The 249,569-nt window shown below is 41.3% G+C and overlaps 1 protein-coding gene and 1 long non-coding RNA gene across 2 annotated transcripts; one reads left to right on the top strand and one right to left on the bottom strand.

Annotated features, from left to right (window-relative positions):
• The first annotated feature begins 2,188 nt into the window (after positions 1-2,188).
• Positions 2,189-31,244, top strand: LOC148142170 (uncharacterized). The gene is made up of 3 exons (XR_015752155.1): positions 2,189-2,449; positions 6,466-6,560; positions 30,657-31,244. It is a non-coding gene; the product is annotated as an uncharacterized LOC148142170 (long non-coding RNA).
• clic4 (CLIC family member 4) lies at positions 28,194-168,141 on the bottom strand. The gene is made up of 6 exons (XM_043717655.2): positions 167,764-168,141; positions 110,016-110,125; positions 81,971-82,096; positions 52,426-52,532; positions 32,917-33,098; positions 28,194-29,331 (listed from the first exon to the last, which is right to left on the bottom strand). Exons 1-6 carry the CDS (start codon positions 167,830-167,832, stop codon positions 29,167-29,169), a joined length of 759 nt encoding a protein of 252 aa, XP_043573590.1. The 5' UTR covers positions 167,833-168,141; the 3' UTR covers positions 28,194-29,166.
• Positions 168,142-249,569: the final 81,428 nt, after the last annotated feature.

Here is a 249,569-nt window from a genome sequence, read left to right on the forward strand (position 1 = left end):
CATTCCAATTTGCCTATCGGACCAACAGATCCACGTCAGATGTCATATCTCTTGTCCTTCACTCCTCCTTAGAACATCTCAACACCAAGAACAGCTATGTAAGAATCATTGACTACAGTTCAGCCTTCAACACTATTATCCCCTTGAGACTGATTACTAAACTTAGTGATCTCAGACTAAGCCCCACTCTCTGCAACTGGATCCTCAGTTTCCTGACCCAAAGGCCACAATCAGTGAAGATTGGTGACAATATTTCATCCTCACTAACACTCAACATGGGAGCCTCTCACGGCTGCATATTCAGCCCCCTACTGTACTCACTGTGTACCCATGACTGTTTCGTCAAATACCAGACTAAAGCCATTTTTCAAGTTCGCTGATGATACCACCATAGTCAGTTAAATCTCAGATGGCGACGAAACAGACTACAGACAGGAGGTGAAAGACCTGGAAAAATGGTGCACTGAGAACAATCTAGCTCTCAATGCCGGCAAAACCAAGGAACTCATTATTGACTTTCGGTGGGATGTCACTCATGCCCACCCTGACACATTAACAGCAGTGTTGGAATGAGTGGAGAGTGTCAAGCTCCTAGAAGTGGTCATCCACAACAAGCTTTCTTGGACTCTTCATGTGGACGCACTGGTTACAAAGGCCCAATAACATCTCTTCTTCCTCAGCAGCTGAGGAAATTTGGCACGATGGCGAATACCCTTGCCAACTTTTATAGGTGCACCATCGAGAGCATTCTGTCTGGATGTATCACTACCTGTAGTGGCAACTGTACCATTCAAGATCGGAGACAGTTACAGAGAGTGGTGAACTCGGACTGGACAATCACAAAGGCCAACCTCATATCTATAGAATGCATCTACCAGGGCCCGCTATCAAGGAAAAGTCTCCAGTATTCTCAAAGATCCATCCCACCCTGGCAATGTTTTTCTACAACCTCTACCATTGGGGAGAAAGTGCAGAAGCCTGAACACATCCACCAGCCGGTTTCAAAACAGTTTCTACCCTACTGTTGTTAGAATACTGAATGGACTCACAAACTCTTAACATTCGCCTGTACTTGTGTTTTTGTTTATTCCACTGTTCACCTATTATTTACTTATCTATGCTACTTAACTCTGTGACCTGCCTGTATTGCTCGCAAGACAAAGCTTTTCACAGTGCCCTCAGTACACGTGACAATAAATTCAATTCAATTCAATTCAAAAACTCAGCCCAGGAATTGAGTTTGCTCTGTAAGCTTCTTTTTTTTTATTCTTGAAGTTGCAGGTTACCCCAAGATTGGAGTTTTGCTTTTGCAGATTGGCCTGTATTTCATGGTCAGTGGAGAAGTGACACCACTCTCTACTGACTTTGAAAATGCTGCTACAAATTTCAAACTAGTTACGTGGTGTGTTTTTCAGCTTTTCCAATGTTAATTTCATTTCAGTGTATCCTAAAGGAAAATGGTGACATTCAGTAACAGTTCGGGTATCAAGCAGGTCATCCAGCAAATCACATTGAAAAGCTCCCATGTATAGTAAACCAGGAATTTAAAAGCACAACGTAGCCTTCTCTTTTCATTCATGTTATAATTGGCGAAGTAAAGTTTGGGACACGCACCTGAGATTAAGGTAAGAGCTAAACTATCATTAAAAAATGCTTTGATTATTTTATAAATCTATAATTATTTCATTATTGTGGTTAAATTTGACATTCCAAATACACAAAACTATGTTTCCTGGAACAGAGATGTTGAAAATAGGTGTGTCTTAATACATCAGTAAAAACCCAATTTATTCCTCATTTAATCAAGACCTTTTACAATAACACCAGGACTAATAGTGTGAAAAGCAGAAATCTATTTATAATTAATTGGCGTTGGGGATTTCAAAAGAATGTTAATTTTATATCATTTCTGTTAATTGCATTCAAGTTCAGTATACATGCAAGTACACATATAGCAACAGACTGAAAGAGTGATTTCCTGTTGGAGGAGCCTAGCATGTCATGTACGTCTCTATAAATAAAAAGAACTGCTAAGTGATTGTACCCCAGTGTTCTTTCACCAACTGGCTATTGAGCTTCAACATAGCACATTATGTGGAGGAGCAGAAAATGACTGACAGCAACCTCTGGATTTCCACATTTAGCTTCACAGGTGCAGGAAGGCACAGGAAGTTGCTGTCAGTTTCACAGCTATATTGACTGCAAAAGCAGACAGTTTCATTACAGTTACAACTGCAATACCGAGGTTACTGAGCCATTGAGTTTTCTTTTGAATTTCCCATTCCTAGATGTTTTCGGCGAATGGAAAATACTGTAGCTAGCTTAATATGCGTCCTCTCTTTCCTAGTATTTGTTCGTATATGAAATGCCTCAGCACTGAATACCTCCTATGGTGATACATCCTGTGAAACAGGAAAGAGAGCAACTGTTCAGAAATAATATTTTCCAGGTAAGATTAATCTTTCCTGTTAAGATGAAAATGATCTTGTGTTGCACAATTCCTTGGGATTTGCCCCATTTTACACTCACTCTATTTGGCATGTACTCCAAAATACCAGGAAAGAAAGGAGTGGCAGAAGAGTTCCAAGGTAATTATCTCAGTTTAAAAAGTTACATAGCACTCCAGTTCTGCTTCAGTTGGGCCTTAAATGTTTTGCAAAAAGCTAGCATTTTTGTGCTTATTTTTATCAGTGCCCCTTAAAAGAGGAATGCATCTGTATATTTAAGTAATGGAATATTTCTCTCTCTCGCCTCTCACATTCTGTAAAGGAGGAAACCCATTCACTTCTTTTGCAAGTAGTCAGTTTTGACTGACTTTCTTTCTAGGGACAATCTTGCTTTATCTGATGTAAGGAAATTTATCGACAGATTTTACCATACCAGCTTACTGCACAATTGATCCCTGACAGTATGGCTGTATTGTAGAGACATCTAGTGGTTATTGTTAGATTGTTTTCAATTCTGAGTGACTTGATTATTTGGGGGCCATTTCTTTACATTTGGTAGCACTGAAAGGAAAGCTGTAGCAATGTACCAGGTGAGGCAGATGAACTGGTGGACTGAGGTTTTCACATGCAATAAATAACAGCATTTATTGTCCCTCTTACAATTATAGTTACACTAAGAGGTTGAAATTGCAACCGATTTCAGTTGAAATGCTGAACTGAGTAGTAATTTATTACAAACTTGGATCAAACTAAAATCCTCCTCTCCCTGATATCTGCTCATGAACTTGGCACAGACACTGTCTGCTCATATGTAGAGAGAAACTGTGGGTCCTCATCAAATTTATCTTTAGCAACTTAAGCCCCTCTCATAACAAATGTATATTTTTGAACCATCCTTTCATGATGTAACGCTTTGCATTAATTAGCATTAAAATTTAATCTGAAAGGATAGCTACTAAATTTGCTGACAACATGATAGGTATACAAGTGAATTGTGAAAAGGTTGCAAGGATGCTACAAAAAGATATAGAAATGGGTTAAATGAATGGGAATGATGTGGCAAATGGTGTATAATGCGGGAAAATATTATGTCCATTTTGGCAGGAAGAATAAAAATGAAGAATTTTATTATAATAATGAGAGATTGCCGGGTTATGAGACGCAGAGGTATCTGGGAATCCTAATGCATGAATCAAGAAAGGTTAGTTAATAGATAGAGCAAGTAATTATGGTGGAAGAACTGCACAGATGCCAATTCCCATCACCAAGTAACCCTTTAATTACTAGTGTACAGTACACTGGCTGTAGCCAGCCAGCAGAGAGTCAGTCCTCAACTGAGGAGATTCTAATCTCCTGGTTATATAGGCCAGCCAAGTCTTTCCTGATTGGCCCAGGATAACAATCCCAGTCAAAGATCTCATAGTCAAGTAGGTCAACCTGGTCCCAGTTACTATACTCCCCCACCCCAGTCGCAAATCTGGGGATGTAGGCCTGGCCTTTCACTTGTAGCTTCCCTTGCGATGTTTTCACCTCACGCCCAGTTCCTCTGACCTGGACTCAGACAGGGCGATATACGAATGGGCAGACTGTGGCCCATCTCTTGCATCTGGAGCATTTTGGAAGTGTTTCCTCCTCTTCTTCCTGAAGTAATGGTATCAAGGCTACATCCATCTCACACTCTGAGGTTTCCTTGACACTAGACAGAGGGGGTGCACCTACAGTTTCTGCCTGTCCTTCTGGCTGTTCTGAGGATCCAGGTATGTTTTCCTCCTGCCTGGTCGCACTGTAACAGTTTTCAGATGATCCATGTGTTTGCTCAGGATTGTATTCAGAACTTTGTAAGTCATGGGACCTGACCTCACATCAACCTTGCCTTGTTGCCATGCAGGGCCATTTCCTGGTTCCGACACCAAACTTCATCCCATGAATTAGATTGTCTCTCTCACTTAGAAGATGCATTGGCTGCTAATGGCATTCCTGCTGCTGTTTCACCACCTTACCCCCTCCCTCCTCCCACCACTACTTTCCCCCACTACCAAAAAGGTCTGGAAATATCAGGATTATCCTGTTGCAAAGTCTTCAACCCATCAGAAACTCTGCTGGAGCTACCCTTGTTGTTGCATGTGGGGTGGTCCCATAATCAAACAGGAACCGGGAAAGTTTGATAACCAGTGACACTGTAGGGTGCTTCTTTAAGCCTGCTTTCAAGGTTTGGACGGTTCTTTCCACTTGACCCTTGCATAACGGATGGTATGGAGCTGTCCTTTTGTGTTGAATACCATTGGATTTTCAGAAATATTAAAATTCCCTGCTGGTAAATGACATCCTGTTTTCCATGACCAATATTTCCAGGAGTTCATGTATCACGAATGACGCTCACAGCTTCTCAATCATCATCCCTGAGTTGCTAAATGAACTTTATGCATGTCCAACCACTTTGCTGCATTTTCCAATGATAAACCCAGTTATAATGCCTGTTTGGTGTCCAGTTGGGCTTCAGCTAGTAGGCGCTTCTGTAAGTTTACATCAGTAATCCCATATACCAAATGGTCTCTCAGCATCTCATTCAGGGTTAACCCCAACATTTGTAATTTTGACTCAGAGGAGAACAAGTAGTTTGGCTGAACCAAGTTGAGCCAGTAATTGGTAGCCTTCCCCCAGCATCTCATTGCCACGGCATCTCTGCTGCCAGAATGATCCAGTTGATTGACGTTTTGATTGACCATTTCTGGCCACTGTGTCCAACCTGCATTGCATTCTATAAGTGCACTCTTACAAGCACTTGCAGCATAACAGCATCTTCTCGTTATGTGAAGCAATGGAACATCAAGCAGAAAATAACTCTGTAAACAAAAGCATTAACACTTTTTAGCCAAATTGCCTCATGGAAGCAACTAGACCTGTCAAGAGAAGGGAAGAGAGACATTGCTGAGTGCACACCATGTGAATCACTGATGCTTGTTACAAGGAATAAAACAATTTATTGTGTTTACATTGAATTTCTCACATTGCTGTAATAGTGAACTGACCCATTCAAAGCTTGTAGGGAGCCACCCACAGTATATGACACAGTTGACACTGTGGTAATTAGCAATCTTCATGGCAAGACATCATTAAATCATTTTCCCTGTTAATTTCTTCTGTGGATTTTACATTCTGAGATGGGCCTTTGTCCTACGTAAGGTGAAACACAAGATTACGAGGAGAAGAGTTGAAGGAGATTCTCAAATGCTCAAATAAAACTGGAGCAAGGGTTTAGCTGTTTGGATTCTCTCACATTCAACACAATCATCTTCTACCTTAACCCCAAGATCCCACTTACCTGTTAATCTGAGGTGTTATATGGAGACACTTGAGAACCCGTATAATGAGGTTGTAGAATGCACAGCAGATGTTGCTTGTTTGCAAGCTTTTAAACTGAATATTCTTCACAGTATTATCAGACATATTAAAATGATGACAGTGTAACTAAATATGAATTTTATGAAGCCTCTTTGCGTTTCCTTCCTCCATCCTCCCATCTTTTAACTTGCACCAAATTCCATTGCTATAGCACCTCTGGGCCCACTGACCTACACTGACTTGCAGTCAAACAATGTCTGAATTTTACAATTTCCATCCTTGTTTTCAAATCCATATGCGGCCCACCACTCTCTGTCTCTGTAATATCCTCCAGCCCTTCAGATTTCTGCACTCGTCTCATTTTGGTCTCTTGGGGGGTATTAGTTACTCTGCCATTGTTGATTCTACCTTCAGATACCTCTGTCCCAATCTCTGGAATATTCTCTTTACATGGTTTCACCTCTCTGTCATACTTTCCTTCTTTAAGACATCATTAAAACCCACCTTTTTGACCAACGTTTAGTCATTTGACTTAACATGTCATATTTTAGTTTGCAATGATGCTGTAAGGCACCATTTCATTAGTTTGAAGGCACTGCAAAAATGTAAGTTCTTGTTGTTACTTTTTTTTATTATTAATACACTTTCTTCTGTTCCTTGATGGTATATTTTATAGCCAACACAAACCCTCCAACATCTCTCCCAAATAATTGTGAATGAGCTACAACAGGGAATGATTGCAACCTGACCATCCACAGCATGCCACCAAAGGTAAGCTTGTTCCAGTATTCATCGGCAGATACACACAGATGCATCCAGCTGGGTTTGCTGAACACCAAGCTAGAGTCATACAATGAACTGCTGAGGATCCTGGGATTGAGTTTAGAAGGTTGAGGGGAGATCTAATAGAAACTTCCAAGATAATGCATGGCTTAGAAAGGGGGGATGCTAGGAATTTGTTTCTGTTAGGCAGGGATACTATGACCCATGGGTGCAGCCTTAGAACTAGAGGGAGTCAATTTAGAATGGAAATGAGGAAACATTTCTTCAGCCAGAGAGTGGTGGGCCTGTGGAATTCATTGCCGTGGAGCGCAGTGGAGCCTGGGACGTTAAATGTCTTCAAGGCAGAGATCGATAAATTCTTGATCTCACAAGGAACTAAGGGCTACAGGGAGAGTTTGGGTAAGTGGAGTTGAAATGCCCATCGGTCATGATTGAATAGCGGAGTGGACTTGATAGGCTGCATGGCCTTACTTCTACTCCTATGTCTTATGGTCTTATAAAATCTTAACCCTTCCTAACATTACATAACCAAAAAAAGCCAATTTCCCCAGTTGAAGTAATCTACTCAAAATCAGACTTTGACTCCTCCCAATTCTATGGGGCATAATTGAGTAGTTAAGCCAAACTGATTTATTCAGGTTTGCTTTTGCTTGTATTGGCTGCAACTCAGTTGATGATACTTTTACCTTTAAGTAATAAGGCTTTAGATTCTAGTCCCATTTCCAGGATTTGAGCAGAAAAATCGAAGCTCACACTCCAGTATCACACGAGGGGATGCTGTACCCTTTGAGGTGTGGTATTTCAGAGAGGATGATAAACCAAGGCTCTTGGGCAAGGATGCCATGGTCAGTTTGAAGAGTTATCCTCAGTGCTCTGACCAATGTTTCTCCTTCAATTATTATCACCAAACCAGATTATCGTGTCATTATGACATTGCACACAGCCAGCTCCCATAAATAGCAAATGTGCTCTTGCATTTGCTGGAAATTAGTTACAGCCATCATTGCATTTCAAAAAGGTATTTAATTAGTTTTGCATCATCTAGTGGTGATGAAAGGTTCTTCAAAAATGTCAGTCTTTCTTCTATGTCAAATTTCTCTTTAATGAATCGCAATTATTTCAAATCTGAACTGACTCTTCTTTGACTGAAGCAGAGAGATATCGGATGCTGGATGTTAACTCTGTTTTCTTCTTCACAGATGCTTTTCCATCAATTTCTGTTTCTCTTTGTGTTTCAGATTACAGCAGCCAGAATATTTTGAATTAATCATTACTTTCTCTCACCCTCATTCCCATCTAAGGCAATATTTACTGTTCCTTCTAAAACAAAAGGGTGTATGCCTTATTGTATCCATTCTTGCATGTATTGGATTATTTGTCTGAGAAAACCTCATTTTGTTTATTAGTTTCTGCATTAAAACTCGAGATGTAGCGAGAAATTCATTTTACTTCTGTGAAAATATCACACATGTTGCATTAAAATTATAAGCCAAATGTGATAGTTGAATCAGTGATCACAATTGGTTTATCCAATAGAGGTCCTAACAATTGCCTTATATGCTGTTACTAATAAACTTGTGGTAACCTATTGCCAAAATGGTAAAGTCTTAGGATGCAGTCAGTGGTTATATTGTAAAAAAGGAATTGCACTGAAGGGAATGCCTTCTGGGTGATAGTAAGCAGATAATACATTGTGCAGTGTCTACATCCAAACAACTGCTCCTGGAGGTACTTGAGTTGGATTTTAATTTGTGTCAATACTGAAAAGAACCAGAAGATGCCACTGTTGATCACCAAAATAACAAAGGTAGTGACTTTCAGCTGGCCCAGTTTTTGGAAAGAGACCAAGTGGCTTGAGCCTGACCTAAAACCAGGCCTCAGGCCACATTAAAGTCTTATGTATTGAGGCAGCTCAAACATTTAAAGAGTATGGCTTTGGATCAATAAAACCCTACTAAGCTGAAGACATTCTTAGTTTTTAAAAGACTTGTTCCTACATTGGCAACCACTGAAGCCGGCCCAATTCCCAGGAACAGGAGCAAAACTGGGTTTTACCTTCTCAAATATATGAAGGACCTGAATATTGGGTCGGACATTTTCCAGGCAACCATGCAGCATGAGACTTTGGTCCCTGAAACTGATGAATATTACACCCATTTCACAACAAAGATCAGGCACAAAAGGCTTCACTTTTCCAAAAGCATGGGAGTACCCAACTTACACATCTTTAGACACTCACATTTCATACTTGACTTCCCCAGGACTTTTGACTTTTGACCCAGGGGCTCTGCTCACTGTGCGTCTTGTGACTGTCAAGGAGCATATATGCAGGTTTGGAGGTTAGAAAGTCCACCGCAGACTGGCTCACTAAGACTGAGCCCAGCTTGCTGCAACACTTAAAAGCTTCAAAAGCTTTGCCCCTTACCCCAGCCCCCCCATCCATCCCAGTTTGCCTGTGCCACTTCCATGCCCCCCTTGTATCTTCCATTGTCCCTCACCCTGTACATACTGTGTATAGTCCTCGGGAGCCGTTCAATAGTCATGAGAATTATTTCAAAGTTATTGGAAAAAGTTCCAGCTCTAACCATCTAATAAATCCCTTAATTCAAGCTCACTATCATGGACATACATTTAAAGAATTCCAGTACAAAAATAACTGCATATTAGGTTTGTACACATACAGGACCCCACATTAAAGACAGTTTCTGTCATGATAGACATTATAATTTTCGATCCTTCTTGAATTCTATATCACTAGCTTATTTGAAGTCATCACTAGCCTTTGAAAATCAAGCTATCACAATGGCGCTAACTGTCTCTGTTACAGACTCGGCCAGACCACTCAAAGCATTCTTAAGCAGCCCAGACCAACTTTGCTATTTGTTTCAGTAAGTGTATTAGTGTATTATTCAGTGGAAGTTACCTGTAATAAGTTAGTGAGGTAGACTACCAGGTTATAAAACAGACAATAATTTAATCACAAAATTACAGAATGAAATATTAAGAACAGAATACAGAATACCATCTCACTTATCCTATCCAAACTAGACTTAATTATACTGTTCTGAAAGTACACAACAGTCCCAATAAACAAACTCCTTAAACACAGAGTAAAACTGAAACAGAGGCTTATAGGTCAAAGTTAGAAGGGTAGAAGGAGAGAGAGAAGTTCCAGTCTCAACTGACTGTCTCCAGCAGCCTCTCTTGACATATACCACTGCTGAACTGAACTGACTAAAGTTCTGAACTGAATTAAACTGCATGGCTAAAGAGCTGGACACGCCCCCTTGATTACACAGGTTACTTCTAAACAAAAAAGCTTGGCTTAAAGTCTCATCTGTTTACGTGCAAACAAAAAGCCTCTCAGTAAACCCTTTAATATTTGTACCACTTCAGCCAATTCGGAGCCTGGGCTGTTTAATGACCGCTCTGAAAAAAAGCCAAGGACTCGATAACCTTGTGAAGAAGGAACAGCTTTTGTGACAATCTCAAAAACGGTAACTGTGGGACTAACCGAGATGGTCACTTCAGTGTAGTACTGTGGGAGTATCTGAATCGGACACGTCAGTGTAGCACTGAGGGAGTAACCTAGACCAACACTTCAGTGTAGTACTGTAGCAGTATCTGAGTCAGACATATGAGTGTAACATTGGGGGAGTAACCTAGACCAACACTTCAGTGTAGTACTGTAGCAGTATCTGAGTCAGACATATGAGTGTAACATTGGGGGAGTAACCTAGACCAATACTTCAGTGTAGTACTGTGGGAGTATCTGAGCTGGACATGACAGTGTAGCACTTGAGGGAGTAACCTAGGAGGTCACTTCAGTATAGTACTGTGGGCGTAACTGAGCCAGACAGGTCAGTGTAGCACTGAGGGAGTAACCTAGGCCAATATTCAATGTATTACTGAGGGAGTGATGCATTGTCAGAGGTACCATTATCTGGGTGACATATTAAGCCCAGTTCCCACTTATCCTGTCATGGTAGATGAAAATGATTCCTTGGCACAATTTCAAGATGGACAAAGGAGTTATCCCTGGCAACTTGATTGATAGGAGAAAGTGAGGACTGCAGATGCTGGAGATCAGAGTTGAAAAGTGTGGTGCTGGAAAAGCGCAGCAGGCCAGGCAGCATCCGAGGAGCAGGAGAATCGACGTTTCGGGCACAAGCCCTTCTTCAGGAATACCTGATTGATAGCCACTTTAGGTACTGGTTGAAGGATAACTAACTTGACCATTTATATCTTTATGAAATCTTACCATGCAGAATTGGCTACCACATTTCCTGTATGACTACAATTCAAATTATATCTTCAGCTGTAAAGAATTTTAGAGAAATCTTCAACTCATTCTAGGGTAGCCATGGGAATTGTATTGTTCCACAGTTTTGTGACAGCACCATTATTCTGCATGATAAATGGAGTGGTTTTAAGCAGCACAGGTTTAAAAATTGGACAGGATGATCAGTTTTATTTTGAAGCAATTCTGAGTTAAAAATGGCTCATAAATCTAAAATATTGAGCTTGCTTCTCCAGAGTACTTCAGCTTGGATACAAAAGTTGTTACTTGTCACAATTTTAATCAATAAAAACAGCAGAGCCTATTTCAGCTGAAACCTCTTCACAAACCTTACTCAAACATAACAAGATACTTGTAACTTATTTGGTTGGCAAGCAGTGTTTATGGCCTTCCAACATCTCAATGAGAGGCAACAGCAGCCCCCATAATAAAAAATAATCTAACTTCAACATTCAATATCACAATCAAAAGTAAATTAAAACCCAAGGACATTTTTAGGAGCCACAAGTTGTTATCGGGAAAGCCAGTTGGAGAAGGTCGATGCTCGAGCTGGTCTCGTATTTATTGACAGAAGTAAACATTATAAATTTGCACCTTCTAACTCAATCAGTCAACATTATTTTTAAGTGTCTGTTAATACGTGATCAACTGAAATCCCAAATCATGCTCACTATCAGCATAGAATGCATTACAGTGGCTCGGTGGTGCCTCATGACATCAGGGACCTGGGTTCAATTCCACCCTCAGGCAACTGTCTGTGTGGAGATTGCTCGTTCTCCCTGTGTCTGTGTGGATTTCCTTCAGGTGCTCCGGTTACCTATCACAGCCCAAAGGCTAGGTGGCTTGGCCATGCTAAATGCAGGGATAGGATGGGGGAGCAGGACTGGTGAGATGCTCTTTGGAGGATTGGTGTGGACTTGATGGGCCAAATGGCCTGCTTCCACACTGTAAGTATTCTATGAAAAACCAATTAATTTACAGTTAACACCGTGTTGAAGCTTTGGTACCATCCTAATATAATTTGTGAGAACAGATGCAAAGAGGCTGTGATATAAGCAGCAATATGATAATTCGGTAGCTTATTGTTTTTATTAGTTTCTCTTTGATTGGGAAACTCTCAATGTTTTAAAGGCACAGCTTTTCAAGGATTTTCCATATGCCCAAGCACCCTTCATAATATAAAGCTACCAAAATCCATAAAGAGCCAGCTTTCTGAATTGCCATATTCATATCAAAGCTGAATGATCTATTTCAAATCGTTAAAGAGAGCAACACTCAACTTTAGTCTGTGTAATGAGGGCTTCATGAAGAATGACAAAGCTGAAAGCTAGGCAAGGAATAAATTATACTGGAAGAAAAATTATTGAAGAGAAATGAGCATCTATTCAAAAGTCTGACATTGATTTGGATTTAATTTCATGGGGATAAAGTTCATTTCACAGGTACAATTGAGCTGTGCTTTGCCATCAATCAGAAGCTGCTTTCTCAATATATAGGTGTCAATTTGATGCCTGAGTAGATTAATACCAAATAGTGTGAGATCCCCATCATTAAAGTCTTCACAAATTTCTTTCAGTAGTAGCACTCGGAACATTTTTGACACTACTTTATTCACCCATGGAATGTGGGCATCATTTATCACCCATCCCTAAATGCCCAGAGGTCAGTTAAGAGTCAACCACATTGGTGTGGGTCTGGAATCACATGTGGGCCAGACCATGTAAGGATGGCAGTTTCTTTCCCCAAAAGACATGAGTGGACTAGATGGGTTTTTCTCAAACAATTGATTCATGGTCATCATTAGATTCTACCAACTTTTTTTAATCGAATTCAAATTCCACTCATCTGCCATGGTGAGATTCAAACCAGGTCCCCAGAATGTTACCTAGGTCTCTGGATTAATAGTCTCACAATAATACCACTAGGCCATTGTCCCCTTCTCTAGGGCAGGTCTAAGTCCTCGACAGCATCACCAGAGGAAGGTTCAATAGTGACATGCCATCCCTCCCAGAATTTCGATGTGGGATTTATTCTAAATCCAAGGATCTGATTTGATGTTATCCAGATAGCTCGTTAATGATAACTATGACTCAGGTCTAAAAGGTTCCTTGAATCACCTGGGATCTAATCTTTGTATGAAATGTGAGTTGATAGTTAGAATAAAAAATTATTCTATTATTATCTACCTTAATTCTCCCGACATTCAAAATTAGTGCTGAGCAGCAGAGAGTGTCATTGCTGGTTAGATGCTGATTGAGGAACACAGTGGAAAGAAAGGTCAATCAGGCTCTGTGACTCTGGGGCGGCATGGTGGCTCAGTGGTTAGCACTGCTGCCTCACAGCACCAGGATCCAAGTTCAATTCCAGCCTTGGGCGACTGGCTGTGTGGAGTTTGCATATTCTCCCATGTCTGCGTGCGTTTCCTCTGGGTGCTCTGGTTTCCTCCCGCAGGCCGGGTGAATTGGCCATGCTAAATTGCCCATAGTGTTAAGTGCATTATTCAGAGGGGAACAGGCCTGGGTGGGTTACTCTTCGGAGGGTCAGTGTGGACTTGTTGGGCTGAAGGGCATATTTTCACACTGTAGGGAATTTAATCTAATCTTTTGCTCTGAAAGTGTCCGTGAACAAAGAACTAAATGTGATTAAACTCATTTAATATTTTGCCTTTGGGGATCACAAAGAAACAATTTGGGGCTCAAGGTTTCACACAGATTGTAGGATTCATGTCTAAGGTATTATTATGTGGAGTCATGTTGCCTTATGTCTTCCTTCATACAAGCCTTCATGAATTGCAAAGGTTTTCACTTCATGCATGAGCAATTGATGTGCAATATTAACAGTGGAAGTTAACATCTGGCAGCGACCATGAAATTTGTATGTTAGGGTGATGTATTAATGCCGATATAGCAAGTGAAAGGCTAAGGGACAGTTGGGCCCTTTATAAGTATGCCATCCACGAGCTGCTTATGATCCACTAACTAAGCTACAGCTGTTTTCCATCTCTCATGCTGCAGCCATTGGGGATGTAGCTTATCTAGAGGAGGTAAAAGAAAATCTGAGACAGGCATCATGGAATCATACTAAGTTGATAATTACTGTGCCAAACGAAAAATACTGAAAATCTGAAATAAAGCAGGGAGTGTTAAGCTAATGCGATTTTTAATTAGCCATTAGTTATCGTTTGTATTAATATTATTGTGATTTACACTAACGTTGAGTTTGTGATATAGACAGTTTGGTCTTTCTGTACTGCAGAGTTTGCCAAATTCAAGAAATATGTCACTTAAACCCATGTACTCTATTTGTACTGATAGAACAGAGTTGGGTCTGTTCCACTGCAATGAATGAGGCTCATTGTGTTTCAGAAACCCCACTGCTACATCAGTATTCACTTTCCTTCCTGTTGAAAGCTTCATGTCGCAAACACCCTGAGCTTTCACGTCTTTTTGCTTGACCAGGCAACAGAAAAGTTAGGGTGTATCATAAAATAACTGAATTCAATTTTGCAATCAATCATCACCAATGTTTCGAGAAAAGATTGTGCAGCTTTGTGCATGTTGCTAAATTTAATTTTTGCGTGTGATTTCATAAGAAACTGGAAATAATACTGTCTCCAACCTCAATAAACATGAACAGCTGCTCTGCTATAACAGGTCAGCCATTTCCTCAGAAAGCTTTCTTATTGGCATGAATACTGAAATCCAGTTAAGGACTCCCTGTAGCATCTGCTATATTAATATTTTGACAAATTATGCAAAAACGAAAGCCCAGGTCATCAATATGGAGAATGTTTGGAGTCTAGCAGCACATATTAATTTTGAGTTAGAATGAGGTCATTATAGACCTTAGTGGAATGCTTTTCAGTAAATGTGCACTTTTTTAAAAACAAAATCTTGAAGGTATATTTGATATTTCTTTGTGTAAGTCAGAAAACAACTTCAAATGATATAGTCTTCCTATCAGAAGTGGAATTTTCTGCCAAAGCAATAATATTTGCTAAGAGTTTACTCTCCAAAACCAAGCAGCATTTCACACAGTTTAGAACACATCTGGATCTCCACTAGCAATGCCCATCCTATCTTGAATTACATCCATTTATTTTCCATTCTTAGAGAATACTATTTGTTCTGCAGACCCCAGCACATAGATTTCAACATGGATATTCTGGATTACAGTTCTTTCAATAGACATTCCCCACTCCATCCTTTCAATCATTTCCAATCATACAACCTAATTTGCACCTTCTGTGATTATCATATTCATTCTCTACTGCCCCTGCTTCACCATTGGAAAGAACACCTCTAGGCTTCATGGTTCATTTCTCTGTCATTTTCTCTATCTATCCACCAATATCTCTCCCCATCTTCAAAAGTTTCCTCATAAACTATAACCTGAATCTTCCCATTTTCAATTAAAATGCTTTTTTCTCTGTTGCTCCCAGTCCGGCATAGTTAGCAACCACTTTTCTCTTGTTCTTCACCTTAATAATTATGCAACCAGACTCTTTTTGATCTTATTCTTGTGCAAACTCCATCATTATTTTCATTCTGGGTCAGTGTACTTCGGTATACACTATATCAAAGTGCAGACTGACTAACACTCTGCAAACAATCATCTCTGTCTCCCTTGATTTAGATTTTGTTACATTTATAGTCAAACACGTCATTGGTTTTGTTATTGCTACATTGACTCCGTTTAGAGTCGATTAAACATAACCTCCTGGGTCTCTTTTAACATTCTCCTTTGATTTGCTAATGCCACGGTGGCTTAGTGGTTAGCACTGTTGCCTCACAGCACCCAGAACCCGGGTTTGATTCCAGCCTCAGGTGACTATTCATGTGGAGTTTGCATATTCTCCCCGTGTCTGCAGGGGTTTCCTCCGACAAACCAAAGATGTGCAGGTCAGGTGAATTGGCCATGTTAAATTGCCCATAGTGCTAGGTGCATTAGTCAAAGGGAAATGGGTGTGAGTGGGTTATTCTTCGGAGGGTCAGCAAGGACTTGTTGGGCCAAAGGGGCTGTTTCCACACTGTAGGGAATCTAATCTACTAATTAGGAGCATGACCCCCTCCCCACCCCTGCACTTTTATCATTGCTTCTTTTTAGTCAGTTTCTTCTCTATTACCAGGGTTTACATTGAATCTTCGCATCTTTGTGTTTAACTAAGAGCATTTCATGTGGAACTGTGTCAAAAGTTATTTGGAAGTCAAGGTACACCATGACAGTGCCTAGCACAGGCCACATGGCTTGTCACTACAAAGTAATAGAAGAGGTTGATCAGGCAGTCACTTCCCCTTCTGAATGCATGCCGATTGATTTTTGCTGTGTTTTCATTTACGGAAGATCCATAATTTTGTTCCTAATGATAACATTTATTTTATTTTTGTGAGTCTGCATCTGTTTTGTTACTCTCTTGGAATAAACACCAATCTATTTCCAATCTAGTGTCCATGGCCTCTTAATAATGATGGTCAGCATCTCTCAGATTTCATGTTTATGCTTACTCAGCATTCGAGGTAGTATAAACACTATTTATCTCTGGAACTTTAACTTGTTTAGAAACCTTTTTTAACCTTATCATTTTCATCTTTCTTGTGTCAAAAGCATTTTACTTAGGCTATTTCCCTTTGGACAAGGTATGTTGCTCATATCTTCTGTTGTGAATATTTGGAAATATTAATCCTTTAGATTATTTATTGTTTGGTCTCATTCTCTGCTTGAGTTTGTTTGTATCTTTAATGCTTCTCAACTCTTTTGTTGAAATTTGGAAACAATGCTATCAGAACTTATGTTTGAAGGCATGTTCTGTGCAGAGAATCTCAAACATAAGCTTTCAACTGATTGAACATGGAAAAAGGGACTATATAGAACATAGAACATAGAACATAGAAGAATACAGCACAGTACAGGCCCTTTGGCCCTCGATGTTGCGCCGATCCAAGCCCACCTAACCTATACTAACCCACTATCCTCCATATGCCTATCCAATGCCCGCTTAAATGCCCATAAAGAGGGAGAGTCCACCACTGCTACTGGCAGGGCATTCCATGAACTTACGACTCGCTGAGTGAAGAACCTACCCCTAACTTCAGTCCTATATCTACCCCCCCCTTAATTTAAAGCTATGCCCCCTTGTAATACCCGACTCCATACGCGGGAAAAGGTTCACACTGTCAACCCTATCTAACCCCCTAATCATCTTGTACACCTCAATCAAGTCACCCCTAAACCTTCTTTTCTCTAATGAAAACAGCCCCAAGTGTCTCGGTCTTTCCTCATACGATCTTCCTTCCATACCAGGCAACATCCTGGTAAACCTCCTCTGCACCCGTTCCAGTGCCTCCACATCCTTCCTATAGTATGGCGACCAAAACTGCACACAATATTCCAGATGCGGCCGCACCAGAGTCTTATACAACTGCATCATGACCTCAGGACTCCGGAACTCAATTCCTCTACCAATAAAAGCCAGTACGCCATATGCCTTCCTCACCGCACTATTTACCTGGGTGGCAACTTTCAGAGATCTGTGTACATGGACACCAAGATCCCTCTGCTCATCCACACTACCAAGTATCCGACCATTAGCCCAGTACCCCATCTTTTTGTTACTCTTACCAAAGTGAATCACCTCACACTTAGCTACATTGAATTCCATTTGCCACCTTTCTGCCCAGCTCTGCAGCTTCTCTATATCCTGCTGTAACCTGCCACATCCTTCCTCACTGTCAACAACTCCTCCGACTTTCGTATCATCTGCAAACTTGCTCACCCAACCTTCTAACCCCTCTTCCAGGTCATTTATAAAAATGACAAACAGCAATGGTCCCAAAACAGATCCTTGCGGAACACCGCTAGTGACGGCACTCCATGAAGAAACTTTGCCATCAACTACTACCCTCTGTCTTCTTCCATCCAGCCAATTCCTAATCCAAACCTCCAACTCACCCTCAATGCCATATCTCCGTATTTTCTGCAGTAGCCTACCATGGGGAACCTTATCAAACGCCTTACTAAAATCCATATATACCACATCTACCGCTTTCCCCTCATCAACCTCCTTCGTCACCTTTTCAAAGAATTCAATAAGGTTTGTGAGGCACGACCTGCCCTTCACAAAACCATGCTGACTATCCTTGATCACATTATTCCTATCCAGATGTGCATAAATCCTATCCCTTACAATTCTCTCTAAGACTTTGCCCACAACAGAAGTGAGACTCACTGGCCTATAGTTACTAGGGTTATCCCTACTCCCCTTTTTGAACAAGGGAACCACATTTGCTATCCTCCAGTCTTCTGGCACTACTCCTGTAGACAAAGAGGACATAAAAATCAAGGCCAATGGCTCTGCAATCTCCTCCCTTGCTTCCCAGAGAATCCTAGGATAAATGCCATCAGGCCCAGGGTACTTATCTATTTTCACCTTTTCCAGGATTTCCAACACCTCTTCTCTACATACCTCAAAGCCATCCATTCTACTTATTTGTGACTCAGTATTCACATCGACGACAATGCCCTGTTCCTGAGTAAATACTGAAGAAAAGTATTCATTCAGTGTCTCCCCAATCTCTTCCGCCTCCACACGCAACTTCCCACTACTATCCTTGACTGGACCTATTCCTACCCTAGTCATTCTTTTATTCCTAACATACCTATAGAAAGCCTTAGGGTTTTCCCTAATCCTACCGACTAAGGACCTTTCATGTCCCCTCCTTGCTGCTCTTATCTCTCTCTTCAGGTCCTTCCTGGCTACCCTATAACTCTCAATCGCCCCAATTGAACCTTCACGTCTCATCTTGAGATAGGCCGCCCTCTTCCATTTAACAAGGGATTCCAATTCCTTATTAAACCACGGCTCCCTCGCACGACCCTTTCCTCCCTGCCTGACAGGTACATAATTATCAAGGACACTCAATAGTTGCTCCTTGAACAAGCTCCACATATCATTTACACTCTTGCCTTGGAGTCTATCTTTTGTTGTTTTGGCTAAGAGTCAGTTTTGATCAGTTTTATAGAATGTTTCTCTCTGCATCTTATTAGACTTGCCTCATGAACTACCTAGCCATCCCTTAAGTGCCCCTCTCACCCAATTCTAGCCCCATTCTACCACTCCTGGAACCAGTCACCAGCTGTCTGCTGAGTGGTTGATATCGCTGGCATAGTTGCCACCTCTAAAAGACTGTTGTGCACCCAGATGAGCACTGGTATTCTAAGGCTGCCCTGATTGTCAAATGATTCTCTTCAACGATGCCTAAGAAGGAGAAAATGGCACAATGGAGGTCCTGCCGGATGCAGTGGGTGAGAGAAGGGCTGTCCTCTTCCCAGATGACAGGCAGAGGAAGCCATGCCACCAGACCCTGGCAGCATAAGCCAAGGCAGTGCCCTATCTATGGTGTGGAGCAATGGCCAACAATGCCTCAAGAAGATAAATTAACTTCTCTGCTTTGCCAGGGTAAGTGTCATACTCTCTTTTCTGCTACCTCAGACTCAGTCTATCCCCGCTTTTGCACCCAGCTCCCTCCAAGACTCTTGCTCTGTCATTTTCCCTGTTGCTTGCAACATCTTTCCTCATTAGCTCTTCAGCCTCCAACATCCCCATGCCCACGAACCTGGCATGGCCTCTGCTTTGCCTACTCACTTACCTGGGATGCCATCTTTCAACCACCTGCACCAGGTCTAACAACTGTGACAGCCACTTTCATCTTACTCCATCCATTCCTTTCTCTCATTCCAAGAAAAGACAGCCCATAACAGGGTGGAAAGAGAGAAGGTGGTTGGATGGGTACCCGATTACCACATCTTCAGACCCTGCAAAGGAAAGTCCTATGTCTCTTAGGAGAAGACCAAGACCACTCCTGGGGGATGCTAAGATATCCACATCTCACCAACTAAGTAGGTACCACCTTCTGTTCTGTGTAGCTCTTACAGTAACCCCTCTGTGAGTGTCATTCACTACACTCTACTTTTAACCGTTGGCCGTGATGCCTTCGCTGTCTTGCCTCTTGTAGGTCCCAGCAGGATTGCCATGGCCTCTAAAACAATGTTCAAGTCCGGAGGAACAGAAGTTCATAAGTCTCAGAGGAAGTGTTGGCAAGGCTGCCTCCTGGAACTCCCACCAGCTCAGATACTGACACCTCGGTGCAAACATCAGGCTTAGAAAGTGTGGGAGCACAAGCTGGTGAGCACCTCACTGTGACAGCTTTGCAGTCGACCAAGAAAGACCTGCCCTGTCCATTGGCAGTCGGTAGACTGCTCGAGACCAGGCATCTGCTCAGCCTCAGCAAGGACAGCATCCTGTCGTGTGGGAAATCACGAATTTCAACAGCTGCACAGGGAGGAACAGGAGCAGCAACAAATATATTTACAAGATTGTTGCCAGGGTTGGAGGATTTGAGCTATAGGAAGGGGCTGAATAGGCTGGGGCTGTTTTCCCTGGAGTGTCGGAGGCTGAGGAGTGACCTTATGGAGCTTTATAAAATCATGAGGGATTTGGATAGACAAGGTCTTTTTCCTGGGTGGGGGAGTCCAGAACTAGAGGGCATAGGTTTAGGGAGAGAGGGGAAAGATATAAAAGGGACCTAAGGGGCAACTTTTCACGCAAAGGGTGGTGTGTGTATGGAATGTGCTGCCAGAGGAAGTGGTGGAGGCTAGTACAATTACAATGAATAGAAAAGGTTCAGACAGGTATGGGCCAAGTGGTGGCAAATGGGACTAGATTAGGTTGCAATATCTGGTCAGCATGGATGAGTTGGACCAAGGGGTCTGTTTCTGTGCTGCATATCTCTATGGCTCTATATGGCGCACCATGTCCCTCAGTGCCCAGAGGCAGCAGGACATGGTATGGCGAGCCAGCTATCTCAAGCATGTGATCCATAGAGAGTCTGGTAGCTGCTGTGAAGAGCCAGGTCTAGCACTCTCAGGGTCTGCTGCATATGCACACCTACCTCCCCTCACTACCCCCACTTTTGGTCCTCAAGACCAACGGTAGAGCAACAGGGGATCCAGGAACCTTGACCTCTCCAGGTGCCCTTTCCTTACAAGGCAACAGGCCTGTACCAGGCCAGTACCACACAGTTCCCTCAGAAGCTCCAGGTGGCCAAACTCTCCACCTTTATCATGCCTGCCACCCCTCCCCCCCCCTCCTCACACCCCACCCCCCCACCCCAACTCAATTTGTACCTAGCAACAACACCTTCAGGATATCTGGCCTGAGTAGTCACAAACTCCCCACCCTGAACAAACTGCCAACGAGCAAAGGACTCCTATGCTGAGCCAGGTCCCCTCCTCCCCAGCTGCAGTACCTGGGACAACACAGAGACATAGTTGCAGGGGAGGGACAGAAGATCACTTTAAGGGTACTTTGGTGGCAACCAGTAACATTGCACTCTCTATAAAATCTCATGTGTATAAATGTCAATGGCTTGCAAAGCATTGTTTGAGTCTCTGTCTGGCCATAGATGTAACTGTGTCAGCGTGATGCCTGACATCATGGCAATACAAGCCATGTACCATAGATCAACATCTGTTGAGAACCTGCTGCTGCATATCGTAGCAAGTTAAACAAGGCGTATACAGGGCAATGGTTTCTGCTGACACAATTTGGTCAAGCATCCCTATCCTTTTCTTGGCCTCTGTGTTCAAAATTGTTAGTGTTGAATGAAGTAGCTAGCAATGTCTGGGGCAGAGAGATGTACAGCAAACATACAGGCAGTGCATTAGGACTGCCAGGGGCTAGTAACACTGCAGGTCTAAGTCCTGTGCACTGTATGAGTTGGTAAAGCGTAATGTTACTGCCCTCTAAGGAGCCTCATATAAGTCAGTCAATAGATTACATATTCCCTATCGCAGGGGATGCAGGTATGGTTGTGGAAAATGTCAATTTTTTGTGAATTCAGAATTGGGGGATAGTTGTATTACACTGTATAATTATGGAGTCACACCCATGAAACCCACAAGATTCAAAATGACATACTCATAGTTCTTTGATGTTCCTATTAACAGCAGAACATTGAACTGGATTTCAGGTGCTTTATTATAGATTGGTAAAATGGGTCAACCTTTTTTCTGAAAGTAATTGAAATGAGAACAAATTTGTGCTCCATTAATTTCCAATACTAATTTCTATAATAATGTATGAACATATACAAATGCTACAGGAAACACATTTTGGATGTGAAAATATACATTTTATTTTATTAACAGCTGCCAGCAGTATACTTGTGTTTCTTAAAATATTTTCAATATACAGTGAGTGTAAGCATACTGTTCAACAGGGACTGAAACTAATAATAATCCTGAGGGGGCAATGGGCTCCAAACTGTATACAAGGCTTTGTTTTTAACTAAAACGAACGTTACACTAATCTGCCAACCCGTAATTTTCAGTACTGGCAGGCTATGTGTCCTAAATGATAAAGGACAAGTCGACATTGTTAATGGATTATGGCTCATGTTCCCTCTTCATTTTAAGTAGTTAGTTAGTTTATGTTTCTAACACAGTGGTTAGAAACTTCTACCAGTCAAGCTTTGTAAATATAACAAAGGTTATTCATTGTAAACCAAACTAAGAAAGCTTAGAAAAGGATGCTACTTTCACAGGATGTCCAGGTTCTTCATTGACCCTGGCATTGTTCTTGATGAATGATTGGTCTGTCAATCCCAAGGTCATTGCAAACTACAGAACCATGTTTATCAATTTGGGTTCATTTTCAGGCATCAATTCCTATCAAATCTCATTAGCCAAACCAAAGCTGTTGACTCTATTGGTTCTATTGAGCAGATCCAGGAGTTTGATTAAATGAAGATGGTCTACAGCAAGTGCCATCATCAACAAAATGTGCCAAAAACTACCCATTTTCTCTGGTGGTTTGGGATTGTTCAGTGATCCTTTCAGAATCAGCGCATTTGAAAAGAAAATTAAAAACTTCAAATAGAAGGTTTATTTTGAAAATTTCAAGTACAATTTCAAGATGTCTATCATGCTTGTAGCTACTAAAATGCATTAAATGGGAGGAGATGATCTCATGGTATTATCCAGTAATGTCCCGGGCACCCAGGTTCAAATGCCGCCACGGTGGAATGTGGAATTTGAGCTCTAAATATCTGGAAACAAGAGTCTGATGATGACCATGAATCCATTGTCAGGGAAAATCCATCTGGCTCACAAGTGTCCTTCAGGGAAGAAAACTGCTAATCTTACTTTGTCTAGCTGATACGTGACTCCAGACCCACAGAAATATGGTTGACTCTTAATTGCCCTCTGAGCTACAAGGGCGAGCAATAAATACTGGGCTCGTTGGTGATCCCATGATCCCATGAATGCGTTTAAAAAGTGTACCTTGTGGTTACCAGAATGTGAACTATCTACAGACACACCAATTCTAGTTTAACACTGCTCAGGCTTGGTTTCAGTTTAATCAGTGTTATTTTAATGACTTTGCAGATAGTTTCACAACTTTTGGTGATAAAGCATCACCCTATCACTGTAGGCAATCACTCACTTTGAGTATAATAATATATTTTATAAACTGCAAAGAAAATGAATATGGAAACATTATTATTTTCATATTACTTGTACCAATGTGTAGGTTTCAGGAGAGCATAGATTGCATTTAGATATTATTTATTATGACTGAGGCTTTCTATTGAGGTAGCTACTTCAGAAATGATACATGAATTAAATTTTTCACAGAGCTACAGTAGATGGTCCTGTACTAACATTTACATACGTGCATGGATTTGTCAATCAGTACTCAAGACTTTATAATAGTATTAAAAACAGTTTCAGATGATTCAATTCATTTCTAATTTTAAAGGATCATCTTTGACAACAGTATCATGTATTACTTTCTCATGATGCAGCCTAGAATTAATTGCAATATTTCATCTTTTTGTTACAGGATTGCAACCATGAGCTACATTTTGATTGGTTCATTAACAAAAAAAGTTTTCTACTTGATTATTTAGTTCTAAAGGACAGTATCTAGTGGACAATATCCCCTGGTATTAGAACAGTATGGTCTGAACAGGTTGTCATAGCTTACTCTGAAATGTCATTATACTACATACTCAGTTAACAATGTAACAAGGAATTCTAAGCATTATCTCCATTATTTCAACATGCTTTTTATTTGAAAACATATTTAAAATTGTATTTTCAAAGACGTCAGGAGGGATGAATCTGGTCCAATGTCTTAGTTTTACCAACTGACATTAACTCTTTAATAGCTGGAGCTAGATACAATACCTCTTGTTGTTATATGGGATCAGAAAATTCTGCCTGGGTTCTCTCCTAACACAATTGTTATTCTGCTGGTGGTCCTATTATTGAAAGCAACCACAACATCTTGCCAAATGTCAATTTGAACTGTTTGATGTGCTCAGAAATTTGCTGATGTTCCACTTCAAATTTTTAACATCTTAAGAGAATAGGCAATTAACTTTGACCCAAGTAATAGCACTTTAATTTATAGCCCTTTCACATGAAACAGTAAACTTTCAGGAACTGGCACAATTGATCAGTGAAATACCAAGAAAACACAGTGTACTGTGGTTCAGAGCCCTTCTCCTTATATAAAAATACTGTGTGCTATAAAACTCCCCATTGGGTTATCAACACTATTGGAAACTAATCAAAGAACACTATCACAGATCTGAGTTAGGAATTTAAGGTCATGTGAACTTTGGACAAATGGAAACATTTTTATTTTCATTTGCAAATCTAAAAACCTTAGTTTCGAATTAAAAATTTGCACATAGGTATAATTGTGGATTTTTAATTGGCAAAGTGATATTTCACCAAGCATCTCAGTTTGGAAGTATAGAAGGCACTCATATCCCTTGTGATGAGCCTGATTTCTAGTCACATCAGTCTAGAGATTAAGTGAAAATTAGACCCCGTGATCTTTGGATTGATTCTACTATCTCACCCACAATCACGAATGTATAGCTGGTGATGCATTAGATGGGAATTGGAAAGCCTGGACTAAGTTGACATGCCCACCATTCCAATCTTTAGAGAATCTTGAGTTTACTTCCTTTCAATATTGGTCGGTCTCAGACCCTGTCTTCTGATATGCTTAAAGATTAGATTTTCCCTTGTGCTAAGCATTATTTTTGTAATTGTTCCAGTGTTAATAAATTTTTTTCTTGACTGTTGTGTGGGAAATACTGAGTGTAAATATCCTTTATACTCAAGTCTGTAAGCAAATTTATTGAAAGCAATGTTCACTGGGATGTTGATATTGAAAATATTGTTTATAGCTTCAGGAGAACCTTATTCAATAAATATTGACAGGTCACTATCCAGTAAAAGATACAAATGAGCAGTACTGAGCATACAGTAAATCTGACAAAATTGAGACAGCTCATGTTGAAATGGAAGTCATGATTCATCAATTCACAAAAATGTCATTCTTGATAGTCAGATAAAAAGGAGCCTTTTTTCTTTGATTTGCAAATAAGGTTTTTGATTACCATGTTATCAATGTGGATCAAATTTTTGAACAGATTTTTCTTTACACGTAATCTGAAAGAATTAATGCTTGCAATATGGAATTGATATCACTACCACCCAGGAAAAGTGTTTAGTTTGTTATGAGTCCAGGATCAGCATTTGCACAAAGCTTTATATGCTCAAATCAAATGCAACACAAATTCAACTTGGAACATGTGGAATAAACTAGGCTTGTCACAGGATTAGCAATCCTGTAGCTATATGGAACCGAATTATTGGTATTTACAAAAGGGGAAAAACAAATAGTTTACGGGATATTTATTGGAACATGAGAAAGTTGAACTGGGCTGAATCAAATTACAAAACAACACTTATGGAAGATTTACATTGTCCAGTTTCCAAACATTGTAGGAAATGAAAGCACAATCACTTCAAATATATTTCACAGGAGCCCCTCCTGGGATTATTGATTAATTCTCCTCTTGTATAGGATAAATGTTGGTTTTCCCTTAAATTGATAATCTTGAGAACTGTCTTGATAAATGAAAGATGAAAAGCTTTGACAAAATTGAATTTTTTAAGCAGTACTCAGGTTCTGTGCTATCAATTGGGTACTTAATATATTAAATATTGATTTTCTTAAATCATCGCAGATATTGCTGAAACTATGCATTTGTTATCCAATTTGATACTAACAATTCACTTTATAATGTTTCAGTTTAATTCAGATGAAAATGTATTAATTCTTGGATCTAGTTCAGGACGGATTTTCTAGGTCTTCCTGACAAGTACAATAGGTATAAAACATTACCTGTTGAACATGACTTTTATTTGCTTTTTGCAATATGGTGTTAATAAAAGAATGAAGAAACGTTAGCATTTATTAGAGGAGATTAAGCAGCTCAAATGATGCACAGCTGGAGAATTTTTGGCAACATTTGCATTGCGTACCATTTCTTAGAAAGACATGACATTCTTAAGGACATTTTAGTCATAACACGTTGAAAATTAACCACTGGGCGGCATGGTTGCTCAGTGGTTAGCACTGCTGCCTCATAGCACCATGAAACTGGGTTAGATTCCCACCTCGGGTAACTATATGTGTGGCGTTTGCACATTTTGTGCATGGGCTTCCTCCAGGTGCTCCGGTTTCCTCCCACAATCCAAAGATGTACAGGTTAAGTGAATTGACCATGCTACATTGTACCATACTGTTAGGTGCATCAGTCAAGGATAAATGTGGGGAATGGGTCTGGGTGGGTTACTCTTTAGAGGGTTGATGTGAACTTATTGGGCCAAATGGTCTGTTTCCACACTGCAGGGAATCTAATCTACTCTGCAAAATGGATTAATTCAGCCATTTTGTATTTTTATGAAATTTTACTCTGCTTAAAACCAAAGAAATACAACGTGAATTCAATTTGAACTATGGTACTATTGTTACATCGTGAGGTAACTAAATTTGAATTAGAGGCATGCTTACTTGCCTAACATGTGTAAACTGTGTCATGTTAGACAAATTATTTAAATTATCTAATGATGTTTTGGAACTCAGTATTCTGGGTGACGTATCCCATTGCTTCTCTCTCCTTGGGAAATATGTTTACAATGAAGACAGCTCGGTATCAGATGAAAGCAGAACACAAAATATGACCACCTTTGAAGGGAAGGAAAAAATTTTACAAATTGGGTTTCTTTACAATTTGGCAGAAATTTCTGTATGCTTGCTATGTTAGTTTCAAAAGGACTTGGACTCGATGTAAACTGCTTCCTTTTATGGAAAGGATGTACTTTCTTCAATATTCTTTGATGTGCCATTTTGTCTCCCCATGCAATCGGTACCTGCAGAAGTGATTATCTGCACTGCAGACTCTCTAACACAGCCCTCAAATACTATTCTACTTAATTGGCTGGAGAAGTGTGTGAGCTAAAGTGAATGAGTTGACCACAGGTCAATGAAACCCACAAAGTTTTTGCAGTTCTACACTTTGGTTGTGCACATAAATGGGCAACAATTCTGCTGGCTTTTAAAAGTGATTTCATTTCTTCAGTCAGAAATGTGAAAACTTGTATATTAAAACCAATGTGGTGTAACTTCACTGTCCCTGTATTTCAAAAAAGTGTTTTTTTTTATAATGATGCAACAATCGCTTTTACCTGTAATATCTGAACTGAAGTAATTTTGTTCTTTTTTAATCACTTGTAATTCTGCCACCATTAGGAGATGAATAATGTGGTTGAAAATGCATCTTAATTACTAGTTATGAAAAATGGCAGCTTTATCTTCATACAAAATCCTTCAAATGCCACTGATGAATGGCCTTAAATCAAGGGATAACTTCAGGTTGTACATATATCTTTCATAAATCACAACAGCATTACCAAGTGACTAATAAATGAGTACCCTATAGATTGTCAGGTATATTGCATTCTACAGCAACGATGTAATTGTCTTGTTGCTCAATCATCAGTGGAAGTGTTCTTCTTCATTGTAAACTGAATATCAGTCATGAATTGAGCATAACTCAGACATAGACTGCCACTGACTCCTGGATTTAGCATTCTGTTACTGATAAATTGTAGGAGGAGGAATTGGCAAAGAATTGCAAGACAAGTTTGAAAATTCATGTGTCAGAATTTTCTGATTCTAAGTGTTCTGTGGAGCAACTGTGCACAACTGCACTATTTATAAAAGATTGCTTCTTTCCCTTGAGAAAATCCAGGATACAAGTGGCATCATCTCTTTCTGTATATTGACATGTTGCACATGAAGCTATTCACTCAGTAAAACTAGTCTTGCCTTTTCCTTAAGTATTCAAATGAACCACTCAATGTCTTTTTAAATTACACAAAACCATAGGGAGAGCTATTAATCCAGATTTATTGTCTTGAGCTTGCGTATCTGTGTAAGAACAAGAATGTCCACTTAACAAAAACTTATAAAAAAATTCTATAAAACTGGCTATTGCATTGTCCGCTACAGCCACTAATCACAATTTTTACTTCAGTGTTGATTTTGTTTAATCTCTTGCTCAGCCACTCTTCTCTCAATAATATGAATACAGGGCAAAGTGATTCTTTTGTTAACTTATCAAGATGTCTATAAAACAAAAGGAAATGATAAAAATGTATCAATAGTTTGGAATGAAGTTTAACAATACGGAAAATGGGAAAATTTTACTTATGATTAAGCAGTCAAGGATTTGAGGATTATTGCAGCATTATAAATACAATGATAAAACTGTTCAGCGGAATACTGTAACTTATTATGTTCAGTGTTTGTATGTGTATTTGTTTCATAATACCTAAAACTAGGGCTTTCAAGGTTACTTGCTGACTATATGGTCACACTTACATTTAGGTCCTGTTAATCAACGTGATACTAACCAAGAAGGCAACTTTAGTCTGTTATTATTTGAAGCTAAAATACATTTGTGATACCTGTGTGTAAATATGATTAAAACTGAGCAATTTTCTTTTGCTACGTTTCATATATTTATAGAATGACCTTTCACAGCATAAGATCTTAAAGGCACAGGTCTCTATAACATCTTTTCTTTCAATATCAAGTCGTCAACATCTGATGGATATCAATTGCCAAGTGCTTCTGCTCACTTGGACAACTGCTTGCTTAGTTTTACTGAACCTTGAAAACCCTTCCTAAAATATATTTTATATATATATATAAAAAAGTAAGAACTGAGATACCTGAAGTTATAATCCAATGGAAAATATAAAATATCTGACAACTTGCAAAACCATGCAATAAAAGTAAAGCGTAGTCTGTTAACAAAAGCTTTTCTGTTAGTGAATGCTTGGTGCTGGCCTTGTCCATCATCACTTGGTGAGGCGTTTTGCTACATCTGCATAAGCAATTTCAATTTCTTTGTCTCCAGGACAAGTATTTGTGAACTCATCCCTGGTGTAAGCATTCTGCAGGTATCGCCAGATTCCCGTCATGGATTTGGGAATATCGAAGTTCCGGTATTTCTTTGCTACAACCTACCAGAAAAAAGGAACTTGTATTTATATATTATCTTTTCATATCAGGAAAGCCCTGAGCACTTTTAAAAAAAGTCCTGCAAAACAACATTTTTCATGTTTCAATCTAATGTGCATTTCTCATCAGTTCATTGATTTGTGATGAGCACTGTGAAATATTATTGAATGTACCATCGATTTCAGTTTTAATGTCATCATCTGTCAATATATATTTCCTACTTAAGTTACACAATTCTAACTACTAGCAAAGATGTAGAAGTCACAATGATGAAGTTGTTCCATAAGCTCCACAGAAAATGAAAGAAAATAACAGGTACAAGAAAATGATTACAAGACTTTCATTTTATTTCCAGGTTATGGAGTGGAAGCATATGGGCTATTTGATGAGATTGTAGCCTTGTTATCATTTGCAATTGTCCATTCTTTACTTCGCTCAGAAATGATTAGAACATTTGCACACAGTGGGGTCCACAAGGATTGAGAATAATGTATTAACATTAACCTGGATTGAGGATTGGCTAACAGTTAGACACCAGGTGTCTGGTTAAGGACCAGTGTTTTATGCCTACTACAGAACTATTTACAAGCTCTATAAATGACTAAGAAAGCAGGACAGAGTGTTAATCACTGATTAAACAATGTTAGTTAGGGGCATAAATTGTTGGGAGGACACAAAGTGGCTGCAAAAGGGATAAAAGGCAAGTTAAATGATTGGACAAACAATTGAGACAAAGCACAATATTGAGAAACTTTAGGTTATTCACTTTGGTATAAAGAATGGAAAAGCAGAATATGTCAAATTGTGAGAGAGGTTCAAATATTGGCTGCTCAGAGTGATTTAAGTTTAAAATCTCACAACACCAGGTTATAGTCCAACAGGTTTAATTGGAAGCACACTAGCTTTCGGAGCGACGCTCCTTCATCAGGTGATTGTGGAGGGCTCGATTGTAACACAGAATTTATAGCAAAAATTTACAGTGTGATGTAACTGAAATTATACATTGAAGAATTGATTGTCTGTTAAGCCTTTCATCTGTTAGAATACAGTGATAGTTTCACTTCTTTCATGTGTAAATCACAAAACCTTTTTTTTAAAACGTTGCATTCTCGGGTTAGCTGTTAACAATGGTGATAGCTAGACAATATGTTGAAGGTGTTAGCCCCCTGTGTTCTCTTGTACTCCATACAACCCTGTCACTGTAGGCGCTGCAAGACGTGTCAGAGTGTGGACATAGATACCACCATTATGCGTGGGCACACCTCCCACCTTGTACATGGAGGTACTCATGTGACTCACCCAACGTTGTCTGTCTTATACGTTGCAGGCAAGGATGCCCGGAGGCATGGTACATTGGGGAAACTGAGCAAAGGCTACAACAACGGATGAATGGGCACGGCACAACAATCAACAGACAGGAGGGTTCCCTCCCAGTTGGGAACATTTCAGAGGTCCAGGACATTCGGCCTCAGACCTTCGGGTGACCATCCTCCAAGGCGGACTTCAGGACAGGCAGCAGCGAAAAGTGGCCTAGCAGAGGCTGATAGCTATGTTCGGTACCCATAGGGAGGGCCTCAACCAGGACCTTCGGTTCATGTCACATTACAGGTGACCACCATTGCACTATACACACACACAGGTACTCCTACACACACACACACAGGCATTCCTATACACACATACACACGGACACACATATACACAGACACGCACACAGACACCCACACACACCCTTACAGACACACACACTCCCACACTCTCACATGCACCCTCTCACAGACTTAAGACACTCTGCACTCACTACACACACACACACATACACTTTCTCATACTCACAATCCCCAACCCAGACAAACACACACACAGACAGACAGACAAAGACCCACATGCACGCATATATTTTGTGGGGTGAATTTATACTTTCAGGGTTACATTGTACTTTGCTCAAAAACTGCATGCATTCATGTAGAACTCTGAGCTCAAAAACTGCATGAATTCATGTAAAACTCCGTCATCTCACTTTTTAGATTAGAATCAATCTAAACATCAGTCCAAAACCGGCATCTCCAAATCAGAGTGATTTAGGTGTTCTCATGCAAGAAACATTGAACTGCGGCACACAAGTAGAGCAAGCAGTTAGAAAGGCAAATGAGTGTTTGTTTTTATCGTGCACAGGGATTGCTGTATAAACTAAGGGTGTTTTTTCTGCAATTATATTTATGTTTGGGTTCCTAGATCACCAGGTATAATATTGCTTTTCTTATCTGAGGAAGCATATATTTGTCTTGGTGGGAGTGCAACAAAGGTTCATGAGTTTAACCCCTGGGTGAGATGGTCGTCCTATGTGGTGAGACAAGATATATATAGTTTCTGATATTTAAGAGAGTGAGAAGTAATCTAACTAAAATGTATACAACTCTTCGAGGACATTTAGAACTGTAATAATAGAGAAATTTCTTCACTCAGAGGATTGTGACTCATTGAACTTCTCTCTGCTAGAGGCCTGCAGATGTACAGTTGTTGAGAATGTCCAAAGCTTCATTTGATGGGTGTTTTGGGAACGAAGGAAATGAAAAGATATAAAGGTAGAGTGGGAAAGTGGTGTTAATATGGGCCAAAGGGCCTATTGCTGTGCTGTAAAAATGCTGTTACTCTCTAAGACTATATTCAGAAGATCAGCCATGATCCCACTAAACAGCAAATCAAAACTCATGGTGCCAAGTGATGTACTCCTGCCTTTATGTCTTATGTCCTTCATGCTCTCATCGGTCCATGTTCTCATTCTACAAAAAATGAAACAACTATGGTATCCAACCCACACAGATAGGATCTAATGGTAAACATAAAGAAATATTTCCTGAAACTAAATGCACAAAATGTTTGTTGCTTTATTGCTGGCTCTCTATAGGGCAAAGAAGGATGCTTCACAAAGATAGCAACAATGTTAAAGTTGCTGGCTTACCATCAAATTATTTTGCAGTCTGGATCACTAATCTGTTTTTATATTTTCTCTACTTCTTTACTTTATTTTGATAAGCAGGATGGCCCAGAGTGAAAAAAGTCCCCTGACTTGGTACTTACTGATTGGCAATTATTTAAGTCCTGATTTTAGCTCCCTCTGCCTAGTGGGAACAAGATGAGGGACAGTTACAATAGCGTAAGGGACCATGGTAAGGATAGCCACACCAAGCCAGCAAGTTCCTCTTTAAATATGCGGATTGGACTCCAGTTGCACCACTGACACCCAATCTGTTGTTCTAGTGGGTGGCCTGAACTTGGAAGCAATGACAATTTCCTAGTTTGATCAAAACTGCCAGGAATTGAAGCATGGACCAGGAAAAGTGCAGGCTGGTGAGATTTATTGAAAAAAATACTAGATTCATCTTTCCTTATTGGCCAGAAGGAATTGAAGGGCTAAGTGCTAGAAACCATTTCACTGCACTGCTAAGTCTGAGTGCAAACACACCTAAAGAGAAACAAGGTGCCAAGTTGTTCTGGATCACCAGGTCCTGCACCAAATGCTTTCCTCCCTGGTACACATCTGCACAGTTGACTGGTTCAAAACGCAGTGTGAAATAACTCATTACCTTGACAATGTGAAGCTTCGGCAGCAGATTGCAGTCTGCTAGCGTCATCTCATTTCCATCCAGAAACTTGCGGCTGGAAGCCTTGACATCATCCATGCTGTCAGCGTCAATCTCTTCAGGGAGGGGTGTGTTCAAATACTCATCCAGCTTCTGCAGTGTTTTCAGCAGGCCTTTCTCCAGAGCTGTCGAAATGGGAATGAAAACACGATACAGTAAACTTCAGTTCAGCATTTGTAACTGATCCATTAAAATGTTCCAGAGAAGTATACATTTAAAATATTTGGCTACAGGATCTGAAATTTTCTCCCTAAACCTCATTGCCTCTCTCCTATAACAGATGGCCCTGTAACCCTAGCTCCTGCCCACGTTTTTAGCCAGCTGTCATAATATCCCCTTATGTGTCTTATGTCAAATTTTACTTGATAATACTCCTGCGAACTGCTTTCAGGTGTTTTAATTCTTCAAAGCAGCTTTATGAATGTGAGTTTTTATCAAATAACCAGATCAGCTTCTAGGAAATGCCACTTGTAATGATTCCACTTTCATCATTAATACCCCCTCTAAACCCACCTTTGGTTTCATTTATTGTGCCAATGCCACGCTGTTTTAACTTGTACTATAATCCCTATTGCCAGCTAATCACACCTGCCTTACATAGAACAATATCGCACAGGAACCAGCTCTTCGGCCCATCATGTCTATGCTGAGCATGATGCCATTCTAAACTAATCCCATCTGCCCGCACATGTTCATATCCCTCGATTGCCTGCCCTTTGATGCATCTGTCTAAATGTCTCATAAATATTGCTATTGTATTTGTTTCCACCACCTTCCCTGGCAGTGTATTCCATACACTTACTACACTCTATGTAAAAAGCACTTGCTTCACACATCTGACCTTCTAGTAGTAACAATAAAAATTTGTCCACCCTCTCCTTATAAGTAATACACTCTAATGTCAGCAACGTCCTGGTAAATCATTGTTGTACCCTTCCCAAAACCTCCACATCTTTTCCTATAGTGTGGCAACCAGAACTGCACACAATATTTCAAATGTGGCCTAATTAAAGATTTAAACAGCTTATCGATTTTTACACTCAATGCCTTGACAGATGAAAGCAAGCATGCCGTATGCCTTCTTTACTACCTTATCCATTTGAGTTGCCACTGTCAAGGGGCTATGGTCTTGCACCTCATGATCTCTCTATCACATCAATGCTCTCGAGGGTCCTGCCATTTATTGTATACCATCCTCTTGCATTTGACCCCTCCAAAATGCACCACTTCACACTTTTCCAGATTAAACTACATCTGCCATTTCTCTGCCCAATTTTCCAACAGATCTATTACCTGCAGTATCCTTTGCCAACCTTTCTCATCATCCACAACTCCACCAATTTTCATGTTGTCTGATAATTTACGAAGGAGGAGAAAGTGAGGTCTGCAGATGCTGGAGATCAGAGCTGGAAATGTGTTGCTGGAAAAGCGCAGCAGGTCAGGCAGCATCCAGGGAACAGGAAAATCGACGTTTCGGGCATAAGCCCTTCTTCAGGAATGAAGAAAGTTTGTCCAGCAGGCTAAGATAAAAGGTAGGGAGGAGGGACTTGGGGGGAGGGGCTTCGGAAATGTGATAGGTGGGAAGAGGTCAAGGTGAGGGTGATAGGTCAGACTGGGGTGGGGGCGGAGAGGTCGGGAAGAAGATCTCAGGTTAGGAAGGCGGTGCTGAATTTGATGGATTTGACTGAGACGGGGTGGGGGGAGGGGAAATGAGGAAACTGGTGAAATCCGAGTTCATCCCTTGTGGTTGGAGGGTTCCTAGCCGGAAGATGAGGCGTTCTTCCTCCAACCGTCGTTTTGTTATGGTCTGACGATGGAGGAGTCCAAAGACCTGCATATCCTTGGTGGAGTGGGAGGGGGAATTGAAATATTGAGCTACAGGGTGGTTGGGTTGGTTGGTCCAGGTGTCCCAGAGGTGTTCTCTGAAACGTTCCGCAAGTAGTCGGCCTGTCTCCCCAATATAGAGGAGGCCACATCAGGTGCAGAGGATGCAATAGATGATATGTTTGAGGTGCAGGTGAATCTGTGGCGGATATGGAAGTTTCCTTTGGGGCCTTGGAGGGAGGTGAGGGGGGAGGTGTGGGCGCAAGTCTTGCACCTCCTGCGGTTGCAGGGGAAGGTGCCGAGAGTGGAGGTTGGGTTGGTGGGGGGTGTGGATCTGATGAGGGAGTCACGGAGGGAGTGGTCTTTACGGAATGCTGATAGGGGAAGGGAGGGAAATATATCCTTGGTGGTGGGGTCCGTTTGGAGGTAGCGGAAATTACGGCGGATGATGCACTGTACATGGAGATTGGTGGGGTGGTAGGTGAGGACCAGTGGGGTTCTGTCCTGGTGGCGGTTGGAGGGGCGGGGTTCAAGGGCGGAGGAGCGGGAAGTGGAAGAGATGCGATGGAGGGCATCGTCGACCACGTCGGGGGGGAAATTGCGGTCCCTGAAGAAGGAGGCCATCTGGGTTGTGCGTTTTTGGAACTGGTCCTCCTGGGAGCAGATGCGGCGGAGTCGAAGGAATTGGGAGAATGGGATGGCGTTTTTACAGGGGGCAGGATGGGAGGAGGTGTAGTCCAGGTAGCTGTGGGAGTCGGTCGGTTTGTAGTAGATGTCCGTGTTGATTCGGTCGCCTGAGATAGAAATAGAGAGGTCAAGGAAGGGGAGGGAGGAATCTGAGACTGTCCAGGTGAATTTGAGGTCGGGGTGGAAGGTGTTGGTGAAGTGGATGAACTGTTCAACTTCCTCGTGGGAGCACGAGGCGGCGCCGATACAGTCATCGATGTAGCGGAGGAAAAGGTGGGGGGTGGGGCCAGTGTAGTTGCGGAAGATGGATTGTTCCACATATCCTACGAAGAGGCAGGCATAGCTGGGGCCCATGCGGGTGCCCATGGCTACTCCTTTCGTTTGGAGGAAGTGGGAGGATTGGAAAGAGAAGTTGTTCAGGGTGAGGACCAGTTCAGTCAGTCGAAGGAGGGTGTCAGTGGAAGGGTACTGGTCGGTACGGCGGGAAAGAAAGAAGCGGAGGGCTTTGAGTCCTTCGTGATGGGGGATGGAGTTGTACAGGGACTGGATGTCCATGGTGAAAATAAGGCGTTGGGGACCGGGGAAGCGAAAATCATGGAGCAGGTGGAGGGCATGGGTGGTGTCCCGAACGTAGGTGGGGAGTTCTTGGACTAATCAGACAACCTAAAGTTTCACCTAGGGGTCCCAACACTGATCCTTGCAGAATACCACCGGTCACAGAACACCAGTCTGAAAAGCACCCATCCACAACTATCCTTTGTCTTCTATGACCAAATCAATTTTGTATCAAAATTACCAACTCACCATGGATTCCATATAACTTAATATTCTTGACCAGCCTGCATGTGGGATCTTGTCAAATGCTTTGGTAAAGTCCATGTAGACAACATCCACTGCTCTACCTTCATCAATCATCTTTGACACTTCTTCAAAAAGCTCAATCATATTTGTGAGACAGGACGTCCCCCACACAAAGCCATTCTGATTATCCCTAATAAGTCCATTCTTTTCCAAATGCAAGTTAATCCTGCCCCTAAGAATCTTCTCCAATAATTTTCCACCACTGATGTAAGGCTCAGTGGACTATAATTTCTTGAATTATCTCTGTTGCCTTAGGAACAACATTCGTTGGTCTTCTGGGATCCCACTGTGACTAAAGAAAGTTTCTGTCAAGGCCCCAGCAATCTCTTCTTTTAGTATCCTAGGATGGATCCCATCAAGCCCTGAAGACTTATCTACTTTAATGTTTACCAAGTCGCCCAACACCTCCTCTTTCTTAATATCAACATCCCCTAGAGTATCATCATACCCATCCTTAATCTTAGCATCATCCATGTCCTTCTCCTTGGTGAACACGGATGCAAAGTACTCACTTAGGACTTCACCCATATTTTCAGGATTGAATTTATGCATGGAGCCTATGTCCTTGAGTGGTCCTACCCTTTCCCTTTAGAGATAGTGAGATCTGCAGCTGCTGGAGATTAGCGTTGAGAGTATGTTGCTGGAAAAGCTCAGCAGGTCAGGCAGCATCCAAGGAGTAGGAAAATCGATGTTTTGGGCCAGAAAACCTGATGAAGGGCTCCGGCCCAAAATGTCGATTCTCCTGCTCCTTGGATGCTGCCTGACCTGCTGTGCTTTTCCAGCAACACACTCTCACCAACTACTCTTTCCCTACCTATACTCTAATATGTAAAATGACTTGGTATTCTTTTTAATTCTACTTGCCAAGAACATTTAATGGCACATTTTAGCTCTCCTAATTCCTTGTTTAAGGTCTTCCTTTCTTCTTTTATGTTCCTTAAGAGCCTTGTCCGATTTCAGTTTCCTAAACCTTACATATGCTTCCTTTTAGATTTTGACTCTTGTCATCCAGGGTTTCCAAATGTTGCCATCCTTATCGTTCATCCTCACAGGAACATGCTGTACTTGAATTCTGATCAACTGGCTTTCAAAGGATTCCCACATGTTATATGTGAATTTACCCTCAAACAGCCACCCCAAACTACTTTCTCGAGTATCTGCCTAATACTATTATAATTTGCTTTGCAACCATTTAGCACTTACACCTGAGGACCAGTCTTCTTCTTGTCCACAACTATGTTAAAATTTACTGAACTATGATCACTATTCCCAAAATGCTCCCTTACTGAAACATTGATCCCTTGTCATTCCACAATATAAGATACAGTGTGGTCCCTTCCCAACTTGTAATATCTACAATTGTTTCAAGAAACCCTCCTAGGTGTATTTGTTAGATACACGTAACAAATTCTGCCCCATCCACGTCCCTGACACGAAGACAGTCCTAGGCAATATTGGAGAAGTTAAAACCATCCATTATAATAAACCTGTTGCTCTTACATCTTCCCTCACTCTCGTACATATCTGTTCCTCTATCTCCTGCTGGCTATTGGAATATTTATAGTATAACCCCATCATAGTGATTACACCTTTCTTATTCCTGACTTCTAGCCATACAGCCTCATTGGATGAGCCCTTCAAGATGTCCTCTCTTCGTGTAGCTGTGACATTCTCCTTAATCAGTAATGCAACTCCTCCATCCCTTTTGCATCCCTCTCTACCACACCTGAGACATCTAAACCCTGGAACGTTGGGCTTCCAGTCCAGCCCTTCTATCAACCAAGTTTCTGTAATGGCTACCATATCATAGTTCCATGTTCTAAGCTCATCTGCCTTACTATTATACTCCTTGCATTAAAATAAATACACTTCAGACCTCTAGTCCCACAGTGTTCATTAACCTGATCCTTCCTGTTCTTCCTATTAATCTAATTTGACTTAACCTCTACCTCCTTCACATGCTGACCTACTGCTTTGGTTGCCACACTCTCACTACACTATTTAAACTTTCCAGAGTGGCACTAGCAAACCTCCCTGCAAAGATATTAGTGACCCTCTAGTTTAGGGGTAATCATAAGACCATAAGACATAGGAGTGGAAGCAAGGCCATTCAGCCCATCAAATCCATTCCGCCATTTAATCATGGCTGATGGGCATTTCAATTCCACTTACCTGCACTCTCCCCATAGCCCTTAATTCTTTGCGATGTCAAGAACTTTCAACATCTGCCTTGAAGACACCCAACTTCCTGCCTCCACTGCGCTCCATGGCAATGAATTCCACAGGCCCACCACTCTCTGGCTGAAGAAATGTCTCCTCATTTCCATTCTAAATTGACCCCCTCTAATTTTAAGGCTGTGCCCACAGATCCTTGTCTCCCTGTCGAATGGAAACAACTCCCTTGCGTCCACCCTTTCTATGCCATATTTCTTGTAAGTTTCTATTAGATCTCCCCTCATCCTTCTAAACTCTAATGAATACAAACCCAGGATCCTCAGCCAACCATATGTTAGGCCTACCATTCCAGGGATCATCCATGTGAATCTCAGCTAAAAATGCTCCAGTGCCAGTACGTCCTTCCTGACGTGTGGGGCCCAAAATTGGACGCAGTATTCTAAATGGGGGCTAACTAGAGCTTTATAAAGTCTCAGAAACACATCACTGTTTTCATATTCCAACCCTCTTGAGAAAAATGGCAACATTACATTCGCTTTCTTAATCACGGACTCAACCTGCAAATCAACCTTTAGAGAATCCTGGACTAGCACTCCCAGATCCCTTTGTACTTTAGCTTTATGAATTTTCTCAATGCTTAAAAAATAGTCCATGCCTGTATTCTTTTTTCAAAGTGCAAGACCTTGCATTTGCTCACATTGAATTTCATCACTCTCCTAAACTTTCTAAATTTTTCTGCAGCCTCCCCACCTCCTCAGTACTACCTGCCTGTCCACCCAACTTAGCACCATCGGCAAGCTTCGCCAGAATGCCTCCAGTCCCTTCATCCAGATCATTAATATATAAAATGAACAGCTGCGGCCCCAACATTGAACCCTGCAGGACACCATTTGTCACCAGCTGCCATTCCGAAAAAGAACCTTTTATCCCAACTTTCTTTTAACCCATCCTTCTTGGACAGGTCCCTCCTGCCTCAAAGAGATACTAATGATCCAGATATCTGAAGCATCCTCTTCTATCTCAGCTCTTTAGCCACAAATTCACAATTTTAACTTTCTATTTCTGGTCCCACTAGCACATGATACATGCCTTTATCTTATCACACACATTCCCCTTTGATATTTTGCTCTGATGTGCATCTCTCCAGATGGGTACACAATCAGATGAGAACAAGTTGTCAGTTGTCTTGTAAACTCAGTTTTACCTGTTTGCATAAGAATTGAATGGACAATGTGTGTCTGAATTCAACCACGTATGTCTAGAATAAGTTGTTAAGTTTGGAAAAAGTGGATTATGTTTTATCTCTCATGGTCAGTGTGTCTGTCTATCTTTATGTGATATGCTTTTGATATCATAACATGTGATCTGAGAGTATAAGAGTCTCATATTCCATCTTATCTCAGATCACTCAAAGCATGACACACTACTGGAAGCATGCTCCTCTGTTTGTAATCTACTAATTTAAATTTAAGTATGTCATGTAAGTACTTATGCATCTGAAGAATAAAATGGTCATACATAAATATCAGTTATAATAAACAACTTCTAGAGTCTTCAATACATGGCATCCACATTCTTGTGTTTTGGGAGATGACATAAGCATTGCCATATCATGTAAAACACCTTGTGGAGGTGCATTAACACCAAAGCAACAGGAGTAGGCCATTCAGCACAAATATTTCTTGCTGTTTAGTAGCTCAAATGTATATTTTGGGCATTCTGCATATGGACATTGCTGCTTCAGTATCTGAGTTGTAAATGGTGCTGAACACTTTGCCGATAAATGCACACGTCCCACTTCTAACCTTATGGTAGAAGCAATGTTATTAATGAAGCAGCTCAAGATGCCTGGACCCTGAGCATTGAAGAGCTCCTACAGAGATGTCCTGGGGTTGAAATGACTAATCTCCAACAGCCACAAAAATCTTCTTTTGTGCACAGTACAATTCCACCAGAAGAGAGATTTCCCCAATACCTATTGAATCCAGCTTTTCTAAGGATCTCTGATGCTATCCTCAATGAAATGCTGCCTTGATGTCAAGGCCAGTCATTCTCACCTCACCTCTAGCATTCAACTCTTTTGTCTATATTTGGCCCAATGTCTTGAGCTGCAGAATAGAGCAGTCTTAGCAGAACCCAAACGACGCATCAGTGAGAAGATTATTGCTGAGCATGTGTGACTTGGTAACACTGTTAATGACCCCTTTCATTATTTGCTGGTGGTTGTAATGATTATTGGGACTGCCAAAGCTCATGAGGAACTATTATAGCTATCAGGGAACAGCCATCTCAAGATAGTGGAGTTGGAAAAGAAACATACTAGGTATTTCAGCATGAATACTGACATAAGCCATTATAGGCTAAATGGTGCATGACTGATTTCGCAAACTATAACTTTTAACAATGGGGTGCCTATCAAGCGAATATTTTGATGGATCACTCGAATGGCTTACAGAACAGAAATATTTGCTTTCATAAGGGATTAGTTGAAGGGCCCAACAGGCCCAACAGAATGACAAAGAATGGTGAGGGGCCATGAGTTAGCACTGTGTTGGCATCAGAGCCATGGACATCACTGCAGGTTTAGGGAGCATGAGGGACCAACAGGGTATGGGTAGGTGGGCACAGGATGTAGAGGTTCTCAAAGCAGGGGGGGGAGAGGGGGGCAGGGATTGGGATGGTGCAAGTACAAAGATCGCTAGCCCCAGTGCTGTTCCTGGCCCCTGACTAGACCCAAGTGCACTATGCTCCCGTAGAGCACCTGGCCCCAGTTATTTGCCTCTGATACAGTTCCTAATAGGAGCACTGGGTAGCATAAAAGGCATAGGTTGGCATGTGGTATGGGTTGATAAAGGTGTAGAGTCATACAGCACGGAAACAAACCCTTTGACCCAACTCGTCCATGCCAATCAGGTTTCTTAAACTGAATTAGCCCCATATGTCTGTATTTGACACATATTCATCTCAATCTTTCCTCTTCTTTACCTGTCCAAATGTATTTTAAATGTTGTAATTGTACTAACTTCTACCACTTCCTCTGGCAGTTTATTTCATAGACACACACACTGTGTGTGAAAATGTTGCTCCTCAGGTCCCTTTTTAAATCTTTTGCCCCTTACTTTAAACCTATGCCCTCTAGTTTAGGATTCCCTCACCCTTGGAAAAAGACCTTGACTATTCACCCTACCCATGTTCCTCATGATTTTATAAACCTCTATAAAGGTCACCCCCTCAGCCTCCTATGTTCCAAGGTAAACAGTCCCAGCCCATCTAGTCTCTCCTTATAAGTGAAAGGGGTTGGGTACAGGACAATAGGTGGCACAGATTGGCATGAATAGGGCATGGAAAGTGAAGGGAGCAACGGGTGGGAACAAGAGGAATGTTTTATTTTAATCTTTAAAGTTCAAACACAGTTGCCAGAGTCCTCAGGCAGGCTTTCCCATGCACCCACCTCAGAAACTATCTCATCCTACCACTGGACTGAAAGTGAGGAAAGCAGCATCCATTTTTCAGGTCAGATCTACGTAACTGAGAATCCTCCTGGTTCTGTTTACAAGAACCAGTAACAAAGTTTGGGTCTTCATGTCAGTGTGATTTTATTCACTTACTCTTCCCAGAATCTCCATAGTGACTGATGTCATGAATATTGATACTGACGATTATGTCATTTGTAGGTCTGATATCAGTAAAGGGACATAAGTAGAATAACTCCAAAGTACAGAACAAAATGTACAACATTGGAGCTGTCTGTCTCTGTTTGTTACACAACTCCACTCAATCTATTCAGAGAGATTCAAGGACTGGATGAGGTTACAGCAAGAACAGGGAAAATGGCTACTTGAATCAGCAGAAGTGTGATTTGACCCGTCATTACTGAAATTATGCCTGTTGATTATTTAGAACACCAAAACTTTACTTATATGATAATCGTGCAACTGGATTTGACACTGCCTACATCTGTGAAATCATTCTGCCAATCACTACTAGGCTAGGCTAAGTGCTAACCCTTCGAGGAAGACAGCTTCCACAGAGATTACATTTGAAGCATTCAGCTTGTCTGTGCTGAAACGTTTCATGAAAACATTAATTTGCTACTTTTCATGATGCAGTTCACATTGAGTCAATCTCACATTACATAGAAGTGATAAAGAATGTTGCATGACCTTGAAAGCTTTTTCTCTTAAGTGCAACAGAATATGCTAATAAACGTTCTCTATAAAACAGCAAACTATATTCTCTAAATAATGAAAAGCAATGTACCCATGCTACACTCTGCAGAAAAGGTAATAGTAGAACTATACTTTCACAATAGGATTTATTGGTGAAGATTTTTTAAAAATTGACAGGTGCCTGAATATATTGTCCTGGAAATGCAAGATTTGAGGTCAGAAAATGGCCATTTTGCTTCAGCAGAATCTGACCAGATAGCCTCAGATCACCATATCCTTCAGACAGAGTATTCTACAAAATGGAGTAAGCTTCTTTGAAAATAGGGGGCGTTCAAGATGCTGATATTTATGGAATAGACTTAGTGTAAAGTAACTCAAAATTCATCGTTCATAGGTCCAAGATGGATAGGATCTGTTGAGGAGGATCACTAATTGTTTACCTCATGTTTGCCTTACTATGGCCCTGCAAAGGAACACACTTAGTCCACCAGTACACTTGAAACCTTTTATAAGTAGTGCACTCACCTAGATATTATTTGAGTTTGAGTTTGATTTATTGTTGTCATGTGTACTGAGATACAGTGAAAAGTGTTGTTTTGCATGTTCTAGAGGCTGTTTGTACCATACAAAGTGCATCAGGGTAGCACTGTGTAAAACAGTTGCCCCTCATGTCCTTTTAAATCTTTCTCTTCTGACCCTAAAAATGTGTGCCCTAGTTTTGAACACCCCCACTTTAGGGAAAAAACCTTTGCTATTCGCCTTATCTATGTTCCTCATGATTTTATAAATCTCTGTAAGGTCACCCCTCAACTTCCACACTCCAGTGAAAAAGTCCCTTCCTATCCAGTATAATTTTATAACTCTGCCCTCAATTCCTGGCAACATCCTGGTAAATCTTTTCTAAATCCTTTCCAGGGCCCTACCATAATTGTATAAGTCCTGCCCTTATTTGTTTAACCAAAATGCAATACTTCGCATTTATCCATCTAAACTCCATCTGTCATTATTAACTACACATCTCACTATACCTCTCTCTAGTAAAAGTGTAATTTACCAATGTCTACCAGATCCATAAGGAACCAATTACAAGACACTTAAGTGAAAGAAAGAGCAACTTTGTGATCTGTTAATAAGAAAATAATAAAGACATAATGTCAGGCATATATAAATGCAAGTATAAAGTTAAAGAAAGACAGGGCCCAGTACAAAAGGAAGATAAAAGGATATACAGTTTAAAATCTTCAAGGTGTCTGTAGAGGTGCAAGGATTTAACCTGAGACCATAGTTGTTTAAAGTATGTCCTGTTTTCTCATCAGTAGTGAATACCTTGTCCTTTGAGTTCTTGGAGCTTTGAAATTACTTTTTAATTAGTACAGTCACTGGCATGTTTTCTTTCTGGGAGGCTCAGACAGCACTTCCTTGAGCTGAGTCCAGTCATGAATCTACCTTCGCAGCTCACAGAAATATAGTTAGTTTGTGTATTCCTTGTATCCAAGGTTGATAATTGTAGGTAACGTCTTTCATCTTCAATATGTCAAACAGATCATACAGGCGTAATTCAAAAGAGGAACTGAGGGTTTTTTTCATGCCTGACTAATTTCAGTGTCTTTTGACAAAAAAAAGTTAATTTCAGTTCAGATGATTTTGTTTATTCAACATTCATTTCACAAAATCTAGCCAATCTGTGTGGTTAGCTGATTGCTCTGGCCATTTCAAGACAATGTTTTAGTCGGTGAAGTTTCCAGGTATTAAAATCAGATTTAAAATCAAGTTTTAAAATCAGTAGTACATATTTTATCATAAGGATGACACCACCCATTTACAAGTAGTAACATGACCAATATTACTCCTTGTTTACATGAGTATGTTATTACAAGGTTGAAATGAAATAATATAGAAATTGGCACTACAACACACAGACATTCACCTTCTGCATCATTTCCTGGGTTCAAAACCAGTTTTGGAAATGACCGCCAGACTTATGACCTGAGCTGTGCTACTTGTCAGAGCATTAACCATCCATTGTCAAGTTCTATGATCCATGTACCAGATTCAGGCACTTTTCCAAATTTGGTTTTTATTGTTCTTTTGTTATTCCTTCACAGAACCACTTGCCACCTTCTTGAGCCAATACAGCTCTTGAGATTTAGAGACATCGGGAGTCCTTCTGAAATGGAATAAACTCACCATAGCCCCAGGGAACAATAGGCTGCTCTCTCATTAGAGAGAGATCACTGGTGGTGAGAGTTGCCGTACCTCAGGCTAAGGATGAGGTTGAGAAGATAGGACCCTCATGCCAACCTCAGCGGGTACAGGAAATGACCCTGCACTGTTGGCATCACTGTGCATCGCAAATCAACCATCTAGCCAAATGAACTAATAAATTCCCCTTGTTCTTGTAGGTCTGGTGGTGGTATTTCTGGGGGTGGGGTGGGGTGTGGTGGAGGGAGTAGGGTAGGAAATGACCTGTTTAGTTTTGTTCGTGGTAAACTGGAGGTTGTCTCTGACAGGGTGTCAGAATTTGCATCCTGCACCTTATTCTCTTTGAACTTCTTTTCAACCAAAATAAACTAATTGAGGTTTGAGACTCAGGTCTGTTCCTTTGATGCCCCAATGGGCAACTCTGCTTTTACCTCACTGGTATCCCCCTGAGGATCTCCAGCAGAGACACTTGCTGTGGTATATGTTCCCTTCTTTTTTCTCTTATGTTTGATTACGGGGTTTCCCTAATCTATTCCCTGGAACACTACTGCCACCTGTTGAACACTCAGCTTCTGATATTTACCAACCTCCCCTATGTTCTTGTATAAAGCAACACTACACTTTCATTTTCTCCTGTCCTGTCTGGCACGCCTCTGGTCACCCTTTACACTAATCATGAAGTTTTCTGTTAATCAGATCTCAATCACTGTCTTCTCAATCTTCTCTCACCTTCCCTGACATGTTCCTACCATTCATTTAAAGCTCAGCCTGGCTTTTTGTAACTCATTGGTATTCTGTCCTGACCCTTTCTGCTGCAGCTTCCTGAACCAATCCAACCCAACAGGGTTCTTTCTGCCCCCTGCAGGGCTGGCAAACCTCTCTTGGATCTCAGATTCTCCTCTGCTTCCTGCTGACTTAATTCCACTGACCTCTCATGAGCTACTCCAACCCTCATGGGTTCTACTGCACCCTCTTGGGTTTCAGAGCCTCTCTGTTCCCAGCCACTCTGCCTTCCCTGCCTCTCTGGATTGCCTTTTCTGTTTGAAGGGTATACTGTATTTTGCTCGTGGACAGAGAATGGAGCATCTATCTCTGGCACTACAAAGATGACGCCCCACCCCCACTCTTACCAAGTTCATGACAGGTTCACTGTCTAAGTCAGCATTAATCAATGGCACTTTTATACTCTTTCTCATGTGTCCTCCCCAGTGGAAAATCTAGCAATGTCTGTAAACATTCAGTGCCTTGGAAAATGTTAAGTTATCTCTCTGGCTGTTTAAAACAGTAGGTGGTCACTGTCTCTTGGAGTACAAATTCCTGACTGCTAGCCTAGACGACAGTCATGAAAGAGCAGTGCAATAGACACTAGTCTTGTGGTCTGATTGTGTGGGAGACTGGATTTGCATATTATGGAAGAGAGCTCGGGGGTGGTGAGAGTAGGGATGCAATGGGGAGGCCAAACACCTTATTTTACAAGCACCTGCTGCCCACTGTCAATCACAATCTCAATTTTCTTCCATACTACATTAGACTCTCAAATGGTTTGAAACAATATTCCAATGTCTAGAAATATCCTTTGACTATTTTTAATGAGATGATGGTGAGTTTATACTGTCCACTTTCATTGGGTTCAAGCATTATTGCTGTGGAAAAGGACTGGCCTGAACTGTCAGCCCCAGCTGTGCAATGACTAATCTCCACAGGATGGAATGTTTTCTTTTGCACCAGCCCTGTTGCTCTTGTTGCCAATCAGAACTTGGATGAAGTGACTTCAATAACTCCATTGTCTCCATTTCCAAAAAGCCACCCAATGACTGCAAGGCAATGAGATCAGTCTCACAGATTCACTCCAGTGACTGAATTATTTAACCCACTACACACTTTGATATAAAACTCTTCAAAGGGTCAGTGTGCACTTGTTGGACTGAGAGGCCTGTTTCCACACTGTAGGGATTCAAAGATTCTAAGAAAAAAAAGATTGGTGGCTTTTAATAAGCTACAGTTTGTGGCAATGAGTTTGGGTTTTCATAATAGATTTAATTCACTCAAAAATTTTTAAAGTCTTTTTTCAATCTAAGAATCACTGTACTCTAGTTAAAAAAACACTTTTGGAGATGTTTTTATTTATACAGTAATAAGGAAGCAAAATCTGGAATTCACCACCCTGATCTCTTCAGAATCAGGTTACATTATCATCAGCTCAGCATCTCACCTAAGCCTGCAGTCCATCTTCTTAACATTAGGCCCAAAATTTACTTTGTTATAGGTTTGTTCATTGCAATTCATTTATTCACTTCATGTCAGTAAAAGACAAATACCTCAATGACACCTATCTATCATATCCATGTAAGCAAAGATAGATTTGTCACTTCTAAATTCTCATGAGTTATTTTTTACTCATTTTAAGATGAGGTATTGTTAGCAAGACCAGCTTTGATAGTCCATCCGTGGCTTGCCATGAAAGGTTGGCTGTAAACATTCCTTTGTGAACTGCCAGAACCTGGTGGAGATGCTTCCTGTGTCCTCTTGGCTTGAGAACTTTGGGATTTTGACCCAATGGTGAGATGCCTCTGAATTGGTATCACAAGTGTGGTGTAGCAAGCACAGTCCCAAAAATTGTACATTCTAAATTGAACCACAGCTGGAGAAATCAGGCCAGACAGAAAATTGGCAGTGCTAAATTAACCAGCATGCATCGGCTACAGAGAACAGTGGAAACCAAGGTCTAAAAAGTCACAAAGGCTCATTGGGAACCATTTCCAAATAGCCTGGAGATTGCGTGTTGGAAAAGTTTCAATCAGACCTCTGGGCATCTTAACTTCCAGCCAGTGCACTTTATACCTCCCTGGCATGGCAACTGTGAAGGGTATCGGTATGATCACATTGCATGCTTTAAATCGCACTCAGGACCACGTTGGCCAAAGATCACAGCACATTCTGGAAGGTCAGGTGCGAGGGCGGATTAGAACGGACATCTGAAAGCCACCCCTGCAGTGAAGCCCCTCAGGGAAGACTTGTAGCATGACTCTTGGCTGAAGGCAAAGTGACAACCCAAGAAGACACAAGACCTGCGTCTGACCTGCAAAACCCCACCTCGGTGGGAGACAGCCAGCTCTAAGTCAGGGAGAAAGGAGATTCCAATGGCTCAACTCAAACACGCGGATCATTGCGAGTAATATCCTTTCTCAGACAGATAGAGCTGGATAGAGTAAATATTGTGGCAATTTGGGAAATGCTCACATGATGTTTTTAATAAAATCGAGTTGACCCAAATTCTGTGTCCCTTTGTCCACTTCACTGACAAAAGCGCTTATGTAAAGTGTTTTTAATACATAAACAGGTCCACTTATCCAAAGCAAGGACAGTATGTGCAACTTGAAAGGGAAGTGATGTGTTCCCATGAACATTACCGTAATCCTTCTAAGACAAGTGTGTACAATCCCATTAAGGATGCCCAGTAGTACAACCACCAGTTTAAGATTGCCATCAAGTCACATTGGGCTGGCTGTCAGTTTGGGTCAGATCTAGTTGAAAAGTAGAGTCAGAAGTTTGAGCCTTCAACAGAGCAAGGAGCAGAAGCAAGCAGACAGGCGCCAACAAAATATGCCCCCATCCTGACAGGTTTGCCAGATTTATCTTATCTCTGGGTCATTACCTTGGAGGTATCTTGAGACAGGGGCATAGGTAATGGCACAGCTGGATTTCCCAGCCAGTGTCTAATTTGCCAAAGATAACACAGCACTGTTGTATTGAGAGTAGCCTCCTCGCAGCAGACTGCAGGTCCAAATTCCAGAGGACTTCCCCCACCTGTGTGTAGCTGTAGTTGTTGCAGGCCACCTTGTTGTAGGTTCATGGTCTCCATTTTCAAGCTCCCTTTCATTCTGTCACCCTGTTGTCACCTCATTTCAAACTGGAAGGTCCTTGATTGACCCTCCAACATGGAGAACCCACCCACTGTGTTGATCAGATGACAAGTCCAGGCGCAGATCATTAAATGGTTAACCTGAGGAAAATCACAATGAGTGACCGTTCCCCACACAGCCTGTACTTCTGCTCCCAACTTCAGCACAACTCCGGGATCCAAGACCCTACAGGAAACATCCAGTTCCATGTTTTTCAGCAAACCTAGTCAACTGGAACTCTCATTATGGCATGTAAGACAGACTTTACTTCACTAATCGCTTTTCCATGTTATACTAACAAAATAGTTGCAGTTTTGTCCTCCAGCATTTTCTGCACTTACCAGCCTTTCCTTTCACCCTAACAGGAATAAATATACTGTCTCTGGACTCTTGTTCTCTCATATTTGAAGGCTTCCCATTATCCAGTCGTCCCTTTACCTGCAAAGATCTGCCCCAAATCACTTTTTGAAAGTTCTTGCCTCAAGAAACGTCAAAATTCGCCTTCTTCTAATTTAGAACTTTGACTTTTAAATCCTGTCTATCCTTTTCCATTACTATTTTAAAACTAATAGAATTATGGTCACTGGCCCCAAAGTGCTCCTCCACGAACACCTCAGTCACCTGCCCTGCCTTATTTCCCAACAGCAGATCAAATTTTGCATCTTCTCTAGTAGATGCATCCATATGCTGAATCAGAAAATGTTCTAGTACACACTTAAATTCTTCTCCATCTAAACCGTTAACATTATGTTACAAACAAAATGGATTGTATGAAGGAGATGTGAACAGCCATTGAATTGTTCCTCAGCATAAATCAATGACTTCAGAAAGCAAAGATCATGAACAACTACTTACATCTATACAGAGCCTTTAACAAAGTAAAATGCCTCAAGGTGCATCATATGAGCATTATGAACAAAATGTAACAACAAGCCACATAAATAAGTAGTAGATTAAATTGTGAAAAACTTAGTCAAGGAGGTAGCTTCCAAGGAAGGAAAGTAAATTAGACAGAGAGGTCTAGGGAGGGTATTGAAGAGTTGAATAGACAAATGAAGGGATGATCACCAGAGTTGGAATTAAAATGAAGTATGCTCAAAAAAGTCAGATTATGATGAGCACAGATATCTTGGAGGTTTGTGGTGTTGAACGAGACCACAAAGATCGGGAGGAGTGAGGTCATGGATGGATTTGAAAACAAGGATGAGAATTTTACAATGAAGATCTTGCTTTAAAGGGAGCCAATATAGGTCAACAAGTGCAGGAGTGATACGAGAATGGAACTTGAAATGATTTGAGACATAGGGCAGCAGAGTTTTGGATGATCTCTTATTTGAAGAGGGTTAAATATGGGAGACGAACTAGGAGATCACTGGAATAGTCAACTTTAGAGGTAACAAAGGCAGGATTGAGGATTTCAGCAACAGATGATCTGAGACACAGAAATTGGCAGCCTTACTGATGGCATGAATGTGCACTCAGAAACTCAACCTCAGAGTCAAATATGACACCAAACGCTAGCTTAATCTTAATCTCCCAGGGAGAGGGATTAAAGTCAAGAGCTGGAGAACAAATTCCGGCGCACAAACCAAGAACAATGACCACAATGTCCCCAGGATGATTGCAGAAAATTGCTGCCTCATCCACTACTGGATGTCAGACAAAGAGCCTAGTAATTTAGCAGCTATGGAAGTATCAAGAGGATGGGGGTAAGATAGAGCTGGGTGACATCAGTTTTCAGATGACATTACAAATGACAACATATGGAGAAGAGGATAAATCTTTGCCATACACCAGATTAACAGTTGGTGGGCATGAAACTTCAGTGGTGAATCAGTTGAGTGAGAAATTAAGAGGTCCTATGTAGCAGAGGCTGAGTTACAGAACTTTAAAACTGTACATGTGGTGTCAGATGACTGCAGGCACTGACGTAAATGCTTGTGGTAATTTAAAGGTATTGACTATTTAAAATGCAATTACCTTTTTATTGAGGTATCATTTGCCTGTTAACTCCTGCTTACTTTCAACTGGTTTTCATTTGAGTTAAAGTATAAACTACAAACGTGAAATCTTGTTAGCAATTTTCAATGTGGCACTCACTCAGTCCACTTGGTTATTTTGTTTTACAGGTTCCATGGTTTACAATTCTCACTGTTCTAAAGCTGTCAGATCTGCTGAATGTTTCCAACATATTCTGTTTTCAATTCCATTAGGATCTTTAGATCAATTCCCTTCTCAACAAGGAGCTAATAGATTCTGATGAGGGCACAGGGTATGGGTATGTGCATTTTGCACTATATTTTGAATGAAATTTATTAGAGTTCAAGAATTTCTTTTTAGTCGTTTTACAGAAAAAAATTCTTGGTAAATCTGTCAATGTCATCCTGAGACTTAGTTTTTTAAACTTAGCTCACCCAGAACGCTACTGATGGAGAATCCATTGATGGGAATGTCAGTGAATGTCAAGCGCAGATAGTTAGACTCTCTCTTGTTGGACATGGCTTTTGCGTGACGTTTGTATGGCATAAATATTACTTGCCTCTATCAGTCCAATCCCAAATGTTGTCCAGGTCTTGCTGAATAAGGATCGAACCACTCAAGTAAAGGAGAGGAGGACAATGCAGGCGTTGGAAAGCTAAAGCTTGGTGGTTTTGAGCTAGCCAAGCTAAGAATATTTGTTTCGGCAAATTATTGTAAGCATATTTGTCCCTCTGCCACACATGCAAGACATATTAATACACAATCCCTTTACTTCCATTTATGGACACCTTTTCTTAGTAAAACTCACATTTCTGGATAATATACAAGAATGACTGAAGCAAAAAAGGCTGGAAATGCTCAGTAGGTCAAGCTGTGGAGAGAAATAGAGTTAACAGGCAGAATTCCAAAGCTGTCTGAAATGGCATCATTGGTGGTGGAAGTGTTTAATTCAATGGGAGAGGAGGGTTTGGTACATGTCCTACATTCTTGCCAGAGGTGGTCTTGTGTCACAGTGGTAGTGTCCCACCTGTGGCCCAACCATTTCAGGTTCAAGTCCTACCTCAGGTCTTGTTGGTCACAGAGGTGAACACAGCCTTACAAATAGATATTCAATCTGTACATCCATCCAAGATGCCTTTGACAAGCAGGAAAGTTTCTTGGTCAGGCAGGACTGTGTGCTTTGTGCTAGATGCAACCCACATTAAAATGTTCTCTGTGCAGGCTTTTCCATGGCTAAGTATCATCCTCATTCACACACATCTTATTCTAACGTATACTTTCTCAGAATCTCCAGTATGTTGAATTCCAGACTTCCATGTTGTTATCTCTAGCACAAATGAAATGCTTTTAGAAGCACACTTCTGGGTCAGTTAGTTTCCTGAGTTACCCAACTTCTCTTTAACTGTTTTTAAACTTAGTGTTGTCCTGCAATGGAGCCCTAGCCCAATATCTTGGTTTCTCAATGTATTCTATCACTGCTTGCCTGATATCTTGCTAAACACAAAGAAATCATGAATCCACACCCTTAAAATGGAAGAATATAATCTATAACCAAAATACATGAGCACTGCCTGTTGGCAGACACTCCAAAATGGAGAGAAGCTTCTCTAAGAATGTAACTCTCCAAGAATAAAATTAAATGTGCTGCTCACCTTCATTAGCTTCTGGCTTAGAGTTCTTGATGTAGGCTGAGAACTTTGCAAAGATATCATTCCCAGCTGTGTTGGACTCTGGGTGCTTTGTGCCAAGCTTCATGTACCTGGGAATAAAAGATACAATAAGTGAGAAATCCAAACAAAATGTAACAATGGCAACTGCAACATCATTGCAATGTTCCAAAATGAATTCAATCTATTTCATAATTATTGCTGCTTTAACATTAATGGTTCCATGAGCCTACTTCCTAACTAGACATCAACTGGAACACGTCTTGAATTTCTAGAGGCATGTTGCCTGGAATTAGATCATGGCGCTGTTACCACGAGAACACATCAGGACTATTTAGCTTAGTCTTAAGAGTAATTTAAAAAAAAACTCTTTTCTGCACATCATTTGGCCCCATTGCAATTAGTAAGACAACCAGAAATTAGCCAGAGAGGTGACATTGAGAACAATTTTGGTGCATGATACAGGGAAGAAATATAAATTGGCTGCACAGAATAGCATGTGGGTCATAGCAGGTTTAAAATGAAAAATGAAGGAAAGCCAGGGCAGAGACAATATATAAGTATACATGAACTATGAGCACAATGAAGACAACGAGAAAGAAATTCATTAACATTGTGCCACTTCTAGCAATGCTGTGCTATTCTTGAATGTTAATAGTGAGGACGCTCTACAGGTAGCTTCCCAATGTGCTACCAGGACATTAGCATAAATCTGCATTGCAGCAAACAGAACTCTCACATAAAATGGGAGATAATTTTAGTTTAGTACTGATTGCAATAAACCAGCCATCCAGCCAACGGAGCTAACTGATGCTGAGTGATACAACAGTGTGGGCTCAATTCCTGCAGCAGCTGATGTTACTGTAAAGGACTTTCCTTTTCAACCTCTCCCTTCCCTGAGGCGTGGTGACTCTCAAGTTAAAGCACAACCAGTTGTCTCTATCTAATAAAAGAGCAGCCCTCTCGGTCAGATCCACCGACGTCAAGCCAGTGTTCTCTTACCACTGCCTCCTGCTGGCCGACTGTCACCTACAGGATGAGCAGCGGGCTGGTAAGGGAACGTGGAAGCTGAACACAAAGCTGTTGACCCTGGGAAACATTGAGGAGCTCAGAGGGACTACGTAGGTTGGAGAACCGTGAAGCCCCTCTTTGAGTCTCCAGCGGACTGGTGGGAAACAGTAAAAGGGAACATCAAGAGGTTCTTCATCCTCAAAGGTGTTCAGGAGGCGAGAGAGAGGCGGGGAAAACTGTCCCAGCTCCAGGGAAGTATGCAGGACCTGCTCCTGCTGCAGACGATGGGGGTGGATGTCACGGAGGACCTCAAGGAGGTGAAAGACCAGCAAGCCTCGCTCTTTGCTTCGGAGGCCTCCAAGATAATCTTCCAGTCCAGGGTCCGCCTGGTGGAGCAGGATGAGACGTGCTCACGTTTCTTTTTCCAGAAGGTACACAAAGAGAGCTCTGTGCTCAGCAGCCTGAAAGAAGAAGATGGCTTGCTAACGTCATCTCAGGCTGACGTCATGAGGATCAGTAAATCCTTCTATGCCAGTCTGTATGACGCGAAGCTGACCGACAGCGCGGCCTCCCAGTCGTTCCTGTCCTCTATCACGGAGGTCTTAGACGACAGAACACGGGAGAGGCTGGACCAGCTGCTATCTCTGGACAAGCTGACCAAGGCCCTCGAGTCCTTCGAAAAGAATAAAACTCCCGGAAGCGACGGCTTACCGATCGAGCTCTATTCCGCTCTGTGGGACTTGATTGGCCAGGACCTGCTGGAGGGGTATGTCAGTATGCTTCGGGCAGGTACCATGAGTGAATCCATGAGGAAAGGCATCATCACCCTCATCTACAAGCGGAAGGAGGAGAGGGAGGAACTCAAAAATTGGAGACCAATCTCACTGTTGAATGCGGATTACAAAATTCTGTCAAAGGTAATCGCCAACCGGGTCAGGTCTGCTCTGGGGTCGGTGATTCACCCTGACCAAACCTGTGCTGTGCCGGGCAGGAAGATCGCTGAGAGTCTCGCGCTCCTCAGGGATACGATCGCCTACGTGCAAGACAGGGGGTTGGACACCTGCCTGATTAGCCTGGACCAGGAGAAAGCCTTTGACAGGATATCACACAGGTATATGAGAGATGTTCTCTCCAAAATGGGCTTTGGGGAGGGAATCTGCAATTGGATCAGACTGCTCTACACCAACATTGTCAGTGCAGTCTCAATCAATGGGTGGGAATCAGATAGCTTCCCAGTCAGATCTGGAGTCAGGCAGGGCTGCCCTCTCTCTCCTGCCTTGTTTGTGTGCTGCATAGAACCATTTGCCGAGTCCATCAGGAAGGATGCAAGCCTGAGAGGGGTGACTATTCCTGGCAGCGGGGCCCTGCAGGTTAAGGCCTCCCTGTACATGGATGACGTCGCCGTTTTCTGCTCAGATCCGCTGTCAGTGTGCAGACTCATGCGCATATGTGACCAGTTCGAACGGGCCTCGGGGGCCAAGATAAACCGAGGCAAGAGCAAGGCCATGCTCTTTGGGAACTGGGCCGACCAATCCTCGATCCCCTTCACGGTCAGGACCGACCACCTGAAGGTGCTGGGTATTTGATTCGGGGGGGCTGGGGTGTGCGCCAAGTCTTGGGAGGAGCGTATCAGCAAAGTGAGGCAGAAACTGGGCAGATGGACGCTACGGTCGCTCTCCATCGCGGGAAAAAACCTGGTCATCAGGTGTGAGGCACTGTCATTGCTATTATACGTGGCACAGGTCTGGCCTATTCCCAGAACCTGTGCCGCTGCAGTCACCCATGCCATCTTCCAGTTTATATGGAGTTCAAAGATGGACCGGGTCCGAAGGGACTCGCTGTACAAAGATCTGGGCAACGGGGGAAAAAATACACCCAATGCCACCCTCACCCTGATGGCCACCTTTGTGTGTGGCTGCATCAAGCTGTGCGCGGATCCCCGGTACGCAAACACCAAGTGTCACTACGTACTGAGGTTCTACCTGTCCCCGGTGTTGCGAAGGATGGGCCTGGCCTCGCTGCCGCGGAACGCTCCGAGTAGTTGGACCGTTCCGTATCACCTGTCCTTCGTGGAGAAGTTTATGAAGAAAAACACCTTTGACCACAAGTCCATCAGGAAGTGGTCAGCACGTAGTGTCCTTGAGACCCTTCGGGAAAAGGATCCTATCGAGCGGTTCCCTGAGCAGACTGTCAAAGCCATTTGGCAGAATGCCTCATCGCCAGAACTTTCCAACAAGCACCAAAACATGGCTTGGTTGGTGGTGAGAAGGGCTCTGCCTGTAAGATCCTTTAGGCACGCCCAGACTCTCAGCCGCACTGCACACTGCCCTCGAAGCGGCTGCGGGGGGGGGGGGCGAGACTGTCACACACCTCCTTCTGGAATGTGCCTAAGCAGAGGAAGCCTGGAGAGGAATGCAGTGGTGTTTGTCGAGGTTCGTCCCGAGCAGCGCCGTGACGCGGGACTCCGTGCTCTATGGCCTGTTCCCCGGGACGCACACCGAGACGAACATCAACTGTGCCTGGAGGATCATCAACTCGGTGAAGGACGCTCTCTGGGTGGTCCAAAACCTGCTGATCTTCCAGCTGAAGGAGTTGACCCCAACTGAGTGCTGCAGACTGGCACATTCCAAGGTCCAGGACTACGTGTTGAGGGACGCGCTGAAGCTTGGGGCAGCTGCCGCCAAGGCGCGGTGGGGAAAGACCACTGTGTAAAGTCTGCCTGCCTAACGAAGAACAGGGGGCCCATGCAGTCATTTGGGCTCTGCTGACGCCTCAGCTAATTATATGGGCATATGATTGAAAAATGTACAGACCTGTATAAAAATGATAAATTCTGATCTCTGTATGTACATGTTTACATATGTATGGCATGACCAACTGTACAGACCATCAAATTATTTTATGAATAAAGTATATTTTTGAAATTAAAAAAAAGAGCAGCCCTATGGTCTGGTAAGGCTATGGCTACTTAACCTTCCTTTTATTTGAATAACACTGGGTTAGTATAAGTGCAAGGCAAACTTTATTGACGTCATTTTGAAACTTTTTATTAGTACTGTATACAATATCATGCTCCGGTCTCTGAGCACTTGGGAACAGGCATACACAGCAAGTACTGGCTGCAGGCCACCATCTGCTGTATAACTGCAACATCAGCCAGATTAAAAACCATCATCAATCTTCCCTCAAGACAGAAGCTACTCAAACTACTATACTAATGTCTTAATCCTCCAGTTTCCACAAAACTCAACCCCAATCAATTATGTCATATTAAATTATTAGTTTTTTTTAAATCAAATCAACAGCAATTCAGATGTGGGATGTAAAAAATGGGGGAGGAGGGGTGCAATTGAGACTTCCAGTTGCATAGCACCTACACAACCATGAGATTCCCTAGGCATGTTACTATCTAAGAGACTTTTGAAATGCAATCACTGTTGTAATGTCACAAAGGCAGTTGACAATTTGCTGCACAGCATGGACCCAGAAACAGCAATGTTACAATGATCAGATAAAACTGTTTCACTAATGTTGGCAAAGGTATGTTGGCTCATCTCTAGGAGAATTCCCTATTCATCATCTTTTACTGCCAACTGAGAGGCAGATGGGGCCTTGGTTAAATTTATAATCTGAAAGACAGTACACCTTACAGTGCAACACACCTTCAAAACTGCAGTGGATTGTCTGTGTAAACTTGAATTCTCGGCCTTTTCACTCAAAGTGGGGATTGCTACCAATGGAGAAACAGCAGATTTAGCTAAATCTGCTGTTTCTCCATTGGTAGCAATCCCCACTTTGAGTGAAAAGGCCGAGAATTCAAGTTTACACAGACAATCCACTGCAGTTTTGAAGGTGTGTTGCACTGTAAGGTGTACTGTCTTTCAGATTATAAATTTAACCAAGGCCCCATCTGCCTCTCAGTTGGCAGTAAAAGATGATGAATAGGGAATTCTCCTAGAGATGAGCCAACATACCTTTGCCAACATTAGTGAAACAGTTAGGTTAGGTGAAGCACTTGCAAGGTTTGATGCAGGATACAAGCTGTCTTTTCTCTCTTTCTTAACTACTACACTAATACGTTACTCTACATTTTCCACAACAATCATCCTGTAGCTTCCATAGGTGACATAACAGCAAATTCAATAAAGACCAAAGACCAGTCCGAAGAATTATTAACAGCATATTCTGGAAGCAATTTTCCTTTTAGAACACAGCATAGACATGAGATTTTACAGCCCTAAGATGATATAATGTCTCTTATATTTGTGTCAGGTATTTCCCGAACAGTCAGTAATTTCATTTCTATTGAGCTGCTGAACTTAATTGCTTAAAACATAAATTGTATCAAGGGCTACATATGGCATGCTCCATGAAATGTTTTGCAGATTTCTGTTTCGCAATTGCCCAGTTTTTGGGGATGTGTAACCTTACTGAAGTCTTTGACTGTGTTCTCAAAGTAGCTTCATAAATTCATCCTGGAAAATGCAGAGCCATTTAACCCAAGCAGGCTCAATCCTCCAGACTGTGTAATGTCAGCAGACAGATCTCAGGGAGTAAATTACAATGAACAATGTCACCAGGTTTGAGTGAAAAAAAGGTTTCCCACTCCTGATTTGAAGAAGATTGACAAAAAAACCCCAGCAATTCCATGATTTAACACATCCAAGCAGCCTATGTCACAGCAGAGACATACACTATTTTGTTTCTTCATTTAAAATATCTCTTTTCCCTTTCTTGAATGGATACAATTAGAAACAGCACTTCAAGCTTCCTCTAAAGTGCTGACTATTTTTTTTTCACAGGAGGATTATTGTAGCACATTACTCATTCTGACAGTACAAACAACATCTGCTGCTGACAGCTCTGCATACTACAGCTTTCCCAATATTAATATTACAAGAGTTTCCATTTGCAGCAACATAATCCTCACCATTGAAAAATGTCTCTCATCTTGAACAAGCCATTAATTTGAAAGAGAAAGAAACAGAAGGGGACAAACAGTTCAAAACCTTAAATAGACTGGCCTGAAGCAGTTACTGCTTCAAGACATAAATCCTCCATTTTGGAAAATAACAGGAAACTACTGTTGTGCTTTTCATTTCAGAAAGAAAATTAGATGAGCAGTTCTAATTAGCACCAGGCTACCCTCAGCTCAAGGCTTAAAATTATCAGCTCCCAGTACATACCCCAACAACCTCATATGAAAATGAAGTACATCTTCAGTTGCCCTGTTTAATCTCATACTGTAAAATATTTAAGCTTGATCATGTCTGTATCCCTAATAATGGTACATCTCATTGAACTAGTAGTCAGGAACCATTGTGCACATGCCATTCAATAATCTCTACCTAACTAAGCCTATGTTATTATATATCCAAATAGATTTCGAGTTCAAGTATATTTATTTTTAAAACTATTCAGTATTCAGTGTTTTAGCTACACTGAGGACATTTCACTGCAATGTGACAACGCATGCGTAGCATTTCCTGCATTAATATCTGATTATCCAAATTCAAATATTGCCAAACATTTTACTAGATTAGAATGTCTACATGGCAGCTGCATGTGAAGTAAAACTCAGCTCCTGCTGACTAATTAGAGATCCAACGCTGAGCTACTCCAGTGCTGCAAAATTTACCATTCATTCAGAACACTTTCACACATGCTTAATCAAGAATCATATTTCTCTGAGGTTAATTATCTCAGAGTCTGCTTCTCCAAACAGGGTTCACCCATAAGATTATAAGATGTAGGTGCTGAATTAGGCCATTTGCCCCAAGTCTGCTCTGCTGTTCAATCATGGCTGCTGTTTCTCAACCAATTTTCCTGCCTTTTCCCATAACATGGTCCCCTTATTTATCAAGAACGTATCTATCTCTGTCTTAAATAAAATTCAATGACTTGGCCTCCATAGCCTTCTACAACAATGAGTTCCACATATTCATCACCCTGTGGCAAAAAAAAATCCTCCCCATCTTAGTTCTAAATGGTTGTCCCATCATTCTGAGGCTGTATCCTCAGGTCTCTCCTACTAATGAAAACATCTTCTCCATGTCCACTCTATCCAGGCCTCGCAATATCTTGTAAGTTTCAATGAGATTCCCTCTCATCCTTCTAAACTCATTCTCTGTCCCAGTTGTAAACATAGACCTGATCTTTACCAATAATAGAGAGCTTCCTGCTGTTGTATAAACAATGGCAGAGGCCAGAATCCAGAAGTCTTTCCTCCAAACAGGATCTTCACAATTTTCAGGAGGAAAGAAATGGGGACAAGATCCAAATTGCACATCCACTGCTCATGGAGGCTTACTTTCAGTCATGTCAGGGCAGGTGACCGAGGTGTCAGTGCAGGAGCACTTTGGGGCCAGCGGCCATAATTCTATTAGTTTTAAAATAGTGATGGAAAAGGATAAACCAGATCTAACAGTTGAAATTCTAACTTGGAAGAAGGCTAATTTTGATGGTATTAGGCAAGAACTTTCAAAAGCTGATTGGGGGCAGATGTTCGCAGGTAAAGGAATGGCTGGAAAATGGGAATCCTTCAGAAATGAGATTATGAGAGTCCAGAGACAGTATATTTCTGTTAAGGTGAAAGGAAAGGCTGGTAGGTATAGGGAATGCTGGATGACAAAAGAAATTGAGGGTTTGGTTAAAAAAAGGAAGGAAGCATATGTCAGGTATTGACAGGATAGATCGAATGAATCCTTCGAAAAGAATAAAGGCAGTAGAAGTATACTTAAGAGGGAAATCAGGAGGGCAAAAAGGGGACATGGGATAGCTTTGGCAAATCAAGTTAAAGAGAATCCAAAGGGTTTTTCCAAATGCATTAAGGACAAAAGGGTAACTCGGGAGAGAATAGGGCCCCTCAAAGATCAGCAAGGCAGCATTTGTGTGGAGCCACAGGAGATGGGGGAGATACTAAATGAGTATTTTGCATCAGTGTTTACTATGGGGAAGGACATGGAAGATATAGAATGTGCGGAAATAGATGGTGACATCTTGAAAAATGTCCATATTACAAAGGAGGAAGTGCTGGAAGTCTTGAAACACAAAGGTGGATAAATCCCCAGGACCTGATCAGGTGCACCGTAGAACTCTGTGGGAAGTGAGGGAAGTGATTGCTGGGCCCCTTGCTGAGATATTTGTATCATCGATAGTCACAGGTTAGGTGCTGGAAGACTGGAGGTTGGTTAACATGGTGCCACTGTTTAAGAAAGGGGGTAAGGACAAGTCTGGGAACTATAGACCAGTGAACCTGACATCGGTGATGGGCAAGTTGTTGGAGGGAATCCTGAGGGACAGGATGTACATGTATTTACAAAGGCAAGGAATGATTAGGGATTGTCAACATGGCTTTGTGCCTGGGAAATCATGTCTCATGAACTTGATTGAGGTTTTTGAAGAAGTAACAAAGAGGATTGATGAGGGCAGAGCAGTGGACGTGATCTATATGGACTTCAATAAGGTGTTTGACCAAGTTCCCCATGGGAGACTGATTAGCAAGGTTAGATCTCATGGAATACAGGGAGAACTCACCATTTGGATACAGAATTGCCTTGAAGGTAGAAGACAGAGGGCGTTGATGGAAGTTTGTTTTTCAGACTGGAGGCCTGTGACCAGTGGAGTGCCTGGGTCCACTACTTTTCGTCATTTATATAAATGATATGAATATGAACATAGGAGGTATAGTTAGTAATGTTGTAGATGACACCAAAATTGGAAGTGTAGTGAACAGCGAAGAAGGTGACCTCAGATTACAAAGGGATCTTGATCAGATGGGCCAATCAGCTAAAGAGTGGCAGATGGAGTTTAATTTAGATAAATGCGAGGTGCTGCATTTTGGAAAAGCAAATCTTAGCAGGACTTATACAATTAATGGTAAAGTCCTAGGGAGTGTTGTTGAACAAAGAGACCTTGGAGTGCAGGTTCACAGCTCCTTGAAAGTAAAGTTGCAGATAGATAGGATAGTAAAGAAGGTGTTTGGTATGCTTTTCTTTATTGGTCAGAGTATTGAGTACAAGAGTTGGGAGGTCATGTTGCGGCTGTACAGGACATTGGTTAGGCCATTCTTGGAATATTGTGTGCAATTTTGGTCTCCTTCCTATTAGAACGATGTTGTGAAACTTGAAAGGGTTCAGATAAGATTTACAAGGATGTTACCAGGGTTGGAGGATTTGAGCTATAGGGAGAGGTTGAATAGGCTGGGGCTGTTTTCCCTGGAGCATCTAAGGCTGAGGGGTGACCTCATAGAGGTTTATAAAATCATGAGGGGCATGGATAGAGTAAATAGACAAGGTCTTTTGCCTGGAGTACGGGAGTACAGAACTAGAGGGCATAGGTTTAGGGTGAGAGGGGAAAGATATAAAAGGGACCTAAGGGGCTACTTTTTTCATGCAGCGGGTGGTGCATGTATGGAATGAGTTGCCAGAGGAAGTGTTGGAGGCTGATTTCTCAACTGGCACAGAAGGAAAGGGGGCTCCTTTGGCTGCTCAATTTCAAAAGTAAATTCAAGCTCATTGTGAGCTATTTCACAGCGCTACTATGGAGTAACATCACAAGTTGTATTCTCCATTTATATAATGTTGCTGCCAAACCCAAGAAGATATTGTGTCTGCCACACAATTAAGTCATGTGATGTTTCAATTTCAGTGCCAGTGTGATGTGCCAAGCTTGTCAGCTACATGTCCTAACAAATGGTAGACAGCGTCAAACAACACGTCCATCAGTTGCCTTCAACGGTGTACTGACTCTATTCAACTAACCCTTGAAAGTAAATCAAAAACTGACTGAATTACCAGAAGACTGAATTATCAGCATGTTTGCAAAGCCACAAATATAATCTCCAGAGGCAGCTAATATCTTGATTTTTAATAAATGACTTATTCTGGATCATATTCTGGTGGATGTTGAGGACAATTATTTCCAGGTTTCTTGGTTGATTTCAAATTTGTACCCTTTCTATTCTTGTCTCCTTTTGCAATTAACTCAGTTATTTGTATAGAAAGCACTGGATTAACAAGAAATAATTCCAGTCCACATCGCTTACTTTCTGCTGAGTCCAATAAAACACACCGGAAAAAGGCTAAGACACAGTTAGGGCAGATCCCCAACAATTCTGGGATTGTTTGGTACCATTGGGCAAAACTCTCATATGCCTTCTGACATCGAGAAGCCTGCTTTGTCAATATCTTGGCATATTACTGAAGATTTATGTGTTGAGAGACCAGGCATACTGACTGTCAGAAGGGTACAGGTGGTTCCCATGGGGTGGGAAGACAAGCTTCAAGCTAAGGTAGCAGTCTTTTCCCTGAGGAAAAGCTGAACTATTTAAATTTTTTTTTTACAGAATGGGACCTGGATGACAAAATGGTGTCCAGAGGGTACAAAATCAGAGTAAACTCCCTTCACCTGGTGGCCATATACACAGTCTTTCAGAGGTAAGTAGGCACTGAAGGTGTTGTAACCTTCTACACCCAGTAAATCATGTGGCCTTGAGTTGAATCCTGAAATTGTGGAGAAAGTCGATGGTGGAAAACACAATTGGACCTGCCACAGAAAAATGATTACAATCAAAACAGAAATTGCTGGAAAATCTCAGCAGGCCAGACAGCATCTGTGGACAGAAAGCAAAGTTAATCTTTCAGGTCCAGTGACCTTTCTTCAGAACAGGTTGGTATACACTGTATACTGAAGATGGCATGGGGGTGGGGAGTGTAAGCAATAGGTGGAGATGAAAAGAGAGAGAGAGAAAGAGAAAGAGAGAGCGAGAAAGAGAGAGAGAGAAAGAGAGAGAGAGAGAGAGAGAGAAAGAGAGAGAGAGAGAACACAGCAGTTGGGCAGACAAAGGAATGAGCAAAGGTCAGCCTGGAAGAATGAATAGCCTCTAATGGGGACCATTAGTGGTTGACAATGGGTTGTTTGTGGTCACAGCCCATGTGATAAACAAGACCTAGTATGTGGGGGTTGGGGTAAGGACATGGGAAAATGTGTTCAGGCCCTAAAGTTGTTGAACTCAATATGGAGTCCAGATCGTTGCAGTGTTCCCAAGGAGAAAATGAGGTGCTGTTCTTCCAGTGTGCACTCAGCTTCACTGGAGCACTGCAGCAAGCCTAAGACAGAGATGTTGGCCAGCGAACATGGTTGTATGTTGAAGTGGCAGGCAATAGGAAGGTCAGCATCATTTTTGCTGACAGAACGTAGATGTCCTGTAAAGCGGTCATCCAGTCTGGACTTCCCCTACCCAATGTAGAGGAGACACATTGTAAGCAGCGAATATAGTAGACTAGAGGAAGAAAAATGTAGGTAAATCACTACTTCACCTGAAAGGTGTGTCTGGGGCCTTGCATAGTGAGGGCAGGTGTTACACCTTCACAGGCTGCAGATTTAAAAACTCATGCAGCAATTCACTTGGTTTGATGCAAGTTTATAGGTATTGTATTCAGGGTTGTACTCATTTCACATGTTAACAAACCACTTGGAACAATATGAAACCACTAGGCTAATAAAATATTCATCACAACCTCAAACTCAACAATTCGATTACTTTTTACTGAGTCTTGCCTCCAATCTTTCTTTCATCAGTTGTACCTTCGAATAGGTGTTAACTACAATACATCTATTGCAGGTCTTCAGGTCATTGTGAAATCCCATTTGACATATTTGTTTGAGTTTGTTATCCTCACATTGCATTTGCCAGTTATGTACACTGTGTATAAATTCCCACCAGATTGAAAACTGCACAACAGTGCAAGACTAAATATTAATTCACATTTTAAAATACAAATGCATAAACAGTGCTCAAAGTTCCAGCACAATAAGGTCTTGCTTTGTTGAACTCCCATGGGTGTGTTTTTAACAGTATGCATACAGACTTGCTATAAATATATTTTGGGAGTTTATTTTTAATAAATGGAAGTAGGAGGAAATAGAATGGGGTGATGTGAGATGTAGTGATGGAGGCCTTGTGGAAAGCAAAAGGAGGAGCACTGGGGTTCCAGTGGAAATACTTGAGTCACAAGTTGACTTTCATTAAATACTGGCGTTAGTTTGTCTATTTTTACTTTATTAGCACTGGTATGAAACCCAACCCTGTGGTGAGTATAGTTCACAAAGGGCCAATTGAGAACATACAATCCAAACAATTATTAGTGGTAATGCAGATCAAGTTTTGGCAGATTCCAGGCAATCTGACCTCCAAATCTCATGAATGAAGTGAAATAAAAGCTCTGACTCGATGAGGCAGTAAGGTTTAGGTTTGTTCTATCCTCCGACTGTCCTCCTTCCCACCCCAAAAGAAAATAAAACTGAATTATGTGATTTAGAAAGTCAAAATATGTTACAAAAACAATTTTAAACATCAAAATAGAAAAGTCATATGAATTATGCTCACTTGCAACTCTTTGTGTTGTCAGTGGGTCAAATCAATAACAACCTTTATTTTTCACTTCTGACCTGCATGTTCTTTTCTCAGGTCATTAAAAAAAGGGCTGGAGAGATTATGGTGTGAGAGGTAAGTTCATCCTTCAAGGTCTCTAGAATCTCTAACTTCTGATATGGTTATATTTTGAATATTTGTAAGTGCACATAGACGCTCATCATTATAACAGATTGGGAGATCTGTTGCTTTGTTTCATCGGGAGAGATCACTTTATTGTCCATTTGATCTGATCTCATGAGAAATGATTCTTTGGAAAATGCACGAGGCCACTCTTGGAATATTGTGTGCAATTCTGGTCTCCTTCCTATCGGAAGGATGTTGTGAAACTTGAAAGGGTTCAGAAAAGATTTACAAGATGTTGCCAGGGTTGGAGGATTGGAGCTATAGGGAGAGGTTGAATAGGCTGGGGCTGTTTTCCCTGGAGCATTGAAGGCTGAGGAGTGACCTCAGAGGATAATAAAATCATGAGGGGTACGGATAGGGTAAATAGACAAAGTATTTTCCTTGGGGTGGGGGGAGGAGTCCAGAACTAGAGGGTACAGGTTTAGGGTGGAGGGAAAAAATATAAAAGGGACCTAAGGAGTAACCTTTTCACGCAGGGGGTAGTACATGTATGGAATGACCTGCCAGAGGATCTGGTAGAGGCTGGTACAATTGCAACATTTAAAAGGCATCTAGATAGGAAAGATTTAGAGGGATATGGGCCAAATTTGGCCAAGATTAGGTTGGGATATCTGGTCAGGAAGGACTAGTTGGATCAAAGGATCTGTTTCTGTGCTGTACATCTCTATGACTCTAGGACTCTAAATTGGTTGAAAACTAATTCTGAGTAGGTAACTGATAGGGAAGCTTATTTATTGTCACTTGGATCTGTTCATAACTTAGCATTTTCACTGCCTCTTGATCAAGTTTCAGAGGGTTACATTTTATTCATCGTGTATCACTGGCTAGTGGTATCACTGACATTTGTCAACTGTCCCTGATTGTCCATGAACTCTCAGGCTGTCTAGAACATTTCAGAGGTCAACTCAGAGTTCACCATATAGCTCTGGATCACCTGTAGATGAACCAGTTAGGTTTTTACAACAATTACTGAGATTAGCTTTAAATTCCAGATTGGTTATTAATCAGCTACCATTATTGGATTTGAACCTATGTTCCCAAAGAATCAATCTGGGCCTAGCAGCAACACTAAGCCACTTACCTACTTATCATTAATCCCTTCCCACTCCTTTTGTTTTCCTCTAAATTTAAATACTTCACTCACTACAATGGCCATTTTTTTCATATATCTACAATTCGCTACATAGAGGCCCAAAACACTGAACAGCAATTTCTAGCAACTGTTTAAGGATTTCCAGAATGAAGATGTAAGCACTGTGTACAATGATAGGGTACAGTGCTGTCAACGATTACAGGGAAACTGTTAAAAACCAGAATTACTGGAGGAATGCCACGGCAAAGAGGGTTCAGAAATCAGTAGAATAGAGAAAGCACCAAAAACAGACACCCAAAATTAAAAGGGAAAGAAAGAATATACAAATACATGGTGTAATAGGAAAATAAGAGAAATATTGAGAGAGCTATTTAGAGAAAGTGAGGACTGCAGATGCTGGAGATCAGAGCTTAAAAATGTGTTTCTGGAAAAGCGCAGCAGGTCAGGCAGCATCAAAGGAACAGGAGAATCGACATTTCGGGCATAACCCGCTGACCTGCTGCACTTTTCCAGCAACACATTTTTAAGAGCTATTTAGAGACAAAGTAATGAGAAACTGAGAGGACAGTAATGTATTTCACAGTCACTTAAGATGATTTTATCAAACACTTACTTTAAGTCCATATAAATAACATGCAAAGGCATTCTTCTGTCCGCAACTAATATGTTGAAGAAATGATTAGCAAAGTTTGTCAAGTTCAACCTGCCCTTCACAAATACCTGTTGCTGCAGAATATTTTCAAGGTGTTCAACTAATCAAAACTTAACTTGAGTTCAATAACACCCTGACAGTAGACATCTGGCCAACTATTTTGTCATTTATTGGTTTTTCATCTCTCACCTTTCTTAAATGGCAGAGTGACTGGCAACAATCCGACAAAATGTTCCTGGAAGCTAAAAAGCTTTGAACATTTTTAATTAGGACATCTGCAATATTCTCATCAATTCATTTAAAACCTTTGGATTGAAACCATCTGATCCTGGGAATATGTCACTGCTTGGTGTCATTATTTACTTCATTATACTGTTTATGTTAATTTTGGGAAATCCCTGTCACTGATTCAGCATTAGATTGATTAGGATCGTTCTATTATTATTAAGTCATTTTATTTCCTTTTTTATTGATAATATTGCAGTTATTAGTTTTTAAATGATCTAGATTGCATCTAACCTTTTCCTAATGTAACTAGAAGAAAAATTGTGGTTATTTTGATATCCCATTCCTACTACTTTCTATTGTTCTTACTATGTTTTGTTACCATTTTCTACTCTTTGAATCTTTTTTATAATTTGCCAGAATCATGGCTACTTGTGTTGCTTTTTCTTTTAACTTTATGATGCTACTTCCCTGTTTAGTCATCCATGGCTGTTTTCCTTTTTGAGAATTAGAATCTTACCCAATTTAGAACAATAACTGCTTCAATCTCACGTTGAGTCTTTTTAGAAGGTCTCCTACTTTTGTTCTTTTGCCCAGATATGTCCACTTTCCTGTGGACAGGACTTATCTCATTGCATTTGTAGCATTTACTCCCAGCTCAGCTGCTGTCAGCTTACTTCGCATAGACTAGGGATTCAACCTTGACTTTTCATCTTCTGTCCAAGTTGCTTAAACAGCACATTTACAGTTCGGAACATTTACTGCCCATGAACTACTAAGGTTAGCTAACCTAGCTATTCAGCCTGATGTTTGCAATATCATTCAACAGTAATTAATCTCTGCAAAAGCACTACTTGCTCTTCAGAGAAACTAATTAGAACACAAGTGGGAATTTTTAGAATAATTTATGATTGGAATGAAGACAATTTAAAAATAGAAGTCAGATCCCTACAACAACTTGAAGTGTATGATTCACCTACCATAGGTGGAAACTATTACATTCAAATTGTACTAGGAAGCACTAAAAAAGTGAGACCAGAGAAAGCCACCTTTCAAAATATCGAGTAATAATGACAGGTCAGAATCCCAGAGCATTATCAGCATTTTTACTTATATTTCCAAAAACATGCACAAAGTTTTTTAACAAAATAAAGAGGGTCACCTCAGTTAAACAAAAACTGCAATGTAAATTCAATAACAACCTAACAGAGTCCTGTGGGAAGCCATATTTGTAAAGTGTCAAGAATACTTCAAATCAGTGGAGGCTCACTGAGACTGTTACCTGGTATGGTGATGAAATGTCTGAAATTGAACCTTCCAGCTCAGTGCGCAAACTCACATCCAGGGGAGATATTTAAAAAGAAGCAATCACAAGGGGGTTGGCTCAGAATCCAAATTTGAACGGATGTATTAAGCACCCTGGGTGTAACCCAACGGAAGTTTTCAGCATCTCACCTGCTCGTATGGGGGAACAAGAATGATACCACCAAACCATAAAAACAAAGATCAGGTCCTATAGCCAGCAGTACCCCCATATCTGGGATAAAGAATTAGATTTCCTACTGTTCACCACCAGGGAACCCAAAGAGTTTACCGGTTCTACTCTGTTAATCCGTTTGAAATAGTTTATGGGCGCCATGTGCAAAAGCCCCTCTACAACTCCCAGAAAGGATTTTGGAACCAGAGCATGGAATCTTCATGTGATACAATGTAGCAGAGTTCCAAGGGCAGTCTTGTGAGTCTGCGAAGTGGCCTAAGAACACTTGGAATTCTCTCAGTGATGAAACAAAAGGGAGCCAGACATGCCAAAGTCCAAACCTTTCAGCCAGAAGACTACATGTTAGTGCTCCTACCTATATCAGGTGAATCCATAAAGGCCCCATCCAGTGAGTAGTCTAGATACGTGGGGAAGTGAGTTATCAGACAAAGACCCCAGGCTATGAAAAATTCAAAGGCTTTGGCTTGCCAATATAATAAAGCAATGCCTGTACCGTGAAAGGTCAAGCAGCTAACATTGCCACTAACCTGGAAGATGAGGGTAGCGGTAGAAATGAACTTGGGGAAAAATGTAGGGAAGGCCCTCATTGACCCCTCTACAATCTGGTTAATTAATACAGAAATAGCAACAAATTTATACTCCTTAAATACCCACCTCGGTGCAGAAAAGTGAGCAGATTTAGTTAAACCACTTACTGCAGTCAACAGCTCATACAGAGGCAAGCCAGAATGAACCACTCTAGATGAACCACACAGATCGACATGGTGTAGATGTGGGAGAGGCCCCTCCATAAGGTGATCTCAGATTCTGGAGGAAGTTAAATACATACCGGATCACAAACTGATCCAGCATGGCAACAGAGCTAGAGGTCTTCAGTTGTGATTTGTGCCCAGGCCTGTTGGCTCCACAAGGCTTTGCATTGACTACTGAAAATGCAGTGACCACAGCCTTTTACTATCTGAAACCCCAACTGGGAGACTGCATAAACTGGGAAGGGGTAGCAGCCTACATTATCAAGATAGATTTAATCAAGCAATACTGACAGTTTCTCTTGACGGCCCACACAAATAAAATATCCACCATTTTGAAGCCAGATAGGTTATATCCACAGCCAAAGGGACACTGAAATGTCTCAACCATGTTTCAAGGGTTGCTGAACCAGATAGTGGCAGGGTTATCTAATTGCAAAGTGTGCTTAGACAATGTCCTAGTGTACAGCAACACTTGAGAAAAGTACTTAGAGCAATTGGGAACCCTGTTGCAAAAAAATGCAATCAGCTGACCTGATGAGCCATCTTGCAAAAAGCAAGTTTGTTAAGGCCCAAGTGATCAATTTAGTGGTCAAGGATAAACAGCACAGTTCCCCGTTCCTACAACAAAATGGGAAATTAAAAGGCTCCTCCGAGGAATGTATGAACGTTTTGTGCCAAACATCAGTATAGTAGCAATGCTACTGACAGACCCGTTACAGAAGAGAGTCACAGGTAGACTGAGAAATACTAGGCAACTTTTAAAAAGTGGAATGCCACTTCAATATCTACAGCTCCAAACTTTAACCAAATATTTAAAACGGACGTCGCGATATGAGTGATATCGGGGAGGAAGCTTTCTCCTTCCTGAAGGTGAATCCAAAATAGAGGGGCCAATCAGGGTCCTTCCTCAAAAACTAAACAGACATCAGAAAGCATATTCCACAGTTGAGAAAAAGAAAGCCGTAGTTTATTACTGACTGTTGCTTACTCGCTCTTGAAACATGTCCAAGACATGTACAGAGAGACCACTGTCGTTACTGATCATAACCCTTGACTTTTGTGGGAATGTTAAATGCACGGAACACCAGGTTATTTGACTGGAGCTTCTTCCTTCAAAGACACCAAATCACTCATTTCGCCAGGAAATTTACTGTGTTTCAAGATGTCATAGACAGAACTTAGAGACACCTACTTAGAATCAAAAAGCAAATTGTTCAAGGCTGGCGGAATGAATGTGTGTGGGTCAGTTTGTTTATATATAGTTTTTAAATCTCTCCTTATAATAAAATGGGAATGGATCTCATTATGGTAATGTGGCTATGGATCAAAATCTTGAAGTGTTCAGAGATGATTTTACTTTTAATTCCAAGTCAACACATAACACACTGATCACACTGGTTGGCATGCACGAAACATCAAAGGAACCTTGGAGCATGACACTTAGACAGAATGTTGGTGCAAGGCACCATTAACTGCATCCTGTTGTGCTGAGAGGACCATAACGTACTGCAGCAGAGTTCATCAATAGAAAGGAATTCCATCCTATCATTCCTACTTAAGTAATATCTCCTATATGACAACAATTGATTCACATCAAAAGATGAGCTCTGGTATTAATTGCATGTTTAATATAGTCAAATGATTTATAAATTGTCACAATGATAGATTAGAACCCAAAATTGCTTGTGGATACATTGAACTTTTAGACAAGGCATGTCTTTCTCAAAAAAAGGCTGACATCCAAGCCTGACTGATAATGTAATTTCTATGAAGGAATTTGCAGAGCGCTGAAAAATTCTCTTTGTGAACCTCATAATGTCATACCTTGTATTGTATCAAAGAAGCTTCAAAAGATAGAGACTTCAAAACACAGAAGTGCAAGGAAATCTCATTACCTCATCTTAATAGGAAAATATCTTCTGTGGGTTGTATTCCAGACAACGGACATGAGTCGAAAGACATGTTTGTGCTTTACCTTTCCCAGAAAATAGAAGTCAGGAGTCACACAACACCAGATTATAGTCCAGCAGACTTAGTTGAAATCACAAGCTTTTGAAGCATTTGACAAAGGGGTTATGCTCTAATAGCTTGTGGTTTCAAAGAAACTTGTTGGACTGTAACCTGGTGTTGTGTGACTTGTGACTTTGTCAACCCCAGTCTAACACCAGCACCTCAAGAAAATAGAAAAATTGAAACAACTGCAAAGCCTGGCTTGTGTATATGAATGTGCTGATATGCTAATAAGGACCAGTGTGTTGTTAATATTGAAGCTTGAGAACACCCACTAGACACTCCCGCACTCCAGATAGAAAGAAAAAACAATCACCTTGAGTGTCAAAAGTCGGTCAATCAGCCAGTCATGGACAAAAGGGAAACAAGGCAAAAGCATTTCAGCTAACCTGGAAAGCCAAGAATCTCAAAATCGACTATTCAGCTACCAATGACCAAGTTACCAGCATCCTCCAGTGTAACAGTTTCAACCTTTCACTATCTATTCTTCATTAGCAATCCAGTGACTGATCCGTACATCTTAACTTGTACTCTTTTCAGGGCTCGCTTCTCACTTCTAATCTGTGCACGCGTGAGTTGCATTATTACTTCTTTTCCTGTTCAGTAACTAATAAAATTCACTTTTTATTTAACACAAGAAAGCTTGAGTAAATTGGCTCATTTTGAAATGTAAATTAATTTGGGAACTGGAAAAAGGTATCCAAAAGGGTTCTATTAATTCAGCCTTGCTGCAATCAACCAAGGGAATTGGTGGGTAAAGAAAGGGAGCCCTTCCCATCCGGAAGCACAAGAATTTTGGGTATATCATCCAGATCCGTAATGAATTGGGGAACCTTACCTGGATGGAGGGGCTAGCCGTAACAAAATACAACTGTTATTTATCACTGTAAATCCCTTCCCATTACTAAAAGGAAACAGATTGCTGATGGGATTACAAAACAGCAGTTGGAAAAGCCAAACACCAGCTGGTTGTTGTTCAAAGGCTCCCCATTACTGAAGAGGCTAGTAACTGAGTGAAGTTTTAAGTCTACTGTCAAATCCTAGAACAACATTGATTGCAGGTAGCCCAGCAAAGACAAGCTGATTGATTAAGAAGGACAAACTGCAGCAAACTGAGTACTGGCTTCATCATGGCTGAAGCTTCCTTAAAGACAAGTATAATTTGGGGCTTTCATGTGCTGTATTGTAGAGGTCAGATAAACTGCAGGTCATTGAGAATATCACAATGTTGCCATTCAACCAGAGTTTTAGTGCACACAGCCCATCTACAAACACCAGCAACCAGGAGACAAGGCTAAGAAGCTTAGTCAATATCCCTGATAGAACACTGATATAAGGATTCAACATATTAAGGAAATTTTAAAAATTGAATGTCCATTTTCAAATCACTGTCTGCTAGGTCAAAAGATATCGTTATCTGTTAACCCTTCTGAAAAGAAAATGCAGTACTGGTGGCAACAATCTGTTTTGCTGTGCTTTTTACCCTCAGGACTCTAGGTTCAAATTGAAAGCAAGAAAATGAGGTTATAATTTCCTTTGTTGTTAAGTGTGAAAATGAGCTTGTAAAACTATCATCCAGACACCATACAGCAGAAAACAAACTGCATGCAAGAGCTAATTGGCACTAACTGTATAATCTCACTCACAGAGTGCATACCATACTATTCAGAAATCTCATCCTGTTGTAGGAGTGGAGTTGAGGCTGATTGAGAGGACAGTTCAGCACTGCATTTAACCCATGCTCTATACTGTGACTGTGTTTCAATATTGTTCAATTTTCCTTTCACATCAAGGAGCAAGAAACCCATCCTAAAGTAATGTGAAACCAGAGATAGAGACAGAGACAATCAGCTACAGTAGCTGCAGTGTAGTATTTCATTGCCAGGCACTTAACAGGGCAGGGTTGCAGTTGCCTTCCAACATTTTGTTGCTGTCACAGAGAGACATTTGGAAGATGAATAGTGGTGTGCAAAAATGACAGGGAAATAAATGGGCAGTTCTGTAGGGACTGTTTCTATGATTGTCTGTGGATGTTAATTGTACAGATCAATCAGAGCGAGTTATGTGCACTTGCGTCTAATTAAGAAAGGCTGCAACAGAGAAGAAATATTGACTATAAAATCCCCATACAAAAACTAACAAAGACAATGTAAGAAGGGAACACAAGCACCTCAACCCTGTTATTATAGTTGTATGATCTGAGTGCTCACGCTGCCCATTTTTAAGAATGTTTGCTCACAAGCTTTTCAAGTTTTAAAATAACCAACATAATAGGAAAGATCCCAAAATTCTAAGCAAAACTGTGGAAGAAAGATTATTCTGAAACATCCTTTGATAGAGCTAATTTTGAATTTCAAAAAGGACAGCTAGCAAGATTTTGTTGCTGGTTTTTGTCAGGTGAAAATAGATTCTGTATAGTGTATCATTAAGCATTTATGTATTACAGATATTTTGAGGCTGAGTAAAACTGAAGTTCTATTACAGAAATTGGTTTGCATGTTTCAGACAAAACTGTGAAGATTTTCTAGCACAGCTCTGCCTTATTCCTCTTGAGCACGTCTGCCAATTTAAACATAATAATGAATTTTTCCTATAATGCTACACAGATTCAAACTTCATTATTCATATTTTCAAATGAACTCAAAACAGGTCTGATTTTCCCCCCGAATGATCTTGTATTATTTTACCTTTAGAAGTGCTAAACCAGTTCTTAGAACTATGTCAAGTATCAAAAGTTAACTCACATCTCAATCTAGTCAGATTTTTACATCACTGATAGTTATAACCACTTTTCAAGATATGAAATAACCAGACAAGCTCTGACTGCCTATGACATAATGTTACTGTTAGTTCAGATGAAGGAATGGAGAGATATGACTCCCATCTCAGGAAATTGCCACATCACTGGTTCACCTCTGACCCTTCTCTGCTCCCAGCTGGTGAAAACAGCTTTCGTTTGAACTGTGCCAGCATTTCCTGGAATTGCCAGAGTTTACCGCACTTCATTAAGGAGCGAAAAACTGTCTTGAATTTACAGCAAAAGGAGGAGGATTTTAAACTAATCATAATAAGTACAGACATCACATGATCTATGTAAAGCAACTACAATATACACACTGTCAAACAGCTTTCTGGCATCATAAAATTAGCATTGTGCTACAAAATATAAATAGACCATAGCAGGCCTCCAATCAGGCAGGTTCTTTCATCTACTTCAGAAAGTACTGCAGTGCTACTGTGAAATTCTGTTTGCTTGCGTTAACTCAACTGCCTTCATTAACAAAGCCACTGCCTTTGTGTGAAACTAGGCCAAAGAGGCCACAAAAGGGTCTGTGCTTAACCTCAAGGCTGGGAAAAGTTCCTATGCCTGGTATCCCTGTGTGAGGCTTCTTGTCCTGTAAGTCCTGGAGAAAGTTAGTCACTGTAGGGGTAATGTTGGGAATAGCATTAAACAGATATTAGAGCTGCAAACAATAAAGGAATGCCTGTAATTATGGGTGACTTCAACCTGCATATGGATTGGGTAAATCAAATTGGTAACAATGCTGTAGAAGAGGAATTTCTGGAGTGTATTGGCAATGGTTTTCTGGACTAATACTTTGAAGAATCAATGTGAGAAGTGGCTATCCCAGACTGGTGTTATGCAAAGATAAAGGAATAAACTGATAATCTAGTTGTGTAAGGCCCCTTAGGAATGAGTGACCATAATATGGTAGAATTCTTCATCAAGATGGAGAGTGATGGGGTTGATTCTGCACTTAAGCTCCTGAGTCTTAATAGAGGAAATAAAGATTGCCTGAGGCGCAAATTGAGTCTGAATGATTGGGGAACGCTACTTCAAGGGATGATGGCGGAAAGACAATGGCAAAATGTAACATCTCCAAATTTGCAAAACTGGGTGTGAGAATAAGCTCAGAGGGGGCTGCAGAGATCCTTCAGTGCAATTTGGACAGGCTAGCAGATACAATATAATGTGGATAAATGTGATATTATCCACTTTGTTAGGAAAAAGGAAGGCAGATTATTACCAGAATGGCTATAAATGGAAAGGGAGGAATGTGTACCAGGACCTGGATGTCCTTAGTACAGTAGTCACTGAAATGAAGCATGCAGGTGCAGCAAGTGGTGAAGAAAACATACGGCATGTTGGTGTTCATAGCGAGATGATATGAGTATAGGAGCAGGGATACAGGGCCTTGGTGAGACCACACCTCGAATGTTGTATGCAGTTTTAGTCTCCTTTTCTGATGAAAGATGTTCTTGCTTGAGGGAAAGCAGCAAAGGTGCTGACTGATTCCTGGAATGGTGGGGCAGATATGTGAGAAGAGGTTGAATCAGGATTATATTCCCTAGTGTTCCAAAGTATAAAAGGGGGGATCTCATAGTAATGTATAAAATTTTAATATTGACAACATAGATACAAGTGGGGGAGGCCAGAGTCAGGGGTCATAGTCTAAGCATACAGGGTAAACTACTAATAACTGAGATGAGGAGAAATTTCATCATCCAGAGAGCGGTGAGGCTACGGAAATCATTATTCAAGAAAGTAGTTGAGGCCAAAACATTGTTTGATTTCAAGAGGATATAGCGCTTAGGGCTAAAGGCAGCAAAGGATATAGGGGAAAAGCAGAAACAGGCAATTGAGTTGGATGATCAGCCATAATCATAATGAATGGTGGAGCAGACTCAAAGGGCAGAGTGATCTACTCCTCCTCTTATTACTATGTATTATTTTACTTAATTATAATTATAGATTGAATTGAATCATCATAAAAGTCTTTCAGTTCTGACTCGCTACAAGATCATTCCAAACAGGAGTACATTCACACAAATGTCAATGTGTTTGTTCACTTCATAACATTAAGCACCAAACAGTAATGTTCAATAAAGACCATGGACCAGCCTGTTCACTCTGGAATATCATGTCATAATTCTGGCTAACTGAAGTTCTTTTGCTGTCTTCTTTTCATATACCTGGCTGCTAAGAGTTACTGCTTCTTAATTCTTGCTAGTGTTATTCCTGTGCAAGGTAAGTGGCTTCCTTGATTGATCTACCAATGCATGAACAGCGCATGCAATCAATCTTGGACTGGAACTCCATCCCTAACAGCACTGTGGGTGTACCTGCACCAAATGGACTACCATGGTTCAAAAGGAGAGTTCATCACCTTTTCTCAAGGGCACCTAGGGAAGAACAATAAATGCTAGTCCAGCCAGTGAGGCCAACATCCCATGCACGAATCAAAATAATTTGATGGTCTAAAAGTACTTTCTGTCTTATACTGACTACTTTAACTCTGTTGTACCATTTTTCAGAAACTGAACATGTTAGGAATGCATTCTTCAGTATATCCCATCATGCATTTAGTCACTTTACATGTCTGTGATGAACTGTCCAACAATTCATTGACTTAAGTCTTAGAGTAAATTTAACTTGAAAACTCCAGACATTACAAATTCCTGACTGTTTTCCAAAGACGCCTACTTGAAAAGATGTGCAGATGTCATCAAGCATCCACCCCATCCACAAACAACACTCAGTAGCAGCAGTGTGTACTATTTACAAGATGCACTGCAGAAATTCCCCAAAGATCCTGAGACAGTGCTTTCCAAACCCATGCCCACTTCCATTTAGAAGGAAAATGGCAACAGATACTTGGGAACACCACCACCTGCAAGTTCCCCTCCAAGCCACTTATCATCCTGATTTGGAAATATATCATAGTTCCTTCACTGCCGCTGGGTCAAAATCCCGGAATTCCCTTCTGAATCACATTGTGAGTCTACCTACAGCACCTGGACTGCAGTGGTTCAAAAAGGCAGCTCACCAACAGCTTCTTTAGTGCAACTGGGGATGGGTCATAAATACTGGGTGAAAGTGAGGACTGCAGATGCTGGAGATTAGAGTCGAGAGTGTGGTGCTGGAAAAGCACAGCCGGTCAGGCAGCATCCAAGGAGGAGAGTCAATGTTGTGATCATGAGCTCTTCATCAGGAATGAGGGGGTGACTCAAGAGAGCTGAGAGATAAATGTGGGGGGGTGGGGAATGGTGCTGGGAGCGGGGAAGGTAGCTGGGAATGCAATAGGTAGATGAAGGTGGGGGGTGAAAGTGATAGATTGGAAAGGAGGGTGGACTGGATAGGTGGGAATGAAGATGGACAGGTAAGACAGTTCAAGAGGGCAGTGCCAAGTTGGAGGGTAAGATCTGGGATAAGGTCGGGGGGAGGGGAAATGAGGAAATTGGTGAAATCCACATTGATTCCATGTAGTTGGAGGATCCAGTTATGACACAGGGTAAACCGCAAGAAGTGCAAAACCTGTGGTGGCAGGGGAAGGTGCCAGGAGTGGACAGGGTTGGTGGGGGGCGTGGACCTAACAAGGGAGCCCAGGTTGGGGCACGGGGGGGGTTGCTTTCTCCAGAATGCAGATAGGGGTGGGGAGGGAAATATATCCCTGGTGGTGGAATCTGTTTGTATGTGGCAGAAATGGCAGAGGATGATGAGTGTATCCAGAGGTTGGTGGGTGGATGGTGAGAACCGGGGAATTCTGTCCTTGTTGCAATTGGAGGGTTGGGGTTCAAGGTTGGAGTGTAGGAAGTGGAGGAGATGTGCTGGAGGGCATTGTCAACCACCTGGGAGGGGAAATTGTGATCTTTGCAGAAGGAGGCCTTCTGGTGTACTCTATGGTGGAATTCATCCTCCTGGGAACAGATGCAGTGGAGGCGGAAGAATTGGGCGTCTACAGGAGGCAGGGTGGGAGGAGGTGTAGTCCAGGTAGCTGTGGGAGTCAATGGGTTTAAAATTGATGTCAGTGTTGAGTCGGTCACTGGTAATAGAGACGGAGAGGTCCAGGAAGGGGAGGGAGGTGTCTGAGTTGGTCCAAGTGAACTTGAGGTCAGGGTAGAGCGTGTTAGTAAAGTTGATGAACTGTTCAACCTCCTCATGGGAGCATGAGGTGGCGCCAATACAGTCATCGATGTAGCATAGGAAAACATGGGGGATGGTGCCAATGTAACTGTGGAAGATGGACTGTTCCACCTCCCCGGCAATGAGGCAGGTATAGCTGGGGCCCATGGCTATCCCTGTGGTCTGAAGGAAGTGGGACAATTCAAAGGAGAAATTGTTGAGGGTGAGGACCAATTCAGCCAATCGAATAAGTGTGTCAGTGGAAGGATACTGGTTGTGTTGGCGGGAAAGGGAGAAACAGAGGGCTTGGAACCCTTTGTCATTGTGGATAGATGTGTACAGGGACTGGATGTCCATGGTGAAGATGAGGTGTTGGGGACCAGGGAAATGAAAATCATTGAGGAGGTGGAGGTCATGGGTGGTATCCTGAATGTATGTGGGGAGATCCTGGACCAGGGGGAACAGGACAGTGTCAAGGCATGCAGAGATAGGTTTTGGTGGGGCAGGAGCAGTCTGAGATGATGGGTCACCTGGGCAGTCAGTGAATCTTGGGTAGGAGGTAAACTGGGAAGAGCAGAGTTCCCAACTATGAGGTTGGAAGCTGTCGATGGGAGATCCACTGAGGTGATGAGGCTGTGGATGGTCTGGGAGATGATGGTTTGGTGATGGGAGATGAGATCATGGGCAAGGGGACAATAGGAGAAGGTGTCAATGAGTTGGCACCTGGCTGCAGTGGTGTAGAGGTTGGTGTGTCAACCCACCAATGAGCATCCCCACCCTTGTCTGCTGGTTTCATGGTGAGGTTGGGGTTGGAGCAGAGAGAGCAGAGGGATGCGCATTGTGAGGGTGTGGGGTTTGAATGGGTGAGAGGGGTGGACAGGTTGAGGCAGTCAGTCATAGCGGTAGTTGGACATGAAGAGATCGAGGACAGGTAACATACCAGCACAGGGTGAGCACAGTACGAGGTAATGAAAGGTTTTGACAGCATGAAATGTTCAGGTCAGTTTGTCACTGCATTTTAGAGATGGCAGTGGTAATAGAAGAATGGAACTCTACCCTGGGTGAGGAAGTTGGTGAAGAACCAAAGGAAGGGGCTCAGCTAAGAATGCATTGGAGATGCCAACTCTTGAGATGATGAAAATATAGTTCAAGATTTTAGTTGTGAAGAAGGACAGATAAGGGCATATGACAGTATTTTTGCCTTTTTTAAAAAAAACAGGTTTAGCAGCACAGCAGGCGAGGTTGGATTTGGGATTAAGTGGAATGTCAAGGTTCCAGATCTTCCAATTAGGGCTGAGCTAACAGATGTGAAGCTGGTGGAGTCAGCCGTAAATTATATATTATTTATGTATTTAATTCTTTGCACATGGTGGACGTAAACTGCGGATTCACTTGTGGCTCCTATGAGTAGTTACAGGTGGAGCCTGAGTGTTTCAATTGCTCGAGATTGTGCTGCTCAGTAGTAGATTCTGAGTTCAAGTCCTACTACAGAGTAAGTTGGTCATCCACTAATCATTTGTGTGGTTAAAACCTTCCACTTATTTGAGTGGCTCCCCTTTGAAATGGACTGCTTAATTGGGAATGGTTTTCACAAAAGAGGTGTAACAGAACAGACTGAAACTGTGCCAGTGGGTTAGGAGATGCAAATTTGTAATATGAAACTCTTATAAATAAAAGCTTATAAAGATGTTTGAAGATTGGCTCTGGTCTTGTCCTTCACTATTAGGGTTTGTGAAGTCCAAGATAAAGGCCAGAGGTAGCAAATGCATCTTGAGAAGAAATGCATCCCGAGGATACACCTGGACATTGTCTAAAGTAATAGTTTTCATTAAACTCCATCCAATCTGCTGGTTTCCTCCCACAGCCTGAAGGTGTGCAGGTTAGGTGAATTGGCCCTGTTAAAATTGCTCATAGTGTTCAGGGATGTGTAGGTTAGGTGTATTAGTTTGGGGTAAATGGAGAGCAATAGGGGAATGGGTCTGGATGGGTTACTCTTCGGAGGGTTGGTGAGGATTTGTTGGGCCGAAGGGCCTGTTTCCACACTGTAGGGATTCTATATCTATATCTTATATCTATATCTATATCACTTTTGACTGGTGAAATCAGCAGAAAAGCTCCAGATCTTGAAGGGGACAGATGTGTCATTAATATCTTCTACTAGTCTTAATAACAATGTCCAACTAGCTAAAAGTTCTTTCAGCCAGTCTGTTTGGACAAGTCGTGGCACACCTCTGGGGCATGTGGGACTTGAACCTAGATCTTCTGGCCAGAGATAGGGGCACTGCCACTGTGCTACAAGAGCCCTCCCACTTGCTCTTGTACCCAATTGTTATTATGCAACAATTACATCTTTTAAGACAAGAGCCTTTCTTATTAAGACACATTAGTTACTGTTCCTCCAACACTTAAAACCATACAGGCAAATAAAGTTAAATATAAAGTATGGAGAAACTCAGCAAATGACGCTGCCAGCATGTTGAATTTCTCCAGTGCTAGCTGTTTTTATTTCAGATTCCCACATCTACAGTACTTTGCTTTTATTATCAGGAAAGAGGAATGGCAATAGCATATTTCTATTGACAAATATAACATACAGGTGTTTGTAGGCACAATGAAGGAGAAATCACTGCAAAGGAGTAGAAAATAAAGATATGGATTTAAATTACACCTTTCATGTTTCTTAAGATTTCACAACCAATGTATCACTTTGAAATGTGGAGACTGCTATAAAGCTGGCAAATACAACTTCCATACTAGGTATGATTCCAAGATACAAGTCTGGAAAGTATTGGAATACTCTCCATTTGCCTGGATGAATACAGCTTCAACATGATTCTAGAAGCTTGATACCACGGGGACAAAGAAGTCAATTTGATTGGCCACCACTATTCTAAATATTCTCTCCCTCCATCATTGACACAAATGCCAGCAGTTGTGTACCATCTACAAAATGCATTACAGCAACTCACCACGGCTCCTCCAACAGCACCTTCCAAACCTTGATCTCTACCATCTAGAAAGACAAGAGCAGCATACCATATGAACACCACCATCTGCAAGTTCCCCTCCAAACCACATACCATCCTAAGCTGGAATACATTTCTATTCCTTCACTGGAGCTCCCCCCTTAATAGTGTTGTGTGTGTACCTACACCATTAGACTGCAACAGATCAAGAAGATAGCTCACCATCACCTCCTCATGGGCACTTACGGATGGGCAATAAATGCTGATCTAGGCAGTGATACTCATGTGCTGTGAACAAATAAACATGTAACATTCATTTTGCAAAGTAAGCTCCTAGAGGTTTCAGTGTTGGATCCTTAATGTTCACCTGAACTAATCGTAACAGAACAGTTCTCACCTGAAGGGCAGTGCTTTTAACAAAACTGCACCCACTCAGTAAGGTCTTAAAATGTCAGCCTACTACACGTATTCCAGAGTTGGAGTAGAGTTTGAATCTTGTAAATACATGTAGTAGATGAATATTGCAATTATTTCCTCCTCTCAGTCAATATTAACATTTTTTATAGATGCAATTAAATTTCAGGTCAACTTAGTTAAACCTGATTAAGAAGTTGCATTACAAAAGCATATCCTATTGGTATTTACAAAATTCGTTGCTTGGCATTAAAAGGTTTTAAACTCACTGCAATGTTTTTTATTCGCTTGTTGTGAATTGGTGACCATAGCTAAGGGGCATCAGCTAGAAATCACAAAATTCTCAGCACACTTCTGCAATACCCATAAAACCTAGTCTGACACTGTGGTTCTGCTATGGATTTCTGGGAAACAGAAGCTTGCGTTCCTAAACTGTGAGACTTACTTGGGTGGAGCCAGGATATCCTCAAGGAATTCCTCAATCTTATTGACATCAGTTTTCACTTCTCCATTGAAGGTTATGAATGGGGGATGTGTTCCCGGAGCCAGATTTTGCAGGTCAGCAGGTTTCCTATTGATTCAGAAAGAAAGAAAATGTCATCAGTTCTCATTAGCAAAATAATTTGACATTCTCAATACTGCATGGAATTCATAGCGAGGGAACAGAATGCTCATGCTGCGGTTTAGGTGGAAATCTGTGTTTGTGTTTTACAAACAGGATAAGCAAGGTCACAATTGCTTAACATTGGGCTCTGCTGATCTTTAAGCTGCAGCCTCTGACTCAAAATTACTTAAAAGCTGCCTACAACACTGGCTAGATCCCTCCATTAGCAATCAGCTATTCTTCTCACTGACCAGCAACTGACAAAGGAAAAGGTAACAGTGCCAGTTAACTAAAGAAGTAAAAGAAGAGAAAAAGATGAAGAGAAGTGAAAAGATCATAAGCATAGAGAAACAGAGAAGCAAGCAAACCAAATACAAAACCTGAAAACTCAAGAGATGAGCAGAAAGAGAGATGGAGGGGTCTTGTCACTTTCTGGGAGCAATGATATGGACAATACACTGGTGATAGAGAATGAGTTATTCAGGGACGGTGCAGAAAATCTTTGTGAAGTTGAAAGCTTATGTATCTACATGATTGACCTGTCACAGGAACTGCACTGGAATAGTGCAGCAGAATATTAACCCAGGTCTTACATTGATAGAATACTGTTGCCTACAGATACAACATCAGTCCTATAAATTACACAAGCTCCTGAAACTTAATTTTATTTGAGACTCAAAGTTTTACAGTTATCAGCAGTTGTCATTGGTACACCAGTTAAAATTGCTGCTTTTATACCTCCTCCTGCCTGGAAATCTGCTGTCACAATGTATTAACATTGGCCTACCTTGCTCCATTCTCACACATCCATCGTAACCCATCTTCTGTAATCTTCATCATCCAACCACAACTAGGTAGGCCTCTCTTTCTGCTGGCCTCCACTTCACCCTCTAAAGTAGACCACTGTAAATTGACCATTCTGACTAAATGTCAGAAATAGTAAAATTTTATTTGCTGCATTTTACTTTTAAAGAGGTTTTTTTGCTTTTATTATTTCAAGAGCCTCTTCATTCGATTCTATTCTATTTTTGGAGTTTTGAGTATATGTCTTAGCATCCCCATTTGACAAGCCTGTATTTTTTCTCATCAGTCTTCACTTATTGACCAGGTTTCTGAGGCAGACAAACAAGCAGATAGAATGCAGCGTCTCCTAAGATTTTTTCCTTTGGAACAAGTTTGAATTTTATTGTCGTTAACGTATGCTTCATATTCACAAAATTACTTCTGGCGCGCTCTATCCTTCCTCTAAATTTTGCATCAGATCTGCCTTTCCCTGGTCTCACTTGTTCTAAGTAGACAAATATCCCTAATTTTTTCCAATGTATTCCTTTTCACTACAAATGATTTTGTCTTTTTTGGTATTTGTACTCAATGTACATTCTAAACTTACAGATTTTAATTGATCGGTGATTCCTTGTCGGGCCTCCTCTGAGCAGACCACAGCTTTTCATGCTCTTGCCTCCAATTTTGACCCCTGGAAGTAGATCTCATTCTCTGATCATTTGTTCTGTGTCCAAACTGAATATTTTTCGCAACAGTACACAAGTTTGTTGTAGTCCTCTCTTCACTTGAAACACAGCTGACTGATGTCCTTTTACTTGTCCGATGCCTCACAGCATCAGGGATCCATGTTTGATTCAATTTTCGGGTGACTGACCATGTGAAGTTTGCACATTGTGTGTGTGTTTCTTCCCATTGCCCAAAGATGTATGGGTTAGGTAGTCCACCTGATGAAGGAGCGACGCTCCAAAAGCTAGTGTGCTTCCAATTAAACCTGTTGGACTATAACCTGATGTTGTGTGATTTTTAACGTTGTTAGGTTAAATATTCCCTGTCTTGCTCCTGCTCCTGGTCTAGATCCAGCCTGCTTTTCATCAGTCTCTGCTCCAAAGGTGTTGCTATTTATTTCAATTATGATTTTCAAGATCACTTCAATGAATTGACTCATTACAGTTCTGAAATGGTTGCACCCCATTAACTCCATTTTTTAAAACAAAAAGAACAAGATCACACTGTCCTTTCGAATCAGAAAAGTCCAAACCTCTGTGTTTGGATAGGAGACGGGAGAAGGGAAGTAATAAAGAGACACAGGGAAGTTCCTTGCTGCTGTGTTCCCCAGAATTATTTTCCATAATGTAAAAGCAAAACTAAAAGACCACTTTGCACATACTGAACATTGTGAGCAATAATCATGAGCACATTCATGTGGCAAACTGAAAAATCGAATATCTTGTTACTTGGGATTTACTCAATGCGCCAAAATATTCACATTGAAACTAAATCTGCATATTTACTTAAAATAATGCGCTGAGAAAAGGAAAAGAAGAATCAATATAATTGGAATGAGCAAATTTTATTGGCTTCACGCTACATGAGAGCTACCGTCGTTATTTTTTTAAAAATAAATTACTATGTAATCCTGCTTGATGAATTGTTCCTCTTTGTCTCCCCTGTGAATTTTTAAATTCACAATTGTTAGTCTGATTCATCGCTCTCCTGCAATAATATGTTTTTTTTAAAAAGATCAGACGGGACATGGTGTAAGGCACTGTGGCAGCTTACGTTTAAAAAGGGGAAGTAATTCAGTTTTCAAAGAAAGCATTCCAAGAGTCAGCTTAAAGTCATCAATCAAGACATGCAGGTGCACAAACAGAACCACACAGATGGCCTCCGAAAGACCATTGTTTAAAAGAATGCAGTGATTAACAAGAGGAAGTTGAATCAGATAAGATATAATAGCAGCGATTTTCCTTTCTAAGGCCTTGCTGGACCACCAGAATTTGTCACATTCGCTGATGAATTATTCCTATGACTGGCTGAGTTGCAAGGTTGTCCTGCTTTGGTCACCGCTTCAGCCCAGCTCACCCCCACCAGAGCTTACAGCAGGGAATCAGGAAAGGAATTGTCTTTGTCTTGGATGTCACTTATAGAGTCATAGAGATGTACAGCGTGGAAACAGACCTTTCGGTCCAACCTGTCCATGCCGACCAGATATCCCAACCCAATCTAGTCCCACCAGCCAGCACCCGGCCCATATCCCTCCAAACCCTTCCTATTCATATACCCATCCAAATGCCTCTTAAATGGTGCAATTGTACCAGTCTCCATCACATCCTCTGGCAGTTCATTCCATACACGTACCACCCTCTGCATGAAAAAGTTGCCCCTAATGTCTCTTCTATATCTTTCCCCTCTCACCCGAAACCTATGCCCTCTAGTTCTGGACACCCCAACCCCAGGGAAAAGACTTTGTCTATTTATCCTATCCATGCCCCTCATAATTTTGTAAACCTCTATAAGGTCACCCCTCAGCCTCCAACGTTCCAGGGAAAACAGCCCTAACCTGTTCAGCCTCTCCCTGTAGCTCAAATCCTCTAACCCTGGCAACATCCTTGTAAATCTTTTCTGAACCCTTTCAAGTTTCACAACATCTTTCCGATAGGAAGGAGACCAGAATTGCACGCAATATTCCGACAATGGCCTAACCAATGTCCTAAACAGCCACAACATGACCTCCCAACTCCTGTACTCAATACTCTGACCAATAAAGGAAAACATACCAAACGCCTTCTTCACTATCCTATCTACTTGTGACTCCACTTTCAAGGAGCTATCAACCTGCACTCAAAGGTCTGTTTGTTCAGCAACACTCCTTAGGACCTTACCATTAAGTGTATAAGTCCTGCTAAGATTTGCTTTCCCAAAATGCAGCACCTCGCATTTATCTGAATTAAACTCCATCTGCCACTGCTCAGCCCATTGGCCCATCTGGTCCAGATCCTGTTGTAATCTGAGGTAACCCTCTTCGCTGTCCACTACACCTCCAACTTTGGTGTCATCTGCAAACTTACTAACTGTACCTCTTATGCTCGCATCCAAATCATTTATGTAAATGACAAAAAGTAGAGGACCCAGCACCGATCCTTGTGGCACTCCACTGGTCACAGACCTCCAGTCTGAAAAACAACCCTCCACCACCACCCTCTGTCTTCTACCTTTGAGCTAGTCTGTATCCAAATGGCTAGTTCTCCCTTTATTCCATGAGATCTAACCTTGTTATCCAGTGTCCCATGGGGAGCCTTGTCAAATGCCTTACTGAAGTCCACATAGATCACATCTACCGCTCTACCCTCATCAATCTTCTTTGTTACTTCTTCAAAAAACTCAATCAAGTTTGTGAGACATGATTTCCCACACACAAAACCATGTTGACTCTCCCTAATCAGTCCTTGCCTTTCCAAATACATGTACATCCTATCCCTCAGGATTCCCTACAACAACTTGCCCACCACTGAGGTCAGGCTCACCGGTCTATAGTTTCCCGGCTTGTCTTTACCACCCTTCTTAAACACGTTTGCCAATCTCCAGTCTTCCGGCACCTTACCTGTGACTATCGATGATAAAATATCTCAGCAAGAGGCCCAGCAATCACTTCTCTAGCTTCCCACAGCGTTCTCGGGTACACCTGATCATGTCCTGAGGATTTATCCACCTTTAACCATTTCAAGACATCCAGCACTTCCTCCTCTGTAATCTGGACATTTTGCAAGATGTCACCATCTATTCCCCGACAGTCTATATCTTCCAATAAGATGATCATCTATATCTTCCAATAAGATGATCATTCTCAGTTCCACCCAAATAACTTCCCTGGATGTATTTCCGGGAATATCCTCCCTCAGCACAACTATAATGCTTTCCCTTATATAAAATGCCACTTCCTCTCCTCTCTTGCCTCCCTTTCTACCCTTCCTGTAGCATTTGTATCCTGAAACATTAAGCTGCCAGTCCTGCCCAACCCTGAGCCATGTTTCTGTAATTGCTATGATATCCCAGTCCCATGTTCCTAACCATGCCGAGTTCATCTGCCTTCCCTGTTAGGCCCCTTGCATTGAAATAAATGCAGTTTAATTTATTAGTCCTACCTTGTCCCTGCCTGCCCTGACTGTTTGACTCACTTCTGTTCTCAGCTGTACCCATCTCAGATCGATCTCTTTCCTCACTATCTCCCTGGGTCCCACCACCACCACCCCCCCCCCCCTCCCCCTCCCAAGCAGTTCTAGCAAATTTCATTGCCAGTATATTAGTCCCCTTCCAATTTAGGTGCAATCCGTTCTTCTTGTACAGGTCACTTCTACCCCAAAAGAGATTCCAATGATCCAAAAATGTGAATCCTTCTCCCATATACCAGCTCCTCAGCCATGCATTCATCTGCTCTATCCTCCTATTCCTGCCCTCACTAGCTCGTAGCACTGGGAGTAGTCCAGATATTACTGCCCTTGAGGACCTCCTTTTTAAATTTCTGCCTAGCTCTCCATAATCTCCCTTCAGAATCTCAACCTACTCCCTTCCTATGTCATTGGCTCCAATGTGGACAATGACCTCCTGCTGGCCCCTCTCCCCTGTGAGAACATTCTGCACTCTCTCTGAGACATCCTTGATCCTAGCACCAGGGAAACAACACCTCATTCTGCTTTTTCTCTGCTGGACACAGAAACGTCTGTCTGTACCTCGGACTACAGAATCCTCTAACACAATTGATTTCTTGGAACCCGATGTACCCCTCGTTGCATTAGAGCCAGTCTCAATACCAGAAACTTGGCTGTTCATGCTACGTTCCCCTGAGAATCCATCACCCCCTACATTTTCCAAAACAGCATACCTGTTTGAAATGGGTATATCCACAAAAGACTCCTGCACTCACTGCCTACCCCTCTTACCCTTCCTGGAGTTAACCCATCTATGACTGTACCTGAGAATTTCCCCCCTTCCTATAACTGCCATCCATCACGTACTGTTGCAAATTCCTCATCGCTTCTATCTGTCTCTCCAACTGATCCACTCGATCTGATAAGATTCGCATCCAACAGCATTTATGGCAGATATAATCCGCAGTAACCCTTAAACTCTCTTTAAACTCTCACATCTGACAAGAAGTACATATCACTGCAAAGGCCATTTTTGCTCCTTCACAATCTACAGACCCAGAAAATAACACCATATTATTCCTCTACAAACACTGCCCCAGGTTAAATTAATAACTATGGCTTATATTTTAAGTTTAATGAAGAGACCTATCTCCAAAAACGTATAATCAAGAAAGAATCCACTGTACCTACTACTGCAGCCTTTCTTTTGGACAGGCTTAAAACAACAATTAACTTATCTGATTCTGTGCTGTGAACTTTGCCCAACAGTTCCTCCAAGATTAGTTGTGAATTTCACTGTTTGTTAATTTTCCCAGATGCACTCCGATGTCCAGCAGTACACGAATTCAAAAACAGCAAAGGCAGTAACTGTGCAGGTTCTCTCTCTCTCTCTCTCTCTCTCTCCTGCACTGTCCTCACCATGTGCTTTCTTTGTCTGCTCTTCTCCCTTTTAAAACTGCTGTTGCTTCTCAATACTCTAATTCTTGGGCTTTATACTCCAACTACAAAGTTGAGCAGATATAATTCCCTTCACCAAGGCAGATTTGGTAGTGGCATGGGCATTTAATCAGGTGTGAGAGTGTCAAGTGAAAGCCCATCCTCCCACTTCTAATTAGGGCTACTCTCACCACCACTTGAAGTTGTTGTGTGGGTCCCATGGGCCCTCATTGGGGTCCTTCATTGGGCACTCAGTATCAGGAAGGATGGGACCCTGTGAAAGATGGCTCCTGTCTTTGCCTCTGAACCTTCACTTTCTCCTGTGACCCCTTATCCCATGACTAAGGGGACATGATGGCCTAGTGGTATTATCGCTGCTCTGTTAATCCAGGGATATAGGTAATGTTCTGGGGACCAGGGTTCAAATCCTGCCATGTCACATGGTGAAGTTTGAATTCAGTAAAAAATCTGAATTTAAAAGTAATTCTGACCATGAATCCAATGTTGATTGTCAGGGAAAACCCTCTGGTTTACTAATGTCCTTTAGGGAAGGAAGCTGCCATCCTTACCTTGCCTGGTTTACATGTGACTCCAGACCCAAACTCTTAACAGCCCTCTGGGCAATTAGGGAAGGGCCAGAAATGCTGGCGTGGCCAGAAGTGCCCACATCCCTTGAATCAATCTTTTTTTAAAAAATACACCCCACCACTAGTTAACTGTGGCTTGAGTCCATCTCTGATCCAAAGCTTCTATCTGGATGTACCACTCTCCCAGTGATGCTGTCTGCAAAACCATCTGCCAGCTTTTGATTGGCTGCAGTTCTCATCGGCATACAGTCATAGAGCAGAGTCTTGGGTTCAACTAGTCCATGCCAACCTTAATCCCAAATTAAACTGGTCCAACCTGCCTACACTTAGTCCAAAATCTGACTCATTGCTTCCTCTCAAGGATTGGGATTTCCATTCACAATGTCCTTGATCCCAAGGAAGGCATGTCACTGCTCTACCAAGTACTCGCGAAGCTCTTGGCTCTATCAGCAAGCCAGATCCTCTTTGCCTCCTGGGAAGACCACCCATGATACAGACAGTAGCCTCAGAAATACTCAATACTGGTGCGGGAGACATTCATCTGAAGGATGCTGCCTGGGTTGGAGGCTGGATTGGCTCGGGTTATTGCCTGGTGAGCAGTGAAGGCTGAAGGGGGGGAACTTGATTGAATTGCATGGACTAGGAGGGGCACAGTAAAGATGAATAGGAAGCAATTGTCCCTCTTATTTAAAGGGTCAGTAGCAAGGAGGTATAGTTTCAAGGTGAAGGGCAGGAGGTTTAAAGAGGTCTGGAATGTGCTGCCTGGGAGGAAAGTAGAGATTAGATTAGATTAGATTAGATTAGATTAGATTAGATTAGATTAGATTAGATTGCTTACAGTGTGGAAACAGGCCCTTTGGCCCAACAAGTCCACACCAATCCACCGAAGCGCAACCCCCCAAACCCATTCCCCTACATTTACCCCTTCACCTAACACTACGGGCAATTTAGCATGGCCAATCCACCTAACCTGCACATTTTTGGACTGTGGGAGGAAACCGGAGCACCTGGAGGAAACCCTTGCAGACAAGGGGAGAATGTGCAAACTCCACACAGACAGTCGCCTGAGGTAGAAAATCTCACAAACTTTAAAAAGTGTGTAGATAAGCATTTGAATCTTATAACATACAAGGATCTGGGCCAAGAGGTGGGAAATGGGATAAGTTTAGATAGGAAGCTACAGACTCTTTTGTTCTGTCTGACTCTATGACTATGCCCATGACCTGCAACCACCCCCTACCCTTCCTTTGCTGCACAACTAACACAGCCACACTTCCTGCAAGGTGTGGGTCTCCCACTGATGCTAGTCCTAATACTAATAGGCAAAATGAGACCCTTAAGCAGCCAGCGACTGGCCAATCTCCAACCTCAGCATGCTGAAGGGGTAGCAGGTCTCTCGAGTCTTGTGAAATTTCCAACAATCAGAGCTGGGCAGAATAGTGGGGGGAAACCCAGCCACTCAATATTATGTGGCCCCAGCCCAGCCTCTAAACCCATTGGCAATGGAGTATAAAATCCAGCCAATCCGTAAAACTACTAAACATAAAAGGGGGAGTACTGCTTCCAATGTCCAGGACAAAGGTGACTAAAGATAATAGACAGGGGAATGTCTACAGATGTGGATCATATGGACTTAGAGTCATAGAAATGTACAGCACGGAAACAGACCTTTCGGTCCAACTTGTCCATGGTCACCAGATATCTGAATCTAATCTAGCCCTATATACTTGCATTTGGCCCATATCCCTCTAAACCCTTCCTATTCATATATCCACCCAGATGCCTTTAAAATGTTGTAATTTTACTAGCCTCCACCACTTCCTCTGGCAGCTCATTCCATACACACACTACCCTCTGCATGAAAAAGTTGCCCCTGAGGTCCCTTTTAAGTTTTTCACCGCTCAGCCTAAACCTATGTTCTCTAGTTTTGGACTCCCCCACTCCAGGGAAAAGGCTTGTCTATTTACCCTATGCATGCACCTCCTAATTTTATAAACCACTATAAGGTCACCCCTCCAACTCCGACATTCCAGGGAAAACAGCTCCAGCCTATTCAGCCTCTCCCTATAGCTCAATCGCTCCAACATCCTTGTAAATCTTTTCTGAACCCTTTCAAGTTTTACAACATCCTTCCTAAAGGGATTTGGTAAAGTCCCACATAAGAGGCTGTTAAATAAGATAGAAACCCATAGAATGGAGGGAAAATTACTAATGTCACTGGGAAACTGGTTGAGTGGCAGACAACAGAAAATAGGGAAAATGTTAGGTACTCAAATTGGACAGATGTGACCAGTGGTGTTCCACAAGGATTGGTGCCAAGGCCTCAAGTATCCATATTATTTATTTGCAATTTGGATAGTGGCATAGAAAGTCATCTATCCAAATTTTCTGATGACACATTGTTAGACAACATTGTAGACAGTGTAGATGGTAGCATAAAATTACAAAGGGATTTAATAGACTAAGGGAATGGACAAAACTGTGGCAGAGAGAGTTCAACATAAGCAAGTGTGAGGTGACCAAAGAATAGATCAGAGTACTTTCTAGATGGTATGAAGATAAATACAGTGGATGTCCAAACAGACTAGGAGGTTCAGGTACATGGATGTTTAAAGTGTCACAAACATGTACAGGAAGTAATCAAGAACATAGATGTTATATGCTGCAGTTATACAAAATTCTAGTCAACCTCAATGTGAGCAGATCTGGGAACCACACCTTAGAAAGAATATATTGCCTTTGGAGGAAATACAATGTATGTTTACAAGAATGATGGGTGGATTTCATGTGTTAAGTTATCAGGAAAGATTATACAAATCAGGCCTCTAAAATTCTCTAGAATTTAGAAGATTAAGGGGTGATTGGATTGAAGTCTTCAAGATATTAACAGGAAAAGACAGGGGTGATAAAGATAAACTATTTTCACTGGTTGGCGATTCTAGAATTAGGGGATACAGTCTGAGAATTAGGGCCAGACCATTCACAAAAGGGTGGTACATGTTTGAACTCTCTTCCACAAATGACAGTGGATGCTGGATCAGTTGTTAATTTTAAATCTGAGATACAGATTTTCTTTTGTTAAACAAAGGTGTTAAAGGACATCAGCCAAAGGTAGGTGCATAGAATTAGGTCAAAGGTCAGCCATGATCTCACAGAAATGATGGAACAGGCTTAAGGGGTTGAATGGCCTATTCCTGTTCCTATGTTCCTAAAAAGGCAAAGTGATAACCTCAGAGGAGAAAGTGAGGTCTGCAGATGCTGGAGATCAGAGCTGAAAATGTGTTGCTGGAAAAGCGCAGCAGGTCAGGCGGCATCCAGGGAACTGGAGAATCGATGTTTCGGGCATAAGCCCTTCTTCAGGAATGAGGAAAGTTTGTCCAGCAGGCTAAGATAAAAGGTAGGGAGGAGGGACTGGGGGAGGGGCGTCGGAAATGCGATAGGTGGAAAGAGGTCAAGGTGAGGGTGATAGGTCAGGCTGGGGTGGGGGCGGAGAGGTCAGGAAGAAGATTGCAGGTTAGGCAGGCGGCGCTGAGTTCGATGGATTTGACTGAGACAAGGTGGGGGGAGGGGAAATACCTTGTCTCAGTCAAATCCATCGAACTCAGCACCGCCTGCCTAACCTGCAATCTTCTTCCTGACCTCTCCGTCCCCAACCCAGTCTGACCTATCACCCTCACCTTGACCTCTTTCCACCTATCGCATTTCCGACGCCCCTCCCCCTAGTTCCTCCTCCCTACCTTTTATCTTAGCCTGCTGGACAAACTTTCCTAATTCCTGAAGAAGGGCTTATGCCCGAAACGTCGATTCTCCTGTTCCCTGGATGCTGCCTGACCTGCTGCGCTTTTCCAGCAACACATTTTCAAAGTGATAACCTCAATCAACTTAACGGTTCTGCTAAAACCTCTTGTATGTGATCTTGAAGGAAAGGCAGCTTTAGCCTCAACTGGGATGTACTTCACAGATGGGTAGCTTGTCAGAACTCCTTACTTCGATTCACACTTGCACTCTGATGACGCTGAGGTAAGCAGACACCAGCAGAAGTCAGTATCCTGAAACTAAGTGAGTGGAGGAATTACTGGAACGATGGCTGTTTGTGATTATGGTACAGTTCAATAAAGCATGGCTTTTAAGAAGGGGAAAGAGGAATTACAGCAACTAAAGGATCATTTCTAATTGGCAATAGAAAGTGAAATTGAAGTGCATTGATTTGAAATTCTGACAAGTTAAAGACTTTAATCAGTGCCCTGCTCCTGGTTCTCCAAATCTAATTTGACATGTCTGCATAGCATTTAAAAATTGGTCTTTTTTTTCCACGCATGTGAACTTAAAGTCTGACAATGGATCTTTTGTTGTTTAGTACCAGCCTCAGACAGGGATGTTCTAATAACCAAACATTTATTGTTAACTCTTTACAAGATGAAATAAGCCTGTACAGCATGTAACATGCAATTTTCTTCTACAATTAATCTGTGATGGCATTAATTAGGAAACTTCTACTCTGTTCAAATTCAGCTTTGGAGAGGTTCAAAGCTTCTCAGAAGTTTTGACATTCAAATCACTACATTTCAAAATAAAACCTATTGATAAATCATATGTCAACATAGTTTATTATTCAAGTATAAAAATATCAAAAGTCAGCAAAATCAGAATAATTAAAGAAGGAAAAGCAATAGAGGCTTCAAAAGATCATAGCTAGAGAGCTCAGGAATATAAAGAACAAATATACAGACCAGTAGAAAAAACGAGATGATTAAGTGGAGATAGAGAAACAAATGGCAACATGGTCAGTTGAAAGTTATACGTTTATCAGAAATTAATTTAAAGATTAAAAAGCATAAAATATAGCAACAAAATTTTGGTAATTTTTGGTAATTTTAAAGCTAAAAGAAATATTGATTATAAGGTGGAAACCATAACCATTGCTATTCTTATACAGATGATTGTACTGCAACCAAAATCTTTTCTGCTTTATTTAAATGGGAATATTAACATCTCTGGGGGAATTTAGGATAAATGTTTTAAGCATTTGTACTAGAACACCATTGACTGTAATTTCCAGGTGTCCATTTTCATCCGATAGATAACTGGTTTTGATTAATTCTGCTCACATAACAAGACATGCATATAGAAAATGGCTGAACAGCATATTATAATCCTCCTGACATTAAATATAAAAATATTTTAAAATGTACCTTGACTATTATGACAGCATATCCCATTTGATAATTTGCCATTTTTATATTTATCATATTTATTTTCTTTAAAGTTATTTTAAGTTGTTTTTGTTTTTACAAGTTCATATTTGAACAAAACAGTCCATCAAGCTCTTGGTAAATATAGGACACCACATTAAATGATGGGTAGCATTAAGGTGGCACAGTGGTTCAGTAGTTAGCACTGCTACTCCACAGCACCAAGGATCCAGGTTCGATTTCAGCCTTGGTGACTGTGTGTGGAGTTTGCACATTCTCCCCGAGACTGTGTGAGTTTCCTCTGAGTGCTCCACTTCCTCCTACAGTCAAAAGATATGCAGGTTAGGTGGACCATCCATGAGAATGCAGAGTTTTAGGGGTTAGGTTGGGGTGGGATGCCCTTTGGATGGTTGCTGTGGACGTGCATGGGCTGAATGGCCTGCTTCAAAATGACCTTCCCTCCATCATAAGGTCAAAAGTGGGAATGTTCACTGATGATTGCACAATGTTCAGCACCATTACGACTCCTCAGACACTGAAACAGATCCTGCCCATTTGCAGGAAGTATCTAGGTTTGGGCTGACAAGTGGCAAATTGTATTTGCACCATACAAATGCCATGCAATGAGCCTCTCCAACAAGAGAGAATTTAATAATTTCCACTTGATATTCAACAGCATTATCATCACCGAATACCTCTCTATCAACATTTAAAGGATTACCATTGACCAGACAGAGAACTGAACGAGCTACATAAGTACAGTGGCTACAAGAGCAAGTCAAACAGAGGCTCGGAATCCTGCAATAACTCAACTCTTGACTCCACAAAGCCTGTCCACCATCCAAAAGTTTCCGCTTTCCTCCCACAGTTCAGAGATGTGCAGGTTAGTTGAATTGGCTATGCTAAATTGCCCATAATGTTCAGAGATGTGTAGGCTAGGTGCATTAGTCAGGGGAAATGTAGAGTAAGAGGAGTAGAGGAACGGGTCTACATGGGATACTCTTCGGAGGGTCGGTGTGGACTTGTTGGGCCAAATGGCCTGTTTCCACACTGTAGGGATTCTCTGATTCTATGAAAAGGCACAAATCAAGAATATGATAGAACACTTGCGAATTTCCTGGATGATTGCAGCTCTAACAGCACTCAAGAAGCTTAACATTATTCAGGACAAAGTAGTCCATCTAATTGGCATGACATCTACAAATATCTACTCCCACCACCACCAATGCTTAGTATCAGCACCAAATAAATTCACCAAGGTTCTTCCACAGTACCTTCAAAAACCATGACTCAGAAACAACTCCCTCTCTAATGGCATTATGGGTCAACCTATACAAGATGCTTGCAACAATTCAAGAAGGTAGCTCACCACCACATTCTCATGGACAACAAGGGGTGACAATAAATCCTTGCCCAGCCAGCTACACCCACATCCTATGAATGAATGAAAAGAAATCAGTAATCTTCATTCAGGAGAATATCAAACTCTTAATGAGATGGTTGTTACTCCAGTTCCAAGATTCAATAGACAGTGCACATCTTTCACTGATATAATTGTTACTATCCCTGTGAGAAAATCATAAACCTGAAAAACTAAAATTACTTAATGACTCACAAATTAAGAAATTGATAACAGGATTCCACTTTTTCAAACTTTTACTTAACATGAATCAGAAACATGGGAATTAAAAATGAATTAATTGGCAAATAATCCAACAAAGATTCATCTCACAAAACCAAAAGTACCTACATGATTTTCAAAGAAATTTGACACTGCATAGTTATACAACATGCTGTTCTTTATTCACACAGATTAACACAGGAGCCCTTTCTTACAAGGGTAGTCACATTAAAGCTTCAAAAAGGTATGATGATTTGTAGTAAAGCTTTTACAGACCATGGGTCACAACATTACTGGTAGAGCTTTCCAGAATTCCTTTTCAACCAACCAACATAACACTCTGGTTCACAGATGGTCCATTTCTGGGAAAATACTCAGCTTTTTAGGGTCTCCCAAGCTATTCACACAAATTTGCAGATTTTAGAACTATTTTAGATGACTCATACATTACATCCAAGAATTCCTCTTTCTTTTCTGACAATCAGAAAAACTAACATTTTCCTGAGAGTGATTTGCTTCTTCTTCTCAAAAGAGGTTCAGCATGCTCCTCTTTCAGCCTCTGTGTGCTTTTTCTTTGTGTCTGCATCTGAGCTTTCATCCTCCAGCTCCTCTGCTTATAGCTCTCCTTTGTGATGTAGCTTTCCTTTGTGTATGGTCACATGCTATCTAGGTGTTAATTTCCTTCCTCTTAGTATTGTTTTCAGGTCAAGGTCACGCATGAACCAGTATTTCTTATAACCAAAAAAAGTAACATCAATCAATTTACAGCTGGAGCAAACCTCAGAAGTCCCTTTCAAGTATTGTTAAAAACAATTAAAAATTCCACAGATACTTTAAAATTATGAGATTCCTCACTGTACTTCTTACGGATCCGAAGTCCTCACAAATACACAGAAATGTTTCCACATCATGTCAGAAAATGCAGTTCCTACAATTCTTAAAGCTATTTAATCAAAACATCTAAGGAAAATCCCTCACAATATTCTTCAGGCAACTGGTAAACAGTCAACCAACTATATCTGGTCAATCTTTGGAGAGAAATTGGTAAACAATTACAGGAAATTATTAAGTGCTTTGATGCTTTTCCATGGTTTTCTGACCAAACATCGCCATGAGCTGGCAACAAAGATCAAAAAGCACCCTTTCTCTGATAGAAGACTTTAATATACTTAGCAGAATCTTGGTATGTGCAACTTATTGTAAACATTATTGGAAGGAAATGCACTCACAGAGAGGAAGTGAGCAGAACACAAATACATCTGCAATTTAATCAGAAAAGGACTAACTTCAAGCAATGCCAAACCTTTAAATCATTGAACCAGATCTGCAGCACTAGTGAAAATACCAGGATGTGGAGATTGCTTTTACTACCTTATAACCCAACCCAGTCCTTTGAACACATAAAAAGCATCTCTTGGAAAGTAAACAGAATGGTTGTTATTTAGGTTAAAGTCACCCTGCAAATATGAATTTGCTTACAGAAAATAGCAATGATACAATCAATCAATACTGGGGCTCTTGTGTTGCAGCAGTAGTGCCCTACCTCTGGTCCAGAACGCTGAAGTCCAACCTGCTCCAGAGATGCATCGTAACATCTCTAATCAAGTTAGTTAAAAATAATTACAGTTGTTGCACAGTGGAGTTTTAGGCCTTCACAGCAATAAATATTATATACTGTTGTTGCAATTAATCTAAGCGTTGAAACAACTCGGTCATCGTCTATTCTGAAGTATTGGCTGAAAAATCATTTTCAATTTGAATAAGTCTTGTTCATCTTTGATTGTTAAATGTTGGAATAACAATAACTTTAACAAAGTGATGTTGAAAATGTTCAAAAAAGAAAACTGAGAGTAAATAGTCAGTCAGTAATTATACGCAAGTAAATTAATAGGTTATTAAAAACAGAGGTTAAAAAAGTAACTGTCTTAAGTGCATATGACAGCAATTCCAGAAAATACAGCTCTGATGAAGGGTCACTGGTCTCAAAACATTAACTGTGCTTTTGCTGCACAGATGCTGTCAGACCTGCTGAGTTTCTCCAGCAATTTCTGTTTTTGTTCCAAAAACATACAGTAACAGGATGAAAGCATCCACTGTCCTGCAATTGCTTTTCAAAGACGAGAACCACTACAAGTGGTTTTAACTCACCATGGATAAAGACCTCCATTTCCCCATTCCTCCTCCTCCAAATATTTCTCAAACTTTTTAGGATTAGCAGCTTGATTTCTCTACTCTCTGTCATTTACATAAATGATTTGGATGCGAGCATTAGAGGTACAGTTAGTACGTTTGCAGATGACACCAAAATTGGAGGTGTAGTGGACAGCGAAGAGGGTTACCTCAGATTACAACAGGATCTGGACCAGATGGGCCAATGGGCTGAGAAGTGGCAGCTGAAGTTTAATTCAGATAAATGCGAGCTGCTGCATTTTGGGAAAGCAAATCTTAGCAGGACTTATACACTTAATGGTAAGGTCCTAGGGAGTGTTGCTGAACAAAGAGACCTTTGAGTGCAGGTTCATAGCTCCTTGAAAGCAGAGTCGCAGGTAGATAGGATAGTGAAGGAAGTGTTTGGTATGTTTTCTTTTATTGGTCAGAGTATTGAGTACAGGAGTTGGGAGGTCATGTTGCGGCTGTACCGGACATTGGTTAGGCCACTATTGGAATATTGCTTGCAGTTCTGGTCTCCTTCTGATCAGAAGGATGTTGTGAAACTTGAAAGGGTTCAGAAAAGATTTACAAGGATGTTGCCAGGGTTAGAGGATTTGAGCTATAGGGAGAGGCTGTACAGGCTGGGGCTGTTTTCCCTGGAGCATTGGAGGTTGAGGGGTGATCTTATAGAAGTTTACAAAATTATGAGGGGCATGGATAGGGTAAATAGGCAAAGTGTTTTCCTGGGGTGGGGAGTCCAGAACTAGAGGGAATAGGTTTAGGGTGAGGGGGGAAAGATATAGAAGAGACCCGAGGGACAATTGTTTCATTCAGAGGGTGGTACGGGTATGGAATGAGCTGCCAGAGGAAGTGGTGGAGGCTGGTACAATTGCAACATTCACCAAACAAATCTCATTCCTCAATCTCTGATAGCAGAGTTCAACCGCAGAAAGGGCATAGTAAGTGTTTCTGGTTATGAATTCTAACGGATACTGCAATGTCCCACAAACAGCAACACGTAGTATATGAGAGAAGCCAATGAGGAACCCACTCCTGTTTGGAGATGTGACAGTCAGGAGAAATTGAGGACTGCAGATGCTGGAGATCAGAGTCAAAGACTCTGGTGCTGGAAAAGCACAGCTGGTCAGGCAGCATCTGAGGAACAGGAGAGTCGACGTTTCGAGCATAAGCCCTTCAGCAGGAATGTGAGACTCATAACGTCGATTCTCCTGCTCCTTGGATGCTACCTGACCAAGATGTGACAGTCAGCCCATTTCTCTTTCCAATGTGATAGATCCACAGCCCACCACCAAGTACTGCAACTAAGCAAGCAGTTTGGATAAATACTTTAGCCTTTGAGATGGATATATCTTTTATATATATGTATGTATGTATGGCGTATATCTTTAAATCAACCTGTCGGGACATGTTTGTCTGACCTTCTGGCTCAGAGGTAAGGAGAGTGCACCACAAAGCTCCCTGAAGATGTGAGTTTGTAAGTTTTGCAATGAGTTGCTGAATGCAAGATGGTCTTAAACTAAAATAAATCTGGTGATTATTTCTTTATAATGTAACATTGAATTATTAAAAGCCATGAAAACAGACTGAATGTGCTAAGGACTGTGGATGATTACAGACACCATTAAAGAATAATTAGAATGCCAGGAACCTAGCCCAGTTTGGCCAAGTAATATCATTGTTCAGTCCATGGTCCAGAGAAGAATTTACATTCTTGGCTAGTCTTCACTGTGAACCTTTGATAATACAGGAATTTGTCTGAGAATTTGCCCTTGTTTATTGATTTAAAAGCCTTTCTTCTGTTCCTCTTAATTAACGATATTTTCACCTCATAATTATTTGTTTATCACAATGGAATCACAAAACATTGAAAGGAGGAGGAAGAAATAAGGCTGTTCCATTTTGTTTTCCCTACAAATTATTAAAGTACAATATGTGGCTGCCATAAAATGTGCTACAGTCATTTGTCAAGGTCACCTTAACCCCACGAGTAATTTATAAGTTTGCTGCAACTCTGAAATTGTGTTTCAGACTTGTATCTCATGGCAGCTTTTTTTTTAAATAAATGTATATGCAATGTTTCAGATTCTGTTGCTTAATGGATTTAGCATTTAGGTTTCCTACCAACTGTAGGAAAAACACTTGCAATGAAATTATCCTCTCCAACACCTGACTTTTGAATATTGTTTACTATTCTGAAAAGTATTGGAATGGTTGTTAACTGCCCTCAACTCAAAAAAGGGTCAAAACAAGAGTAACAACCTTTTAGAACAGAGATAAGGAGAAACTTCTTTAGCCAGAGAATGGTGAACCTGTGGAATTCACTGCCACAGAATGCTGTGGAGGCCAGGTCACTTAAGATGGAGATAGATAGGTTCTTGATTGTCAAAGGGAGAAAGCGGGAGAATGGGGTTAAGAAACTTATCAGCCATGATTGAATGGCGGAGCTAAGTCAATGGGCTGAATGGCCTAATTTCTGCTCCTATGTCTTATGGTCTTATGGTCTAAAATGCTAAAATCACGTATTTCTCAAACAATGTTTTGATGTGATTGAGGTGATTGGCACACAACAGCATTGACAGATGATGGTCCTGCTATGAAACTTAAAATTCATGTAAAAAAATAGCCTAGCTTGAAATTCCAATCTTAAAAACTTAATCATATGCTATGTACTTTTGTAATGTGCTCTGAAAGTTGATACTAGATACCCTCAACAGATTAGATTAGATTAGATTCCCTACTGTGTGGAAACAGGCCCTTTGGCCCAAAATGTCCACACCGACCCTCCGAAGAGTAATCCACCCAGATCAGTGTCCCTCTGACTAATGTACCTAACATTATGGGCAATTTAGATGGCCAATTCACCTAACCTGCACATCTTTGGATTGTGGGAGGAAATCGGAGCACCCGGAAGAAACACAAAGACACAGGGAGAATGTGCAAACTCCATACAGACAGTCACCCAAGGCTGGAATAAAACCTGGGTCTCTGGCGCTGTGAGGCTGCAGTGCTAACCACTGAGCCACCATGCCATCCCTGACAATTCTGACAAGTAGTGCAAATAATTTCTGCTAGAAATCTCCAATTTATAGCTCTGCCCCTTTTAATTGCTCCCTTTTTTGTCTACAGTTTATCATTAACGTCACACATCATCTCAATAATCTACATTAGTCTGGATATTCCTTTGGCAAAATAGTTAGACAAGTTGGACTTTGGGATCTTTCAGAATTGCACACACAGTTGAATCTGTGAGAATCACCCGTGAAAATGATGTTTCCAAGGGGTAATTCCCCTACATCCAGACCCGACAAAAAAAAACCCACAATATCAGAGAATTTTGAAGGTTCTGCTTCTGTTAAGCTAACACATACCTCTGAAATGTTAGATAATTAAAAACCAAGCCTAAATCTTGACTAACTCTTAAGCTGGCCTTCCAACTTACTGGACACACACCTACCAGCACCTCCTCCTGACCTGTTACACCTTCGGAACTCTGATCATACCCCAATCTAACACCATTCTATTGCCTACCGCCGTCAGGGGCCCAAAACTTTATCAGCGCCAAAGCAAGTTTGACAACACCCACAACCCAGCCCGAAACAGTCTATCATTTACTTGGCACCCTACCTATCTGGCATTCTAACCCTTAACCAACATCCTTGCTAACCCCACATTCACTAACTTACTTACCATTTCACAATAGCTGCCAAAGATTGTGGCTGTGCTGCTGGACATCAAATCTCAGGACACCAGCACATTGACTGCTGCAAAAGTAGGCACAGTTTGACTTCCCTTGACTATCTTGCAGTATGGGCAAACAGTGTCATTTTACGCTCCACACTTCTGAAGGAATCTGGATCAGAATTGTTGATTAAAAATGCAGAACTCAGTACCAGCGGAAAAATATATGAGTGGAACGGCAATCCAACTGTGATTCCTCTCTTCGGATAATTCGGGCCACTATTTAAGTTAAATGTAATCTCTCGTCCAATTCTAAAAGAAATTTGATTAGTCTCATTCCCACTATGTAACAGGCAATTCGCAAATTGTTTCTTATGATACATAGAACATAGAACAGCAGACCAGAGGATCAGACCCTTTAGCCCACCACATCTGTGCCACAAAGAAGACGTTCTAAATTAACCGCATATGCTGCACATGGTCCATATCCCTCTAGTTCCTGCTTGTTCATGTATCTGTCTGAATGCCCTATACATTGCTATCATATCTGCTTCTATCACCTCCCCAAGCAGCACGCCCCAGGCACCGAACACCCTCTGTGTAAAAGAGCTTTTCTTGCACATCTCCTTTAAACTTTTCCTCTCTCACATTAAACCTATGTCCCTAAGTATTTGACATTGCCACTGTGGGGAAAAGAAAGACTCCTACTATCCACGCCGCTCATAATTTTATATACTTCTGTCAGTTTGCCACTTCAGACATCAATGCTCTAGTGAAAACAATCCAAGTTTGTCCAACCTCTCCTTGCAGCTAATACACTCCAATCCAGGCAAGAGCTTTGTGCACCCCCCAAAGTCTCCACATCCCTCCTATAGTGTTGTGACCAGAACTGCACACAATAAACCAGGTACCAGGTGATAGCTGTGGCATCATGCCTAGCTGCTACATTTCAACGTAAGGGCAATAGTGATGAGAGCATGTCTTGTCTTCTAATATTACAAGTCCTGGCCCAAGATCTGAAATGCACAACAATATTTCTTATAATAAACATTGGCATGACGGCCGTAATATAATACCCTTGCCTTCTAATCCTAGTCAATCTTCCACTGGCATTAGCAGCAGGAGGAAGTGTGCGACTGAAAAATGTTGCTCCTCCTAACCGTTAACACGTAACGTTCCCAAGAACGTTTAGCCCCTCTTTTCAGCATTGCTACTCCAACCAGTGTTAATTCGACATATTAACTTTATTTTGGTCATCCAGTGCAGAAAAGTATGCCAAACAGTTTCAAATGAATGATCAGCCAAAGAAGGAAACAAAATTTTAGTCAAATAGTCTGACATTTTCAAGAAAGTTTTACAAAGATGGTAGCAAGATGTAAGGAGGGAATTCCAGAGTGCAGAGCCTACATAGCTGAAGAATCAGCTGCCAATTGTGGAGCAAAGGGAAGAGACTGTATCATGAAACAGATACTAAGGCAGGGAAAAAGTCTACATTTGTACATTGATGGAACATCATAGGCCTCTTTGAAAAACACACCCTTTACTCAAGAACTCAATGTAGTCCACGGCTAAAGGGAACAGACACTTCCTGCAACTCTGGAAAGAAACAACAGGAATGTCATTCATCAACTATGACAGTTTTCACTTTTTTTCTATGTCAAGTCACATCAATAATAAATGACCATAGTTTCCTGCATAACCCACGATTTACGGGCCATTCAGGAATGCTCCAGGAGTTTGGGCTGAATTGTGAACTCTAATTCACATATTAGCCTCTGGGTAAGCGACAAACAGCCCTCAAAAAATGTCTTCACTTGTCTCAGTGGCAGCAAAATTCAGGTTGATTCGAAGGGACATCTTTCCCAGCTCCACCCTGTTGTCATGCCACCAAATCCACAACAAAAAAAAATGCTTCTCACAGAAAACATTTACAAGGTGATCTATAACATCTTTAATTAACATGTAACTTCTAGCAGGGAAGGTTACACATTCTTTGCAGTATATGAGGTCTCTGACTGCCTTAGAACTAGTGGGTCATGGAAAGTATTTCAATTACCTTGTTAGCTCACTCTTATTGTTAATGCTGAATGTTCCACAGTAATTGCTTTTGTCTAGAAAATTGGCGTAAAATTCATGTATTCTAATACTGCTATAGACATAGTGAATCTTTCAAATACATCTTGACCAACTAATGCAATTTCTAAAGTTTCCATGATTGAAACTTAATTGGATCATAATAGATGTTGAAAACTTTCGTTGTCTAGAGTGCATGAGAGGTAAGCATTGAGAATTCAAAATAGATGAATGACATTTAATATAAAATTGTACCTATTTGAAAGGATTTTTAAAAACTATTTTATATGGACAATTCATGAAGGCAAAGTGTATTATAAAACCATAATAACAAGGAGATACACACTAGTGCAAAATACAGAGATTTCAAGTTGCAGGTAGATTGATGCTGAGTTGAATGGTGTAGCATTCCTGTCCTGGAGTCAGAAGGCTGTGCCTTCAAGTCCCATTCTCAAGACTTGAGATGAAAATTCAGACTAAAGTTTCAGTATAGCACTGAGTTACTGCTACACTGTTTTTCCAATGATCTGTTAATTGGAACACCCCCTTATCTTTAGGTTGATGTAGAGATTCCAACTTGAAGTTCTATTCAAAATAAAAGTAGGTTGTTACCTCTCCTCCCATTCCCCCCACCCAGCAACCTGGCCAATGAAATATCAGAGAACTGGGCTAGACAGCTGAAACAAAAATGTGATGTGGTGAAATGTCTAACGGTACACCTAACCACAACTGGCAACTTCTGACAAGTGAGGATAGAGTCAGTCCAATCCTGATAGCTCTACGATGAAATTGTGCGCCAGAACTCACCCCTTTGATTTCCAAATGAATATTTAACAAATCAAACTTAAAAAAAAATAAATCAGGGAACTGCGCTATATTTCAGAGATTTGTTCTTTAGTTTTGAAGAGCTATTTAATTCCAGTTGGAATCTGTCCGTAAGACTCAATGACCTTCTTAACAGATTTGCAGGGGGAAGAAATCTCAAAGCTTTCTGGATACTTTCAGAAATGCTATAACCAATATCACACTAGATCCTTACAGCAGGTTGCAGAGCAACACATGCTCAAGGTGAAGTTTTGGAAATTTGTCCAACTTTTACTAGACAGCTAATCCAATTAGGAGAAAATATGATGTGTTTATGACAGGAAAGAATTCGAGGCAACAGATGGTCTCAGTGTACGCACAAAGCCTTACACTGCAGAACTGGGAGACTGATGAATGGGTTCTCTGTCTTGCCTGTTCAGTGACCAAGAACTAGAATCTATGATCTACTGTTGAATCCCATTGCTATTTACCACATCCACAGTTCACTGAAGGGTAATATTGGAAAATCAGGACAAGAATTTGCCTCACCCGTTGAACATTACAATATCTGAATAGCATTTACTCAGGAACATTCAAAGTTTTCCTCATGTCATCTTTTGTGGCTTTGGCAAAAAACAAATCTAACACAGTCAACGCTATTTGTAGTCTTACGCAGGACTTGTTTCTTTCTTGTCACAAAGGCATGATCCATGGCACTAAAAGCTTTTGCTGACACATTTATATCCTATGAAAATTTTAAACAAAGCTGCATGATAAGACCAGAGGTCAGACCTAAAATGTTGTGAATTTAAATTTAGCTCAGACATGAGAAGGAACCTCTTTATGTGGAGACAAATATATAGCTGGAATAATGTGATAGGCAGAGTTGGAGAGCTATAATTCCAAATGGCAGGGTAGTTAAACAGTACAACATCTATAGCAGGAGACACCAAAGTTTGTACTGGCTGAACCCAGACTGGGCAGGGTTGACCAATTAGGTAAAAATAATGACTGCAGATGCTGGAAACCAGATTCTGGATCAGTGGTGCTGGAAGAGCACAGCAATTCAGGCAGCATCCGAGGACAGGCAAAATCGATGTTTCGGGCAAAAGCCCTTCATCAGGAATAAAGGCAGAGAGCCTGAAGCGTGGAGAGATACGCTAGAGGAGGGTGGGGGTGGGGATAGAGTAGCATAGAGTACAATAGGTCAGTGGGGGAGGAGATGAACGTGATAGGTCAGGGAGGAGAGGGTGGAGTGGATAGGTGGAAAAGGAGCTGGGCAGGTCGGACAAGTCCGGACAAGTCAAGGGGACAGTGTTGCTGGAGGTTAACCAATTTGAAATCCCAACATATTCAGAAGTGGACCTTGATAATTCTACCAAGTCAAATCAAATGTATCTGCCATAAGTATAGCAAACCATACATCTCTATCATAGAGGTCCCTATTAGCATTGGATGGGGTGATCGTAGCACGGTTAGATGCTAGACTGGCAAAGTTAGTATCCTAGGCCAATGATGGTCAATAGGCTGAATGGCGTTTTGCATTCTTAAATTCTCGTACTTGTATATATTTATTACTGGTTCAGCATATTGTACATGTATAGAACAAGGTGGAATCAAGGCTGAACAGCAGGGATGAGATAGCTCAAATCACAACATATTGATTAAAGATATAAGCTTGGAAATTCAAACATGAAGATTAGAGAGGGAGTAAAAATGATTGCAAGATAAACTATTTAGCAGTTTTGAGGGAGTTTACAACCAAGTCTGAAACAATGAATACATTTCTCCCTCTTTAGTCCTGAGTTTGGTAATAACAATATTTGAACTTTTAAACACTTTTTTTCTCCCCCCATAGAAACTTTAAGATGCACTAAGGTCAAGCCTGACAGATATCTTTGAACTATTTAAAATTAACGAATTTGTAAACTCACTCAAGTAAAATACGAAACTAATTAAAAAAGGGAACAATCCATCCTAAATCCTATAACACAAACATACCAGCATGTAAGGGTGAGGAGAGGAGCAATTACTACAAAATGTGTAATTTATACAGAATACATAAAATGCTGGGAATCACAAAGTCAAGCAGCCTCTGTGGAAAGAGACCAAGCTAATGTTGAATCAGGGTGTAATTGAGAAGAAGTTACTGTTCTTCAGTGAAGGAATTATTTGTTCAAATGTTATCTTGAAGTTCCGGTGGGAATTGCACAAGGTTCTAATGGAGACAGTTATTTTAAAACTGCAAACAATGCTTTTTCACAGAGTGGGTGCTTTGGCACTTGAAGTTAATTTTATCTTTAAATTCTCTATTTCTGTGATGTAGCCCAACATATTGCAGAGAGTATTGAAGAGTGAGAGTGACGTTGTTAGATTCTGCAGTGATTGGTGGTCCTAGATGTTAGTCTTCTGCAGCAAAAGCCACAAGTTTATATTCAATACTAGTGTGAATACTAACTGCTGAGCCACAGGGGGGACCAACCATTCTTTTAACAAAGCAATCCAATGGCCCATTGTTTAAGATCACCTTTTGGGAATATAGAGACTGATGGGGAGGTTTCAATCCTTCTTCTTGCAATAATGGGTTTCAGACAATCGTTTTGTTTCAGCAATACCTGCAGGCATGAGGTCTTATCCCAAGATACAGCTGAATATCTGACTGTGAGCTGGCTATTCCAAATGATGTATTTTAATGTTCAGGTGATTACCCTTAAAAAGCCATTTTGAGGTGTGGTAGACTACTTCGGCCATGCTAGTTAGACACGCCTTTGTAAATTCCTGTTGAGCTTGGTTACTTTGATATCAAGAGATATCGGCAGCCATTTTGAGGAGTCTCAGTTCATTTTAAATTTTTGTCTCTTGAACCAAAGTACTGGGCTCAAAAGGTAGTTAAGATTTAAAGATTAATATTTTGTATCATCACAACAAGGTCCTGGGACAAAAAGGAGTTGGAAAAGGCAATTAGTGAAGGTATGGGGGAGAAGCATTGTATTGGGGTCTCATGTTTGCAGCTTAAGAGGAATGAGTAAGAAAACTTGAGAGCATCACTAGCTCTGATATAGTGGAGTAATGCCATATTGGAATTGTGCATCATTTCCAGTGGAACTATACAGAGTCATAGAGATGTACAGCGCAAAAACAGACCCTTCGGTCCAACCTGATCAGATATCCCAACCCAATCTAGTCCCACCTGCCAGCACCCAGCCCATATCTCTCCAAACTCTTCCTATTCATACACCCATCCAAATGCCTTTTAAAATGCTGCACTTGTACTAGCCTCCACCACTTCCTCTGGCAGCTCATTCCATACACATACCACCCTCTGCATGAAAAAGTTGCCCCTTAGGTCTCTTTTATATCTTTCCCCTCTCATCCTAAACCTATGCTCTCTAGTTCTGGACTCCCCACCCCAGGGAAAAGACTTGGTCTATTTGCCCTATCCATGTCCCTCATGATTTTGTAAACCTCTATAAGGTCACCCCTCATTCTCCGACGCTCCAGGGAAAACAGCCCCAGCCTGTACAGCCTCTCCCTTGGGCTCAAATCCTCCAACACAGGCAACATCCTTGTAAATCTTTTCTGAACCCTTTCAAGTTTCACAACATCTTTCCAATAGGAAGGAGACCAGAAATGCATGCAATATTCCAACATTAGCCTAACCAAAGTCCTCATGTAGAGGAAGAGTAAACCTACTCCAAAAGCTGGACAGAATAATGCTCTATCATTAAAAAAACTTATTTTTCTGAAATATGACTCCACTATTAGGAATGACATAAAACCTACATAGCATGCAATGCAAATATGACTTAATACTGAGACACAAAAGCCTATATGAGTCACTGATCAGATGCTAGACATGAGTGTTGAGAATACTGGTAGGTGTTCTTTTGTCTATTATTTTAATGCAGGTGGCATCCTGTTTATTTTCACTGAGTTAACACCTCTGATAAATTAGCAAGCAGGGAAAAGCCATATGTATGCAATAACAAATCATTTAAAGTAATTTATTGTGTTGTGAGGAAATGGTTACCTTTCGATGATAAATTAATAGAAATCTCTGAAGTTGCAGACATGCATCGTATGCTGTTGTAGCTTTATTTTGTTAATATCTATGTACTGTACTACTTCCTTTGTACTACATTCGCCCCAGATGGAAGATCTTTTTTGCTGCCATCAGCGGATTTAATTAGCATTCAAGGCTGTGTTCCTGTCAGCATAATGTAATGCAAGCATAAATAACTTATGTACTGCCAGGCTAATCCACTTCAGGATATTGTAAGAACAAACCTGCATCCTTGATTTAGCAGATGAAAAAATTAGACGATGTAACTCTTAAATGGGAAGTCTTTTAAAAATGATTTTAAAATATTCAAGCAATTTGATTAATATAAATATTACAGAACAATTTATAGTTCTCTTCTTGCTGATAGAATTCGGATATTAAAATGTTAATGTGGCAATTTGATTTTTTTTTACAAAGCCAGTGCTTATAATGGGTCATGAAACACAAAGAACAGTCTTAGGATGTTCCCTAATCTTCAATGTTACTGAACTACAGCTCAACTACCCCCACTGACAGAATTAACTTAGGAATCATTTCAGCTACATGAGAAGCAAGTTTCATGGAGATTATTTTCCACTCACTGACAAATGCCACCCATTATTTTGTCCACATTCTTAGTTAAGAGCTTCCTTTTCAAATCAGATTTTGTTTCTGTAATGAGTAAGATGAGGCTATTGGAAGGTTCTGAGCTGTGTGAAGGGGATTTGCCACTTGCTGAGTGGTACCAGTAGAAATAAGAATGGTGGTTAAAAACTCCTGGCAGATCAGTAATAACCCTGCTGTGCATCATTTCTTCTGTGTGACAGAATTCAAACTGAACAACCTAGAGAAAACTGCATTTTATATAGCAACTTTCACAACATATGTTTGGCAAAAAGCACTTTACAACTAATGAGGTACTTTTGAGGTGCAACCACTCTTGTTATGCAAGAAACGAGTTATTAAGACACAGCAACTTCTGTAAAAGGAAGTCCATTGATGCTGTGCTTTTTGGAATAGGCAAACATCACCTGTTACAACAAAGAAATTCATTTGGACTGAACAGGAGAAAATCCCACCCCAGATAAAACTGACGATAATGCAAATTGGTTAGTTTCACATTGTCTTTTAGTTTTTTTTCCCAGAGGCAGACGGAGGCTGGTGTTCTAACTCAATAAAAGCACCGTGTAATTTGATTCATGCTCAAATGTCTGACTAACTTACGTGAAGAGAGTTTTGATTGTCCAGCAACAGAAGTAGCATTTATTTACATTGCACCAGCAGCATATGTATATCACAGGTCTTTGGGCCTAAAATCTAAAAATATTGTGGACATCCGCTCACAACCTTACCTCTTCAGATCAACTGTTGTGACATTGAAGACCACACCTTTCAGCCACAAGATCATGAACAGTCGTTGAGAAAATGGACAATTACCAATGCTTTCTCCATCACTTCCAGCCTGCAGGACAATGAAACAAAAAAAAACAAACATTATTAGTGCCACAGAACAACTCTGTTTTCCATTGCAGTATGCTGGTACAGCATACGTTGGTTATGTTAGTGAAGGGCACTTCATTCCTTCCAGATTTATTATATTTTCTTCTGATAGTTCTTACCAAAAATGTCTTCAATACAGTATTGTAGAATTAAACCTATTGCATCACCATACCGCAGAAGATCACTAGTATCAAACGTCATAGACCCATAACACATTATTGCCGTAACTGAATGGGCCAGAGAGTGGAGGCCATGTTGGGTGATAGACAATGAACACTTTGTCATACTGATTATTATTGTCCCCCGTTTTATCTGTGGGTATGTGCTGAATTATTTGATACTATCTAAGGGAGGATAGTGTAGGATCAGATGCAACATTGTCCCTGTCATGGGTTAGTGATCCTCTGGACTACAGGTTTGGCAACATAATCAAATGTTTAAGCAGACAAAGAGATACTGCTTGTTTAATATGAATAGCAGAGAAGCACTGAGCACTGGTTATACAACCATCCTCGTCTCTCCCATCAAGAAAAAAAAGTTATATTAATGCACTAGCAAGCAATGAATTTAACAGTGAACAACATTAAGAGATATTAGATCAGGAGTTTGTTCAGAGGCAGATGCAAAAGCACAATCTAACGGAGGCAAACAATATAGGCAAAGATATTCCAATGGCTAGATTGATATCAGGACAATGCATACTGGAGTTGCAAGTTGGGACCATGTGGGAACCCCAACACAGCACCACTGTCCCCTCTCCCAAATACACTCCCAATCCCTCACACCACTCTGACTTGACATTCACTCACGACATAAAACAAACAACCCTGACTACTCTACAGCCTGAAACCCCCACACTGACACAACTGGAACTGACACTGTCCCCTCCCCAAAGCTGATATAATACCCCTCCACCTGAAACCCATTACCTACCAACTCCAAGACACAACAAGCACCACCTATTTCCATTGCACAACTCACCAGACCTAAGATTCAACAACAACCTGATGAAGCAATCTCAACCCCATACCCCACTGCCAGTCCAAGGAAGGGTGATCTTATTGAAACATATAAGGTTCTGAGAGAACTTGACATGCTAAATGTTGAGAAGATATTTCCACCAGTAGGAAGATGTCAAACTAAGGTATACAGTAACAGAATAAGGGGAGAACCATTTAAAACTGAAATGCAAAGTAATTCATTCTCTAGAGGGTAGTGAAGATCTGGAATTCACTTCCTCAGAGAGTTGTGATGGCTAAATGACTCAAAATATTTGGAAAGAAGGTAGACAGAGTTTTGAAATGTGAGCGAGTGGAGGGCTATGATTAGCTAAGCGATCAGGAAAGAGTTGAGGCCTGGGGCAGTTCAGCTACAATCTTGTTGAATCGTAGAGCTGGCTTTATGGGGCAAATGGCTTACTTTGATTAGATTAGATTAGATTCCCTACAGCGTGGAAACAGGTCCTTTGGCCCAACAAGTCCACACTGATCCTCAGGAGAGTAACCCACCCAGACCCATTTCCCTCTGATGAATGTACCAAACACTATGGGTTTTAGTGTTTGGCAGACGGAGGCTGGTGTTCTAACTCAGTAAAAGCACCGTGTAATTTGATTTATGCTCAAGTGTCTGACTAGCTTGTGTGAAGAGAGTTTTGATTGTCCAATTCACCTGACCTGCATATCTTTGGAATGTGGGAGAAAACCGGAGCACCAGGAGGAAACCCACGCAGACACCGGGAGAATGTGCAAACTCCACACAGACAGTCGCCTAAGGCTGGAATTGAACCTGGGACCCTGGTGCTGTGAGGCAGCAGTGCTAACCACTGAGCCACCATGCCACCCTTCTGCTCCTATTTCTTATGTTCCATTGGACCTGTTATCTTACTCACTCAAACCAACACCACCAATCTGCTGGACTCAATACACCCTGTTCTACTACACCCTATCGTGAACATGAAAGTCTTTCTCCCTGCCACCCTGACCAGATGCACTCACTGGCACTAAACTCTTACCAACTTAACTGACACACTATTTACCTGGCATCTCATATACCTCACCCACCTGACACTCTACTGCCTGGAATTCTTCCCTATGAACCACATTGCATCTTATCTGCCCCAACACCCTCACTCACCTTATGTACTTACCCTTCCACTGTGGCTACTGGACATTTAAACTATAAAATCAGGACAGGGTGCTAAAAAAAAGGAAGCCAAAGTTGCTATGAAGGTCTTCTTCATCACTAGATTCATGGATTCCATACAGGAAGCCCTGTCCCGGAATCTCCAATGCAGAAGTCACGTAAAGGCAAGTGGATAATTCTTAATCCATTCAGGGTTGGCAGATGATTGAATATCTGGGCTGATATATATCATATTAATTGAAAACTAAGAATTTATCTATTAAAGGTAAAGGGCGACAATATATAGAAAATGTGGGACCTGCATCTTTATTTGGCTTAATGTTATAGCATCAGTCAATTGTAAGCACACAATAAATGTGGCATTGGGTGCCATTGCAGCCCAGTTGTTGCTGACTCCTGTTTCACTTAACATGTATCCTCTTTTTGATGCAAGATGCTTATAATGTTAGCTGCCCATCACATTTCGCACATATTACTGGGTAGATTTTCTGTCACAATCCAATTGATAGTGAGCTCCATTGTGCCTTTTTCACAGTACTACATGTGATATTTTGAAATTAATGTAAATAATGATGTAACATGTAACAGACATTAGAAAGAGAGAGACACCAACCTAGAATGAGCATGTGAAGAGAGAGGACCTAGACACTGCACCAGAGAGCGTATTTGAGAACTGATATCAGTGAAGGGGTGTTACAGTGCATAAGGAGTTGAACAGCATAGTTAGAAATAAGGAGCTTACAGCCTCAGGGACAGTACATATGCAGACAAACTCAACCCAGAATTTCTCCAGAATGGTGACAGAACTAGCTTAAAGCGCAAGATAAAACACTAGATGTGTATTGCCTCCAAGATTGCATCCGTGACATACAAACATTTGGTGTGTTAACTTCACCAGATTCCAAAGTATAGCCAGGCAGGATCACTAGATGCATTAAGGGTAGACATGGTAGTAGCAGCTGATTTAATAACAGTGCTTCCATTTTGGAGATGAACACTCCAGCTATTGCTATTTCTTAAAGAGGCAGAACACATGGTAGTACCCTCCGCGTGTGTTATCAAAAGGAATCTGATATCAGTTACTTTCAGGTTAATTACAAGTTAGTTTTATTGAGTCTTGCTGCAAATGTGGGAATCTTTGAGCGTCTTTGGTTTCAGGCATTATTTAAAATTGCTGGTGCCTATCTGGAGTGGTATAGCACAGATCTCAAGGACTCCACACAAATTACATTCACCTAGCCAAAGGTCAATTGCTATATTCCCTTTGGATGACAACATAACAGGGAAAATGATCAGAGGCAATATACAGCAGTACTGAAAGGAGGAGGAGCAGTAGACGGGAGAAGGATCTTCAGGGGGTCACCATATCTAGCTGAGGTGTTCAGAGAGCAATTCTCCTCTGAGAAACTTAGTAGCCATTGGAATAGCTGATGTCTCTACTGAAGATGATATAGCTCAAATCTGCCAAACTCGGTTTCTCTCTCCACAGATGCTATAGGACGTGTCAAGTTTGTCCAGCATTTTCTGCTTTTGTAATTAATTCTGAGCACCATTTTTTCTGAGGCAAAATGAAAAGACTGAGAACTGAAGTGAAGATGAAATGTTATTGCAGTTGTTCCTAACTTAATCTATTTTATGTGAAACCTCTCTTGGGCTTTCTGGTATTACATCTCTCAGCGTGCATTATGGTCATGTTTAAAGCTCCCTGAAGTTAGATGCCAATATCTCTTTCCATGTGTCGTTGTAACAAAAGGTAAATTCCTGGTGCTGAGGTTTTAATGTAATTGATTTCTGTGTGTGGCTTGAAGTACCATGATATAAATCACAGAAGAAAACCCAGGGAGTTGTCACACGAAACTGTCAACTTAACCCTTGCAAGGATGGATTGTTCTGTAACCTCAACAACCTGCTGGTGGCAGGAAGCTGGCCTTTCTGTTGGAAGATTGCCACCGACAGAAGGAAGAACAAAGGGTTAAAAGTCGGCAACTCGCTTTTAAGCATATTTGTTGTTGTGGCTATTCTACTGTGGGAAGTTTTTATCTCAATTTTTTACTGGCATACCTCAAAGATTTGGCACTGCATTTCTTAAATGAGTAAGCTTACAAATTGCTTGGGTGATACTCGCATAACAGCACAGATCTGCAGGAACCTAACCAGGTACTGTCAGATTCTGAGGCTGTAGAATCACATCATGCCAAAATGAATATACAGCAATATTCTCTGTTACTAATCGCATGATACAAATATCCATTCATGTCACCTACACCTCATGTCACCCCATGACCACCCAACCTCAGAAAAGTGTTTACTAAATCCAAACAAGTAATTGCAAAGCCATTAAGCATCACAGGTTGTATAAATTCTGTACCAAGTATACTAAATGCTGAACAAGGAGTGTTGAATTTATCAATAACTGATCAAATAAAATCACTTGGTTTATGTGTGTGTGGACCTTGTAACAACAGCTCATCTTTAATATAAAACATCTTTGGGCCCTTTCCAGGACTGTTATGAAGCAGATTTGCCACTGAGCCACGAAAGGTTATATCAGGACAGATTAGCCACAATCTGATCAAAGAAAGAAAGGCTTACAGAAAGAAAGAGAAGTAAAGAGGCAGAAAGGTTTAGGGAGGGATTTTCAGAGTCTAGGCGACATGACAATCTATGAGAGATAAATCAAAATCAGCAATGTTCAGGAGGCCACAATTCGATATCTCGGAGGGTAATAGAAGTGGAGGATTTCTAGGATAATGAGGGACAAGATCATGCAGGTAATTGAAACCAATTATGAGAATTTTAAAGCGAGGCATCGCTGAATTCATAGAATCCCTACAGTGTGGAAACAGGCGATTTCACCGAACAAATCCACACCAACCCTCTGAAGAGTATCCCACTCAGACCCATTCCCCTACACTTCCTCTGACTAATGCACTGAGCCTACACATCCCTGAACACTATGTGCAATTGAGCTTGGCCAATTCACCTAACGTGCACATCTTCAGTCAGTGGGAACAAACCCATGCAGACACAGGGAGAATGTGCAAACTCCACACAGTCACCCAAGGTTTAAATTGAACCTGGGTTCTGGCTCCCCCACTCAGTCACTAGGGGGCCAATGTAAGTCAGTGAGCATAGGCATGTTTGGGGAATGGGACTTTATGTGAGGTAAAGACACAAACAATTAGGGATGATCTCTAGCTTATCAGAGGGTAAGATTACGTATGTCCACCAAAGAGTGTATTGGAATAGTAAAGTGGCATGATATATTAATGTACTGGTAAAATCTTGAATTTTACAGTCCATATTTGTTAAATGGATCTAAACAGATTTGAGATTCCATACCCGTAACTCCAAAGGATCTTTGAAGCCACGTGTTTGGAACTTCAGCTGTCATATTGAGTGCAGATCATAATTTAATGACCATAAGGTTCAGGAAATGTGAAGAGGCAAAAGGAATCCCATAATATAATACTGGGTAAAAAGACACTTCAGAATAGCATAAATGGAATTATGATAATAACATGAAGCCAGTAAAATTATATCCTACTAATAACCTCCTCGTTTACCAAATAATTTGCAGAGATTACAAGTGTAAATTCACGGAGTAAAAAGCGGATTGTGATATCTTCGCAAACTGCATCTATTTTTCTTGCTCTGTTGAAGGTCATCTAGACTTGAAGCATTAGTTTGCTCTCTCCACAGATGCTGCCTGACCTGTTGTGATTTCCAACATTTTTTTTGTTTTCAGTACAGATTCCAATCTCTGCAGTAATTTGTTCCTCTATTTTTCATGCACCTTGTACATCTCACAATTTTGAATATGCACCATAACTTACAAATGCTGACTGTAGAAGAGTAACAGCTTTTCAGTATACACTAACTATGTACAATATATTCAGGTTTTGTACCCACTTTCCTTTTGGGAGTACACTGGAGATATTAAAGAGCCAGCAAATAATTGTTATGCAAAAGAACCTTGAGAGGCATAAAGAGCACAGACATACAAGACTTAGCCCATGGGATTCAGAGCAATATTATTTCTTTGCAAGAACAAAAGCATGATAAACTGCAAATTATTCTCTTTGTTCTGGGAATATGCATTGTGATTCTGGTGAAAGCAGACCGGATTCCTTGTAGTTGGGAAGGACTTGCAATCAGAATCAACTTCACAATTTGAAAGCATGTACATTTCTGCCCTCTAATATCTTCAAAACCATGAGCTAAAATCCCATTCCACTATTTTTTTGAATGAACTGCTATTCTGTCTGCTTCAGACCCCTTGTGCTGACAGTACAGGTTTCAGACATGCCTAAGAATGTCTGCCACTGTACAATGCAATGAGGTACATTAATTAAACAATGATACACGTTTGTACATGACATTATGTCACTGTGCTGTCTTTAAGATATGGAATGTGACTATGAGTTACAAGGTGGAGATTTCAACGGCTGCAAGCCAACCTGAAGCAAGGCAGAGAGTGATTCAACCCTGCCATCTTTTATGGGATCATCTTTAATTGTAACATTTTAGAAAGATCCAGATATTTGAAAAACACTGATTGGCAAGTCTTTTGGGGTGTGGTTGTAGGAAAGAGCTGCTATAGAGCTTACATGCAGCAACTTAAAAGTACAGGGATCAGCATCATTGCTTTTTGTCGCCATAAACTCAAGTACATGTGAAGTGAAATGCCGTACAGAAAGTAAGGCAGTGCCAAGAGTGGTTGTGACACAAAGAAGTACAAATTCATGTAGCATGGTAGCTCTAATTGGGAGACAGTCAATTAGGGGCGACATGGTGGTTCAATGGTTAGCACTATTGCCTCACTACACCAGGGAGCTGGGCTCAATTCCATCCTCAGGTGATTGTGCAGAGTTTGCATGTTCTCCCTTTGTCTGGAAGGGTTTCCTCCCACAGTCGCACGATGTGCTTGAGTGGTGGATTGGCCATGCTATAGTGTCTAGAGATGTGCAGGCTCGCTGGATTTACCAGGGTCCCAGAGATGGGTACTCATTGGAGGATTGGTATAGGCTGAGTGGCCCGCTTCCACAATATAGGAATTCCCTGATAGCCATTCCTTTATACTCCACTCAATAGTCATCCCCATTAATGTCAAAATACCTTTGTTATTAATAGCTGCTTGGTATCATAGAACATGAATACTGCTGAAAAAAAACAGAAGTGTTGCTGATCTTTTTTGTCTTGTACTCTACAAGATAAACACAAGAGTGCCAAATTTGAAAAGGTGACAACAATTTATTCTACGGGAAAAGGTGCTAATTGCTGCAGGTCAACTCTATGTGTCTGGGGCACTGCTATGGTAAAAAAGAAAAGGGTCCTGAAGCTTTTAAGTAATTCAAAACAAATGACACAAGACATGAACATAGTCCTTTGATCTGCAACGAATGTGTCTTGTTAGAGGTGGATTTACATTCATATGCAAGGGCCCATTCTCTACAAACAAAGGGAATATGATCAAGACTTGCACCATTTTCTTGGACTTAATTGAGAACTTAAGGAGTCTTTAGCTTCCTGTTATTTTGTCCATGGCAGTAATGCCCCAGGCCAATTAAAGTTGACTTTCCAATCAATTAATATCCTTTTCCCTGTATTATAAACTGCTGTGAGCATTTGAAATTTGGTATTCTTGCAATGGTCCTGATGTGGCAAAACGAAAAGCTTCAGCAACATGTCTCTCTTTTGAACAGCTTTGTTTTTTGTCAACATAGTGTTGTAAATGTGCTAGAAATTAAAATGGCTTGTTAATATACATCTAAAAGCAGCACTGCAGATATATCAGAGACTAGAACTACACAGTACACTACAAAGTTGATCAAACCAAAATTCTACCAACACTTTACACTAGCTTTCTGCTTTGGTGTTCAGCTCCATCAAGCAAGAACCTTTCTATACACTTTTATGTTTCTATCTTTAATAACATATCACTGTATTCCAAGATCTCTTTAGTCCTCTTCACTATTTATTTTCTGATCCTCCAAGGAATGAGAAGTTTTTTTTGAAATAAAATAATCCAATGCACTCTTTGCTGAATTAATTTTGGACTGACATTTGTAAACCCACTTTACAAACTGGCTCATTTCTTCTTTTACCTTGGTGCGGTCTTCCATGTAGCCCTACTAATTTGATGTCAACTGCAAATTACAATAGAAAATTCTGAATCCAAATAATTCACATACATGATGAAAACAGTATCTATGTGTCAGCCAGTGGAGGATGGGGCAGGGGGTTGAAATGATAATAAGCACCAAAATCTCCCCCATTTCTCAGAAGGCTGCTAGATGATGGACCTTCATTGCAATTATATGATGGACAGAAAAAACAAGAAATTCCCATCATTTTACACTGCATTTGCTCTCAAGCAGTGATAATGTACAGCATGCTAGTTCTGGCCCTGAAATGTCACAGATCCCACCTGATATTTCTAAATCATTTTATTTACATTAAAGAGAAAGTAAAACGCAAAGCAAATGACTTATTTCTTCCACTGAATTTGTTCCCAGGAGAACAGCAGCACTTTGAGGGAAAAATCTGTTCCAGATGGCGTAAAGATTTTCCTGATATCCTACTATTGTTAGTGGGTTAGTGTGAACACATTCACTGATGGAAGTAACAGATTTATCCAATTGCCTAAATGTCTAGCTGTCAGATAATATCCTATAAGACACTTGTGCGAGCAGAACAGTTTGGGAGGCACATCTCTGATATTATGAACTACATGAACTCCAAAACCTTTTTTTTTTAGCTTCACTCAGAGTATAATTTATTCTCTTGTCTTGATATAAAATGTCATGAGGTGCCAGACACAGCAGAGTGTGGCATTTGATGGAAGCTGTGTTTTATGAACAAAGTTCTTGAGAGACTGAACAAACCTGAAATCATCTAGGGGGACGAGACCTTTCAAAGAGGAGGTCACTTTTCACATCTGGTACAGGACATCAAAGAGTAGAAGATACAAATGTGCAAAATGTATTGGGTGTTACAGAAGTTATTTCACCTCAGCAATAAACATATGGGCTTGATTTTATAAAGAGCTGGATAAGAGGGTCACAAGCCTATGCAAGTGGACAGAAGGACTCCAGTAGAGCACTGGGTTTGTCTCTTTCAACTTCCATCACCATTTTACCAGCTCTCCAGCTTTAATCCTAGTCGGTCTCCAGAGACCTGGTAATATTCTCTACAATGTGCTGCATCTGATGACATTTTAGGTTAATCAAGTTTGGGATGATAGCATGAGAAAACTATGCTAGGCCTCACAGAGAGAAACCCTTCATGGAACTGGATGGAACTGACACTTAGCCAAAATAGAACACAGAACGTTTTGGCTCAGTGCCAGTTCCATGAAGGGCATCTCTCTGTGAGGCCGAGCGGGTTTACTCGTGCGATCATCCCAAACTTGCCTCATTAACCACACCCGACCTGTTCGATGCTAACACAATTCGTCCACTCCCTTGGACAGACGTTGTCCCCATGACCCGGATATCCCAGAATAGACCTGCATTATTGTCACTGGTGCCATGTTTGAAAGACACATACACATCCAGACATGGGTGTCCTGAGCTGCCCACTCTCTAGTTAAAATGATGGCAAACAAGGGGAAATTGGCAGAAAAAGACATGGAAGTCGTGGTGGGCCAGTGGTACAGAAGAGGGGCATCCCTTCCCCCCAGGACCAGAAAAAGACATGGCACCAAACTCTGGGTTGCTTCCCAGATCAATGCAGCCTGTACACTCCAGAGGAATGTCCAGTAATGCCAAAAGGAGGTCAATGACATTTCCCAGCCTGCCAGGGCATGCCACCATCTTCTCTCTGCTACCTCACGTTCAGTCTCTCTCTCTCTCTCTCTGCTCTTGCACCCACCTCCCACCAAGGGTCATGATATACTACTCTCACTATTGGGTGCAGCAACATTGATCACTCGCTCTCTCCCACCCTGTGCCTCTTGCAGCACTAACTCTTTGCACTGCCTACTCACTCACTTGGACCAATTGGGGAGGAGGTAAGGGCCTAGTGGTATTATAATTGGACTGTTAATCCAGAGACCCAGATAATGTTCTTGGGACCCAGGTTTGAATACAACCATGCTGTCCTCCAGATGGTGGAGTTTGAATTTTTTAAGAAATAAGTGTCTAATCACGACCATAAATCCATTATTGATTGTCAAGAAAACTCATTTGGTTCACTCATGTCCTTTAGGGAAGGAAATCGACATCCTTACATGGTCTGGCCTACATGTGACTCCAGACCCATAGCAATATGGTTGACTCTTAACTGTGGGCAATAAATGCTGCCTGACCAGTGATGCCCTCATCCCATCAATGAATGAAGAAAAAAAAACTCAGGACCCATCTCTACTTGCACCACCAATGATGACTCTTCCAGCTGTATTCGCCTCAGTCAATCCCTTCTTTTCTCTCACCAAAGAGAAAGCAGCCTACAGTTGGATCGAGAAAGCTAGGGCAGGTGGGGAGTGCCTGCCATTAAGTTCCTCACCCCATGCAAGGAGAGGATCTTGGCCTGGTGTTCAAGACTGGGACAGGGCCTGTGGAGATGTGTACTGAAGAGCAGGCTCCCTCCACCTCAGCTGCAGATGTTAGGACTACTCTGAGACATTGTTGGAGGGAAAAGAAGACGACGACCTTCTGAGGACACATGGTTGGCACTTAGCTGCAAATTGATTCTCCATTTTGTAATTATATGCTCACTTTTCACCATCATCTCTGTGTAGTCACAGATACAATTTTGAAGGTACTAGAATTACCCAGCCTGATCCTCAGATGATGTTCCATGGACCAAGGTGTGAAGTGAGCAACTACTCTGCTATGTGCATATAATGGGGAAGGCACAGGCGCCTGAAACTTTGGCAATGCAGCTCCATCTATCCAGGTGCATAGATGTTGCTATTGTATCTCAGTGGGGTTCAACCATTATCCTTCATGGAATGATCAGGGGGGCTTAGGTCAAGGAATTGGACTGCACATGTGAGACTAATATCTAAGGGTTGCAATGTATGCTCAGGTATCAAGAGGAGGTTCAGCTTCAGACTATGGGTGTGTCTCTACTGGTGATATCTTTTGAAGGGCATCACATTATTTGAACTTACACTGTCCCCTCCCCACCTCACCTTTCAGATCAAAGCACTTTCCCTGCCCAGTTCATTTTCATTTCCATTGCAGGCTTGTGATTTGCAAGATGGTGGAAGACAGCAGTGGACATTCCTAGAACTATCACTCCAGGGTCCACCTTGTCATGTAGGTGAACCCCCAAACATCAACATCCCCTTCCTGCTAGTCCTCACTATCAACCCTTTAAACCTCACACCTCCTCAAATCCTCCCCTTCTTCATAAGGCCTTTCCCTCCCACATTTTATTGTCTTCTCCATTATAGAGAGAGCCCCCACACCCCACCTTCACAATTGTAAACCTCTCTGCATATCAGCAGTGTGCCTCCACTCTCCATAATTACATTCCCCAGCCTCTTCCTAGCAGGACTAACAAACTGTTAACTTCCACCTCTCTTCCCTTGAATATCTTTGGATGGTCACCCTAGAATGACCATGGCCCATCCCCTTAAGTGACTTAGCTATATAGACCCAAATGAACAGTCAGACCCCTGACTGACATCTGTATAGATCCCCGACAGTGCCCAAGCCCCCAGACTGACACCCAAGGCTGCACTTGACTTACTTTCCTGGGATCCCCGATCAATGATTGGATTCCTGAACTTCACTGAGGAGCCCTTCCCTTAGACTTTGAGACGTGTGTTTGCCACATAGGGAGCTGTAGATGTAAAATTGACATACTAATGAGTCATAGAGCAACTTGTCCACCTCCTTGGCTAGCCACTGCTGAGAAGAATTGACATGCAGTCTGGCTTTGTGTCTGAGCTGAATGGCACAGCAATACAGTCATCCTCTGGGCCTTCATGCTCTGATTGAAGGGCAAAACATAAACTGAAAAGGCATGCTATGAGCATCCAGGTAGGCAGTGAGTGAGTGCCAAGAGTGCAAGCAAATAACCCTGAGATTCAGTCTGGTCCAGTCCATTAGCTGAGTGCATTTGCCTGCGTTCAGCGTGTCCTTGCAGCAACATTGCACTAATAGGTGTCAGGGGATCTTGGATTCCGCATCAACGCATGAAAGTGTATTGTGATTCAAAGATGTGCCACAAGGGAGTAGAGTGACTGGTCCATGTGGGATGCCAATATTTGGGAATGCAGAGTGCATGTGGTCATTTCCTGTGACACATGCCCTGAAATGTTGGCACTAGGTATCCAAGATGGAGGTCATAGAGACAGAGATGTACAGCATGGAAACAGACCCTTCCGCCCAACTTGTCCATGCCAACCAGGTATCCTAAATTAATCTAGTATCATTAGCCAGCATATCCTTCTAACCCTTGTTAATCATGTACCTACCCAATTGCCTTCAGTGATCAGAAAGACCAAGCAGCAAACTGGAGTTTATGAGGCAGGTCATAGAATCTGAACCTGCATATTAATTAGATGAGATTAGGTAGTAATGGTGTAGTGTTGAAGGTGGGAATGAACAATGATCCTTGTTATTCAGCATCTTGTCACTCTCTAGTGAGAATTTCAACAACAGAAACTCTGCTGGAAAGTGTGACTTGTTGCTCCCACTTGACTTCTCACTTAACTTTCCCAGATTTCCCGTCTCAGCCCACATTGTTCAGGGCCTGGGAAGATTTTCACTTCTGAAAGGAAACAATCTTTGATGAGGTACTAATGCCTGAAGTCAAGCACAAGTCAATAAAGTGGCCAAGTAGCCTTATTTTATGGATGAATATCAATGTGTGTCAATGGCTGTTATGTTGCAGGGGTATCACAGAGAAATGCAAACCACACCAGCAGAACTCAATGTATAACACACACCCAACCCCAATCAGAATTGCTGAACAAAGGTATCTGTTCACAATGAGCTAACCAGTAAAATGCTAGTAATGCTTGGAAATGAACATTCTGGTCATACCGGACTCTAGTTTGAAGGTTATGAGATGGACCAGTGTGTGTCATTTGCAGGTTTTACTGATTTTTCCTTCTGTCACACAGTTTTAATTAAAGGATTAAATATTAATAAGACATGTCCCAAACCAGTCTCAGGGCACAGATTTATAGCAGACAAGTGAGGCTGGCTATTTTAGTCACACAGGCCCTTCCCCTTGCTGCCAGCCTCCCTCCACCCCAGGGGAACAGTGTGTAAGAAGCCATAAAGGCTCAGTCCTTATTTCCATGCTCCGATTTCAGACAAAAATTCATTAAGTAGTCATGTGGCACGGGCTCAAAATAAACAACCTTTGCTCAGCTTAAAAATAACATTCCTCCAAGACAGCATGGCACAGAATGTGAATCAGAGGCTCGATCTATCAGACTCCTAATTCAGATAATTTGCAGAACAAGGTACACACCCAGTGTTTTCTGGAGCCAACACTGCAAAGCTTCAACTGAAAGAAAATGCTTCACAGAGCTGAAGGTTGTTAATCACCATTTCATCTTCTCCAGGGGTTCGGGTGACAGCACATCCTGTTAACTCCTAAGGCACCAATCACTCCACCATTTATATTAATAACACTTCAATAAATACTTCTTAAGTGTTAAAAGCAATAAAGCAATGCTGAAGAGGGAGAACGGGCCACAACACATTTCCTCAGGGCTATGATATTGTGTCTGCAAAGGATCAAATAAACCTTTGCCAGGTTCTTCAGGTCAAAGAATGCCACTAATTTCTTCCATACTGCAGACACTCAAATAAAATAACCGTTGAAAAAATAAAGACATGCATTGCTCACCCAGACAATCTCACACGTCCTTTGCTTTCCTTCATTTTGGTATCAGCCTGTGGAATGTAAATCTCTTAATGGGTAGTTACCTGCTTTTAATGTATTTAAACCATTATCAAAACCAATGTGTGCACACGAAGGATTAACATTCAAATTTTTTAATGCATGTAGATAAAGTCAGTCAAATTTTATTTCAAATACAACAAATATTGATTCATGTAAATCACTAACCAATGAATAGGAAACTCAAGGTGAGTATTTTCCTGAAAAGCTAGAGAGAAAGAGAGGGAGAAACAATTGTGGGTGCTCTATTAAGTGTTGACCCAGGAACACAAGTAAAACATGGCTGCCAGCAGTTTGCTTGCTTCTGAGCAGTCAGCAGTGATTTCATTGAAAAAAAAAGGTGGGGTCAGGATGACTGATGAAATACACCCAACCAAATGAAAAACTAATGGAGCAAATAGCCACTGAAAACACCAAAATAAATGGCAGACAAGGCTTGCCAGCTAAACTTTTAAAAATAAACTGTCTTAGTTTAGCATCCTGAAAAATATTTCTAGATAATAAATATATTCCTGTCAGAGGTCTGCTAATCCATTACTGCCTGCGCTATAGGCAGATACCATCTTTTGATGACTGCAAATCTACAATTATGAAAACTGAGAAAATGCCAGCTACTCCCAAGTGACATGTGACATCAGGTTGACATTAAATATTTCCATCTGCTGTGGTGTAGGATTCGGAGAATATTTGCTATGGGTGTTTTTCAGAAACCACCACAGTTATTATCACAAAAGGGTCACACCAGACACTGATACCAAAAAGATGGAAAGTGAAAGCTATTAGAGATAGTCTGGGTGAGCAATTCCTGTCTGAATTTTTAAGGCAATTTATGTTTTGTGCATGTCTGCAGTGTGGAAGAAATTGGTGACTGACATGGATGCTCAGACACCCTCACCAACTGATGGTAAAAGTGAGATGGCATTGGATAAAGCCATCCTCTAGGGGGAGTCTGGGGGCAGGGGGAGACCATGTATTCAGACAGGAGGATGCCAAGTGAGGAGTCTGGTAACCCTGTCACCTTTCTGTCTCTGATTAAGTCATGAGCAGGAAGGCTCATGGGTGGCCTTCCTACTCTGATGCCAATTAAGGCCCTTACGTTTGTCATTAATGAAAACTTTTCATTAGAAACATAGAAAATAGGATTAAGCGTAGGTCATTTGGCCCTTCAAGTCTGCTTTGCCAATCAATATTGATCATAGCTGATCATCCAACTCAGTACCCCAGTTCCCACTTTCCCCAAGGTCATTGATTATAAAGTGGATCAAGACATCCAGTCTGCGACTTAAGTGCACATCTTCATTTTCTTTCTATCTGTACTTCATATTTATATTTCTATTGAGTTTGGAGCCAAGGCTCAAACAGACATCACAATAAATAGAGTGTGAACCTTTAGATAACTTTCTTAGTTCGCAGGACATACATAGTTAATGGTCAGGCTCTGGCAAGTGTTGTCAAACAGAGAGACCTAGGGGTGCAGGTATATAGTTCCTTGAAAATGGTGTCACAGGTAGACAAGGTGGTGAAGAAGGCATTTGGTACAACTGCCTTCTTTGATCAGAGCACTGAGTACAGGAGTTGGTATGACATGTTACGGCTATACACGACATTGGTTAGGTCACATTTGGAGTACTGCATTCAATTCTGGTTACTTTTCTTCATAAGAATGTTGTTGAACTGTAAAGGGTGCAATAAAAGATTTAAAAGGAGGTATTGAGACTGTTAATTGAGTTTGAGTTATAAGGAGAGGCTGGATAAGAGGCTGAGGGGTGACCTTATAGCGGCTTTATAAAATCATGAAGGGCATAAATAAAGTGAATATCCAAGGTCTTTACCCCAGGGTACGGGAGTCCCAAAACTAGAGGGCATAGGTTTATGGTGAGAGGGGAAAGATTTAAAATGGACCTAAGAGTAACTTTTTCACAGGGAAGGTAATGCCTATATGGAACGAGCAGAGAAAGTGATAGAGGTGAGTACAATTACAACATTTAAAAGACATTTGGACAGGTACCAGGAGAGGAAAGGTTTAAAGGGATATGGGCCAAACGAAGGCAAAGGAACTAGTTCAGTTAAGGAAACCTGGTCAGCAAGGCCTAAGGGGCTGTTTCTGTGCTGTGCATAACTCTACTTCAGAGTCATAAACACAAAATGCAATGCAAGCTGGAGAAATAACACCCTTTGTCTTCTACCTTAGTACCTTACAGCCCTCAGGACTCAATATTAACTTTTAACAATTTCAGAACATAAACACCTTCCTTCATGTTTGTTAGCTACCCTATCCCCTCAGCTCCTGTTTTGTATGGGTCGCTCCCAGCGCAGCTAACCCTTTTTCTATTATTCACACTTCCCGTTCGTGCCGATTCGACCTTTATTTCAAGTCTGGCTTATCATTGGCAATCCTTTTTCTGCTTCTCCTTTTGTCACACACACACACACACACACACCGTCACTGGACTCTGTTTCTCTTCACAGATACTGTCAAACCTTCAGAGTCTAGATTTAGAAGTGTTCATTGTCACTATTTAGCACCAACACTAACTGTGCATTGTGTACTTTCAAACAGTGGAAGAAAAAGAAATAAAAACAATTAAAAATGTGTGGATAAAGCAAAATAAGTCAAAACAAACCATGGACGATTTTACTGAACAAGTTAATTTATCGGGAGTAGTGCTGGGAGAGTTAATTTTTGAGGTGTTGAAGGTCAGGCAGAATAGTTTATCTAAACCGTGAGTCAGACAGATGACTAAATAACTATTCTTGAGGTTCTAACAGACATAGTCGGTAGTGAGTGCCAGTTTTTCCGTGATTTGCCAACTCTCAGACTCTCCATTGATGACCTAATTAAGACAGCCTGAGTCACTAGAAATCAGTAATAGCTGGAATTATTTTTAAATGCTGAATTTCTTCCTTTCTTGGTCAAACTTGAGCCACGCACCACAGACATGTGACCTTCTATGTCAAAACCACATAAGGCTGGAACGACACTGACTCAGACTGATAGGGCCTGATCACGTTGTGATTTGATTTTCTGACCTCACATGCATAAATATTTTAATATCCTCCTGTGGATTTTACAATCCATGTTGCATATTACTCTGTCAAAGTACTGTGCTGGGTAGCTATATGATTTCCTCCCTTGGGAATCTGTAATCTCAGTTTTATGTTAAGGGATACAAAGTGGGAGGATCCTGAAGTGCAACATAAATGCAGGCATACAGCTCAAATGTGCCACTTACATACAGCAAAATGTAAAGCAATTTTATGGAATTTATGTCAAGGCACTAAATAGCAGCGATAGATGCCTCCCTAAAAGGGAATAATCAAAATTTGACCTCATATCACTGTGAGTCATATCATGTTTCATCAAACTGGTAGTTGTCTACTGTCTGCTCTCCCTCTTCAACAGCAACTCAGGGAACAATAGACTGATAGCAAAAATACTGATGATGGTGAAACTTGTTCATATAGCATGCCACACACCACTACCTACTATGGTCCATGTCACTTTACTCTTTGAAAGAAGCAGGGATGTTTAGTATGGGTCCATCTGTTCAGATAAGCTCAGTCCAGACTTCAGAGCATTTCTACAAACAGTATCCATTAACTGTGTAGATGATGATTTAGCAGCAGGGATCTCTGCTTAGTTCTGGCTCCAACCTTCCAGCAGAGTTTTCAATCACATGGCTACTGAAGTCACAGGGTGTATATCACAGCATAACTCACAGGCTTATCTGAGTTTGTTGCAGTAACGGCAGTGGGGGAGGAAAAAATTCAGGACTTACCGAACAAGTCCCAGAACCAAGGAAATAAATTAATGTCAATATATTGTATCAAGAAAATTTTTGCAAAAGTACTTAAGAGATCTTCAATATGATAATTTCAGAATAAAATGTTAAGATTCGGAGGTGCTGATGTTGGATTGGGGTGTACAAAGTTAGAAATCACACAATGCCAGGTTATAGTCCAACAGGAAGCACTAGCTTTCAGAGCGCTGCTCCTTCATCAGGTGGTTGTGGAGTATAAGATTGTAAGACACAGAATTTATAGCAAATGTTTAATGTGATGCAATTGAAATTATGTATTGAAAAAGACCTGGATTGTTTGTTAAGTCTCTCAATTTTTAGAATGACCATGTTGGTTTCAGTTCTTCCAAATGTAGATTCCCAATACATTTTTGTGAAGTTACATTCTCAAGTGAACTTTAACAATTGGTGTCATGTTGGCCCAGATAATGCATTAAAGGTGTGAGGTTGTCTGTGCCACAATGTTCAGACTGATCCTATTTCTAAAAACAAGGGGGGACCCTCAGGTAACCATCCTCCAAGCTGGACTTCGGGACAGGCAACAACGCAAAGTGGACGAGCAGAGGCTGATAGCCAAGTTCGGTACCCATGAGGATGGCCTCAACCAGACCTTGGGTTCATGTCACACCATAGGTGACCCCACTGTACTATATATATATATATATATATATAACATACATATACACACATCCCCACATGCACACACACATAAAAATTTGTGGGGTGAATTTGTACTTGCATTTTATTTTGCTCAAAAACTGCCTTCTCCACGTAAGATTCTGTAAATCCCTTTTTTGAGAAGCAGAATCAGTCTGAACAATGGGGCACAGACAGCCTCACACAGGGCACCTCACACCTTCAATGCATTACCGGGGCCAACATGACACCAACTGTTAAAGTTCTCTTGAGAATGTAACCTTAAAAATAGGTTCTGGGATTTACATTTGAAAGAATTGAAACCAACATGGTCATTCTAAAAGATGAGAGACTTAAACAATCCAGGTCTTTTTCAATATATAATTTCAGTTGCATCACACTGTAAATGTTTAATATAAATTGTGTCTTACAATCTTATATACCAGAACCACCTGATGAAGGAGCAGCACTCCAAAAGCTAGTGCTTCCAAATAAACTTGTTGGACTATAATCTGGTGTTGTGTGGTTTTTAATAGAATAAAAAGTGACACTGTTTTAAGACAAAAATTTTATACCATCATCAAACAGTGATAAGGTACTGGCTATCTCGTGCCATTGGTTCCAGGGACAACAGAAAGATTTAAACTACCTCTCTTTCACCTGATTAAACAGGTTTTAGGGCCGATACAACTTTAATGGTCACAGGCCTGAATGATTGTTTTTAAAGGTACAGCTTTCTGAAACGTGACCAAGCATCAAAAGGCAATTTCTTTAAAAAAACTTTATCTTTCTTACTCCGCCTTTACTAACCGCTGTCAAGCTTCCAAGAATTTGTCACTCGTTGTGACATGATGCATATGAGGTGTGGTTTATCTGCAAAAAAGGTCCTTTCCAACAGTTAGTGTTTATGAACTAGCTTACAAAGTTTAACCCTTCATCTTGTTACAAATGATCACGAATATATATAGTTTATTGAAAAGGCTGAACAGGCTATTTTCCCTGGAGCATCAGAGACTGAGGGGTGATCTTATAGAGGTTTACAAAATTATGAGGGGCATGGATAGGATAAATAGGCAAAGTCTTTTCCCTGGGGTCGGGGAGTGCAGAACCAGAGGGCATAGGGTTAGGGTGAGAGGGGAAAGATATAAAAGAGACATAAGGGGCAACTTTTTCACGCAGAGGGTGGTATGTGTATGGAATGAGCTGCCAGAGGAAGTGGTGGAGGCTGGTACAATTGCAACATTTAAGAGGCATTTGGATGGGTATATGAATAGGAAGGGTTTGGAGGGATATGGGCCAGGTGCTGGCAGGTGGGACTAGATTGGGTTGGGATATCTGGTCAGCATGGATGGGTTGGTCTGAAGGGTCTGTTTCCATACTGTACATATCTATGAATCTATAAATCAGGTTGATTGGTATTAATAGAAGAATTGGCAAGCTATCAAAGTTTTGCAAGGTGTCTGTCCATCATTTTAGAATCATACAATTATAGTATTATACAGCAAAGAAGACATCATTCAGCAATAACTGGTCCATCTCAATTGGTCCTAGTGTCATTAATCTGTGAAGGAAAACTGGCAAGAGTTTACATTCTGATTACTAATCAGGGATTTCCTCTTTGATATTTTAGTCAACAGTGACTCAAACTGCAGCATTCTGGCCTCTGAGTAACAATGTTCTGGGTTCAAATCCGAGCTAGTCCAGTGCTTGAAGACAAAAATCAAGTTGGAAACTCTGACATGGTAGTACTAAAGGAGTGCTGTCGTGCTGTCTTTTCGAATGAGATTAAACAGAGGCTCCATTTAAGCCTTTGGTTGAAAGGCAAGGCAGTGGAGTTGGGGATTCTCAAAATGGCAAAGATCTCATTGGGCTGGCAGAGCAGACTTCATAGGCTGAATGGCTTACTTCTGCTCCTAAGTCTTATGATCTTATGGGTGGATGGGAAATCATCTCTATTGGAAAAAAAGAGGCATTTTATCTATTAACCTTTGGTTAGCTCAGTTGGCTTGACAGCTGGATTGTGATGTGATGTGACACCAATAGTGTACGTTCAATTCCGAAACTGGCTGAGGTTATCTTAAACGACCCACATGTCAACTTCACCCATTGCCCGAGGGGTGGTGACCTTTAGGTTAAACTCACCACCAGCTATCTCTCTCTCTCTGTAATGATTGATTACTATTGATCACTATATCAATATCAGAAAGGAACATAGATCTGCATCCATTGTGCTATAGTTGTGTTGACATCACAGACTAACGTCCATATTCAACCACCATTTACATTAGATTAGATTCCCTCCAGTGTGGAAACAGGCCATTCAGCCCAAAACGTCCACACTGACCCTCTGAAGTGTAACCCACCCAGACCCATTACCCATATCTGAAACTCTTGTTGCAATGCCAAAGATTCCTCCTCAGAAATCCCAGAATACTGTTTGTTTTGGATGTTATATGAGATTGTTTTCAAGTTGTACTTCCAAGTATGGTTATGCAGCTAACTGTTGGAGAACTTGATTTCAAAACTTAAAATGTTCTGGTTGCTGGATCATTTTTTGCCAGTGGTGCATAAGGCATAGCACTTTTGGCATTGAGTAGCACCTTCCATTGGTCCTGCCAACTTTGCAGTTCCAGATCATCTTGCGGTAAATTGGTGTGATCTTGACTTTTTCATGGTGTGTAAACCTAGTCATCTGAAAATAGATCCACCCTTGTTTTAAAAACTTGCTGGGAAAGTCATTCATGTATGGTAAGAAGGTTAAAGGGCCCAATATAGTTTACTGGGCACTCCAGATTAGACAGTTTTGGGACAGGGTGCATGCCCATCACACACCATGCTCTGACTTTTGTTGGTAAGTGCCAGATCCAATTTAATAATGTTCCTATATTCTATAGTAATGGAGTTTGGTCAAGAGATTTTCATGAGGAACTCTGTCAAACTTTTCTACAAAATTAACTCTTGCCCTGTAAGTAGGTTCCTCTCTGCTGAGACTTGTGGTTAGGTTGAGGCTGTAAAATTAATCTATTAGGATACTGTGAGCTTTAAAGAACTTTGTGACAGGTAAGCCTTTTGTAAGAGGAAGTAGGAAGTGTCCCAGGTCAAAAATTTAACAAAAGTGTAACTTAGGGGTGTATACTTAGTGTGTTTTTTTAAACAAAAATGCCTCTTAGATTTTGTGACTCAAATTTTGTTGGCTCAGCTGAAGTGGGAAACTGTGTGCCCATATAACATTGACAATTTTCTGAGCAATAACTTAGGTGTTCAGAAATTCTAATCTCAGACTGTGATTATTCTCTGAGTATTGTTAAATTTGGTTGCAATTACAAAAAGAAACTGCACAATTAAATGAAAAGAGTTCCATTCTAACTTTGATTAGGAATGAGTAAACGAGATGTGGAATTCTGAAAGGAAAGAGATTTACGTTAGTTCAGCTGAAGTTTGGGCTGTTCTGGATTCGGTTATTACTCTGTGCACATAGACTCCTTAATAAATGTGATTCCTTGTGCACCCTAACAGAAACCCACAGATTGCACAATGGAATTATTATCTCTGCTGACAGGTTTTTATTTTGGAGTGTTAAAAATAACACATGGTACTGAGAATCGTGATGGAAAGGTTTTTGCTGTTTCGTAACTGTTCCACTGAATTGAGGTGTAGCACAAGACTTTGAAATGGAACGTGTGTATTAGAACTCCACAAAACCCTTTCATTACCATCAGCCCACAAGTCGGCTGTTGCCTCCAGCAAAGGAAAATTATTTAATGGGACCTTGTTACAGAACTAAGTCCAAACCTTTTATGACTACAAAGACTGCTAGTGAATTACAGACATTGGATAAGCTCAAAGCTCAAGTGAAATGAATCCCTCATAAGAACTCACTTACAACTTGCCATTTGCTTGCTGTGAACTCCAGCATTACTCTTTGATTTACAAAGTTACCTTTAGCTTGTAGTAACTAATAATGTTTCAAATCCACAAAGCATTAATACAACCATTAAATGTCATCACTAACCAGATCGGTTTATGTTGCAAACCAGGACATCTATCATTCAACCTCACTCATCACGTTTGAATGAAGGCATTCTTACCCCTATTTCTCCCCATTCAGAAGGAGGCACGAAGCAAAATTGATAATCTCAATACACTTTCTACACATGCTGTTGGTGTTCTTGGGAAGCAATTTGGCAAGGACTGTGGGCCCAGATCTGTCCATTTGAAAAAGAATGGCCTGACTTTTACGTGGTGTGATGGAAAATTATAGGAAAACATTAAGTGTAAAATTGAATTTTACACACTTGAAGGTGTTGCCACTTATTGAGAATATACAATATACTAGAAAAGGAAATGTCACCAATGGTGACTTGAAGTACTGCCAGTTGATCATTTGCCTAAACTCTTTTGACTATTAAATTCTACCTTTCACTCTCTTACAGACGTGGAGAAATCAAAACACAGAAGGCAGCCTTACAGTCCATTGGGTAGAATTTTAGCACCGGCTTCTGGACCAGGACCAAAGGGGATTCTGACTCCACAATTTCTAGCAGTCGAATTGACTCTAATTTTCCAGGGGCAAGTCTCCTGATTGATCATTTATGATTCAACATTACATTAAGGACGTTGGGCTAAGGGTAGATGTTGCTTGAAACTCTGAAGCTTTGATGCTCACACAGGGATCTGGGGAGGGGGGTGGGGCACCTCCAAATAGAGGCTTTGTTGGATGGAGAAGTTAAAAAAAGTTAAAATCAGGGGACAAAGTGAGCCACTCCTCAGAACGCTCCTTCAGGGCTTGGGAGCAGCCTTTTCTACTCCCAACAACAACCTTCTCCAGCCCCATCCCCTCCTCCAAACACAGAGCCTCCAGGTCCAATGTCCCACCCACCCAACAGTTGGGCAGATTAGGTCTAAGATCTCTCTCTTTCCCTGCTTCTTCTAGTCTGGTGTCTTCTTTCAGTCTTTCTTAATGATACGTCATATCAATAGACTGTTGGGTCACCATAGGGGCTGCTCTCTCAGACAGAGAAGTGACTGGTGGTGATTTAACCTGAGAATCACCAGACCTCAGGTGAGGGAAGAGGTTTAGAAGGAGCATCCTTCATGGTAACCTCAAATTGGTGGTGGGAATTGAACCCACACTGTTGGCATCACACTGCTCTGCAAACCAACGATCTAGCCAAATGAGTTAACCTGATCCCCATCAATAGATAGATCCTCATCATTTACATATATTGTCAAACTCAAGGTAGGATTCCCTGGAAAACTTCCTTCATCCTGATCATAAGGCCACATTTGTCATATACATGGGGGCACATATCAGCTAGTGCACAGTCTTTTGGCAAAAAGAAAAATGCAAAGCATATTCTTGGAAACCTTGGTCTTTGCCTAGAATATCTCAGATGAGCAGCTTCCTGTCTTTGTGATCGGATTTTGTTGCCAGGATCACCATCACACGCGGCATCCATATTATCATGTTAGGCGCTCCCAAGTTTAAAACACCCTTGTTTCACAAATAACTAGGAACCACATCATGTGTTAGTCTGATTGCTGGCTGGTTATCTGCTTTCTGTAATAATTCAGGGAACTACAAATTGGTGACTAAAGCACTGAGAATTCAAACAAAATAACCAATGTGGGATTGGAGGGAAAGGTGAAAACATTCAGCTCTGATGAAGAGTCATCAACACATTAAATATTAGCTTGCTCGGTCTCCATGGATGCTGCCTGACCCACTGTGATTTCCAGCATTTATTTTTTGTTTTCAGTACAGATTCCAGCATCTGCAATAATTTGCTCCTACTTGAAAAGGAAAGGTGATTGGTGTGCTGTGAAAGTTGTCAGTGTGCTGTAATGAACACGTGCAGCCATTTCGTGGCTGACTCTCTGTTTGAAAATACAAGCCATCATCTCACTACCTGGATTTTCAAAATATAACAGAACATAATTCACAAATGAACTTTAAAAGTGAGTAACACATCATATGATGTCATGGGAATGATTAAACAGTATTTATTCATAAGTTTTCATTGCAGTTAGACTGAACTCAAACATGACGTTTTACTTTCACTCAACCATTAGCTTCTTTCACACATGGTGAAAACATCATAAAGACTGGTTTCGACTGAAACAGCTGCTTCTTTCCACTTGTTGGGAAGTTTTTCATAAAATTTAATGGCCTAGAAATTCTGCTGCACAGCATATGTAAAGGAGGAGCCTAAATATGAATTTACCCTATTTGGAGGTGGGTATATTGATGGTTGCCTTTGGTTATGCACCACCGCATCTACAAGAGAAGCAGAATTATATGAGTAAAACTGGTGTGGTCAGTTTGGGCAATCCTTTTACCATGATTTAATAAATGGCAGTGTGTGTAAGCTATGAGATATTAATGTAAAACATGTAGCAGTGCTCAGCATGTGAGGATAAGGTGAAGCTAGAAATGACAGGTATGAGTTGTGATTGAGTTTGTTGGTCAATGTTGTAGGTCTGGTGCATTCTGCAGTGTGTGAGGCCATTATTGTATTTAAAAGAAAATGAGGAGAGCAGATTCTGGAGATTAGAGTCAAAAAGTGTGGCAATGGAAAAGAACAGCAGGCCAGGTTGCATCCGAGAAGCAGGAGAGTCAATTTTTCGGGCATAAGCCCTTCATCAGGCCATTCCTGATGGAGGACTAATGCCCAAAACGTCACCTCTCCTGCTTCTCTAATGCCTTATCTGCTGTGCTTTTCCAGTGCCACATTTTTCGACTATAGTATTTAAAAATACAATTACTGACCCTGCATTCTGAGGAAGGGTCATTCGACCAAAAACGGTAATTCGGATTTCTCTCCACAGATGCTGCCAGACCTGTTGATCTTTTCCTGCAATTTATGTTTTTGTTTCTGATTTATAGAATCCAAGTTGTTTCAGTCTTTGTTCTGAATTTATACATTGCTGCTAGATCTGCAGGCTAGGTGGATTGGCCTTACAAAATTGCCCCTACTGTCTAGGGATGAAGCAGTATAGGTGGATTAGCTATGGGAATGAGACGTTACGGAGATAGGGTAGAGGGGTGATTCTGGGTGGGATGAGCTTTGGAGGGTCAGTGTGAATTCAATGGGCCAAATGGTCTGCTTCACACTGTAGGGATTCTATGATTATTAGCAGATCTAAGCCCAAATGTTTGGGCTGACACACTAGAGAGAAATTCTGCACCCATTGTTTTTGCCAGTGTATCAAATATAGAGCAGAGCATCTGGCTATCCCCACTGAGCACGGGAGTTTATTGATTCTGCTGGTGATAATTCTGTTGCAGAAATTAAATTGATCCAAACTGAGACTTAGTGCATACTGAAGAACACAGCTCAGTCTAGTAAGACCAAAATGCTGTGGATGTTGGAAAGCTGATTTAAAAAGAGAAAACACTGAGCAAGGCTGGCAGCATCTGCTTAAAGAAACAGAGTTCAACATTTCAAGCTCTAATGAAGTGTGATAAAGAGTGATAAAGTCATAGAGATATACAACATGGAAACTGACCCTTCAGTCCAACTCGTCCAGGCCGACCAGATATCCCAACTTAATCTAGTCCCACCTGCCAGCACCTGGCCCATATCCCTCCAAACCCTTCCTATTCATATACCCATCCAGATGCCTTTTAAATGTTGCAATTGTACCAGCCTCCACCACTTCCTCTGGCAGCTCATTCCATACACGTACCACCCTCTGTGTGAAAAAGTTGTCCCTTAGGTCTCTTTTATATCTTTCCTCTCTCACCACAAACCTATGCCCTCTAATTCTAGACTCCAACACCCCAGGCAGGGATTTTGTCTATTTACCCCTATCCATGTCCCTCATGATGTTTTCTATTTCACTATTTATTCTTGAGAAGGCCATCATTTGTTGCCCATCCCTAAATACCATTGCACAAGGCACTTAACAGTCAATAACATCACTGTGGGAGTCACATGTAGGCTTAACCAAGCAAATTTGGCAATTTTCCTTCCCTAAAGAACATTAGTGAACCAGATGGGTAACAATTGATAACAAAACTAGCTTTCAATTCCACATTTATTAACTGAATTTTAAAATTCCAATATCTAGCTGGATTTGAATCCTGGGCCTTATGGATTACTAGACCAGTGGTATTATACAACCACCTTCCCTAATCTTATCCTTCAAACATCTTCATTTCCAAACCAAATAGAAAAATAATCTCAAGAATAGTTTTTAAAAAACATTTTTAGTAATAGCTCTTATGAATTTACTCCAGAGTTCCTTGTGGTAGTGACCTAGGTATTAATTTTTACTCCTTGAAGAATCTTCACATCAGGTATTGTAAAGTCTATTCACTTTCCAAACAAGTGCACACATGTAGGACGAGAAATGACAGGAGTGTAAGCGCAGGACAGTTGGAGACAAAAATATGAAGCTGCCTCCAGTAATGTATTATTCCAAGGTGGCAACCCTGGGACAGAACATAGTAAACACCCCTCGTCTCTCTGTGATTGTTTACTTACCAAACAGTTATAAGGAAATGTGAAAGTTATCATAGAGAATCTAAAACTTTTGTTTTTGAAAAACTAAATGTTCCGATGCGATCATAAAAGGGCAACAGATCTAAAATGATACTATAAGCTCAGCCACTTGAAGGTTATCCAGTCAAACACTTTGATGACATATTCCAGTTTGCTACTGTAAATATAGCTCAAAAGATTACTACAAGTCACAGCCCAAAGGTGCAATATTAATGGAATATCAAAAGTGAATTAATAAAGACATGTGACAAAGCAACACAATCGAATGTGGAAAATATAGCCCTGATTGATCTGGTAATAAAGAAGGGGCACAAAGAACAACACAGCACAGGAGCAGACCCTTCGGCCCAACAAGACTGCGCTGACAGATGATGCCTTTCTAACCTAGCAACCTTTTGCCTCGACACAATCATAGAGTCATAGAGATGTACAGCATGGAAACAGACCCTTCAGACCAACCTATCCATGCCGACCAGATATCCCAGCTCTAACTAGTCCCACCTGCCAGCACCCAGCCCATATCCCTCCAAACCCTTCCTATTCATATACCCATCCAAATGTTGCAATTAGCCCTCTATCCCCTGTTTATTTATGTATCTGTCAATACGCCTTTTAAATGTTGCTATTGTATCCATCTCCTCTGTCTCCTGTAGCAGTGCATTCTCGGCACATATTAACCTTGGTGTTAAAAACACCTTTTTATACTTACCCTCTTTTACCTTAAACCTGTGTCCCCTAGTAACTGTCATTTCTACTCTGGAAAAAGACTATCCATTCTGTCCATGCCTCTCATAATTTTGTCAACTTCTGTCAGACCACCCTTCATCCTTCAACACTCAAATGAAAACATACCAAGTTTGTCCAATCTCTCCTCATAGAGACAAAAAAAAACTGCAGATGCTGGAATCAAAGGTAGACAAGCAGGAAGCTGGGAGAACACAGCAAGCCAAGCAGCATCAGGAGGTGGAGAAGTCGTCAACGTTTCGGGAGTAACCCTTCTTCAGGACGATCTCTCCTCACAGTTAATACCCACCAAACAAGATAACATCCCAGTAAACCATCTTTGTACCCTTTCCAAAATCTCCACATTCTTCTGGTGGTGTGGCAATGACACAATATTCTAAATGTGGCCTAACTAAAGATCTACACAGCTAACTGATCAAGGCAAGCATGCCATATGCCTTTTTGACCACCTTATCCACTTGTTTCTTTGGTTATTATCAGCACTTAGTGCTTTTTTAAAAAATTGTCCCTCATTATATTCATGTCAATAATGAGCAATACATGTCCATAATGACTCAAAAAAAAGGAAAAATATTCTCACAGAACTGTTATACTAATAAAGACAGTCTAATGAAATAGTCTCTAAGCTTTTCATTTTTGTGGGTTGCACAAAATCCATGCATGAAATTCGCTATTAACACACCTTGAAGATAGTATAAGAATGGACCTCTTGCTTCCTCACTCTTCCCCTCACTTCTGTGCCTCTCTCCTTTCAGAAATCCAAGAACTCAAACTTGGCTGGGCAGCAGTTGAATAAACAGGAAAACAGCGACGGAGGTGAAACTCCATCTCTTGCTCTCACACTCACAGCCGCCAGCTCAGCCAGTCAGAGACTTTGTCTGTTTATGCTGTCCATGCCTTTCATGATTTTATAAACCTCTACAAGGTCACCCCTCAGGAGTGTTGAAGGCTGAGGGGTGACCTTGTAGAGGTTTATAAAATCATGAAAGGCATGGACAGCATAAATAGATAAAGTCTCTTCCCTAGGGTGGGGGAGTTCAGAACTAGAGGGCATAGGTTTAGGGTGAGAGGGGAAAGACATAGAAGAGACCTAAGGGGCAACTTTTTCACACAGAGGGTGGGACTTGTATGGAATGAGCTGTCAGAGGAAGTGGTGGAGGCTGGCACAATTGCAACATTTAAGAGGCATCTGGATGGTTATATAAATAGGAAGGGTTTGGAGGGATATGGGCTCAGTTATTAACACTGCACACACTTTACAGGGTAGATTAGAAACAACATCTGCATATGGTGACTTGTTGGGTATAAGTGGCCTGAACCAGGGCAGGGTTGAGGATAGCTCATGTGACAACACAGCAGAGAGGGCAAGGTTGCACACCTGTTCTACTGCATTGGGCATCTTCACTAGGAGGGCACACAGAAGAACAATGGTCTCAACTGACATTAACCATTAATCAGCAACTAATCTGTTGTGCATGGAGAAGGCATGCAGTCAATGTGAAGGATCATGAAAGAGTCTGGTAGGAGTATGGCCAAGGGTTTTGTGCAGGACTTAGAGCAGTGTGGCTGTGGTTGCCAACTTCTTGAGAACATTTATAGATCCAACAGTGACACAGTACCTAATGGCTGACGTCTCAGCATATAGCCATGCAAACTCGGACAGCTGCCAACATTGACTACAGATACCACTGTTCAAAAGGGGCTTTGCAGGGTCTCAAAGCAGTCTTAAAACTATCCTCCAACAAATCATATTGCAGAGGCCAAATTGAATGGTAATAGTTGCATGGGGAACAAAACTGCTGTCCTGCCTGAGGAGGAGTTTTTTCACCCTCTAGTCTCTCTGACTCCAGTGGCTCCCTTTCCATTGTTCAGAAACCAGCCAGCCTAGACTGCTCCTGCACATACAAGAAGTGGGTCACTCAACACTTCAGCTCAAGGACATCCTGCAAGCCCCACCTGAAGTCTCCTTTACTGAAGGTCAGCGGCCTTCCACCAGCCATGAGGTACTGCACAGAAATATTGAGACAGTCACATGGAAAACAGAGACAAGAGGTACACAGACAGGTTAAGTGTGTGGCCAATAACTTGGCAGATGCAATTTGACATGAGAAAATGTGAGGTTATGCACTTTGGCAGTAGAAACAGAGGAGCTCAGTATTATTTAAATGCTGTGGAGGTGTCGGTGTTGGACTGGGGTGAATAAAATTAAAAATCACACAATGATAGGATAATGAAGATGGCGTTTGGTATGCTGTCCTTTATTGTTCAGAGTATTGAGTACAGGAGTTGGGAGGTCATGTTCCATACAGCCACAACATTGGTTAGGCCACTGTTGGCATATTGCGTGCAATTCTGGTATTGGAAGGATGTTGTGAAACTTGAAAGGGTTCAGAAAAGATTTACAAGGATGTTGCCAGGGTTGGAGGATTTGAGCTATAGGGAGAAGCCGAATAGGCTGATGCTGTTTTCCCTGGAGTGTTGAAGGCTGAGGGGTGACCTTGTAGAGGTTTATAAAATCATGAAAGGCATGGACAGCATAAATAGACAAAGTCTCTTCCCTAGGGTGGGGGAGTTCAGAACTAGAGGGCATAGGTTTAGGGTGAGAGGGGAAAGACATAGAAGAGACCTAAGGGGCAACTTTTTCACGCAGAGGGTGGGACTTGTATGGAATGAGCTGTCAGAGGAAGTGGTGGAGGCTGGCACAATTGCAACATTTAAGAGGCATCTGGATGGTTATATAAATAGGAAATGTTTGGAGGGATATGGGCTGGGTGCTGGCAGGTGGGACTAGATTGGGTTGGGATATCTGGTCAGCATGGATGAGTTGGACCAAAGGGTCTGTTTCCTTGCTGTACCTCTCTAGGACTCTACGACCAGATTATAGTCCAACAGGCTACTCCACTAGCTACCTGATGAAGGAGCAGCACTCCAAAAGCTTGTACTTCCAAATAAACCTGTTGGACAACAACCTGGTGTTGTGATTTTTGGCTCTATTTAAATGGAGAAGGTCTGCAGAAAACTACAGCACGCGGGATTTGGGAGTCCTCATGAATAAATCTTTAAAAACTTGGCATGAAAATGCAGCAGGTAGTAGGGAAGTCAAATGGAATATTGGTCTTTACTTTAATGGGAATGGAGTATAAAAATAAGGAAGTCTGGCTAAAATGATACAAGGCACTAGTCAGGCTATAGCTGAAATACAGACAATAGTTTTGGGTTCCCTAGCAAAGGCAAAATATACTGGCATAGAAGGCAGTACAGAGAAGGTAGTACAGAGAAGGTTCACTAGGCTGATCCAGGGTCTGGTCAGGCTGTTTGAAGAGGAGAGGTTGCACCTGTACTAATTGCAATATAGACAAATCAAAACCTTATTAAAACATAAAAAATTCTTAGGGGCCTTCACAGGGTAGATATGGAAAAGTTGCTTCCCCTTTTGGGAGAGTTTGGAACTAGAAGGCATATGATCTCAGAGTAAAGGATTGCCCATTTAAGGCAGGGATGAGGAAGAATTTCTTCTCTCAGAAGCTAATAAATTTGTGGCATTCTTTATGAGAGAGGGCTATCGAGGCTGGGTCATTAAGCACAAGGGTGACATCATAGGATCATCATAAGTTCATTGGTTGGTAAAGCTGTTAATTTGACTATTACAGATTACTCTCAATCTGAAGGTAAATAAGGGAAATATGTATTGGTTACAAACAAAAGACCAGCAGGAAATTAAAAAAAAAAGTTAAAAGCTACATATATGAAATAGAGATGCAGGGTGTGGCAATGGGTTGGAGCTCCTTGATGTGGGAGTTGGTGGACTCCATTGTGGTTCAGAGTGACCACATTTGTAGCAAATGTTGTTTGCTTGAGGAACTCTAGCTTAGAGGTGATTAACTTGATTTTGTGCTTCAAGCACCGCAAGACATCAGGGAGGTAGAGAGTTACCTGGACGCTGTGTTTCAGGAGGCAGTCACACCCCTTTAATTAACTACCTCAGATTCAGTCAGTGACCAGGGACAAGAAGGTGTGACAACATGTGATGCAAGTAGAGGGATCCAGGAGGTAGTGCTGAAGGAGCCTCAGCCCTTGCACTTCTCTTGATGGGTTTGAAATTCTTGTTCCCTGTGCGGCTGAGTGTGTGTGCTGTAAGAAGAATGAACAAATTGACCATAGCACCATAGTACAGGTAGATATTCAAGAGTCGGGAGAAAAGAAAAATGCAGTTGTAATCGGGGATAGTATCATCAGTGAATAGACATTTCAATCCCTGGCCAGTATCGAGACTCCCAAAGGCTGTGTTACCCGCCCCAGTGCCCAGTTTCAGGATATCTCATCTGGATTGCAAAGGACCTTGGAGAGGGAAGGGAAAGATCTCATTGTCACGGTCCATTTAGGTACTATGATGTAGGTAGAAAGATGGAAGAGGTTCTTTTGCAGGAATGAGCATCTAGGGCTAAACTAAAAAGTGAAACCAAAAAAAGGTAACAATTCTCGGATTACTATCGGAACCACAAGCAAATTGGCACAGGGTCAAAAAGATTAAAGAGATAAACACGTGGATCAAAAGATGAGTTTGGGAGAAATGGGACATTGGCACCAGTACTGGGGAAGGAAGGAACTGTTCCGAGGGGACAGGCTCCAGGTGAATCATTAAGGGTCCGGAGTCCCAGGTTCAAATCCAGCCTCAGGTGACTGTCTGTGTGGAGTTTGCACATTCCCAGCATGGGTTTCTGTAGTTTTTGCTCTAATTTCTTTCCACAGTTTCCTCTTGCAGGTTAGGAAGATTGGCCATGCTAAATTGTCTGTAGTATCCAGGGATGTGCAGGCCAGGTGGACTAGCCATGGCAAATATAGGGCTCCGGAATAGGGTAGGGGGCTGGATTTGAGTGGGATGCTCTTTGGATCATCAGTACAGATTTAATGGGCCAAATGGTCTCTTTCTGCACTGTAGGAATTCTATGTTTCTATCAATTTCTGGGGGTGATTCAGGAGCAACAGCAAAATTTCATCCCAAGGAAGAATAAGCATTTTAAGGAGAGGAAGAGGCAACCATGGCTGACAAGGGATGTCAGGGATAGCATAAAGAAGAAAGGAAAAGAAAAGGCATACAGTGTGGTGAAGATTACTGTAAAGCCAGAGGATTGGGAATCCTTTAAAAACCACTAGAGGACAATTAAAAAAGCAATAAGGGGAGAAGATGAAGTATGAGGGTAAGCTAGATACTAATAGTTAAAAAAATTGCAACTTTTTAAAAAGATATATAGAAGGAAGAGAGAGGCAAGAGTGGACTTTAGACCACAGGAAAACATGGCTGAAGTAGTAGTAACGGGGAACAAAAATGCGGTGGAGGAATGGAATAGGTACTTTTGCATCAGTCTTCACCAGTCTACACCAGTCGAATACCAGAACATCAAGACATTCTGGGTCAGGGGTGAGTATAGAGGTCATCACTGAGCGGAGAAGCTGCTAGGGAGGCTGAAAGGTCTGAAGATAACTAAATCACCCAGACCGATGGACAACACTCCAGGGTTCTGAAGGAGAGCTGAGGAAATTGTGGAGGCAGTGGTGATGATCTTTCAAGAATCACTGAAGTCAGGGAGGGTCTCAGAGGACTGTAAAATGGCTACTATAACACCCATGTTTAAGAAGGGAGGGAAGCTGAAGACAGGAAATTATAGGCCGGCTACCCTGACCTCGGTCATTGGTAAAATTTTAGAATCTATTATTAAGAATGAGATTGCGAGTACTTGCATGAGGCTGAGTCAGGGGAAAGTCATGCCTGACCAACCTGTTACAATTCTTTGAGGAGGTAATGAGCAAGTTAGACAAAGGAGAGCCAGTGGATGTAATATGTTTGGATTTGCAGAAGGTCTTTGACAAAGTGCCACACAAGAGACTGGTAAATAACATAAGAGTCCATGGTCTTAGGGGCAAGGTACTGGCATGGATAGAAGATTGGATGACTGGCAGAAGGCAGAGAGTGGGGATAAAGAGGTCTTTTTCAGGATAGCAGCTGGTGACTACTGAAGTTCTGCAAGGATCTGTGTTGAGAATCACAACTACTTATACATAAATGATCTGGACAAAGAAATTGACAGCATTTTTTTTAAGTTTGCAGATGACACAAAGACAGGTGGAGGCACAGGTAGTGTTAGATTAGATTAGATTAGATTAGATTACTTACAGTGTGGAAACAGGCCCTTCGGCCCAACAAGTCCACACCGACCCGCTAAAGCGTAACCCACCCAAACCCATTCTCCTACATTTACCCCTTCACCTAACACTACGGGCAATTTAGCATGGCCAATTCACCTAACCTGCCCATGTGTGGAGACAGGGATGCTGGAGAAGAACTTGGACAGGTTAAGGGATTAGGCAAATAAGTGGCAGATGGAATACAACATGGGAAAGTGTAAGGTTATGCATTTTGGTGGAAGAATAGAGAGATACACTATTCTCTAAATGGGAAATGGATTTGGAAATCTGAAGCACAAAGGGACTTCGGAGTTCTAGTTCAGAATCAGTTGGCATTTGGAAAGTACATGCAATGTTAGCATTTCAAAACACTAGAATACAACAGCAGCAATGTACAGCTGAGCTGGTATAAGGGTCTGGTCAGTCTGAATTTGGAATGCTGAAAGCAGTTTTGGGCCTTATATCAAAGGAAGGATATGCTGGCCTTGGAGGGTCCAGAGGCAGTTTACAAGAATGATGCTGGGGACGAAGGGCTTGTCATAGAAGGAGAGATTGAGGACTCTGGGTCTATACTTTATGGAGTTTAAAAGGATGATGGGGCTTTTGATTGAAACATACAGAATACTGATACAACTTGATAGAGTAGATGTTGAGAAGATGTTTCCACTAGTAGGAGAGATTAGGACTTAAGGCACAGCCTCAGACTAAAGAGACAACCCTTTAGAACTGAGATGAGGAGGAATTTCCTCAGCCAGAGGGTGGTGGCTCTGTGGAACTCATTGCCACAGAGGAGTGTGGAAGCCAAGTCATTGAGTGTATTTAAAACAGATAGATAGGTTCTTTATTAATGAGGAAATCCAGGGTTGTGAGGCGAAGGCAGCAGGTTGGGGTGGAGAAACATATCAGCTGTGATTAAATGGTGGAGCAGACTCAGTCAGCCAAATGGCCTAATTCTGCTCCAATACCTTATGGTCTTATCATTTTATATTCAAGGCTGAGACCGACAGATGTTTTAATTAGTAAGGTAATCAAGGTTTCTTGGGAAATGGTAGGAAACTGCAGTTGATGATTGTTCAGATCGGCTATGATCACATTAGCTGGTGAAGCAGACTCAATGGACTGAACGACCACCTTCTGCTCCTGTGCCTTATATTAAGGGAATGCATAAGGGGGTGATTTCTTCTAATTTGCAGCATAACTTAGTGGGAGTTATAAATTTGATTTGCAATGGGTACTTTGTGGTGCTTTTAATTTTGAATTATGGCCAACAGGATGGACGTAAAGTCCATAACTCTTGGTCAACAAGACCTAAGATTGACCCAAGTTAGATCATAGATAAGTCAGCCAGACAGGTTGTCTCCTCCATTCTTTATTATGCTTCTTGGCCGGTCGCCACAGAGCTGGGGAGAAGACCTATCTCCCCATGATGCCACTGTAGTCCGGCATCACCAGTCTGACACATCCTTTGCTGATTACAGCAGGGCTCCTCCAGAATTGTCCAGGCAGTGACATTTGATTTCAACATGCTAATGATGTGCTGTATTATATTCTGTGCCATGCAGCATGACTTTCATTGCACAATTGATGTCCACATAAGTACAGGCTGGGTATTGGAACCATAAGCCGTTTGCTTAAGGATAGTCTCTGATTTGCAGTGATGGCAGATGGAAAGTGTGAACTGCTGGACAGTGTGGAATCCCCTCCAAATTTGGTTCCTTCACTTGTGCTGGGTAAAAATTGCAAACCCTTTCCTCATGACAGTGTAGTTGTGGCTACACTATATAGACTGCAGTGGTTCAAGACGTTAACTTACCACCACGCCTAGCCCCCAATAATCACATCCTGTGAAATAAAAGAAGGAAAATCTCAGAATTCACACATTGCAAATTGATACACGTGCTGTTAATGGCATCTTGCAGCATGGGATCAAGGGCAATTCTCACAAAACAGTATGCCTGTTCTGTCTGCTTTTCACTGCTGGAAATGTGTTGCTGGAAAAGCGCAGCAGGTCAGGCAGCATCCTGGGAACAGGAGAATCGACGTTTCGGGCATAAGCCCTTCTTCAGGAAGCTCTCTTCCTCCCTCTACACTTTTCCAGCAACACATTTCCAGCTCTGATCTCCAGCATCTGCAGACCTTACTTTCTCCTGTCTGCTTTTCACTGGTAAGCAAGAAAAAATGTAATAAGCTCCAAAATAGTATGCAAATTAGCATCATCATACTGTTCAATTGGAGACACTTATAGCAAGTTACTGTTAATGTTGATGTGAAATCTGCATCTGAGCTAGCTGCCCATCTGCATTCACAGGGCTAACCCACCCTCCAATGCCCTCACCAAAATGGTGAGTATGCCACAAATGCTATTTTGTCACCTAGCTGGTATTTATAGTGGCAGAAGGTTCGTCATAACGAAGCCAAATTTTATGATATATGAATGTAAAATAATAGACACTGTCTCTAAAATATTAAAAGGATAATATTAATATCAACTAACATGATTTATTTAGGCTCCTTCTTAAGCTACAGTCCTGTTTATCATAACAAAGCTTAAAAGATTTTACATAAATAACAAACTGTAGTAACCAGCCCAAAAAGTCTCTGGTGTAGAAAGAGAAATCATACCTTTTAAGCATCATCATTTAATCAATCCTAAAACTGTACAAAGTTAGAAATCACACAACACCAAGTTATAGTACAACAGGTTTATTTGGAAACACTAGTTTTTGGAGCGCTGCTCTTTCATCAGGTGATTATGCAGAGTAAGATTGTAAGACACAGAATTTATAGCTAAAGTTCCCAGTGTAAAGTAACTGAAATTAAACACACACACACACACCCTCTCACAGACATTCATAACATACCCCACCAAACCACTCCCCCCAACCCCCTACACACTCATAAAAGTTGGTGGGGTGAATTTGTACTTTTAGAATTCAATTTACTTGGCTCAAAAACTGCATGAATGCATTTAAGATTCTGAAAATCCAATTTTTTAAATTAGAATCAGTCTGACCATTGTGGCACAGACAATCTCACAGGGAGTTAACACCATCAATACTTCATCTGGGCCAACATGACACCAATTGTTAAAGTGCACTTGAGAATGTAACTTTTAAAAAAAGTTTTGCGATTTACATATGAAAGAACTGATACTAACATGGTCACTCTAAATTCTGTCTAACAATCTTACTCTCCACAATCATCTGATGAAGGAGCAGCGCTCTGAAAGCTAGTTGCTTCCAAATAAACCTGTTGGACTATAACCTGGTGTGTGATTTCTAACATTGTGCACCCCAGTCCAACACCAGCATCTCCAAATCTTAAAACTGTGACAGTTTTTGGAAAATTAATAATTCTAATTAATGGTGCATTACTTCTAAAGGGTTTAATTTCACAACTCTTCACTGCTGTGAAATTAAGTTAGGGTCTCTTGACAATGAAAGGTAACAGGCAGCTATGAAATTTAATTAGTCTTTAAGGAGGAACAAAAGCCTTTGACAGATCATTTCAAGTACCTACCAGGAAAAACAATAGGGGTTTGAATAAAGAGTTTACTGACCAAGCATGTGGGGTGGAAAACAATGAGGAATGGGTTTAAGACAAAAAAAGTCAATCAGGTTTACAAAAGGAAATGAGGTAATGAGTATGTGACCAAACTTTAGAGGATATCAACACAATGTCACCACCTAAGTCAGTACTAGGGCAGTTTCGTCATCGCTAATCTAGTAATGTGATCAAAAGACTAACAAATTCATCACAAGCACAGCAGGAGTGTGGGGAGGACATCACATTGAACAACATGAGTTTGATTGACATGTTTAGTGGGCAAAAATTGTATAAATACTAAAGATTGTGAATGCCATTTTCAGAGTAGTCTGAGAGAGGTTGGTAAGTGCTGGTACTGCTACTCTGCTGAGGTTGTAGAACTTCTACTTAGACTAGGTGTCTTGTTACTCTGTAACTGTGATACTGTAGTAAATGTTTAAATAAATGTGCTAAATCTTTAATGGACTGCTTGTAAGAATTTTATTCCAGGCAATTGATCGGGAAAGAACCAGGGAAGGTTGAGCAGACTCCAGTAGGGAATCCTCCCTTATCCACTGAGGCTCTCGGGGAGGCTTCAACAATAAAGTCAGAGATGTACAGCACAGAAACAGATCCTTCGGTCCATGTCGACCAGGTAAACTAATCCAGTCCCATTTGCTAGCGCTTGGCCATTATCCCTCGAAACCCTTCCTATTCATGTACCCAATCAGATGCCTTTTAAATCTTGTAATTGTACCAGCCTCCACCATTTCCTCTGGCAGCTCTTTCCATACACGCACCACCCTCTGAGTGAAAAACTTGCCCCTTAGCTCCCTTCTAAATTTTTCCCCTCTCACCTTAAACGTATGCCCTCTAGTTATGCATTTCAATCTAAGTACCCCAAAATCACGTTAGCCTATCCCTAACCCATTTGATCACCACATAGGGTCATGGAGTCAGACGGCACAGACACAGACCCTTTGGACCAACCAGTCCATACTGACCATAATTCCAAACTAACGCAGTCTCACATGCCTGCACTAGGCCAATATCCTTTCAAATATTTCGTATTCATGTACTTATCAAAATGTCTTTTAAACATTGTAACTGTAGCTGCAACCATCACTTCCTCTAGAAGTTCATTCCACTGACGAACCACTATGTGTAAGGAATTTATCCCTCATGTCTTTTTAAAGTCTTTCCCCTCTAACCTTAAAAATATGCCCCCCAGTCTTGAAATCCCTCACCCTGGGGAAAAGGTACCTGCCATTCATCTTACCTATATCTCTCATTATTTTATAAACCTATATAGGGTAACCTCTCAACTTCCTACGTTCCAGTGAAAAAGTCCCAGCCTGTCCAGCCTTTCCTTAAAACTCAAACCTTCCATTCCCAGCAACATTTTGGTAAACTCTTCTGAACCCTCTCCAGCTTAATAATATCCTTCCTGGAACACAGACCAGAGCTAGACTTTTACATCTAATTCTGGTGAGGTGGCCATGGGGCGCCGAAGGCAGAGGAGAGAGAGAAATAACATTGCAATTTGAAAATCATTAACATGTACTTTGCTCTTAACTGGTAAACTGTAATTCAGTCACTTGAAAAGTATAACTTCACAAATTTTAAAGCGGTTGTAGATGTTGCTCAAGCAATGGAACTGCTAAATGTTGGTACCTTTTGGTACAGTTCAACATTCCAAATTTCAGTATTTTATCCAGAAGAAACAATGAGCTCTAGCCCTAGCACTTAATATCAAATGGTTAACAGAACATAATGCATAAAGGTGGATAAATCCCCAGGACCTGATCAAGTGTACCCTAGAACTCTGTGGGAAGCTAGCGAAGTGATTGCTGGGCCTCTTGCTGAGATATTTGTATAGTCACAGGTGAGGTGCCGGAAGACTGGAGGTTGGTTAACATGGTGCCACTGTTTTAAGAAGGGTGGTAAAGACAAGCCAGGGAACTATAGACCGGTGAGCCTGACATCAGTGGTGGACAAGTTGTCGAAGGGAATCCTGAGGGACAGAATGTACATTTATTTGGAAAGGCAAGGACTGATTTGGGATAGTCAACATGGCTTTGTGCGTGGGAAATCATGTTTCACAAACTTGATTGAGTTTTTTGAAGAAGTAACAAAGAGGATTGACGAGGGCAGAGCAGTAGATGTGATCTACATGCACTTCAGTAAGGTATTCGACAAGGTTCCCCATGGGAGACTGGTTAGCAAGGTTAGATCTCATGGAATACAGGGAGAACTAGCCATTTGGATACAGACTAGCTCAAAGGTAGAAGACAGAGGGTGGTGGTGGAGGGTTGTTTTTCAGCCTAGAGACCTGTGACCAGTGGAGTGCCACAAGGGTTGGTGCAGGGTCCTCTACTTTTTGTCATTTATATAAATGAGTTGGATGCAAGCATAAGTGGTACAGTGATTAAGTTTGCAGATGACACCAAAATTGGAGGTGTAGTGGATAGCAAAGAAGGTTACCTCAGATTACAAACAGGACCTTGATCAAATGGGCTAACGGGCTGAGAAGTGGCAGATGGAGTTTAATTGAGGTAAATGCGAGGTGATGCATTTTGGGAAAGCCAAATCTTAGCAGGACTTATACACTTAATGGTAAGGTCCTAGGGAGAGTTGCTGAACAAAGAGATCTTGGAATGCAGGTTCATAGCTCCTTGAAAGTGGAGTCGCAGGTAGATAGGATAGTGAAGAAGGTGTTTGATATGCTTTTCTTTATTGGTCAGAGTATTGAGTACAGGAGTTGGGAGGTCATGTGGCTGTACAGGACATTGGTTAGGCCACTGTTGGAATATTGTGTGTAATTCTGGTCTCCTTCCTATCGGAAAGATATTGTGAAACTTGAAAGGGTTCAGAAAAGATTTACAAGGATGTTACCAGGGTTGGAGGATTTGAGCTATAAGGAGAGGCTGAACAGACTGAGGCTGTTGTCCCTGGAGCGTCAGAGGCTGAGGGGTGACCTTATAGAAGTTTACAAAATTATGAGGGGCATGGATAGAAATAAATAGACAAAGTATTTTTCCTGGGGTCGGGGAGTCCAGAACTCGAGGGCATAGGTTCAGAGTGAGAGGGGAAAGATATAAAAGAGACCTAAGGGGCAACTTTTTCACACACAGGGTGGTATTTGTATGGAATGAGCTGCCAGAGGAAGTGGTGGAGGCTGGTACAATTGCAACATTTAACAGGCATTTGGATGGGTATATGAATAGGAAGGGTTTGGAGGGATATGGGCCGGGTGCTGGCAGGTGGGACTAGATTGGGTTGGGATATCTGGTCAGCATGGACGGGTTGGACTGAAGGATCTGTTACCGTGCTGTACATCTCCATGACTGTATGAGAACAAGGTGCCACAGTTACAATTTGGACAACTTCCACAAATAGACTTAGGCCTCTCACAATCTAAAATGTAACCTCACGCATTGTGAATGAGATGTTGTGTGCCAGGTTAACAAACTAATTATCTCTTATTACCAGGCATTAAAAGTTGACTGTCCTCCACATACATTGAGCACCTAGGGTCATCTCCACAACCAAATCCAGGCATCTGGTCAAGCCAAGAACAAATGTATCTGAGCAATTCAGGCGGCAGCGGATGAGAAAGTTGATCACAGCAGCATGGCAGTTTTCCAGGCACAAAGCCTGTGCCTAGCTTTTGGCAATAAAATGGGGTGCACGTATACATAGTCTTTATATAGAAGAGAAAGGAAGAAAAGGGTCAACTAATGCCAAACCTGAAATAGCAGATTAGGCTCTTGAATTAGGGGGCCTAGCATCCATACATAACTAGGCTTCCCTGAATGAATGCCCTCATTAGGACAATTTAATTATTCCAGACAATAATACTGTCTGTAAGAGAATTCCACAGGGGAGGCTGTAAGCAGACTTTCTTAGAAGTCTCTGTAGATGTTTTTTTGTAACAGAATGAAAAAGCAAAACAAGTCCCTTTTGTCTAGAAACACTGAGTTAATAAATACTCAGACAAATCCACATCTGCTCCATGACTCATTAACAGCCAGGTGATCTGGGACTTATGATCATTTTGCATTTCTGTTTTCCTATACTGCAGTTTTCTCTTCTTACAACGGATCCTGGTTTCTTTCAGATTGATAGAGTTGGAGCAAGCAAGGATGTGTTCTGCTTCCTGGAATTACAACCACACGTTGTGGGATTTGCAGTTTCAAAGCAATTAACAACAGTGTTCAGTGCTGCAGACTATCAGTAAAGCACATATGTCACACATCAATTCAACAGGCAATATCAGTCTGGCCATGCTGCCATATTGAAGTGCTTTGGGTGTTGGTATAACAGAAGGTACAAGATCCTGTGCATGGATGGGCACAATTGTAGATTATGTTGTTTCTGCTCAAAATGTTGTGACTATCAATTTCTTAAAACAGAAGCAAGCACATTGCAAAGTGTCTAGATCCCTCTTGTCATTTGACTTGTATATTAACAGGGCTTTCATTCTAACTGCACTATAACTTGACAAAATCACTATCATCTTCAGATTATCAAAGCAGACATTTGTGGACAATTACAGACTCCATAGACATACTGGCTTTAGAGTACCACAGCCATGAATACATATAGCAGTAACCTAATCTTCATGTTGTTTGAAGTCTGGTCATCATAACTAATGAATACACAGCGGAAAGATGTTAAACCAAATACTATAATCAAAATTGAATGTTCATTTAACTATTCTTTCTCCCAGTAAATTTTGCAGCAACTATTTTTTTCACTATACTGTGTCTTGTTTCTCATGTTGAATTAATCTAATTAATTGCATATAATTAAAATGAAATTATTCATAGAACCAAACAAATATATTTTCTGCTCTGCTTCAATAAGTAAATTACCAACTGTTGTAAATGGCCACTACGTACTTTAAGGGAACTGGCTTGATAGGTTGATCAGTATTATAGGTTAGGTACTGATTACCACTGTCATTTCAGTTTAATTCTTAATTTATCTAATTGTAGCAGCAAAAATAATATATGTTAAGGATAGCTACTGCTGCTTTTGGAAGGTGCTCATTTCTGCATTTAATATATTGACTACATGGACAATTGCTATGCAGTACATGGCATTCTAAAGCTATTGCTTCCAATTGATCAGAACTCAAGTTAGGTGACTAATGAGAACAAAGTACAAATTTTAGTTTATGCTTATTTCTGGAGAGGTGAAAGGTCATTCATGACAGATATGCTCTGATTACACTTCCAGACCAGTCTAAAATATATTTTGTGTGCATGAATTTCTTCTAAATCTTTGATTTTACATGCTGATGAGTATCTGCACTAAATATTTTGGATGTGCAAGTCATAAATATTTGAAGATTAACTCCCTGTAAGAGTGATAAGGTTCAATGTGTCCCAAGAGAAAAGCAGATAATCAAAAAATCTTTTATTTCATATTAACTCATGGAATATGGGTACCTCTGGCTAGGCCAGCATTTATTGTCCATCCCTAAATGCCTTGAGTGCAGTTAAGAGTCAACCACATGCTGTGGGTCTGGAGTCATATGTAGGCCAGACTGATATGGATGGCAATTTCCTTCCCTAAAGGAAATTAGTGTATTAAATGGGTTTTTATCATCAACTGTGGTCAGGGTCATCATTAGACTCTGAATTCCAGATTTTCATTGAATTCAAATTTCACCATCTGAATGGTTGAATCCAAACCTCAAGAGGAAAACAGGGAATTCTGTGATCGGATGGGAGCCAGAAGAAACAGAGCTCCAGGGATTGAAAGCTGAAACCTCAGGGCTGCAATGCTGTGACATTATCTAATCTAAAGTTCCTTCAAGTAAAACTTCTCACTGCATTACTCAAAGAACATATGAAGACTGAAAACTACAATTATTATCAGGCTTTACTGAGCCTCCATTCTAAGTTCAGCTAGGTGATGCACTATCCCATCGATCATAGTTTTAATATTTTGTTTTTATCTCAACAATGATAAAATTGCAATAATGGTAAGGGGCTCAATAGAGAAAGGAATCTTGCAACAGTCTAATTGTACATGAGATGGGGGAAACCTAGACCTTTGTTGCCTTAATATATAAGGGATAACTGACTTCTCATCCTCAGTGATTTCAGCTTCTATCTCAATTCACCTTTCTCTCTCCATAGGTTTGCTGCTCTCCTTACCTTCGTTAGATTCTCCAACTCTTACTTTTCTCTGCTCTTAACCATTTCCCCAAATTTCTCTGTCCTGTCACCAACCACTGAATTTACCTCCAACAAGTGCAAGAAACCCATTAGCTTTGTTATTAAGATTCAACAGTGTGATCAGCCTCTGCAATGTTCCTCCCTTTCTGTAGCCCATCAAACCCAGGTTCTTCCAAGGTTGCCTGTAAACCCAACCTTGTTCTAGTCCTGAACAAACACTTTTCTCTAGATTTTCACCTATCTTCCTTGTCATGTCCTAACCAAGCTTGATTGGTCCAAAAGAGACAGCTTCTGCTCCCATGTTTTAATACTGATCTGCTGAACACTCATCTTCCCACCAGATTTTCTTGCCAGCTGATATTGTACACGGTTCTTCTTCTCGAACTGTGCCCCTCTCTCCTTCAAAGTTGCTATGATGTTGCCCTTCGACATAAGATGTACATTCTCCATCTCCCTATTCCCTACAAACCTTTCCCTCTCCCTTTGCTAATTAAATTCCAAATTATTATTTTCTTTAACATCCTCTAAAATGTTGTTACCTCCCAAATATGTGCTCATTTTTATCAGAATTCCATCTTTGCATTCTCCAATCAGATTGCGACACTTTCCTCATCCTGAAATAGCCCAAATTAAAGCTGAGAATGGAATCAATGTGACTGAACCTACTAAATCTTTTAAAATTGATGTTCACACCATACTCTTGGCTGTCCTCCATTTTCCAGCTGATTCCATATCAATCTATCCTGCTCTGGCCAGAGACTCTCAACATTAACTGGATTCTCTGTCCACAGATGCTGTTAGACCTACTGAGCTTCTTCTGCATTCTCTTGTACATACCAGATGATCATTACTGGGAATACATTGAAGAGACCAGTGGATCCCTGACTCAGGTAATTCCAGGGTTTTTGGACAATCAGGGATAAAGTACCATAGAAAGTCTGACAGAGGTAGACAAACAGGTTTTGAAGGCATGATGGGAGTCACAAAGGAAAGGGGTATCATGTTGTGTTGGATTATGCACAGGGAACCTATCTGAAAGGATGAACCCCACATGTTTTCACTTCAGTTGGTGAAAAAGCAGACTCACATTCGCCTTCCTGCCCACACCAAAGTAGGAGTGTAATATTGAGATTAATTGGTTTGCTACCGGACTAAGCTACCAGACAAAGACTTTTATTACAATGGTAGATAAACTATTGATTTCAACATCTGCTTATCTATCATATTATGGGAAACTGACATCACGTTCACACCAAGCTCATGACCCTGACATCATCTCACTGGCTTTAACGCATGTGCAAGATGGTAACAGTCCTAACTTACAAATGTAAAAGCTATGTTTTTAAGTCAAAAATGATTCTTCTTTGGATAGTCCTTACCAGACTCTTTTTCTCTCCATAGGTGCTGTCAGACCTACTGAGTTTCAAGTCCCCAGGATAATTTTGCTTTTATTTTGGTTCAGGTTTTGTCCAAGGTTCATGAAATACCTTCAGATCCTTTACCAAGTTCGTGGTGCTAAATAAATGCAAGTTTTTTGTTGTTGGTAGTGCTTACAGGTACATGAAAGGTTAAAGATTCCTTTCAAGTTTTGAATTCTGCAAATGATCTGATTCCTTTGAAAGCATGACGGTCAGAAAAAAATGGAAATGCAGTCAATCATACTGTGCTATCTTGTGCAAAGACAATGCCTTATTAACAATTGCTTCACATGAGACTGGGTGTACAGTATCTACCAAAAGCTTTGGACGATATTGTCCTTTCAATGTTTGATCTATTGTTTCAGTCCCAACCCAGCGGGAATGAGAAATGAGTCAAAGAATGCAAATATTGATCCAAATCGATGGCCTGACTTCTGTACTTGTGTACAGATTTGCAAGCATATAAGGGTGGAAACTCTCTGATTCAGAAAATAAACATTCAAAGCATGATTAAGCCATCTTTCTCTTCAACACCCAGTTTTACACACTGGAATGAAATCAATCTGATTCTTTACCAAGTACTTTCACACTTCCGTGCAGCACATTGCCCCAAAGGACAGGAAAATGTCCCAAAGTGCTGCACAGAGACATAATTAGACCACCAAATGCGGAGCCATAACAGGAAATATTAGGTGAGGCAATCAAAAGCTTGATTAAAAAGCTGCATTTTAAGAAGGGCCACGATTAGCAGAGAGGGAAATATAGTGACAGCTGAGTTTTTAAAAGGGTATTCAACATCATGGGTGGGTCATAGGAGGAAAATAACATTAGATTAAGAGGCAGGGGTCGGTTTTGCAAGGTGGAAGAGCTGCACAGTTAAGGGAGGGATGGGCAATGAATGGGTTTAAATATGGAGGATGAGAATTTTTTATTGGAGTCAATAATTGTAAAGGAGAAGACAATGTAGACCTGATGGGTGAAATGGGACTTGGACCAGGTGAGGATCTATTTAGCAGAGTTTTAGATGAGTTGATGAACAAACAGTGACAAAGGGAACCTGGCAAGGGATGTGGGATAGAGATAACAAGGCCATGTTTGAAGGTGTCAATGGTAGGTGTAGCAGAATAGGTTATGGAGGTAAAACGGTGTTCACGGTGGTGGGTAGGATGTGGTATTGGACACACAGCTTCAGATTGAATGAGACACCGAAGAAGTGTGAAGAAATTGGATGAGCATCAGGCAGAGGACTGGGAAGCAGGTACACGAGGTGTTGAAGGCTAGGCATGAAAGTAATTGCCTCTGTCTGCACAACTCTTTGGTGAAGGAATGTACTGGGATTCTCCTGCTCCTCGGATGCTGCCTGAGCAACTGCGCTTTTCCAGCTCCACACTTTTTGACTCTGATCTCCAGTATCTGCAGTCTCACTTTCTCCCATACTTCATAAATTGTCCACCCCAGGCCAACACCAGCATCTCCACATCATACTTCATAAAATACAATCAAAATGGAAAGTAAGCACACAGCATTTTGAGTCTGATTAATTTGGACTCTTGTCCTCTTTAAAGATGCCAACACACGCAATTAAGTATGATCAAGTATCTGTGTTCACTCCAAAGACAGGTCCTCGGCTCATTATCTACTGGTATCTTCATCCTAATCTGTTTTCTTGGCAGATCTTTTCAGTGATAGGTTATCATTGCCTTTCAGTCTTAGGGACAGAACAAGGAGGCAGGTATCACGCCATCCCCTGCAAGACGGGATTTAAACCTACACTTTTGCTGTTATTCTTGACTACAAGTCAGTCAGTTAAGCTAACCAGCCTCCATTGAATTATGTATCACATATAAATATTGATTTATTTGTCTCCGTCATAAAGAATTAAATTCAATCAGTAATAACTAAACAATTTGTCAAATGATGAAATATTTTCTTTCCCTGTTGCTTTTGGATGCAATTAGGTTTTTGAAAGCTGTACCTTCTTTTAAACAAAGATGCTTATTTAAAAAGTCTAGTTCTTTTATGGACTTATGGAAATATTTTACATGTTGCTAAATAAATGCAAGATGTCAATAGACTGGGTTTCCCATCAGTATTCTCTATTATCAACAGGGGTACAATGCCTTTCTTAATGGATTTCCCCAACTAGAGTGTTCTGGTTGCAATATACACTTCAAACATAACAAGATCACTAAATGCAGAAAACAAAGCCACTTTAAAAAACAGTTTCCATCCCCACCTGAAGGCACTGATCTTTTGTTGGAATTATTTTGTTGAAATATCTAGTACCTGATCCTAATGGTCCTTTGTGTTTGAGTTTGTCAGCATGTGCTATATGGTAATGCCACTAAATTAGTAACCTGGAGTAATGGTAACTCAGAAACTATCATTGTCTGTTGTAAAAATTCAACTGATTCACCAATTCCTTCGAGAGGGAAATCTGCCATTCCTATGTGACTCCAGACTCACAGATATGGGGTTGCCTCTTAACAAGCTAAGTAGCAAGACCCTCACTTGAAGTACAATTAGAATGGGCACCAATTGTTGTCCATGCTAGAACATCCACATTTATGAAAGAGTAAATTTTAAAAGTGTTGATATGCTGCTAGACCATATTAGAACCAAGTGTCCTGGCCAAACATTCACCAACCCAAATCCAGGCAAGCTGCAAAATCTCACTCAGTTGATACTTCTTCCCTTAGTGCACAGCTATTCAAAGACCCGGCCACGTGAAGTCATTTGCAGCATTGTTGCTGCTGTCCAGGCCAAGATCAACTGAACTCTACATAGACTGCGGTTCAAACCTGAGTCTCCCTGACCTGACGGCTTAGTTGTTCAGTAGGTAAATATGCTGACACACCAATGGATGGCTCACTGTCACTTTAACCAAAAATAGATTACACAAGGTTACCTGCAGCAATATATTATTCACTACCTTTCAATAACTGTTTACACGATGTCTGACCCATCACATTTTAGAGTCCAACAAGCAGCTGGATGTAAGCAGCAGATCACTGCCACTGATCCATAAACATCGTGAATAACCAAAATCATCCACGAATCACAGTTTTAATTAATCCAGTTAAATAATGGGACTAGATCCCTTGAATTAATAATGTATGTCCACATGGGAACAAGTGAGTAGTCATGTGCATACATGCATACAATGAACCTGAACTTCTTCTGTTTTTTCAATTACCAGCTATTCAAAGAAATAAATATTTGCTTCAGGGAACACAGTCATCATACATCTATTAGGCTACCTGAGGATAATAGTTGCTGAATAGAGATTAAAGGGCTGCTGTCACCATGGCAAAGTCTTGCAGGCACTGTACCAGATCCACGCACAGTCTCAGGCAATGGTGCAGTTAACAACAATAATGTATGCTGCTGCCACATCTAGGAGGTGGAAATCATTGATTTTTTTCAGACGTTTTAATGAAAATCAAGATTCAAGTTCAAATTGCTTCAATAAACCTGGTATTACATTGGACACTGTATCAAATCTCAAAACAAAAAGCAATGTAGCATGAGATATGAAAAGAAAGGCTTGCACTTTCCTGACCAATGGACATCGCAAACATGTTAAAGCCAATTAAGTTTTTTTTTGACATTTACTCAATGTTGTCAAGTCGAAAATGCAGTAGCCAATCTGCACTGAGCATAGTCTCACAAACAGCAATGTGATCATCTGTTTTGTGATGTTGATTGAGGGCTATGTATTGGCCAGGATGTCACAATAACTCTCTTCACTCTTTTATAAACTAAGAAAAAATCATGTTTTGTTGCAGGTAAACAGACAGATGGGGCCTTAGTTTAACATGTTATCCATAAGGAAGTACCTTTGACAGTTCAGCACTCCCTTAGTCCTGTACTGGTGTTACAACCTTCATTTTTGTGCTCAAATTCTGAAGATAGAACCTTTTCTGACTCAACTGCAAGACTGCTATTATCATCATAACAAGAATTGAATGGTTAACCCCTCTCCCTTTATCATAGTTTTAATTAATCCAGTTAAATAATGGGACTGAATCTCTTGAGCATACATATTCACCTGGTTGAAATAAAGTAATACTCAAAATTTCTGTTTGCCTATATTTTGGAGGAATTTGCACAGCACAAGGATTGTTACGGTTGATCTTTACATATTGGATTAACCAGACTAGTCCCATTTGCTGTGGACCAACTCCTGGTGGATGTGCATGTTCTGAGGAAGGGTCATTGAACCCAAAACATTAACTCTGATTTTTCTCCACAGATGCTGCCAGACCCGCTGAGCTTTTCCAACAATTTTTATTTTTGTACCTGATTTACAGCACCCACAGTTCTTTCGGTTTTTACCAAAAGGGTATCATGGCCAGAGTTTGATCACTCAATCAAAATTTAAAAAAGAAAACTCTGTTATCCAGGTCACATCTGCTGATCTTTCTATTATAATCTTTCTTGGCAACACTTGAATAAAAATTTATTGTGACTGTGAATTGTTTTCTTTAAAGTGAACAACGATAGCTTTCTGCATTACTGCCAAGAGTAAAATCTAAACCATTGTCATCAGGTCAGATTGGAATGAATTTCTGTTTGAATAATGACAGCTGGGAGTAGTTTACAAAATGAGCCAAAGTGACTGGAATCTGGCACAGAACAAAAGCAGGTGAGCTTTCTGGACATTACATTCAGAATTCTACACTGTCACTTTGGAGAGATTCAGGCATCTCAATCTACATGTGTCCATAACACACATAATTCATCCTGGGAGATGCCGGATGGGAAAAAACGCTGAGTTGCTTTGTCAAAAGGCAATCACACGCATCTCTGGAACAATCATCAAACTGAATAAAGAGGCAGCAAACCTTTCAATCATGGGGGTAACATTGTTAAACTAGCCTTTCTATTTAAAAAAATCCAACAGAACTACAAATGCTGTATAAATCAGAAACAAAAACCAAAATTGCTGGAAAAGCTGAGCAGGCCAGGCATTATCATTGAAGAGAAATCAGAGTCAATATTTCAGGTCCAGTGACTAACTCTGACGTCTCTTCACAGATGCTGCCAGACTTGCTGAGCTTTTCCGGCAATTTTTGTTTTGGTCACCTTTCTATAACTTCGGGCTGGAGTACATGAAGTAAAAGACTCCACCCCATGGTCAGTTGGCAACATTATGTAGAACAACATCAATTATCCAAAAAAGACGAGCGGGGAGTATTTTGTTCGGATAACTGAGTTCGGATCACCGATTGTTCAGATAACTGATTTTTCTGATAATGGATACCATTTTTACGGGACCTTGAGATCTTGTTTGGATAACCCGAAATTCAGATAATTGATGTTCAGATATCCAAAGTTGTTCTGTACTGTGTTTTCTCTTTCCATCTCTGAAATCTTCATCAAATGATTCAGATTTGACCAGATCCTACAGAAGGTGTTAGCCATTTAAGGGTCTTTGATGAGTTAATCCTTGTTCCTTTCAGACTCAAAAACTGTGTGAAATAATGATACAACTTGCAAAACAGTGTCCATGGCACTTTGAAAGCAATAAGTTGCTCTTAGAAGTGAACGGCTACCACAACATCTTGAAGCATTTTGCGAATCCGAATTACTGTTACTTTGAGTACTAGATCACTTCAAATGAGTTTCATGTTACAATCTAGTTGCCTTTATATTATAAAATCAATTGCATAACAAATTTCCAAACTACAAAGCAGGATAAATAAATCAGCAAGAAACATGAATTTCTTTACAAATGGTATTACTTAACTAAAAGCATGGAACTCAAATTGTTTCAGTTTTTTCTCATGGTGCAGAAAGCTCACAGATTACCAAATTTAAATATGGTCACTAGAATTTTCTTTAGATGTGAGTTGGCCAAATGACTAAACTATTAAAGTGCCATCTGGTTTAGATTGGGCTCCAAAAATATAAAATGCACAAGCTGTGAAAACTGCCATACGTAGTTTAAATGCTTAACCTCAGGGCTGCATACTATTATCATTTCCTGTACAGTAAAAGCCTCTTAAAACAGGGCTTCCATTTTTGTAATGTCTGTGCAAAGGTTTACTCCCAAATATTTCAACATGCACCATGAAGCCTCAAATACACTAGCTTTCAATGCTGGCAAACAGCCAGTTTCAATCAAGCTCACAGTATAAGCACAAACCCCTTCTACAGGTCCTAATTAAAGGCCTACATTGATAGATGGAAACTTAGCTGTCAGAGAAATTTTGACACCAATTTACACAACATATTTAAAATGTGCAAATTTTGCTCTGTTCTACAATGGCAGGGATCGCAATGAAAATGCTACAAAACCCTGCTCAGAATAGAAAAGAACAATTTTGTAATGAACAATAGTATCGAAAGATTAGAGCTATTAATATTTCTGCAGCAGCAGTTTTTAAAACTACATTTAATTTTATATATTTTCAGGTCTCATTATTTTTCACTTCCTTTGAAATGTATTATATTTCTACTTACTGATCTTTCCACCTTTACTTCACCATCTCATGCCTGACATGATCTTTTAATTTTTCACCAAGATTCAATGCCCTTGAGTCTCCTTTCACCTGTGAATGTGCTCAGTCTCTGCCCGCAGAAAGATTTGGCATTTTCTCCCACTTGCATTGCACAAGTTAGTATAATTTTAAAAGTACATATTTCAAGATCTACTGAAATCCTTCAGTCTTATTTCAGATTTTGAGTTTGGGTTTTATTTTTGAAGAATGAATTCATATTTATATGACATCTCTCATGGTTATAAGATACCCCAATGTGTTTTAACAATGAAATACATTTGACATATAATCATCTCTTGCAACATAGCAACATGGCAGCTAATTTACATACAGTTAAGTCCCACAAACAGCAACATTAAAAGAACTAGATATTCTATTTTGATTGGCTTGGTTATTGAATCATTGTTGGTCTGGACACTTGAGGAAACTCCCATGCTTTGCAAATATCTGTAATGCTGAGAGATCTTTTACATCCAGATATCGTGTCATCTGACATTAACAGTAACTGTGGCAAGGCCAAGACAATATTGACATGCCTGTGACAAGTAGAACAAAAATTAAAAATCAAGAAAGTGACACATCAGTGAAAATGTATTGGGTCAGTATTTGAAGTACGTGCAGTTCCCTTGCTATTTATGAATTTTCAAGGCTGCGGTGCTTTTATCATTACAATTTTTATTCTCCTCAAAAAAAATTTGAAAACAAGGAGCTAAACTCAAAGGATGCATGTTTGTGTTTAATGTAAGTACTGACAACACAAAGGTAATACAGGTTATTCATTAGTATGCAGACATGTTGTCCAGTCTACCTAATCAATAAAGTACATTTTAAACTTTGATAAGTAGCCATTTCTAAAGTGATGTTGAAGGTCATGAATATAAACCTCATACTTATTCATTCAGATTTATGTTAGTCTTGTTATTCTGAATGGACTTCAGTTGGGGAAGTGACGAGATGAATTTCAAATTTCTTGCTCTCATTATTTTTGATTAAATACAATGAAGTGAATTCAGTCAGTTTGAGAAGTAGCCTCTAATATTCTTTTGTTAATAAAATAGTAAGTTAGAGATTTAATATTTTAAATGCACTTTAAATCATGGCGCCACCTCCCCCATGCAATACTTAACTTTAAAATGAATATACTGAGCACTACTTTATCTCGGATTTGCAAAGTTGATACCATCCTTTTTAAATCAATGAGATTTCTTCAGTCTGTGAATGGTTATTAAAGGCTTATTTTCTTTTAATATTACAATTTTATTTGCTCAAGATACAATAAAATCTCACAAAGTACTTTAAAGGATGGTTTAAGGCTTTGAGTCAGTCATTGTTTGCTGGGATGAAGTAGTGAAGTAAAGGGAACCAAAAGAGGAAGTCTCAGAAGACAGAGAGGGAGCATCTGAAAAGCAAACTATTTGATGGTGAACCAGTTGGAATGCAGCCTAAATGATTAGTGATGTCAACAAGCACTGCCTTAACTTGCTGGCTGTCTGTACCAAGCTAGGACACTGTGAGCTCATCCAAACGTTGAAAAAGATGAATACAGTGCCTTGAAGTCACATTCTGGGACATGTAAGTCAGTCAGTCAAACAGAGAATATACATGGAGCTCCAAGACTTTTATGGATGAAGTGAGCTGAAGTAGTTTTCCAAATGAATTGTCATTTGTGAACATTTGGCATGAGGTAGTTGGCTTTGAGAGCATATAAGCTGGGCATTGAAGGGACAATAGCGTGGACAAGGGTTCCAGCTGCAGCAGAGAAAAGGGAGAGACTTGGAAACAGTTGCAGAGGTGGATATATATATATATATATATATACATACACACACAGAGTAAAAGTTTTGAAAAAAAGAGGTAGCTCAGTTTGAAGAGAAACGTCAGAGTGATCTAAGTGCTGACAAGAACAAAAATCACATTCAGCTTTACATTGGAAAATTAGCTTGGTTCACTTGGCACTACATTAGAAGATTATAGGCTGAAGCTTGAACGTACAGTCTAATATATCTGTGAAGTAAATAATAAAGGGGTACTATATTATCTGAGCTGCCAGCTATCAGATGAGATAGCTGCCAGCTATCTGAGGTCCTATCTACCTACTCCAATACAAAAAAATCCATCACATTATAGTCAAAGTTCCTCTTCCTGACTTGGAAAACATCCCTTCCTCGAACTACCAGCAAATAACAGCAGCAATGGACAATGGGACAAGGGGCTGCATTCTGTCAGCAACAGCCAACTAATGGCTGCTGGTCTTTTTTTTTTAAAGACACAAGGTGCACGAATCTTTATTCAGTTTCCACCACCAGGAAGAAAGGAACCACCCGAGTGGCCAGTGACAAGCAGTGCCCTTCACATCAAAGGGCAATGCTGTGTGATCAAACAGTGAAGGGGAGGGCAGGGGTTAAATCAAAATAGAGTTGGATGGGGAAATAATACACTCCACTCCCTGTGGCGCCCACTTCTCCCTGAACAACTCCAGGATGTTGGTGGACACTGCGTGCTCCTTTTCCAGAGACACCCGGGCTCTAACGTAACCACAGAAGAGGGGCTGCTGGTTTTATTAAAGACAATCATCCAGGTCCAGGAGTTGCTGGTCAATCATAGGTCTATCAGCTCAGCAGCACTACTGGGAATGGTGGTCACCATTGGGACTACACCTAGAGGAGGAGAGTGCAGTGCCGAACATGCATCACCGCGACTTTTGGTGGACAGAGTCAAAACATGGAGAGTTGTGGGGGGAAGTGACAGGATTACTTGGTCAGGACAGGCAGTAGGGGTTGGCTCTTCTTTGGGCCAAAAAGCCCCATTTTCTCTACCACTGTCTATCAGGAGACCACCCAGGATTAGATGCCAGTCTCTTTCCACCAACCAGGAGAGAGGACTGCAGATGCTGGAGATGAGAGTCAAAAAATGTGGAGCTGGAAAAGCACAGCAGTTCAGCCAGCATCTGAGGAGCAGGAGAGTCAATGTTTTGGGCATAAGTCCTTCATCAGGAATGGGGGATGGTAAAGGGGGCTGAGAGGTAAATAGGAGGGTGGGGGTGGGGTGGGTGATGGGGGTGGAGTAGCTGTGAAGGCGATAGGTTGATGTAGGTGCAGACTGATGGTGATATGTTGGAGGGGAGGGTGGAGCGGATAGCTGGGAAGGATGATGGACAACTGGGACAGTTCAAAAGGGTGGTGTCGAGTTGGATCTGGGATGAGGTGGGGGAAGGGGAGATAAAGGAAACTGTTGAAGTCGACATTAATGTTGTGTGGTTGGAGGATCCAGAGGTGGAAGATGAGGCGTTCTTCCTCCAGGTGTTAGCTAGCTTGGATTTGGCAGTAAAGGAGCCCCAGGGTTGGCATGTCCTTGGCGGAGTGGGAGGGGGAGTTGAATTGGTCAGCCACAGAGTGGTGGGGTTATTTGGTGCATATGTCTCAGAGATATTCTCTGAAACATTCCACAAGTTGGTGTCCTGTATCCCCAATGTAGAGGAGACCACAGTAAGAGCAACAGACTCAGTAGATGAGGGTTTGGATGTGCAGGAAAATCCCTGCTGGATATGGAAGAATCCTTTGCAGTCTTGCATGGAGGTGAAGGGGGCAAGTGTGGGAGTGCAGCTTCCCTTGCCACCACAGGAGGTGTAAAAGCTGCAACCACACCTCACTGCTCACCTCTGTCCATGGCCCCAAAGGATCCTTCCACATCAGGCAGAGATTTTCCTGCACATCCAAACCCTCATCTACTGTGTCCATTGCTCTCGATGTGGTGTCCTCTCCATTGGAGAGACAGAACACCAACTCATAGAATGTTTCAGAGAACATCAGTGGGACACACACACCAAACAAACCCATCACCCTGTGGCTGACCACTGCAATTCCCCCTCCCACTCCACCAAGGACATGCCAGTCTTGGATCTCCTCCACTGCCATATCCAAGCCAGCTGACACCTGGAGGAAGAACGTCTCATCTTCCACATGTGACCCTCTAATGACATGGGACCAATGTCGACTTCACAAGTTTCTTCATCTCCCCTCCCCCAACCTCATCCCAGATCCAACCCTCCAACTTGGCACTGCCCTCTTGCACTGTCCTCCCTGTCCATCTTCCTTCCCAGTTATCCACTCCACCTTCCCCTCTGGCCTATCACAATCACCCCTCATCTGCATCTATCACCTTTCCAGCTACCCCCCCCCCATTTCTAATGCCTGAAATGTCAAGTCTCTTTCCACCCCACCACACCCATATCCTTCCCCCTCCCCCACCCTGTTGTGGAGGCCAGTGGGAGGCAGAGAAAAGCCCTTAATTATTTCAATTAGTTTTGGGTGTAGGTTTGCTCACTGAGCTGGAAGGTTCATTTCCAGATGTTTCACCACCATACTAGGTAAGATCTTTGCCTGAGGCCCACTGAAGATGTAGGGTGATGAAATGTCTGGAAATGAACCTTCCAGCTCATCGAGCAAACTGACATCCAAAACCTCAACCTGAGCTACAGATCTTCTCAAAGCTATTTCAATTAGTCTCTGGGTGGGAGGGCAAACCACCAACCACCTACCATTGGTAGATGGCATGGTTGTGAGTTGATGGTATTACTGCTAACTCCCCTTGTCATTTTATGGATCTCTCTCCCCACCAGTCCTACTTACCTCTCAGTCTCATATACAACAGAGGCCCTAACTGCTGGATTATTTTTATTCCTTTGTTGCTTATGAAAGCTTGCTGTGCAGAAATCTTCTGCCATGTTGCGTCACAAGACACTAAACTTGGCCCCCATGTGTACCAACATCATCCATCATTGGTTGCAAAGGGCTGTGGGACATCCCGGTGATGTTAGAAGGTGCAACAATAATCAATGCGAATAAATCAATAATCATTGCAACCAGATCTGACCTCACCTTATGCTCACAAATGCACAGTGGGCACTGGATGGATCAGGAATAAAAACAAAACCTATCTAGAATTCCCTTTCTGTGCCAATTGATCCGATATTTCCCAGTGACCTGGACGAGCTCAGGCTGCATGATTCATTCGCTGGCCAATGGATGCATCCCTGAACCATGGAGCAGTTAACGGGAGTGGGTTTAGTGGGGTGGGTGTGTGTGTGTGTGGACTGTTACGTGTAATCACTCTGATACTTCCGTTAGTTTCCCAGATAAACTACTTTCCTTCGACAGGCCACTCGAATCATGATTCACGAAGAACTTCGTGATCCAACTTATTTCAGGAGAAAACAAAACTTCAAAAAAAAAACTGCTTAGGGGTTGCAAAAAATCCACCGTTTTGCTTATGACCGCCCCATGAATGGTAATTTGGGTGCACCCTTCCAGCATAAGACTTTCATAAACCACACCCAAAACTCTCTCAGACAATATAAATATTAAAATATTTCTTTGCTGAGATAATGTAATCTGAAGTCATAGCCTGGGTATATGGAAGCGGTTAACTAAGCTCAGGGCATTTTCTGTGGTTACTGAGTGGATCAATTCATACCTACCAGAGGAAAACTGCTTCGTTTTCACACCTTTTCAGTTGGTCTAAGATCGATCTTAGCTGGCTTCAGTTGTGGAAAAGGAATTCTGGCGAACGGGGAGTGGTCTTATGTCACCAATGACTTTTGTTTCCACAAAGCGGGAACAAGTTTCCTAGCCAGTGCTTGAATTACTCACACTACTCAAAAAGAAACTGTCACAAAGGCAGCCGTGCTCTCTCTAAATGTCGATATGAATTGGCAGCTGTGGAGAAATGCATTAAAAATATTCACTGCCCAGCAACTGTTTCGCGTACGCTCGAGAATATCACACAAATGTAACAAAGCATGAAAGCAACACAAAGCAGACCAGAAATAGAATTAAATTCAAACTCTTAACCGGTTCAGTACAAAATGTTATACTTTGGAACACAGTTCGATCTTTTTCATACACAACTACCTCGAGTCAGTTGTTCAGCGGTTTAATAGGAATCAGTTTTACTTTAATATAGAAATGGATTTATTCTGGTGAGAAAAAGCAATGAGCACAAGCAGAGCCAAATGCCTGAGACAGCTGTCTGCTGGCTGTTTCTGGAATAAAGAGTCAGATTCTGGCAAATCCTACCTTAACAAACAACTCTATCAAAGGATCCTTGTGTGCGTCCACTCCATTCTGTGGGGTCGAGAGAGCCATGCTGAAGCAACTTCAAGATTTCCAATAGTCCACTGATTCGGACTTTCCTCCCAAGTTTACAGATTTGCTCCTTTTCTCTGTCTCAATTCACAGCAGCTGCTACAAACCTTTCTTAAGCGGAGAAGAGATTCCTTCTTGCTTCTCTGAGCCTGTTCAAACAGTGTTGTTCTTCGTGTGTCTGCCTGTAGTAATATGAGTCAGTCAGTCACGCTCGCTCTCTTTCTCTCTCTGTTCAGTGAGATGCTTTCTTTAGCCACGTCCTGGGGAACTGGGTGGCGAAGTCTGGAGCTGAGCAGTTTCCTCCGCTCACTCTACATGGTCATTGTGTGGAGCACAAAATCGCTGAGAGAGAAAAAAAAGCAGCTGGAATATTTAAAGCCGATGATGTCATGCAGTATAAGGACGGGAGGAACAGGACAGGCCTGTGGAGAGCGTCAAAGCACAAAGCAGGAACAGCCAACAAATCAGATAGAGCTAGACCAAAAATGTAGAAGTCTGGGTTTTACCTAAAGTTATCCACTGTAATTACACTTTAGCTTGCGGATTAGAGAGAGTCTAAGATGTCAGGGAGCTGGGAAAATCCCATATTACAATGTAAAAATGTAATCTTTCATCACATTTTTAAATCAGCTAACAAGTAGAGTTTTTTCACACACATAATCATTTGCTTCTTTTGTGTAATAGTTTAATTCTCCTACTGATTTGCAGTGTTTTTCTTTGTTAAATAGACAAAATAAATAGAAGTTGTTGGTTTTATGTATTCTTTGCAGAAAATGTACTTTTGTGCTAATGCAGCAGAGATCTTTGTTTAAATATTTAATTCACATAAAAGTGCTTAGAAGACACATTCGGGTCTATTATATAGTCAGCTGAACAAATGTTGGATGGATGTGCAATTCAGTCATTAAACCAATATTCATGTAATTAGCTAAAATATTATCCAGAATTTATTGTTAAACCGATTGTCAGGTTACTTACAACATTGTTAGATATTAATACATCTGAACATTTGATACTCCAGGATATTTCTCCCAATGATCCATAAATCAAGTTTTATTGAATATGTAAGAGGTTTTCTTAAATCTCTGCAAATTCAATGAAATGGAAGGCAGCAGTGTATTAATAACCATGAGGCAGTGCTACTGTTGCCAGAGGGTCTATACTTTAAGAGGCAACAATGCCTCTGCCAACAAGTACAGACACATAGTTATGTTGTAACAATGAGGAAAATATCACACTCAATTTAATTTCCAGTACTACCCATCCAGTGCTGAAAGCCTGAACATATTTTCAGAATAACTTCAAGAAGAAATAATCCTGTGATGCTTAGAGACTGTTGGTTGCATTTTTATAGAATTCCTGCAGCACAGATAGATGCCATTTGACCCATTCAGTCTGCAGCAAGCCACCAAAGAGCATCCCATCACCCATCCATCCCCATAACCCTGTATTTATGACAGGAAGCCTACACAACCCTGGACAATATGGAGCAATTTAGCCAATCCACCTACACTACACACATTTGGACTGTGCGAGGAAATTGGAACACCCAGAGGAAAACCATGCAGATATGAGGAGAATGTGCAATTCCACACACAATCACCCAAGGTTGAATTGAACCCAAGTCCCTGGTTATGTGAGGCAACAGTGCTAAGCACTGAGACACATTGTATATGTAGTTAAACATATAAAGCTGACTGATGGAGTTGGAGAAATGGTTGCATATTGATACAGTAGTGACTGTATCTTGATGGGGGGGGGGGGGGAGGAAGTGAGGGGAGCAGTCAGGGTGAAGAGAATTTTCATTTCCATCACCACCAGAGGTAAGTGAGATGACACAGGGAGGAAGAGACCTGGCACCCAGAGTAAGGTGATCTTTGTTTCATCAATGCTAATTTGGATTTAATGTTAGGGGTCATGAGAGGCAGGAGAGACGTCCTCTTCCTGGGGGGGTGTAAGGAGGAGGCAGCTTCTTCATTCAGAAGAAGCACTGTTCTATTTTTTCCTATTTTTCTAATCAACCTGTTCAGAGATGTTATTACACACTATTGGAGCAGGTGGGACTTGCACCACTACTTCCGGTCCAGGGGTAGGGGCACTATCATTGTGTCACAAGACAATCTAAACAGCATCACCTTCCTCATCAACTCTTATCTCCTGTTCCTCTCATCATGAGCTGTCTCCTTCATTGACCTTACTGTACCAAAGGGCCACACCTCTCTGTAAGGCCATGTTATGGAGACATCCACAAAAGCACAAAACCTTGTAGGAGGCTGTTGCAGTGATTGGAATTACATCTGTAGAAGTCCAATGGCCTGTTCAATACGAATGATATTGATTGCATTGTCTCTGTACCTCTGCCTGGTATCAATAGCCATCTCATCTCATGCAATGTTGAACAATTGAACATTCAGCTTTAAAAATAGTGGCTAATGCCATTTCGTGCCAGCTGCACAAGAAATTACCACCTCTCAGGTAGGTATTACAATTATACCCAGCACAGGCTAATTCCAATTACAGTGAAGCGCTATTGACAATGCCACATTATATCAACAGCTTGCATTGGTATTGTGCCTTTAACACAGTAAAATAGTCCATGGGGCTTCATAGACATATAAATGTAGAAAAACTGACACCAAGCAGTAGAAGGTAATGTTCAGGTAGGTGACCAAATGCTTGGTCAAAGAATTTTGGTTTCATTTTAAAGGTAAAACAATGAAGGGAAGATAAAGATTTTGAGATCAGGGAATACCACTTGGTAGAGTCTAGACAACTGATGATGCAGCCAGCAACAGTGGAGGATAAAGGAAGTTGGCCATGCACCAATAGGCAAGAGTTGGAGGAACTCCGAGTTCCTCGAGGATGTAATTCTGATGGAGGATGCAATAGTAGGGAGGGGAAAGGCCACTATGGGATTTGAACTTGCAGCTAAGAATTTTAAATTGAAAGTTCTTGGTTTCAATTTACAATACATGTCAGTGAGCAGAAGGATGGTGAATGAATAGGGCTTGGACAAGTCTGTATAGCAGGACCAGAATTTTGGATAAGCTTAAGTTTCTGATGGGAGAATGAGGAGCACTGAAATAGTGAAGTCTGGAAGTAACAAAAGCATGGTTCAGCACTATATATTGTTTGATTGAACACAGTTTAATTAACAGAAGACTTAAGAAAGACAGAATTAAACCTCAGAGTTACTTTCACTTTAAGAGCGTCCTACTGCAGAAATAACAGAGGCAGTTTAATTCATTTTGCAATGGCCAATGTGAGATTTGGTGAGTTAGATCATTTGACAGAGCCTTTATATTTAATTTTTAAAGTAATGCTTGCTCCTACAGAAAGTCTTCGGTTACAGTTATGGCTGTGTTCCTAGAAATCATGACTTTCAGCGAATCTTAGGTTCCCATTGGAATTAATGTTAAGGTCAGAGTCAGATTCCTTCCGATACTTCTTGCCAGGAAAAAACAATGCATAAGATGAAATACTGTACTGGAGATGTTGAGCACTGAGTAATCTTAACTGAAAAAAAATTTGAAAACTTTTTAAACAAAATAAATCTCTATATATTGAAGAAGTACTATATTACTTGAATGGGAAACACTGCAGGGATATGGCAAAGGAACAGGGGAGTGGGATAGAATATAATTGAATAGTTATTTCAAAGAGCCAGCAGATGCAAAAGAGACCAAATGGTTTCCTTCTGTGCTGTATAGTTTTATAATGCTATAATTCCATGGCTAAAAGCTGAGGAGAGATCCCCAAGTCTGGTCTTCAGACCTCTTCCCTAAGTTAATCTCTGACATATTTTTCTCTGTAACCTTATCCAACAGATGCCCCTCTCCACCTTTTTCAGCTTTACAGCTAAAATTTAAAAAATATTTTTTAAAAGTTGTAACCTTACAATCAGGAAATGCTGCATCACTTTTTCACATCTGCTTTGATCTCTACACACAGCAATTAATTATCTCAATAAGTTTCTTCCCATGAATTCTTCACCCTTTGAAGAAAACATTTAATTCTGTGCCATAGATAGTTATCCAAACCCTTTGGTTGGGTTTTCAGTAATCTTTGCTTTAATTTCTACAAGTTCATGCTAATAGAATTTTTAATCACTTACTAAACCAAAATAACACCTCTAATGTTGGACAAAGCAAATTATTAATTTCCACCTCTAACACTGTCTTAACTTTAAATTATTGGAAGAAAACCAGCTTTTCTTCCAAGCAGGACTGTTAGTCATGTCTATTTTCTTAGCCCCCGAGTAAATCCACCACTCTACCCAATGTTCTTTATAATTCATCAAGTTTAAACATTAAAAGAACATGACTTGAAATATTAAGCCGAGTGTGATGCACCAGGGTAGATGGGAAGAAGTATATTCTCATTCAGTTTCAGCACTACACAAGGACGCTTCTTCCCACTAAGCAGCATAGGAAACAAAGTGAGACACGGATCAAATTTTGCTTAATTACACGTACAGTCAGAAATTTCTCCAAATCGATGCAATCCCCTGCCACATAATATAAGACATCATGAGAGGAAGAGGTCTTCTTTTAAAATACAATTCAGCCACCTCAACTTCTTTCTGACATTTATCTTTGTAGCTTTTATAACAACTTTTTATATTGCCACATGGCAAACAGTGGTGTATGCTACCAAAGCCAAAAAGCACAATCGAACTTTTATGCCAGATCCACGATAATCGGTGACATTGTCCACCATAACCAGCTACTTCTGCCCGCAACAGCAATGCTGGAGCTGTTCGGTTTATGTTTCATTGTACCTCTCAGTAATGTGAAACATGTTTATGTCATAAAGGTGTTTCTTAATGCAATTTGATTTTAAATAATATTGAATTGGAAAACATTTTTATATTAAAACAATTTGCTGGTAAAGACTGCTTTACGGCATGTATAGCTGTATATTCTGAGTGAACTGAAGATACATTATAATGATATGCAACTCCAATATGTGGCTCTGATGTTAATATACAACGTTGATGCTGACAAAGCACACAAATGACATTAAAATGTAAAATGATGGTGCAAACTGAAAAAAGAGGCTCTATGGAGTAAACTACATTTAAACAAAATTAATTATTAAGTGGAACAATTTAAAATGTAGACTTACTATACTTCAATTGTTATCAGTTTTGCTCATGTACACCTCTGATATATTTCCTATCAACATTAATCACCATCACCCTTAAGGAAATCCAATCTTATATTGTTACGTCATGATATCCCCTATCAGACACAGGCTTAACTTTCTGAAGATCATATTTCACCTTTGTTACTTGGCTACATGAAGTGATGCTTTGCACTGACTGTAAGAAATTAACACCTTTGTTGTGATAGACTACAGACACATACTTACAGCAATGCTATAAAGCTATTTATGGAATGCATCAGAGATAAAATACCCTTATCTCAAGCAGCAAATGTTTTCAGATGCACTGCTGCAATGTGATTCCAGCTGCAATGTGAGGTGAGATAGACTTAAGCTCAGTTATGAGGCCCCAGTTCTGTAAACACATATTCTCTTACTTTATACATGAAAATTATACCCCTGCTTGAGGTGCAGCAAGATGTCCATGTAACTGCATCCAAGCAGCAATAGAATGTTCAGAAGACAGGAGACAGTTGGAAAAATGAGTCATATTTATTCTGCATGCTATAAGTGTACACAACATCTTTAATATCCAAGGAACAGGAGTAGACCATTCAGTCCTTTTAAGCCTGTTCCACTGTTCAATGAAATCATGACTGGTTTGTTTTGTAAATTCACTATAATTTAGTGCTAAAAGTTAGCAGGAAGTAGAGAGTGAGGACTGCAGATGCTGGAGATCAGAGTCAAGAGTGTGGTGCTGGAAAAGCACAGCCAGTCAGGCAGTATCTGAGGAGCAGGAGAATTGATGTTTCAGGCATTAGCCCTTCATCAGGAATGAAGCTTGTGAGCTGGGGGGCTTAGAGATAAATGGGAATGGGGTGGGGTTGGGGGAAGGTAACTGGGAATGCAATAGCTAGATGAAGGTGGGGGAGAAGATGATAGGTCAGAGAGGAGGGTGGAGTAGATAGATGAGAAAGATGATGGACATGCCGAGTTGGAGGCTTGGGACTATGATAAGGTGGGGGGAGGGGAAATGAGGAAACTGATGAAATCCACATTAATCCCATGTGGTCACAGGGTCCCAAGAGAGAAGATGAGGTGTTCTTCCTCTAGTCACGGGTGGTGGGGTTTGACGATGGAGGAGGCCCAGGACCTGCACATCCTTGGTGAATTCAGAGGGGCAGTTGAAGTGTTCAGCCACAGGGTGGTGGGGTTGGTTGGTGCGGGTGTCCCAGAGATGATCTCTGAAATGATCTGCAGGTTGGTGTCCTGTCTCCCCGATGTAGAGGAGACGACATCAGGTGCAACGGATATGGTAGGTGACATTTGTAGAGGTACAGGTAAAAATCTGTCAGATGTAATATATGTGTATCTCCATAAAGAACAATTGTGGTGGGGAATTTGGTTGTTGTCAGAACAGATGTGTTTCTACAGCCATAGACGTGAATCCAGGATGGTATGTTGCCTTATGTAGTAACACCGAATACTATAATCACTCTGATTAAGAGTGTAAATAACCAATAGCCATGGTCCACCTGAGCACCAATGAGAAAAGCAGAAAAAGGATAAGGTTCTGAATGGAGATTTTCAGAACCTGAAAGGAGACTTACTAGCAAGCTCTCAAATATGATGCTTTCTGAAATACACCTGGTGCGATGTGCTAGCACGTTGAGACCAAATAGATGAATGTGTGGCTGAGAACATGATACAAGAGGGAAGACTTTAGATTCCTGGGACCAGTTCTGAGGGAGATGGGGCTTAAAGGTTGGACAGTTTGCACCTCAGTAGGATCAGGACCTCTGTGAGTGATTTCCTAGTGCTATGAAGGAGGATTTAAACTCATTGGCAGGAGTTTAGGAATTCAGGGGAAACATTAGGAAGGCAAAGTGCACAAAGAATTGGGTAAGAAATAAGAAATTATTAAGCATTAGGAGATGGCAGTGTGAGAGAAATACATATATTGTGAATGTATGCCTAAGTATGGAGTCTGATAAATAGTACTTTGCAGGCACAGGGAGTCATGAGGGAATATAATGTCATAGAGATAATGGAAACTTCATTCAAAAAAGGGCAGGGCTGGGTATTTACTATTCCTCGATATAAAATTTTAAGGAAAAGAAAGTAAGTGGGGTGAAAGATTTAAAGAGAATATCACAACAGTGGAGAGAAAGAACATCATGGAAATATCAGAAATATCAGATAACCAATTAGAGGGAATAACAAATTTTGAAGAGAGTTACTTGGAAAGTGTGAAACTTCAGAGTAATCACATTGAAGGACTTCAATTATCTCAATCCGTACCAGTATAGTGATAGTGTAAGAGAGGTGATGGCCTGGTGTGTTTATTGCTAGACTATTAATCTGGAGACCCAGGTAATGTTCTGGGGACCTGCGTTCAAATCATGCCAAGGCAGGATTTGAATTCAATAACAGTCTGGAATTAAAAGTTTAATGACGACCACAAAACCATTGTTGATTGTCAGGAAAAAACCCATCTGGTTTACTAATGCCCTTTAGGGAAAGAAACTGACATCCTTACCTGGTCTGGCCCACATGTGACTCCAGACCCATAGCAATGTGGATGACTCTTAGCTGTCCTCAGGGCAATTAGGGATAGGCTAATAATATAAAAATCCTTGTGTGCTACGGCATTTCAAGTGCTAATCTAAATTAGAATGTTGTGTAAAAAAAAGGGGCAGGAGAGGTTCTACAGTATGCTCAGGAGAATTTTCTAAATCTGCACAATTTTCCAGTCCAAAAGGAAAAATGTCATTCTGAGGGATGATGTAGGTCCAGTGCACCATGTATGAACAAAAACAACTTTAGAGGACAGTGACCATTGCATCGTAAGGTTGAGGTTAGCTAAAGTACAAATAGTACAAAGTGCAAAAGTACAAAGAATAATCCAGAGCGCAAATACTGAGGAGCATGGATAGAGTAAATAGACAATGTCTTTTCCTTGGAGTGAGGGGGTCCAGAACTAGAGGGCATGGGTTTGGGGTGAGAGGGGAAAGATTTAAAAGGGACGTAAGGGGGAAGTTTTTTATGCAGAGAATGGTGCGTGTATGGAATGAGCTGCCAGAGGAAGTATTGGAGGCTGGTACAATTACAACATTTAAAAGGATCTGGATATGTACATGAATAGGATGGATATGGGCTAAGTGCTGGCAAATGGGACTAGTTGGATCATAGGACATCACGATGGCTTAGTGAAAAGATTCTTTTTGTGTAAAAAAAAGATTTCATGTGCCAAAACCCAAGATAATAACAGGTCACTAGTATGCTTGGGGTCAAGAGAATCAAAATGTAACATAGCATCCAAAAAGAGTGCAATGCATTTGTCAATAACCCTCAATGTTTAAAAAAAACACTGACTGCAACTGAAAGCCTTTTTTTAATGACACACCTCTGGAAGTGACAATGCTGCTCCTTGATTTGTTTTCCAGAGGTGTCATACATGTATCAATTCTGATGAGTCTGGTTTGGATGCATTTTAGGGCCAATTTAATTAAAGCTAACAGGTACTGTCTCAGGCAAAAGGCTTTCAAGTTTAAAACAAAACACTTGTACAATGAAAGGGGAGTTGTTATTTCTCTCAGCTCAGCTTTACTCTTGTTTGTTTTGATTTGGTTTTATCAAGCAGTCAGTTTTTTGAGGTTGCTGGTCAAAGCAACAGCTCCATGCTGATCCCCCCTCTCTCTCTCTTTCTCTGACATCTCTCCTGTAAGAACCTGTATTTGATTTTACCTTTTTTGCCGAGGGTTTTTTTTAATGGAGATGTTGCAAGCAATTGGAACAGCTTTATTAAGTTGCAATGGGGTCGATTGTGTTTTTAAACAGTTAAGTTATTCTATATTCTGTCCGCTTTTGTTTGTGTTTTATTTGGTAATCTTGCAAATAAATTCTGTTTTGTTTAAAACAAAGTGGTTAGGCCAGCTGCATTGCTCCTGGAATATCAACTCTGCACCTGCTTAAAACAACTAGAAAAGTTAAGGTCTGGGCTATCTTCTTGAAATATTTTGAGGGGGTCTGGCCATAACACTGGAGAAGGTGGGACTTGAACCCAAATCTCTTGGTTCGTGGGTAGGGACAGCTGGAAGACTTTTAACCCTGTCAGTGATTAGAAACACATGTACAACCAGTTTCTGGAGTGAAGTCAACACTCCTTTTGAGATGTTGGGGATTGGATGGTTCAATTAAGCCAAGGTGCCTCCTTTTGCGCTGCAAGATTCTCAGCATTCACTACAGTAAAAGTAGCAATTTGATCCACTGTGTTCACACCGGTCAACAATCCCATTTATAGCTCTTGGCCCAAAGCCCTGGGAGCTATGGCAGTTCAACAGATTGTCAGAGCACTGCATAAATATTGCAAGAGTTTCTGATTCAATTAGCCTTTCTGGCAATGAGTTCCAGTCTATCACCATCCTCCAGGTGAAATGAACTCTCCTCAACTCTCCTCTTAGCCTTCTACCTCACTGTAAGTCTGTACCTCCTGGTATTAACCCCTCTACTATTGGAAAAACTTGTCTGCCTATTCATTCTATCTATGGGCCTCATAATCTTATACACTTGAATGAAGTCCCATCTCAATCTTCACTGTTCCAGCTTCTCAATCTTTCCTGATAGCACAGACCCTTCATTTCAGGCAGCATCTCCTCTGCGCAGCTTTTAGTACAATCATATACTTTCTATAACATGATGACCAGAAATACACCCAGTAGTCCATTTGTGGCCTAACCAGTATGACCTCTCTGCTTTTGTCTTTGTGCTTCAGCTAAAAAAGGTGAGTATCAATTTGCTTTGTTAACCAAATTATTTACCTGTCCTGCACTGTTCAGGGATCTGTGACTAAACACATGAAGGTCCTTCTGACTTTCAGCACTTTCCATGGTCCTTCCAAGCGCAGTGTAACCCCTTGCCTTGTTAGCCCACCCTAAGGGCAATATGTCATTCTCCCCCTGTCTGCGTGGGTTTCCTTCGGGTGCTCTGGTTTCCTCCCACAGTCCAAAGATGTGTAGGTCAGGTGAATTGGCCATGTTAAATTGCTCATAGTGCTAGGTGCATCATTCAGAGGGAAATGGGTCTGGGTGAGTTGCTCTTTGGAGGGTCGGTGTGGACTGGTTGGGCCAAAGGGCCTGTTTCCACACTGTAGGGAATCTAATCTCACACTTTTCCAGATTGAGTTTCATTTGCCACAGTTTGATGAAGGGTTACGGGACCTGAAACATTCACTTTGCTTTCTCTTCATAGATGCTGCCAGACCTGCTGAGTTTCTCCAGCAATTTGTTTTTGTTTCATTTGCCACTGCTCTGCCCACTTGAGCAATTTATTGATATTCTGTTACAGTTTATGACTATCCTGCTCTTACCATCCTACCCAAGTTTTGTGTCATCTGCTAATGTCTTGATCATACCAGCATTTCACCTCCAACATTTTTGTCCAGGTCATTAATGCACACCACAAACAACAAAGTCACCAGCCTGAAGCTCTGCAGAACCCCACCGGAAACAGTCTTGCAGTCACAGAGACATTGATCTCACTAGTCTGTCAGCCATATTTGGATCTGATGTGACTCTTTGCCTTAGATTCTTCCTTTTTTGTCCAGTGTACTGTGAGGGACCTTACCAAAAACCTTGTAAATGTCCATGTAGGCAAATCAACCCTCATCAATGTTCCTGGTTACCTCCTAAGAAGATTTGATCAAATTTGTCAAACATGACAGATCCATGTTGACTATCCCTGATTAATCTATGTCTCTCCAACTGCAGATATATTCTGTCCCTCAGAATTATTTCTAAAATCTTTCCCAGTCCTGAGGTTAGACAGACTGGCCTGTAATTTCCTGGTCTATTCCTTTTTCTTTTTTTAAACAATGGGACAAAGTTAGCAGCTCTCCAGTCCTTTGGTACTGTTGGCATGTGGATTTATTCACTTTTCAGGCTGCTAAACCCACAATTGTGAAGATTGATGCAAAATATTCATTGTTCATGAAGAGATTATCTTTATGGTCCCTGCTCTTTCCTTAATTATTTCTTGTTATTTATATAGTTTAAAAAAACCTTTCTGCGTTTTTTCACTATTCTAGGGACTCTGTCATATATCAAGCCCTCCACATCCGCCATATGCCTTGTTGTTTTTTTTCAAAAATATTAACCCTTTATGCCTTTTTACATCCAGGGTTCTTCATCATGGCTCCACCCTTTGACTTCACAGGAGTGTATTTGCCTGTTCTCTTGCCAGTTCCTCCTTGAATGCCCCTGTAATACGATTGTTTAAAAAAAATCAAACAACCAACATTTAACTTGTCAGCAAAGGTAAAACAAATCATTAATAGTTTTTTGGTACTATAAAACTTGACTAATGCTCAATAAAGGCAGATATTGTCAAAGCTTTTCATCTTCCATTAATGAGGACAATTTATGAGAAGAATCAAAGTAAAGGGAAAAACATCATTTATTTAGTATGGGAGCATCGGCTGGTTTGTTAGCAAGAGGACTTTAATTAGTAGAGGTGTTGCCATGGAGAGTGCACCAGTTAATGTTAGCTGACAGTTAACAGCCAAACTTGATTACATTTTAATCCAAGACTCTGACTGGTTAAGGCATTGCTCTGAGGAATAAACCAGAGAATGGCTGTTGAAATTATTCCATAGAGGCCAGTATCCCATCACGAAGTCACTCTTTATTTACACATAAAGAGCTCTTGACGCTGATCCAACTCCCTCTCTGAACAGGGTATCTGACACTCCTATTGATGTCTGTCAGCCAGGGCTCCTAATTGAACCAGATTAACAGCCCCAGTTAGGGAACTCATATTCTATGAGGTCCACCTGGCTGACCTAATTACAATCACTACAACTGCTAACTATTTTATTGAGTTGAAACAGGCGCAATGTGTACACCTTGTCTGCAAACCTGACTGGAAGGTACATGTATTAATATAGAGGGTTCTGTTCATTGCAAACAGAATGAATATGAAGAAAAATGTTTTTTGTTTAAAATGGCAGTTAACTGTCAGTGATCATTAACTGCAGCATCATCCATGACAACTCCTTTATCAATCAGGGTCTGATTATCAACCAATGAACACTCTCCTCCTGTACAGTATAAATGCTGCCTTTCCTTACAAATTGGCCTGAAGATTTAAGCCAAAAAGCTTTGACAAAATGTGACTTTATTCAGCTATAACTCAAATGATTTAAATTACTTGTGTTTTCACTTTTATTTCATAATTTTTACACAATCCTATCTGATACTGGACACTGGACATATTACATGAGTCTTTGTTGTAAATCTCTGCATGAGATATGGTCCTATTTCAGTGCTTTGGAAACTAAGCTCATCAAGTTGGAGGGGAAGAAGGATGATGAAATAAAAGGAACAGTGCAGAGCAGCAGAAGTCATTCGAATCAAAATGCCAATAGTTGGTTCTGACCCAACAAGGAAGAGAGAAAACTTTGCAAGGTATTAGCGTAATTACAGGGTAGCCTTTAGGGCCCCTTCAGTGCTCACTGGCAACAACACCATGGGTATTTATTTTGTGAGATACTTTCAAATGGCATCATTGGTGGGAAACATGATTGCATGTGTTCTTCATTAAAAAAATACAGTTCACATATTCCTGGTTATTGCATTATTTATCCCTAAGCAATTCATTTTGCCTGACAATCTCTCATGAACGTGACAATTAGTATCACCCATGTCATGCATCGGCAAATCAGCATCAATATTTTGCGGTTTCACTTTCAACATCATTGCAATGCATGCATTTTTAAAACTTAGATGTTAAGATCCAATTTTTCAAATGTTAAACTTCTGCGAGATAATTGTCTGCCTTAATGCATTCCTCATTGTAGGTCTAGTGATCCTTCTTTTTCCCAATTGGTATTGAAGTTATGAGTCTTGACGTATGAGTGGCAGTCTTCAGATATTTCTCTGCAGTTGATCGAAAACTGTTGTAACCTGAGCATGAAAGGCCCTGATTTTCATTCCCAGATACAGGTGGGACTGGCTGCCCGCACTCTCCATTTTTGGGTCGCGAAAGAGGTGCGTTGGATTGAAATTCACACCTGGTAACTCAGGAAGATCTGAGAAGGCTGTCAGCTCTCAAAGTGGGCTTGGGGCTGCAGTGCTGTCTCCAAAAAATACTAAAAGAATAAAATATTATTTTCTCCTCCAGCCCACACTTCTCACACCTCCATCTATCCTTGTCTCATCTATGCTCCTACATACTATCCAAGGCTCTGTAACCAACCCCCATGTCCCATCATACCCAATATACCATTCAATACCCCTCCACCCATATCTCATTCCATCCCATTCTAATTTAGTGTCTAATTCCATCTACCACCCTTTCTCCTTCACCTTCCATGCCAACTCACAAAATCCACACACGCAGTAGAAAAACAAGTTCTATTATATAAAACTCTACATTATAGACTACACTGTATTGACAAAAGCACACTCATACAAAAAAATGCATTTGGACACCATTGACATGTTTGACCATTCCAAGGAGTTTATGTATGCACAGTAATATATATATGCACATTCACAGGATGTGGGCATCACTAACTAGGGACAACATTCATTTTACATCCATAATTGCCCAGAGGGCAGTTGAGAGTCAACCACATTGCTGAATGTGGGTCTGGAGTTACACGTTTCTCTGCCATTAAAAATCCCAAAGCATGCCTGAGACTCCACTGAAAGGTATCCAACTTGCCCCACCCTCCAGGTGTATCTGAAACCCTCACCTTGCCACAAGACAGTACCCGATGACCATCCTCGAGGTGTCCTGAGATCATATCCAAAGGAGTGATTTGGCTTTTCAAATGGGTATTCTGACATTCCAAAACAAATGCGCTTACAACAGACCTGCTCATATCTGATCTAATCTTCAGATCAGGGTTCAAGACTGCAAAATCGGATTTGAAAAGAGGAGGCTGATCATTTCAATGGCTAGCAGCTTCCATGGACTATGCATGGGGATGGATCTTAGTGTAAATCCCCACATCCATCAGCCTGATGAAATGAGAAGGGAGACAGGATTTCTGACATCATCTGTCATTTTTATTGGAGAGGCTTTCCATTGTGGTGAAAATCTGAGCCACACTTTCAGCTACCCAAAGGAATCCAATTTCTATTTTTGAGAAATCCAGTTTCTATTATTGTAGAAACCCTATTGGGTTAGCAGTAGCACAACATCCTTGGCAATAACTTTAAAGAAATTGATGAGACAGTAATCTGATTACCTTCTTGATTTATGCATTAGATTGTTGCCTTTTATCATCAGCAAAAATATAAATGATCAATTAATCTACTAAACAAAGTCATAAATATCCATTCCCCAAAATAATTTCTAAACCTCAAGCATTTTTCATCCCATCTAATCAGCAAGATCCAATGAGGAACAATCTTCTTTCAGTGCAACGTAAGTGTGGTCACATTGGAGTCAAAATGGTTCCAAGAAGTAATGTTCAAAACTAAATGAATGCTATATTGTAACTGTGGTATCCAAAAACTGAAACAGGCTGCTTCTTAGTGCTCCAATGCACTAATAATGATTGATTTGCTCATTAGAAGAACCTGGAAATAAACCTGTCAATAGAGGCCAGGATTTTTCCCACTGGATTCCAGATAACTCCAGGAGTTTGTGAGGTTCCAAGTTTGACAAGCAGTTCAAAATTTACTCATATTCTATATTAGGAACCTATGCAGGTTTGACCATTTTAATTCCAACACTAACCCTGGGCCATGGCTCTGTCGGCTTGCACTGAAGCCCTTGTGACTGGGATAAGTGTCGATACGGTGGTGAGAAATCCCCACATGGAGGGTATAAACATATATCCATACTAAGCAAATGGAATTTCTAAAAGTGTAGATTTCTTCTCAATTTATTTTGGGCGCTCAATTTGTTTATGTAACGATATGCATTTGTATATCATATATATTCATATCAGTCATACAGATATTCTAAAGGTGCATACTTGTCAGTCGTTTATTTTGGGCAGCATAAACAAAGTGATGGACTTCTGCATGTGACATATATCAACTAACATACACAACAGAACTGGTGAAGATAAGACAGCTTATGTGCCTAGCATGCAAATTCAAACAAATCCTCGATGTGATAATTTATCATCGGCTCCATCAGGAAGTCCTGTGCAGGTGCTGCTGTGGTTGAGCCTTTAGAACAGAGAAGCATTGTGCAACTGTATGAAGGATTTCATTTTCACTGAAAAAGTAGAAGGAATCAGTCTGCATGATACAAAAACTTGGCCGTATTTAATTGCTTGATACCTCAATTAGTGAAAATTTTGACCAGTTCACTGAAAATAGATTACTCCATCTAATTATCGAGGAGTTTTATACTAAAACACTGTATCATGGTTGGATGACTTCATTCAAACACCACTGGATAATCATAAAATACATATCAGACTCTAGTGTGCAATGAAAAACAGTCTCCAAATAAGATCATAAGGTGGATAAAGAAACATTATCCTTGAATGCATTATAGTATGCCTCACAAATTAATAAAACAAAATCTTGGCAAAAGAAAATGAGGAAGATTTGATTGAGATGTGGAAGGCTATGAAAGGATCAGATAAGATGGACAAAGAAAAACAATAGATGATAGCATGAGCTCCGAGAAGCACAGATTTATGGCTTGGGGAAAGAGATACTGGGCAACATGAGGAAGAATATTTTAATACAGCCAGGTAATGACCTGGTACTTACCGCAGAGAGGCTGCTGGAAGTGGAAATGATTAATAATTTCTAAAGGAAATTGGACAGGTGCTATAAGAGCTATAGGGATAGAGTTGGAGAGTAAGGCTGACAGGAGATTTCACAGAGAGGATCGATCAGCCAAATGGTATCCTGTGCTCTAATGACTCTATATCCTTTGGTTCAGATAGATTTGAAACAGCAGAAAAATGTACAATGGGGGTGTATTGCATGGTACGTGAAGGGAACAAGATTGATTAGATTCTGTAAGTTTATTCCTGGGGAAGAGGGGATAAAGCTTTCTTTCTGATATTTGTAATGAATTTATTCCAATGATTCTTGAATAGTGTAATATAGTTATTATTATTTTTCTTATGCATAATCAACTTTTATGTTATAATATTAAAATATTAACATTGGCAGCCTTATGTAGCTTTATTCAATGACTAAACTCCATGGTAAACAAAGTGGAAAAATAGAACTTATGGTTTATCAAGCCAGGTCTCACTAGAATCTGATATGCCCAGTTTAATCATCAGCTAGGATGAGAAGTGTATAAATTTGTATTAAACTGTATGTTTTATGTTTGCTTTTGTTTTTATAATGTGGTGAAGAGCTCAGTGACAGAGAGATGATCAGATAGTTGGTATGTGGAGTATTGGTGTTGGGGACATTGGTATCATACTTGTGTTAAGTGTTTAAGAGTGCGGTGCTGGAAAAGCACAGCTGGTCAGGCAACATCCGAAGAGCAGGAGAGTCAACATTTCGAGCACAAGCTCTTCATCAGGAATGAGGGGTGGCCCAAGGGGGCCGAGAGATAAATGGGAGGGAGTTAGGGCTGGGGGGAAGATAGCTGATAGTGCGATAGGTAGATGAACGTGGGGTGAAAGTGATAGGTCAGAGAGAAGGGTGGAGAGGATAGATGGGAAGGAAGATGGACAGGTAGGACAGTTCAAGAGGACGATGCTGAGTTGGTTGGATCTGGGATAAGGTTGGGGGGGAGGGGAAATGGGGAAACTGGTGAAATCCACATTGATCCCATGTGGTTGGAGGGTTTCAAGGCAGAAGATGAGGCGTTCTTCCTGCAGGCATCATGTGGCTAGAGTTTGGCGGTGCAGGAGGCCCAGGACTTGTATGTCCTTGGCAAACTGGGACAGGGAGTTAAAGTGTTCAGCCACAGGGCGGTGGGTTTGTTAACAGTGGTGTTAATTCTTCGTGTACAGCCTGGAAGAGGCTCATTATCTCAGGTCACACATCAGTTGCACATTGAAAGAGTGGATCATTTTGGTTTCTGCTACATGGTTGAGTTGACATAGTAGAGGTTACCATAAAGGATTCTCCATCTCAAGCCCTCCCCTTGCCTGAGGTGAGGTGACCTTCAGGCTGAAGCACCATCAGTCATCTTTCTCTCATGAGAGAACAACCCTATGGTCTGGTAAGACTATGGCAATTTTATCTTTACCTTTGCTTTTAAATTTGATGTGAGGCATTAGCAAAACGATGAGCATTGTATTCTGCACCATGAAAAAGTCTGCAAAATTTGTAAAACACTCATGCTCACCTGCCAGCTTCTGTTTGCTGTGAGGGAAGAAAATGAAGTGGTTTCTCTTTCCATAGAAACCCTCAGTGACCTGTTTTTCCACATTGCAAACTGTCATGTCTGCAGTAGCAGTAAAGATTCTAAGCCACAATCACTTTCATGGACACCAGCAATACAGTCCTCAGCACTCCCTCTGTTTGGAGCTGCAGAAATTGCCAGATTTCAGCGATGATATCCTTATAAGAGTGCAAATGACTCAAATATTGGCTATCGTTGAAGTTTTAGGAAAAGAGATGCTGCTGAACATCATGGAGAGATATGACTACCAGTAAACATCCCTTTTCTCCATTCCTCTCCTAGCAGCTTCTCCTAATTCATATGATCTTTATTCATTCCCCCTTTCATTGGTCATGCTCAATTCCAAGAAGAAGACCGATTAGTGCAGCCATGACTGGGAACAAGTGGTTCCACAAATCAGCCAAACGTCCTCAGCACATGCCAAACCACTCCCTGTGAGCTTTTGAAACTTCAAACAACAACTGAAAGCACCATCAACATGTAGAATTGTAGCAACATGCAGAAGAAACAAAAGCAGCAAGTGGTTGATGATCCCGTTAAATAAGTCTGGTTGGTAAAGGACGGGCTTTCATTTAGCTCGACATTATGGTCAGCTCTGTGTAGTTTGCCCAAATGGCAGCTGGTGAATGAGTTGTCAAAGGGATAGAGCTGGTGTTGAATCAGCATTGTATGTTGTTTAGGATGACATCATCTGCCAGCTCTGCATCTTGGCTGGTGGATGTCCAATGTGCCCTCACTTCTCACTCCCAGTGTGATGACCGGAACACTTCACATCAGAAGTGTGTAAGCTGCGGACATTATTTTGAAACCTATAAAGGGTCCATAATGCCCAATAAATGGATGCTGCCAAGCCTATAGTGTACTACTAATGTTGTACAGCCATGCTTCACAACTTATTTCCACTGTGAGCCCATATTGAGCCGTAAAATCTGTCACGACCCCTCAGTAAGCATGGAGTAAGGCAGCCATGAGAGCAGGGGCCTATTTGAGTGGGGGTACAGCTGTTATAACTTGGTTGGAGCCTCAGACTCCAAAATTTTATCTCTTGACCCCTGTTTTAGGAAGGCTCGCTGTACTAGACAATAAGAGTCGGGCATTGAATTCTTTATAAAATCTCTGATATAGTGCTTAACACCAACATTTTCTTCATTTATTTATAGCAAAATATGGAACATATATCTGATCAACTCCACTTTGATGTGTGATGCAGAATGAAAACATGGGCAGTTACTGAAATAAAAATTAGTATGGATCAATATATTTGAATACAGCAAAGCAAATAAACTAGACACATTTAGATTTTGGCCAGCATTTCTATAAGCATTTAAACCCATCTAAACAAATAATTGACACTTCAACAGACGGTGGTAGAATGCCTGACATGCAGGGAAAGATACTGCAAATCATTTTTACATGAATTATTTGAATAAAATTATCAGTCCTCTAAATTGTACCACTGTCTACAAATGGAAATTTGAGAATGGATTGATTTTTTTCTGCTGTGGAAATCTAGTAATCTAAAAGCATTTTATTCCTGAGTCAGGGATTCATTGTAATGGGAATAAATGAGACCTAGCTTTATACATTAGAATTTGATGCCCACTTGCACATTTAATCCAGAGCAGTTCTGCAGAGCTTGATTAAAGGGAATAATTTAACCAAATATCTGCTTGTCCAACATTATTGTGCTTGTTTAACAGTGTCACTCAGCCTTCTATTATATTGCATGCTTGCTCTGACATAAACACCAATGTAAAGCAAAAATGTCCCTTTGAGTTATAAATACCCATTCTCAAAGCTGCTGACAAAGGCACTCCTCATTTCAGCACAGACCTTATTAAAAGACTGATTTCTCCCTATCTCCCTGCACTGCAGAGATCCAAGGTAATAAAACACCAGGAATTATAATGCAATAGCCCTGTAGGAAACCTTTCTTCTCTCATGCACCACATTGCGCAGCAACCCATTGCAAAGACCTGAAAGGAAAGTAGGGTGTGTTGTTAATCAGTGAATCTTTAAACAGTAATTTGAATTCAAAATGAAACACATCCTGGTCACATTTTGAAAAATTTGTCCCACCCCTGTTCTGAGAGATATTAAATCATTTCACATTCCTATTTACTTAAAAGATTCTGTCTGTGCTGATAAATACAATGTTGAAAGATAATGAGGCCCCACCCATTCTCTCCCTTGGCTATATGCATAGCCTTACCTCCTTTGATACTCTCCACACATGGTGACAATGTTATTTTCACACCACAATGCTGCTGCTGTCTGGTTCTGAACTGGAGGGTTTCTTTAACTTAAATCTGATGAGGAAAAGGCTTTTATTATATGTAAATACTGACCATTTTACTGTAGAAATCTGAGCAGTAACCACACAGAAACTAGAATCCATGTTCCATGTCTGGTAGCAGGTTTGACAGTTTTTTTTTCAAGATCTGTTCAATGTCACAGTGACTGAATAGCGTGGAAATTCAGTTCTCATCATCACAAGGGCAAGAAGATATTTACAATCAAGGCATGAGCAGGGTTTTAAAAAATAATGTTAATTCAAGACGAACAGAAGGCATTCTTAGTCCTTTTTTAATAACCCAACTAGGATTTTGCAATAAACTGAAAAAAAATGAAGAAAAATCAGAAAAAGCTCAAGTTAATAGTCCACAAAAGAACAGGTAAAATCATTTTGAACAAGAAGCTCTCAGCATCATTACTAAACTAGTAAATTTAAATTGATGAAATAGGTTTATGTCTTGTGACTTTTTTTTGAAACGAACAATTTTCTGCCTTTACTCTCTTCAGAATTTTGACTCTTCACTGTGATTTTGTTCCATAATTGCTGGTAGCATATCACCTCCATGTTATGTCACACTTCACTGGCAAGTCTTGACAGAAAATATTGGTATTCAACCACAGATGGGGTAAACAGAGAAACCTAATGACGAACCTTGAGCACTTGTGCGAATGACATTTAGTATCAGAATCCGTGAGTAACTTTACCTGACATTACCCAAAGGCTAATTGTAATGCTTTATGTCTATGAACATAGAAACATAAAATATTCTGTACTGAAGGAGACCATTCAGCCTGTCTGCCTGTGCCTCTGCTGTTTGTACTCAAACTTTATTTTAGTAACGATTGAAACGTAAAACAGAATTACGTCATTGGATGTCCTCAGCTGATCTTTCATACTTTATAGTCACTATTTAATTGACAAACTCAAGAATCCAGATGGTTATCCATGAGTTATGTTGGCCTGATATTTTGTGGTGAAAGTGAATACTGCAGATACTGAAGATTAGAGTCGAGAGTGTGGCGCAGGAAAAGCACAGCAGGTCAGACAGCATCAAAGCAGGAGAATCGACGTTTCTGGATGGAACAATGGAAATGAATCGATGGAAATGTCGATTCTCCTGCTCCTCAGATGCTGTCTGACCTGCTGTCCTTTTCCAGCGCCACACTCTCAACTCTGATATTTTATGGTGCTAACCGAAAATTGACAATGAAGTGGGATGGAGTAAAAATGCAAAACAAGGAGGTCTGGGAGGATATTGGGGGCACTGCAAAAATGTGCACAATTGTTTGAAAAGAAATTTCTAACTTCTTAAAACTTCAAAATATCAGAAAAGTAAGGAAGCTGAAAGCCAGCGAAAATTAAAGCTTACAAATGCTGAAAATATGTCATAAAAACAAAAATGCTGAAAATACTCAACAAGTCAAACAGTATCTGTGGAGACAGAAAAAAGTTTTGAGTCAATGATTTTTCAGAAATGCGTAAATTATTTTTGTGTAGTTTGTACTGTAATCAACAGAGAACCGACATGTTTTCATGTTGATACATTATGCTATATCATTCATAAAGCATTCCTTGGGTTTATATTTGAGGAGAAAGTGAGGTCTGCAGATGCTGGAGATCAAAGTTGAAACTTTATTGCTGGAACAGCACAGCAGGTCAGGCAGCATCCAGGGAACAGGAGATTCGACGTTTCGGGCACAGGCCCTTCTTCAGGAATGAGCAGAGAGTGTTCAGCAGGAGAAGATAAAAGGTAGGGAGGAGGGACTTGGAGGAGGGGAGTTGGAAATGTGATAGGTGGAAAGAGGTCAAGGTGAGGGTGATAGGTCGGAGTAGGGTGGAGGCGGAGAGGTCAAGAAGAAGACTGCAGGTCAGGAAGGCGGTGCCGGGCTGGAAGGATCCGGCTGAGACAAGGTGGGGGGAGGGGGGATGAAGAAACTGGTGAAGTCCAAGTTCATCCCCTGCGGTTGGAGGGTTCCCAGTCGGAAGATAAGACGCTCCTCCTCCGACCGTCGGGTTGTTGTGGTTTGGCGGTGGATGAGTCCAATGACCTGCATATCCTCGGTGGAGTGGGAGGGGGAGTTGAAATGCTGTGCCACAGGTTGGTTGGGTTGGTTCGTCCGGGTGGCCCAGAGGTGCTCCCTGAATCGCTCCGCAAGTAGGCGGCCTGTCTCCCCAATATAGAGGAGGCCACACCGGCTGCAGCGGATGCAGTAGGTGATGTGGGTGGAGGTGCAGGTGAATCTGTGGCGGATATGGAAGTTTCCCTTGGGGCCTTGGAGAGAAGTGAGGGGGGAGGTGTGGGCGCAAGTGTTGCACCTCCTGCGGTTGCAAGGGAAGGTGCCGGGAGTGGTGGTTGGGTCGGTGGGGGGTGTGGATCTGACAAGGGAGTCGCGGAGGGAGTGGTCTCTACGGAAAGCTGATAGGGGAGGGGAGGGAAATATATCCTTGGTGCTGGGGTCTGTTTGGAGGTGGCGGAAGTGACGGCGGATGATGCGCTGTACATGGAGGTTGGTGGGGTGGTAGGTGAGGACCAGTGGGGTTCTGTCCTGGTGGCGGTTGGAGGGGCGGGGCTCAAGGGCGGAGGAGCGGGAAGTGGAGGAGCACTTCCCGCTCCTCCGCCCTTGAGCCCCGCCCCTCCAACCGCCACCAGGACAGAACCCCACTGGTCCTCACCTACCACCCCACCAACCTCCATGTACAGCGCATCATCCGCCGTCACTTCCGCCACCTCCAAACAGACCCCAGCACCAAGGATATATTTCCCTCCCCTCCCCTATCAGCTTTCCGTAGAGACCACTCCCTCCGCGACTCCCTTGTCAGATCCACACCCCCCACCGACCCAACCACCACTCCCGGCACCTTCCCTTGCAACCGCAGGAGGTGCAACACTTGCGCCCACACCTCCCCCCTCACTTCTCTCCAAGGCCCCAAGGGAAACTTCCATATCCGCCACAGATTCACCTGCACCTCCACCCACATCATCTACTGCATCCGCTGCAGCCGGTGTGGCCTCCTCTATATTGGGGAGACAGGCCGCCTACTTGCGGAGCGATTCAGGGAGCACCTCTGGGCCACCTGGACGAACCAACCCAACCAACCTGTGGCACAGCATTTCAACTCCCCCTCCCACTCCACCGAGGATATGCAGGTCATTGGACTCATCCACCGCCAAACCACAACAACCCGACGGTCGGAGGAGGAGCGTCTTATCTTCCGACTGGGAACCCTCCAACCGCAGGGGATGAACTTGGACTTCACCAGTTTCTTCATCCCCCCTCCCCCCACCTTGTCTCAGCCGGATCCTTCCAGCCCGGCACCGCCTTCCTGACCTGCAGTCTTCTTCTTGACCTCTCCGCCTCCACCCTACTCCGACCTATCACCCTCACCTTGACCTCTTTCCACCTATCACATTTCCAACTCCCCTCCTCCAAGTCCCTCCTCCCTACCTTTTATCTTCTCCTGCTGAACACTCTCTGCTCATTCCTGAAGAAGGGCCTGTGCCCGAAACGTCGAATCTCCTGTTCCCTGGATGCTGCCTGACCTGCTGTGCTGTTCCAGCAATAAAGTTTCAACTTGGGTTTATATTTGCCTAATGGGCTCAAAGCCGCTAAACCTAATCATTCTTGAAAGTTGCATAATGATTAACTTTGAGATTATAGAACTGGCAACCTTATTCAATTAGAAATATTATGAATATTACAAACTTAGTAATAGAAATTAGGAATTCAATCAATCCTGTGGCTGGTAATTAAACTGGAGAGATTGCATACTCAAAACTAATGAAAGTTGATAAGCCAGCATAACTTGTTAATCAAACTAAGAAGGAGTGGTCACTGTGGACTGATTTTCATCACATTCTTCTCCCTGGTTCCACTTAATGTGTAATGGGTAGAATAGTCCTGGCTGGACAAACAGCAAGAAGGCCACCCATGCTTTGTGCTGCTAAAATGGAAAATTAAATCCCTGAAATACTGCCATGAAAACTGGGAACGCCATTCTCTGACATTTGCCAACTTGCACTGAAACATTCAGGACTTAGAGAATGGACTGTCCCTCAACTGGGGTGGGGTGATGACTGTCTATCAATGTTAGAAGATCTTAATGCTTGCCAAGCTTGTGGTAATCAGGTCACCATATTCACCAGGTGACACAAAATACTCACAATAAAATAAAATATGTAATCTTTTGAAGATATGTTTCAGGTTTTAAAGCAATCAGCACTTAAAACTGATATGCGGACAGCTAGGCTCAGGAAACAGCTTTGCAAAGGCTTTTCAGTACAACTGTCCCACAAAGCAAATGTGTCTTATACAATTTCAAACGTGTAGGACTGCAGTGGACAAGGTCAGAAGTCACACGACACCAAGTTAAAGTTCAACAGGTTTATTTGAAATCACAAGCTTTTGGAATGCTGCTCCTTCATCAGGTGATTTCTAACTCTTTTCTTGTTTATGCTTTGTCATCTTCTGTTTCTAAATGTAGCTCTGACATTTAGTAGGCTACTAGTTCATGGACAATCTTCTGCAAAATTTCCTTATATGCTAATTTATTTTAATTGTTTATTTCATTCAATCTGTTATGAAGAGGTTGAACATGTTCGGGTATTGTTGCACTTCAAGCTCATGAAAATGATAAGTTTTAACCCTCATTAACAGCCGTGCAATTCTGTTCATTGTTCACTGACTGCAACTGTTTTGTGAAAGCCCCCAGGAACCAGAGAACCACAAGCAAGTTCTTCATTAAGCATCTCCAGTACACTCTGCCAATTTATTCCTCAGGGAACCGTCGAGAGCAATTGAATCACTAGACCTTCTGAAGTCCAAACCTGCTTTAATTACATTTTACTGAGCATTCCCTAACCCTTAAGTGTATCATTTTTTAGGGGCACCCAGAGAGAACAGGAAGAAAGGAGGTAACAAAGAGTAGACTTTTTTTTCTCATGGGCCTCTCTGCTTCTAGACTGCTCAAAACCACAAAACTGGATCACGTTCTGATAAACGAAATTGTATCCAACAACAATTCTTCTTTGGTCAATTAGGGACGAGAGACCAACAACAGTCAAGCAAGTGAAACTCATACCCATACTCACCATTGCAACTTCGACTTGTTATTGTGTGGCCTCAAAAAATGACGAACATCAGGTCACCACTTGTTACTGGCTGATCCACCGCATCTGGTGAGTGGTGAGTTTATTGGACAATACTGCTGTATTTCAGGCAAATAGAAACTGTATCCATCCACATTATTCAGGAGCTTGACGACGGATGTTTGCATGTTGAGATCCAGCTGACCAAACAGAAGTAAGTCTTTCACAATAAGAAAAGTTTATAATGGGAGTAAAAGGGTTGATGAGTATATCCTTGTAGCATTAAATCCTGCAAAAGGAGTAATTTTTGCACAGTTGCAGTAAGTTGGAAGCCTTAAAAGTGCAAATCCTATGAGGTCCTTGTCTACATGTTCAGATTTAAGTTTCTTTTAACTACTATTCTGAAGACAAGACAGATAACAATTAGACTTAATATGTGCTTGAGCAGATGATTGCTAAAAATGATTAGGTTTGACAGTCCCAGGCTGACTTCAATATATACCAAAATACAGCTGGATGATATATATTTTAAAAAAGTTTTCCTATCTCCCAGACAGTGGTTAGGTAAAGGAATACTTAAACATGAGACAACATGAAGAGTAACAGTCAGTGCGATTGGAGACATAACCTGAGTGATAATGCTTGGTGATAATGATCATTTTTGGAAAAATTCATTCATGGGATGTGGGCATCGTTGGCTGGGCCAGTATGCATTTCCCATCCCTAAATTGCCCAGAATTCAGAGTCAAACACGTTGCAGTGGGTGTGGAGGTAAGACCAGGTAAGGATGGCGGTTTCCTTCTCTACTTGCGGAACGTTTCAGAGAACACCTCTGGGACACCCGGACCAACCAACCCAACCACCCCGTGGCTCAACACTTCAACTCCCCCTCCCACTCCACCAAGGACATGCAGGTCCTTGGACTCCTCCATCACCAGACCATAGCAACACGACGGCTGGAGGAAGAACGCCTCATCTTCCGCCTAGGAACCCTCCAACCACAAGGGATGAACTCAGATTTCTCCAGTTTCCTCATTTCCCCTCCCCCCACTTTGTCTCAGTCAAATCCCTTGAACTCAGCACAGCCTTCCTAACCTGCAATCTTCTTCCTGACCTCTCCGCCCCCACCCCCACCCTGGCCTATCACCCTCACCTTGACCTCCTTCCACCTATCGCATTTCCAACGCCCTTCTCCCAAGTCCCTCCTCCCTACCTTTTATCTTAGCCTGCTGGACACACTTTTCCCATTCCTGAAGAAGGGCTCATGCCCGAAATGTCGATTCTCCTGCTCCTTGGATGCTGCCTGACCTGCTGCGCTTTTCCAGCAACACATTTTCAGCTCTGATCTCCAGCATCTGCAGTCCTCACTTTCTCCTCGGGTTCTATTCTCTCCCTAGTTACCCTTTTGTCCTTAATATATTTATAAAATCCCTTTGGATTCTCCTTAATTCTATTTGCCAAAGCTATCTCATGTCCCCTTTTTGTCCTCTTGATTTCCCTCTTAAGTATATTCCTACTTCCTTTAAACTCTTCTAAGGATTCACTCGATCTCTGCTGTCTATACCTGACACATGCTTCCTTCTTCTTCTTGACTAAAACCTCAATTTTTCTTGCCATCCAGAATTCCCTACACCTACTAGACTTTCCTTTCACCCCAACAGGAACATACAGTCTCTGGACTCTCACTATCTTATTTTAGAAGGTTTCCCATTTTCCAGCCGTCCCTTTACCGGCAAACATTCACACCCAATCAAGTTTTGAACGTTCTTGATGAATACTGTCAAAATTGGCCTTCCTCCAATTTAGAACTTCAACTTTTAGATCATGTCTATCCTTTTCAATCACTATTTTAAAACTAATAGAATTATTGTCACTGGCCCCAAAGTGCTCTACCACTGACACCTCAGATACTTGCCCTGCCTCATTTCCCAAGAGTAGGTCAAGTTTTCACCTTCTCTAGTAAGTAGATCCACATACTGGATCAGAAAATGTTCTTGCACACACTTAACAAATTCAACCCTTAACACTATGGCAGTCCTAGTCTATATCTGTAAAATTAAAATCCCTTACCTGGTATGGAAGGTGCTAGCTATAACGAGAGGTTGAGTAGGTTAGGTTTATTTTCACTAGAAAAAGGGAGATTGAGGGGGGAACCTGATTGAGGTTTACAAAATCATGAAGGGTATAGACAGGTGGATAGAGACAAGCTTTTTCTCAGGGTGAAGGATTCAATAACCAGAGGTCATGCTTTCAAGGTGAGAGGTGGAAAGTTTAAGGGGGATACACGCGGCAAGTACTTCACACAGAGGGTCGTGGGCATTTGGAACGCATTGCCAGCAGAGGTGTTAGAGGCAGACACGGTAGATACATTTAAGATGCGTCTAGACAGATGCATAAGTAGGTGGGGAGCAAAGGGATACAAATGCTTAGAAATTGACTGAAAGGGTTAGACAGTACATTTGGATCGGCTTAGGCTTGAAGGACCGAAGGGCCTGTTCCTGGGCTGTAAACTTTCTTTGTTCTTTGTTCTATTACCAACCTATTATTCTTACAGACAACTGAGACCTCCTTACAAATTTGTTTCTCAATTTCCCACTGACTACTGGGGGGGTCTATAGTGCAATCCCAACAAGGTGATCATCCCTTTCTTATTTCTCATTCCACCCAAATAACTTCCCTGGATGTATTCCCAGGAATATCCTCCCTAAGAACAGCTGTAATGTTATTCCTTATCAAAAATGCCACTCCCCCTCCTCTCTTGCCCCCTTTCTGTCCTTCCCGTAGCACTTGTATTCTGGAACATTATGCTGCCAGTCCTGTCCATCCCTGAGCCACGTCTCTGTAATTGCTATAATATAGTGCCATGTTCTTAATGCCCTGAGTTCATCTGCCTTTCCTATTAGGCCTCTTGCTTTGAAATAAATTCAGTTTAATTTACCTCGTTCTCTACTTTGTTCCTGCCTGCCCTGACTGTTTGACTTGCTCCTTTTCCCAGCTGTACCATATGGGTGGTGGCAAGAAATAACAAGGAAAATGACACTGCAGGGAATAATCCATAGGTCTCTGAACAGAAGTGTTCTGCAGGACACAGAATAAATCAGGAGATAATCAGGTCACGTAAAAAAGACAGTACATTAATCATGGGTGACTTTAACTTTCATTTCGATTGGGAAAATCAAACTGGCAGAGGTAGCCACAAGGAAGTGTTCATAGAATGTATTCAGGACAGTTTGCTAGTTGTGAATCTAACCATGGATAATGCATGTAATACGTAATGAGACAGTTTAGCAAATTATCTCAAAGTAAAGATCCCGAGGAAGTAATAATCATAACATGGACCAAATGTTGAACTACAGAAGCAATCATCCCAACAGCCACAAACGAAGCTGCATTAGAACATTATTTCAATGAGCCACCACACACTGAGCACAGAGGAAATACGCAGAACAGAGGAAAATCACCTATACAGCGTATTCAAAAAGAATGGATACCCAATGAACACAGTCCACTGATTTCTCGGCAACAAACCCTGGAAATAGGTATCTTTACGATAGATGAGAATATGGAGTTGAAACCTCATTTATGGGCTTAATAGAACAATAAATATGCTCAATAATTCATCTTAATGTATGAAACAAAAAAAAGTCTTCAGATTTTGTTCAATACTGGGCTGTTGATTTTTGTGATGTGTGCTCTGCAGAGCATCCTCTCCATTTCATAAAACTCAATGCTACTTTCCACAGCCTGGTTTTTAAAGTATGCATAACTATTTTTTTCTTCCATTGCTTTGACATACAATAGTTGTTAACTCCACTCCAGAAATATTTTTGCAATATCATTTTAAATTCATTAGAAGTGTTGAATAGAGAAGTGGCATTATTCTTTTAGTAAAAGTAAGTTGAAATGATAACTGGCCTCTTTAATTGGTAATTTCTTCCAACTTGTTTTTCTTCTTTTAGTAAACTCTTCACTCTCCTGTTTCACCCGTCAATAATCTAATTCACACAAAACCGCACGGTCTGCATCCTACTCCACATCATGTTCAGTTCACATGTTGGTAGGCTGAAAGAGAGGAGACAAGTAAGCTAAATGGAATAATTTTAAAGGGGCACACAAGCGATTTGGAGATGTTTGTGCTTCAATTTTTGAAGATGACAGAAGACATTAGCAAGCCTGCTCAGTATAAATAGAAGCATAGGACTGGAGTTTCCCTATGGGGACAAGAAATAGAAGTTGTGGGTTTCTCGCTAACAAAAATGCACCCTGTCCCACCGTCCCTATCGATGCAACTCTGCCACGGGGTAACCGTCGCTCATTGGGATTTTGATAAATGCGATCTCTTAACTGATATAAAAACAGGGATGTCCAATTAAGACTGGCTGCGGAAGGGCTCACGGAAATCTGGAGGGTCATCCGGAGGTTGACAGCAGCATCAAGGTGGGATGGATAAAAAGTCACTGGAAGGATGCTTTGAAATGGCATGGTAACCTTCATTTACATATTAAAACGTTAGGCAAGAGACAGATATCCAGACCACTGCTGCAGTAGGAACAGCTCTTTCTACAAGTGGCCTGTGACTGTAACCTGCACAATGGTAGGCAGGCAAAAAGGACTTTTTGGCCTGTATGGAAGTGCTGGCCTTGTGGCTTACCATTGGGTTCCAGCTCCAAGCATCGAGAATGCCCCTATTGTTAACTGGAAGTGAACTTTGATACGGATTAATTAGGCTTCTAATGACACTGACCAGTTAGATTAGATTAGATTACTTACAGTATGGAAACAGGCCCTTCGGCCCAACAAGTCCACACTGACCCGCCGAAGCGCAACCCATCCATACCCCTACATTTACCCCTTACCTAACACTACGGGCAATTTAGCATGGCCAATTAACCTGACCTGCACATCTTTGGACTGTGGGAGGAAACCGGAGCACCCGAAGGAAACCCACGCAGACACGGGAAGAACGTGCAAACTCCACACAGTCAGTCGCCTGAGGCGGGAATTGAACCCGGGTCTTTGGCGCTGTGAGGCAGCAGTGCTAACCACTGTGCCACTGTGCCACCCACAGTTACTTGCAATGTGAAATCTTTCTGACCCTAAGCCTGTATTAGCAGAAAATGGCTGGCACCAGGAAAGGGGCTGGGAAACTGGCAAACTAGCTGGTGCCCTTGGTGCCTGTAAAGCCCAGGAAGCGATTGTTATTTAGGTACAATATGAGTTCAGTCCCCGCAGGAATGTTGCTGCATTTTTGGGATCTATACCTCTGGAAAAACATGAAGGTTGTGGAAAGAGTGCACAAGAGATGTACAAAAATGACCCCAGGCAGTAGGAATTTCATTTATGTAGCTGGGGACTGAGCGAGCTGGGGTTATTCGTTTTAGAGTGGAGAAGGCCAATGGGAGATTTTAAAGAAGTGTTTAAGACCATAAGGGTTTCTGATATGGTATTAAGAGAAACTGTTAGGAAAAAAATGTAAAACTAGAGGCTTTATATATAAGGTGATTGGCAAAAGTAATCGGATACAAAAAGAGGAAAGTCGTTTTTAAGCAATGTGCAGTTTGAATTTGGAATGCATTGCAAGATAAGGAGGAAAAGAAACAGATTTAATGTAGTTTTCAAAAGAAAATTGAAGGAGCAAAATTGCAGGCATATGGAGAAAACATGAGGAAGTGAGACTCACTCCACTGGTTTTTGAAAGACCCTGTGTCAATGCTACACGCTGAATTTGGTTCTGTACCGTTGCATTTCCTTTTATTTTTCTTGTTGCTTCAGCCTAACTATGTTTTAGGTCCTTTAAAAATGTTCCTTTAGGAAATGCAGATCTGTAGTAACAGCATTTTCTGCCTCTGCGTGGTGTTCACACCCAATAAGGAGTGATACCACAGTCATATAGGCATTTAGCATAGAAATGGGTCCTTCAGCCCCACTCAAACAAAATAGTCTTCCTCTATTTTTGTATAAATTTGCAGAAGAAAATGCGGCATTGACCAGCCTCTGGACATAGGTAAGGTTTCTTAGTGTAGAACGCTGCTTTAAAGTGTTTTTTAAAGCTGTATTTTTTTCTGGAGTTTTATAATTATGCCATCAGGAGCATTTGACTGCCATTTTCTTTTTAAATCTGAACTGCATGTGTTCAGGTTTTATTTAAAGAGACACAGATTTTCTAACCTGATACAATTTAGATTTTAATCCGTAATAGATTAACTTTGTCTTCAGACCTATCCCTGTTGATCCAAAGATCTATACACACAGTAATTGTTGTCTAGTTGATCTTCAATTACGTTCCCAAATATGGATCAAATATTTATCTACAGTTAGGTTTCTGGCACCTTGTGTGGTGACATTCTAAACGTTTCACTGTACTCCTTTATTCTGTATTATTAATGCACTAATTAAGGATGGGCATACCCTAGCAGGCCAACAACCAGTAAATTCTTTAGATTCAGCCAACACTATTGCTGCGCTCTGCAAAGTGCACCAAGTCAACAAAATCTCTAACAGATACAGATTGCTGGACTTACACAAAAGCTGTCCAGCCTTTCTGGATATATGTAAAGCATGCAGCATGAAAGAACATTGGATTCGGATGTGCAGGAAATCTAGTTTCAAAGGCCAATCCAGTCTAAAAACTAGAAAACACAAGATGGTACAATACCATACCACTGGCAATAAGGAGGCGCACAAATGTAAATGTATCCATGAGGATCAGATGAAAGGCAAATTTCAGAGGTTAACCAAGCTTTCCACTGTTAACTTTACACACCAGGTCAACAACTTAAGGTGAACCGAAGCTTTCACAAATATTAAAAGGCATGGTAACACACTCTAAAAGCTAAAAGCAACACAGGAGTTGGTGCAACATATTATTATCATTCATCTTGAAAGGCACATACTTTAGCACTCCATGGTACAGTCTGTAAGAGACTGTCTTACATTTTATGATGGATCAACAATTCTACCTATTGGCATATTCCAATTTCATAGCCAAAAGCTTTAACCTGGTAGACATCAGTGTTCCAGCATGGCATAGTCTTGGTATAGTCATAATTCCTGAGATTCAAACAATCTCATTGTGGTATGGCAAACTACAAGTAAGTAAATGAGTCAACTATCTTTAACATCTATACACAGACTGCTTTGAGTTTTAAAGGTGATGGAATGTTGCATATCAAGGATGATGAGTCGATGAAGTGTGGTGCTGGAAAAGGTACAGTAGGTCAGGCACCATCTGAGGAGCAAGACAATTGACATTTCTTGCTCCTCAGATATTGCCTGGCCTGCTGTGCCTTTTCCAGTGCCATGCTTTATCTACTCTGACTCTCCAGCATCTGCAGTCCTCACTCTCTCAAGGATGATGCAATGTCATTTGTTCCTCTAAGGAAATACAACATTTGCATTCAGGAGAAGCATCGAGCGAAAATAGATGAGATGGAATGAAATGGTGTGATTCGGAATTAGACCACTGCAGACATTGGTGTGGCTTCCAGCACCTGTACCTTAAAAGAAGATGGCACTGTAAGAGTATCCTATAATCAAGGCACCATTTTCTTAAAAGGTATCCATCTAAAATACTAATGCTGGAAGAATTATATCCTAATTTTTCCAGAGCAATTTTTTTTTCTTATCTGGATGCGAGGAAAGATGACCATCTATTTAGCAGAAGAATCCAAGGATCTCATTGTGGTTTGGATGTCACTTGAATGGTATTATTTCCAATGGTTACAATTTGACCTATTTCAGCAGCAAACAGATGGAATTATTGAAAATGTAACTGGTTGCATTTGTATAGTTGATGAAATTGTGGTTAACGGTAAGACAAAGGCAGAACATGACCACAACCTTCACCTATTGGTGATAGTAGTGTGACAATATGAACTGGTATTTAACAGCACAAGGAGCTGCGAAATCAATAACGGCTAGGTACATTTCTTCGGATGCATGGAGTTCAGCCCAACCTAAGTAAAATCAAGGAGATTAGAGAAATGCTGACCCCACATGATAAAGAGGATCTGTGACCATTGCCTCTGACTTTCCAACATCCTGTTGACATATATGCTCAACTTTGTGGAAGAAGTATCTCTGCTGAGGCTTTTGCTCAAGAAAGATTTCCCTTATGTGTAGCAAGTTGACCACCAACACATCTTTGATTTTTGAAGTGGGCTCTGTCGGCAAATTCTTGCCGACAAAAACAACTTGCTTTTAGCAAAGTCAGAAGTCACACAATACCTGGTTATAGTCCAACAGGTTTATTTAAAATCACAAGCTTTTAGAGCTGTGCTCCTTCATAAGGACAAAGGCACAGCAGTCCAAGAGCTTGTGATTTTAAATAAATCTGTTGGACCATAAACTGGTGTTGTGTGACTTTTGACTTTGTTCACTTCAATCCAACACTAACATCTCCACATTATGCTTTTGGCAAGACAGACAAAAACCCTATTGCTTTTGCTTCAAAAGCTGTGTCATATGTGTGAGCAAACTACTCCAATATAGAACATAAGTCTTTATCTCTGATATTTGACATCACAGGGTTTCACATTGACTTATTTGGCAAGAAATTTACCAGTGTCCTCAGGACTAAGATAACACTGAAAATATTAAATCATTTACAAGATAGCTGAGTTACAATAAATTACAAAATAAAACAAATTAAACTCTTAGATCTTTCTGCTGACTTTTTGACAGATTTTCTGTACTTACATAGAACATAGAACTGTACAGAACAGTACAGGCCCTTCAACTCTCGATGACGTGTTGACCTTTTATCCCACTCTAAGATTAGACTAACCTGCACAGCCTTCATTGTACTATCTTCCTTGTGTCTATCCAAGAGATGCTTAAATGTCCCTAATGTATCAGACTCTACTACTGCTGGCAGTTCATTCCACACACCTATCACTCTCTGTGTAAAGAACCTACCTCTAACATCTCTCCTATACTTTCTTCCGATCACCTTACAATTATGCCCCCTTGTGATAGCCAGTTCTACCCTGGGAAAAAATCTCTGTGTATCCACTCTATGTCTCTCATCATCCTGCACACCTCTATCAAGTTACCTCTCATCCATTTTCATTCCAATGAGAAAAGTCCAAGGTCCCTCAATCTTTCTTCTCAAGACATGTCCTCTGATCCGGGCAGCATCCTGGTAAATCTCCTTTGTACTGTCTCTGAAGCTTCCACATTTTTGCTACAATGAGGCAACCAGAACTAAACACAATATTCCAAGTGTGGTTTAACCAGGGCTTTATAGAACTGCAGCGTAACCTCGTGGCTTTTAAACCCAATCATCCTGCTAATGAAAGCCATCACACCATACGTTTCCCTAACTACCAAATCAACTTGGGTGGCAACTTTGAGTGATCTTTGGATATGGAACCCAAGATCCCTCTTTTCTTCCACACTGCCAAGTATTCTGCCTTTAACCCTATATTCTGCATTTAAATTTGACCTTCCAAAGTAAATTACTTCACACTTTTCCAGGTTGAACTCCATCTGCCACTTATCAGCCCAGTTCTGCATCCTGTCAATGTTCTGTTGCAACCTACAGTTGCCCTCCATACTATTCACCACCCCACCAACCTTTGTGTCATCGGCAAAGTTATTAACCCACCCTTCCACTTCCTCATCCAAGTCATTTATAAAACTCACGAAGAGTGGAACACCAATGGTTACCAAGCTCCAGGCTGAGTACTTTCTATCTACTACCACCCTCTGTCTTCTGTGGGCCAACCAATTCTGTATCCAGACAGCCAGATTTCTCTGTATCGCATGCCTCCTTACTTTCTGAATGAGTCTACCATGGAGAATGTTATCAAATGCCTTGCTAAAATCCATGTATACCACATCCATTGCTCTATCTTCATTGATGTGTTTTGTCACATCCTCAAAGAATGCAATAAGGTTTGCGGGGCATGATCCTCACAGTCATGCTGACTTTTTCACAGCAGACAGCGGCGCGAGCTGGGCGGAAGAGAAGTTGGAGCGCAGAGCTAGTCGGGAAGCTAAGTGATTGATATTTAAGAACTTACCTCGATGCCAATGGTCATTTCACAGCAGACAGCGGCGCGAGCTGGGCAGAAGTGAAGTTGGAGTGCAGAGCTAGTCGGGAAGGTAAGTGATTGATATTTGAGTGGGTGTGTTCTAGACCCCAGGCCCTACATAGTAGAGCCTCCCTCCCATCCTCCTCCTCTAACCTAACTTTAAAGTCCACAGGTAAGCTACTCAGTGTTTTTGTTTTGGAGACGAAGTGTAGAGTAATGGCAGCGCAGGCAGTGGAATGTTCCTCCTGCAGGATGTTTGAGGTAGGGGTGACCACCGATACTCCTGACGACTTCATCTGCAGGAAATGCAGTCAGATCCTGCTCCTCACAGAACGAGTTAGGGAACTGGAACTGGAGTTGGATGAACTGAGGATTATTCGAGAGGCTGAGAGGGTGATAGATAGAAGCTACAGGGACATGGTTACGCCAGAGAACAGAGGTAGCTGGGTAACAGTTAGAGATGGGAAGGGGAGGAAGCAGGCAGTGCAGGGATCCCCTGTGGTCGTTCCCCTCAACAATAGGTATACCGCTTTGGATACTGTTGGGGGGGACGGCCTAGCAGGGGTAAACTGCAGTGACCGGGTCTCTGGCACGAGGTCCGGCTCTGAGGTTCAGAAGGGAAAGTGGGAGAGGAGGAGAGCGCTAGTTATAGGAGACTCTTTAGTTAGAGGGACGGACAGGCGGTTCTGTGGACATGGGCGAGACTCTCGGATGGTTTGTTGCCTCCCAGGTGCCAGGGTCCGAGACGTCTCAGACCGTGTTTTCAGAATCCTTAAGGGGGAGGGTGTGCAGCCAGAAGTCGTGGTGCACGTTGGCACCAACGACATAGGTAGGAAGAGGGGTGGGGAGGTCATTCAGGAGCTCAGGGAGTTAGGCTGGAAGCTAAAAGCTAGGACGGACAAAGTCGCCATCTTTGGGTTGTTGCCAGTGCCACGTGACAGTGAGGCAAGGAATAGGGAGAGAGTGCAGTTGAACACGTGGCTGCAAGGATGGTGTAGGAGGGAGGGCTTCAGGTATTTGGACAATTGGACTGCATGCTGGGGAAGGTGGGACCTGTACAAGCAGGACGGGTTGCACCTGAACTAGAAGGGCACCAATATCCTGGGATGTAGGTTTGCTAGCACTCTTCGGGGGGGTTTAAACTAATTTGGCAGGGGGGTGGGATCCGGACTTGTAGTCCAGCAAGTAGGCTAGCTGTTTGTCAGGATGTCCAAGAATGTAGGGAGGCTGTGGAGAAGCACTGACAGGGACACAGAGATGGGCTCAAGTGTGTATACTTCAATGCAAGGAGTATCAGAAATAAGGTGGGTGAACTTAAGGAGTGGGTCGGTACCTGGGACTACGATGTTGTGGCCATCACGGAAACGTGGATAGAAGACGGACAGGAATGGTTGTTGGAGGTTCCTGGTTACAGATGTTTCAGTAAGATTAGGGAGGGTGGTAAAAAAGGAGGGTGGGTGGCGTTGCTAATTAGAAATACTATAACGGCTGCAGAAAGGCAGTTCGAGGGGGATCTGCCTTTGGAGGTAGTATGGGCTGAAGTCAGAAATAGGAAAGGTGCAGTCACCTTGTTGAGTGTTTACTATAGGCCCCCCAATAGCAGCAGAGATGTGGAGAAACAGATTGGGAAACAGATTTTGGAAAGGTGCAGAAGCCACAGGGTAGTAGTCATGGGTGATTTCAACTTCCCAAACATTGATTGGAAGCTCTTTAGATCAAGTAGATTGGATGGGGTGGTGTTTGTGCAGTGTGTACAGGAAGCTTTTCTAACTCAGTATGTAGATTGCCCGAGCAGAGGGGAGGCCATATTGGATTTGGTACTTGGTAACGAACCGGGACAAGTGATGGGCTTGTTAGTGGGTGAACATTTTGGTGATGGTGACCACAATTCTGTGACTTTCACCTTGGTTATGGAGAGAGATAGGTGCGTGCAACAGGGTAGGTTTTACAATTGGGGGAAGGGTAAATACGATGCTGTAGACAGGATCTGAGGAGCATAAGTTGGGAGCATAGGCTGTCAGGGAAGGATGTCGTGGAAATGTGGAACTTTTTCAAGGAACAGATACGACGTGTCCTTGATATGTATGTACCTGTCAGGCAGGAAAGAGATGGTCGTGTGAGGGAATCTTGGTTGACGAGGGAGGTTGAATGTCTTGTAAAGAGGAAGAAGGGGGCTTACATAAGGTTGAGGAAACAAGGTTCAGACAGAGCATTGGAGGGATACAGGATTGCCAGAAGGGAGCTGAAGAAAGGGATTAGGAGAGCTAAGAGAGGGCATGAAAAATCTTTGGCGGATAGGATCAAGGATAACCCCAAGGCATTTTATGCGAATGTGAGAAACATGAGAATGACGAGAACGAGGGTAGGTCCGATCAAGGACAGTAGTGGGAGACTGTGTATTGAGTCGGAAGAGATAAGTGAGGTCTTGAATGAGTACTTTTCTTCAGTATTTACAAACGAGAGGGACCGTATTGTTGAAGAGGAGAGTGTGAAATGGACTGGTAAGCTAGAGGAGATACTTAAGACCATAAGACCATAAGACATAGGAGTGGAAGTAAGGCCATTCGGCCCATCGAGTCCACTCCGCCATTCAATCATGGCTGATGCGCATTTCAGCTCCACTTACCAGCGTTCTCCCCGTAGCCCTTAATTCCTCTAGACAACAAGAATCTATCAATCTCGGCCTTGAAGACATTTAGCGTCCCGGCTTCCACTGCACTCCGTGGCAATGAATTCCACAGGCCCAACACTCTCTGGCTGAAGAAATGTCTCCGCATTTCTGTTCTGAAATGACCCCCTCTAATTCTAAGGCTGTGTCCACGGGTCCTAGTCTCCTCGTCTAACGGAAACAATTTCCTAGCATCCACCTTTTCCAAGCCATGTATTATTTTGTACGTCTCTATTAAGTCTCCCCTTAATCTTCTAAACTCCAACGAATACAATCCCAGTATCCTCAGCCGTTCCTCATATGTTAGACCTGTCATTCCAGGGATCATCCGTGTGAATCTCCGCTGGACACGTTCCAGTGCCAGTATGTCCTTCCTGAGGTGTGGGGACCAAAACTGGACACAGTACTCCAAATGGGGCCTAACCAGAGCTTTATAAAGTCTTAGTAGTACATCTCTGCTTTTATATTCCAACCCGCTTGAGATAAGAGACAACATTGCATTCGCTTTCTTAATCACGGACTCAACCTGCATGTTTACCTTTAGAGAATCCTCGACTAGCACTCCCAGATCCCTTTGTACTTTGGCTTTATTAATTTTCTCACCATTTAGAAAGTAGTCTATGCTTTTATTCTTTTTGCCAAAGTGCAAGACCTCGCACTTGCTCACGTTAAATTCCATCAGCCATTTCCTGGACCACTCTCCCAACCTGTCTAGATCCTTCTGTAGCCTCCCCACTTCCTCAGTACTACCTGCCTGTCCACCTAACTTCGTATCATCGGCAAACTTCGCTAGAATGCCCCCGGTTCCCTCATCCAAATCATTAATATATAATGCGAACAGCTGTGGCCCCAGCACCGAACCCTGCGGGACACCGCTCGTCACCGGCTGCCATTCTGAAAAAGAACCTTTTATCCCAACTCTCTGCCTTCTGTTAGACAGCTAATCCTCAATCCATCCCAGCAGCTCACCTCGAACACCATGGGCCCTCACCTTGCTCAGCAGCCTCCCGTGTGGCACCTTATCAAAGGCCTTTTGAAAGTCTAGATAGACCACATCCACTGGGTTTCCCTGGTCTAACCTACTTGTTACCTCTTCAAAAAATTCCAACAGGTTTGTCAGGCATGACCTCCCTTTACTAAATCCATGTTGACTTGTTCTAATCAGACTCTGCTCTTCCAAGAATTTAGAAACCTCATCCTTAATGATGGATTCTAGAATTTTACCAACAACCGAGGTTAAGCTGATTGGCCTATAATTTTCCATCTTTTGCCTTGATCCTTTCTTGAACAAGGGGGTTACAACAACCATCTTCCAATCATCCGGGACCTTTCCTGACTCCAGTGACTCTTGAAAGATCTCAACCAATGCCTCTGCTATTTCCTCAACCACCTCTCTCAGAACTCTAGGGTGTATCCCATCGGGGCCAGGAGATTTATCAATTTTAAGACTTTTTAACTTTTCTAGCACTATCTCTTTCGTAATGGCAACCATACTCAACTCAGCCCCGTGACACCCTATAATTTTTGGGATATTACTCATGTCTTTCACTGTGAAAACTGACGCAAAGTACTTGTTAAGTTCTCCTGCTATTTCCTTATCTCCCATCACTAGGCTTCCTGCATCAGTTTGAAGTGGTCCAATGTCTACTTTTGCCTGTCATTTGTTTCTTATGTACTGAAAGAAACTTTTACTATTATTTCTAATATTACTGGCTAGCCTACATTCATATTTGATGCTCTCATTTCTTATTACACTCTTTGTTATCCTCTGTTTGCTTTTGTATCCTTCCCAATCTTCTGATTTCCCACTGTTCTTAGCCACTTTATAGGATCTCTCTTTTTCTTTAATACATTTCCTGACTTCCTTTGTCAGCCAAGGTTGTCTAATCCCTCCCCGGTTAATCTTTCTTTTCTTGGGAATGAACCTCTGTACAGTGTCCTCAATTATACCTACAAACTCCTGCCATTTTTGCTCTACTGTCTTCCCGGTTAGCCTTTGCTTCCAGTCTATTTTAGTCAGTTCCTCTCTCATGCCCTCATAATTACCTTTATTCAACTGTAACACCATTACATCCGATTTTGCCTTCTCCCTTTCAAACTCCAGACTGAACTCTACCATATTATGGTCGCTACTTCCTAAGGGTTCCCTTACTTTCAGATCTTTTATAGTCTGGTTCATTGCAAAGCACTAGGTCCAGAATAGCCTGCTCTCTTGTGGGCTCCATGACAAGCTGTTCCAAAAAGCCATCCTGTAAGCATTCCATGAATTCCCTTTCTTTAGATCCACTAGCAACATTATTTACCCAGTCCACCTGCATATTGAAGTCTCCCATGATCAATGTAACCTTGCCTTTCTGACATGCCTTCTCTATTTCCCGGTACATGTTGCATCCCTGGTCCTGACCACTGTTAGGAGGTCTATACACAACTCCAATTATGTTTTTTTTGCCTTTGTGGTTCCTCAATTCCACCCACACAGACTCCACATCATCCGACGCTATGTCATTCAATACCATAGATTTAATTTTGTTCTTAACTAACAAGGCAACCCCACCTCCTCTGCCCACCTCTCTGTCTTTTCGATAAGTTGAAAAACCATGGATGTTTAACTGCCAGTCCTGACCCCCCTGTAACCAAGTCTCTGTGATGCCTACTACATCATAATCATTCACTATTATCTGTGCCATTAGTTCATCTTGTTAGGAAGGAAGATGTGTTGGACATTTTGAATAACTTGAGGATAGACAAGTTCCCTGGGCCTGACGGGATATATCCTAGGATTATGTGGGAAGCAAGAGAGGAAATTGCAGAGCCGTTGGCAATGATCTTTTCGTCTTCACTGTCAACAGGGGTGGTACCAGGGGACTGGAGAGTGGCGAATGTTGTCCCCCTGTTCAAAAAAGGGAATAGGGATAACCCCGGGAATTACAGGCCAGTTAGTCTTACTTCGGTGGTAAGCAAAGTAATGGAAAGGGTACTGAGGGATAGGATTTATGAGTATCTGGAAAGACACTGCTTGATTAGGGACAGCCAGCACGGATTTGTGAAGGGTAGGTCTTGCCTGACAAGTCTTATTGAATTCTTTGAGGAGGTGACCAAGCATGTGGATGAGGGTAGAGCAGTGGATGTAATATACATGGATTTTAGTAAGGCATTTGATAAGGTTCTCCATGGTAGGCTTATGCGGAAAGTCAGGAGGCATGGGATAGAGGGAAATTTGGCCAGTTGGATAGAAAACTGGCTAACCGGTCGAAGTCAGAGAGTGGTGGTAGATTGTAAATATTCAGCCTGGAGCCCAGTTACAAGTGGAGTTCCGCAGGGATCAATTCTGGGTCCTCTGCTATTTGTAATTTTTATTAATGACTTGGAAGAGGGAGTCGAAGGCTGGGTCAGTAAATTTGCAGATGATACGAAGATTGGTGGAGTTGTGGATAGTGAGGAGGGCTGTTGTCAGCTGCAAAGGGACTTAGATATGATGCAGGGCTGGGCTGAGGAGTGGCAGATGGAGTTCAACCCTGCCAAGTGTGAGGTTGTCCATTTTGGAGGGACAAATAAGAATGCGGAATATAGGGTTAACGGTAGGGTTCTTAGTAAGGTGGAGGAGCAGAAAGATCTTGGGGTCTATGTTCATAGATCTTTGAAAGTTGCCACTCAGGTGGATAGAGCTTGGAAGAAGGCCTATGGTGTATTAGCGTTCATTAACAGAGGGATTGAATTCAAGAGTCGTGAAGTGATGTTACAGCTGTACAGGACTTTGGTTAGGCCACATTTGGAGTACTGTGTGCAGTTCTGGTCGCCTCACTTTAGGAAAGATGTGGAAGCTTTGGAGAGGGTGCAGAGAAGATTTACCAGGATATTGCCTGGAATGGAGAATAGGTCGTACGAGGATAGGTTGAGCGTGCTTGGCCTTTTCTCATTGGAACGGAGAAGGATGAGGGGTGACTTGATAGAGGTGTATAAGATGATCAGGGGAATAGATAGAGTAGACAATCAGAAACTTTTTCCCTGGGTACAACAGAGTGTTACAAGGGGACATAAATTTAAGATGAAGGGTGGAAGGTATAGGGAAGATGTCGGGGTAGGTTCTTTACCCAGAGAGTGGTGGGAGCATGGAATGCGCTGCCTGTGGGAGTGGCAGAGTCAGAATCATTGGCAAACTTTAAGTGGCAATTGGATAGGTACATGGATGGGTGCTTAAGCTAGGACAAATGTTCGGCACAACATCATGGGCCGAAGGGCCTGTTCTGTGCTGTATTGTTCTATGTTCTGACTATCTCTAATCAAACGATGGTCTTCCAAGTAATTATAAGTCTTTTCTCTCAGAATCCTCTCCAATACTTTACCCACTACAGATGTGATACTGACTGGTCTGTAATTCCCAGGATTATCCCTATTCCCTTTCTTGAACAAGGAAATAACATTTGCCCCTCTCCAATCTTCGAGCACTACTCCAGTGGACAGTGAGGATGCAAAGATCACTTCCAAAGGTGCAGCAATCTCTCCCCTTGCTTCCTGTAGTAACCTAGAGTATATCTTGTCTGGCCCAGAAGATTTATCTATCTTTATGTTATTCAAACTTTTCAGCACATTCTCCTTCTCAACATCAACCTGTTCAAGCAGATCAGTCTGTTTCATGCTTTCCTCAGACATGTCAAGGTCCCTCTCAGTAGTGAATATTGAAGCAAAGTATTCATTAAAGATGTCCCCCGCCTCCTCGGACTCCAGGTTGCAGGTTCCTTCCACTATCCCTGATCATCCATACCCTCACTCTGGTCATCCTCTTGTTCCTCACATAGTGTTGAATGCCTTAGTGTTTTCCTTAAACCTATCTGTTAAAGCCTTTTCATGCCCCCTTCTAGCTCTCCTAAGTCCATTCTTCAGGTCATTCCTGGCTACCTTGTAACCCCCAGAGTCTTGTCTCCTCAACCTTAAGTAAGCTTCCTTCTTCCTCTTGACTAGATGTTCCACATCTGTTGTCACCCACGGCTCTTTCAACCTATCATCCCTGCCTTGCCTCAGTGGGACAAACCTGTCCAGCACTATCAGCAAGTGCTTCCGAAACAACCTCCACATTTCTGTTATGTATTTCCCGTAGAACAATTGTTCCCAATTTAGGATCCCCAGTTCCTGCCTAATAGCATTGTAATTCCCCCCGCCCAATTAAATACTTTCCCGTGCCATCTGCTCCTATCCCTCTCCATGAGTATAGTGAAGGTCAGTGAATTGTGATCACTATCACCAAAATGCTCTCCCACCGAATGTTCTGAGAGCTAGCACTTGGAGTATTGCGTACAGTGATGGTCACCTCATTATAGGAAGGATGTGGAAGCATTGGAAAGGGTGCAGAGGAGATTGCCAAGCACCAAATCCAAAATGGCCACCTCTCTAGTTGGCCTATCTACATATTGAGTCAGGAATCCTTTCTGAACATGCTTGGCAAAAAATGTGCCATCCAAACTATTTGAACTAGGGAGGTTCCAATCAATATTAGGGAAATTAAAGTCACCCATGACAACAACCCTTTTACATAGAACATTACAGCAGAGTACAGGCCCTTCAGCCCTTGATGTTGCGCCGACCTGTGAAACCAATCTGAAGCCTATTAACCTATACTATTCCATTATCATCCAAATGTTTATTCAATGACCATTTAAATGCCCTTAAAGTTGGCGAGCCTACTACTGTTGCAGGTAGTGCGTTCCATGTCCCTACTACTCTCTGAGTAAAGAATCTACCTCTGACATTTGTCCTATGTCTATCACCCCTCAATTTAAAGCTATGCCCTCTCGTGCTAGCCATTACCATCCGAGGAAAAAGTCTCACTGTCCACCCTATCTAATCCTCTGATCATCTTGTATGTCTCTATTAAGTCACCGCTTAACTTTCTTCTCTCTAATGAAAACAGTCCCAAATCCCTCAGTCTTTCCTTATAAGACCTTCCCTCCATACCAGGAAACATCCTGGTAAATCTCCTCTACACCCTTTCCAATGCTTCCACGTCCTTCCTATAATGAGGCGACCAGCACTGTACGCAATATTCCAAGTGTGGCCACACCAGAGTTTTGTACAGCTGCAACATGACCCCATGGCTTGGAAACTTAATCCCTCCACCAATAAAGCCTAACACACCGTACGCCTTCTTAACAATCCAATCAACCTGGGTGACAACTTTCAGGGACCTATACACATGGACACTGAGATCTCTTTGCTCATTCACACTACCAAGAATCTTACCATTAGCCCAGTACTCTGTATTCTTGTTGCACCTTCCAAAGTGAATCACCTCAAACCTTTCCACATTAAACTCCATTTTCCACCTTTCAGCCTAGTTCTGCAGTTTATCTATGTTCCTCTGCAACCTGTAATATCCTTTCACACTACCCACAACTCCACCGACTTTAGAGTCACCCACAAATGTACTAACCCATATTTCTATGCCCTTATCCAAGTCATTTATAAAAATGACAAACAGCAGTGGCCCCAAAACAGATCCTTGTGGTACATCACTAGTAATTGAACTCCAGGATGAACATTTCCCATCAACCACCACGCTGTCTTCTTACAGCTAGTCAAATTCTGATCCAAACCGCTAAACCACCCTCAATCCCACGCCTCTGTATTTTCTGCAATTGCCTAATGTGGAGAACCTTATCAAACACTTTCCTGAAATACTTCTGCATCTTTCCAAAATCTGCATCCTAATCTGCTCCTCCGTGTCTCTGTTGCTATTGGGGTGTCCGTCGAAAACTCTCAATATAAAGTGACCGCTACTTTTCTGTTTCTGACTTTCATCCATACTAACTCTGCAGAAAAACCCCTGTTTAATTTGTCTGTAATTCAATGTAAATTCAAATCTCAAGTATTATGTACTTCTAAACTAATATGACAAACAGTTATAAGTAGGGCATTGATATCTTACGCAGTCTTATTATTTGGAAAATTTATATTGGCCTTGTTTAACCTCTCATCCAAGTGCTGGTATGCTGCACTGCATTGGTGTAAAAGACACATTACACCAACTCTGCAAAACTAGCTCCCATATCCGAAAGGTAAGAACTTTAAATTCAAGCTTTTGCTAGACTGAAAGGATTCTTTTTTTGTAAATACAGAGTAGGGAGCTGGCATTCAGCTATTACACTCCACTGATCTGAATCACAGAAGTGCCGGATGGAAATAAACCTACACTGAGAAATCATACTGAGACTTTGTCATTTCATGCACTACTGGGACTGTCGTGCATTCCCATCCAATGCCCCCTTCGTGAAACAAGGAAATTGCTATCGTAATAATGCTCTGCTAGCAAAGTAAGCAGATGAACGTCAGGTTCCCCAGCAACTTAACACGATCCCTTCATTCTCATAAAACTAACCATTTCATTATCATTTTGTTAGGATAAAGATGAAAATGCTGGCTCCTAGCTGATGCTGAATACCCATTGTTACATTGATTTATGATGATTCTGGAGACTCCATTTAAAAGGCAGAATGATAGAATGAAGCCTGTGGAGTGATCGTTGGAAAAATCTATAGCATCCTGAAGTTAATGTTCCAAATGTCTGCTATACTGTCGGTTGGATGGGCTTTAGATTGGTTTCACAGATCGGCACAACTTCGAGGGTCGAAGGTCCTGTACTGCGTTGTAATGTTCTATGCTCTGTGTTCTACTTATCAGTGAATGACTTACAACACAATCCAGGGAAGATATTTAAAATTATAGACAAATGCAATGTGTACAACAGCGTTTATGGATAATTATGTAGAAACGCAGGAAATGGAACAAGTTTGAAGAGGAACATTAGGATATTTTTGGTTGATCAAAGTAATTCTTGAAAGAAAAGTATTAGGAAGTAGGCAAGTCATTCGTTCGAGTCCCCATTGCCATTTAACATGATCATGGCGAATCTTATCCTGGTTTCAACCCCACTTTCCTGCCTACTCTCCATATCTCTTTATCCAGCTTTTCATCAGAAACATATCTATTTCTGTTTATATATCCTTTTAGGCAAGAGATTCTGCAATCTTACATCATGCAGTTGGAATGAGGACAGAACATTGTGTGTAAAGATACACTAGATTATTGCAATGGGCTCACAATTCTTTTTCATATGCAAAGCTTCACATGTACTCCCTGACTCACCACCACAACACCATCCACTTCCTGTCCAAATTTGAGGGGTCTCTAGACATCTTTATGTATTGACTGTGAAACTGAAGTGAATGGCGTCAGTCACCTGTGATCTGAATATCATGGTGTTCAGCACATTCCTTCTGTGACAGGATGCATTTCACCTTCACATCCATTTCCGTGGCAGCTGCATTCTGAATACAAGATGATACCATTATGTTCCCCAGCACAATGATGGATTACAAACTATATTTTTACTGCAGCTATAGGATCTTTCTCCTTGGGCAATTTTGTTTAAAAGCTAATGTGCACAATGGTGTTGCAGAATAATTGACCATAAACTGTAAGCTTTAAAAATGTTAAACTTTGCCTTAGTTGCAGCATTTCCTCTGCTGGTAAGCCCAAATATGTAAGTGAGCCGAATTATTTTCAGCAGCCTTCAGCCTTTGCAAGGCCGCAGTAGCACTATGCTCTCCTGACTGCAGACAAGCAACTGCCTTAATACTTCTGAAAGACATTAGAGAATTATCACTGACCAACATGGTGTGGTTCATTAGCTTAGTCACAGGGCACATCAGTCCCATCTTCCAAGTTTTGAGCAGTGCAAAATAACATCAATTCTAATTATTTCTAATAATTTGTAAAAATACCAAGGTCAATAAATTGCTCCTCTCAGGTTTCCCTCCAATATATACACGGCCCTGATTTGGAACTATGTCACTCTTCTTCCACAATCTTTCTTCCTATGTGCGTATCTGCACTATATGGACTGTAGTTGTTTGAAGAAGGCCACTCACCACTAACCTTCTCAAGGGCAATTAGGGATGGACAACAAACACAGGTCCAGCCAGCAATGCCTCGATCCCATTAAAAGATAAATGGGAGCTGGTCTTCCATTTATTTCTGACTTTTCTGTCAAAATCCAGCAGAAAATGTTCAATCTAGGACCTGAAAGGTTATAAAAGATCACAAAATCTAAAGTACAATAATGTCTGGCTTGCAATCAACATCATCTTACTTCATAAGTCCTTTAAGAAAAAAGTCATTGAAGTCTTCAGGAGAGCAAGCCACGCATTCAAAGCATTAACCAGAATGTTCTTTGAATTCTACAACAAAGATATCCTTCAGAATATATCAGTGTATAATACTTTATGATCAATAATGTACTTCTGTCTCAAAAGAAGGGACTCAAGACACTAAGTACAGAAATGTTTACCTCAGACTCAGTGTAAATTCCACATATAATAATTCCTGACTTGTGCTTTATGGGTAGCTCTAAGTGGTCAGGAGGAAGTGAGCAGCTGTAGAATGCACAGCATGAGTTGGTTAAAGTAGCTATGCATGTGGGTGAAAGCTGTAGAGGGCCTAACAGTTTCTGAAACAACTAGGACAATCACTGAGAACCAAGGCTTTCTAAAAATCCAAGCTTGAGATTCACCTGCCCCCATCATCAACTAGGATCTGCCTCTAGGAATAGTGAGTCTGCTCACTCAGGAAATTTCTCAATTTGATATATTCACTTCTGTGGCAAAGATCTAGCCCTCTCTAACAGGTTTTGGATAAGAACTATTCTAAATGGAGAGCTTTGGGCACAATACCAACAGAGGAAATGTGACTTAACCATGGCTGACAAAAGACAAGGATAGTGGGCCACTTTTGGAATATTGTGTGCAATTCTGGCCTCCTTCCTATCAGAAAGATGTTGTGAAATTTGAAAGGGTTCAGAAAAGATTTACAAGGATGTTGCCAGAGTTGGAGGATTTGAGTTTTAGGGAGAGGTTGAATAAGCTAGGGATGTTTTCCCTGGAGCATCGGAGGCTGAGGTTTATGAAATCATGAGGGGCATGGATAGGATAAATAGACAAAGTCTTTTCCCTGGGGTAGGGGAGTCCAGAGCTATAGGGCATAGGTTTAGGGTGAGAGGGGAAGGATATAAAAGAGACCTAAGGGGCAACTTTTTCATGCAGAGGGTGGTGCATGCATGGAATGAGCTCCCAGAGGAAGTGGTGGAGGCTGATACAATAACATTTAAAAGGCATCTGGATGGGTATATGAATAGGAAGGGTTTGGAGGGATATGGACCAGGTACTGGCAAGTGGGACTAGATTAGGTTGGGATATCTGGTCAGCATGGATGGGTTGGACCAAAGGGTCTGTTTCCGTGCTGTACATCTCTATGACTCTACTAGATCCAAAGAGGAGACATAAAATTGTCAGCAAAAGCAGCAAGCCTGAGGATGGGGAGTCTTTTAGAATTTAACAAGAGAGGACAAAAAGTTTTATAAAGAGGAGAAAAATAGAATTTGGGAGTAAAATTGAGGGGAATATAAAAAACTGACCACACCAGCTTCTATAAATACATGAATAGAAAAATATTGAAGACAAAGATAGGACCTTTACAGTCAGAAGCCGTAGAAATTATAAAGAGAAGAAATGACAGAAGAGTTGAACACATACTTTGGTTCTATCTTCACAAAAGAGGGCACAAATAACTTCCTAGAAATGTTAGAGAACCAAAAGTCTAGTGAGAGGGTGGAATTTAAGGAAATTGGTATTAGTAAGAAAATGATGCTGGAGAAATTAATAGGGTCAAAGGGTGACAAATCATAGGACCTGATAACCTACATCCCAGAGTACTAAAGGAAATAGCTCTGGAATTATTGGGTATATTGATGATCATCTTCCAAAATAAGAAATCACACAACACCAGGTTATAGTCCAACAGGTTTATTTGAACTCACAAACTTTAGTGGGCAGCACGATGGCTCAGTGGTTAGCACTGCTGCCTCACAGCACCAGGGTCCCAAGTTCGATTCCAGCCTTGAGCGACTGTCTGTGTGGAGTTTGCAGATTTTCCCCACGTCTGTGTGAGTTTCCTCCCACAGTCCAAAGATGTGCAGGTCAGGTGAATTGGCCATGCTAAATTGCCCACAGTGCTAGGTGCATTAGTCTGGGTGAAATGGGTCTGGGTGGGTTACTCTTCAGAGGGTCGGTGTGGACTGTAAGGAAACCAATCTTAGGAGCGCTGCTCCTTTGCCAGGTGAAGACTACAAATAAACCAGTTGGACTATAATCTGTTGTGTGACTTCCAACTTTGTCACCCCATTCAAACACTGGCACCTCCACATCACATCTTCCAAAATGCTATGGGTTCTGGAGCTGTTCCTATAGATGCAAGTTGGCAAATGTAACCTCCCTATGTAAAAAGGAAGATGTAGATAAAACAGCATTGCAGACCACCAGGTAGCTTAACATCTGCAGTGGGGAAGATGCTACAGTCTATTATAAAAGACCTGATAACATTTGAAACACTTGAAAAAATGGGATTGGACAAAGCCAGCATGGGTTTATGAACGGGAAATCTTGCTTAACAAATTTCTTGAGTTCTTTGTAGATATAATTGGTGAAGTAGTTAAAGGAGAACCAGTGAGTGTGGTGTATTTAATTTTTTAGAAGGTCACTCATAAGGGGCTATTGGGCAAAGCTAAAGGACAGGGATAAGTGGTAATATATTAACATGGATTGAGAATTGATTGACAGACAGGAAACAAGAGTGGAATAAATGGGTCTTTTTCAAGTGGCAGGCAGTGACTAGTGAGGTACAAGGATCAATGCTTGGGCCCCAGCTAGTCACTAAATATAAATTAACTGGGTGAGGAAGCAAAGACAACATTTCCAAGTTTGCTGATGCCATAAAACCTGGCCGGATTGAAAACTTCTGAGGAGGATGAAGGGAGGCTTCAGGGTGATTTCAACAATTCGAGTAAGTGGGCAAAAGATGGCAGATGCAATGCAATGTGACTATATGTGAAGTTATACACTTTGGTGTGAAAAACTAAAAGGAAAAGTATTATTTCACTGGTGATCCTTGTACACTCGTCAATGAAGTAGACAGGTGCAGCAAGTAATTTGGAAGGGAAATGGTATTTGGTCTTCATTGCACAAGAATTTGAGTTCAGAAGGAAGGATGGTTTAAAGCAGATATACGGGGTATTCGTGAAACTACAAGCACTTTTGGTCTTCCTACCTAGAAAAGTATATGTTTGCCATAAAATGAGAGGTTTATTAGGCTGGTAATAGAGATGAAAGGACTGTCCTATACGAGAGATTGATTCATTAGGTTTGAGAAGGTGAGAGGAGATCTGATTGATACATATTCTATTCTAGCAGGGCTGGACTAGATGCAGAGAGGGTGTTTTTTTTTCCCAATCAAGGAGGCTAAAACCAGAGGGCACAGTCTCAGTATACAGGGTAGACCACTGGGGCAGCATGGTGGCTCAGTGGTTAGCTCTGCTGCCTCACAGGGCCAGGGACCTGGGTTTGATTCCAGCCTTGGGTGACTATCTGTGTGGAGTTTGCCCATTCTTCTTGTGTCTGCATGAGTTTCCTCCCACAATCCAAAGATGTGCAGGTTAGGTGAATTGGCTATGCTAAATTGCCCATGGTGTTATGTGCATTAGTCAGGGGTAAATGTAGGGGAATGGGTCTGAGTGGGTTACTCTTCGGAAGGTTGGTGTGGACTTGTTGGGCTGAAAGGCATGTTTCCACACTGTGAGGAATCTAATTTAGGAGTAAGATGAGGATAGATTTCTTCACTCAAACAGTAGTGAACCTGTGGAGTTCTTTACCACAGAGATTGTGAAGGACAAGTCATTGAATTTATTCGGGAAAGAGATAGATAATTTGATTAATTTTAAAGTCATCAAGGGTAACGGGGAGAAGTAGAAATATGGCATTGAGGTAGGGGATCAGCCATGATCATATTGAATGATGGAGCAGTCTCAAAGGGTCAAATAGCTTACTCCTGCTTGTAGTTTCTCTGTTTCAAATAATAAATTCTGTAATTTGGTGAATAGTCTGCCAAGCATTCAAAACAAACATAATCGGCATCTGGCGCTGGATGGAATATGTATCAACTGTTGCTTTATTTGTATTTAGCTTAAGGATCAGATGAACAATGGATAGCATAATCAGCAATGAGAAGATGAAAAAAGTATAAAGGATTCCAATGAGATTATGCATGGGAAATGGAGGTCTACATAACAGAAGAGGCTAGATGGCTGTAATTGAAATGCTGCGTAATGATTAATTATGTATTTACAGTATCTGGAGTTAACTCAAAGATGATTAATTATTGATAAACGTTTTCTGAATGGGGAATACTATTTTAATTATTTTCTGTTTCTTATTTCTAAAATATGATCTGTTGTGCTGAGGGCTGAGTTTTTTTTGTTCTGTGTTTGTCTTTTTTCTTATTTTAAACTATGAATATGTTTACTTACAAATGAACATAACTTTTGCAGATGGTATATGAGAGGATGTATGTCTATTCTTTGAAAAAAGGCAGAGGAAATTGGGTGATTAAAGGCTTTAAAGTAAATTGTTCCTCTTCCAACATCTTTCTGCATTGTTATAGATTTTCTTTCCTTTGATGATCTTTTGTCAGACATTGTCTTTCCTTAAGGGAAATTCTTGTTTCTATTCTAATCCTTTGAAGGAATAGAGAATAAGATGAGGATTCAGCCTATGAACTACATTAAATGGAGATAACAAATTGATTTCCAGTGAAGTTTCATAACAGGGGATTTGCAGTAAATAGCTTAAATCTACAGACCATCAAAATTGGCTGGTTAGTTCTCAAAGAATTCACACGCAATATGTGAGTCAACAACAGAGCGAATCTCAGCTTCCCTTTTCTCCTTTACATACCTTTCTCAAAGAACTTTCTTTGCAATTAAGTTTTTGGTCATTCTTCTTTGTACCTGCTTCATCAGCTTACTATCCATTTTTGTCTGGTTATCTTTCTGGTAAGTATTTCAGTTTGCTTTTCTAAGTTTTACAACAGTGAAAGTAATTGTTTATCATACTCAAGAAAATAAGCTTCATGCAAGACACTATACCAAACAACAGCATTTCAATTTTGAAGGTAACAAACTTAATTGATGCTACTTGAATTTTCCAGCACTATTTGGAGCGGAGAGCACAACACTCCAGTGTGATACTGTATACGTTACTCCGTTCCATCTTCCATCAGGCATGAAATGAATGTCAAATACAAACGCCAAAATCAAGCTGCTTACATTATCACCAGTAAGGATCAGTGGGAGGCGATGTTAAGCTGGTAAATGTTTGACTACCAATCCAGAGGTTCAGGCTAATTCTCTGGGACATGGGTTAAAATCTGGAATTGAAATCTAGTCTTAGTAATGGTGACCATAAACTATCTTTGATAATCATACAAACCCATCATGTTTACTGTTATCTTTTAGAGGGGGAAATCTTCTATCCTACCCTAGCCTGGCCTTTTTGAGACTCCAGATCCTTAACTGGCCTCTGAATTGGCTAGCCACTCATTAAAGGATGGACAACAAATGCTGGTCTTGCCGACAATGCCCACCTCTCTTGAAAGAATAAATAAGAAAGTATTAAATACCTTCACTGGTGGAATAGAGGGTAGAGAATAGATTAATATAAATATCTGGGAACAGCTTCAAAGTATGTGGCTTGTAAAAATGCTAAGTAAAGGAATAGCTTCCATTTTTAAAAAAAGCCCAGTGACAGACAATAGGAATTAACAAGAGCTAAGGGGTTTGATGGATGGCAGTTATAGGAAGGGAGAAAAGCCACAGATACAGTTAGGTAGATGGGTTAACTCCAAGAAGGGTTGGAGGGATAAGCAGGTAGTACAGGAGTCTTCTGTCACTATCCGGTTTCAAACTAATATGCTGTTTTGGGAATGTAGCACAAACAGCCAAGTTTCTAGCATCGAGACTAGCTCAACTGTAATAAGGGCTACGTCAGGTTCCAAGAGATCAGTTGTGTTAGGAGACTCTCTAGTCCGAGCACAGACAGACGGTTCCTTGGCCAGCAGCAAAAAATCAGAATAGTATGTTGCCTCCCTGGTGCCAGGCTCAAGGATGTCTCAGAGAGGGTGCAGAATATTCTCAAAGGGGAGAGGGACCAGCAGGAGGTCATTGTACACACTGGAACTAATGATATAGGAAGGAAAATGGATGAGATTCTGAAAGGAGAATATAGAAAATTAAGCAGGAATTTAAAAAGGAGGTTCTCAAGGGTACAAATATATGGATTACTCCTAGTGTTCAAGCCAATGAGGGTAGGAATAGGATAGAGCAGGTGAATGCATGGCTGAGGAGCTGTTGCAGGGTAGAAGGGTTCACCTTTTTGGGTCATTGGAATCTCTTCTGAGGTTGAAGCAACGTGTACAAGAAGGGCAGATTACACCTGAATTGGAAAGGGATTAATACACTTAATATACTGGCAGGAAGATTTGCTAGAGCTGCTCAGGAGGATTTAAACTAGTAAGGTGGGGTGAGCAATGAGGTCAATCTGAGACTGGTACAGTTGGGAAGGGGAGCGAGCCAAACAATCAGGGCAGGCAAGGACAAAACAGAGAACAAGATAGGACCGATAAATTAAATTTCATTTACTTCAATGCAAGAGGCTTAACAGGGAAGGCAGCTGAACTCAGGGCATGGTTAGGAACATGGGACTGGGATATCATAGCAATTACTGAAACGTGACTCAGGGATGGACAGGGCTGTTCCAGGATACAAATGTTATAGGAAGGACAGAAAGGGAGGCAGGGAAGGAGGAGGAGTGGTGTTTTTGATAACTTGTACTTAGGGAGGATATTCCTGAGAATACATCCAGGGAAGTTAGTTGGTGGAACTGAGAAATAAGAAAGGGACGATCACCTTATTGGGATTGTATTATAGACCCCCCAATAGTCAGAAGGAAATTGAGAAACAAATTTGTAAGGAGATTTCAGTTATCTGTAAGAATAGTAGGGTGGTTATGGTGCGGGATTTTAACTATCCAAACATAGACTCAGAATGCCATCATGTTAGAGGTTTAGGTGGAGAGGAATTTGTTAAGTGTTTACAAGAAAAAATTCTGATTCAGTGTGTGAATATACCGACTAGAAAAGGTGCAAAACCTGACCTACTCTTGGGAAATAAAGTAGGGCAGGTGACTGAGGTGTCAATGGGGGAGAACTTTGGGGCCAGCGACCATAATTCTCTTAGTTTTAAAATAGTGATGGAAAAGGACAGACCAGATCTAAAAGTCGAAGTTCTAAGTTGAAGAAAGGCTAATTTTGACAGTATGAGGCAAGAACTTTCAAAAGAGGAGAAAGTGAAGACTGCAGATGCTGGAGATCAGAGCTGAAAATGTGTTGCTGGAAAAGCACAGCAGGTCAGGCAGCATCCAAGGAACAGGAGAATTGACGTTTCGGGCATAAGCCTGAAGAAGGGCTTATGCCCGAAACGTCGATTCTCCTGTTCCTTGGATGCTGCCTGACATGCTGCGCTTTTCCAAGGACTTTCAAAAGCCGACTGGGGGCTGATGTTCACAGTTAAAGGGACGGCTGGAAAATGGGAAGCCTTCAGAAATGAGATAACGAGAGTCCAGAGAAAGTATATTCCTGTTGGGTTGAAAGGAAAGGCTGGTAGGTATACGGAATGCCGGATGACTGGAGAAATTGAGGGTTTGGTTAAGAAAAAGGAAGCATATGTCAGTTAAAGATAGGATAGATCGAGTGAATTCTTAGAAGAAGATAAAGGTAGTAGGAGTATACTTCAACTCAGGTGAAAAATGCTTTTTCAAAACATGCCGGAATGGAAATTAATCGATGGAACGATCGGCTTAGTGCGAGAAATTAGGAAGACAAAAAGGGGACATGAGATAGCTTAGGCAAATAGGGTTAAGGAGAATCCAAAGGGATTTTACAAATACATTTATGACAAAAAGGTGACTAAAGAGAAAATAGGCCCCCTCAAAGAACAGAATGTGTGTGGAGCTGCAGGAGATACTAAACGAGTATTTTGCTTCAGTGCTTACTGTGGAGAAGGATATGGAAGATATGGAATGTGGGGATAAAGATGGTGACATCTTGAAAAAGAGGAGGAAGTGCTGAACGTCTTGAAAGCATAAAAGTGGATAAATCCACAGGACCTGATCAGGTGTACCCTTGAACTCTGTGGGAAGCTAGGGAAGTGATTGCTGGGCCTCTTAACGAAATACTTGTATCATCGATAGTCACAGGTAAGGTGTTGGAAGACTGGAGGTTGGCTAACGTGGTGCCATTATTTAAGAAAGCTGATAAGGAAAAGCCAGGAAATTATAGAGCGGTGAGCCTGACATCATTGGTAGGCAAGTTGTTGGAGGGAATCCTGAGGGACAGGATTTATATGTAAAGGAAAGGCAAGGACTGATCAGAAATAGTCAGCATGGCTTTGTGAGTGGGAAATCATGTCTCACAATGTTGGTGAGTTTTTTTAAAAAGTAACAAAGAGGATTGATGAGGGCAGAGTGGTAGACGTGAGCCGTATGGCTTCAGTAAGGCATTCGACATGATTGCCCATGGGAGACTGGTTAACAAGATTAAATACAGGGAGAACTAGACACTTAGACACAGAACTGGTTCAAAGGTCGAAGACAGAGGGTAGTGGTGGAGGGTTGGTTTTCAGACTGGAGGCCTGTGACCAGTGGAGTGCCACAAGGATTAGTGCTGGGTCCACTGCTTTTCGTCATTTATATAAATGATTTGAATGTGAGCATAAGTGGTATAGTTAATAAGTTTGCAGATGACTCCAAAATTGGAGGTGCAGTGGACAGTGAAGAAGGTTACCTCAGATTACAATGGGATCTTGATCAGGTGGGCCAATGGGCTGAGAAGTGGCAGATGGAGTTTCAGAAAAATGTGAGGTACTGCATTTTGGGAAAGCAAATCTTAGCAGGACTTACACACTTAATGGTAAGGTCCTAGGGAGTGTTGCTGAACAAAGGGACCTTGGAGTGCAGGTTCATAGCTCCTTGAAAATGGAGTCGCAGGTAGATAGGATAGTGAAGGTGGCGTTTGGTATGCTTTCTTTTATTGGTCAGAGTATTGAGTACAGGGGTTGGGAGGTCATGTTGCGGCTGTACAGGACATTGGTTAGGCCACTGTTGGAATATTGCGTGCAATTCTGGTCTCATTCCTCTTGAAAGGATGTTGTGAAACCTGAAAGGGTTCAGAAAAGATTTACAAGGATTTTGCCAGAGTTGGAGGATTTGAGCCATATGGAAAGGCTGAAAAGGCTGGGGCTGTTTTCCCTGGAGCATCAGAAGCTGAGGGGTGACTTTATAGAGGTTTATAAAATCATGAGGGGCATGGATAGGATGAATAGACAAGGTATTTTCCCTGGGGTGGGTGAGTCCAAAACTAGAGGGCATAGGTTTAGGGTGAGAGAGAGGTAAGATATAAAAGGGACCTAGGGGGCAATTATTTCACACAGAAGGTGGTGCATATATGGAATGAGCTGCCAAAGGAAGTGGTGGAGGCTGGTTCAATAACAGCATTTAAAAGGCATCTGGATGGGTGTATGAATAGGAAGGATTTAGAGGAATATGGGCCAAGTGCTGGCAAATGGGACTAGCTTAGGTGAGGACACCTGGTCAGCATGGACGAGTTGAACGGAAGGGTCTGTTTCCGTGCTATACATCTCTATGACTCTATGACTCACACATCCAACAAATACATTCTGGTGGCAATCAGTCAAGTATTCAATATAACAGGTATGTACAATTTGCTGAATGTTCAGCTGAAAAGTATAACCTATAACTGATTTTGTTATGAAACTGATGGAGTAAAACTGATTCTCTAACAGAAAAGCTGTTGTGGTAAACAACTGTACAAGACAATTTTATTGGGCAATTGATGCAACTAAGAGAGTATGTAACTATAGAAAATCAGCATTGGTTTTTATCATGTTAAAATAGCATGATTTGAGTGTCAATGTTACTTGACTTTATAATTGCAACTGTCAATTTTTTTCTACTTGAACACCCCAAGCAACTAAGTATGAGATTCAAACAGTTGCTTTGTCACATTGTGGGAGTTAATATAGTGCTGAAAACATGTACAACCATTTTAAATACAAAAACCTCTCTGAAACATAAATATTGAAATAATATACCAATATATAAATCAAAACTAGACTTGACTATTCAATGTTTCAGTTACCTGGAAAGAACTCTAACAATAGTATAACAACCATATTATGAAAGTTAACATCACTTTATAGGAGCTCAGAAAGATAAATGAAACTGCATGATGTAAAAGTCAGTCTACAAATCGACTAAACAGTCACTGATACATGACTTCAACATGATTTTAAAAAAGATTATTGTGGAAAACCTTTCAGGGAATTAGGTAGATCTATGTTTAGTTCCCGTCTTAAGGGTTTGTGCAAGATAGTTGCCTTGGTTTTGGATACATGGCTTATTATAAGTGGGAGAAAGTGAGGGCTGCAGATGCTGGTCCTTATGTCCATTAGAAAAACACCATATGTCTTTTTGTTGCTGATTTCTTAGTGTTTGAAGCAAGATACAGAGATTCCATACCATTGTTATTCAACTTGTTGAAATTGCTGGCATTTCTTACAGATTATAATGATTGGAAAATGGAGGATTTGGACAATTTGGTTGTGAAGTGTTTACTTCACCTGGAAATCAAAAGTCAAAAGAGATGGTGACTGTCTGCTGTTTACAAATCTATTGACTTTGTGAAGAGCCACAGGTTCTGGACTTTTGTTTTCGGTTTTGTCAAACTTGAGAGTTAGAAAGTGCCACCAAACTGGAAATAGCAAATTGTATTTCTCCTGAAAGGTGAGAGCTGTAAGAATGCTGATAGTTGCTAAAGAGATTGATGAGGAAATGAGCTCTCAGTTAAGTGTTTGAGAGTCTTGAACGTTTCAATACATTATACGGTTCTTAACTGTTTCCCACCTGAATGTGAAAACTGGTCTGAAGATCTTCCATCACTCTGCAAGTGACAGCATCAGATCTCGTCAACAGAAAATCAAAGGAACTGGAAGAAGTAAACCCTTTCTTTCCTTGCATTAGAAACCTTGAACTCCAGATGTTTTAGTGCTTACTTTCTGCCACCCATAACTCCTCTATAGAGCTGTATCACCTTGTCCTGTAATGAGTGCATGCGAACGATACAGGGGAGATAGTTTAACTCTCCATCATAATTTAGTTGTTAACTGTTTTTGACACTTATTAGAAAAACATTTTGTCTTTAAGAATGTCATTTTTGAGTTTATTCAAGAAACCTGGTGAAAACCTCTTTTGTTCTAAGTTAAAAATCACACAACACCAGGTTATAGTCCAACAGGTTTAATTGGAAGCACACTAGCTTTCGGAGCGACACTCCTTCATCAGGTGATTGTCACCTGATGAAGTAGCGTCGCTCCGAAAGCTAGTGTGCTTCCAATTAAACTTGTTGGACTATAACCTGGTGTTGTGTGATTTTTAACTTTGTACACCCCAGTCCAACACCGGCATCTCCAAATCTTTTGTTCTAGATAGCATTAGTAATGAAAAACAATATTTTGGTGATTGAGTAGGACATATACTTTTAAGACAGCTTGTAGAGTATTGGGTTTAATTTTCAGGATTCTCGTCCCAGTAGAGCCACAACAAAATGTAATATAATGTGTTATCATATGATCATTTGGCAGCAGAATATTCACTACATCAGACCATAGCTCAAACTATAAACTGGCTGATTTATTGAACTCCGGCCCTCTAGCTCGCAACATTCAAATGCCTCTTGGTACAGAGTGTTTACTTTCTAGCATAAAAACACTCCATCACAAATCCCTCTAATTTGCACTATTCTCCTAACTAATTACCTGTTGCAACTCAGTTTAAGTTTAGCTCTTTTTTACTGACCTTCTTTATAATCAATCAGATCAAACATATTATTACATATCTCTGGAGCAGGTTGGTTTTGAGCGCAGGCCTCCCAGTCCAGGAGTACAGACACTACCACTGCACCACAAGAGTGCCCCTTTTTTATATCTGCACAAAAAGAATTAAAAAAGATTTATCATAACTGCATTTAAATGGATAAGGATTCAAGGGATTCAAAATACTATTCGCTCACACAAATAAATCTGTCAAACAAATGTGCAATACAAACTGCCCCAAAGGATCCTTGCAATTGAATGGAATGAGTTGACCCCTTTCTAAGAAACTCACTTTATGGCTTTGACCCTTTGATTGATCTGCGATTGCAGCAGCTTAATAGTTTGTGCAGAAAATAATGGGCTTATTGCTGAGCAGTTGATACTAACTACTGAGGACTGTACAAATACTGGAATATTGATCAATTTTTCTGACAAAAATAATGACCTGATATAGGTATTTTGAGTTTTGTGAATAGCTCTGGCCTTCGTTTTATATAAAGAATATTGATACATGGTAGAAAGTACAATAAGACTGACTAGACTGATATCAGAACTGACAGCTTATACTTATCAGGGTTGATTGAACAGGTTACAGCTTTGTTGTTTATGAAAGAGGAGGCTGGGAAACAATCTGATGGAGCTCTTCAAGGTTATGAAAGACTTTAATAGGGTAGACATAGAAGATTTTTGTCTTGTACCCAACACCAGAAGTCGAAGCTATAAACATAAGATAGCCATTGCTAAATCCAATAGAGAATTTTGAACAAACTAGAGAGGTTAAAATGTGATACTTGCCACACAAGGAATAGCGGAGGTGAATAATAGATGCATTTTAGAGGAAAGTGAATATACATAGGAGGGAAAAATAAATGCTAATGGGGTTAGATGAATAGGAGTGTGGAGACCTGTGCCCCTACGATTCTTCTCAGAAGTTGTACACGACGTTTCTTGGGAAATCAGCTTCTGATTCCCAAAGACTCCAGTACAATCCAGGTGGGCTGGCAACTCATATGGGGATTAGGATGTTACTATGCAATCAGAAAACCACTTAGAAGAGAAGTTAGTCATAAATCCAAAGGCCATTTTCTTGAAATCCCAATTATTACCTCTGTAAAAATTGAACACAAGGAAAGGTAACAAGCATTTTACTTTATTTTTCACCAATGAGGCTCTCTGATTAATTTTGACCAAAGATTGGTGCATTTGACATGAAGGTGTTTAACCTGGAAGCGTATTTAAGATAGTTGATGCAGGGAAGCTAAATTATCAAGAGATTTACTGATTAACAGCTATTACACCACCTTGACTGATGCCTAGTTCAGCATTCTCATATAATGAATAAATCCCCAGGCACATTACCACCACAGTTAAGCATAATGTTTAGTATTCATTTTATTATTAAAAACTGCAACAATGTGACTGTGTCTATATACCTTTTAAAACAATTTTAGTTATCAGAGCAAAATCTCAACACTAACCAAATCCAAAACTACTTTGTTACCAAGGAGCTAACACTGAATCATTGTGAGTCTCACCTGGTGTGTGGACTCTCTGGTGCCATGGCATAGAAGATCACAGTGAGGAGGCAGGATACTTTAAAAGGTGAAGGGAGTGAGTCAGAAGTTGTGTTGAGCATTGGTACCAACAACACAGCGAAAGCAGGTACCTTAGGTGTACGGTCATTGATTTGGGAGCTTGGGAGGAAGTTGAAGACTCAGACTTCAAAGGCAGTGGCATATGCCACATAAAAAAGAAAATCAGGAGGGTCAATGCGTAATGATGCATATGCAGAAGGGAGGGCTTCAGATTCTTGGAATACTAGGGCTACTATAGGGAGAAAGGCACCTATTCAAGAGGACAAGTTAAACCTCAACACAATTAGAACCAAAGTCCTTTGTGGGGAGGTTGACTAATATGGTTGATAAGGACTTAAACAAAATTGGAAGGTAATGGGCACTAGCATATAGCAGAAACGAGGAATAGGGTACATAAAGGAGAGTGTTGAATTGCATTGGGGAAAGAAGTAGTACTATATAAGACTGCAGCAGATTAAGAAGGATTTTGAGGAATACAAAGACAAGTTTAGGATGTATGCATACAAATGCTCCAGTCTGCTGATGATGGTTAGTGAGCAACAAGCACACCAATCTTAGAATCTTGATACTCAGAGGCTGGAAAGAGCAACTGTTGCACCCCAACAGCCAACACCTTTTATCCAACATGAAAGCTAACACAGGGCTGTATAAATAGGTGAGGTGAATGAGGGTTCTACCAACATCCCAACACCCTCATCTCTTCTTGCTTCCTTGGCTACCAGTTGGAGCTAAATTATCTCATCTCTAGGAGTTTCTTTGAGTAGTGTCTCAGGCCTACCATCTTTTGCTACTTCATCTATGAGGTCAGATGTAGGAGTTGTTCCCCGATGATTACCCAATATACATCACCATTCTGATTCCTCAGATATTGAAGCAGTCCATGTGCAAATGCAACAAGTGTCACAAAGCTGGTTTCTTTTTTCTAAAAGCTGTTCCTTTTCTCAAGGATACTATGTCCTTGCTTTTTTCAGAGGAGCACTGCTGCCTCACAGCGCCTGAGACCCGGGTTCAATTCCCGCCTCAGGCGACGGACTGTGTGGAGTTTGCACGTTCTCCCCGTGTCTGCTTGGGTTTTCTCCGGGTGCTCCGGTTTCCTCCCACAGTCCAAAGATGTGCAGGGTCAGGTGAATTGGCTATGCTAAATTGCCCGTAGTGTTAGGTAAGGGGTAAATGTAGGGGTATGGGTGGGTTTCGCTTCAGCGGGTCGGTGTGGACTTGTTGGGCTGAAGGGCCTGTTTCCACACTGTAATGTAATGTAATGTAATGTAATCTAATCTAATCACTCTCAGTGCTGATTAGACTGGTTCGGTACAGAGATTAAAGGGTATTGAGAGTCCTTTTTGTTTATATATAAACAGATGGGACTTCAGGCTAAAGTGGTCATGTTTCAGAAGTGACCAGTATTATGAAAAAAGAGTGGTCAGCTCTCCAGCTGAGCAGTTTAATTCAGTCCAGAACTAGTTGGGAGTTCAACAGTGAGCTGTGTGGAAACAAACTCTCTCTCTCTGCCCTTCTAACTTCAAGCTGTAAGCATCTGTTCCATTTTTTAACTGTGTTTCAAGAGGGTTAGCCCATTGGGACTGCTGTGTATTGTCGGAAGAGCATAATTAAGTCCAGTTTGGACAGACTGAGTTCTGTCGGGGTTCTTTATTCTGTTTTTTGTGTTTCATTATGTAATTTTGTGAATAAGTTTTTGTCTGTTCAAAACTTGGTATCCAACCTCGCTAACTTAATCCAGGTAATTTTCACTGTACACTAACCTAAACAAATTGCAAAGTTATAGTCTGGGCTGCCTGCCTAAGAATGTTGAGTGGTCTGGCCTAGTCCATAACAGACTGGGAGCTCTTTACAGGATTTTAAAGGTGTGGAAATTGCTAGTGTCTTTATTTTGGACATTGGTTTGGTTGGGATGGTAATGGCTGCTTCATTCGCCAAAAGTTTTCTGGAAGTGGATGCGGTGACTTTGGAAGTTCTGAAAAACGTAAGTAAGACCAAGCTGCAGGAATTAGTAGAGAAGCTGGAATTGGAACTGCTTGCTTCTGTGAGGAAAGGAGAGATATTTACAGCAGTAGCTCAGCATTTAAACTTGCTGGAGAAACCATCAGAATCACTAGAGATGGCAAGAATTCAGTTGCAAATGAAGCAGCTTGAGTTCGAGGCGAGATAAGGAAAGGGCAGCAGAAATGAAACGGTTCGAGTTATAATTAAAAGCAGAAGACAGGGAAAAAGAGCACAGCAGAACAGAAAGAAAAAGAGCTTTTGAACTTCAAAACTGACACTTAAAAAGGAAAGTCAGCTTAAAAGGCTGGAGAGAAAGCCTGTGGTTAGGCTTAGTGAGGAAGAGAGTGAGAATGAGCAAGCCCCTGGTAGTCAGAAGCCCAGTGAGAAACTGTCTACGCATGGTCAAACATTGCTTAAATTTGATGAAAAGGATGTGGATTCATTTGCAATTGAATTCTTCCCATCTCTGTAGATTCTGATGGTTTCTCCAGCAAGTTTAAATGCTGACCTACTGTTGTAATTATCTCTCCTTTCCTCACAGAAGCAGACAGTTCCAATTCCAGCTTCTCTGCTAATTCCTGCAGCTTGGTCTTATTTACTTTTTGCAAAACTTCCAAAGTCACCGCATCCACTTCCAGAAAACTTTTGACGACTGAAACAGCCATTACTATTCCAACTAAACCAACACTCGAAATAAAGACACTAGCAACTGCCACTCACTGTTTAAAATCACGTGGAAAGGGAAAGGTAGATCTTAGTGAAGAACATAGGATAATTTACCAGTGTAGTGTAAAGAAGAAACCCTGAGGGGGACAAAAGTTAAAAAGTTCTGGTGTTTTCATTATAATACAGTGTGCCACACAAAATTACAGTTTTGGTATGCTAGGAGAAAGCCAGATGTAGGAAAACCAGTCAAGCCTGGAAGTTTTGTTGGACTAGTAACAAAATGCACAGAGAAGTTAGACAACTGCCTCAGAGTGTACAAGATGATCAGAGGTTGATTAAGGGAAAGTGTGAGAGGTGCTTAAAAAAAAATAAATGTAAGGGTAAAGTTTATTCACATAGGCCTGAAGCAGTAGGTAAAAAGATTACAATATTAAGGGACACAGGATCCTCTCAGTCTGTAATGCTGAAGGATGAGGAGATATGTATTCCTGAGGGTCTATTGCCAGAAAAAGGTACTGGTAACAGGAATTCATGGTGAGACAAAAAATGCTCAATTATGTAAAGTGAAGCTAGAGAGTCCAGGGAAGAGCGGAGAATTTGTGGTAGGAGTACTGGACAAACTCTCAGCTCCAGGAATACAATTTGTCCTTGCAAATGATATAGCTGATTCACTGGTAGGTGTGCTGCCTACTCTAGTTCAAAAGTCAGTGGAGATGCAGGCAACTGAAAACATGAAGAATGTTTTTCCAGGAACTTTACCAGATTGCGTGATCACATGATTACAGAGGCACAAGTTCAAGTAGGAGAGATCAAAGGGCACAGATAAGGAAGGTGACATAGCTTTATCCAAGACCTTTTTTGATCAGATAAGTGAGACAGAGCAGGAACAAATAGGTAAAAATGCAAGTATCTTTAGCTCTGCTAGCTGATTGAATTATAGCAGAAAGATGAGGAGCTAAAACAGTTATATTAGAAGGCGCTTACAGAGAAGGAAAGAGAATACATCCTTTTGTGTTATTATTTAACAAATGATGTTTTAAGGAAGAAATGGAGACCATCACACATTCAAGCAGATGAGAAATGGGCAGAGATTCATCAAATTGTTTTGCCAGTAGGAGATAGAAAGGAGGTGCTGTGAGTGGTGCATGAGCTACCACTTAGAAGTCATTTAGGGGTGAGGAAAACACAGGCAGATGTACAAAGACATTTTTACTGGCCTGGATGACAAGGATGTAGTTGAATTTTGCCAGACGTGTCATACATGTCAGCTAATTGGAAAACCACAGGCAGTAATGAAACCTTCACCTTTAATATCTATTCCAGTATTTGAGGAACCTTTCACAAGGGTCTTCATTGATTGCATATATCCCCCACCTCAAACAAAAAATGGGAATAAGTTTTAATAAAAATAATAGATGGGTCAACTAGATTTCCAGAGGCAATCCCATTACATAATATCACAGCTAAAAGGGTTGTAGAAGAATTAATCAAATATTTTACAAGATATGGACTACCAAAGAGATCCAGTCAGATCAAGGATCAAACTTCATGTCCAAACTATTCAAGGAGGCTATGGATAACTTGGAAATAAAGCAACTGAAATCTACTGTGTACCATCTAGAATCACAGGGAGCAGTAGAAAGATGGCAGCAAGCAGTTAATATCATGTTGAGGGCTTATGGTCAGGATTATCCAGATGACTGGGGGAAGAGAGTTCTGTTTGTACTTTTTGCAATCAGAGATGCACCAAAGGAATCAACCAAACTAAGTCCCTTTGAATTAATTTTTGGGCATGAAGTAAGAGGACCATTAGTAATTTCTCCTTAATCAATTTTAAGTCATAATTTAGAGACCACCCATTTGGACAATGTGTAAAATTTTAGAGAATGATTAAATAGAGCTGGTGAGTTGGCTAGACAGCATTTAAAAGTATCACAGCATTAAATGAAACAGGAAGCGGATAAGAAATCACAAATTTGCAATTTTGCAATTGGGGATAAAGTATTGGTGTTACTTCCAATAACAGGTGAGCCTTTAAAAGCAAGATTTCGTGGACCTTATCAAATCGAGAGGAAATTGAGTAAAGTGAACTACTTGATAAGGACTCCAGACAGGAAGAAATCTCAGTGTGTCATGTGAATATGCTCAAAAGGTATTTTGACAGGGAAGGAAAGCAAGAGGAGAAGGTGTTAATAATTACAGCACAGACAGAAGAACCAAGTTCAGAGGATTCTGAATTGGACATTCTTCAAATCAAATTGGACAATGAGGAAGTTATCAAAAGTTGGGATTAATTATTGAGTTACCTTCCACAAGAGAATCGAAGTAACCTGAAAGATTTATTAACACCACACAGGTAGATTTGCGGAAATAAACTGGAAGTAATAACCTAATTGTGCATGATGTAGATATAGGAGATGCTGTTCCAATTAAGCAACATCCTTATAAGCATAACCCTCTAAAGTTGGCACAGGTTCAGAAGGAAATAGAGTCCATGCTCCAAGGTGGCATAATCGAAGTGAGTTACAGTGACCGGAGCTGACCCATAGTCATGGTGCCAAAGCCAGATGGTACCAAATGGTTATGTGTGGACTGTTGTAAAATCAACACCGTTACAAAGACTGATGCATATCCAATTCCATGGTTGGAGGGCTGTGTTGAAAAAGTGGGACAAGCAACTTACATTTCTAAGTTGGATTCGCTCAGAGGCCACTGGCAAGTACCTCTGTCAGAGACAGCAAAGGCAATTTCGGCTTTCATATCATTAAATGGACTATATCAGTTCAGTCATACCATTTGGTATGAAAAAAGTTCCAACCACTTTTCAGAGACTGACTAATAAGGTCATTGTCAGATTACCCAACTGTGTGATGTTTATTGATGATCTGGTGATTTTTAGTCACTCATGGAAGGAACATTTAAAATATTTCTCGGACTTGTTCGATCGACTTTGGAAGGCAGGCTTGGTGGTAAACCTGCCTAAAAGTCAACTTGCCAAAGCCCAAGTCATCTTCCTGGGCTATGTTATTCGACTTTGACAAATGGCCCCACAGGATGCTAGAACGAAAGTAATTGGGGAATTTTCAACACCTTCTACAATAAAAGTAGTACGGTTCCTGGAATTGAGTGGACTTTACTGAAAGTTTGTGCCAAACTTTAGCAGTGTGGCTGCTCCACTCACCAAATTTTTTGAAAAGGGCAAGTAGTTTACATGAAACCTTTCAAGGTGGCTATCGATGCCAGTGATGTGGGTGTCGGAGCTGTGCTCCTGCAGGATGACAACGAAGGAACAGAAAGACCCATCGGGTATTTTTCCAGAAAGCTGAACGTTCATTGACAGAAATAATCAACTGTGGAGAAAGAGACTTTAAGCTTGGTGTTGGCCTTACAACATTTCATTGTTTATATTCCCAGCAACGTATCTGAGACCACAGCCTAAATTGGAACGTGGTTGTGCATATTTGTGTGGGTATAGTTAGTTTAGTGTATATGTGTGTTTTAGATGAATAACTGGGTTTTTGAGAGATTTTAAAATGAAGCCATCTTTTGGTATTGATGGTTCTTTTTTTAAGGGGGAAGGTGTCACAAAGCTGGTTTCTTTTTTCTAAAAATTGTTCCTTTTCTCAAGGAAACTATGCTTTTTGTCAGAGGGGTAATAAACCGCTCTTAGTGATGATAAGACTGGTTTGGTACAGAGATTAAAGGGCATTAAGAGGTCTTTTGTTTATATGTAAACAGAATGAGACTTCATGCCAAAGTGGTCATGTTTTAGATTAGATTCCCTATAGTTTGGAAACAGGCCCTTCGACCCAACAAGTCCACACCAACCCTTCAAAGAGTAACCCACCCAGACCCATCTCCCTATCCTATCTTTACCCCTGACTAATGCACCTAACAGTATGGGCAATTTAGCATGGCAAATCAACCAGACCTGCCCATTCTTTGATTGCAGGAGGAAACCAGAGCACCCGGAGGAAACCCACGCAGACACAGGGAGAACGTGCAAACTCCACACACACAGTTGCCTGAGGTTGGAATCGAACCTGGGTCCCTGGCACAGTAAGGCAGCATGCTCCCCTTTAAAAGTGACCTGTATAATGAAAGGGGAGTGGTCAGCTGTCTAGCTGAGCAGTTTAGTTCAGCCCAGAATTAGTTGGGAGTTCAACAGTGAGCTGTGTAGAAACAAACTCTCTCTACCTTCTAACTTCAACCTGTGAGCATCTGTTCCATTTTTTAACTAAAGAGGGTTTCAAGAGAGTTTGCTTATTGGGATGGTTGTGTAAATTTGGAACAGCATAATTAAATCTAGTATGGATAGACTGAGTTCTGTAGGGGTTCTTTATTCTGGTCTTTTTGTGTTTCTTTGTGTAATTTTGTGAATAAGTTTTTATCTGTTTTAAAACCTGGTAGTCAACTTCGCTAACTTACTCTGGAAAAATTTTCATTGTACACTTACTTAAACAAATTGCAAAGTTATAATCTGGGCTACCTGTTAAGAATGTTTTGTGTGGTCAGGCCTAGTCCATATCACAAGACCTAGTCAATATGCAGGCTACGAGTTGACAAGTGGCAACTAACACTAAGTCATACAAGTGACAGGTTAAAACCATCTCCAATGAGAGAATTTAACTATCCCTTGACTTTCAAATGCATTCCAATACAGTTGAATTAGCAATATAAATACTGTGGGTGTAAATACAGGTCAGATGAGTTGTCCTGCCATGGGTAACTCATCTCCTAACTGTTGAAAGCTAATCCATCATGTACAAAGCACAAGTTAGGATTTTGATGGAATAATCTCCATTTGCCTGGATAAGTATAGCTCGAACACTTAAGCTTGACACTGTTCAGAACAAAGCAAACTGCTTCTTGGCACAGTGTACACAAACATTCACTTCCTCCACACTGACATACAATAGAAGCATTTCAAAGAATCCTTTACAGTGCGGAAACAGGCCATTTGGTCCAACCAGTCCACACTTCTGAAGAGCATCCCATGGAGACTCACCTTCCACCCGCCCACCTAAAAACCCTGCATTTTCAATGGCTAATTCACCTAACTTACACATCTCTGGACACTCTTGGCAGTTTAGCATGACCAATCCACCCAACTTTGCACATCTTTGGACAATGGAAGGAAACCAGAGCACACGGAGGAAACTCACGCAGACACTGGGAGGATGTGTAAAGTCCACTCAGACAGTCACCTGAGGCTGGAATTCAACCCAGGTCCCTAGCGCTGAGGCAGCAGTATTAACCGATTCATCAATTCATTAACCAATTCATCAACTTCACCAACACATTCCACTCTGACCTTAAATTTACCTGGACCATCTCTGACACCTCCCTCCCCTTCCTGGACCTCTCCATCTCCATTAGTGACGACCAACTTGACAATGACATTTTTTTACAAACCCACCGACTCCCACAGCTACCCGGATTACACCTCTTCCCACCCTATCTCTTGCAAAAATGCCATCCCGTATTCCCAATTCCTCCGCCTCCACCGTATCTGCTCCCAGGAGGTCCCGTTCCACCATAGAACACACCAGATGGCCTCCTTCTTTAGAGACCGCAATTTCCCTTCCCACGTGGTTAAAGATGCCCTCCAACGCATCTCGTCCACATCCCACACCTCCGCCCTCAGACCCCACCCCTCCAACCGTAACAAGGACAGAACGCCCCTGGTGCTCACTTTCCACCCTACAAACCTCCGCATAAACCAAATCATCCGCCGACATTTCCGCCACCTCCAAAAAGACCCCACCAACAGGGATATATTTCCCTCCCCACCCCTCTCCGCCTTCCGCAAAGACCGTTCCCTCCGTGACTACCTGGTCAGGTCCACGCCCCACTACGACCCACCCTCCCATCCTGGCACTTTCCCCTGCCACCCCAGGAACTGTAAAACCTGTGCCCACACCTCCTCCCTCACCTCTATCCAAGGCCCTAAAGGAGCCTTCCACATCCAAAGTTTTACCTGCACATCCACTAATATCATTTATTGTATCCGTTGCTCCCGATGCGGTCTCCTCTACATTGGGGAGACTGGGCGCCTCCTAGCAGAGCGCTTTAGGGAACATCTCCGCGACACCCGCACCATTCAACCAAACCGCCCCGTGGCCCAACATTTCAACTGCCCCTCCCACTCTGCCAAGGACATGGATGTCCTTCGCCTCCTTCACCGCCGCTCCCTCACCACCAGGCACCTGGAGGAAGAACGCCTCATCTTCCGCCTCGGAACACTTCAACCCCAGGGCATCAATGTGGACTTCAACAGCTTCCTCATTTCCCCTTCCCCCACCTAATCCTAGTTTCAAACTTCCAGCTCCACACTGTCCCCTTGACCTGTCCGGACTTGTCCGACCTGCCTAGCTCCTTTTCCACCTATCCACTCCACCCTCTCCTCCCTGACCTATCACCTTCATCTCCTCCCCCATTCACCTATTGTACTCTATGCTACTTTCTCCCCACCCCCACCCTCCTCTAGCTTATCTCTCCATGCTTCAGGCTCTCTGCCTTTATTCCTGATGAAGGGCTTTTGCCTGAAATGTCGATTTTGTTGCTCGTCGGATGCTGCCTGAATTGCTGTGCTCTTCCAGCACCACTATTCCAGAATCTGGTTTCCAGCATCTGCAGTCATTGTTTTTACCAGCAGTATTAACCACTGAGCCACTGTGCTGCCCATATGTAAAGTAAAAGAACAGTCACCATATGTCCAGGAGGCCATAGAGCTACTCTCTCATGAGAGAGATAATTGACTGTGTTTACTCGGAGGATCACCATGTCTCAGGTGAGGGGTCAGTCCGTGTTTGAGAAAGTGGGACCTTAAGATGGCACAGGAATTGACTCTGTGCTGTTGACTTTAAAGAAGCATGCACCATCTACAAGAGGCACTGCAGAAATTCACCAAAGTTCCTTTGACATCATCCTCCAAAACCTGAACCACTACCATTTTAGAAGGAAAAAGACAACAGATAAATGGGTACACAGCCACTTGTAGCTTGCCTCCAAGTCACTCACTATCCTGATGTGGAACTAAATCACTGTTCTTTGGTGTTACAATATCAAAATCCCGGCGCTCCCTCCTCAGTGGCAGTGCCAAATGGACTGTAGCAATTCAAGACGGCAGCTCACTACCACCTTCTGAAGGGCATTTAGGGATGGGCAACAGTTGTTGCTCCAGCTAAAACATATATCCCTTGAATGATTTTTTAAAAATCTTACACAGACAAGGGGGTTGCAGAAGACCCCCTGATGTCTGTTCAGGAACGCAGTGAGCTCAATGCTGGGAGTATAATCTTTGTAAACTTTATCTCTACCGGGTCTTCATCCTTCACTGCTAAGGATGTTTTTTTTGATTTTCCAGCATTGGAAGATCAATGCTCTGCCAACTAATTCCATGAGCATTTATTATGGATCCTTACTTCTTACGTACATGTTAAAAATTACAAAATATTTGCACTACTGTGAACTTAGGACACCACATGCGTCTTCTCCATGTGACCCAATTTGCCCAGCTTAACTAGTATTCTTTCTAAGTACTAGGTTGCCAAATAATGAGTTTGAATCTCTATTGACTATTTTAAATGCACTTATCTGTCTGTTTCATCAGGCACTGAAAAGATTTTTTTTATATGGAATATTTAGCCATTAATTTTTAAACAGCAGATTACTAGCTTTCAATAAATTCAGAGTTCAAACTCTGGAAATAACATGCATGATTTCATGAATACTATTGAGAGGAAAATCACAACTTACGGATACAGTAGTTACATTTCCTGCAATTAAGCATTCATGTCAAGGCTTATGGGAAATTGATCAGAGTTCTTCTAATTTATAAAGGGCATGTAAGGGAAGAGCATTTCCTCTGGTTAAGGCATCTCTGATGAGTGATCATCCATTTAAAACCACTGCTGAGAGAGTAAAGAGAGCACTCTTTTTACAGGGTGTTGCTAGAGCAGTGCTTTACCACACAAGACAGTTCAAGTAAAGGGCATTGCATCTTTTGAAGAAAAATACAAATATTTCAAGCATAGGAAAATACTGAACAATGGGGAGAAGAAACCAGTGGAAAAAAAACCCATCTTCCATGTTCTCACAACGAAGACAGCGCCAGCAGCGTAGGCCAAGTGACCTCCTTTTGCCCTTGAACCTTCATCTTAAATGGTTGGAAAAATTAGCATTCTGTTCACTATAATCAACAAAACATGTATTTAGTTTTAAATAATTCATTTGAAAAAATATTTAAAGCAAAACAGGTCAGACAGCATCCAAGGAGTAGGAGAATTGACATTTCGGGCATAAACCCTTCATCAGGATTCCTGATGTGTGCTTTTCCAGCGCCACACTCAACTCTGATCTCCAGCATCTGCAGTCCTTGCTTTCTCCTAGTATACGTTAGTTGTTGATGAAATTAGATGGAGAGAATTATGTGACCATCTGAGTGAGGTATATTCAATAATTCACCACATCTATACTGGTGAGGTTATTCTCCCCATTAATAGTAACGCTTTGGTGCAATGTTCCCTCTGACAGGTAAGGCACGTTTAAAAAAAACTTCCCATTAACTGATGGATCAAGGGCATTTAACTACTTAGGTAGGAGATACAGAGCAAGAGTGAGTAACTTTATATACAGTGAAAGGTAATGCCATAGAACTTACTGCTGAAAGGGACAGTGAAAACAGGGATGATTAACAATTTCAAATGAAATGATATAGCTCGAGGGAAATAAAGTTGCAGGACCACAAGTTTAGACCAGGAGAATGGGACTGACTAGACTGCTCGAGTAAGCTGGCACATGTATTGTATTAGCTGTAGGGTTAAGCTTCATGGTTGTTTAATCTGAAAGTTCTCCAACAGATACCCACACAATCTGGCACCTTTAAATGGTACTGCATGTGCATGGCAACGCAAAATAGATTTTACGTGCTTCCACCACTACTAAAAAAAAATGATGAGGGCATGATGTTCTGCTGTCTGTCAAAATATGGCTTCTCAGAGATATAGTAACTAGAAACAGGAGGCGGCTATTCAGCCCTTCAAGAATGCTCCCTCATTCAATATGATCATGGTTGATCATCTGACTCAGCACTCCATTCATACTGTTGCCCCAATCCCTTTGGCTTTCAGAACTATATCTACCTTCCTTTTGAAAACATTCAATGTTTTAGCCTCAATCACTTGCTGTGGCAGAGAATTCCACAAACTAACCACTTCTCATCTCAGTCCTAAATGGCCTACCCTATATAATAATTAGGATTGTGATCCTTGTTTCTATATTCCCCAGTCATTGGGCACATCCTGCCTACATTTACCCTATTTAGTTCTATGAGAATTTTATAGATCCCTTATCATTCATCTAAACTCCCATGAATATAGCTCTAAGCAATCTAATCTCTCTTCATACGCCAATCCTCCCATCCCAGAAATCAGTCTGGTAAATCTTTCTCCATAGACAGATTATCCTTCTTCAGATAAGGAAACCAAAACAGCATACAATACTCCTGGTATGGTCTCACTAAGACACTGTACAATTCCAGCAAGACATCCCTATTCCTGTACTCAAAAAAAATTAACACACCCAATATGAATGGTTAGTATAACCTAATCACACAAATATAGTTACTGGCATAAAGCATCTTTTCCCAAGATGGAAGACTTTGAGCATGCATCATGACATCTCAATATTATGACAAACAATGTAATTTGTGCAATTACATTAATCACCAGTTGCTTCAGTCCTTTGCCCCTTACCTTAAAAGCTTCTTCAAAAGCAGGCACTTAGAACATATCCTCAGTCCACTTCTCCACAAGATCCATTTCCCCTCTGAAAATCCCTAATATAGTACAATCAGAGCTTTGCTGAGCTAACATACAGCCTTGCATACCAACCTAACATTAGCGTTGGCGCTAATGAAACACCCAGCTTGTATTGAATGTGGCTGTTTATATCAGTTCTGAGGACATTACATGAGAAGTTAATTTGACAAGAATCGAAAAATGGCAGGAGTTAAGATTCGATGCTCACCTGCATCAGTAAGTACTTTGCACAATGATCTTATCTAGTGCTGTACTGCCCTCTAATGGAGCAGATAAAAGTAACCGATTCTGAACTTCTGCAGCATGAATATGGGTAATTGTCTTAGTTTATTGCAAAAGTTCATTCAAAGTCATCATTAAGGAGATGCTTAAATGGATCATATCAGACAAGAGGGATAATGCTAGCCAAAATGTGTAATGCAGGGCTCCAGTGTCCAATATAGTACCAATTGTGAAGCATGCCTGCTTTCACATGGTTGAGATCTGTGTACTTAACATCACTGAACAGGCTGATTAGAAAATACCCAAGTTAGTACGTATGATTGAGTGCAATTTAATAGAGTGGAGATGTTAAGATTGCAATGACCTTCCTTTTTTTCCTGTCCGGGAGTAGCAGGAGACAACGCAGAGGTGACATGGAGACCAGGAGGGTGCTGGGAAGATAAGGACTTAATATAAATTTGGGCAGCGGCTAAACCTGAAAAACTACACGTGTAATATCTCCCTCCCACTGCCCCTCCTACCAGAAGAAAAGGACTCTGTAAGGTAAGGTTTTATTTTTACTCTCTTTTCTTTCATATATTTAAGTGCATTATTTGGTTTTAGTTAGTTGATATAAAGCTAAGACTTACAATGACAGGGGAGTTCAGACCCGTGGTATGTGCCTCTTGCATGATGTGGGAGCTCAGGGATGTGGCTGACGTTCCTGACTCTTACACCTGCAAATGTATCCAGCTGCAGCTCTTGTTTGACCACATGACTGCTCTGGAGCTGCGGATGGACTCACTGTGGAGCAGCCGCGATGCAGAGGTCGTTGTGGATAGCACGTTTAGTGAACTGGTCATACTACAGGTTAGAATTGCTGAGGGAGACCGAATGGATGACCAAAAGGCAGAAAAAGAATAGGAAAGCAGTGCAAGTGTCCCCTGCGGTCATCTCCCTCCAAAACAGGTATACTGTTTTGGAAACTGTTGTGGGAGATGGCTCACCAGGGGAGAGCAGCAGTTGCCAAGATCTTGGCACCGTGGCAGGCACTGCTGTGGGCAGGAAAAAGATTCATAGATCCACAGTCAGTGGACTGAATTGTAAGGGAAGTAGATAGGCGGTTCTGTGGCCAAAAACAAGACTCCTGGATGGTATGTTGCCTCTCATGTGCTCAGGTCAGGGATGTCACCGATCGGCTGCAGAGCATTCTTAAAGGGAAGGATGAACAGTCAGTTGTTGTGGTGCATGTAGCACTAATGATATAAGTAAAAAAACAGGATGAGGTCCTGAAAGCAGAATTCCGGGAACTAGGAGAGATGTTAAAGAGGAGGACCTCAAAGGTAGTGATCTCGGGATTGCTAGCAGTGCCGCATGCTAGTCAGTGCAGAAATGAAAGAATAGGCAGGAAGAACACATGGCTTGAGGGATGGGTTCAGATTTGTTGGAGAAGGTGGGACTATTACAAATTGGACGGTCTACACCTGAACCAGACTGAAACCAATGTCCTTGGGGGAGTTTTTGCTGTTGGGGAGGTTTTAAACTAATGCGGCAGGGGGCTGGGAACCAGAAGAGAAGACTACTAGACAGCGAGGTGGAAACTGGAGACTATAAGGATCAAAAAGTTAACATTAATAAGGGGAAGAGTAGCAAGATAACAGATGAACGCAAGAGAACTGGTGGCCTGAAGTGCATATACTTTAATGCAAGGAGTATAGTGGGTAAGGCAGATGAACCTAAGGTTTGGATTGGTGCCTGGGAGTATGATATCATTGCAATTACAGAGACTTGGTTGAAGGGAGGGCATGATTGGCAACTAAATGTTCCAGGATATAGACACTTCAGACAGGACAGGGTGTGGGGGAGTTGCATTGCTGGTCAGGGAAATCATGACTATGCTAAAGGGGGACACTATGGAGGGCTTGAGTAGTAAGGCATTATGGGTAGAGTTGAGAAATAAGAAGGGTGCAGTTACATTGTTGGGGCTGTATTACAGGCCTCCCAACAGTGAGCGTGAGGTAGAACAAACAAGTAAATAGATTACGGAAAGAAAGAGTGACAACAGGGTGGTGGTGAAGGGAGATTTTAATTTTCCCCAACATTGACTGGGATGCACTTAGTATCAGAGGTCTGGATGGGGCAGAATTTGTAAGAAGCGTCCAGGAGAGTTTTCTAGAGCAGTATATCAATAGTCCGACTGGAGAGGGAGCCAGGCCAGGTGTTAGAAGTTGCGATGGGAGATTTCTTTGGGAACAGTGACCACAATTCTGTAAGTTTTAGAGTAATTGTAAACAAAGATGAGAGTGGTTCTAAGGGGAGAGTACTAAACTGGGCCAAGGCAAATTTATCAAATTTAGACAGGAGCTGGGAAATGTGGATTGGACACAGCTATTTAAAGGGACGTCCATATTTGATATGTGGGAGGCTTTCAAAGATAGGTTAAAGATAGCGCAGGATATGCATGTCCCATTGAAAGCAAAGGATAGGAAAGGCAAGATTCATGAACTGTGGATGACAGGAGAAATCAGACTAACCAAGACGAAAAGGGAAACGTACACAAGGTTTAGGCAGCTAAGAACAGAACAGGCCCTGGAGGAATATCAGGAGAGTAGTATTAGTCTTAAATGAGGTATCAAGCAGGCTAAAAGGGGGTCATGAAATAGCTTTAGCAAGCAGAATTAAGGAGAATTCTAAAGCATATTATTCTTAGATAAGCAGCAAGCAGGTAACTAGAGAAAGGATTGGGCAACTAAAGGATAAAGAAAGAAGACTGTGTGTTGAACCTGAGAAAAATCGGTGAGATTCTGAATGATTACTTTGCATCAGTATTCACTGAGGAAAGGGACATGATGAATGTTGAGATGTTTGATTACTCTGGATCACATTGATATAAGGAGGGAGGATGTGTTGGGTACAGATGATTAAAGTGGACAAATCCCCAGAGCTGGATGGGATGTACCCCAGGTTGCTGAGGGAGGGGAGAGGGGAAATAGCTGGCGCCCTGACAGATACCTTTGTAGCTTCTGTAAACACAGGTGAGGTGCCAGGGGACTGGAGGGTTGCTCATGTTGTCCCCCTGTTCAAGGGTAGTAGGGATAGGTAACTACAGACCAGTGAGCCTGACATTGGTGGTGGGAAAGTTGCTGGAGAAGGTACTGAGGGATAAAATCTATTTATATTTGGAAAAGAATGGACTTATCAATGATAGGCAACATGGTTTTCTGCGGATTAGATCACACCGTACCAACTTATAGAGTTCTTGGTCACTTCGTCAAAGTTGATAGATGAAGGAAGGGTGTTGATGTCATATACATGGACTTTAGTAAGGCATTTGATAAGGTTCCCCATGGTAAACTAATAGAGAAAGTGAAGTAACATGGTGTGCAGGGTGTTCTAGCGAGGTGGATAAAGAACTGGTTGAGTAACAGGAGACAGTAGTAGTTGAAGGGAATTTCTCGAAATGGAGAAAGGTGACCAGTGGTGTTCCACAGGGATCAGTGCTTGTGATATACATAAATGATCTGGTATGATAAGCAAGTTTGCAGATGACACAAAGATTGGTGAAGTAGCATAAAGTATAGGGGACTATCAAAGAATACAGGAGAATATAGATAGATTGGAGAGTTGGGCAGAAAAATTAGCAGATGGAGTTCAATCCAGACAAATGTGAGGTGATGCATTTTGGGAAGTCTAATTCGAGAGTGAACTATACTGTAAATGGAAGAGCCTTAGGAAAAGTTGATGAGCAGAGAGATCTGAGAGTTCAGGTCCATTGTACCCTGAAGGTTGCTGCACAGGTGGATAGAGTGGTCAAGAAAGCATATTGTATGCTTGCCTTCATCAGACAGGGTATTGAGCATAAGAGCTGGCAGGTCATGTTAAAATTGTACAAGACATTGGTTCAGCCGCATTTAGAATATTTGTACAGTTCTGATCGCTACATTACCAAAAGGATGTGGACACTTTGGAGAAGGTGCAGAGAAGGTTTATGTTGCTTGGTATGGAAGGTGCTAGCTACAAAGAGGTTGAGTAGGTTAGAATTGTTTTCCTTAGAAACAAGGAGATTGAGGAAGGACCTGATTGAGGTCTACAAATCATGAAGGGTATAGACAGGGTAGAGAGAGATAAGCTTTTTCCCAGGGTAAAGGATTCAATAACAAGGGGTCACACTTTCAAGGTGAAATGTTTAAGGGGGATACACGTGGCAAGTACTTTACAGAGAGGGTGGTAGGTGCCTGAAGGCGTTGCAGACAGAGGTATAAGAGGTAGGCACAGTAGATTCATTTAAGATGTGCCTGGACAGATGCATGAGTAGATGGGTAGCAGAGAGATACAGATGCTTAGGAAGTGGGCAACTGGTTTAGACAGTGCATTTGGATCAGCTCAGGCTTGGAGGGCTGAAGGGCCTGTTCCTGAGCTGTAAAATTTTCTTTGTTCCAATCTTAAGGCCATTGGAAGGGCCACAACAGAGACCAGCCATTTCCCTTATGGGCTGAACATTTTTATGCAGTGTTCCTCTCACCAACATAGTAACAGAGTAGTAACGTCTGAGCATTGAACAGATGCGATAACTTGCCTTGATTTAAAATTGGTTCATAATTTTGCATGTCTGCCTGTGGAGAATATAGATGGAGCAATTTCTAAAACCATCAGTTTAACCGGATGAATTGAGCAAATAAATATTATAAGGAAGGAAACGGATAAGTGATTTCATACACAAGCTACTCCCTCCCTTTTGTTGAAGCAGTAGATGAGAGCTTGCTAAATTTCAACTGCCATTCTGGGGGAGCTCAATAACTTGAGGTTGCCTTGGATTACCAACATATACCCTTTTGTCTGACACCATTACATAACTGGCAATTGAATTCAATTTCTTGGTCAGGCAACAAGATGGAGCTTTGTATCACAAGACTAGCTAGATCAGCAAATAAATGGCAATTTCAGACTGAGTTTCTCCAGTTCTTTCAGTCAATCTATTTTTATCTACTTATGGTCTCCAATATTAGCTTATGTTCTTCCCTAGTTTACCATCAACCATCCCTTTAACTGCCCAACTTCTGCTCTCTGGTCTCCTGCTCCACTTATCCACTAATTCTCCCAGCTTCCACCCTCAACCCATCATCAGCGTAAATGCCACCTTTACCTAGCTACTATTAGTTCTGAAAAAGGGTTTTTGGACTTTAAATGTTAACTTTGTTTTCTCCACACAAATGCTGCCAAACTTGCAGTGTATCCAGCAACTTTTGGTTTTCTTTCAGATCTTCAGCATCTGCAGTTTTTTTTTATTGTAGCAAAGAGTGAAAGCTAATGGACTGTTTGCCTTTATTTACAAAGGAATAGAATTATAATAGGGAGGTCTTGACAAAACTATTAAGGCACTGGCCAGACCATACCCGGAAGACAAAGTTTTGGCTCCTATCTAATCTAAAATTTACTGGCATTGAGGCTTTCCAGAGAAGGCTCACGAGGTTGATTCTAGTTATGGAGAGATTTCATGAGGTTGAGTAATTTGAGCTTGAACTCATTGTTTTCAAATGGTTTCTCATTATGAACTCCAAAGTTCTGATGGGCTTTAGAGAAGACGTAGAGATATTTTCCTTTTGTGGGAGACTGACAAACCAGAGGACAACAATCTCAGTCAGGAGTTACTCATTTGAGACAATGAGCAGGAATTTCTTCTCAGTAGTGAATCTGTGGATTTCTTAACCTCATTCAACTGTCTAGGTTGGGTCATTTATTAGATTTGAGGCTAGGAAGACAGATTTTTAACCAGTAAGGGGATCAAATGTTCTGGGGATAAGGCAGGAAAGTGGAGTTGAGGACTATCTGATCATCCACGGTCAGAATGAATGATGGCAGACTTGAAAGGCCAAGATGTCTACTTCAGTCCTATGTTTTATGAGCTTGTCACTGAATGAGAGGGCATTATGCACATTTCAATCATGTTTGCATATGTAGCCACATAACCTTTCTTCCACCGATTGAGAACCATCACCTTAGGCCACTAGTTCTCAGTGACAATTGATGTAAAAAGGCACACTTACATAAAATTAATCAAATTTTCACCTACATTCAGTTTCTAACCTGGGGGTTTGTGGTCAATACAAAGCCAAGGTCAAAAGTCACAACGCCAGGTTATAGTCTTCACCTGACAAAGCGGCAGCACTCCAAAAGCTTGTGATTTCAAATAAAGCTGTTGAACTTTCGACTTCACCCATCCCAGTTCAACACCAGCCATCCACATCAATATAAAGCCAGGAACAGGAGGTGCACTGATGTTTTAAATGTATGCAATGATTTCCTGTACTCTATGATACTGTTTTATAGATTTCAATTAAGCATGCTGGGTACTCTGGAGCAGCATGCACATTATTGTAAAACATGGAATAGCACCAGACCATACACACACACTGGTTGAGTACCAATCACAGGAAAGGACACATGACATTTTGAATACAGGTGCTAGTATCTACTACTCCAATACAACAGGGAATGCTACTTACGTCCAATTTGGCTGATCATCTTCTGAAATCACAAGTGGAGAAGTGGGCGCTTCTGCATCAAACCTTAGTGAGAAATTTGACTTCTTGAATGGTCAAATGCTACTTTGGGCTGTTACTCATCTTTCACTTCCACAACACTATGCTCTGCACTTAGATGCTTGAGCAATTATCCATTATCTTCGAGATACTAAAACCAAGGGCCTGAGAGAGTGGTGAGGTACTGGTTCAACATGCTGAATACCTTGAATAGTACAAACACAATCTTCAGCTGCCAGAGTATTTGCTGCTGTTTCCTAGACTCATCTTAAATGTTTCCAAGGTGAACTTTGAGTCTTCGCAAATGGGGAAGGTCTGTGTTGCTCATGACTTTTTCCACCTCTCAGACCACAATAGTGTCTGAATGTGGACAACATTGGGAACAATAAGTTGAACAGATTTAATTATCAGAGACTGCTTTCTCAGTACCCTTGAGCTGACTGTCCATAATCTTTGTGTGGCTGCTGTAGGACAATGAACAACAGTATCCTGCAATAAAGTAAAAAGGGTTACACTGTAGTGCTGAATTTTCTAGTTGTGCTCCCCCATTGTTCCAGCAAATTTCTGGACCAGGTTCTCTCTGGTGCCAGCATTAGTTGGTCAGTGGGAAAGAAATCATGTGATATCCAAAAATTTACAACATAAGCCATCTCAATCTTTGAGAAAACAATTGAAGAGACTGCGCTGTTGGGAGCTTTGAGAATAATTTTAATTCTACTTGCCAGGTGAAAAATGTGGTAAACTTCACTCACCCTTCCCACCACCAGTTGTACTGACTGAAGGTTGAGAACACCAGGGTAATTCGCAATAAAAGGAGACGTAAATCATCCTATAAATTATACTGCAATGAGTGGAAGTGGAGTTTCAACATAAGAACAAGAACACTTTCATGATCAACACATTTCCAGTCCAACAAGGAAGCAGCAATGGATCTACTTCTCAGAATTAAAACGACGCAGGTTTCAATGAAGCACTTGGAGAACAATGATTATGTCATTAGGTTTTTAGTATAGAGAAGCTACTTAATTACAAAGATACTTAGCAGCAAGACTAACTTCTGCGGACTGGCAGTGGAAAGCAAGAATTGAACAAATTCGCGGAATGGGAAAACAAAGGTCTTTCAAAGCTGCATCGCCATGGGAGAGATTACAATAAAAGAGGAAGCCTCCTTGCACAACAGTGCAGAAAACAAGTTGTACATTAGTAGCTAGCACAAAAACAAAGCTCTGGTCTTTTATAAACAAATAAATAGCACTAGAAAAAATTAGGCTAAACCCAGGTTCAATTCCAGCCTCGGGTGACCTTCTGTGTGGAGTTTGCACATTCTCGCCGTGTCTGCGTAGCTATCCTCCGGGTGCTCTGATTCCCTTCCAAAGTCCAAAGATGTGAGGTTAGGTGAATTGACCATGCTAAATTGCCCATAGAGTTAGGTGCATTAGTCAGGAGTAAACACAGGGTTGGGGAATGGGTCTGGGTGGGTTACTCTTCGGAGAGTTGGTGTGGACTTGTTGGGCCAAAGGGTCTGTTCCCACACTGTAGCGAATCTAATCTCAAAGTCATCCTCACAGAATCAGACAGAACACTGAAGTACTGTTCACCTGTCTTCAGGATGATTCCAATAGCACAGTACAAGGAGATGGTGGAGGTGGATATCTCATGAAATAGAGAATACTCTTTAACAGGCAAGCAGCACCTAAAATATCAACAGACCAGAAGAGATGCCTCCTGATTTAGTGGTAAGTTGGTGCAAAAATACACAACTTCTGGCCCCAATCTTCTAATCTTCACACAGGTGTCATAGGACCAGACACTGCATGTTAGCTGGCTCAAAAAAGGCTTCAATAAGGCAAAGCAAGGAGAATGTTATTGGGATGAGTGACAGATGTGTCCACAGCAACATTCATCTGCATGGCCTTGCTCATGCTTTACTTATCCTAGACAAATCCAGTTTAGAACTTCCCAGGCCACTGTGCAATCGCACACCCAAACAACTGAGCAAGAAAGAGGTGCAAGTAGTTACAGAAAAATAGCAGAGGGGACAGGAAGCATTGAAAGGCTAGCAAGCAGACTCCCAGGTGTTTTACAGAAGGCAGATAGACCCAATGGGTATTATGATCCCACTAGCAGTGCATCAGTAGGGAATCCCAGCTCACACTACCATAATTTCAAGTTGTTCTGATGCAGCTGCTCTCCATAATCAACACAAGCTTAAGAGAAATTGGAGTGACAGATAAGTTTAACAACTTTAGATATTAAGTGTACAGCTGGAAAAACTGTGAAGTCTCTGATAGATAGATTTCTGTCCCTTAAACCTGTGTTATGTTTTATGGGAACAGAGGTCACAATAGAAGTGGGATGCAGAATTAAAGCTTAAGTGATCAGAAACCCAGTCACATTGTGGGTAAGTGGAAACGGTCTGCCAAATCTAAGAACTTCTTGTATTATAGCAGATGTATCTGAGAACTAGTATAATGCAAGCTTCAGAGTAA

The sequence above is a fragment of the Chiloscyllium plagiosum genome, unplaced genomic scaffold, assembly GCF_037043375.1.
Source record: "Chiloscyllium plagiosum isolate Xiang-an unplaced genomic scaffold, Cpla_swu_hap1 HiC_scaffold_30, whole genome shotgun sequence".
In the NCBI taxonomy this organism is placed as follows: domain Eukaryota; kingdom Metazoa; phylum Chordata; class Chondrichthyes; order Orectolobiformes; family Hemiscylliidae; genus Chiloscyllium; species Chiloscyllium plagiosum.

Bases quoted from the DNA above. Each gene is read 5' to 3' on its own strand.
- clic4 (XM_043717655.2), bottom strand. From the start codon at position 167,832: ATGGCTCTCTCGACCCCACAGAATGGAGTGGACGCACACAAGGATCCT. The intron at 82,097-110,015 runs GTAAGGTTGTGA...CTGAATCAATAG, and splicing joins ACAACAGTTGATCTGAAGAG to GAAACCTGCTGACCTGCAAA. The intron at 29,332-32,916 runs GTAATGAGTTAT...TTTTTCTGGTAG, and splicing joins CGAAGCTTCACATTGTCAAG to GTTGTAGCAAAGAAATACCG.